The sequence below is a fragment of the Ctenopharyngodon idella genome, chromosome 12 (genome assembly GCF_019924925.1).
Source record: "Ctenopharyngodon idella isolate HZGC_01 chromosome 12, HZGC01, whole genome shotgun sequence".
Taxonomy (NCBI): domain Eukaryota; kingdom Metazoa; phylum Chordata; class Actinopteri; order Cypriniformes; family Xenocyprididae; genus Ctenopharyngodon; species Ctenopharyngodon idella.
The window spans coordinates 12,088,589-12,314,245 of record NC_067231.1 but is presented as its reverse complement, the minus strand read 5'-3'; the positions used below and the strand labels follow the sequence as shown (position 1 = coordinate 12,314,245).

At 39.5% G+C, this 225,657-nt stretch overlaps 2 protein-coding genes and 1 long non-coding RNA gene across 8 annotated transcripts; 2 read left to right on the top strand and 1 right to left on the bottom strand.

The window, feature by feature from the left end:
- Window positions 1-2,271: 2,271 nt before the first annotated feature.
- Window positions 2,272-130,944, bottom strand: svild (supervillin d). Of its 4 annotated transcripts, none has more exons than XM_051914472.1 (28): window positions 130,482-130,944; window positions 83,774-84,251; window positions 76,855-76,889; window positions 67,367-67,428; window positions 56,700-56,800; window positions 54,296-54,449; window positions 49,821-50,302; window positions 48,585-48,720; window positions 37,972-38,119; window positions 37,684-37,767; window positions 37,484-37,564; window positions 37,207-37,390; window positions 35,621-35,793; window positions 32,033-32,188; window positions 31,798-31,934; window positions 31,264-31,411; window positions 30,902-31,047; window positions 30,604-30,779; window positions 29,640-29,778; window positions 29,253-29,550; window positions 19,424-19,681; window positions 19,118-19,325; window positions 17,390-17,523; window positions 16,542-16,697; window positions 16,267-16,410; window positions 13,491-13,603; window positions 12,893-13,048; window positions 2,272-3,041 (listed from the first exon to the last, which is right to left on the bottom strand). In XM_051914472.1, the coding sequence occupies exons 2-28, from the start codon at window positions 84,142-84,144 to the stop codon at window positions 2,955-2,957; spliced, it is 4,467 nt and encodes a 1,488-aa protein (XP_051770432.1). In that variant the 5' UTR covers window positions 84,145-84,251; window positions 130,482-130,944; the 3' UTR covers window positions 2,272-2,954. The 4 variants fall into 4 exon arrangements, with proteins under 4 accessions (XP_051770432.1, XP_051770431.1, XP_051770433.1 ...); XM_051914471.1 differs by having other exon boundaries at window positions 130,478-130,943; XM_051914473.1 differs by lacking the exon at window positions 130,482-130,944 and adding an exon at window positions 124,102-124,210.
- Window positions 130,945-171,178: 40,234 nt separating this feature from the next.
- Window positions 171,179-175,119, top strand: LOC127523557 (uncharacterized). Of its 3 annotated transcripts, none has more exons than XR_007932896.1 (5): window positions 171,179-171,321; window positions 172,444-172,675; window positions 173,307-173,465; window positions 173,614-173,661; window positions 174,519-175,119. It is a non-coding gene; the product is annotated as an uncharacterized LOC127523557 (long non-coding RNA). The 3 variants fall into 3 exon arrangements; XR_007932897.1 differs by having other exon boundaries at window positions 171,307-171,321; window positions 172,431-172,675; XR_007932895.1 differs by lacking the exon at window positions 171,179-171,321 and having other exon boundaries at window positions 171,735-172,675.
- A 20,822-nt stretch (window positions 175,120-195,941) lies between these two features.
- On the top strand, window positions 195,942-199,805 carry nmt1b (N-myristoyltransferase 1b). Its single transcript, XM_051914347.1, has 12 exons — window positions 195,942-196,112; window positions 196,191-196,299; window positions 196,401-196,545; window positions 196,617-196,735; window positions 197,590-197,681; window positions 197,773-197,889; window positions 197,968-198,138; window positions 198,238-198,346; window positions 198,835-199,005; window positions 199,100-199,267; window positions 199,448-199,585; window positions 199,684-199,805. The coding sequence occupies exons 1-12, from the start codon at window positions 196,075-196,077 to the stop codon at window positions 199,702-199,704; spliced, it is 1,398 nt and encodes a 465-aa protein (XP_051770307.1). The 5' UTR covers window positions 195,942-196,074; the 3' UTR covers window positions 199,705-199,805.
- Window positions 199,806-225,657: the final 25,852 nt, after the last annotated feature.

Here is a 225,657-nt window from a genome sequence, read left to right as displayed (position 1 = left end):
TGAAAGCACCTCCTTCTCAAGATCTGCACTTCATGTGCTTAATGGTCACGGCAAGGACTGAGTTTCAGTCTGCAGGTGGCCCCTGTCCACAGCTGTGACCTTCAACCCCGTCTGAGGACTCTGAACTCAATATAACCCAAAACTTAAACTCTGATATAGGAAGAAACAACATGTCTAATTGAATGAGCACCCTTAACTGGGTTGCAGGTTAAATAATAAAATAATAATAATTTAAAGTTAAATTAAAGTATATACATCTAATATACTAATATATAATTTTTGGTTCCCCGAATGTTCTGGGAAGGTTAGTTTTTGGTTACAGAATAAATAGGCATTTATTCTTCAGAATGGAAAGTATTCAGAATGTATTTGAATATCACAGATTCATTCAAGAACTTCGAAGGTGAAGTTTTGGTCAATCGTGCATTAGAAAGACCATCCCAAGGACTTTGAGTCTGTACAATATCTGAGCTGCACATGATCCTTGAAGAGGTCCAGTTTTCGCAGCCCATAATCAATAGTGGCTAAAAGTCTAAGAGAATATTAGTTAGACGCTTCAATTGTTGTGCACCGTCTTAAGAAGAATGTGGTTCATGACTTGTTTTGGTGTGGAAGTTGGGGTGTTTTATTCCTGAGGTTGGTTTGCTTGTGTCATTATTGCAATAATTATTCTCAGTCAATTAGCTCTTCAAGGACACGACTGCATTTCCATTCAGGCTGTGCAGAATATTCTCTTTCTTTGGTATTCTGAGCATCCGGCATGGATTGGCAAAGCGAGTGCTTTTGCTTTTGTTAGGGTAGCTTTGACACAGATTGTGAAGCTGTAATGCCACATTAACATTATAGGAAATGCAACTACATCGGTTTGTCCCAAAGATCAACACCTGTGGCTCATGTCTCATAGATCCACTTGTAATTTTCCCTGCAACATGCTTCTATAACTCTGTGAATCAAATAAATTTAGAAGGTAATCTTGTAATCTGCCTCTTTGAAAGACAGACTGGGACTCAACCATCTGTGGTGGTGAATTCACCTGTGGCTCTATATATATATATATATATATATATATATATATATATATATATATATATATATATATATATACACACACACACACACACACACACACACAGGTGCATCTCAATAAATTAGAATATCATGAAAAAGTTTTTTTTTTCTTTTTTCTGTAATTTAATTCAAAAAGTTAAACTTAAATATATTCTAGATTTACTAGACAAAGTAAAATATTTCCAGACTTTTTTGTTTTCATTTTGATGATTACAGCTTGCTGCTCATCAAAATAAAAAAAAATCAGTATCTCAAATTATTAGAATATTTAATTTCAAGTTCTATTAAATTACCATTCTCAAGGTATAAATACTGGGTTTAGGTCAGTAATCCCAACAGCAGTCATGGGGAAGTCTGCTGACTTGACAGTTGTCCAGAAGACGATTATCAAGACCCTCTACAATGAGGGTAAGCCACAGAGGGTTGCTGAAAAGAGCTGGCTGTTCGCAGAGTGCTTTGCCAAAGCTTTTTCATGGAAAGTTGACTGGAAGGAAAAAGTGTGGTAGGAAAAGGTGTACAAGTGAAAGGAATGACCGCAGGCTTGAGAAGATTGTCAGGCGAAGCCAATTTGTGAACTTAGGAGAGCTTCAAAAGGAGTGGACTGAAGCTGGAGTCAGTGCATCAAGAGCCACCGCACACACACATCTTCAGGAAATGGGCTACAACTGTCACATTCCACGTACCAAGCTACTTCTGAACCAAAGACAACGTCAGAAGCGTCTTACCTGGGCTAAGGAGAAAAAGAACTGGACTGTTGCTCAGTGGTCCAAAGTCCTCTTTTCAGATGAAAGTAAATTTGCATTTAATTTGGAAATCAAGGTCCCAGAGTCTGGAGGAAGAGTGGAGAGGCACAGAAACCATGTTGCTTGAAGTCCAGTGTGAAATCCTTAAAGGATCTGCTGCTAACATCTTGGTGCCAGATACCACAGCACACCTTCAAGGGTCTAGTGGAGTCCATGCCTCGATGTGGTCAGGGCTGTTTTGGCAGCAAAAGTGGGACCAACACAATATTAGGAAGGTGGTCATAATGTTATGCTTGATCGGTGTGTGTGTGTATATATATATATATATATATACACAAATCTGAACACTAAACTTGTAAAATGCTTTACAATTTGCTTAATCTTTTGAGGATGAAATACTGAAGTCTTGCATATTATTATCAGACCATGAGAATGGATAAAAGAGAGTGACACCTAGTGGTATGATATTGAATAGCATTTATTGTCAACCAAGAGCTGCTACAGTATGTTTTAGCGGCATAATTCTGGTACTGGACGAACAACACATTCATACCTTTGAGAATCCATATACACATTGATTTATCTGTAATATTTTTGTAACTGTACTGCCACTAAAAAGATCGCAGTCACATAATACTGTATATTGTCATATTCATTCCTGTGACAGCAGTGCACTTCATATGTGCACACATTATGGCTTAAAAAGCTATTCACTTTCCTTTGTGAATCTCAGTGACTAAGTGAAAGGCCTCCATTTGTTTTCAACCGATTACATGAATTGTCACCATTAGTGTTTAATTCATTTTAAGGTCACAGTTTGATAATAACAGGGTTAAACAGGGTAAAACAATAAAATAGAGTACATTTTTAAAATTCAAGCTTGTGAGTAGCGAGACATAGATTTATGTTGATATGCTTCACGCTATTCCCAAAACGTATACTTTTTTGCAAACTTAAAATGTGTGTAAAAAAAAAAAAAAAGTCTTGTAACCAAAAGCTACAGATGTATGAAATATGAAAAAAAAAACAAAAAACACTTAACTGTACATATTGGTCAAAAAGCACAGAGAAAATACACATAGTTCCTTAGTAATTATTTTAAGTGAATATACAACAGATCGTAGACACAAACGTTTCTTTTGTTTAAAAGAGGCCTTTGCTCTTTTTCAGATTCAGCTGTTTCCAGTTTGGCAGGGTGTTAAATTCATCCCGTGTCATTTCCAAAACACTCTGCAAAACAAATACAATATCAACGTCAGACAAGATTAGAAAAATATGAAACCAAATTTGGCATCTGCTGACATTTTATGATGCTTTCCATGATGACTATTTTAGACTGAAATAGTGACCCTAAGGGTGGGTATTTGGACAGGTTTGTTTAGTAAAGGGCAGGGGCGTCAATTGCGAATAGAAGAGTATGGCAGCTGTTGAATTATTAGAAAAATAATGCACACCTGAGAGGCATTACTGGCAATACCACCTAATAATTCCTAACAATTCAACGGCCTGTCATCAAATGTTCCTTAGTTATACAACAGTTAGTTCCAGTCCTCGAATATGATTGGCTGAGAGGCCTTCCAGGAGTGCTGATATTTCACCAGTAGCAGCTGGGACTGTTCACCATTTGTATCACTCCACTTATCTCTGCGCGTTCTAGACAGGGATCATTTCTCCTAGCAAAATGCAAAAGCAGTGTGTATGTATATATCAGCGTATATTATATATATATATATATATATATATATATATCAGTGGCGTTTCCTCCGAGGAGGCAAGGTAGGCAGTGCCTCTTCAAAAAAAAAAAAAAAAAAAAAAAAAGGATGAGAAAATAATCCATATTACATATAAAATAAAACAAATATTACAAATTACGACATTAAAAAGAGCGCTAGTCACTCGTATTTGTAAAGGAACACTGCCCAACAGCGACACCCACAGGCAAAGTTACAGCAGGAGTCATGCCTCCCTTTCCACTCATAGAAAACCATTAGACCCCCGTGCGGTGGGTTTTGTGGGGGGTAATTGAGAATGAATGGGGGAAAGTCATGTGAGAGGAGGCAATGTCTCGCACTATGATTGGATGTAATTGGTTATGATTGGATATGATTGGTTTGTGCGATAAATCCCGCCTCTTGTTTATGTGCAAGCTGATTGCCTCCATGCCACGCCGCATTGATGCAGTAATTCATGCAAAAGGAGGCCCAACCAAGTATTGAGTGCATGGAAATGAACATACTTTTCTGTTTAAAATATCCTTTTTTTATTGATCTTATGAAGTATTCTAATTTATTGAGATAGTGAATTGGTGGGTTTTTGTTAAATGTGAGCCAAAATCATCACAATTAAAAGAACCAAAGACATAAAGTACTTCAGTCTGTGTGCATTGAATTTATTTAATACACAGGTTCCACAATTTGAGTTGAATTACTGAAATAAATTAACTTTTCCACGACATTCTGATTTATTGAGATGCTCCTGTATATATATATATATAGATCAAATATGACTGTAAAAATAAATCTGCATTGTTTATCCTTTTGATCTTTAATTCATAAAATTAGCAAAAATTTAACCTTTCATTGAAGGAAAAAAAAAAAAAAAAAAAAAAAAAAAAATCACATTATGAAAAAAATGTTTTCCTCCGAAACACGTTGGCCACAATTATTGGCACCCTTTTATTCAATATTTTTTGCAACCTCCTTTTGCCAAAATAATCACCTATAATGCCTGATTGAGTTTGGAGAACACCTGACAAGAGATCAGAGACCATTCCTTCATGCAGAATCTCTACAGATCCTTCAGATTCCCAGCTCCATGTTGGTGCTTCCTCTCTTCAGTTCACTCCACTCATTTTTTTAAGGGTTCAGGTCAGGGGACTGGGATGGCCATGGCAGAAGCATCATTTTGTGCTCAGTGACACATTTTTGTGTTGGTTTTGATGTTTGATTTGGATCATTGTCCTGATGGAAGATCCAACCACGGCCCATTATTGGATTTTTAGCAGAAGCGGTCAGGTTTTGATTTTTCATCTGTTGGTATTTGATAGAATCCATGATACCATGTATCTGAACAAGATGTCCAGGACCTCCAGCAGAAAAATAGGCCCACAACATTAAAGATCTAGCAGTATATTTAACCGTGGGCATGAGGTACATTTTATCCATGTGTGAACCAAACCCATCTGGTGGGTTTGCTGCCAAAAAGCTCTTGTTTTAGTTTCATCTGACCATAGAAGCCAGTCCCTTTTGTAGTTCCAGTCGTGTCTGACAACTGAATATGCTGGAGATTGTTTCTGGATGAGAGCAGAGGATTTTTCTTGAAACCCTCCCGAACAACTTGTGGGGATGTAGGTGCTGTCTGATATTTTTTTTTTTAGGCTTTCTGAGACTCAAGATTCAACTAATCTCTGCAATTCTCCAGCTGTGATCCTTGGAGAGTCTTTGGCCAGTCAAACTTTCCTCCTCACCGCTCATTAGGACGATTTAGACACACGTCATCTTCCAGGCAGATTTGTAACATCTTTAGTTGATTGGAACTTCTTAATTATTGACCTGATAGTGGAAATGGGGATTTTCAATGCTTTAGCTATTTTCTTACAGCCACTTTCTATTTTGTGAAGCTAAACAATCTTTTGTTGCACATCAGAACTATATTCTTTGGTTTTACTCATTGTGATGAATGATTAAGGGAATTTGGCCTTTGTGTTTCCTCATGTTTATACTCCTGTGGAACAGGAAGTCATGGCTGGACAATTTCATGGTTATGATCACCCTGGTGTGCTAAAAAAATGTAAATATGAATGGGAATATACTTCAGAGATATTTTACTCATAAAAAAAAATCTAGGGGTGCCAATAATTGTGGCCAACGTGTTTTGGAGAAAAACATTTATGTGTAATAATATAATTCATAATGTGATTTTTCTCCCACTTTCAATTCTTTTCCTTCAATGAAAGGTTAGATTTTTGATAATTTTATGAATTAAAGATCAAAAGGATAAACAATGCAGAATTATATATAGCCATTATAGTCATCTTTGATCATTTTTACCAAGGGTGCCAATAATTCTGACCACAACTGTGTATATATATATATATATATATATATATATATATATACACACACATACATACACACACACACACACACACACACACTATATTGCCAAAAGTATTGAGACACCCCAAATCATTCAATTCAAGTGTTCCAATCACTTCCATGGCCACAGGTGTACACAATCAAGCACTTAGGCATGCAGACTGCTTCTACAAAAATTTGTGAAAGAATGGGTCGCTCTCAGGAGCTCAGTGAATTCAAGCGTGGTACCGTGATAGGTTGCCACCTGTGCAATAAGTCCATTCATGAAATTTCCTCACTACTAAATATTCCACGGTCAACTGTTAGCGGTATCATAACAAAGTGGAAGCAACTGGGAACAACAGCAACTCCGCTACGAAGTGGTAGGTCACGTAAAATCACAGAGCGGGGTCAGCGCACGCTGAGGCGCACAGTGCACAAAATTTGCCAACTTTCTACAGAGTCAATAGCTACAGACCTCCAAACTTCATGTGGCCTTCAGATTAGCTCAAGAACAGTGCATAGAGAGCTTCATGGAATGGGTTTCCATGGCCGAGCAGCTGCATACAAGCCTTACATCACCAAGTACAATGCAATGCAGATGCAGTGGTGTAAAGCACGCTGCCACTGGACTCTAGAGCAGTGGAGACGTGTTCTCTGGAGTGACGAATCACGCTTCTCAGTCTGGCAATCTGATGGACGAGTCTGGATTTGGCGGTTGCCATGAGAACGGTGCTTGCCTGACTGCATTGTTCCAAGTGTAATGTTTGGTGGAATTGGGATTATGGCGTGGGGTTGTTTTTCAGGGGTTGGGCTTGGCCCCTTAGTTCCAGTGAAAGGAACTCTTAATGCTTCAGATACCAAGACATTTTGGACAATTTCCCTTCCTGTTCCAACATGACTGCGCACCAGTGCACAAAGCAAGGTCCATAAAGACATGGATGAGCGAATTTGGTGTGGAGGAACTTGACTGGCATGCACAGAGTCCTGACCTCAACCCGATAGAACACCTTTGGGATGAATTAGAGCGGAGACTGCAAGCCAGGCCTACTTGTCCAACATCACTGCCTGACCTCACAAATGCGCTTTTAGAAGAATGGCCAAAAATTCCTATAAACACACTCCTAAACCTTGTGGAAAGCCTTCCCAGAAGAGTTGAGGCTGTTATAGCTGCAAAGGGTGGGCCAACTCCATATTAAACCCTACGAATTAAGAATGGCAAGTTCATGTGCTTGTAAAGGCAGACATCCCAAAACTTTTGGCAATATAGTGTATGTGTATATATATATACAGTGGGTACGGAAAGTATTCAGACCCCCTTAAATTTTTCACTCTTTGTTATATTGCAGCCATTTGCTAAAATCATTTAAGTTCATTTTTTTTTCTCATTAATGTACACACAGCACCCCATATTGACAGAAAAACACAGAATTGTTGACATTTTTGCAGATTTATTAAAAAAGAAAAACTGAAATATCACATGGTCCTAAGTATTCAGACCCTTTGCTGTGACACTCATATATTTAACTCAGGTGCTGTCCATTTCTTCTGATCATCCTTGAGTCCAGCTGTGTTTGATTATACTGAATGGGCTTGATTAGGAAAGCCACACACCTGTCTATATAAGACCTTACAGCTCACAGTGCATGTCAGAGCAAATGAGAATCATGAGGTCAAAGGAACTGCCTGAAGAGCTCAGAGACAGAATTGTGGCAAGGCACAGATCTGGCCAAGGTTACAAAAAAATTTCTGCTGCACTTAATGTTCCTAAAAGCACAGTGGCCTCCATAATCCTTAAATGGAAGACGTTTGGGAAGACCAGAACCCTTCCTAGAGCTGGCCGTCCAGCCAAACTGAGCTATCGGGGGAGAAGAGCCTTGGTGAGAGAGGTAAAGAAGAACCCAAAAATCACTGTGGCTGAGCTCCAGAGGTGCAGTCGGGAGATGGGAGAAAGTTGTAGAAAGTCAACCATCACTGCAGCCCTCCACCAGTCGGGGCTTTATGGCAGAGTGGCCCGACGGAAGCCTCTCCTCAGTGCAAGACACATGAAAGCCCGCATGGAGTTTGCTAAAGATGGTGAGAAATAAGATTCTCTGGTCTGATGAGGCCAAGATAGAACTTTTTGGCCTTAATTCTAAGCGGTATGTGTGGAGAAAACCAGGCACTGCTCATCACCTGTCCAATACTGTCCCAACAGTGAAGCATGGTGGTGGCAGCATCATGCTGTGGGGGTGTTTTTCAGCTGCAGGGACAGGACAACTGGTTGCAATCGAGGGAAAGATAAATGCGGCCAAGTACAGGGATATCCTGGACGAAAACCTTCTCCAGAGTGCTCAGGACCTCAGACTGAGCCGAAGGTTTACCTTCCAACAAGACAATGACCCTAAGCACACAGCTAAAATAACGAAGGAGTGGCTTCACAACAACTCCGTGACTGTTCTTGAATGGCCCAGCCAGAGCCCTGACTTAAACCCAATTGAGCATCTCTGGAGAGACCTAAAAATGGCTGTCCACTAACGTTTACCATCCAACCTGACAGAACTGGAGAGGATCTGCAAGGAGGAATGGCAGAGGATCCCCAAATCCAGGTGTGAAAAACTTGTTGCATCTTTCCCAAAAAGACTCATGGCTGTATTAGATCAAAAGGGTGGTTCTACTAAATACTGAGCAAAGGGTCTGAATACTTAGGACCATGTGATATTTCAGTTTTTCTTTTTTAATAAATCTGCAAAAATGTCAACAATTCTGTGTTTTTCTGTCAATATGGGGTGCTGCGTGTACATTAATGAGGAAAAAAAAAGAACGTGTGATGTCATATTAATCATACTTGCGGAGACAACCATGGACGTGACACCAACAGAGCTCATCGTATTTTTGTCCTGTTGGCAGTGGCGTAGCGGACGGGCACGCAGGGTTGCGGGTTGCAACCTGGGTTGCGTCAACAGACGTTAATCATGTATCGATGACAGCCAGAGATATTGTCAAAAAGCATCAAATATTGGCAATATTAAAAGGATTTGGTGTTTCCAATTAATGTAGGCCTGTTACATTCTTCTAGTCTATTATTATTATTATTAGGTTAGGCTTCTTTTATTATTAAATTAATATCATAATAAATTTGCCCCACAATAATTTCATAGTGCATCACCGCATAACTGACGTGCTGTGAGGATAATAAAAGATTAGGCTATTAGATATCTTTGAAAATGTTTTAAACATTGTAAACCTCAAAAGTTTACAATGACTTTAGTAGTTACTAGAGAGTTATCATGTTTTTCACTTTAGAATACTGATCCAAATAATTAGTAATTCCTTCTGAAGGATTTGGTAATACTTCAGTCATTACTAGTGGGTTACCATGACCTTTACTTTAGAATTAATTATACATTATGCATTATTCATGTTAATTATGAGCCTGTATATTGCAGTTCTTAGTAGTTCTCTGGGAGGTATGAAAAAACAGTAGTTACTAATTAGCTAATAGTGAACTATCACCTTCAACTGAGCACTGTTACTTACTAATTCATTAATCAGAGTTTCTTGTTAGTTAATAGTAGTTACTAGAGTGTTAATAATGCATTACTCATTTGTTCCTGTGTAGTTATTCATTAATGAATGATCGGTATTCTTCAGTGTTACCAACCCTCCTTATGATGTGAGGAAAGGAGGCAAGGAAAGAAAATGAGGATGGAGGAATCGAACGGAAGCTTATTTGTACATTAGAATATTCATAGTTACTCTAGGGTCACTTAAGTTAAGTGTCATCAGCTGCGCTCAAGGGATCTGAAGTCACTGAATCTTTCATTCAAACGATTTGTTCAATAGGACTGATTCATTCAGGCGCAAAACAGTTTTGCTGAGGCTTTGTTTGTAACTATTTTCGTTGGTGAAATAATGCAAAAACAGGCAATATTGTGTCTAAAATGTAAGTTACTTAATATTAAATTCTTGTTTGTTCAATTGCAGTATAAAATCAATATCACATTTGCAATCATGCTGATATTTGGGAAAAAATAGCACTCTTCGTGTGATATTGCTAAACTATTTAATTTGATATAAATATAAAAAGACAAAAACTCGTAAAGGGGATTCTGGCATTCTAACAGCATTTTAACAGAGTAAATCACAGTAAAAATGTACACTCTAAATGTGCACGCAGTGGTCTAATCTACTAGGTAACATGGGTGAGGTGTTGTTGTTTGGTTTTTGCAGTGAGGGACATACTCGATAATGTAAGACTGCACATCGTTAAAACAACAATTATGATATTGAAGAGGATATATAGCGCTCACCCTTAACCACAATTACAAACTCCACCCTAGCAAATGCCTGACCCCACCCCACCACTAACCCTACCTTTAAAGAGGCTATAGTCCCCACTCTAACTTCCGGTCTGAGACAGCTGGCCTGGTGCGGCTGCCCAGAAACTGCTTATGGCTCTATGGCCACGCAGTGGGGAACCATCAATTTATAATTTGACAATAAACATCTAAATCTTTTTGAAGAAATAAACCCTTCAAATCTGCATATTCAGTTTGAGTTGTGTTGTGTTGATGTCCGTTTTCTTCATATTAGGATGTTTCCGCGTAATGCTTTCAGCTCTGTGATTGGTGGTCCAGCTGTGAGATTACAGAGGGCCAAGCCATAGCATGGCAATAAGCATGATTTCAATTGACAGGAAAATTGACCATCATATCGTCCCTTTTAATGGGTGGGGCTTGTTATCAGTAGGTTTATGACGCGTTAAGCCCGCTGTGGGGAACTCGATTGAAAAAAAAAAAAAAACAGCTGATAAAACAGCTAGCGCTATTCTCTATGGAAACCGCAAGCAACATTAATGATGAGGATATTGTTGCTAATTTATTATCCACGACTTTTAAAAAAAAGCTGGAGTTAATCGGCAAAGGAAGACCTTCACCAGAGCTTAATTTTGTGCAGAAAGCCAAAGCTTTTGAAAGCAATTATAAAAGATAGATACCCCTGGATGATGACAGCTTCTTCAATCAAGAAGCTAAAGATTGATGGCTGGAATTGTTTGCAGTTTGAGTAAGTTATTTAAAATCTAATAGGTTACGTGACTGTTATATGTTAAGCTTTAGTTGAGAAAACAGTTATTTTGCAGAATTACTGGTCAGTCTGTAAATTTACTAACTAATGCCTTGTTTCCACCGAGCGGTACGATAAAGTACAGTATGCAATTTTTGCCGTTTCCATTGTCAAAAGTTGTGAATGGTACCCTAAATTTTGAACCGTACTGTACCACTTTTTTGGGACCCTTCCGTTGGGGTACCTAGCACAGTAGTCCGGCACTAAAGGGTGGAGCTAGACTCACTGCAGAACGTTGATTGGTTGACAGAGAATCGTCATTTGCAGAGTGCACATGAAGTCGATCGCTACTTTATGGCATACAAAATTGCCTACTAAGAAGGGTACTGTTGGCGGTGGAAACGCAAGCTGGATCAGAGTTTCCCGAATCGTACTGAACGGTACTGTAATGTCCTGTACGGCTCAGTGGAAACAAGGCATTAGTGACCATGCACATTTGCTGTAATTCTGCATAATAGTTAAATTTTTTCCCTAAATCATAAGTTTAATACGGTCTGTTACATACATTTATTCGGCTGATGTGCCAGTCTAATTATATGATTTATTATAAACATATGCAGAAGTGTCTGTTCCTAATGTGTAATTGGTCTGAGTGCTGTCATGATGCGTTCGCTTGCATTAAATTTTGTTGGTTTTGTGGCCAGTTGTCACCATATTCTGCTGAAATGACACACCGATTGTGTGATGCAATTTTTTGTAATGTCGATTTGCATTTTATTACTTTTTGTTAAATTTTGGTGATAACTCTCACATTTACTCTGATGTTTGCTTGTGGCATTTCTTGTCAAAGGTAACATGCAGTATTATAGAAGAGGAGACAGTAAGCTTGGCTGATTTTAGGCTGAGTTTTCCTTTTCCCCAGACAAGGGAAGGGGGTGAGAGGGCCAATGTTCAAGAGTCACGGTTCACTACTGCGGCCACTAATACGGCCGAATCACAGCCATGCTGATAAAGGGCCGTGTCACACAACTATTCATGTAATATTGCTCATATATAAACTTGTCCACAATAGAACTGTCATTCTTTCTCACACACATTTTTTATTGCTTATAGGTCTTATGTTTTGTGTCATGATTTTATTAATCTTGATTTCTCAGAATTATGCAATGTGTGCTTTTCCTGGGTGCATCTGCTGTGAACTGGCATAAATATACAGAGGATCACGACGGCCAAAGTTAAGACTTTTGCTTAATAATAAATTATATTTTGGGTTTGTTTTTTGTCAAACCCATACCGTATGCCTTTAGAACACTTGGAATATATGGCACTAGTTGCATGGGATTATTTTATGACACGTTTGCATCTTTTTTTTTTTTAGCTTGAAGTCAAGCTCAAGCAGTACATTTTTTTTTTGTATTTCTCAGTTTGTGTTCCAAAAAAGAAGCCAATACAGCTTTAGAACAACATCAGGATAAATATTTACTGCATTTTAGATAGACAGTCTCAGAAAAATAAGTTAATAAAGGGTAAATAAACTCCAAGCAGATGAAAGGCATCATTTGCTAATAATTGTGATGCCTGGCAGTGTTTTAGAGGGGTGTTTGTTCATTTTATTGTTCTGAAACCAACTGCTCAGAGGTTGTCAGAGGATTTTTACAGTTTTAAACTATTCTATTGTATAGCCTGTCTGGCAAAAGTTATTCATTCTTATATCAGCAACTATAATCTGCCATGTTCCAAAACTATGTAATTTTTTAATTTAGATTTTTAAATTGGATGATGCTGTTGGTTAGTGTATAACTGCAGTTTTGTCTTTCTACTCTACACTAATTGTATTGATATTTTCACATGATATTGTTAGATTGCACGACGTCATCTGAACATGCCATACCTTGACTTTTAGTGATTTGACACCACTAGTAAAGAGCATGTGTGAGCATCATTAGGTAGGGTTTTTACCTGAAAATCTTCATCTGATAGGTAGCACTCGAGGTGCAGAGGGTCAACTCCCTCTGGCAGGGGTTTGGAAGTGAGCTCCTCCACAGTGTACTGCTGCCTGCTGAGTTTAGACAGGGCGTCTTTAACCAGAATCACTTTATTATGGGCTCCTTCAACCTGCACAGACATTCAAACATACAGTTTCATCCTCCATAGGCTTCAATATTAAAAATCTTTGGGCTGTATTAAAATCGACCACTATCTACTCATATATGATTCATATATGAGAATCCTTTTAAAGCAAAAACTCATCTGTAGCATTCTGCAGGGTTTAAAGTATTTGAGTAAATAAAATTGCTATACTTAATTATTATTTTGGGGAATTACTTGTATCTGTAATAAAATGAAAGTTTATATTGACCTACATATTTTGCAGGTTACTGTGGATTAAATCTTTCCTTTTATTAAAGTATTTGGTCACAGCTCAATAATGGGAGTATTTTACGTAAAGTAATTTCTTTAATAAATGCTTTTTAATAATAAATATGGGTGCAGGTAACAGAGAAAAAGTACTCTTTACACCTCTGGCATTCTGTAAGCTATGGGTGGAGTAATGTACCTGTACTTTAATATTTGGGTTTTTCTCCCAGTAAGGGAAGATGTTGGTAAAGGTGAGTGGTTCTGCACCAGCCAGGATAAGGTATGCCTGAGGGGGCCGTCTGGAGTTCTTCTCTATGAAAAACAAACACAAGAAGGTCATTATTATACAGCAAAGCAATAAAATATGCACAAAGAATGTGTTTATACTCTTTCCTCTGATTATGCCAAAAGGTTTACCCAAAAATAAACATTGTCTATATTTACACATGGTTGCTCAAACCCATGTGACTAACTTTGTTTTCATGGAGGACAAAAGGAGATGTCAGCCACAGTCCATTCACTTTCACTGCAGCTTTTTTCCCATATAATGAAAGTGAATAGTGACTGAGGCTAAAGGCTGAATGAGTCAAATAATGAGGGCGAGTAAACAGAAGACAGAATCTTCTTTTTCAGGTGAAGTATCCTATTAAGCTGACAGTTTGTAAGGTCATTTAAATGTGATCAGGGAAAGGTCAGACCCAATCGACGCACTGATCACACTCACGTTTTTTGGCACTCAGTTAGCTTGTACATGTGCACATATCTGACTAGTTCTGATATCAAGACTGAATAAAAATCCGATTTTTTTTTTCCATTTCAAAATCTCTTGTAATGCAGCCTTAGTGAGAATAAGAGCCTTCTTTCAAAAAGAGTTAAAAAATATCTTACCAACCCCAAACTTAACTAAAGTAAAACAAGTGTATCAATCTAAGTCAACTGGTGCTGGTGCAATGGTCTGTAACAGGGTTTCCAAAACAGGGGTATGTGATAGAACTGCAGGGAGTTTGTGAGTTGATTAAAAGCTAATAATTAAATCAAATGTAACATTTGGGGCTGCACAATTAATCAAAATAAAACTAAAATATATATTATATAAAACCGCAATTATCAAATCAAATTATTTAATTAAAGAAGTATTCAGTCTGTTGAGTTCATTTGCACACGTGCAGCTTTTAATAAAGTGTTTCAGTTCTCAGTTCAAGAGTGTCTCAGTTTACATTAAATGCTGTTTCTCACCAACTGCAAGCGCTGTGAGTTTAACTTGCATTTGGGTGTACGGTTCACTTTATTTGCATCACATTTGCATAATTTCCAACATTTTTGTGAACAGAAGTTTACAGCATTTTATCAATATTCCGGCAAAATAAAAGCTCAATGATTTGACGGGTTAAAAGCTTGAGGGTTTGAAATTGAAAGTGAATTTAAGACATAAATATTTGTATTGTAACTTAAAGTGTTAGTTGGTTTTTGTCAAGAGTAGGGGTGTTAACAATACATTCATGTCACGATTTGGTTTGATACACAATACTAATAAAAATAAAGTTAAAATGTAACTTTTTTTTTTTTTTTTTTTTTTTTAATTATTACATCTAAGACATGATAAAGTACTGTTCAAAAAATGCTAAATTTGTTATAACAGTAGGGGTGAACTTGAATGGGCTTGGACTTGGTCTATCTCCCCCATGACAGGGCAATGGTGACAAGTGTGAACACCCTTCAAAGTAACTTTCTATTAACAGTAGCAGTCATGCCATTCGTAATATATGACAACATAATCAAAATGTTTGGCCAAGTTGTGCAGCTCTCTCTCTCTCTTTATGTACATATATATAAAATAACTTTAGAATAAAAACAAATCAAAATAATACAATTATTAAAAGAAAAATATATTTTATCTGTATACTTGCATGCCATGTCCCCATTAACCAACATCAGAGAACCGTGAGCATGCAAATAATTTGTTAAATTATTGAAATATTAACTTAAATCCTCAGAGGGTACTTTGAGTAAATATTTTACAAAGGGTTCGGCAGACAAAAATGTGTGTGAACCCCTGGTCTGTAACATTAATAGGGATTATGTAGTCTCATTAAATTAAGCATTACATTATGTTACTAGTGCTGTCAATCTAAACATTTTTAATATATTTTTATATTGTAACAATTGAACATAAAATATTCAAATGAACATAGAAAAAACAAAGACGATTAATTTTAAATATGTGTTTAATGCCGTCTTTTTACCAAGTACTATGCATGAAGCCCAGTATCGCCGATAACAATACTACTACTGATGCCTCTATTAAACAGATTTTTCCCCCCTCAATTTTAGCCTATAATTATAGCCATGTAACATTACAGTATAATTGAAAGCCATCATTTTTAACATTAAATAGGCTTTAAAAACTAACTTTTAATTTAAGTGAACTTAAAACAATTTCACATAAACCCATTATAATAAATGTCACATTTAGCTGTGCCTTTAATATACTGTAGCAGGGCTTGCCCTGCCAAAATTTTCCCTGGTCCTGCCACATACACACACACACACATCACACAACCATTTTGCTTTCAGTTAAAACAGCTCAAACATGCATTTTAGTCTAGGAATAAAAACACAAAAATTAACACGTTAATTTTGACAGCCCTAGTTGTTACTGATCAAGAACAAAAGTTACTCCATGTTGTTGTTAAGGACCTGCCATCTGGTACATTCGGACTAGCACAGAGTCTTCAACCCTGCTTCTGGGGACCCACTGTCCTGCAGAGTTTAACTCTAACCCTAATCAAACACACTTGAACCAATTATAAAAGCTCTTCAGGATTGTTTGAAAATCACAAGTTGAAGCAGGTTGAATATAAACTTTGCAGTGTAGTTGGTCTCCAGGAGCAGGGTTGAAGACCTCTGGACTAGCATGAATTTCCTTCATTAAACCATCCTGACCTCTTCCCTGAGTGTAGATTCCATCTCCTAACCTTGGCAGTACTGTAGTGTTGTTTCCAAGGCACACTTCCTCTCACTGTCCCAGCGGATCTTGGCCGAGCCAGTACATTCTGTATCTTCTGGTTGCTGCCCTTGCCACAGGTACACTTCCATCCTGTTATCCACCAAGAACAGAGCTACAGAGAATAAAAAAAACAGACAAAGATTTAGAGAAAACGTAAACTATTGACACTGTACAATGTGCAACACATGATGCAATACAACATCAGTTGACATGGTTATAGTCACATGTAATGACATTATGTACCAGGCTGAGGGGCTGAATACAAGTTCTCCTGCAGGAACGGCATGGCCATGATGGTTCCTGTCACTTGGGCGGGCCCGAACTGCTCCTCTCCCTGAAAAGTCCCACCGCTGGCACTCAGACGGAAAAGACGTGGTGTGAAATTGTACTTCCCTGGATCTGCAAGCACACAGAGACATATACTTGTGAACATACCTGAATCAGATCAAAAAAAAAAAAAACAAGCACATGGGCCCTGCTCCAAAACCTAGTGAGCTGCCTACTTCGGCAGCATTTTAAAGCTTCACAGACACACCCTCAACAGACAAGCAGCGAGATTATGCTGAAGATCCCTGCTTTTGGCCCAATACTAAGGCAACATTGTATGTAACTTGCAGAAGTCTTCCAAAATGTATTGTGGTGAGCTCAGTGAAAAAAATCTATTAAAGATGAGAGAAATGTCTATTAGAAATATAATTCATGTGATACCACAAAGTTTTGATACAAAATAGTTTAATCTAATTAGAATTTAACCAATATTTTGCGTGCAACTTTATTTTAGACTTATTCAAATATTGTGCTGTTAAGATAACAACATGCTAATGGAAAACTGGAAATCATCATCAAAAAAAAAAAAAAAGACATACTAGAATATTGTGCATAGAGTGTTTCAAATCAGTCACTTATGAAGTTCCATTTCAGATGCTGCCTACCTTTGTCAGCAGCAGACAGCAAAAAAACTCACTAGATTTGGAACAGAGCCATGCCATCATAAGGAAATATACATGTGTATGTTATAATGACATACCAATTTAGCAACCTTATAACAAGGAAACATGGATTGTTTAGAAATAAACATTTTCTCTTTTTACCTTGCAGCATGCAGTCATAGGCTTTCCTGTCCTGCTTGCCAAGAGCATCCCAGAATTCCTTGGGCTCAGTTCCTTCCTCTATTTCAATTACTTTCAAACTGCTGTTACTGTTCAAACCCAGCTCACGAGGACAACTGTAACAGTATATATATATATATGCATAAATATACACTGTGTTCCAAATTATTATGCAAGTGACATATCAGTAGAATTTCAGTACAATAAACATTCAGATTTTAGTTTTTCTAAGAAAGTGTTTGTTTGATTATTTATCCATATCTTTTTAGATAACTGGTATCAATCTCAGACAAAATAATTTCCCTGGTACTTAGGTAAATGGAAACCCTACTTAAAGATGTTGTTCCACATTATTAAGCAAGTCACAGTTCTCATGCAATGTGGGGAGGAAGAAAGATCTTTCTGAAGATGAAAAGCATGAAATGGTGCAATGTTGTTCAAAAGGCATGAAAACAACTAATATTGTGTGAAAACTGAATGCAGATTATCGAACTATCATAAGATTTGTGAGTGATTTAGAGCACAGCAGAACTCGGTCGGTATTTGAAGTTGCTGGTGTCTCTGGAGTCTCAAGAAGCTCTCCATGCAGGCTGGCAGTTATGTGTAAAACTGCATTTTAGCCACCACTAACCAAACCTCACAAAGAGAAACATTTACAGTGGGTGTAGAAATACATTTTCAAACAGTTTTATTGCTGTGGTGTTTTTTTGCAGCATTGGATAGTGCATTGTATTTCAGAAGGCACTATCCTTCTTTTTATACCATAGCAGAAAATGGTCAGTTATGAACTCCACATATATTACAGAAGTCATTTTGAAACCCTCAGAGACCCTAAAGGGACCTTCCATCTCACTTCCCAATATTCCAGCCCAAATCATCACCCGCCAGCTCCCTGCTGACGTCGTAGTCTTGTTGGAACGTGGTGGCCATTCACCAACCATCCAGAAATCTATCCATTTAGACCATCCATTGTAGTACGGAATTCGTCATTGATTAAAACTATTTAAAAATTAGTCTTCATGTATTTCTAAACCCACTGTAAATGTTTCTCTTTGTGAGTTTTGGTTAGGAGTGGCTGAAATGCATCTTTATGCACAACTGCCAGCCAGCATGGAGAGGTTCTTGAGACTCCAGAGACACCAGGAGCTTCAAATACCTGTTTGCTGCTTAACACTGGCTTTTTTATAGCTGCCCTTTTAATACAATTAATTTTTTTTGACAGGAACTTACCTTAATAAGCCTTTATCTGACCGAGTTCTGCTGTGCTCTAAATCACTCACAAATCTTATAATAGTTCGATAATCTGCATTCAGTTTTCACACAAATTATTTTATCTGAGATTGATACCAGTTATCTAAAAAGACATGGATAAATAAACAAACACTTTCTTAGAAAAACTAAAATCTGAATGTTTATTGTACTGAAATCCTATTGATATGTCACTTGCATAATAATTTGGAACACAGTGTATATACAAATACAAATGCACACACACACAGACATACATATATATATATATATATATATATATATATATATTTTTTTTTTTTAGATAGATAGATAGACATAGATAGATAGATAGATAGATAGATACATAGATACATAGATAGATATAGAGAGATACACACACACACACACATACACAATTACCACATGGTCATTACATTCTTATACAGAAAAATGTAAATCTATATGAGTAAATCTGCTCACGTTTGAGTGAGGCGCTCCACGGTCCTCTTGCCCACTTTCCGGGCACCTGGATGAGACTTACAGCCATGCCATAGGTAGAGTTGTCCCTTCTGTACCCCCAGCAGCAGCAAACTAGCACGAGAGCGCAGGCTGGCACAACAGCACTCCACTTCAACCAGCGAGCCCTCCATTTCTGCCTCTCCACGCACACAGAACAAATGCCAGTCTCCTGACAGGAAAACAAAGAAATAACACATACACATGGAATTACTGCAAGTTATAAAACAGGTCTGGTGAGTTTTGTTCATTGTTATCTGTGTTTATTACCTGTGTTGTTAAAGCTATCCTCCCTGGAGCCTCGGTGGATGATTAGCCCTCCTTGGAAGAGTTGGAGGAAGCAGGGCGGCTCTTTGCCCTGTGTGACCAGCACTTGCGCCCCCCTGTGGTTGCCCAGCTCTACCGTCATGAGGGCAGATGTGCCACGCCCACTGACACTGGAGTGACGTCCCTGCCAGAAGAAGCATGCTGTGCGTTCCCTGCCTGGGCCAGCTGTACTCACTTCACCAGGCTTCTGTCTCTTACCCACTGCAAACACATATGATAAAATTTTCAGCACCTCTTCCGACTTCTTTTGAATTTCAGTTGATACATCTTTCCGACTTTCAGTTGATACATCTGCACGAGTCCAAACTGAATGTGATTATCACATTCCCCCTGCTGGCCTATTTTCAAATTGTATGTGTACAATAAACTTTCATTATAAACAAGAGTAATAAGGAGTCAAAATGATGATGCACATAAGAAAACATATTGCAAAAAACAAAGCTTATTTCATTCATATATATATATATATATATATATATATATATATATATATATATATATACACACACACACACACACACGGGCGGATTGGCCATCAGGCAATTCTGGCATATGCCAGAGGGGCCGGACCATTTTTTTTTAATGTGGGCCGGTCAGTTTTATTTTTAAAATATATAAATAAATCGTTTTTACAGGTTGACAGCGCATAGGATGGGTTTTTATTGCTTGCACGATTTCACTATGGTTATAATAATATTAATAATAATAAATGTCAAGCATTTGGCCCAGTCAGCAACGGCCGGCCCGGTCCCAAGATGGGCCGACTGACCAGGCCTCTTTACTGTTGCTATGTATGTCCGGCAAGCCATGCCGCTCTCACGCCACACATCATCTCTCAGAGTGAAAAAATACATTGGAGCAAAGAGGACACTGACAATACGTCGACAGACAAGAGAAATTTAAAAAATAAATACCGTTTTGTGGCTCTTTAATGTGTCTTGACAGATAGCGGCTCGTGACACTACACACCATTTTTCAAGTTCAAGTCCACGTTATTCTAACTGCTTTGTCGGACATAAATGTGGATAGGGCGTTATGATTAGTTAGATCGCCTGTCAATCAAACTAACTGCGAAGGGTCAGTCAAAATCAAGCACGTCATCAGAGAGAGTGCAACACGAGCAAATTGTCAGTAAAAGTTAGATGATGGACCGTACAAAAAAAAAAAAAAAAAAAAGGAAAGGCAATGCAGAAAAGGTTCGAGAAAGCAAAAAAAGGCTCTCAAGTCAGATGCTGACAAATACGTAGAATTAACCGAAATCTTCTCAAAGGGTTTAAATTCGGCTGCTGCAGCGAAGGACAGTAGTGCCGTAGAGGTAAGAAAAACGTCTCAGGTTACATATGTAACCATGGTTCCCTGAGAAAAGGGAACGAGACTCTGCGTTTGCAAACACTATGGGGGAACGTCACGTGACTCAGTGTCTGAAAGCCAACTATCCAATAACTCCAATGCCTATTGGCCGGCGGCAGCCTATGACATCATACGGCACGACCCAGAAGTATAAAAGGCGAGCCTGGGGAAGCAGTCATTATCCGTAGTCTTGAGGGACTGTTCAGCAGGCAGCCCGAAGCATGGCAAGGAAACGCAGAGTCTCGTTCCCTGTTCTCAGGGAACCATGGTTACATACGTAACCTGAGACGTTCCCTTTCGAAAGGGAACTTCTACTCTGCGTTTGCAAACGCTATGGGGAACGATATACCCACGCCGCCATGCTTGAGGAGAGTGCCTGCCAAGAAATATGGCTGAGACAAAGGCTCCAGAGCAGTTAGAGAACTGCTTGGCAACTCCCCCTCGGGTCACACCAGGCTGTCAGTGACAGCATTCCCTTTGGCCAACAGCCCAAGCTGAACTTCAAGAAGGCCTTCCTCAGAGGTCCTACAGAAGCTGCTAAGGCGTCTGGAACCAGCTTTTCCGAAGAGAAAGCGATCCCTTTAAGGGAATGTGGCCAAGGAACCGAAGGGAACCTTGGCCAGTCACTAGAGGGGAACGAAATCACCCCCAATGCCACCAGGGAGGCCGACCTGGTCTGACACGCATGACAATCCACCTAACACAATCCAAGGAGCAGTGTACTCAGTAAAAAGCACCTTTTACTCTTTAAAGCAAGAGGAGTGCAGCGTACGCCAACACGTATTAAGGAAGGCCTGGAGGGGCCTATAACCTCAACAGACACGTGGCATCAGCTCGTGGCAGTGTTTAGGCCCCATGGACGATAAACAACCAGACAAAAAGGAGGTTGGATTTATCACTTAGGCCTCTGGCCAACGAAAGTGTATACAGATAATTATCAAAGAGAAATACGCCCAAACATACTCCAGTGTGTTCAAAAAAGTCTCGTGGCCGTTTCCAGGAGCACAAAAGATCCACCCTAGGCACTAGGTGGCTCTTAGCTCAACTAGATTAGAATCAGACTCGGGGAGGCAGATGTAGGTTAAACCAACCTTCCATAAGGTTTCACTACCATAATCAACCTGAGGGGCTAGCCACTCGGAATACTCGGTTAAAGCACCTTGTTACTCTCACAGCGAGAGGAGTACATGACTCCACATATTACACCGAAGGCCGAAGTAGGCCTGCCTTAGTAAACACATGGCATCAGCAAGTGGCTACCATAACCATACCACCCAAAGGCCATGTATTAGAAGTTTCCAAGATGATTAATACATGAAAAATGCTGCCGAACATCGTGAACAGGCCTGTTAGGGCCTATCCGTCAGCGATGGGGCATGGCCGAAGGTGGCATGGTTTCCCAGGCATCCTGCCAACAAGTGGACTAGAAAAGGAGGCCTTAAGGGGCCTCCATTCCAGCATCAAGTGGCGATCAGCCTGCTCACAGATTAAAAAACACAAACTGTGCCATCATGTAAACTAAAAAAAGGAGGCCTGAAGGGGCCTGCCAATTCAATAACACGTGGCTTCAGTTCGTGAATAAGGGAACCAAGCTACAGGGAACCAGCTCTAACCCAATTAGCTATGGGAAGCTAACTGCAACCTGCGCTAGGCTACACATTCCAACAGGCAATGTACCCTAAATATTTGTGACTAAAGGGAACCAAACAAAACCAACATGGTCTAAGGGAGGCTAATACAAGCCTAATACCTCAAACAGACACGTAGCAGGGCCTGTGGCAGCGTAAATCTGTGAGAATATGTGAGCATATTATGATCAGTTAAACAGCATTGTAAAAACAACTGCTAACTAGAAGAAGGCCGAGTATCATAAGGCCTACAATCCGAGTTATATGCAATATAGCTGTTAACAAGATCACCAAAAAGGGAGATACTAGATACCAACTTTCCTCAAAAAAGTGCCTCTAACTACCCTGAGTATGCAATCCAACGGGTGATGCACCCAGTGACACAAAAAACCTCTTAACTGGGGAATATAAGTCACCATATACTCAAATAGAGGCCACTTTACAGCAAAAGGGCCTGCTATTATGAGAGCAGGTGCTAACCTGTGGCAGCATAAATAAGCTCACATTCAAATGTAGGGCAAAAGTCTAGAACTCAGAGTAACACAAACTTTGATATACATGCTGTCTTTGAAAGGAAAAACACTCTCTGTACAGATTCTCAAATCTGATCTAAGCCCTAGAGGACAGGAGCTAAAAACTAGCAATGTCAACTCAAACTTGATAAATACAAAACATCAAGTGGCTCAGAAGAAAATCATTTCCTTTAGCATGAAAGTTCCAGAAAGTGGGGCCTAGCACACACCTGCATAACTTATCTACGCGAAGATAAGGGCCTACCACCTGAGAAACAGCATGAGAGGGTCAAAAACAGTCTACAACCTAGCTGTTAAACTCACAATTGCACCTACACAAGCAAGGGGATAATTGGGCATACGGCCTAAACAACTCCCTCGGGAGGAAGCCAGAACTGGGAACTACACATCCTGAAAGGATAGTAAATACATATGGGGTTACTTCATATACCACACATCACCTAGCTCTAGCCTGGCCGCTAAGCTATAGGCCTATATACTACAACAGGCCCATAACAAAGCCTGATCTTCACTTCCAAGTCTCATAATGAGAGAAATAAAGCGAAGCTCAAAGCTAAAATGTCAGGCGGCTGGTTAGGGCTGCCATAGACATATAAACTGAAGTAATGAGTGCCAACTCAAACTATACTGAAAAATAGCCGAGAGGCTACTCATATATATAGAAAAAACTAAGCAGCAGCCATTTTGTGGCCTGCTCAGTCAGTCTCAACACTCCAGTTTTGCCAAAAAAAAACCCTAAATAGTTCACATTTACCTGTTACATGTTCAGGAAATGATACAGGAACAACACAAGGTCAAACATTTAAATAATTAAATCAGACCTTGTCTTACCTTCGTGTGGCTCGAAGACTAAAGACTCCTCCTTCACTTATTTGAAATGGGAAGGATGAAATCCATGGTTCTAGAAGCCCAAAGAACCCTTTCACTATCAAGCCAGAAGGCGGGCCTTCAGAAAAATTTCATCATGGGCCCGGCTGTCAGCCTGACTGTTCAAAGGTGTCGTCCTGAACATGCACAGTGATTAAAAACGCCCGGGAGGTCGAGGAAGAGGGGCGAAGGCAGATGTAGAATTACCTTCGCCAAGAGAGGGGATCGATAAGCGGTGTTGCTGGCGCCGGTGATCAATCACCTCCCTTAAGTCCATCTTCCTCTTCCTCATATCCCGCCGCTTCTGCGACTTGCTCCGAGGTGGAGGAGGCGCTCGAGCGGCGACACTAGACTTCTGGCCCTGCCTCTGAGCCTCGGCTCGAGACGGGCCAGGGCCTCCCGGCTGTCTGGGCCCAGGATCGGACCTGAGCGGTATGCAATTTTTGTATGCTGCTGAGCGTGCCTTCGCCTCCCTGAACTTTCCGACAACCGTTTCAACGGAGCCACCGAAAAGTTCAGTTGGCGAAACCGGGGCATCGAGGAGAGAGCCCTTCTCTTTCTCCCCGATGTCCGCCATGTTCAGCCACAGATGCCTCTCTGTGGCCACAATGGCCGCCATCGGTCTCCCAATCGAGGCGGCCGTCTGCTTGGTGGCCCGGAGAGCGAGATCTGTGGTGTGGCGCAGCTCAGCCACCGCATCAGGGGACAAACCCTGCCCCTGATCCAGGTCCTTCAGCAGGTCAGCCTGGTAGGCTTGCAACACCGCCATAGTGTGCAAAGCCGCGCCAGCCTGACCTGCAGCAGCATATGCTCTGCCGTTCAGACGAGACGTCAGTTTAAGGGGTCTGGACGGCAGAACCGAGCTTTCAGTGTCGGTGCCCTGCCTGTGACGAGATAGTTGGCAAACGTCTCGTCAATGGGCGGCAGCGACACATACCCATGCTGGCCTAATCCCTCCACATCAGCGAAATTCCCCCACTGATGTGGATGAATTCTGGCCGAGTATGGGTTCTTCCATGCCTTCTTGATCTCTACGTGAAGATCTGGAAGGAATGGAAGGCTCACTGGAGTTACGGGGTTGCGGTCAGAAAGAAACCGTTCGTCTAACCTGCCGCGAACGGGCTCTTTCCTCACGCGCTCCCACGGCAGCTGCAGCCTGCTGGCGGCGCGCTGCACAACCTCCAGTAACTCGGCATATGCTGGGCAAGGAGGCTTGGAGAAAGAAGTAGTCACAACTTCTTCCTCCTCCATTGCCATCTCCTGCTCATGGGGGCTAGCAGCCAGAAGAACACTCGCTCCTGGATCCGATGATGTCTGAGATAAGACATCATCGTCATCCAGGAGCTCATCCCCGCCAGCCGCCGCCAGAGGTTGAGAAACTGTGACACCTCTCTCAAACTTGGCAGCGAGCCAAAACTCCACCTGCAAGCCCCATGAGTGCAGCCGCCGCTCTGCCTCGGCACGAGCAGGGCCGGACCCACCAGGTGCAGATGTTGACGCCTCTTCCCTTGAGAAGAGGGCCAGGCGGGAACGGAGAGTTCTCATGGGAAAACACTCACAACTCTCACAGACAGCGCCCTCAAGCACTGTCCGTGTGTGTTCTTCTCCCAGACAGTGTACGCATAGGGTGTGCGGATCCTCCGGAGTCAAAAATCTCGGGCATGGATCCGCACACTTCCTAAAACGTTTCTGTTTGTCCTCAGACATAATCAGAGATGTACTCACAAGTATAGCAGAGTTATACACGACAGTGGCAAGACACAGACAGTCCCGAAAGACCATGAGATAATGACTGCTTCCCCAGGCGCGCCTTTTATACTTCCGGGTCACGCTGTATGACGTCATAGGCTGTCGCCGGCCAATAGGCATTGGAGTTATTGGATAGTTGGCTTTCAGACACCGAGTCACGTGACGTCCCCCCATAGCGTTTGCAAACGCAGAGTAGAAGTTCCCTTTCGAAAGGGAACAGAAAATATAGCTAGCTCAAGTCATTTTCACGCTATTTCTGCCAGTTAGCTCCAGTGTTTTTTTGTTTTGTTTTCTCAAAATAGCACAGTTGAGTATACTTAGATGCCCTTAAAATTATCTTAAGTACTAAAGAAGAATTTTTAGTATATTAAATACAAAATTAGTGTGTGAAAATAGAACGCTTTAAGTACATTATGAAAGTATACTTCTTTCACCTGAGAATGCGCGTGTCCGTGGGTGGGGCTGTGTGGGTGTGGTAATGTGGGCTGGTGTGGCTACAGTGCCAGGGCTGAATTTTTGTACCAGTCCGCTCCTGTGTACAGCCCTCACATTTTTGTAAATATTTTATTATTTCTTTTCATGTGACAATGTAAGTAGTGTACAGCTTGTATAACAGTGTAAATTTGCTGTCCCCTCAAGATAACTCAACACACAGCCATTAATGTCTAAACCGCTGGCCACAAAAGTGAGAACACCCCTAAGTGAAAATGTCCAAATGGATTACTTGCACTGAGCCTCATGACGCACATCCGGTTTGCAATATTACAGCTCAGTTGTTTCCGGTTGTATATATTTTCAATGTGCCGTTATCACATAGCTAACTAAACCACTCTTAAAATATGAGTCCTCGGGATGATTTTAAATTCCAGACATATTTAGAGACAGGAGAAGAGATATTCTGATGATTACCGTGTATATCCAAACTCAATGGAACTTTAAGTTTTAATCCAACATAAGCCACGATTCTTTCACCACAGGGTGTCAGCGCTCTACTAGTGATCGCGACGCTGCAGTGTGAGATGTGATGAATAAGATCAGAATAAACATAATATTTTAGTCACTATTCTGTGCCATTTTCTTTTTACTGACAATCACTTGTATGTAATTCACACATTTATGCCAAATATCCTAATATTCAAAGTAGTTGCGCTGTCATTGCGTTATTCTTTCAGATTAATTAAATATTTAACATCGTTAAGGCAGTTATCACATTCATTCAACTATTTTAAACACTGAAATAAAAGAGCACCAACGCAAGCAATACCGCTTGTGCGAAAATTAACCATAGTTACTACATTCTAGTAAAGCCATGGTTCGCCTTCATAAGTATTTGATTAATTATAACTATTACATGAAAGGTAAGTTATACTGCTGTTTAATCGTCAGCTTGGTTTGTTTGTGCAGTATACTATGCTCTTCTGCTCCTTTACAGTCAGAAAGCAGCTAGCGCGCGATGCTAACGGTGCTAACGGACAGTTAGTTTACAGTCATTGTCATTCTGTTAACAGATTGTCAGGAGGGAATCAGCGATGCTTGACAATTTTAACTTGTTTTTGTTTGCCGTGCAACTGTAACGTAAAATAGTCTAGCCATCGTGATAATGCGTTGTCACCCATTACTACGCTTACCATAGTAAAACCATGCGCTTTCTTGAGGGTGTTTATCAGTCAAATTCATTTAAATGTAAATTGAACAGGTATCAAATATGATGACTAAGAGAAAAACACTGCTAATGAAAAGACAAGCACTTGACGGTGGTAGGTTAGTGGGGAAATATATTTATTTATTATTCAGAATGCGCATTTTACCCTTCACCTTTACCCTCAGCTTCTTTAGCAAGGCAGTGGTCGTCTTGGAGGTGTGTTTGGGGTTGTTGCTCTTCATGCTCTGCTTCAGTATGTCACAGTACATGTTGGCATTCATGGTTCCCTCAATGAACTGTAGCTCCCCAGTGCCGGCAGCACTCATGCAGCCCCAGACCATGACACTCCCACCACCATGCTTGACTGTAGGCAAGACACACTTGTCTTTGTACTCCTCACCTGGTTGCCGCCACACACGCTTGACACCATCTAAACCAAATAAGTTTATCTTGGTCTCATCAGACCACAGGACATGGTTCCAGTAATCCATGTCCTTAGTCTCCTTGTCTTCAGCAAACTGTTTGCGGGCTTTCTTGTGCATCATCTTTAGAAGAGGCTTCCTTCTGGGACGACAGCCATGCAGACCAATTTGATGCAGTGTGCGGAGTATGGTCTGAGCACTGGCAGGCTGACCCCCCCACCCCTTCAACCTCTGCAGCAATGCAGCACTCATATGTCTATTTCCCAAACACAACCTCTGGAAATGACGCTGAGCACGTGCACTCAACTTCTTTGGTCGACCATCGCGAGGCCTGTTGTGTGGAACCTGCCCTGTTAAACCGCGGTATGGTCTTGGCCACTGTGCTGCAGCTCAGTTTCAGGGTCTTAGCAAAGCTGAATTTTCAGCAGTAATTGAAATCTTTCTAATATGCTGATTTTGTGCTCAAAAAAAACATTTCTTATTATTACCAGTGTTAAAAACAGTTGCTTTTGTGGCAGACATGATTACTTTTATTTATTTATTTATTTATTTTTTAAAACTGCAAAAAACTGCATTATTAATGTCTTTGTCACTTCTGATCCATTTAATGCATCCTTGCTGAATAAAAGTATGAATTTATTCCATAAAAAACAACCTTAGTGACCGTAAACATTTGAATGGCAGTGTATATGTATCGTCATCATGACTTCATAGAGTGCCACCACAAGCTGTTTATTAATATATTATATATATATATATATATATATATATATATATATATATATATATACATATATATATATATATATATATATATAAACCCTTTTATTAGTGTTTAAAAAAATTGTGATCATGAACTCAATAATGAGTTTGGAAGATGGCTTTCAATCATACTTCTCTTTTGCTCCTAAAAATACTTTCTGTAAATGTTTTAAGATGCTTGTTCTTCATTTTGTCTTTTAAATACTTGTATGTTTAAAATAAATAAATAAATAAACCCTTCATGGTTACATGTTATATAAGAAGGCAGTCCTTTGTTACTGTATGGGACTGACAATCTGTGAATACCGGATACTGTCATCTGATTAGGTCAATATTTCTAAACCTGTTTGACACCACGGCCCCCATTGTCAATACAATAATATAAGAAGGCCCCATGATTTTTCCATTTTTTCGTTATTTAATGAATAAGTATTAAGGATAAAATATTTTAGAACTTGGAATAACCAGAAAAAAAAAGTAAAATCACAATAAATATGCTAATGGTATAACATTTTATTAATTTATATGACTTTTCCAGATCTAGAAATCACACCTGCAAAATTAGGCTTCCTCATATATCCAGTGGGAATTCTGGTTCTTCAAAAAAGTAAATAATTAATTAATTATAAAAATGCCTGATTTAATGTTTGTTTTGTCTTATTTTAAATAAATTTGAGTAATCTTCTTGAGGCCCCTATGGATCCTTGCTGAGGCCCCCTGGTTGACAAGCACTGTATTAGGTAACTGTATCGCCTGAAATGATGCATACCAAGTACAAAATTAACATTATAAATAAATAAAGTTCCATGCCTCACTCACCAACATTAGTGACTGAGTATTTCCAGCGGATGACATAGGTGTCGCCCTCGTGCAGCTGACCCACACTCTCTGGCGGGATCTCAAAGTCATCGAACTCACGGATGTGCCATGTGTCCACAGCAACAGTGGCCAGCTCAGCCTGCCGCCCATCCTCAGAACGGACCAATCCATGACCTCTCTGCACGTCCACACCCTCCAGCACCATCTTCACGGGGCCTGCTGCTCCCGCCAGCATCTCTTTGACGTCACACGGCTTCAGCTCAGAGTCACAGGTGGGAAGGTGCTGATAGACTGGGCTCTAGAGGTGAAAGACAAAATGCAGATTGTTAGTATCTTTTTACAGGAGAGAAGGTTGGAATCCATTCTGAATGTCTTGCTATCTGTTACCTTCACCTCCTCTACCACCGGTTCATCTTTGGGGGGTTTCCTCTCTGCCCAATCTAGAAATTTCTCTCGGAACAGAGCAGTTTCATTGTGTTCTGACAGCCGGCCAAACAGGGCCCAGCTTGGTCTGCCCTCACCTTGTCTACTCACAAACACAGACACAAATGAGAAAAGGAGTAGGATCCTCATGAGATTTCGATTCCATTAACAGTTTTTTGAATGTCTACATTCTTTAGTATGAATTGAACACATTGAGAGAGATTGACTGAACACGATAAAACAATACAAAGATAAAACAGACAATACATCTTTCTGCTGCATTGTCCTCTCTGGTTACACACACAAAAAAAGCAAAAACAAAGCAACCAGTGTAGTCCAATTTGTGAAAAATGACTCTTTGACTGACTTTTTGACTAATTCATTCAAAGAGATTGACTCAATGTTACAAGACTAATTCACTGAATTGTTTGGAACAGATCTTAAATCACTAACTGAACCAAGTCATTTACTTTTGTCTTCTCCAACTTGAAATGAGAACTGTTAATTACTAACTTTGTTCATATTCAGTGTATTTGAAGATACACATTACATTTTGTTGTAACAAATGCCATTATAAAAATATTAATTGTTGTTATTATTTCACATTTTTGTTTAGAGTTTAGTTAGGACCAATATTGACAAAACAAAATACTTTTATTCACCTCTACTATGCTCTAATCAAATTATACCACATGGGGGCAGTATTGTGGTTGCATATATCAGTCTGTTTGTGAGGTGGTTTCATGTGTCCTGGTTTTAATGGATGTTCCTGAGAGTTCAATCTTTTTTTGAGAGCTTAATAAACAACTCTCTCCAGGCTCAAAGCAGGCTACAAAATCATAATGTGGTAAGACAGGTCCTACAAGATTATTTTTTTTAATCACACAGAGAACATGAGCTATGAATAGTCAGTGGAGGTGTCTCTCACTTAAGGGTGTCTTTATTGGCTGAGGAGGGGTCGAGGGGGTTGACCCTGCAAGTGCTGTAGTCGTATGCGCCACTCCAGATTTGTTTGCCCAGCTGCACTGCCACCTTCCTGTCACTCAAAGGAACATCCTTTCCTGTCCAGACGTACACCTCGCTACCGAAGTCAAACACCAGCGCCTGCCACATACGCACACTTTGAGTTAAGTTCAGTACAATGGGTTCAAGCACAGTTTACCAACACACACACAAAACATCCACAATGGGACAGAACTGTATAGAAGAGGCTATAAATGTGACACCTCCTTAGAGTTGAGCAGAGAGACACTAGGAATGGACGCCCAGGCCTCCTCATAAGGAACCAGCTTATCCTCCACCAGCCTGTAGACACAGTTTGACTCCACTACAGCACTCTCATACAGTTCATCTTCCTCCGGCTCCCCTGCACCTGTAAAACACACACACAGAGAAATACATGCAAGACTGGAGAATAAACTGAACTTGATTATGTAACATGAGTAAACTCTGGCCTAGAGTTAATGGTCTATATATACAAAATTACAAATGAATGTGTGTGTTTATGGTGAGTGAAATACTGTCATTTCAACATCTGTGCTTCATGTGCAGGGCCTGGCAGGTTATGTGTTTTTGTAAGTGCCTGTACCTCTGTACTCAGTCTTTCCTCCCAGCAGACTCCAGAACTCTTTGGCTGAACGGTTCTCTGTGTTGATTCCCTCCTCCAGCACGGTGACCTGAGGAGCTTTGCAGCCCAGATCTCTCTTTGTCTGGATGTACTGAGCCATCTCTGAGCTCTGATATACACACACAAAAACACAGAATGGGTCACAACTTTTAAGAAAATCTTGTCTGTTTTAAAATCTCTTTCGGTAATTGAAATAAATTCAAATACATAATAGATTAAAAACTTAAAAAGACAAAAATTTGAACAAGTAAGTTTGAGCTGAAGTACTAAAATTACTAAAACTAAAACCAATAAAAATAAAATAAAGCTAAATAGAACAATTGAAAATGAAAAAAAAAAAAAAAATTTAAAATGAAAACTGAAAATATAAAAATAATAGCTAATTCAAAAAATTAATAAATACTGTAATAGTATATAAACAATGCTAAAATAACACTGGTGTAAACTGTTATATATAGAATAAGCTTGGATTTTTATTTATTTTGTGGTAGGTACCTTAGCTTTTTCAATGACATTGGCAAATTCTCCACTCCAGAAAAAGCAGTGTTTGGGAGTGATGAGCAGATAGCAATCTCCACTGTTCAGAGAGCGGGCTGTGGGTTCAACCAGACGAACCTGAACATGCCTGCGGCCTGCGTGAATTAACGGAAAAAGCAGAACATGCACATTTAGGACATAAAAACTTAGTCAAACTTGCACTGATATTTTGCATGATCCTTGACTGCTTCACCTTTAATGTGGATAAGCATTAGCTTGTGGAAAGGCACAGCACTGTTGTTGGTCACCACCTCTGTAGACTTCACGCTCCGCAGACTGACTTTCTTGAAGTTCTCTTTGCTGGCCAGACCTGCCAGAGCCGCATCGGCCAAATTTGAATGCTTGGCCACTGAAGACAGAAGAGACATTTAAAACCAATTAACAGTGTTCATATTTGCTACATCACCATTTTAATTGCTACTTCAATGTAAAGGGAGAGGAGAGGGATGTTCAGTAAATTAAGTACTTAATTACAGCACATTACCTCATTACTTCACAAGAAATTACTTCTAATAATGATAAACAGCTGCACTCTTCCACCCAAGAGCAGTATAATTTTCTTTTTTTTTTATTAATATATTTTAAATGTTTAAATTTAAATGTTCACGTTCAGCTCTATTTCACCACATTTATTGCCTGATTAACCTGTTAGACCCCATTCTTGTCAGTTTGTTGTCATCAAGTCAGAATTAATTGTCTTAAAGAAACAACCTGTAAAGGGCTTAAATGTATTGTGAAGTTATTAGAAATCTATTTGTATGAAATGGGGGAAAAAATATGAAATTGGCCTTGTTGCAGTCTAGAAATGCAATGCAGCTAAAGCCACAGGTCTGATCATGTTTTATTTAAAAGATGAAGATAATTCTAAAACTCTGAGTTTTATGCAATATTTTTTAAGACCATGTCATGCAGTTTAAACTAAAATGCTAACTGATGTTTATTCACATCTTCTAAGCATCCATTCAGTCTATTGTCTTTATTGTTTTGTGGTGCAAATGGCCCCATTCAGTTTCAGGCTTCCCTGCACACATTCTCACCTCTCTGGTGTATGTTAATTAGTATGCTTCTAATTATTATTCTTTTGCCTTTTATATTTACGTTGTATTCACACTTTTTTAATCCCCAATTTCTTTGATCAAACTTCTCACTTTACCTTACAGGCTTTGTTTCAAATGGCCTTCTTAAAAAAAGAAACATTCCAATGATCTTTACTTTTTAAAATGAGTCATAATTGCTCCTGGTAATAGGTTATGCAAGGATTAGCTAAATGTTATCTTAACACAGCATCAAACCATGTTTTTTTCCAAACCCGCTTTATAACATTAGTTGGGTGTTTGAAATAACCTTCTGTGATCCCATGTGGCTTCTTATCACAAAATGAGACAAAACTGAATTCAGACTTAAAAAATGCATTACGACAAAGCGGTTCAATTAAGTGTGTATTGACCTTGTGAAAAAAAAATTTACTGTATAAATATTTTTAATTGACCGTTTTTATATGGGACAATACACAATGCCCATTGCACCATCAGCCCATTTTCCAGCGTGGTTTCTTGGCTGTCATAGAGGATGTGTTAAAGTGGACATAAGGACTTTATAGCAGAGGTACTGCTCTAACAAAATCCAAATTTTCAGCACTTTTTACGGTACCATTCATTTTTAATTGGCCTTTGAACTTGGCATCTAAGACAGTGCACTATGTATTGCGCTTTCAGCCCATTTTGCGGTGCTTTTTCTCGGCCGACACAGAGGATGCATTAAAGCGGACATAAAATCTTAATACTAGAGGTATGGCTATTGCGCCAACAGCCGAAATTGTGGCGCTGTTTCTCAGCCGCCTCAGAGGATGTGTTAAAGCGGACATAAAGACATTATAGTACTGTTCTAATGATAATTAAATTATCAGCACTTTTTACTGTACTTTTTTTATTATTATTATTTTTTTTTTTTAAATTGGCCTTTGAACTTGGTATCTATGACAATGCACACTGAGGTTTTAGCCCATTTCGAGGCGCTGTTTCTCGGCCATCACAGAGGATGCATTAAAGGGGACATAAGGACATCATAGTAGATGTACTGTTCTAATGAAATCCAAATTTTCAGCACTTTTTACTGTACTAATTTTTTATAGGCCTTTGAACTTTGCATGTGAGATAAATGCACAATGAGCAGTATTGTCCCATCAGAAAGAACAAGGGCCAATTAAAAAAAAAAAATTGTCAGTAAAAAGTGCTGTGAAATGGGCTTAAAGTGCAATATGGCTTAGTGTGCACTGTCCTACATGTCAAGTTCAATGCTTTATAAAAAAGAATGTTACAGTAAGAAGTGCTAAATATTTGGTTTTGTTAGAGGAATACCTCATGTCCACTTTAACATCCTCTGAGACGGCTGAGAAACAGCGCAGCGAAATGGGCTAATGGTGCAATATGGCTTATTGTGCATTGTTTTAGATGACAAGTTCAATGGTTCTTAGAAAATTAACGGTACAGTAAAAAAGTACTGAACATTTGGATTTCATTAGAGCTGTACCTCTGCTATAATGTCCTTATGCCTGATTTAACGCATCCTCTAGGACTAGCAAAAAAAAAAAATCAGTGCTGCAAATTGGCCTGATGGCACAATAGGTGGCTCGGTATGTATTGTCCCATTTAACGACCAATTAAAATGTGCTAAATGTCGTATTTGACAAGATCAATACATCATTTATTAAATCACTGGATTTAATAAATGGATTTAATGCATTCTTACAGGTGGCGGAGAAATGCTGATGCGGAAATAACGTTTTTATTACTTAACAAGTGAGTATATTATTTTATTGAACAGATATATTCTAAAATAAGTTCATTGTAAAGCATCATCTATTATGAAGGGTCATTTCATTATGGTTGTTGTAGTGCTGTGCTGGAATTTATTTTCAAGGAAATACCATGTCTATTAATGGTTATAGCTATAGTAATGTCATTTGCTAGTCAGCTTGAGATCCTATTAGATTTAGATAACCAATCTAAATTGGTTATATCTCTTAAGCCTAATAGTGAATGTTTATGGGCAGTAGGATAACCATATTCAAGCAGAGCCAAAGCACAACCAAAATAATACACTGAGTGATGAACTCCTGTCAAGCCAGTCATAACGAAAATAGTCTGCGCACTTATTATAATAACTACAGTAATCTGCAGGCAATGCAAAAAGACAGCTATGGGGTGTTTTTCATTCAGCAATTCTTTAGCAATACAATCAAATAACACCCAAGCATGTCATTTTCTTCTTAAGAAAAAAAAAAATTAAGATGCTGCATTTAGCAACATTCTTGCAAACTTCTTCTTGCAAATTTGTCTTAAGAACTTTAACTTCTTTCTTAAGAAAATTTTCCATGAATTCGGCCCTCAGGAATATTTTTCTGCATTGATGCGGCAGAGGCTTGTGTTCCATATTAAAGGTAACTATATAAAACCATATAAAAGGTCTGTTTACACCTTTGCATACTCAGCGCTTCTGATGTACACAGACTAACCACATCCTCTCAGGGAACTAGGGTTACATTGAGTAACCAGAGACATTTTTCATTTTCATAACTCCTGACACAAATTAAGAAATTTAATGTCACCATGAGATTTTTAGAGTAAACCAAAGGTCAAAAATTAAAGTTTGAGTCTTAATCTAAACAAAGAACATGGTTAACAGGTTAAGCTGGAACACAGATCTTTGTGACGAAACAGCACATGTAAAAGTTGTGCAAACATTCCATGAATTCAGCACAAAATGTAACTAACAAACGTACTCCGCTCCATTTGTATCCTTTTGGTCTCCACAGAGGCCACGTTCAGTCTCTGTTCAGTATAAGCCTGTCTGAGGTCGTCTCGTGCCGCCAGGGCACGGAGAGGGTTTCTCGAGCTCTTGGTTCTCCTGCAGGGCCGCACTGAACGCTTATGTTCCTCAACTGCTGATGTTAGTCTGCAATTAATTAAGAATACAATCATTAGAGCAAGAATGAAGACATGATAGCAGTACTAGTCAACCATTTTTGGATCGTGAACCACTGTTTAGGTTCCAAAAAGTTTGCGACCCCACACAGTCACCCATCTTTAAGATATAGACCCTGCCTACAGAAGTAAGATAAGACTTTAGGATCTTACAGACATAACTTAACTGGTAAACTACATTTTAAATGTGTGTATTTAACACAGCCATTATTAGTAGAATGGGGCACTAGCAGACATATTGTTTTTGAGCATGAGAAACAGTAGGTTATTGTTAGCACTGCTTGAGCACTGAAGAACTTCAGCCTCAATTGTTGTAAGACCTTCATTCATCTTCGGAACACAAATTAAGATATTTTTGATGAAATCTGAGGTGTTTTTTTTTAAAATCTCCCACAGAAAGCAACATAATTACCACATTCAAGGTCCAGAAAAGTAGTAAAGACATCGTTAAAATAGTCAATGTGACTACAGTGGTTCAACCTTAATTTTATGAAGCGACAAGAATACTTTTTGTGCTCAAAAACAAAACAAAAATAATGACTTTATTAAACAATTTTGTCTCTTCCCTGTCAGTCTCCTACTCTGTTTACATTGTTTAGACAGTGCAGGCTTCCGTGTTCTATGTCAGAATGCCAACTCAGTATTGGCCGACGCTGTTCATGTGAGCAGCACAACGCATGCGTGTGATGCTGACGCAGGAGCTGGCCAGTAATTGTCAGCGTTCTGACATAGAACACGGAAGCCTGCACTTAACGTCACTTTCTACAGTATAAGAGATAAAAAAACCCTCTCGGATTTCATCAAAAATATCTTAATTTGTGTTCCGAAGATGAATGAAGGTCTTATGGATGTGGAACGACATGAGGGTGAGTAATTAATGACAGAATTTGGGTGAACTAACCCTTGAACTTCCCCCTGTGATACACAAGAAACGGTCACTTTGGCATCCAGGCCATGTTACAGACTATATTTCACTTAATATTTTAAACACAAGAGAAGCTGCATATTTTATATACAGATCTATCTGATGGCTATTAAATTGATTATAAATGCGTATTTTTTATATACAGTACAATAAATAAGGTACAGTTGATAGAAATCCCCAAAAATTCAGAGAACCTCTGCCATACAGGACATCACCTCATAATTTATTATTGTGTAATATAATATAATGTGTAATGTAGTAGTTTATTATTGGCTTATTGAAAATATTACTACAAGAGACAAATATGGAATGCAGCATCTCAAAGAGTTTTTTTCTTCTGTGGAACAAAGCTATTTTGAAAAATGTCTGTGTTTTTTGTCCGTACAATGGAAGTCAATGGTAACCAAAAAGGTTGGTTACTGGCATTGTGTTCCGCAGAAGAAAACAAAAGTGTCTCACTTGGGCGTGTCTGACAGGATGATGTTGAAATCTTCTTCCTCGGCCAGCAGTACAATGGAGCTCAGAGTGGTGGGTGACAAGCAACTGTAGAAGCGCCCAAATGTCTCTTCATCGTCCAAGGTCATCACCTCCTTCTCTTTCTCCTCCATCACCTCAATGGTGGAGTTCTTCATGCCCCCAACGCCTGCATGTGAAATAAAGAGAGAAACAGATCACTGCATACAACTATATTATGCATTAACCCGCAAGTTATTAATAGAGTAGTTTAATGAATAACCTTTATTGTGAAGTCTATCTAAGAAGGACTCCAGTTTGTCCAGTCTTTTATCTCCCTCAGCATCAGGACGTGTGGAGATTTCTGTTCGAAAGACGTTTCCAGACATGAAAGAAGAACACTAGAGACAATGGCCCTGACAATACATTAATGTGGCAAGTGAGTATTCAAACGGGGTCACAGAAGATGTCAGACACTGATACCTTCTAATGGTTTGACTGGTGTACTTTTGCTGGCCTTCTTGCTGAGGATGATGGGAACATCCTCTCTGTTGGGTGATACTAAGCCTGATGGGAAACAGATGTGTCAACATGAAAACATTCTTATCACTACTTGAACAACAGAATGCACACTAAAACCTGCTTTCTTATGTGCAGGGATCATGATATGCAAACGTTTTCGCTTGGTTTGTGCATTAACCTTGAAAAAGTAAAGGTCTTGCACAAAGCTTAGTCTTTGGCTATAAACCAGGCAAATTATTTTATCCCCACCTCTCTTAGCCATTCGTCCAGCAACAGAGTACTGGGTGGAGTCATTAAAAGCTCCTTTTCCTTTAGCTTTCCATTGTTCCTCCCTCTCCTGCAAGATCTTCATCCGCTCAGCCAAAGACATCTTTGGTTCTACGTCTGCAGAAGATTTCTGAAGAGAGAAAGTGAAAAACAACATGAATCCGTTAAGCTGTTCCACTCTGAAATCCCACTTGTGCTACAGAAATTGAGAAGTCAAACATGCTCAGATTGTGATTTATAAGTTTGTCTTACAAGAGAAAACCTTCTCCTTACTGAGCTCATCTGACAAAAACACTGGAGACACATTGGAATATACAAATGTCCAGATACTATCTGGATACACACTGCATGTTAATGCCAAGTGTAATGGGAGTCGTTAACACCATACAGATGCTACACATCCTCAAGCTGAGGATGTGTTGTATCCAAAAACTAATATTTAGGGGTTCAAGCACGTAGCGCTGAAACCCTATTGTAATTGTTAAAATTTCCAAGGATCAGCATTCTCCCCTAAAAGTGATCGGGCAGACCAAACCGCAAGTTGTAGAGACTTGAAACTTTGAGAGTTACTCACACCATCTACAATGTCACCAAGGCTTGCCCCGATCGGCCTGACGGGGGCGCTACAGCGGTCAAAAGTACGAAATGGCTAATAACTCCTACACTCGTCGGCTCAAGTGTCTTATATTGTTGGAATCCTTGGCTCAAGATGGACAAAATGCATGCCTCGGATTCGCTCGTTGTTCAGAATTTTTGGGGTATTTTATTTTGTTTTGAAAAACCTACTTTTGCGAAGTAGGTTTTTGGCCCGATCGTAACCAAACCAGTGAAGCAAGGGACCCCTAAGGGACCATAAACTCAAAAGTTCTAGCATACATTTTTTTTTTTTACTTTTGAAGTAACTACTTACAACCCACAGTTTTCCAATTAATAGAGAGACGTATGACTAATTCACACACGCAAACGCTCTCATTAACACATTCAAATAAATGTACTCGTACTGTGCTAGCTTATCTTGTATCTGATTTACAACAAAAACAAAATAATCGTTCATTAATCGTAATTGAGGTAAAATGTTTAATTAATCAAGATTTTGATTTTAGGTCATATCGTCCAGCCCTAGTTACAGGCTTGCTAAATAAAACATATTATCTTTTTACGCATGTGCTTAAAGGCCTTAAAGCGATTGAACCTGATAATCGCTGCTTGCAGCTATATTTTACTATCATTATTATTTCACTAAAAACACTTTTAACATTTCAATAACAATAACATTATTTAAGACCGATGCCAACTCAAAAAAAGAAAAAAGCAACAAACTTGTATTTTGTGGAATTAATTGTGCAGTGCTTTCACTATGAGGGTAAGTTTCCACCTGAACAGCATAAAATCTCATCAGTGTTTTGTATGTGTGTGTGTGTGTATATATGTGTGTGTGTGTGTGTGTCAGACCAGTCACTGATTTTTTTTTTTATGCTCCTCTGAATTCTTTCTTTTCATCATCTCCACAAACTAGCTAGGCAGCTGCTTGTATCTGTGCGCCAGAGGTTACTATGGCTGTTCACACAGCTGTAGTATATGGTTGTGAGTGCTGTATTTGAGTAATTAATAAGGTTGAATTCACACACAGTTTAGTTATTTATGGGAGTGACAACCACATTCTATCACCGAACTCTAGACAACTAGTTGTCTGTCACGTCATACAGTGATAGAACCACTCTGCACTGCACACAAGCGTGTCTGGTATGTGCGGCGTGTTTTCATTTTCGTTTTGGTAATGTACAGAGACCCGTGACACACACAGCTCATTATCTTTGTCTCTGTAAATTTTAGACTCTGTCTTCCACAGGAACTGCGTATTTGTGTGGTCTGTGCCTGACTCAAATGCGTCGCTTCTCTCTCTATTCACGTATAAAAGCTGCTGTCTGTTAATTAAGATTTGACTGAGGGTGAATTAACGCATTGTCGACTGTGATAATAATTTCCAGTTTTATGGACGTCTTTGATATGTACATTAATTACTATCACTACGGTTACAGGTGATATTCATGGCAAGCACGATAACAAAATAAGGGCTTGTGATTTTAGTTGTTTGTTCATAAAGAAGGTATTCGAGCCGCTACTGTAAGCTGCTGTGTAAACAGAACATTTCAAGAAATAAATACTTCTGTAAGTAAATGCAATTGTCATTTCCAAACACTGTGAGCGTAGTCATAAAAACTTAAAATGTTTGCCATTAATTGGTGTTGCACGCACCTCTGCGCAAATTGGTCGGAACACCTTGAAATATTATTGTAAATTGTGTTTTCATTAACTGGCTGTACAACAAACTTTGTGTTTTCTGCTGGAATCAGATCTCTAGTGATGCTGGTGAAGAGTGAGAAACCTGGCGAGCCACCCGATTTTTGTCAAAGGGCCACGTGTGGCTCGCGAACCATAGGTTCTCAACCACTGCTATAGAGGCTGACACTGACACTAAAATGAATTACACTGAATATACAATTTTAAAATCTATTCGTGAATTCTGGCAGTAATAATAATTACTGTGTTGGTTAAATGGCCTGTGGTCCATTGGCAAAGAGAGAGACATTGCCTTGCTCCCAGTCAGTTCATTGTAAATTTCATGGTGTTGACATGCTATAACACATATCTTTCCAAGGAATTTGCAGAGCCTAAAATGGCTGGATCCATTAAACAGAAAAATAGCCCAAATGGATTATTCGAATTAGCTGACATGACCTGGAGGGAATTTTAATTAGAGGGACTAGAGTCTGCATGTGGATAAATTCCATGAGACCACAGGCCAATGAAAAACTTAAGCCCAGGACACACCAAGCTGATGTCAAAGAACTAGCGACGATGAAAACTGACTGTGTTGTCGCCTCTCGTCGGCTGCGTCTCGGCCAAAAAGCTGCATTTGAACACACCAAAAGGACTAAAGTTGTCTGTTAACTAGCGTGTGAGTTCTGCGTCTGTGTGTCTATATCAGCTGCTATCAATAGTCTATTTTCGTCATTCAAAAAGGGAAACCGAAACTAGGACTGCAGATATACAAACCGTAAACAAAGCAGTGCTTGTTTACCATTTTGAATATCACCCTGATCACTTTCTTCATTCCAGTCGGCTCATGTTATTATGAATATATTTGTGCATTCTCAAATGCTCAGGTAAGATGACGTAAAATTATAACAGCTTCCTGTCTGTACCGTCTTGACTTCTTTTCTCACTTTCATCATTTTCGCTTTTATTCTTGTGCACTGACTCACTCACTAAGCTGAAAAGCCTATCAGAGTTCTTTCTCTCACAGAAGGCCCAACGCCGATTGAACATGCTGAATCAGCTCAAAAAACCCCAGAAGGCATTCGACTAGAGCCAACAGTGTGGAACACACTGAAAAAACTAAGCCAACCGATGGTCAAAAACGTCCCGGCCTTTAAAATAAACTACATAGAATGAAAATTACAATTTAACCAAAATCATATTCTCCAGAAAAAAAAAAGAAAAAAAAAGTGTCGGAATGAAATCATCTGTCATCACCCATCAGCCTCTCTCACATTATGAATCAGACACTTCATAAATGGGCCCCATATGGGGAGTAGTAACCACAGGTAATCTGTTATTGGAGTCCATCACTCGGACTGTGACTGAGAATGGGCCCTCAGGACTGAACAGGATGGAGACTGAGTTATTAATCTGAAGGCTTGAATCCCACACTGCATACTGCCTCCCCACATCTTGAACATGTGGTCATCACAGGTGTTGCTTTCTATGCCCGAGTGGAATAAAGGCCCTTGTAAATTCCAGAATTTAATGTTCAGGACCCTGTGGATAAATAATATCTGACATGTTCCTGGTCCCTTTAATAGGAATTTGAACATACACACGTGTACACACTTGTGCGTATACAAATGTGCCAAAAGCAGTAAAGCTTTTAAGCAAATCCTTTCAGGGGAATGCTGTGGGACAGAAGGAGTTGGAATATTTGCCCCAAAGACTCAATGGAAACAACATTTTCCCAAGGAACTCCAAGGAAGCAAAGCTTTATTTATATCTAAAGAGAGATACTGACAATCTCAGAGAGCTGCCAATTAGATCTTGAATAGGGGTGTAACGATATGCTCAGGTCACGATATGGTACGTATCTCGATACTGGGTTCACGATACGATACATATCACGATATTTTGAACAAAATTGAAAAAATTAAACTGAAATTCAAATAGCAGATTTATTTAAAAAATTTCAATAACTTTCTTCGTTGTACATACAAGATCACATATCAAGGTTTAATAAAAACCTTCTGTTTTTAAATTAACAACTGAATAGGTCTGTCTGTCACTGAAATTTTTTTTTTAAATTTAACGTGAACTTAGAATTAGAAGCCTAAGACAGAACTTCTTTAAGCAAAACATTGCAAGCATCTTTTGCTTTTCCAGAAACAGGCTGAAAGTCGCTGCAGAAACAAGGCTGTGTTGTTACAAAGTGCCGGACCAGCATGAATTAGCAATAGGCTATAACTGAGACATGTTTTGAGACCGGCGGAGATGACAGCACGAAATAAAGCCACTCATACCAGCCTCCTATGTTTCTGCCGTTGCCTCATCATAACGCAGTAGTCCAGCGCCGGCGGCTACACATTGTCATGATGTAAATAAGACAACATCTGTATTGCAAACCCCTCCATGTTGCGGTTGTTGTTGTTTTTGGTGTATACCTACCAACGCAACGTCATTACCATAGAAACTAATGCAGATATTCCGGAAAACGAAAAAGCACCATGGACACACAAGTCAGATCTGAACAGTTGCAATACACAGTGTGGATATCAATCATTTTAGATCAGATTCCAATCGGATTCACAAATAATTGGATTTGGACTGTCAGTCTGAACGAGGCTTAAATGTGCGGTGACAACCCGGCTTCTCTCACTGCCGGCTTCTCTCACTGTTGCGTGCGTTATCAGTAACAACAGCAGTACTATGAGGAGCCCTTTCAAGCTCCCACTTTTGTATAGCCACTTTTAAAACTTTGGCTATGTTAGTTCCACTGTGTGATTCCGTGACTGTAATATAGCTTTGACAGGTGTTTTTTTTTACCGTCGTCCTGTCGCGTGACTGGAAAACCATAATGCTGCCAGACTTCGGACTTATAAGAAGACGGGGCATCTTCAATTTCAGTTTCAGCCGAACTCATGTTGCCCTACTAATGTTCAGTTCAAGCAATTTCTGCAACTGAGATGAAAGCACATGCGACGCTGTTGCAGAGGAGGTCACGTCGGCAGCTCAACCAATAGGATTAGACTGCCGTCATATCGTAAAAATATCGCCACCACTCTACGATACATATCGTAACATCGCGAAATATCGTACTGCAATATATATCGTTAAACCCCTAGTCTTTAACAATAGTTCTTTTAACAAAAGCTCAGCACGTACAAATAAATTATTCAGATTAAAACAAACAAACAAACACATGTTTGATGTTTCAAGCATAATAAAATTCACTGAGACATAAAGACACAACAAAGTACCCATAATGTATCAAAAAAGACCACAAAACACAAGCTTAAGAACTCACCTGGGAGTGGAGCACTACAAACTATGCTGAGGCAGATAGGGAAAGCTGAGGAGATAGAGCAGGTGCCTGAGGTGAAGAAGGAACGACACAGAGGGAATAAGACAGATCAAAAGGTAATTCTGAATACAGAAGCTGGGTGAATCTCACAAAAGAAACATCTGGGCCATAACTGAAATAGAAAATAATATTATGTACAATAATATATATATATATATATATTTTTTTTTTTTTTTTTTTTTTCATTCAAGTAATAAGATTTTTTCCCTCCATATTGCAGTAGCCTATAAAAGGGCTAATTTATTTTTTAATACACAATATCCTTAAACAAGTAAACAAGCATATTGATGGCTTCAAGGTGCAATAAGCGATTTCTTAGAGACGCTGTTGATATTTGAAATTGACACCCAAACAAACACATTCCAACTCAAAAGAAACACACCCCTCTCTTCATTGCTCCACCCCTAAAACAATGAACATGCTTTGCAACACAGGCTAAGGCTAACAGCTAGCACATTTTCAACAGCATTTTTCAGAAATCACTTACTGCACCTTTAAAACTAAGAGATAGAACAAAGAAAAAACCTGTAATTTAAATTTTGAATTCTTCTGAATCTGGAGTGAACTATGACCCATGCATTTCTTGTTTTTGTGAGATTCACCTGTTAGGAAGGTAAATCAGGACAGAGGAAAATCAGAAAAGACAACTGTAAAGGCTCCAGCTTTTCAGATCCAAACACATCTCAAACTCAACATGCAAATAAAAACTCCCTAAAGCCAAGATCTCACCAAGCAAACTGTTCCAGAGGTCCAGAGGACTGATTAGATGTTGTGACTGGATGTCAGACTCATGACTGAAGAGGTGCAAAGCTAGGAGCCCCTCTAGGGGGATTGAACAGAGAAAGAGAGATTTAAAGAGTGTGAAAGAGAGTGAGACTAGGCTGAGGTCATTGTTACAGTTCCCAAGCAGGTTTCCCATAAAATTGAATTGCCATAAAAAAGGTTTTCCTTCAGCTCTGTTTTAGCTGAGCTCACACTTTTCAAACAGCCTCCAGTGAGAACTCACAAAGTGTGAGTCAGAACAAATAAAAAATAAAAGATGAAAAGACAAAGAGAGAAACTGACTTATACTTGGGATGATGAGGAACTGTCTCAAATTTCTGGAGTTCAGGAAGAGTTTCTCAGTAATTAGATTTATCTGAAAATGAGCAACATGATAATCCTTAGGAGGTGATCCTCATCAAGGCATCATCTGCTGAAACATCCAACAAAGTGAGTAAATGATTCTGTCATATTGACTATGTCTAACAACGCTGTGGGAGACCGAAGCTTTCAACACTGAGCTCATTTCATGTAAAAGGAATTATTGGCAAAATCTGTTATGCAGCACAAGTGAAGCTGAACCAAATGACGATGTCTGTTCGGTACAGGCCTACTATGAGCCAGAGACATCATGGTCAGTGGCTTAGTGTGGCCTGGCTAACCGGAAGCAGCTGTAAGTGGATGCATTTGTCGGCAGTGTGCGCCCCTGACAACAGAATTGCATTCTTTTCATTTCTTTCTTTTTAGAGCCAAAAAGAGTGGCCACATCTGCTCATTTTTATTTTTTATTTTGCACAGATCTGTAGCAGATCTTATCTTCTCACAATCACACAGACGGTCCTTCTGCATTCAGGCCTGTTTCTGGTCACATTACATGATTCTGAGTCTGTTTTATAACTGTATGTCTCATAGCGACTTCTCAATCTGTTTGTTATTGGATCTCTGATCTATATTCTGTGGCCAAACCACATTAGGGAAATCGTTTTTACAGGCTTTTATTTTAGCTATGACTGTCACATAGCAGTGATACAGCCACAAAATGCCTAATATAAATAAGGGATAATGTACATTCATCATCTCTAAATAAAACCTGACAGAGTGATCAGGACTTGGTGGGGACTCAACGACTCTTGAAAGGGGTTTACTTTTACAGTATTCACAGACTGACTGCTTATTACCAAACTAACCTGCCAAATAAGTAAATAAATAGATATCAACTACTGATGAGTTGAAATAATTTGATTATAAGAGATGAAAGAGAGAACTGACTGCAACAACAACAAACTAGCACAAAGCAGGGTCAACAATCAAATACACAGATTAGAAACAAACATATTTGACAGACAAAAATAGCCTTTTTTATCTATTGTATAAAGCCGAGCAATAGAAATAAATCAGGTTAGTCTCAACCTTCCTGAAGAAGATCTGATCAGATCTTCAGCCAGACAGCAAGTTCCACAGAGACACTGTGAGACCCAGACCAAAGGATTATCCACTGTGGATAAAAAAAAGATTATCCACTGAAATTTGGCATAAAGTATGTCTTTCCATCACTTTAATTAATGGGAGCAGGGAGAGATTGGAAAGATTGAATTAAAGAAGTTCTTTTCAAGATGGGACTGGATTTGGTGTTAAGTCATTCTTATCTAGGACATGTTAAGTCTGGGTTCAAACTACACTGGTTTTTAAATCCTAACCGATTTTGAAATCTGGTTGCATCATGCACAGAAGGAGAATCTTTACAGATTTTCTTCCCTCAAATCTCAAACATGCACACACTACAAGAAATTATTAAGATTATAATGCCAGAAGGAGCTGAGGTGCTCCCTCTGGAATTATAATCTTAATAATATCTTGTATGGCTATTTATGTCTGCATGATTTCATGCAGAAGTGGATGTAAACAAAATTAATATTGTCTGCTCTTCAGTGAGAACTGAAGGTGAGATTTTGCCAATTTAATATCTGTCAACAGTAGTATGCTAGCTAATGTTAGCCTTAAGGTATATGTACTCTTTACTCTATTACATCTGTAATGAATAATGCAATTACACATTACATTTTGCATGGCACCTAACTTTTTCTGCAGCAGTTTTTCTGTTACAAAAGAAGTGATATCGCCATCAACAGGGCATTGAAGGTACTATTACTTGTGGGTTTTGCCCTTACCCAAACTTGTCAACAGGGCTACTTTACATGAATGTAAGTGCATTAGCAGGTAGTTGTGAAACGCAGGTGTTTCATATATGAGATGTGGACATGGCTGCAACCGGTGATGAGGCTGAAACCAGCAAGTCCAGAGCAAGAAGGACTTTTTTAGGCTTTAATTATAGTTAACATTATTTTATTTATCCATTATATTGAAGATAATTTTTTAAAGGATATGGGTTCACTTATGCCCCTTTTGAGCACTTGAACTTAACTAAGACTTTAGTGTCTAACTAAGAACTTAACTAAGACTTGAGTATTGAGGTGTTAAGTTTTATTTCAACTTTAGAAAAAATAAACATGTGATCGCTCTCCTCACAAATCAACAGTTTCTTGTATTACACTGGCATGTCTCTTAGGTGTTAAGGACTAGTTCATCTTTAAACCTACATTCAGAATGAATAAAATACTTAAGTACTGTAAAAAAAAAAAAAATACTCTAAGACTTTTACTAAAGTCGTACTGAAATTGGTGACTTGTAACTTGTAATGGAGTCATTTTTCGATGTAAAGTATCTGTATTTGTACTCAAGTTTTCTGGTACTCTTTACACCTCTGTAAATGTCATTTCTTATGTTATTTTGTATCAGTATTTATTTATTGCTGCTTATTCATTTCAAATACAGTTTCTGAAAGATATTTAGGCCTACATATAAAAACACCCATTATGTTATTTCATAATAACATCATGTTTCAATGGAAACTTATTTTTACTGTTAGTTACGTGAGGCAAAAACAAAGTTATAATGGACCATAACAGGATAAACTGAAATTCACAGCATTTCAACAACTTCTGCTCACAAATTTGAAGGCTACTATTGGATTATTGAATGTAAACGTCATATTATGCGACTATGCATTGCTTTACCGGGTGCTTGCGACCTACTAGTTACGTTCTGCCTTAAGAACAAATGTTGCAACAAAATTAAGTACAGAGTTAGTTACAAACTAGCTAGTAGTTACTAAGCAAGCCCCTAGTGTGGACTTTACATTCCAGTTTAAGTACGGATTTACAAATGGCTGGTGCAACCCTACCCTGTAGTCTGAGCCTGGCTTAAGTCTTACTTAGTAGTTGTGTCTTCTTGTGAGCAATAACGTAGACTGATGGGTATTAAATGTATTAAGATAATCTTACTAGGAGTCGCTTTCACTATTTACCCAGTCTCATGTTGTTCCAAACCTTTATGTAGTTTTGTTTTCAGTGGAACACAAAGGGAGAAAATTGTACAATAGAAGAATCTTTATGCAGCTCTTTCAAAATACAACAACAGTTTCAAGAAAAAAAATAAATAAATAAATAAAAAAATTCACACACCAAAAAAGCATAATAAAAGTAGTCTATGATGTGTGCCATTTGGGATAGGGCCTTAGAGTGTGTGTGCACAGGTGAACAATGGAAGCCGGCACCATTTTATCATAAAAATCACTTAAATATCAAATTGTTTTTAAAAGGAAATTGAAATTGCTATTGCCATTATATTCAGTTCATACAAGTAAATCATTTTTGCATGAAGAATATTTTTTAAAGCAAGAGGGGAAGCACACTTCTCCATAATTAATGTGTGGGTTTAAATGTTTGTACTGGGAATGCATGTAACTAAATAGACTGATGCATATCAGATTTCAGGAATTGGTAAAACTAAGTAGAAATCCGCCTCCTGTGCTCACACCCCCTTCTCAGCAGGACAGCCTAACTGAGGAACTTGCTGATTCAGCACTGGAAACAAACTCTTCCTGCCCCACCCCTCCCAGTGGATTCACCAGCCCACAAACAGCTCCTCACATCAGGAGAGCTTCTTCTGCAGTCTATTGTTTCATGCTGTCTCCACCCTATAGCTAACCAACACAGACACTGCATGAACCCCCAACTGCACACAACAACAAAAGTGTTGTGTACTGTGAAAAGTTTTATGAGTTTTAAGAAGTTAATTCAGCATATTTTTCTCTGCTACTGACCGGAAAAAGTAGCAACTGTTTCAAAGAGTGTGTGGGTACCTTCTTCTTCCAGGCATTCTCACTTTCCTGCAGCTGGGAGTAACGATCAGCCAGGGAAGTCTGGACCACATCGGTGTGCTTAATCTTCTTTAGCTTGCCCTGCCAGTCGTCTTCACCACTCTTAAACTCTGCCAGCCTGCCAAATGTACAAGGAAAGTATAATAGAAACAGACATAACAAATTAACTTTCCATTTAGACTGTGTCAGCAGTATAACAAATATCGGTAAAACATTACAATAAGGTTCATTAGTTAAACATTAGATAATGTATTAACTAACATGATCTAACCATGAGCAATACATTTGTTATTATATTTACTAATCTTCATTAACGTTAGTTAATGAAAATACAGTTGTTCATTGTTTGTTCATGTTAGTTCACGGTGCATTAACTAATGTTAACAAGATTTTAATAATGTATTAGTGAATGTTGAAATTAACATTAACAAAGATTAATAAATGCTGTATAAGTTCATTATTAGTTAATGTTAACTAATGTAGTTAACTAATGTTAACTAATGAACCTTACTGTAAAGTGTTACCCAAATATCCCATTAATGGACTTTGTGGGACTTTCGTTTGGACTTTTAATTAAAAGCTGGGTAAAAGGTACAAACTGAAATTAGAAGTGCATGTCATTCCTTGGTGCACATGAAGGAGATGCAGGTTCAAACCCAGTAGAGATAGACTGATAATCTAACTGATATTTTTAATCGATATTCATACTTTTCTACTTGACATATCTTTGTACCAATATTCACACTTTACTATGCATAGCACTTTAAACAATTCAAACAAAATGAAAATGAAGAAAAATAAAATTAATTCAATTATTTTTTTTAATAAATAAATTTGTAGTCACAAAACAGCAGTGAATAAATTGTCAATACATATCATTGTTATTATTTTTGTTCTTCTTCTTCTTCTTCTTCTTATTATTATTATATTCATAACATGTTTTTATTCTTGTAGTCAACTGATTAATTATTGTCAAAAGCAAAAATAAACCAATTACTAGACTTTTAAACAAATAATCAGCATCAATCATAACAGTTTCATTAATGCACCTGGCAGATGCTTTTATCCAAAGCAACTTACGTTGCATACATATTAACAGTTCATGCATTCCCTGAGAATCTAACCTATGACCTAGGCATTGCTAGAGCCATGCTCTACTGTTTGAGTTACATTCATGCTTTTAAGCATTAAAACCTCATTTCCCCTTTCCCATCATACCTCTCTTTGAGGGAGGAGTCCAGGCTGCTTCCATCCAAGCTGCTGTCTAGCTCCTCCCCTTCTTCAGATTGGGAGATGGACGGGTTTTTGTCCACAGAATCTGGGGAAGGAGTGCGAGAAGTCTCACTGGAGCTGCTTTCCTCTCTCTGCTGCCTCCTCTCTTCTTCATCCTCCTCTTCCTCCTGGTCATCCTCAACCTCTTCGTTCTTGGCCTTCTTTCCATCAAGAACAGTTAGCTCCTTGCAGATTTTAATGGCAGGAGTTGTGATCTGCTCCAGCTCGTCAGGTTCTGTGTCCTGACTGGTTGAGCGGCTCTTCTTCAGGATGCCTTTGATACTGTGCTGATCTGAGTCCTGTCTCTGCAGGACTGGCATGGCAGCTTTTGGCTCTTCGTCCACCTCCAGAGCTCCAGAAGAAACGATTAGCTCTTCTGTGCCCACAGAACACTGCCTCTCTCTTGCTTTCTGCTCATTCTGTTTAGCCTAGAAGAGCCAATGCCAAAAAAAAGAGAGGATCTTATTTGAATCCCAAATTTTGGTAGACGTTTTGTTGTAGATGTTGTTTAGTTTCTTAAAGACTGATATGATTTTTTTGTCTCATGACTAGTGAGTATAAGCGATATAGAAATGTTTCATATTAAACAGCACTAGAGTTTCTAAGTTTAAGTAATTTTCATGAAATAATGGTTTCAATTAAGTAATATGTAACTTTGATTCAATGATTTGTTTGCGCCGACTCAAATGTTCACTGAAGTCCTGGTGTTTTTTTTTTGTTTTTTTTTTGTATTAAAATGTATATTTGGTCATGAGAGACACAATCACTGCTTAAGTAAGGTCTTGCCAGCAAATTAAAGAAAATCAAAACAAAGCACTGTGTCTGTGGCTCTCATTTTGGGGTAAGACAACATGCAAAAACAAGTGCTGACACCCAGACCCTTCCCATTCTTCTTCAAAACAGGCACCCAAACTCTCTTTCTCTCCCAAAAGGCGAAAGAGAGAAATAAAGAGGACGAAAGAGAGACAGTGAGAGTGAAGGAATGAAAAACATGGTTGGTAGTCTGTTTAACAGCAACACAACCACACACCCCTGAGGGAGGAACACAGAAACACAGAGACCCATAGAGAGAGAGAGAGAGAGAGAGAATAACAGGAGGGTAGAGTCTCATGAGGATGTCTGGAGCCACTGCTGATTACATGAGGACAATACAGGAAGACGAGGAGCTGTCATAGAAACAATCGTAATCGTAATTATTACTCAAACAAATCAAGAGAACATCAACTCATATGGTTTATGCTGCCTCATCTAACTTTACAGATTTATTATATGTATCATGTACTGTACATGAACTCACTCTCTAGTTTATGAAAAGTGGTAAAGCCTTAAAAAGCTTCCCTCAACAGCTAAAACAGTGAAATTCCTATATTGATTCCAATAATTCCTAATTTATTACAATAATTCCAGGCTTTGTTTTGTGCCACAGAGGTTGCATAAGTTTATTCAGTGAAGGAACATAGATCGGCTGTAATACATTTTAATTTGAACAAAATATTGCATTGGAGATTGCTGTTCAGTGCTTTTTTGTAGTGCAGAGAAAGAACATGCACATGGTTTCTAGTTTGGGAAGATTAAGTAAAACACTGGGCAGAAAATTTATCCACTTAAGAGAAAAGCTCTGATTGGGTGATTTAAAATGTGATTAATTGTGCAGCCCTAATTTTAAGGAATTTGCTGATGTTTTACTATGAAAGCAAACAACATTAACGCACAACACTGATTAACAAAGCTCTTCTAGAGAAACCAAATTTGTCAACTTTTTCACTGATTATCTAGAATATATCCACTGTGCAGCAGGGCCGGCGCTACCTATAGGCAGAGCAGGCAGTTGCCTAGGGCCTCGGCCATGGAGGAGGGGCCTCCATTACTGTAACATCCCCCTAGCAAAATACTAGGCTCTTTTTCTATTGGATATAGATGAATTCACAGTGACTCTCACCTGTAATGAAACCAACTATTGTCACGTATCAAAGTGGGTCCCACCTTCTGAATACATAAAAAAATTTACGAAAATGCAACTTTTCTGCAGCTGACTGACTTTAAGTCATTGAATTATGATTGCGCTGAAACGAACATCCTTCGTGGGGTGCAAAGCGAAAGGCTGAACAGGCACACAAAGAAGTGCAGTTCGTAATGTAGGTGTGCGAGTTGTCATCATCTCTTTTGGATTGATTGTAATGTATTCTAAAAATAAACGTGTTCTGTCGATCAGTGTTATTTCTGGATAGATCATTTGCCGGTTTATGAGTTTAGAAGTGCGAGCGCCGTCGACGCGTCCAGACTGTTAGACATTTTGAATTTGTGTGTAATGAATGACATCGCTTCGGGAGCGGACTGCCTAGATACTAAAGTGAAAGCAAAGTTTGTATTCAAAGTCAAAGAACTAGAGTACGTTTTTTAATTTTTCAAAAACAGTACCTCAACTGTCTGTATCTCTTAAATTCTGCTGTTTACATTACTGTTCTACCGTAATACTTACTTTCAGTTTTAAAAACATAAATATTGTTGTTATATTTATTGAAAAATAAGTGTACAATTTTATAAAGTCATTAAGTATTTACGCTTAGAAGTTTGTCTCTTTCACTTTTACTACAGGTGCTGGTCATATAATTAGAATATCATCAAAAAGTTGATTTATTTCACTAATTCCATTCAAAAAGTGAAACTTGTATATTATATTCATTCATTACACACAGACTGATATATTTCAAATGTTTCTTTTTTTTAATTTTGATGATTATAACTGACAACTAAGGAAAATCCCAAATTCAATATCTCAGAAAATTAGAATATTACTTAAGACCAATACAAAGAAAGGATTTTTAGAAATCTTGGCCAACTGAAAAGTATGAACATGAAAAGTATGAGCATGTACAGCACTCAATACTTAGTTGGGGCTCCTTTTGCCTGAATTACTTCAGCAATGCGGCGTGGCATGGAGTCGATCAGTCTGTGGCACTGCTCAGGTGTTATAAGAGCCCAGGTTGCTCTGATAGTGGCCTTCAGCTCTTCTGCATTGTTGGGTCTGGCATATCGCATCTTCCTCTTCACAATACCCCCAAATTTTCTATGGGGTTAAGGTCAGGGGAGTTTGCTGGCCAATTAAGAACAGGGATACCATGGTCCTTAAACCAGGTACTGGTAGCTTTGGCACTGTGTGCAGGTGCCAAGTCCTGTTGGAAAATGAAATCTGCATCTCCATAAAGTTGGTCAGCAGCAGGAAGCATGAAGTGCTCTAAAACTTCCTGGTATACGGCTGCGTTGACCTTGGACCTCAGAAAACATAGTGGACCAACACCAGCAGATGACATGGCACCCCAAACCATCACTGACTGTGGAAACTTTACACTGGACCTCAAGCAACGTGGATTGTGTGCCTCTCCTCTCTTCCTCCAGACTCTGGGACCCTGATTTTCAAAGGAAATGCAAAATTTACTTTCAGCAGTCCAGTCCTTTTTGTCTTTAGCCCAGGCGAGACGCTTCTGACGCTGTCTATTGTTCAAGAGTGGCTTGACACAAGGAATGCGACAGCTGAAACCCATGTCTTGCATACGTTTGTGCGTAGTGGTTCTTGAAGCACTGACTCCAGCTGCAGTCCACTCTTTGTGAATCTCCCCCACATTTTTGAATGGGTTTTGTTTCACAATCCTCTCCAGGGTGCGGTTATCCCTATTGCTTGTACACTTTTTTCTACCACATCTTTTCCCTCCCTTCATCTCTCTATTAATGTGCTTGGACACAGAGCTCTGTGAACAGCCAGCCTCTTTTGCAATGACCTTTTGTGTCTTGCCCTCCTTGTGCAAGGTGTCAATGGTCGTCTTTTGGACAACTGTCAAGTCAGCAGTCTTCCCCATGATTGTGTAGCCTACAGAACTAGACTGAGAGACCATTTAAAGGCCTTTGCAGGTGTTTTGAGTTAATTAGCTGATTAGAGTGTGACACCAGGTGTCTTCAATATTGAACCTTTTCACAATATTCTAATGTTCTGAGATACTGAATTTGGGATTTTCCTTAGTTGTCAGTTATAATCATCAAAATTAAAAGAGATAAACATTTGAAATATATCAGTCTGTGTGTAATGAATGAATATAATATACAAGTTTCACTTTTTGAATGGAATTAGTGAAATAAATCAACTTTTTGATGATATTCTAATTATATGACCAGCACCTGTATGTGTATATATATATATATATATATATATATATATATATAAATACACAAATTTTAATAACAGATCTTAAATAAAAAGGTAAGGAATAATATTTGTTTTAAGTGCTTTTTATTAGGAGGGGTGTGGAGTAGGGGGCCTCCAACATAAAGTTTGCCTAGGGCCTCCAAATGTCTAGAACCGGCCATGCTGTGGAGCATATAAATTATGAAATTCTCTTCAGTTTGGGTTATGCAGCATGACTGCTTACCATTTCTCCTCTCACTTTCTCTTTTTCCTTGTTTCCCGCATCCTGCTCTTCTGCAGTGAAAGGCTGGAAGTGGGAGATCTTCTCATCCTGTCTGAGATTTATTCTTTCTCCAGAACTCTCTTTCTCTTTCTCACCCACATCTGATGAGGAATGGCTGCAGAGAGAAGATAAGTTTTTGGTAGGGATCTCATTTTATAATCAAATTTATTATTGTATGTATCATTTTATTATTTGTTCATTTAAAAAGCTGAGTATGTGTGATTAGTGGAGATTAGCAGATGCTTTTTGTCAAATAAACAAGTGAAAACAGATGCTCTGATATATAATGTTGTATGAGGAATCAGGCTGCTTTCCATAAAGTTAATCATTGTGACAGTTTACACATATTAAGGTGAGTCATAGCAATGTCTGCCGCCAAACACTGAAAGCAAAAGAGCATTCGGTCCAAATTCCACAGATTCAATAGTCAACTCAACTCAAACATATACACAAACAGAACATATAATTTATACTATTACCTCACACTAGCTGACAAGAAAACACACAAATAATATTGATAACACGCACACCTAAAACCACACACACCCCCTCATGTTTTACACCAGTGTTAATAACAAACACACTTTTTAGAGAAATTAATGGCCATCATAGGAATAAATTACATTTTAAATATATAAAAATATTTAAAACTGTAATAACATTTCACAACATTACGGTTTTATTTTTGATAAAATAAATGCAGTCTTGGTGAGTGTCTGTCGGGCTAGTTGAATCGGCGTCAGGGCCGTTGGTCAGAGAGATCGCTCTGAATATTATCTTACTTAGACTATTGATACCTGCTGATATAGTCAGTTATTTTAATGTTACTATTTTTAATGGAATAGTATGATGTTGGCTTTGCAAAATTGCCATGCTTTACTGTTTGATTACACATTGGGCAAATTATAATTTAATAGGCTTTTCCCATTAATTTTTAGCCCTTATATATTTAAATAACTGACCGACCGAGCATCAATAACTTCGACAAAGGTTTATAGCTAAAATTCATGGTTGTAAAAAGACTTTCTTTTTCTGACATGGTCTCCAATTGAGAATAATAATTTGAGTTTGAGACCGCCGTTTTATACTCTCACTTTAAAGTAATCTGTGTAAATCCAAAACCTTTGACCTAGGACTGTCAAACTACACCCAGAAGATAAAAGCAGACTGTTAAGATCTGAAAAGTGAAGCTCGCAGCAAACTATGTGCCAATGAACCAAAAACATCTACCAGACACACAAACAGACACATACACACTCAAACACTATGCAACCCAAAAAGTGCATAAGGCCTGGATATTGTAGATCTACACCACATCAGACTCCACACACACAAACTTCCAGACCCCTGCTGCGAGAACAGAGCCAGATGAGATGGGATCCAGAAGTCTTGAGTCTAAAGTTCCGACAAAAAGTCAAATTTATAGCAGACCTCTGTCTTTTGTACAGTATCACTCTATCAAATTCCTAAAACCAGCCTTTAAAACAGCAACTTTGGTGAAATATCCACCCCAGAACACTTGATTTGTAATTGCTTGAGACATTCATACAGTGCTTGGTCATGACACAGCCATCCAGTGAAGGGTAGCAGAGATCTGTTCTTTAGTGTAATACGAAGCAGACCTTCAATCTTTAATAAATCAGCCTCACTATGTCTAGAAACATGCAAGTGTGCCACCCACACAAACACAAATAATAAACACATGTCACGACTAAGCTACTGGTTTACCTTCTGGAAAGCTTATCATTAAAGCATGAAGACAGACATACACTGAAAATAAACACACACACGCACAGAGAGAGAGAGAGAGAGAGAGAGAGAGAGAGAGAGAGCATGCTTAACAGAGATGCTTATCTGACAGACAGGCATTTTGCATTCATCTGCTATGACTCACTGCCCTCCTGGCAGCAAACAGATCAAAACTAAACCAGCATTACAAACTTCTAAAACTAACCTTGTGTGAATCACCACAGATGGACTATATACAAATGAAAGGCATAGTTCAGCCAAAACTGATCATTTACATACCCTTATGTCATTCCAAACCTGTATGCATTTCTTTCTTCCATGGAACACAAAAGAAGAACCTTTTCCCCCTATAAAAAACATGTACAATGATGAAAGTCAATGGGGACCAAAAACAACAACATTGGTCCCCCTTGAATATTCATTGTATGGACAAAAAAAAAAAAAAACTAAAAAACTAAAAAAACTCTTTTTTATGTTACACAAAAGAAAACAGTCATACAGGTTTAGAAAGACATGACGGTGAGTAGTAAATGATAATATCATTTTCATTTTTGGCTGAACTAACCCTGTAACTTAAAGGCTTAAACTAGCTGACAAAATATTTCACCCTGATTACCTTGTGGAAACTGTCCTCCTCTCACTAATATGCTCTACATTGTAGGTAGTGTCATCAGCTTGGTTCTTTTGGGTGGTCGAGATGTCGGTCTTCTCCAGCCCCTGGTGGCCAAAGGGGGGGAAAAAAAAAAGCTTACAATACATAGAGGAACTACAGGAATACAGGAACTTCAAAGCTGAAAGAAAGGAATCATGGGTACTTTCCACATCAAACTAATCCTCCAGGGATGGTCCATTCAGAATCTCACAATTAGCCATTCAGAGCCAGGCGGTTTTGTGAAGTCTTTTTTTTTTTTTTAAGCCTGGGCAGAGCCAGAGGGGCTGCAGGGGCCTATAGGCGCACACACACAGCCTGGGAAAAGCTGTTGTCTTAAGATTGAATGAGGCCAGTGGGAGAAAGGGGCTTGTAGGAGGATTTAGAGGTCAGAGTGGCTTTGACTGCTCTCAATTCACTAGTTCTGAGGGTGGAGAAAAATGTGGAAACTGAGGTGATAATCATTTAATAAATATTAAAATAAATGTTTTAAGTTAAATACAAGTTAAGCTCAGTCAAAAGTATCTGTGGCATGCTGTCGATTAGCAAAGAAAACACTTTTGTCTTGTACCTTACCCTTTAAACAAACAAAAAATAGTGTTTACAGTAACACTTACAATAAAAGTTTATAGGCAGGATTTGCATTGGGATAAACGTCAATGTAACCCTAACCACTTAGAATGTGTAGCCAGAAAATGTAAACGTGTTTAAAAGAGACTAGTGTGAGAAAATTGCTTACTAACTGTATATGTGTGAAGTTAAGCCTGTATCCAATTTTTCAACACCTGTCATGACAATGTATAGCCAGTAAACCCAGAAACTTTCATAAGAGATGCACAAGAATTTCAGAAGGAATTACTGATTATTAATTACACTTTTTTTTTGTTTGTTTGTTTTGTTTTTTTACAATCATTATAATTCAGTGTTAATTAACATTTTTCACTGATGAAAACGTGACAATAACTAAACAAATCTATTGACCTTTTTGTCAAAACATTTGAACAATACAAAGATGTTAGAGAAGGATGATTTGGGAAGAGATTCAATCACAATTAATCTCGTTATGAACACACTTGCGTGGTAACATATCTACTGGGTGGGTTAATAGCATACAATTGCTGCAAGCCTTATAAAATGTTTAAAAATGTGTCAACATCTGTGAGAAAGAGGAAAACAGACATATTGATAAATTTCACATTTGATTTCAAGGAATGGACCAGGACAGTTAAAGGAACTGGAAATTTTATCATGCATTTACATGTGTTCTGCCAATTTAAACTATTAAAGTATTTAAGTACAAAAATAAAACACATTTTTGTGTGACAACAATTAATAGGCTACTCGATATCAATGAAATAAACTGAGTATTATCTAAAATAAAAGTTAAGTTGCGTATTAAATCAAAATAATCAATAGAGTGTGCAGGTATGACATCACTTTGTAGGCCAAAACACGGGTTAGCATTTTAGCACTTCCGGTTCCATCGTCCCAAAGTCAGTGTTTTTTTTTAATGGGAATTTTGTTTAAATGGCTGAAATAAGGTTTGTGGTGAACACAAGCTCAAAACACTTTTAAGTTTTATTCTATGACATAAAATACATCAGCATTACCCCACTCATGATTTTTTGAAGCTGTTACGTGTCTTGAAAAAGGCGGTTGCTAACAAGTGGCTAAATGGGACTACAGAGGCAGTCGGGGAGATTAAACATCATCACGCAGAACAGTTAGGCTCAGTCCTCTTTTACAGCCTCATTATGCTCATAATTGTGCTCTTATAAAGTAGTCTAACTCAAACTTTCTGGGAAAATGTTTTTAGATAAAAACTAAAAGAGTTGTCGGAAGCTTAGTGGTGGTGACGCTGAAGTCGAGTGACCGTGATGTAGTCTGTTTATAGCCTACCTTTTGCTTTTTACTTCTGGTGACTGCATTTAGGCTTCAAAATTCATAAAAGTTTTGTTCATCTGTGATAATTATCTTGACGGACAAAACGTGTAAGTATCATAAACTTTTGTTAATCACAGAACTTATTTTTTTGCAATAATCCAAAAGCCTATGGGAAATCTTATTGGGTTTTAACGAGGCAACCAGTGTGATGCTAACTGCCAGTTGGCCTACAAAGTGACTTCATACCTGCCCCACTCTTTAGGCTACTGGTCTAGCCCCATTCGCTCCAAGCTGTCCAGTGCGGCTTTGCCACACAGATTTTAATAGCTGGTCAACTAAATAAAACAGGCTGTGTGCCAAAGAAGGTGATGTATGGGAGAAGATGCAAGTTATTAAATTTTTTTTTTAATAAACACCTATATAGCCTAATACTCGTATAGCCTGTATTTCTCTGGCATGCGTAGTTAGCCATAGAGAACCTATGTCTATACAGAAGAAACCTTTGTACTACCGCTGGTAAGTGCGATTACATAATAGGTAGGTGTGCGCAGAGGCTCCACCTTCTTTCGCGTGAAAATCTTTTCCTGTTCACATGTTTCCCCCCCCCCCCAAACTGGCTGAAAACTCCAACTGCAGTGATGCCATGACCATGATGGCCAAGCAGCTTGAAAACATGCAGCACAACCCAACCAAATTGATCTCTGCATTTTACTGTTTTGGTAAAAGGATGTCAGTGTCAAAATGTGCAGCAGCATTAAGACGAGCTGCTAGACGACCAGGTCACATTATTGGCTGTCAGCCAACAGCAGTGGCCCGAAGATCATCTAAGACTGGTTCTAGGTGGCATCTGACAGCTGGACACCCCAGAAAAAGTAGTTCTTAGTCTGGGTGTTTGATAAGAAAGAAAATAAATGTAGGAATAAACGCTGTAATAATCCGTACAACTGCAGCAGCAAATGACTATTATTCTGTTGCGCTGAACTGAGAAAGAACTGATGAGGGTATGGTTTGATCTTCAGTTGACCAATCAGAGGAAAAGACGAATATTCAAGCGGTTTATCCATTTTGGTTTTTAATGTACTTCCATTTGGTGCATTAGAAGAAAGTCTGATAAAAATAAAGATGACATGAGATTATTTTATTACGTTCATGAGAAGGGTCGAATACGTGATAAATGAGTGGTTTCTTCATTTTGAGGACAAAAACTAGAAAACAAATTATCCAAAGGTACATGGACAGCAGCCCTAACATTGTTCATATTTGCCTGTTCAGGCACAAAGGTCATGTTTTAGTGATTCCCGTGGTGCTGAACATGAACAATGATGTACAGTCTCTGTTCATCTGTTCTCTTCATAAATAAATAAATGCATAATCTAGCCTATATGCTTGTCCTGTAAGTTTATGATTAAAATGAAAATGTGAATGAAAACAATAGCTTTTAAATGTCTTATTATCATTAAAATATGAAAATTAAAATGACGGGTAATAATAGATTATGACAGAATTTTTACGACCCTGGACAATGCAAAAGTCTAACACAAACTCTGTGTTATACCTACCTGATATGCACTGTTTGTATCTTTGTTCTGTTGTATCTTATTTTTGTTTCTTATTTAGTAACTTAGGTTTTGTTTGACTAAATTTCTTATATATTTAGTCGACTAAAACTAGACTAAAACTAAAACAATTCAGATGACTCAAATATGACTAAAACTAAAAGGCATTTTAGTCAAAAGACTATGAATAAAGCTAAATCAAAATTTGCTGCCAATAAAACACTTTTAATTCTAACTGATTTTCTTGTAAAGCAAGGTCTCTGTGAACTGGTTGGACCAATACATTCAATAAAATAAAATAAAATAAAATAAAGAAATGTTTTTTTTTTTTTTTCTTCTTTAAAAGATCCTGCATATATGTACATTTTCCATTCATGTGTGAGCCTGGTCTCTATGTTCATAAAAGTTATGTTTGTTTTTACAAACATAAAGACAAGTCAGTTTTTATTTTCTGTGGTTATCGACAGTGTAATGATGAGTCAACAGAATGTGGATCCATTTGCAGCTGTTTATTAAGAGAACTTACAGAGCAGACAGGGCAAAGGCAGAGGCATAAACTGGGACAGGCAATGGTCGAGGCAGGCGGCAGACAAACAGAGTCAGTGTACAGGCAAGGATCAGGGCAGGCAGCAAACAATCACAGTCCAGGAAACAGGCAAAGATCAGGGCAGGCAGCAAAGGGTCACAGAGAATAAACAGTCCAAACGATAACAGGTAACAGTCCACGGGAAAACGCTCAGAAATGATCACCAAGGCAAATCAAGACTTCGCGATGTGTGTGTGTGTGAGTGTGATGTGGTGCAGGTGTGTGTGCAATCAGTCCCAGGAATGAGGGCCCATGGGAGACGTAGTCCGAATGAGAACTGATCAGTATTCCGGTGATGGCTCCCTCCGGCGGTCTGGAGGAAGGGCCGAGGGAGCCACATTCATGACAGAGCCCCCCCCCGTGAGCGGCTCCAGACGCGAGGAAGCGGATGCCGGGGTCTACCACGTGGTCGAGGGGCCGGTCTCTCCGGATGCGTCCGATGAAATTCCTCTGTGAGTGAGGGGTCCAGGATATCATCTGCATTGACCCAGGATCGCTCCTCCGGGCCGTACCCCTCCCAGTCGACTAAGTACTGTAGTCTCCTACCCCGGCGCCTGGAATCAAGCAGCTCTCGTACTTGATAGGCTTCCTCGCCTTCGATCATCAAGGGTGGGGGGGAGCGGACCTCGGCTCCCTCTGGCTCCCCTCTCGGGCCCCCGGAGGGTTTCAACAGCGAAACATGAAAAGTGGGAGAGACACTGTAATTAGCAGGCAAATCTAAACGAAATGATACTGGAGTTATTTGTTTGGTAATTTGAAAGGGCCCTACAAACCTGGGACTGAGTTTTCTGCATGGAAGTCTTAGCCGGAGATCTCTAGTGGACAGCCAAACCCATTGACCCACGGCGTACTGGGGACTGGGGCGTCGGTGACGATTGGCCTGCATCTCCTGCCTTCTTACGGCGCGTTGTAGGTGATGGTGAGCTAGATCCCAGGTTTCCTTGCTTCGTTGCATCCACTCAGTGACAGACGGTAGGTTGGATGGTTCCCCAGACCAAGGAAATAGTGGAGGTTGGAAGCCCAGGACGCATTGAAAGGGCGTGACACCAGTGGCAGGTTTTGTAGGGAGTTTTGGGTGTACTCCGCCCAGAGCAGGTAACGACTCCAGTCAGTTTGATTGCGTTGGCAGTAGGTGCGTAGAAATCGTGTTAGTTCTTGGTTCATGCGCTCTGTTTGGCCATTGGATTCTGGATGGTACCCTGAAGTGAGGCTGACGTTGATGTTGAGGTTCTTGAAGAAGGATGACCAGACTCGAGATGTGAACTGTGGACCTCTGTCTGACACAATGTCCTCGGGTAGTCCATAGAAACGGAACACATAATTGCAAAGAAGTTCGGCTGTTTCGAATGCTGTGGGTAACTTGGCCAGTGGTATAAGTCTGCATGCTTTAGAGAAACGATCGATGACTGTGAGGATGGTGGTGTGGCCCTGAGATTCTGGGAGATCAGTGACGAAATCAATGGCAATATGGGACCAGGGACGTTGAGGAATGGGTAACGGTTGTAATAATCCGGCTGGCGCTTGATGAGATGCTTTGGTGGTTTGACAGAGTGAACAGTTGGTGATGAAGCGGGTGGTGTCGGATAGCATAAAATCCCACCAGAACCGGTTTTGTAGCAGGTGGAAGGTGGCTGTGACACCCGGGTGACCTGAGCTTGGGAAGTCATGGACGTGATGCAGTAGTCTGTCTCGCAGCTGTGCTGGGACGTAAGTGTGGTCCGGTGGGCATGTAGGAGGAGGAGTGGTCTGTTCGTTGGCGTGTGTGATCTCGGTGATAATGTCCCATTGAACCGGAGCGAGCAGTAAGGTGTCGGAGATTATGTTCTCTGTCCGTTCCACCTCCTCGTGCTGTCGTGAAAGTGCATCCGCCTTGGTGTTTTTGGAGCCTGGTCTGTAAGTTACGGAGAACTGGAAGCGTGTGAAGAATAGTGCCCATATGGCTTGCCGTGGGTTTAGACATTTGGCGGAACGCAGATATTCCAGGTTCTTATGGTCAGTGAGAATGGTGAACGGATGTTTGGCTCCCTCCAGCCAGTGCCGCCACTCCTCCAGAGCTGCCTTCATGGCCAGTAATTCCCGATTGCCCACATCGTAATTACGTTCTGCCGCCGACATTTTCCTTGAATAAAAGGCACAGGGGTACATTTTCTCTGGGTTACCTTGGCGCTGGGAAAGAACGGCCCCAATGCCCGTGCTGGAGGCGTCCACTTCTACAATGAAAGGGAGTTCGGGATCTGGATGACGGAGGATGGGTGCCGTGGTGAAGCGCTCCTTTAGCTCGTGGAAAGCCTGTACTGCCTCGGAGGACCAGATGAGGCGTGAGGACTGCCGCTTGGTCATAGACGTTAACGGGGCTGCAACGCCGCTGAAGTTCCGGATAAACCGCCTGTAGAAGTTGGCAAACCCCAACAACCGTTGTAATTCCTTCAATGTGCGGGGTTGTGGCCATTCCAGTACCGCCCTCACCTTACTGTCATCCATGGCCACGCCCTCACGGCTGATAACGTAACCCAGAAAGGAGGTAGAGGTTTGGTGAAACTCACATTTCTCAGCTTTTGCATATAGTTTATGTTGAATGAGTCTCTGCAGCACTGCCCGCACATGCTGAACATGTTCCTTGAAAGAGTTGGAGTAGATGAGGATGTCATCTATGTAGACTATGACCCAGCGATTGAGCATGTCATGGAAGACGTCGTTGATAAAGGACTGGAAGACAGAGGGACTGTTGGCTAGCCCGAACGGCATGACGAGGGTCTCGTAGTGACCAGTGGTTGTGGAAAAGGCTGTCTTCCATTCGTCCCCTTCTCGGATGTGAATTAGGTTGTACGCACAGCGAAGGTCCAACTTGGTAAAGTATGCGGCCTGCCTGAGTTGTTTGAGGGCTGGAGGAACTAGAGGCAAGGGATACTGGAACTTGATGGTGATGTAATTTAGTCCACGGTAATCGATTAAGGGTCTTAATCCGCCGTCCTTTTTTTCCTTGACAAAGAAGAATCCTGAGGCTGCCGGTGATGTGGACGGGCGGATAAATCCTTTCGCTAGTTCCTCCTCGATGTAGGCTTTCATTGCTGCTGACTCGGGTTGTGACAGGGGAAAGATCCTGCCCTTGGGAGGTGTGGTTCCAGGCAACAGGTCGATGGCACAGTCCCCGGGACGATGAGGAGGTAGTTCGGTGGACTTGTTCTTACTGAAGGCCACAGCCAGATCGGAATATTCTTCGGGTATGTTAAGTTTCTCAGTGTCAGAATCATGGAGTGCAGCGGCTTGAACTGGCAGGGGAGTGATTTGTTTCAAGCAGTTTGCATGGCAGTTAGCGTCCCATTGTACAATCTGACCTTCTTTCCAGGAAACGTGTGGGTTATGGGTTCTGAGCCAGGGCAGACCAAGGATCACAGGGTTATTGGGTGAGTGGATAACATAGAAGCGGATGAGTTCATGGTGAAGGGCCCCTACTTGCAAGGCGAGCTCGTCAGTGATATGGACCACTTTGCCTCCACCGATGGGCTTCCCATCTAGCGCCTCCACTGTCAACAGGGAATTACAGTCTGTTAGAGAGATGTTATGATCTTTGATGAATGTATCTGACATGAAGTTCCCAGCGGCTCCAGAATCCAGCAGGGCGTGAGTGGATAGACGTTGGCCATTTACGATAATCTGAATGGGAATTTTGAAGCAGTTGGAGGAAGAGTTAGAGTGATGTGGAGAACTCACCGCTTTGGGGTTGGAGGACTGAGGTCGTACGGGGCAGTTAATCTTGACATGGCCAGCCTGGCCGCAATAGAGACACAGGTGTAGTTGTCGTCTCCTTTCTCTCTCTTCGGGAAGTAGCGGAGTGTAGCTCAGTTGCATGGGTTCCAGAGCGGGTCCGGCTGAGGCGGATAGCCGAACGGGTCGTCGGGTACGTAGCAGATTATCAATGTGAATGGCCAGTTCGATGAAAGCGTTGAACGAGCTTCCCTCATCCCAGCACGCGAGTTCAGCTTGTAATTCCAGTGATAGTGCCCTTCGGAAAAGCAACTTTAATGTGTCCTCGACCCAGTTCGTTTGAGCGGCGAGAGTGCGAAAGTTCAGCGCATACTCAGCTGCTGTTTGTTTACCTTGGCTGAGAGACAGTAACTGGTCGCCGGCGCTCTTGCCTCCTTCGGGATGTTCGAAAACTTCTTTAAAGCTTCGCAAGATGTCCGGGAAGGTGGGGAACACGGGGCTGTCATCTCTCCACACCGCGGTGGCCCAATCCAGTGCTTTGCCAGTGAGCAGGGAACACACAAACGATATCCGACTGGATTCGGTGGGATACAGAGACGGTTGCTGGTTGATGAACAGGGAGCATTGGAGAAGGAACCCCTTACATCTGGCGGGAGTGCCGTCGAACTTTTCTGGGAGCGCTAGGCGAGGATTGACTGCAGGGGAGGCCATGAAGCCTGGATTGGCGGGAACAACGGGCGGCGGCATGGCGGCTTCGGCAGGGCTGAATCGGAGGCCCTGGAGTGTTTTCACCAGCTCTTCGGTAAGGGAAGTCAAGCGGTTAAGTTGATGTTGATGCACCGCTAGCTGGTTGGCCTGGGCAGTTAGTTCAGATGAAATCTGCATGAGGGCTGCTGGATCACTGTTTGGCGAAGTCTTCTGTAATGATGAGTCGACAGAATGTGGATCCATTTGCAGCTGTTTATTAAGAGAACTTACAGAGCAGACAGGGCAAAGGCAGAGGCATAAACTGGGACAGGCAATGGTCGAGGCAGGCGGCAGACAAACAGAGTCAGTGTACAGGCAAGGATCAGGGCAGGCAGCAAACAATCACAGTCCAGGAAACAGGCAAAGATCAGGGCAGGCAGCAAAGGGTCACAGAGAATAAACAGTCCAAACGATAACAGGTAACAGTCCACGGGAAAACGCTCAGAAATGATCACCAAGGCAAATCAAGACTTCGCGATGTGTGTGTGTGTGAGTGTGTCTTAAATAGTGTGAGTGTGATGTGGTGCAGGTGTGTGTGCAATCAGTCCCAGGAATGAGGGCCCATGGGAGACGTAGTCCGAATGAGAACTGATCAGTATTCCGGTGATGGCTCCCTCCGGCGGTCCGGAGGAAGGGCCGAGGGAGCCACATTCGTGACAGACAGCATGCCTACTGTCATCAGAGCTTGAACCCCGAACACTCCTTTAACTTCAGAATTCCCTTTCACACATGCAAGTAAGAAAAATCTAAATAACTCTCTTTTTCAAACAAGACTAACTTAATCAGATAATACTTATACAATTCTTGGAGCTAAATAAGCATCTGAAGAGCTGTAAATGCACTTCTATAGTCAGTCTCTGACAATGAAGATATATCGAGCCTTGCATGCAGACCTAAATTTCCTTAGTACAAAAAATATGGTGTTTTCATTCAACTGTCCTTGAGGACACTTGGACTGGTTCAAATGCAGCTTGCAGACTTTCTTATAACAAAACACAGCTGACAGCCATTACAGCGCTCCATTTGGGACAACTGCAGAGCTCGGCTGACAATAATCCATTTAATTCAGCGTAACCTCTCCAAGATAATTTCCTGCCGTTAAAATGCATGACCAGATGCTGACATAATACTCATAATCAGAAGCTTACAACATAATAACAGCAACATAAAAGGGAAGACATGAATGTCTTTGGGTTGTAAAGTTTAGTCTCAATAAACTGAATTAAAATTTGTATTAAATATAAATAAATATACAGTATGTTTTTTGGTTTATACTTTTCATAGCTGAACAGTAAGCTGACGCTTTCAACATAAACTGCTTTACTTGCCAGCAATTTAACTGAAGTGTGTCATTTTTTATGCTAAAGTAATTTCTCGTTTCTCTCTGACGTCAACCTCAAGCAGGACTACTTGTTTGTTCTTTACAGCTCACAATCAACTGCTATTTGTGACGCTGAAGTAAGCTATTTCCCATGAAAGTGCAAGACTTCTGATTCATTAGCCACTATAGTAAATAGCTAAAAGAATAAAAAAAAAAGTGCAATACACAGTAAAACTATTTGCACTACAAACTAGCTTGTTTATCATTGTAACAATAAATTTAAATAATATGATAATAACAGTTTGCAGTTTCAAGCAGCATAACGCACTGTCTTTATACAGCTAAAATAACTGGAAGAGGAAGACACTGGAAGCCTTGCACATTCAAGTTACAAATGGCCATATACGCTCTTACGTTAAATAAAAGGTGAATAGTCTTTGATGGAAAGAAAGCACACTTCAGCATGGAGAAACTTCAATGAACAAAAATGAGTCAGTCCATGCAAACTGAACAAGAATAATTCATTCAAATACTAAATTGCTCAAGAACAAAAAACCACAACTGTTCGGTCACAATGTCAATTTGCCAACCCAGGAGGCTAATTCACCAATGTGAATTTTGAAGCTTGTGAAGATGTGTTTTAGACAAAGAGGAAGGACTGGAATCCCATTTGGTGTCGCTAGTGCTGAAATTATCTATAAATTCTATAAAATATTTTTGTAACATTTTTACACCTATGACAGTGAAAACAACATTTGTTTGCGAAAGAGATAGAATGAGAGGTGACACATGGTCACAGGCACTATTACAGTGCTTACAGATAAAGGGCACTTACTTTCAAAAGAGACGTCTTGGCAGGCATACGGGTTTTGGCGTCATCATCTGCTTTCCCATCATCTGTCAACACACAAACAAAGAGTAATGTCAGAACGTGCACAAACGCACATGCATGCACATCAATCAACATGCCTGAAGTTAACTTTACTCATACTGTACACAATATCAGATGTACTGAGTGAAGTTATGATCCAAGAAGGATCATTTCACAGTTTGTTTTGGTTTTGATATTTAATAGAAAAATAACTCTTACAAAAGAGACCTTCACACACACACACGCTTATGCTCTTCTATAAACTCTTATTGTCAAGAACTTCTCTTGACATTGACCCACTGTGCGAACTCTAAAGAAATTACCATACAAAAACCACCTGTTCAGTGAGAGCATGATACGAAGTGTATAGGGTTTGGTATCATTTGAATTTTAGCAATTCCGATTCGGATTCTGCTTATTGGTTCCAAGACTTATCGATTCCAACTTTAGATTATAATAAAGTAAAAATAATGTCTAGGTCAAACATTTAGTTATCAAACGTATTTATTCTGTGTCTCTTTTTGCAAAACATTTCGTTGCAGCTAAAAACCATGAACAAAAATCAGCAGCCTACAGAAAAAAAAAAAAAAAAAAAAAAAAATCAGCAGCCTAAAGAACACTACACAATGAACTTTTGCCTGTGGCTAACCTAACTAATGTAAGTTTACATTATTAAGCACAAGTACACAGTATTGCACTTGTCCTTAATATGGAGAGTAGTGGCAGTAGTGCATATTTACATATATGACTTACCATTTGAAGCATATGTATGTGTTATACACAGCGAAACTAGCATGTATTTGACCGAAACTCTAGATCTATAAAGTGGTGAATGTATACAATAGCACTTAAACTGGTTTTAATAAGATTTCCACAAGAATTAAGCAAGAATAAACCTGGTGTCCTCCATGATTCCTATTCTTTCTAACAACAAAGCACTTGAATGCGACAAGCTCGTAATAATTCACAAGTGGGAAGTAGGAAATTTCCGATAGCATGTGAAGGCAGCATAATATAGCTACTAACAAATGTTTGTTTTCTCTCAACTGTTTACCTTCACTTAGAGACAAAACCAACTATGTTTACGAGGATGCTCACCAAGACGGGCATGTTGACATAATTTTGTGTGTATCTGTCCTTCGAGCGCAAGACATGAAAGAGAACTCAGTTCAGGATTCACACATCCAAAGCACACACAAAGACAGCTGACTCTCATGTAGTGTGCGAATGCTGAACTGAGAACTGTTGCGTCTTCTTGCGCTTGAATGGTTTAAAATTGCTTGAATGTTTACATTGGCAAGACAGGAAAAAAATATGAAAACGATACATTTCATGACAATGCTATGATGACTGTTATCATCAACTGCTGAACATGCCTTGTTCATGTGAACACACAACTGCTTTGTCTATATCTTTTGTCTGCAACTCTGCATCAAGCAAAAAAGACCTGGTCTATCTGAAATATGCTCACAGAAATCGATAAGGGGAATCGAAATTTTAATTTTATAACAAGTATCCGATTCCACTGCCTCATAAGACGCAATATGGACTACTGCGTTTTATGAGGTAGTGGTAGAAACGTGAGGATGGTATAGGTGGCTTTATTATAGCGCAGCAGATATACAATGTCATGTTCTAAATATGACAACATCTGTATTGCAAACCCCTCCATGCTGCTGTTGTTGTTTTTGCTGTTGTTGTTTTTGCTGTATAGCTACCAACGCAACATCATTGCCAGAAACCAATGCAGATATTCCGGAAAACGAAACAGCGGCATGGGACACACAAATCAGATCTGAACAGTTGCGATACACAATGTGGACAGTCAATAATTTTAGATCAGATTCCAATCGAATACACTAATAATCGAATTTGGACTGATAGTGTGAATGTAGCCATATACACAGGGGTGCACATAACTTTTTTCGGTCTGGTTCTCAAGGGAGCTCCTGGAGATGTTGCTTGGTACTCACACTTTACCTGACACACTTATCCTAAAAGCTGTCCTCATCACTTTCCTCCTGACTGCTCTCCTTACTATCTTCTTTTCTCTCGAACATGGTAGATGATGATAATGATGAAGGAAGAACAGCACGGACCGAATAACTGACACACATCCAGTTTCTTTCTCAACTGTTCACTTATGACATAACCGAGAGAATACTTGCCGAGACAGGTATTTTGTGTGTATGTGTCCGTTCAAGCGCAAGTAAAAGCGAAAGAGGAATTAATTCGGTGTTCGAGCGCTGTCTGACTGTCTCTCTCTCTCCCTCTGCGCGCACACTTCGGGGGTATGAGGCTGTGCGCACAGATAACAGCTCGCGAGTCCCGATTTTCGCCTCTTCTTCCACTTTTAAAATCGTTTGAATGTGTTAATTGGCGAGACAAAACGTGTCCAAATGATAAACTTTCACTCTATGATGGTTGAATTTAGCAGTTAATCCGCGAATCACATGCGTGCTGAACCGTCGGACCTTATCCGTACAGATCACGGATTAACTGCGATCCGTTGCATACCTAATAATTAAAGAACACACTTATCATCATGATTGCTATCTTAACAGAGATGGAGAAAAATCCTACTCCAGTAAGTAAACGTGTCCCTGTGAACCGGTCAATGTTGGTACTCAAAAGCGCTTCCCTCCATCATTTATTTTTACCGCGCATGTGGACCTGTGTACCACTTATGTGCACCCCTGCATATACAGACACACACTCGCACACATACAGAAACATACACATGCACTGAAACTTCTTGTCAAAGCTGCCCCGTGACTTAATAAAATAATGTTGCATTTAAAAAGCTACTGGACATTTCACAGTATCAAGGTAATTTTTACACAATTTCATGAAGTATTAATTTATTTTAAAAAATGAATGGTATAGTGTACATTGTTGTCAATATTTATTTTTATAAAGTGTTCTGAAAACAATGGTGGACATTTTGTGGTGCAGTATATTTTGATGGTTGAGTTAATTGTTTTGACAGTGTTTAACGGTCTTAAAAATGTAATCTACATATCAAGGGATAGATCACTAATGTATTTATTTGTTTCTTCATAAACCTGACTAATGAAATTACTATGTACCTGTGCAACTATGCCAAATTTCCTTGCTTTGTAATTCAGTAAATTCCTCCTCTTGTCATTCCAATTCAACATCCTGTGGGGTGTGGCCAGTTGTACATGAGTGAAGGCTACATAATTTCAAACATTTTTCAAAAGTACCATTCATTTCGTCAAAGTTTAACTTAAACTTCAACTTCAACTCAGAAGAATAGGCTACAGTGCACATTTAAGTTGTGAATTTTGCCCAACCCCGATGAGCACGTGTTGGCATACTGCCTGAACTACTGCGACACAACCAGAGGAAAATGTTGTTTCTGCTCCTAGCCTAAAACCTTTATGAAGTTTCTTATTTATATGTATGCCTGTTCAGTAAATTGTTTAACGGAACATAATATTGGGAGTAGGGATGCACCGATACCATTTTTTCATCCATCAGTATTTTTTTTAACCTGCCTTTCAAAAAGTGCTAAACAAATATTACAGGACAAATGTTTATAACATTGTGAACCAATATAAACACAAACTAGTGACCAGATTTCTCATGGTGGAATACGGGACGAGTGGGCAATATGACCATGATATGAGAACTTTTATTTCACGATATATATGTATATGTATATATACATTCATTTAACATCTTTTGTTGTTTTATTAACATTAATGACAGACAAATCTTTAATTAGGCTACTCTCCCTTTAAGACCGAATCCATGTAATATCCTGACCAGAGGTGTCAAGTAACGAAGTACAAATACTTCGTTACCTTATTTTGGGTATCTATACTGGAGTAATTATTTTTCAGCCGACTTTTTACTTCTACTCCTTACATTTTCACGCAATCTGTACTTTCTACTCCTTACATTTTAAAAATAGCCTCGTTACTAATATTTCATTTTGGCTTGTTTTCATTCCGGCTTGTCATCGTTCAAAAAAACAAAAAACAAAAAAAAACCCTGTCCAGATAAATCGCGCCATCCGGATAGAGTGAATTTGAATTTGTGAATTTGATGAGAAGTATAAACATATACCATTCCAACACCCTATTGGTTTGTACGCGATCCATCGCACCTGCACATGACACAAATCACGTCACACTCCAGCAAGGAGGACATAGCCAGTGTTGGGGTCGTTACTCAAAAAAGATTATTTCTTAAAAGTTATTATTTCTCCACTAATGGCTCATTTATCAAACGGGTGCTTTCTCTTCGTCCTCCGCAAATTTAGCTACAATAGAGAGACGTTTGAATAAATTAGCGTTTGCGATTTGAAAATGTTGTGATAAGTAGGCTATACTAACTTTGTAACTTGTTACCCCCAACACTAGACGTAGTAGACGTATGTACATTTTGACATCTGTGTTTGCGTGTATTTGACTATTCAGGCGCAAGGAGAACTGATCGCGCACACGAGAGGGCGCTTCTGTTGTGTGCCATTCAGCGCGATTCCGCCTATCCCGCCTTCACAACAAGTTAATCGATAAAGAATTGTAATTGAATTGTAATTTTGTGATAGGACGATCTTCAACGATCATTTGGCTGTAAGCTAAAATTAAATTCAACTCGCCAAAGTGGCTAGTGGGAGTGGCTGTCTTACCCGCCACAGCTGAAATCTACCCGCATTTGACGGGTTGGCGGGTGTTAATGTCAAGCCCTGATTGTTACTAAGCCTGCCCTGGGTACACCGATTTTCTTGTCCGTTGCCCTCACAGATTCCTGCAGCTGAGCTTGGATGTACATTTACATTCCAATAAAGGTTATTGATGACATGCCTCTGAAGTTTGAATTTTTGCACTATTACAATACTTACTAGTCATCATATCTTCCGCTCCATGAAACACGTTAATGCTCAGTAGTACACATATATGGTTCTTTAATGTATTTGCATTGTACTAAAATGCGTTCATTTCAATGGGCATATATGCGGCTGAAACAGGTAGCCTAGTGCATCCCAAATTTTTCAACATTAACATTTTAATATAACATTATAGTCATTATGGCCTTTAGAAAAAATGTTTTTTTGAGGAGGTGGGGTAGTGCACAATAGGCCCCTGTGGCGCGGCCTAAACTTTTGTCCTTAATGGCATTTTTTTTTTTTCCTTACATTACTTTTACTTTTATACTTTAAGTAGTTTTGAAACCAGTACTTTTACACTTTTACTTGAGTAAAAAGCTTGAGTTGATACTTCAACTTCTACAGAAGTCTTTTTAAACCCTATCTATACTTGTACCCGAGAAATGAATGTGAATACTTTTGACACCAGTGATCCTGATACATATCCTGTTTTCACCCAGCTGTTTGCGTCCACTTAAGCCATAACCGAATGTATTTATAGCCTACTCCACACGATGGACATTTTGACAACTATTTGTGCATTTGACCATTCAGGCGCAAGGAGAACTGATCGCGCGCTGTCTGAGAGAACTGGGATCACGCACTGTCTGAGAGAACGGGGATTGCGCGCAAGAGAGAGCGCTTCTGGTCTGTCATTCAACGCGATTTGCATGCAGTTCGCAATGTGTCGGTTGTCATCATTCATTTTAAAGTATTTCCACACCCCTGAGGCTGACATTGTTTCTGCTTCTGCCACCGGTGTCTCTGTGCACGGAAAATTCTGTCAGTTACATCACATGAGGTAACGGTCTTTGGTATCGGGGGTATTTTTTCGAGTACGAGTACATGAGCTTGGTATCGGGCCGATACTGGTATCGGTATCAGTGCATCCCTAATTGGGAGGCACATTTTACATCACAGTTATAAAGGCCAAAATACCAACAATATTTTACAGACTTGGACGAAGCAATAAAAACCTGAGAGGTGCATTTCTCATAAGTGCAGTTTTATGTGTGTACATTATGTCTGTGTGTGTGTGTGTGTGCATTCATTCAGTCACTTCGCTCATTTCCAGCCCTCTCCAACAGCGTCAATGGGCGTCAGTGTTATTAAGCACAGGGGAGCTTGAAATGGGCCATGTTGTTTAGCTATCCTTTCAAAATTGGGGCCATTTATCAACCACTATCTAAGAAACTATATCTATTCCTTTATCTCTTTCTTCCCCTCAGTCATTTTCTCTTGATGAAAATGTATACCACCAATATGTGCATCTCTGAGTGGATACTTTATTATTCATATTTCCTGTTGTGTCCACTTTCAACACTCTAAGAGGTCTGATTATTATAAAAACATCCATCCAGCCCATCCATCCATCCCGCTTGTCTTATGTACGGTCACAGGTTATTAAAAAACTTTTATTGCTAATGCTTGTCTTGGATATGCTCTCTGTGCAGTGTGTAAGTGTCTAAGTGTGCAGTGATGTATTTTATGTCTTATTTTATAGTCCAGTATAATGATAGATGCAGTCTTTGAGTCACACAATACTAAGGATTACTGCTGTTGAAACTTTTGTCAGTTTCACCTCCCTGTTTTGACATGGGTTGATTTTACATTAAAATGCCAGCTGACTCCACAAAAATGTCCAACTCCTCCAGAGGCGTCAATGATGTGGACAAATCCTAAAACCTGCTGAGTTCACACATTCAAATGAATGACCTCATTGCAAAATACTCTACAGCAGATCAGAGAGGAAAGCCATAGAATACAGCACACAGAAACTGATCAACCAAACCAACCAACCCATAAAGCAAGGATACTCAAATTACATGGCTTGGGGGCCACTTTCAGACCTGGCAAAAGTAATTATACTTTATGTGGCTTAAAAATGTGTGTGTTCTTACATGTAGCTGTGGTTGTTGGTTACTGCACATTTGAATCACCTTGTTCATTAATGCAGTCATAAGTCATACTGTGAGTGCAAAAAACCCTATTTACTTTAATACATATTCCTGGTCTTAAAGGATTAGTCCACTTTCAAATAAACTTTTCCTGATAATTTACTCACCCCCATGTTATCCAAGATGTTCATGTCTTTCTTTCTTCAGTCGAAAAGAAATGAAGGTTTTTGATGAAAACATTCCAGGATTATTCTCCTTATAGTGGACTTCAATGGTCTCCTAACGGTTGAAGGTCAAAATTACAGTTTCAGTGCAGCTTCAAAGGGCTTTAAACGATACCAGACGAAGAATAAGGGTCTTATCTAGCGAAACGATCGGTCATTTTTGAAAAAAAAATGTAAATGTAAATGTATATGCTTTATTTCCGTATTCTCCAAAAAGTTTACACTGTATGTCCTACGCCTACCCTATTCAACTTACGGAAAAAATGTAACTGGCGCTGCGTTCGTTCCGTAAGTACAGGCACTGAATTAAGTAGTACATTAAGCATTGAATGAAAAGGTTTTTTTACTGCACGTAAATGTCGGAAACATGCGTTTATTTCACAAATACATATAAACAGCTTCATCTGCAATAAAGACAGCAAAGTTTGCAAGTGACTACGGGCAGCAGAAAATGTACGGTTCAGTGCTCCGTATTCAACTCCTCCTCCGACTTCAAGCAGCAAATCTCACCGATCGGTAAGTTCGTTTGAGATCTGCCAAACACCTCGCCTTGAATTTACATGAAATTAGGTGACTACAGTCATCCTCTAACCACATTTGTGACATATGTACAACTATTGGGTGCACTTCATTCGAGCAGCGCTAGTATTCCACTATGCTGACGGAAGTGAGGATGCACTGCTTCGAGTCCAAACGGAAGCTGTGTGACGTCATGTGAAAAGGGTCTATAGGGAAGGCATAGGACATACAGCATAAACTTTTTGGAGAATACGGAAATACGGTTTTGGCGGAAGCACTTAGAAGGCGAACATTTGTTTATAAAAAGCATATACATTAACATTTTTTTTGAAAATGACTGATCGTTTCGCTAGATAAGACCATTATTCCTCGTCTGGTATCGTTTAAAGCCCTTTGAAGCTGCACTGAAACTGTAATTTTGACCTTCAACCGTTTGGAGGCCACTGAAGTCCAATATAAGGAGAATAATCCTGGAATGTTTTCATCAAAAACCTTCATTTCTTTTCGACTGAAGAAAGAAAGACATGAACATCTTGGATGACATGGGGGTGAGTAAATTATCAGGAAAAGTTTATTTAAAAGTGGACTAATCCTTTAATGTGAACGATTCATTCACACGCAATATACTTTGAATACACCACAAAAGCCAATAATTTATTGTGATACTATTTACAATAACCAATAAAAGGCCAAAATTAATAATCTATTCCATGTTGTGTTAAAATGTAAACACTAAAAATAAAATGTTTGAAAAGCTACTGGTGAATTTAGGCATCAAAATATAAGTGAAAGTATAAAAAAATAATTTTGAGACTGCAAAAGATGATATTTATCAGTGTTATTAAATTATTAGTGTTAATAAATATTAACTTTAAAAGTAATCTAAGTGTAAAAATAAGCAGAAAATTAAATATCCAATATCAGCCGATATACACTACCACTCAAGATTGGGGTCGGTAAGATTTTTTTTAAAAGAAAGAGGACACACCACGGTTTCCACAAAAAATCTTAATATAATATTATATAATATATAATATTATATTTTATGATAATAAAATCTCAGGTCTGAATATTAAAAATGAAAAAATGTTTCTTAAACATAAAATCAACATATTAGAGTGATTTCTGAGACATCACCAAAGACCTGAGAAAGGACTGCTGGACTACATTTGGACTACATTTGAAAATATACTAAAATTGAAATTCATTATTTTAAATTGTAATAATATTTCAGAATATTACTATTTTATTGTATTTTTGATCAAATAAATCCAGCCTAAGAGCATAATAGACTTCTTTCATAAATAAACAAAAAATGTATTGACCCTCAACCTTTGAAAAATAGCGTATATCTAATATTTTCAATTACAATTAAAACAATTAAAAAAGTATTACTGAAATAAAATAATATTAACAGGTAACAATGTGATGCAGATATATTGTGCATCCTTAATTTATTGTATTTGGCCAGCTAACACATCATCTATATTGTAAACAAGTGACAAGACGAAACTAGAATTCTTCCATAACGAACGAGACGTCTAAACTGCAAACAAATGACACATAACGAAATCAAATGTGACTCAACATACTAGAAATCATACAGTGTAAACAAATGTATTAAACAAGGAAACTCACTTTCCTAAAAAATAAATAAATAAAAAAATCCAGATTGTGGCGTACAGGCCACTCGGGGTCTGGGTCTACTCAGTGGAACAGGAGGGCTGTATATATGTGCACATCTGTGTATGAGCCTGTTTGTGTTTCACTAGATTTTCTCCAGCTGTATGTGAGTACATCACTGTATCTCTGCTATTTTAAAAAGGGAGAGTGTGGAACAATTGAGGCAAGAGAAAGGAACTTTGTGTTTCACAAAGGGGCTCTTTGAAGCCAATGAAAGGAAAAGAGACTTACCCTGTGGCTTCTGGGCTTCCTCTGCTTCCAGTGGACTGTGTGTGAGAGAGAGAGAAAGGCAGACTAATGAGCTTATGAATTAATTTATGGCAAGGAAACAAAAGATGACACAGCTTCACCTGAAACCCTAATCCCCACTTTGCCGCCCTTCACGGCATTTAACTTGGTGCTAGATAAAAGCATGAGAAAGAACACACTACACGTGATTAATGTTGCACATCGGTAAAGCATTACTCAAGCACTGCAAAGACTAACAACAGGCCAATCTAGAACTTATACCCCCGGTTTCAAAGACAAAATGAATCCCAGACTAAAAATGCATGTTTGAGCTGTTTTAACTGAAAGTAACTTGCACTGACATATCTTAAAATATGTCACTGCCATTGTTTTGTTTCAAGATTCACACCAGTAATATTTTTTCTAAGGCACATTTATAAAAGCTACTTAAAGGGGTCACGATCTGCATCCTTTTATTGTTTTAGAATGTTTCCTGGGGTGCACTTATAATGTTAGTATGCTTTTTACATCAAAAATCATCATTTATAAATAAAAGGCATTTTTGCTACCCTGATTTTAGCCTTTGATTTGAATGCTCAGTTTTAAGGGGCATGTCTGCTGTGAGACTTCAGTGTAAACACCCACTGCTGTGATTTCCATTTGAAAATAGCTAAGTATTACTCTCTCAAAAACTTTTAGCACATTTGTACTATTACAGCTCTCAAGGTTAACTAATCGTTAAAAGTGTTGCATTACATTTATATCTATGGCATTAGAACACTGTAGCCGATCACAGACAGATCATGTTGTTGAGCGCATGAAAGCAGTGATCTCATCATTGCAACTCAATTTCTGCACACTAACTAATGCTTTCATCGTAACTAATAGTGCAAACGCACTGTAACTAAGAGATTCGTTGAATAAAATGGGAGTTTTGGCATATTTCCAGAACTCAGTCACTGATAAACTGGTGCTGTTTGATTGACAGCTCCAGCGATTGTAAAGGGACCGTTCTTTGACCGCTTCTTTATATAATTTAATCACAGTTTAAATAACAGATTATTTTCATCCTACTAAGAGAACCAATGTGAAGTTGATCGTAGTCACTGGTTCGATTTACTCTGAAACATAGACAAAGAACATCTGACTGTACATGATTCATTAGCCTATATATCAGATCAGGCATTAGAATTAACACAGCTACTTACATGTTGTTGCATTACTTTTGAGTTGCATATCGTAAAAGTCTGTTTACAAAGCCTGCGCCGAAATGCGATCGATTTATCAAAGAATCAACAGTGAAATCAAGAATGCAAATAAATAAAGCTCAACTGAGATTCTCATTGTTGAACGTGAACATTACTTTGAAAGGTAATGTTATTCTTGTCCTGTATCGCTATTCTCTCCTTCTCATTTCACTAACATGCCAGTGGGCGGGGCTAACGTTGCAATCATGAAGTAGGCGTTGATTTCTTCTGCGTTGATTTCTATTTCTATGTTTCACATTTCTATGACAGGAACATTACAGGATCAGTCGTTCGATGGGCCTGGTGTCAATAAAAGCTTTTATTGGCGTAACAAGGAAGTTTTTAGTTCTGAATCTTACAGGATATTCTTATAGTACTATGACCTCTTATATATCAAAAGCTCAAGGAAAAAATGATTTCTCAATTCATGACGCCTTTAAATGTCCTAATTAAACTAAGGCCTAATCCTGGCTTAATCTAAACCCTGTCTGTGAAACCAGGCCGTAAGGTCATTCTAATTTTCTTTACAGTCATGCATGCATCATGGCTATCATGGACTTTTTATATGGCACTTCCATATTTAGATAACAATAAAATCTGTAAAAAACAAATAAATTGAGAACAGCACATATCTGAGATGGAATCATGAGCTTTGTGCCTTTTAATCCATCAATGTTTGAAGTAAATTAAGGTGGTGAAAAGGAGTTGAGGTGCAGGCATTATTACTAAGTTTAATTATTCCCAGGTATGGTTTGTACACGGCTGTTCACAAGTTTAGTGCACAATATGCAACAATTACAATGCAACTACTGTATAATATAATGGTTAAAAAATACATCTAATATGACACAAATGTAAGGTAATTTATATTTATTTACAGTATATTATGTCATACCTTATTATCATATCATACCTTAAACTTCCCTAATATTCGCAACTCAAGTGTTGTCTATGTTTGATAGACATTGCAGAGGGTTCCAAATGAACGTATTTTGTCAACCAGTATTCCATGCTCAGTGAATAGGAGGCAGTGAACACTTCGTAGGGACCCTGTGATTAATAGCTGTGAAGTAACTAAAGCCTATAGACTCTTTTTTTTTTAAAGTGTGTGTATGTATATAAATTTACATATAGGAAGCATGTTAACACAGGAATAGAAACTGCTAAGCAATTCCATTTAATGTTAGAAGTTCAAGAAATAACAGCACAATCATGTTCAAAATAGATCATTATAAAACCACAACTAACAGGAAAAAACATGTTTTTATCAGACAACACATATGGCTAGAGGCTTATCTACACCCAAGGCAAACACAAAGAGCCATGAAAGGAGCCAAGAAAACTACTAGAGTTTTCTTTCCCCTATGAGAGTTCACTAAAGGTTGTGTTACAATGAGTTAATTCTCATACAACTGACATTTCTGAGAAACAGACAAAATGCTTTCTGTGTATAGAGTGTAGGCTACAGGTTACTGCTAGAGGGGAAACATGGCAAAATGTTTAAGAGACACCCCACTGGGGGAAACACTTCTAAATAGCATGACAAATTTAAAGGGATATTTACACAACGTCCACATTGATGAACACCAAATATGAACTATTTTACAATTATTATTATTGTTTTTACTGGTACTATTATTATTATTATTATTATTATTATTATTATTATTAGGAGGAGGCTAGTTTAATGTAGGTATACAAAGTTTTTCTAGAGAAAAAAAAAAAAAAAATGTAAATACTTGGTGCAAACATATTGGGCCTGTTTACACCTAGTCACTTCATGCATTTTCTCTGATCGGATAGCTATCCGATTGTGAAAAGACCAGGTCTAAATGCCCTCCGAAACGCATTTGAGACGGATTTAAATCCGATCGCTCAAACCACTGCAGGAGGTGTTCTGGGACGCATTCCAGTCAAAACTTAACAGCTCTAAATGCATCTGGTCGTTGAAACCACACATGTAAATGTTTCTCCTCCCAAAAATACTAAAAAATAAACGTGTGAGAGAGCATGTTATAGGCAAAATAACATCTTATAGCCAAATATGACAGCGCTACTGCATGATGCATCGCCGCAGATGAGCAGTTTAGTAGCTATCTCTTCGGCAAGCCTACGTGCAAACTGCCGCATATGAAACTGAAAATAAGTCGCAGATTCTCAACACACAATTATCTTTAGTAAAAGTAATAAGACTAAATGATATTACCAATGCTGATGCCGCGCTCTCTCCTGTTGTGGCCTTTGATTTTGAAATTAGCTGATGGTCAATAAAATGCAGCTCGTATTTGTTGCTTTTGATGACGTAAACTCCATTAATGTGCATATAGTGCGGGAACAGAAGATCGGATTTATATCCGTTTTGCGTAGACACATTTACGGAGCCCCGCACATGACATGCAAAACAAAAATAAATAAATAAAACATGCGCACGATTTACTAATTCGTTCCTACGATTTACTAATTCGTTCCCTCGATTTACTAAATCGTGCGCACGATTTACTATTTCGTTCCCTCGATTTATAAATCATGCGCATGATTTATAAATCGAGGGAACGAAATAGTAAATCGAGGGAACGAATTAGTAAATCGTGCGCACGATTTAGCTTACTATTTTTTTTTTTTTTTTTTCCTGCATGTCATGTCCGGGGCTCCGTACACATATGTGGCCAACTGTGAGTAAAAACGCATGAAATGACCAGGTGTAATCAGGCCCATTGTTTGCAAATATCTTAGATTGTAATGACATGTTTAGTCATATTGGTCTTGGTATAAAGTTTTGAAGGAATAGTTCACCTAAAAAATAAAATGGTCATAATTTTCACACTCTCATGTCCTTTTCAAAGCCATATTGCCGTTATTATTACAGTGAAACAAAACAACTTTGAAAAATCGTCAAATACTGTAGATCTTTTCATAAATATTATTGCATAATATATTCAAAATATATTCTTTTTTGGACCTTGACAGCTCATGATCACCATTAACTGCTCCAGTCCTGTTGTGTTCCATAGGGACAAAATACAGCATGCAGTACAGTTTTGAAACAACATGAGTAAACAATGACAACATTTTGATTTTTCGGTGAACTATCCTTTCTGACTACATACCACCGACTTTCCTCAATGCTGACTGGCCGAAGACAATTTCTAGATGGGCAAGAACTATCCTTTAGCCCAGGAATGTTCTGAACATCCTTCCAAAGCACGTCCAACCATGACCCTGTACCTGAGAGAGGTCAAAGGACTTGGATGCACTAATTCTGGCCAAAGGAAACATAGGAAGAGATAAAGGAAAAAAGATGGAATAGGAGGTTTGGAAAGGTCAAACAATAAAAGTAGGAATAGGAGAAAAAAAATTGGAGAGAGCAGAGGAAATGTGAACATTTGATGAAAGAGTACATAAGGGTTTGAACCACAGCATGACCCAACTCATTCATTCATAAAGAATGACCTTGATATTACAGCAGCCTGCAGCTGAACCCTATTAGACATGCTGGATGTGTTTTCAGAGAACAGAATTACACAGGTACACCTAATCCAGTTATATATATAGCACATTTCTATTAGGATCCATTTTAAAGAGATTCTTCTCATTTAGTGTATCTCATATTTTTAATTGAACTTTACAACCGGTCGGGGTAGTCTGAGCTTTGCAACTCCAAAATTTTAAAACAATCCAACACTGTATTTTTAACTTTCCTTTACCTCAAGGTATTGTCTCAGATTATCAGTCCAACATGGCTGCATTTGTTATATAAACACAAAACAGATGAGCAATGATGTTTTCTGTTAACTTTATAATGGTCAAAAGTTTGGACACATCTACTCATTCTTCAGAATGATGTGCATCCTTGGATGCTTTTTAAACTGTACTGACTAAGTTTACATGGATGCTGGTGTTGGATAGTTGTTGGCTGTTTTTCCTTTATTATCTGCTCCTACCCACCCATTCAAATTCAGTTTTAAAAAAAAATAGCATAATTTTAGATTAAAAAGTTATTAAGATCAAGTAAAAAGATTCAAACTTTTGACCTGTAGTAGAGATTTCCACGGTACTGCAAATTATGGATGCAGATGCTGTAGAGGAGCTAAAAGGAAGAAAACACCTCTTTGATCGTGTCAAAGATTACCACTCACTCTTTAACGACTTTTGCCTTGTGTATTTCACTTTATTTTCTTTCTCTTTTTGCTAGACACAAACTGTAACATTTAGTTGATTACTAGCTGTCACTTTACAGAGCAATGTAGCAGTGAGGGGAAAAAAAACCTGGGGGGTTAAATTAGGCTCAGTGTCGGCAGACACAAGACAGAATATCATGTGGTCAGATCAAGTCCACCGCCAGCACGTTTGCTGCACACAATCTCACTGATCCTCAAACATACCTGAGAAAATAGCTAAAGGCTACCATGGCGTCACCTCATATATCACATCCACTTTGGCCGTTGTCAGTGATATTCAACATCCCATTCAGGTTTACTTTCACTTTAACACATAAGCCTACATGAACCAGATAAAACATTGACCTTTACAATGCAGACAACTAAAGACTAAACAGAGACATGCTGGGACAGGACAGGCAGGTTTGACGTGTAATGGCTAAGGCTGAGAATGAACAATGTCAACATGCCACTCTCATGTTTACGCTATCAATTTTAATTGTTGAGAAGGTAATTAGTAAATCTGACATGTTTGTTGGTCTAAAAAAATCAAGCGACTGCATCACAGAACTTTAAACAAATCAGATAAGGGAAACAGGGTGGTGGCCAGTATACAAAGAATTGCTTGTATCATGACTTACAGGTGAGAAATATCTCAAAATATTTCTTTTGAAATCTGCATTTTCATCTTAAAGATACAAAACATTTCTTATGTATGCCAGGCCTACAAATTGCAATAAAGCACATCATACACCAGTATAGACCAGAAGTTAAACAACCGTAAAACAAAAACTGTGGACCACCTAAAACCACAAATCTGGACATTAGTTTTTTATCCTACATCTTGAAATAGCTTTATATTACAGATCCACAATTTTGCCAGTTCTTATTTCAGTACAATTAGCTAAATAAATGTATTATTTACTAAATAATATTACATATATTCAGTCTTACTATATATAATATAATATATATAATATAATATAAACAAATAGTTATTTTAATGAATAAATTTATTAGTTGCTTTATTTAAAAAAAAAAAAAAAAAAAAAAAGAAGAAAAAAGTATTTTTTTCATCATGGATTTAATCAATCAACTCACAGATCACTTGGAACCACAGTTTGAGACCCATTGATATAAAGAATTAGCACCAAACAAGGAAGAGAAAGTTCTACCCTGTTCTCCATACAAGAACATTCCAAACTGGCGGAATAATGCCGCCTATCCAACCCCCGCACGTTTGCTTATATCTATGTTTGTAATTGCCCAGAAATGAAAACCACTCCATGCTGATGGAGTTTCTGTAAGTTTAAACCAAAACAAAAATCTCAGATGTCAAAACAGCAGGATGTGTCCTGGCGTAGACCGCTGCATGGCTCAATCTCCCTAACTATTCAGTTCTCAACATCTAAATGCTGCCCTCAGTCTGAATTTACTGAGCAGAAAAAGATTTGAATTATAGTCTCTAAATGGCCAATGTCTAGCATTGTAGGATATTACCTTGAGACTCAAGCTCACCTGTGACATTGGTGTGACCTTGTTACTTTGTTGCTGTGACTAACGAAGATGTTAGAGGATGGTATGGCATCTGTTTTGGCCTTTCCCTCAAAATTGCTCCTGTCTTCTTGCTCGCTCAGAGCAGTGTTATCTTTATTGTACTGACTCAGTCCAGAGGAAACCTCTTTCTTCTTCTGCTCAGAGCTGGGCACTGTATCTGAGCTGTCTGTGGTTTCCCGATGTCTTTCCTTCCGTGTGTATATGGATGAACTTTCCTCCAAGTTGGCATACCGTTCAGACAGCTCCCGCCTTCTCTCAGCCTTGTAGCGGGCGATACGTTCAGCTTTGGATTCCAGAGATGAGCCTTGCAAAGAATCTAGAGCATCCATCATCTCTCACTTCAGTTACACGTCCTTTGTCTGTGCTCCAATGACTGATGGTGACAGTGGGCGTTCTTGCTCACTTCCTAGTGGACAACGAGTCTGCCGATACCATTCCACTGTTGAGAGAGACAAACAAAATGAGTTGCCTGTTCTTAAATTTAAAAAAGGCCTTTGTTTAAGCACTGAATGAAACAAAAAAAACAAATGAAAATATGCGATTGAATAGACAGAAGTGATCTAGCTGACAGAAAACACACAGAACTCTAACACCTGCCCACATTGCTGTGATTCTCATATTACCCTTAACAGCCCCAGAGAAAGAGAGGAGAGGAGAGGAGAGGGAGAGAGAGAGAGAGAGAGAGAGAGAGAGAGAGAGAGAGAGAGAGAGAGAGAGAGAGAGAGAGAGAGAGAGAGAGAGAGAGAGAGAGAGAGAGAGAGCCTTGTTGTCTTCTGCAGGGGTTTTTAAACCTAAGCACTGCAAAGGCTGCAGTGTAATATCATACAGCTATAAATACCTTTTTAATTGATTATTAAATAGTTTAATTAGGGTTCATACATGCTAGTTTCCATGACAGAGTTCCAGATCAATCTTATCATTACTACTGCCAGTTTGCTAAGTTTCAAATGATTATTAAACAGCAAGCATAAACTATGCAAAAGCGGCAATCCTTTCGGCAAACTCAGTGTCCAAATTCACTCACTCATTTTCATTCACTCCTTCAAGTGGACTATATTAGTGGAGCAATGTTGGGAATACTGAACAAGGGTATAGAGGGGCGATTTTGAACACAGCCCAGGTCTTGATGATCTGTAAGATGTGTAAGAATGGGGGAGACCTACAAAATGTGCAGTGCTGGGGGTCCTCCAGGACAGGTTTTAAACCCCCTGGTCTACTGCATGCAAAGGCTGCCTACTAAGTAATCATTCACAGAGAACAAATGTTTGTGTTAAAAAACAGCTAGACCAGTTTTTCCCAACCACTGTGCCATAGCACCAGTGTTGCAAACTAATTTTCAGGGGAAGTTGCAAAGGCGGCTTTTTTTTTGTTGCTAAAAGTTGCTAAATGACGTTGCTCTGTCATTGCGTGATGACGTCATTGCGTAACCATGGCGCAAAACTGTGCTATTCATTAGAATCCACATAAAAATAGGATTTGAAATATGTTAATTTAGATTTTTTCATAAAAAATAATAAACATTTTATTTGTAAGAGTAATATAAACAACATCTTTATGAACAGATATTTTTTTAAATACAGCATTGAATTATTGAACAGTTTTTGAACTTTTTTTTAACAATTACGTTTTATTTATTTTCTTATTAACTAGTAAAACTACACAGTTTGAACAATTATTGTTTTAAGCAGTGTACTGGTAGTTAGTGTGATACACTCTAAGAAAAGTCTGTATAAATAGTTCACAATGTACTGTTTTATAATGAAGGAATTATCCGTATTGATTATTCACAGGTGTTTTACCTGTGTTTTAAATTACTCATTGCATTTTGTGTTTTAGGGTTACACAGGGTTAGAACTTAACATATAATAATTTACCAGTACATAATTATAGGTACAAGCTAATAACATGCTGTATCATAAATGAACAATTATTATCGAACAACTGCAACTTTCGACTTAATTCACATATGATGTGTGTACTGTTCTTCATCTTTCTTCAGCTCTCTCCAGGCTGATGTGCTGCTTGGCTGGCTAGCTGTTCAATGTTGTCCTCTTTTTGTGTAATTTAGATGAAAATATGTGCCTTATTTATTGTTTGAGTCACCTTTCAAAAGGTGCTAAAAGTTGCCAAATAAATTTTAAAAATAGCTAAATAGCTAAATATCCTCTGCTCTCTCCAACTATTTGATAATTTTCCACGGCACACCTGACAACCTGTGTGAGCGTGGAAAATTATCAAATGATAAGTTGATGAAAACGTAATGCGATACACTTACTGATACACAGATGCGGCTGTTCCAGTGACTGACAAAACATATCTCTTGTCATTCACTGGTCAAAAAATAACTCCACTTGAGCTTGATTTTCATAAAATGTTAACATTATAATGACACATGCACATATATAAAACCACAATACCAATTTTGATCACACACTGTTTAATTATTTAAAAAATATGAGGTTGTGTCCGACGTGTAAATATGTTAGCTACCTATATGACCTTATTGTGTTCATACCTGACTTAAGGTCAAGTTTCACATTAAATGGGAGTAATTCTTTTAATATAATATTCAGTTTTAATAGGCCTATGCCATTCAAAACAATGCATGTTTGTGTAATTTTGGTATTTTAGTGCTGGTGTGCCGTGGGATTTTTTGCTTATCAAAACTGTGCCGTGACAAGAAAAAGGTATATTCATCTGAAGGTAAAAGAAAGAGGGGGTCATGAGATGAAAGTTGTTTTTTTAACTTAACACAGTCCCTAAAAATGTGGTGCTCATGGCAAGACGCAGAAAAAAAACCCTATTTGGAATGTTCTGCATAGCCAGCAACTTATGGAGAATTTGGAGTGCCATGTTAATAAATAAACCTTTCATTTAAAGTGCTAATAAGTAAGCAGTAAATAAATAAATGGCTATATACAGTATGTATCAATGTCCAATGGAAATATCTATATATGAAATTTCAAATGTAATTTCATAAAAGATTTATATATTTACTGATAATTTATTGAAAGAGTTATTTATTATTATGGCACTAAATACTCCATAGCAACTCACATTTGATTTCAATACAGCTTGGAGTTAGCATCTTGCTCAAGCTAATGGTTTGATACTCTAATAAGTATAAAAAAATTACAGTTCTATCAATATTTCTGAGAATTTAATGCATTTTTCTTGGTCTCTACATTCTTTCTCTGCTCTGTCAAGCATGTTGCAGAAGGTATCTTAGAAGGCAATTTAGCATCAGTGTGTGCCTGTGTGTGCCTGTGTGTGTCTGTAAACACAACTGTGAATGATGGAGGCTCTGATGTTGCTATAAAAGTCTATGAATTATAAGCTGGTGAGGGTGTGTTTGTGCTAGTGGGGGTTTGGGGACACGAAGAGAAGTTAGCAAGGCGCTCCTGGATTCCTGATGCGGGGCACAGGGGTTAATGGGCCACATCTGGTACCTCACATTTAATAGCTTCCACACAGAGCAAGCACGAGAGGGAGAAAGGCAGAAAGAAACAAATGTAACAGGGAAACAATAATTGAAATGGAAAGAATTAGTTTGTGATAGAGTGCAAGAGAGAGCAAGGCTAATGCTGATGAAGATAAGAATATTGCAGGTGCAATAATGAAATGATCATGGGACAAAGGAAAACACACATGGGAGGAGGGTGTGGAATGACAGGGAAGAGGAACAAGGTAATAGTGGAGTCACAGATGAGATTACATCATTCTTAGAGGAGCTGTAATCTCCCATGACAAAAGATATTTGCAACACATTTTCTCTATTTCTATTGTGAGTGAGTTTTGAGATGTTTTAATATCTAAAGTATGCTTTTATGCTATCAAGGGTATGCTGATGCAATGGTAAGACATTATAACATATCAAATTTATAATAATAATTTTGTGCAAAATACATCATCACAGGGGCCTTGAGCTCCAGCCATTGTGTAGCTATTTACCTGGACATATATCAAGGTCTGGTTACAAAACATGAAGTAGTGATAAATAATCCCTACCCTTATAGTCCCTGTAAAGCAATATTAAAATATGTGTTCTGAGTTTGTCACACCACAGAAAAATGTGTTATTAACCATCCAGCCAAATTTGAATGATTAAAAACCCGCCAAGTAAATGAAATAAGTTATCAAAATCTTGCTCTCAAACACTGGGGGCGTGTCCGCTGTCGGCGCTGAAACCACGCCCACTCTCGAGAAAGTTGCCGTCTCTCTCAACTTACTCATCTAGTAGTGAGTCAAACATACTGATGCATATAAACATAAGAATCACATTAGAGGGTTGCAAAATTTAGTAGTGTTACAATGGACTACCTACTAATTATAACAAGTACACAAGGCAACTTACACTCATTGGTGGGCACGTACTGCCGACTGTGGCACCAGATGTTGGCGCCGTGAGACAGGAGGATGAAGGCCGGTGTGGTGCCGAATTCCTACCCCTGCCAAATTATTACCCCCCTGTATTGGTAGGTTTAGGATTAGGTGTGGGGGAGAGGTTAGGATTAGGCAATCAGATAGCGACTTTAACGAGGGGGGTAATAATTTGACAGGGAGTCGAAATTCGGCACAACACCGGGTTCAGTCGGTTCAGCCCCATTCACCAATAACAGCGGAGTGGATTATCAGTGAATCCCAGTTGTCTCTGATGAAAGTTTGTAAAATTATCCGGTGCTAAATTTATCATTAATTAGGCAGGTGTTGGTGGTGATTGTCAACTCTCCATCAAGATGGCTCTTCACAAAATGAATCCACCTCTTTTTCATATCATCGTTTTTATTTAAATAAGGGACAGAGCTGTTTTGTATATTATCGCAACCAGGTAATATGATTGACGAAGGCATAGCTAGCTAGCAAAATGTAGGCTGTAGTAACTAACGGTAATGACACTATTGAGCGGACGAGGCGAGCCACTGATGCTGTAGTGTTAGGGGCGGGGCCATGCTCGCGGCTCTAGTGCGTCATCGACAGTTATTATAGTGAGGGACGGGGCCATACTCGGTGGCTCCAGTGCGTCATCGAGCCAACGTTTTAGCCCCACCCAAAAAATCCTGAACACAGAATAGAGGGTATGCACGTGATGTCACCGTCGACCGTTATGACTGCGGTTACGCCCACTGAGTGGCAAAAGACTGAGTGGCAGCATTGGTTTTCATCGTGAATGCCGTGAAAAACACACAAAACACATCCAAAACGGGAAAGAGCTTTGCGACTGACTGTACAAATAGCTTTGACACAAAATCTGAGGTATATTTTTACAGACTGCTGAAAGCTACAGAAAAAAATAAGCAAAATAGGTCGCTGCAATTCACAGAAACAGCTGGACTCCAGGCAAAGAAACATGTTTTGCAGTTATCATTTTGTGTCAAAATGTTGGATTTTGGGGTAAAATCCTACCCTATATATATTGTATTGTTATATATTGTGTTGACAACTCATCAATTAAATATTTACCGTCTTATATTCTGCATAATTGGGTGTTTTTAAATAAACACTGACAAAACTATACAAGTTTTAGGGCTGGACGATATGATGAAATATATAACATTGATATAAGTGATGACTCCGATTTAAACCTACCTATATTGCAGTTATATAAAGTGTTCACAGGCCGATTTGCTTTATGTATTTCCCCGGCGTCGAAATCAGGCACATACGGGACATGCAGGAAAAAAAAAAAAAAAAAAATAGTAGGCTAAATCGTGCGCACGATTTACTAATTCGTTCCCTCAATTTACTAAATCGTGCACACGCTTTACTATTTCGTTCCCTCCTTATAAATCATGCGAAATAGTAAATCGAGGGAACAAAATAGTAAATTGTGTGCACGATTTAGTAAATCGAGGGAACGAATTAGTAAATCGTGCGCATGATTACATTTTTTTTCTTGCATGTCATGTGCGGGGCTCCGTAGGCACATATAAATGTCAGGAAACACGATTCCTGGCTGCATGTCAATATCTATGGATTAGGTTTTTTTGACATGTATAAGGAACACTTTCGAGCCCAACCTTTAGTGTAATCGTTTGTTTTACTCGCTATTAGTTTCCCCTATTAAATCCAGTCATGCAGCAGGTTCTTTGCCACTCAGTCCAGCTGAGGGAGCGCGTTCCGGCGGGAAAGTGACGTCTATGCATACCCTCTATAGACCTTTATCACACTTCCTATTTCCGGTAAGCGAAGCAGTGTATCGCTATTTCCGGTCCCATCGCAACGCATTCAAAACTAATGGCTGAATTCTCTCGCTGGTGTTACTGCAGCGATCCAGCGGCTCTAATTCTAAACAACGACACCCTTACCTCAGGTTTTCACGATTTCCAAATACAACAAGAATAGAGGAAAGCATGGGTGAGACTGATATGGCGGGATGAAGATCATTCTTTTAAAATAATACGCGGCGTACGTTCGTGTGTAGAAGACCTATGCATTTCCAAACCTTGGATGTTTACATCACATATCTTCAACCTGCTGAAATGTTCCTATAAATATATCTCCCTTAAATGTGCATTCTGAATAATAAATAAATGTTTTTTTTTCAACCAACCTGCCGCAGTCCAGTGCTCGTCTTTTTATGAACCGTGTTTTTCTCTTACTGATAGTATTTCATACCTGTTGAATTTACATTTTTAAAATGAATTTGACTGATGAGCTCTCTTACGAAAATTAACCATGGTTTTATTATTGAAAAAAAAAAAAAAAAAAAAAAAAAAAAAAAAAAAAAATTTAGTAACCATGTTTTTTTTTTTTTTTCCGCTGGTTGATTACCGCTTTTTATTATAGTTTTACTACAAATACCATGGTTAATTTGTGGTTACCATGGTTTAATTATAAGCATTGTTTTTTTTGGCGCAGATGAACGAATGCGCCTTAACTGCCTTAAAGAAATTTAATGATGTGTTAAAGTAATCTTAATCAGAAATGTGTTGACAGCGTGACTGTTTTGAATATTATCAATTTTGACAAATGTTGTGAACTGCAAACAGTGAAATGTTTTTTAATGAAAAATGACGCAGAAAAATGAATAAATTATTTAATTCAAATGAATATGTTCATTCTGATCTTATTCATCAGGTCTCACACACACTGCAGCGTTGCCGTTACTAAGACGAGCACTGACACCGTGTTTTGAAATAATCACGTATGTTTACGAGCCACGGCTTTCTCAGATAAATTCTGTACACAACAATCATCAAAATATCTCTTCTCCTGTCTCTGAAAAGGTCAGGATTTTGAAATTATCCTGCAGATGCTTATTTTAAGAGGCGTTTATTCAACTAGGTGTTAATATCACATTGAAAATATACATAACCGGAAGAATCGACACTGCTTCGATGAGCACTTCCGGTATTCAATTCCGCTGTGATAAAGGTCTATTGGTGAAAATCTGTTTAACTCAGTACTATATAGTTCACAGTCTTTGTAATGTGTTTCAGCAATACATTTGCAGAGGTGTAAAGTACTTGAGTAAATGTAATTAGTTACTGTACTTAAGTATCTTTTTGGCTACTTTGTAGTTGTACTGAGTATCAAAGATATTGGCAACTTTTACTCTCTACTTGACTACATTTTTGAGCAAGTAAATGTACTTTTTACTCCACTACATTTGTGATGAGTAATGCAATTCCAAATGACATTTTTCATGGCAGCTAACTTTTTCTGCAGTAGTTTATTTCTGCTATAAAGAAGCAATATCGCCATCTAAGGGCATTGAAGGTACTATATCTTGTGCATTTTGCTTTTACTCACCCAAACTTGTCAACAAGGATACTTTATGTGAATGTGAGTGCATTAGCAGGTAGTTGCTGATCGCAGATGTTTGATTTATTAGATGAGGAAATGACTGCAGCTAGTGATGAGGCTCAATTGTTTCTTATTTTCACTGGTATGTCTCTCAGGACTAGTGCATCTCTGAGCCTACATTCAGCATTAGTAAAATACTTAAGTACTGTTAAAATCAGATACTTTAAGACTTTTACTCAAGTCGTATTGGAATTGGTAACTTGCAACTTGTAGTGGAGTCATTTTTGATGTAAGGTATCAGTACTTTTACTCAAGTATGGTTTTCAGGTACTCTTTACACCTCTGTACATTTGTAACATTTGTAATGTGTTTAGAATTCTCAGAACTGACTTTGCAGGGACTTTAAAGTTTAACCTACTGCAAGGGAGTAACTCCCAGGAGAGGAAAAACGGCTCACGTTGGCTCTATGATTAGAAGCATGCGTAATTCTACAAGCCATCTAGGGGTCCACTGTGTGTTCCTTGCTATTACCTATAAAGGAGTGCTAAAACCAAGAACACACTAGTCTGGAAAAGTACTGTTATTTTATACTATTTTATACTTTAAAGATATGCAAAGACATCAGCAGCCGGAAGTTTTGTGCTTATGATGCGGAAAGTCCTGCAAACATTTCCCGCAAGTGATTGACAGAGTGATTGAGCGCCACAGTGTTCTCTCTTTCTTTCTCTCTCTCTCGCAATATGACAATCACACTTCAATAAAAACTTTCCAATACAACATTTATAATAAATGAAGTGTGCTGCTGGTGCAGTATTTTTGCATCTGATTCTATGAGAGGGTGAGCACTGATACATAAAAAAAAGCCTCCATTCTTGTTACATACAGGTATGTGATACTGGTTATACTCAGGTCAAGGGATAATCTACTGGTGCAAAATTTTACATCAGGCAAAAAAGAAACTATGAACAACAAATTTGGTACCAGCAGTTTCTATATTAGTTCCCATATGTCTAATGAATGGAACATCCTTAAATAATGTAATAATAATGTAATAATGTAATATAATGAAGAGTTGATAGCCAGAGTTCTTTATCGCCAGAAGGCACAGAATCAATGACTACTTGTGTGAGAAAGTTTAAGACAGAAGAAAGAAAATAGCCTTGAAAAATAAGTTCTGCCTGATTTTAGTACAAAAGACCTTGATTAACAAGGAAATTATCCTTGATTAAGGAAAAATATTAAATGGTATAAAAAAAAAATGCAGCTTTTTATTTTTATTTATTTTTTTTCTTCAAAAAACAGCTTCTGACTAAGTACAAACATAGCTTGCTCCTTTTCCTTATAAGTTACGCAACTGAGTAATCAGTGCTTGTTCACACAAGCAAAGTCAAAGGCATTAAAAACTCTTTCAAAAGACTGAAGAGCTGAGCAAATGCACTAAATATTTCAAAGGCTGAATGGTTTCTGAAAACAAACTCTGGGTTCTTCAAAGACTCAGTGGAGGAAACCTATTTATACAATGTCCAAAGCTTTATTGATATTTCACAAATAGTGACATCACATCTTTGATTTCAAATAATAAAGCCATGAAAAACTGTCCAGATATTCGTGACCTTTGTTCTCTGAAGCTACAACAGAAGAGAGAGGAAGTGTTGCCTGAAAAGCAGCTTTCCTTGTAATATCCTGAAATTACATAGTAACCCATATGTTTGCCAAGTACTGCCATCAGGCCTACATTTAACAAAATGTTTGGGAATTTATATCATTGCATAAGCAGCTATTTGACAAAACTAACAGCAGGTAATAGCCATAAGAGCAAAAAAGTAGTCTTCAATATAATATAATATAATATAACCTTCATTCTTTGTTTTTGTTTTTTTTATTCTGCATTCTGTGTCCACAGAAATAAAATTATCAAAAATAAAAACAAAAGAAAACAAAAATGATCTCTTTGTCTGTCATTAACTATGAAACTATAAGGACCAAGTTTGGCATTACATTAGATTTTTTGGGCATTATGTACAATTAAAGTAAAATCAGAGCGATTTTCAACCTTTTTTTTTAAGTTATGTTTTTGGGCATTTTTGCCTTTATTGGATAGGACAATCAAGGAGAGACAGGAAGTGATAGGGGAGGAGAGAGGGAAACAGGATCAGGAAAGGGTCAAGAGCTGGGACTCAAACTCGGGTCGCCCAAAGAGCCGTTCAGCTATATGTCATTATATGTTCTCCATAACAAATCAAAAAATCGATTGAGACTCAGGAACATCTCTGATTGATTGATAACATTTGTTGCATATATGTATGTCACCTTGCTTGGCCCAGTTATACCAGGATTATGGAGTATGGGCACCCATCGGCAGAAACAAAAATTGGTCGGAGCACGGCCAACAAGGTTATGGCTCTGACTGGTGCAAAAGTGATTTTAAAGTCCCCCTACAGTCAATACTTTTATCCCTTAAAACTCATCTTTGATAATCACAATGACATAATTAAACTTTTTTTTTCCCCCCTGTGAAAATAATTTCCTTATGCCTTAAAATAGCTTGAACGCTATTCTGCATCCTTTCTTAATTTAGTATACGTCGAACCCTGAATATGCAAATTAGTCCCCTCCTTCACTTAATCACACCAGCTTGGATTACCTAATCCACTCGGCCAACTATAGTAAACGCTACACAATAGCAAGTGGAAATATTGATTTAATTCAGCAATATATGTTTGACCAGAAACTGATTCAAAAGAAGAAAAGGAAGAGATCGCAAACTGAGATGAAAGACAGCTTTTTATTGATTGTAAAGGGAGCGGTCTTTGCACACTTTCTAGGCTATATTAGGGCTGGGTGGTATGACGATATATATCGTAACCACGGTATAAAATGTCTGTCGTTAGAGATTTTGCTATATAGTGTATATTTGTAATTATATATGTGTATTGTACATGCACTATTGACACTTAAATGCATGAATGAGAATATAAAGGGTGGGACGTGCTTGATGTTAAAAAGAGTAAAAAGCACAGTATATAATATATCCTAATATATCCTGAAAGGAAACATGGTGCGGTGCTTGTGCTGACTGGCACACTGCCAAAGTGCACGCACAGAAAGCTGAGATGCTCGATGTTAAAAAAATAACACTGAGCACAGGAAGCAGTGAATCAGAACTCAGTGCGGAGTGCTGACTGACACAGCATAAGCGCGTGCACAGATAGCTACGTCTCTTAGCATGCAATCGTGAATTCAGTTCTTATTCACAACTTATTGCGCTTGAATGGTCGAATACATATGCAATTATGTCAATTATTGTGCATTTTGTCTAAGTGACAGCAGCCTAATATACCTGCTGCTCTCTGTTATTAATGTAAATCCAAAAAAAGAGAAATTAACTACTCCTACTCACTACTCCTGACTGAGCTTTAATACGAATACATTTTTATTTAATTCATACAGTGACTGTAAGACTTTTTACATTTGATTATTACATTTCTGTACTAATTCTAACTACATGTTAAATAAACCTATTGTACCTGAAAACAATAATACATTATTCATTATTTAATTAATATTTTTGTTACATTGTATTTGTCCTATTGTTTGCAATTTGGTTCTTTTTTTCCTATTTTTAATAACAAAAATGAGATAAAATAACACAAAATAACTATATGGTGATATATATCGTTATCAGGAAATTTTATCATTATCGTAAAAAGAATATGGACATATCGCCCACCCCTAGGCTATATATAATCCATTTGAATAAAAGTCGACTCAATGGTAATTGATATGATTAGCCTTTGGCGTGACTATGACATTATTATCAAACAGCTAATAATGTGTTGCTAATGTTCCTGTTCACCATCTCAGAGTCAGACAGCTGCTTCTAAAAATCAGCATCCTTAGAAATAATGATAGGAAAAGCCCACAAACGTTGATGAGATTGATTACATATATTTGAATTAGTAATTAGGGGCTGTTTCAAACCGCAAACCGCGTCTTTGGGACACTGCAGTTTTAACGAGAAAATACAGTGTTGACTGATGAATTTGCACATGGTTTGTCTTAAAGCATATTAAAAACACCACAAAGGCATGTAAACAACATTTAAAACTTGATTTTCACCACAGGGGCTCTTTAAATGTAATCCTGTACCACTGAAGATTAGCTTAACTCCAAGGCTCAAACACATTCCTGTTATCTGTGATCCTGATATTAGTGTACGTCTGGGCTAATCTGACATGAGGATAAATCCACTGACTGACCTGCTTCACTGGGTGTTTATTTGCGTAAAAAAAGTGAGCACCATATTGAGCACTCGCTGGCATACAGAGTCATTGTTATGTGTATGAAGGCATCCAGATATTTGCCTAAACAGTTGAAGAACCACACAGGCTATGGTTGTATGTGAATGATAAATCATGATTAGCAGACACTGCAAAGGCAAAGGAGTGTCAGTTTTCATGCTGACAGAATATTATTATTTTCAAAGCTTAAAGGATTAGTTCACTTCTGAATTAAAATTTCCTGAAAATTTACTCACCCCCATGTCATCCAAGATGTTCATGTCTTTCTTCAGTCGAAAAGAAATTAAGGTTTTTGAGGAAAACATTCTAGGATTTTTCTCCATATAGTGGACTCTAGTGGGGTTCACTGGGTGGAAGATCCAAATTGCAGTTTCATTGCAGCTTCAAAGCACTCTACATGATCCCAGACGAGGAATAAGGGTCTTATCTAGCAAAACCTGGAATGTTTTCTTCAAAACCGTAATTTCTTTTCGACTGAAGAAAGAAAGACATGAACATCTTGGATTACATGGGGGTGATTAAATTGACAATACTTTTTTTTTTTTAAACAGAATGTTGCAGTGCTTATTATAAATGATTTATCCGTGTACATTATTATTTTTTTTTTTTTAACCTGTTAGCGTTCCACTGTACCACCTGTGGAACAAATACCATTCAAAAGAGACCTTAAGAATGGCTAAGGGGGTAAAAAATTCATATGCCCTCATAAACTTTAATCAAAAACATTAACCTCCCCTCCCCCTTGAAACGACATCTGTTCTCTTCATGACGTATGTCTTGGCGGAGGGTGGGGCTAAATATCCTCCACAACTGACTGCAAACAGGAATTTAGATCTGGCTCCATTTAATTAGCAACACCCAACTTCCTACGATCCAATCAATTCCAGAAGGACGAAATCAAATCCTGGCCTACATTTTTCTCATTCCAGAAGCCATTTCAATTGGATATACAAAACAAAGAAAAGAAAAAGAGATATAAGAAAAGACTATCACAACTTTCATGCCATTTCATGCAGAATTTAATACCGCTCTAACTGATTGTCACCGAGACAATACAAAATGTCTTATATTGTTGGCAAAACAGCAATGCATAAAGAAAGAATATGATAAGCTTTGATATGTCAATGGGGACTGGGCAGTACTGTTGACACTGAGCAGTGATATGTCTACCATCAACCTCCAGCAAATCTCAATTCAAATAAATGACAGGTTTCAGTATGCCATACAGTGATGCTTCTGCACATAGAAAAATGAAATGGGCTCAAAAACATTATATGGGCACGGGTCACAGTGCTCATGGCTAAGTTATTTAAATTTTTTTGTGCAATCATTTCTTTTTTTTTCTTTTTTTTTTTTTTTTTTTGCAGCAGTGCAAGTTATGTGGTTCTCAAATTTGTCTTTAAATTCAACCTTTTCAAAACATTGCTGCTACAGCCATTCACATTTAGATGAACATCGTTGCATTACTTTTGGTGTCCTGCTAATTTTAAACATTTAGAGAAGAAAATTAAAGTGATAATAATAATAAAAGTTAATGTAGATTGTTTAACACATAAAAAAAAATAGAATTTGAAAATTAATTAAATAAACAAATAAACAAACAAACAAACACTTCTTGAAGCTACACTAATGTTTGTTTCCTTTATGTTGATTTTACATTTGGGGATTCATTGTGTAAATATATTTATCACTACAGGAAATTGGGAAATTAATTCTACAGAGCTAATTCAGATTAACTAATAGTTCAGGTAACCCACCACCTAGTGGTCCAATTTAAAATGCTATTTTTTTTTTTAAATAAAAAGTTCAGGTTTGCTGTGCTTCTTTGTGGGGCTGCACAACTTGGCCAAAAAATCATATTGTATTTATATATCAGTATGACAGCAAAATAATAATAACTATTATTAGTGTTATTATGATGACTACATATTAAACAAAATAAGAAATATTGTAATTGTTTTTCTATTGTAAAACTATCTCAGTGTGTAAAATAATCGACCCAAACTCAAAGCAGATGGAGAGATGAGTGGAGCAGCATTTACTGCGAATCAAACCACACTGAGACACCAAAAACAGTTATCATGAGCTTCAAGCGTGCAAATGAACACTGTGCTGCATTTCACTTCAAAATACTCTGTGCATATATTTAATTAAATCGCAGCTTTTGCATTCTGATAATCACACAAAGCCATTTCATGATTTCTGCTTTATTTAGATTCATCGTACAGCCTTCTAATTAACTTCTACAAGGCCCACTGTGTAACATTTTATTAGGAAAGAAAGAGGATACAATGACTCAGCTGCAGATGGGCCTTGAAATACCATTCAGCGCACAAGCTCCTTTAAGTCACATACCCTATGGCACAGAAATCCCGCATGCTCCGTGAAAGTGGTTTTTAAATAATGAGAGTGTGGCTGTTTGGTGAGTGTGTAAATGTGTTTAATCACCATGGGTCAGGTGACAGGCCGCGTGGAGATGAGGCACAGTGTGCATCGTCCGTGTGTAATCCAATAACATTATCCGACAACTGCTAACTTCTTAGGCATGAAACACTCCACAGCAAAAACGGCACCAGCACCTTACACTGATCAGACTGAGAAAGCTGCAATACACACCAACAGCAGCCACTTGATGGGTTTGGAGGAAATATGACTCATTAAACATACACTTTCTGATAGAGCTTATGTAACCTGCACATGCAATCTGTCAATAATCACTTAAAGGGACAATATGTAAGAATTTTTATGTATTAATCACTTTTTTATTGTCTAAGTGCGAACAGCTTGTAACACAAAAAAAAAAAAAAAAAAACGAGCTCAACTACAATGACATGAAATGAATGCTTATACAATGTTCATGATAATGCCTAAAAAAAAACCTCTGTATACTGATTTGTCAATGTGTCATGCAAAGAAAACTGAATTAATTCAAACTATAGTCTCACATAGCCAGATTAATATACTTATATACTTTCTCAGAACATTTAAAAATATAGTTTGAAGAGTATTTTCCATGACATTTCTCAAAGGTAAAGTCCTAGTGTGATTAAGCATTGTCCATTATGCCTCATGTCAACATAGACAGAATGAAACTGCACTGCTTTTCTAAACAGAGCCTGGTGTTCAGTCTTTTGTCTTTACTTTCCACCATCATTTTCACACATACCGGTGCCAATCTAGTCTCTAAAAGTCATGCTTATTGAGAAACTGTTAGATTAAACTGAACAGTAAAACTACAGAAGTTTAACAAGAGGTTTAATCAAACTAGGTATAAGCCACATGTACATCCACTCTGAGATGCTGTGATAACATACTACAGAGGAAGACACTGGCTGACTTTCCTGTCCTTGTAGGGTACTGTCCTGTTCGCTACAATCTCTGACAAGTCAGGCATGAAAAAAAAACATAAGTCAATGTGGGTTTCACCTCATTAGGGCATATTGCCTCTGTGTTCCTGTTCATTTCACTGAGCGATCACAAACATATCCCTGTCAGATTATTTTTCATTGGATAAGCACACAGAGACGCCGTAATGAATTGTGACAAGCAACAAGAGTTGGGAGAAAGATAACAGGCCTTGTTTTAATGTGGCACTCAGCCGATATTACACAGAGCTGTATGTATTAGGTGGGGTTTCACCTCGGCCCGATGCCGGACTGATTCATCATGGCATTCCAGCTCATTTGTTTTACAGATGGGTTTCCCAGCTCACTCAGCAAAGAATTTTTTTTTTTCCAAGCCTGAAAATTGGAGACTCTTCAGAAAAAGTCTGAGAGACGCAGATAGAGAGAGAATAGGAAATTGTATATGGAAAAAGAAACAGGAGCAGTGGAGAATGAAATACTTTTTTATTTTCACAGTAATATGGTGTCCCAAGACCCTCTGGAAGACTGATAGACTACTGAGAGAAAGAGAGGGTGATGTAAAACTGATATATTCCTGAAATAAAAATTCCATAAGGAAGCTTAGCAACTGTGTTACTAGCCTATGTAATTTGGTAATTGTTGTAGTGAACAGCAGACAAACAGGTCATCTGACACTCACACGCACTAAGCAATATGTGAGTCCATAGCTATTTTGGTACCCTATGTGATCAAAATCACAACATTATGCACAAGTAAACAATCTCGGGCTTTTAGTCGGCTGCACGTCTTTCCACATAATACTTTGTCAACACAGCTGAAAACTTCAGTAAAAATGTCCTTTAGCTTAAATGTAGATGCCCAAACATGTAAGAATTACACAACAGCACAACATGAAAGCACAGATGCATTTGAAAAACACGGATCTAGATTTGTATACAGCTGTAAACTACATGGCATTATGACATCAGAAGATGGATGATGTTTTATTTAAAGTACAGGGGAACAAAACCATCTGGGCTGCATGTTACAGCTCTATCACCTACAAATCATTGAAACCTTGGTGACTTCTCATATATTAACGGTGAATTTAAAAAAAAAAAAAAAAAAAAAAAAAAAAAGCACTGAGATAGGGAAGTGAATTACAGTACAAACATTACAGCATATCCTGCATTTCATAACCGCAGTTTATCAGCGTGACCTTGATGTTCACTGGCTATGAATCTCTCAACACTCAACAAGACTCCTTTAACAGTAACCTTTGACATCAGAGTTGGGCAGGATGGTAAATTAGTCGCACAACAACTAGTTACTTTAGCAATAAATGATTTTTGAGAATTTTCATCTTGAAAGTCAGCCCTTCATGCTGCTTGTCAGACTTTACCGACTCAACTGTTGTCAGACTTTAAAATTTCTACAGCAAAAACTCTAAGACTAACTATATAATATAAAAGTTCAAGCATTATTAAAGGCAAGTAAATGGTCAGTAGTAAAATAAGTAAACAAATTACAAGCAACAGCACAAATAAATACAACAGAATAAAGACATAAATGAAGTTTGTTAAATTTTTAAGGGTTTTCTAACATAAGTTTTCAGGTAAGAAATACAACAGAAATTGACTAATCAAATGCAAAATAACACTGCATAGTCTTCACTGTATAAATTAAATATAGATTATTCCATATTAAAGCTACAAAAGTTATTCAATCAAGTCTATTTTTATTTTGTTGTTTTGATTAACATTAAGGACACAGAGAGCAGCAGGCAAGCTGTCACTTTATGACCTAATCCACGGACCTAATATACCAACGCACATTCATTTTCCCAATCATTTACGTTCACTTAAAATACAACCAACTTTGTTTATCAGGATACTCACTAAGACGAGCATTCAGTCCGTTTAAGCATGAGAATATGTGAAAGAGAACAATTTGGTACTCGCGCATTGTCTGTCAGACAGTGCACAAGACCCTTTTTGCAGACTGTCAATTCCATAGTTTTTCATATTTTCGTTTAAAAAAAGTTAACTTTATTGTAAGGTGACGTTGTTACACGTACTACATATACTTTCTATAGTAATAACAGTAAATTATGCATAATTACAAGTAACTAACCTAAACCAAACCCTAACTCTATACTATAGTAAGTACATGTAGTTAATTAATATTACTCCATATTTGAGTATGTACAATGTAACTATGTCACCTCATATATTGTGTTATATTCTAATTTGTCACTTTGCTTTTGATTGTCATTTCTGTTTATTGCTTCCAAGTGCAACTGTAACTGTAATGTAAATCGACCTTGAGCTATGGAAAGGCACTATAAATAAAACTTATAATAATAATAATAATAATAATAATAGTATTACCTTGTCAGTAAATGAAAAAAAAAAAAAATGAATTAATGCTGCTGCGAGGGTGTTTCTTATTACAACGGCTGAGGGAGTGACAGAAAATCTTTCTCTTCTGAGCAATGTAATCAATCTCTATATATTTTTTCCCTCTTTTGGAAAGTCGTGGAAAGTCTATCACCGATTTTTTTTCTTTTCTATTGGAGCAAATGGAAATACAAAAATTATATTTTCTGTCATCTCCCGTTCACCAATATAGAAGTTTACCCAACGATGATGACTTTCACTTCTGAGAATCCCGGAAATGTGAAAAGAATCCATTACAAAAGCTGTGTCCCAATTCAGAGGCTGCCTCCTTTGAAGGACATGGACTTCAAAGACAGGGCGATATCTTGAACAGCCCCGCCCCTTTTTTTAAATAGCCAATAGCGTTTCGTTTATGTAACAGTCTAACAGCTCTGGCAAGCTTTTAATCTCTGACCATTTCTCCTTATAATGTCCTTTATATCGCTTATACAGCATTCTGTGCAGAATTCAAATGGGTCCGATACCTTTTGTGGTCTGTGCCAACTCGCGCATATGATCCACTTTGTGCTCTCATGTCCCTGGACTGGAGCAGACTGCTTGCGTTGCGGCGGTTCATGTGACACAAACGCGTCAAAGGAAAGCATATTTGCACTGTGTGAATCGTTCCCTATCTAGTAAATGTGTGAGCAAATGACCAATTTCAGCCGAGGCTTCAGCGTCTGTAAGAGTGTAGGAGGAGGCGGGACTTCAGATTCTAGAGAGCATTTGATTGGACCGAAGATTTGATGAGAAACTGAAGTGCGTTGTGATGTCATGAAAATCTGTGATCCATTTTAGTGGAAGTGAGAGACTGTATGTTTTGAATGCTTATATCTCCTAAATGTGAATTTTGTCATTGTTTTGGAACACACCATTCATAACCTTAAGGCTAACATATTCATACTAAAAGCTAAAAAATTTTTAGCGGCATCTAGCGGTGAGGTTGCAAACTGCAATATAGAGAAGCTACGGTGGCCAACAGGACAAAGATGTCATCGTCTGAGACAGCAGAGAGTAAACCAGTCAAGCAAATGAGCTCTGTAGAGCAGTTTGTCCATTTAGGGCTACTGTAGAAACATGCCAGCGCAAAATAGCGATTTAACATGTAAGGGGACCCGCAGTGTATGTAGATAGAAATTGCTCATTCTAAGGTAATAAAAACATAACGGTTTATTATTTAAGGTCTTTATACACCACTGAAAACATAGCTATGTATATATTATATTTCATTTCTGTCAATAGATCCTCCTAAAATGTACACATTGCAGCTTTAAGCTCCACAAAAGGCAAAAAACATTATAAAGCATCCTAAAAGGTTGTGCACTATATTCCAAGTCTTCCCAACCATAGCTTAAATGTAAGGGACAGACAAATATTTACGTCGTTAATTAAAGCAGACGGAAACGCTTCCCTCTGCTGTGACTGTCAGTTATTCTCCATTCAGCAATCAAACATCGTGTCATGTTCGGTTACGACAGTCAGTCAGCAAGGTAAAACTCTATCCAAGATGATTCAATGTTCCCATTATTAGGCTATACTTGATCTGTAGATAAAGGTCTGTGGACTTGCATAATAGGACTTTATCTTGTCTGAGTTTATTGCAGTTTCTAAATGATGTGGTAGTCAATACTGGGTGCCTGTTAGATCACAACACTGGAATAGAGAAGACTATGAATTGACATCACATGCATAATAGGCGACGGTACCACATTTTGAAAAGAACTCTTGTAACGACTGAGACAAATCAGACACAATTATTTGTCATATTTAAAAATTAATCTTTAAAACTCACTCTGGGGTCCCCCAAAAGACCAACTTGGGCAAGGGCCTCAGTAACCATGGATACCAGCTGATAAGGTGGTTTATTGCTCTGAACCATGCAGCCACGTGGAAAAGCAGAGGCCATAGGAAAAACCCATAGCCCTTAAAGCAGACTTTCCTGAATTAAATTTATAGACAAACTGATCTATAAATGAACTTGCATCCCAGGACATTGTGTGTATGATTATGGCTGTCTTGTGTAGTGTTTTTTGTATGATATTTTGTTTAATGCATATTTTATGATCGAACCAATGGTTAATGTAACTTCACCTATACCAAGTTTGGGGTCTACGAGTTTCTATTTTGAAGATTTAAATGATTGTGTATATGATATGCCCATACCTGTGCAACATATTAGTATGAAACTTTAATAGTTTCTTCTTCAACAACCCAGCTAGTTACATATGCAAATGCCCTGCTAGAAGGACAAAGCTAAAACTCCCCCACAGAGGAATTTCCCGCTCAGAAATCTCATTGGTCAGGTCAACCCTAAGAGGTGTGACTTCTCCTAGACTTTAAAGAGCCACACACAGCTCCGCCTCGCTCTCTTCTTGCTTCTACTGCCGCTTCTTCTGGTTGATGTGCGTGTGGGACCCCATTGGGCGCTATGTCTTCACTCTCCTCCTCGGAAGAGAGGACTCTCCCAACAGAGTCAGAAGAAAATTGCAACTTTACCACCACTGAACAGGCAACCATCAGCTCTTCCTTTTCTGCATCTTCTGTTTGGCCTCTCCGGTCGGCGCGGCTGCGACAACAGACCTCGATCTACAACCAGCCATGTGCTTACTCCTTTCAACCAGAAAAGAGTTGAACTAACCATGCGAGTTCATCACAACTTCTTCATTCAACACAGAAGAACTCAATTGAAACTCATGGAACCATTACAAGCCTTTACGGAAGACAGCTTCCAGAATCTACACGAGTTCAATGCTGGATTTGCACAAAGGCTATTCCTGAAAGATGGAGCAGTTTCCACTTTAAAAGCAGAAGCTGCTGTTTATGGGCCCCAACCTGTAAGTATGTTTTTTTTTGTAAGTATGTTTGGCTTCGCTAGCCAGTTAGCTAAATTCTTTCATACTTCTCCAACAAACACCTTCAAACACCAACAAACTTCTATGTTATCACACCAGCGAACTTCTGTTGGTGTTTGTTGGTTTTTCTGTTATTACGGCTTTTATGTTGTGTTTACCAACATGCTCGTTCAAAATGCTACTACTCAGTCATGTATTCAGCTACAGTAAAGCTTTAATCAGAACACTATGGGGCAGCAGTAACATTTACAAGTGACAGCATATTTAAACACTTTGACACAAATACAAACAAAAATACTTAACATTCATAAACGTCCATTAAAAGCCGTGCTTGCAGAGGTTCTGCTTGACCCTCTTCATTATTACTGCTATCTGGATCTGATTCGGGCTCAAATTGATACGGCAATATTGACAGCATTATTTACATTTTCACCGAAGCAAAGACTGTACTTTGACCGAAGCACATGCAACGTTTGCCCATAATGGTAAGGGGCGTGGCGTTTCCGGACAACGTGAATCGTGACAACGTATTCCGGACAGCGAATCACAATACACAGGGCCAGCTAACCAATCCAGTCCATTGCGTATTTCTGAGGGAGGGGCTTCATAGAACCAGGAACTCAACAGAGCATTTTTAGGAGAAGGGAAACAGCGGTGTAGAATAAAGGTAAAATATATGAAAAATACAGTGTTTTTTTTTTTTTTTTTAAATGAAGCATTAAGACATGTTAAACTGCACCCCATAATTACAATCAAGCCTAGAAAAAAAACAGTGAACCACCCCTTTAACATTAGTTAGTTAATTACTACTTTTAACTAAATGAACCTTATTGTAAAGTTTTACCGAAAAATAATAAATAATCAGAACAATTTGGCTTCGTTCACACTGCAAGGCTTAATGAACAGATCTGATTTTTTACCATAGCCAATTTTTTTGTCCGGCCTCTTTAAATTCACTTTAGACATGACTGGTATCCGATATCCGTTAACATTAAAGGTGCAGTAAGTGGTATTTGAACTACGCTGTTGGACATTGTTGATATTTGAAATCAACCCAAACAAACCCACCCCTCTCTTCATTGCTCCGCCTCCAAAACTCACACTCCAGTTCAAACCACCCTGCTCTGAGTCGGTCTTGAACCCCGGCCCGATCGCTGCTGGCATGCGAGGTGAATGCACTACCGATGACGCAAACAGCACAGCAGCTCCAGACAATCAAAACCCAGTGTACTCACATGAGAAGTGGGATCAAAGCAGTTTTCAGGCCTTCCCTCTTAGCTCTCTCCAGCGCTGGAAAGCTTTTCTAATATAAACCGGGTCCTAAAGCGCTTGCCCAGCCATAAACCTTCATTCCAGTGATATTCTTTTGAGCTGTTTTGTATTGTGTTCCATTTCTCGTTCTGCAGTTTTTTTTTTTATTATTATTATTTTCAAATCTCCCTCTTGCTTGTTCTCTCTCCTCGACCGTCATACGCCCCCTGATGCTGATTGGTTAGACGTTTGTTGTTGGACTCGGCCCCCCTTTAATCCCCACCCAAAATGATTCTGTTGGTAATCGCTTTACTATGCAACATGGTTGACCCTCGGGTTTTGAATGGCCGTGCTATTAAAATTATTTATATAACTCATGCGGGGTGGTGATTACTTACCAGCATGGATAAGTTAAAAGCTGTCATAGATGTTTGCGCCGCAAAATTTGAAAAAAACAAAAAAACAAAATGAATATATACCAGAAAATAGTGGTCATTTTTATTTGTTATTTTATCTACAGTTAGTTTACATCTAGAATTCTGAAGTGAAAAAGTAGGATGGTAAGAGTATGCTACATTTATTTGAATGAATTAACGAGAGAGAAAGAGAGAGAGAGAGAGAGAGAGAGAGAGAGAGAGAGAGAGAGAGAGAGAGAGTTTGTGAGTGTTAATTACCTGCATCTGTGCAGCATGTAAAAGTGAAGCTGTGATAAAGTCTGTGGTGAACAACACTTGACTATACTTTGACATTTTATTCTAAAATGTAAATTACACCCATAGCGAAAGTGCGAATTTTGAAGCAATGTTTATTTTTGAAAAGTAAGTTTTTAATAAGTAACTAGATAAGATAGCTTGGGGTGTGAGTGTGTGCAGTGTACGCTGAGTACAAAACGTCAAAAGTATTGTCATGTTATGTTTACCACAGGCTTTATTTTACTCATAAATTGAAAAAAAAATAAATTAATAATAATAATTAAAAAAAAAATAAATAAATAAAAAAAAATATAAAACCCCATAGGAAAATCTCGAAGGAACCAACTGCAAATTAGATTTCTGGGTTCTGATGTCATACCTGCACCACTCTATAGAGTGGTGGAACTATGACGTCACTTTGAAGGCCAATCGGCAGTTAGCATCATGCTGGTTCCCTCGACAAAAACCCAATTGGATTTTCCCATAGGCTTTTGTATTATCAAAAAAAATTAGCTCTGAGATCAGCAAAAGTTTGTGATACTTACACGTTTTGCCCTTATTATTTTCACAAATGAACAACTTTTATGAATTTTGAAGCATAAATGCAGTCGCCAGAAACAAAAAGCCAAAATAAGGCTATAAGCGAAATAAACCACGGTCACACAATTTCAACGTCACCAAAAGTTTCTAACAACTCTTTCAGTCTTTATCTAAAAACATTTCCCTGAAAGTCTGAATTAGAATAGTTTGTAAGAGCGCAGTTATAAGCATAACTAGGCTATAAAATCAGACTGAGCTAACCTGTTCGGCGTGATGATGTTTAATGACGCCGACAGCCTCTGTAGTCCGATTTTTAGCCACTTGTTAGCAACCATCATTTTCAAGACATGTAACGGCTTTAAAAAAATAAAAAAATAAATTCACAGGTGGGTTATATTGATGTATTTTGTCGTAGAATAAAATGTGAAAGTATCTTGAGCTTGTGTTAAAGGGTTAGTTCACCCAAAAATGAAAATTCTGTCAAATTAAGATATTTTTCATGAAATCTGAGAGGTATATGACTTGTCCATAGACAACAAGCCGGCTTCTGTGTCAGCATCACACCCATGTGATCAGCTTTGGCCAATACTGAGCCAACATTCGGACGTAAACACAGAAGCCTTCACTGTGATTATCCTTACGCAACTACGTAAGGATAATGACAGGGAAGAGAAGAGATTGTTGAATAAATTAATTATTTTTGTTTTGTTTTTGCACACAAAAAGTATTCTCGTCGCTTCATAAAATTAAGGTTGAACCACTGCAGTCACGTCGACTGTTTTAACGATGTCTTTAGTACCTTTCTGGACCTTGAAAGTGTCGGTTAAATTGCTATCTATGGACGAGTCATATACCTCTCGAATTTCATCAAAAATATCTTAATTTGTGTTCTGAAGATGAATAAAGGTCTTATGGGTGTTCAACGACACGAGGGTGAGTAATTAATGACAAATTTTTCATTTTTGGGTAAACTAACCCTTTAACCACGGACCTTATTTCAGCCATTTAACCAAAAACCCATGCAAAAAACCCATTGACTTTGGGACGATGGAACTGAAAGTGCTAAAATGCATCATAGTTCCACCACTCTATTCCGTCTTCTTCATTCGTTCCGCCATGCTGCTCATGCGTGTTGGAGTTGTTTACATTAGAATGTGCATGCCTATTTGACGCAGCATACACACAGTGTTGTACAGTTTAAATGGTTTGTAATTTGTAAATTTGTAATAAGAATAATCATGGTATTTTGAAGTGCCCATGATAAAAATAACGTGCATGTTCATTGTTGTGATAGGCCCCTATATCATATTGGCATGTCTAGAGCACAGTATTGGTAACTGGAATTTAAACCTATTAAGAATGCTCAATAAAATGCTCAATAAACTGTTGAAAAATACACTAGGAGTTGTGCGCACAACATCAAAGCGCACAACCTTTCAAAGCAGAGCGCTGTGACTCTCTGTTGCTTTAAAACACATCATTATGCACCCAGGATGCAGATAAGCGATTTGTGCCACTCTGTATTTGGAACCTTACATATTATGATAGTTTTGCACACTGAAAGATTATTAATAGCTTATCTTCTTCGGTCATATTTATCACATCTTGTTGCCCCTTTTAAAAGCTGCGCAATACATTTAGAATAAATGTCTTTTAATTTTATATAGTTTATTTTTTACAAACTGTTTTTCATAAATGTATTTTAATAAGAATACAAATAGCAAATTGTAATGTTTTTTTATTAACATTTTACCAAATTTAGCATTACACATATACATTCACTTTTTCCCCCTATTAAAATGTTTTTTTTTTTTTTTTTTTTTTTTTAACTAAATGTTTTAAACTAAATGTTTAAATTTTATAAAGTTATAAACTTCACTGTGCTAGTCAGATTGTGTAACTCCTGTTGTGTGTGAGCTCTTCCCGTAACAACATGCTGGAACATGGGCAACTAAAGCACAAAGAATTCACAACATTCTATAGTGTTCTCAATATAATGTTATGTAGCCTTAGCTATATGGCAGATTGGCATTGCACATCTTGCAATTAACTGTATTAAATGTCATGGATGAATATTTACAGAGTAATCCACTATTTTGTAGATGGCGGTCAAAATGACCATTTTCACTCAGATTTGGAGCCAGACTATAGGAGCATAAAAATGACTTTAGAAAGATGGTAGACATTATTTTTAGTCATTATTTTGTTTACACAGAGATTGGTAGGTCTATTAGTAAAATCTGTTGACTTTAGCAATCTTTGTCGCAATATATGCTACCGGTGACGTTCAAAAATGAGAAAAAGCACTTTTTTTTTTTTTTTTTTGCCCAAAGTTTACATGCCTGTAACTCAAGAAGTATTAAAGATCTCTTAATATCCTTTTATATTTAGGTTTTTAACAAACTTTTCTTTTAGTATCCATATTTTTAAGGCCCAATATGGTTCAAATCCAGAGATAGGATCTTAATATGGCTCTAAGAGTAAATTGTTAAATTGTACACATTTTCAGTGGTCAAAAACAAACTGTGGGTTACTTTTCATACAGCCGATATTTTTTCTTTCAAAGAGGAACAGCTGAAGAACAAATAATGTTTAAACCATTAGTGCATTTCGTTTTTTTTTTTGTTTTTTTTCTCTATCAAAACAATTGTATAGAACGTTTGGTTACCTTTGTTCTCTGAAGAGACTATCTCTCCACTATGTTACGGGAAATTGATCCTCCTTATCTGGCGACGTGGATACTCTTTAAGACAATTCGGCTGTGCCGGTCATGCCCTAAACAGTGCCCTATAAAACACTTATAGTGGCGTGCATTCATTGCCATCCTTTGATCGGAATATGTCCCAGAGCGGCCTCAAGGTGGAGAGATAGTCTCTTCACTCAGAGAACAAAGGTTACATCATAACCACACATTCTCTATCGTATCGAGACTCTCTCCACTACATTACATATTTCATATGTACAGGAAACTCTAAGACAACCCGCGAAGGGATGGTGCAGGGACAAATGAACTATATACAATATTTACATAATTACAATCTTGAGCCAGGCAGCAGACACTACTAATGGCTCACCTCCCCTGAATTATGCAGGAATGGAGGGCAGAGGCCTTATTTATCTAACCTTGCAAATGCAAGAATGACAGCTCACCTGCACCTGAAGACCAATTAGACAACACGTTCATTTCTAGTTGCTCCCAGCACCAACTCCCCAAAGGAGGGGCTGGCAGCAACATTCAGTCTATAAAACTTAGTAAAATTGGACGGAGAAAACCATGTGGCTGCCTCACAGATCTCCTTCAAAGAGGCCACCTGCTACAAAGCCAATGAGGTGCCAATTCCTCGAGTCAAGTGTGCCCTCAGTTCTGGCAATGATGGTCCATCAGTTTCCTTGCAGGCCATCTGGATTGTTTCTACAACCCAATGCAAAAGCCTTGCCCTTGATAGTAGCCTACCTCGAAACTCTGGTTTAAAGCATACAAACTTCTGATTCGTTTGTCTAAATGCTAGAGATCGACCTATATATCGTTTTACCGATATTTTTCCCGATATTTAAGCATTTTACCATAATCGGATATCGGTTTTGTAATATCGGATTTACCGATAAACGTCTTGTGGGTGTTTTGAGAATTGCGCACAGGATCGCCATTACAGCTTATCTGAGGGGAGACGAGACAACGGCGTGCACAGGTAAAGTATACTTACCTGCTTTGCTATAATTAGTAAACTTTATTTAACATAACAGCCATTAATGCACAAATTAGATGTGTTACATAAATGCCTGAAATGTAGCTAGTTTATGCAGCTTGTCTCTAAGAAATAGAGACAAGCTCACGGAGTCACGTAAGATAATCCGTCAAGTCTTGTCCCAATAAAGATGTAACTTTGCATGAATTAAATAATACAGCCATGAATGAGCACATGTTGGAAATAAAAGCGCTGAATTTAATTCTCTCTCTGTTGTCTACGCTCATCATTAGTCTCGTGAAGTCGTCTGCATTTTGCTGTTCACTCAGCGGGTTGATGTTCAGGAAATGTTCCACGGCCACCGCATGTAACTTTTAACAAGATTCACTTGTTTAAAACACCGTAATTATATAAACATTTACTATATAACCATTAATTTGCCAATAAACATCCAAGTAAACGCAACTCTATGGAAATTTATTATCTTCGCGAGCAATCGCAGTTTGAGTATAGTTCTGTGTAAATGCATAGATAAACAGCGCATTGTCAGCAGATATTTCATAATCTAGAATGACAAAAACATTATTAATAAATCTGATATAACATACCAGTTGAGAAATGCAATAAAATACGATGTTTTGTTTATATTTCAATATTCCAGAGAATATTATTCAGTTATTTAACATTATCCAGCGAATTATTCTTCACTCTTTAGCCTATTAAACAGCTTATAAATCTACTAAAAAAGTAGTTTAAATGAAGTATTACATTTCTGCAAAGTTGATATGACTCCTGTCTTTAATTTATTTTCTCCATTTGAAAACATTAGACATTCTACATTTATTTTGCATATTGTTAACATTAGTGTTGCTGCTGATGCATTTTATAAACAAAATTATTTTTTTAATATGAAGATTAAAATTAACAAAATTTATTGGTGTATAAATAAGATTTGTTTTGTTTTCTATGCAAGGAGGGAGTGATTGCTATAAATAAAATGGTTTGTTCCGTTCAGTGGTGTTGTAATCGTGTCAAAAACAGAAGTATAACAGTACATAAATATCGGTTCTGCATATCGGTTATCGGGCACATAAACACAAATTATCGGTATCGGATCTAAAAAAAAAAAAAAAAAACCTCAATATTGGTCGATCACTACTAAATGCCTTTGTCTGCTGTAGATAAATTGACAGTGTTCTCAATGGGCAAATTAGTGACTGTCTTCTTTCCATTTCCTAATTTTCTTGTTAAAGAAAGAAAGGGGTAAAGTTCGACTGACTGATTAAGGTATAGATCAGAGAGCACTTTAGGCAGAAAAGCTGGGTTGGGGCGCAGTATAACTCCTTCAACCTCTGGCATAAACCTACAGCAGCTCTCATGCACTGATAGAGCATGAAGTTCCCCAATCCTTTTGGCAGAGGTTATTGCCAGGAGGAAGGCAGTCTTTAGGGACAGCCATTTTAGGTCTACCGATTCAAGGGGCTCAAATGGGGGTTGCTGAAGTGCCCTTAAGACTTGATCCAAGTCCCACTGAGGTATGATATGTCTAGTACTGCATGCTGTACATCTTGGTGCCACTTTGAGGAATTGAGATATCAGGCTAACACAGTGCTCTGATAATTTGTAATCCCCCACTCGAACAGCCTTAATTGCAGCCACCATACCTCTTAGAGTGGAAGTAGATTTGCCTGCATCCAATTGTTCCTGCAGAAACTGTAGGATATCACGCGCTGTAGATGTGAAAGGATTTACCTTGTGCCCTTCACATAAAGACTGAAACATACCCCACCTAAATGAATAGACTGCCCTTGTTGAGGGAGCACGAGCTCCTTCCAGAGTCTTAACCACTCTGTCTGATAGTAACATAGCAAGTAACCCAGCCCGTAACCCAGCCCTCTCAGGGTCCAGGCCCAGAGCTTGAGGCCCTGAGGGAAGAGGTGAAACAACCTGCCCTGTGCCTGGGATAATAGATCCCTTCTGATTGGAAGTTCCCTTGATGCCCCAGCCTGCATGGACTGTCCCCCAGCCTAGCTAGGATGTGTCTGTTGACACCAGTTGTCGATGGCATACTGGACCCAGCGTGCGGCCTCTTGCCGTGTTTATCCCACACCTCCACCAGCAGAGAGCTACACAGAGCCTCCACGTAACCATCAGCTTCCTTGACCGAGGCGTCTATGGATGAAACCCTAGTCGGAAAAGGCTTCGCTGTACAGGTCGCATATGTAAAAGAGCAAGTGGCACTACCTGTACTGTGGCTGCCATAAGACTCATCAGGCAAAGACACAGTCCCCAGGTGACTCTCACCCCTACTCGGAAGTGAGAGATGCACTCTCTTATTGCCTGCTGTCTTTCTAAGGCTAAAGCCACAATTGTTTTCCAAGAGTCTAAAATCAGCCCCAAAAACTTTTCTCTGTGTTGTAGGTCTACAACTGTCAGCCATGGAGGAACTCTTGTTAGAGGAGGTACGCTGGATTGCAACCGGTACCCCTGAGTCATAGTCGAAAGGACCCAGGGGCCCATCTCTCTTTTTATACTGTTGAGCCTTTCTCCTTCTAGATGCCTCCAGCTGAGACCTCAGTTCTCTGGGACTCCACTGGGAATCCCTAGGCTGAGTCTGTCTTTGTCTAAAGCTTCTACGCTGACCAAGTGTGCTTGAAAACTCCTTAGCATTCGGAGAGCATCTGGCCCAAACATGGCAGAAGGCTCATCAAGCAGTCTAGGGAGACAATCACGGTCATCCTTCTGGAGCCTTGATTGCAACAGCTACAAGTGACGCCTTGCTACCCAAAATGATGACATGGATTTTCCTGCAGCCTCTGTCTGCTTTCATAATTACAGACATTACAGAGGGAACTTGCTTAATCTCATCCAGCCCAGTGGACGATTCCAGCTCATCTTGAGCCTTACGCCCGTTTCACACTGCAAGCTTGAGCGGCGCATGAGCAGCGCGTGAGCGTAACTACATCGTCACTGCAGCGGCAGAGACGCACGAGTATTCACACTAGAAGCATTTGTACAGCGTCACAGCAGCGGCTCGAAGCTACATAAAAAGTGAGCATTTCTTTACAAAGAGAGCTATAAATTTGTTTTTATAAGTTGGTTATTTATAAACTTGATAGTCTTGAAAGTTTGTTAACATGGGGAGGTGTACAACATTCGCATATAAACGTAAATAAATCAATAAAAATAAATCAATAAAAGCCTTGTGTCATCCATTGCTGCACATGAATGAGGTAAGCTTCGTGTTTTACATCATCTGCCGCGTGCACGTTTACAAGACAGCAAACTCGGGTTTGATTTGGGTATGCTACACTGTTAAAAATTGCTGTTAATTTACGGCAAAATTTTAACAGTATAATCCTGTTATATTAAAAAGCAGCGCATTACTGTTTTTTTGCGGTTGGTGAAATGACGTAGACAAATTTTAACGGCATTTTACCGTATTTATTCCAGATAGGCTACACGTTAATAACTGTGCAAATAACTGTAATAATTGTGGATGCTGAGCTTGTAACTGTTTTATACGTCCATTTCAGTGCCAAACCCGTCAACGTGCAAACTGCGTCACAGAGTGGAGCAGGATTTCTGATTCAGATATTTCCCGATTACAAGGTGAGTTCAATATATAAGTATTTCAAATATGATATACTATAAACTCTTCTAGAAAAGAAAGCCTTTAACATCATAGCAACAAAGTAATATTGATGTATTTGTAGCCTAATGCGCTGAAATTGTCGTCATCTCGTTTGCTAATTTTAGCTTGAGATTTTTTCATTTATTGCCTAATATACATTTAGTTTATATTAGACAAAACGTTGATTTCAATAACGTTGTGCTTGCAAATTTGGGTAAGCTTGTTCTAATTTGTACATAACTGTATTATGAGGGGAGTTTTTCTTTACTAGTGTTGCTGTTTTGTTTCTTTAGTGTTGGCTGTATTTTGGATTGCTTCGATTTAAGTTAGCTTGATAGAATAAGTGGTGCGTTACAATACTCAGTAAGAATAATTCCTGTTCAATTTTTTTATGTTGATGGTTTGTATTGTAATGTTACTTTGCCCAGTACAGTATGCTAAAGGACATTTTATTTCAGTGGAGATTTTTTTGTTGTTGAGATTTTCGTGCCCAAAGACTGTCCATTTTGACTTGTCAGCATGTTTGCGTGTCAGTTATGTGGACACATGGAAAAAATTCAGTTGCCTTTTCTACTATAATTGATGGTGAGAGGTAAAGGTGGATATCACTGAAAATGATTTATCACACTGCTTAAAAGGGCATGTCACTCTTCGTCCCTCTTTAATGTGTGCTTTAAGATGGGAATAAAACTGAGTTAGTGTATCACATTTAGCACTACACAAGTCAACATGGCACGCAAAGTCTACTGCAGGGTACACATGTGATCTAGGCACCACCACAGAATCATTGTGGTGTCTGTAAAGATGTGATTTCAAAGCTGCTAATTTCACAAACTTCCTGTTACAGTCCTGGATGCAACAATGAAGAAACAAGTTAGGGATATTGCTGTGAATCCTCATGTGCTTCTCATAGGCCACTGACTATTAACTAATTGTTAATCTAATCTAAAAGTAATATGTAATTGTGGTTATGGGTTTTGAATTAATTTTGAATTAGTTAATAGTCATGTGCCTCAACAAGTAAAGTCATAACATGATACCTGTGTAAATCATTAGCTAATGATTAATGAAAGCAGACAACTGGAAGTTGAAATGCATGGCTTTGACCGATTGTGGTAATTAACACATTCATTTACATTATTAGTTAATATAATATGTTATTGGGGAATTAATACATTATGACACATTTAACAATTTAATGATTACTTAATATATTAGTCATGTAGAATCTTCATTAGTTGCTGATGCAGTAATCATTAATAAATGGTTTACTTCTTCATAAGTCATACATTAACTCATGATTATCTGTGCATTAGTTAAGCATGAATTAATGCATATTAGCGCACCCGTATTGTAAAGTGTTACCTTAATTTCTATTCACATTCTCGTTATGTAAACATTTACCCACACTAATTCTGAATGTACGCATTTGTTTTTCAGGCGCTTCATTGGAATAAATCCTGAAAAAGGCACCAAGGGTGGACAAGTCTTATCAAAGCGGACAGGGAAGGTCGCCCACAAAAAGAAATCAGTCAACACTCGGGTTGCCAGTCTACTTAAGAAGCTAATGGACTTTGAGTGGGACTTCATATAAGTGAACCCACTCATTCACTAACATACCACACACAAACACCTCACACATACTCTTCGAAAAACAACAAAAACATGCTTTTAAGTGTGTTAGTCACACAATTTTTTTCAGGTGTTCATTCTTGAATACCTAAATTTTGACTTCATTCTTCATTGAATTCTTTCTTCATTCAGTAATTCTTATTCACTAATAATTCAGTAATTCTTATTCACTCAGTAGTTCTCTGAGTCACTCATTTAGTTTTTTTCTAATGTTATATAAATGTTTTGTTTATTCAGTTAAACATTTTATTGTGAAGCTTAAGTTTTAGTCATTCCAATTGCATCAGCCACTAATTTTGAGAATATTTTGTGATTAAAGTGGCTTTTTTTTTTTTTTCAAGTTTTTCAAAGTTTTAATAAAGCACATTTTGAAGTTACACTGCATTGTGTTAAATGTTTAATGTTTCAAAGGATATATTTGTACATTGTATTAAAACATGGTTTTAAAGCAAGACTTCTAAGGGTTTATAATTCATAAAATCTAGAAAAATAATTCCACCTTTTTTTCTTAGCAGTCCATTTCTCAATATAACAACATATTTGTAGCTTACAGTTAAAAAGTGCAAATAAACATTAATTAACTGTTAATGCTTTTGACAGTAATTTACTGTTAATGTAGAAAATAACAGCTTTATGCTGTATTTACAAAAACAGTAACAAACTGTAAATTTCAACAACAGCAAGACACTGTTAATTTAACAGTAACTTGCTGGCAACCGTGCTGCCAGTTACTTACTGTTTTTTAACGGGACAATTTTTAACAGTGTAGAGCCTATATATCTCTCTGTGTAATAACTAAAAGAATGTTTATATATCATATTTTCTGGCTAGTTTACTTTAGTTTTTTATAATACACCATATTTTAACCCAAACTGAATAATTAAAAACAAGTTTAAATGGGTAAATCTTCTATAAATATTTTTGATTCTTAATTTTCTTTTCTGTCATACTCAAATTCTTGTTAAAACACATTAGACATGCTTATACTGTGCATTTTGAACACTTTTTGTGTGAAATTATATTTATTTTGTCCATCAAAAGTGTGCTTTCACTTTAATTGAGCGTCAGCAGCGCAGCAAAAATAGACTCGGCGGCGAAACCCTCGCTTCACTGCTGCTGCTGCTTGACGCTCACGTGCTGCTCCTGCTGCCGGTGTGAATGCATCCGTTGGTTAACATGCACACCGAAAAAAATAAGCGCTGCTTGACGCTTGCAGTGTGAAACCGGCGTTACGGATCAACTCTCGCAGATAATGAGAGAATGGCACCCGTGTATGCTAACTTAGTATGAACTGCCATGGCTTTGTGCATTTTTGATAAACCATCCATTATTTTGCAGTTTTTACAAAGACAGACAGCCTTGCCAAAAACTGACTTGTTGGAAGGTTATATAAAGGTTGTCATGTGTTGGTCTACTGAGGGCAAAGACCCACATACAATCTTTTCTGCACCAAACATATTTGCCAGCCTTCAGTTCCCGACCACCTGTGAGGGGCTGTGGGTATGGCCAATTGTTTTTGCACAACCTCCACAAAGTCTGGAAGAAGGGGGACTTTAACTGGACCAGGCTAAGCCTCTGTCTCCTCTTCGAATCTTGAAAGAGGGTCCGACAGATTTTTTGAAATAAGGATATCTAATGCTTTGGCTGCTCTACCAATGGTCTCCTCGAGCAGCCATAGATGTTTCCGCTACTGCTTAATCCTGTTCAGCATGTCTCTCCTCAACAAAATCATCCTCCTCATCTGAGGGGAACAGATTAAACACATCCACATCTTCTTCTGCTGCCTCAGAGGAGAAACGTTCTCCCATCTAAGAACCTGCAAGAGAAGAGCCCTCACTGGTAGGGTCTCTTCTCATACGTTTAGCTCTTGTTGAGAAAACTGAACGTTTAGCCCCAAAAAAATGAAAACGAGCCTCTCTTGTACACAAAGGCATAATAAACAGTCTGTGACGAGCAGGGCGGGCGAGAGCCGCGAGGGAACGGCGCGAGGCCGGTGACGCGAGTGATAACGAGCATCAGCTGTGCATTGCACCGGTCCTGAATCTCTCACGGAGGAGCTCCGGAAGCATAAAAGGGGAGCGACAACAGTGAAGGACGAGAGAGGACCAGGCCTGGACTTTAAGTTATGTTTTATTATGTTTGTGTGGCCGGCAGACATCCATAAGGGTCTGCCGGAATTACTTTCGTTTTGTATTTGTTTATTTTATATATTAAAGTTATGTTTGAACGTTCGCCGGTTCCCGCCTCCTTCTTCCCGTATCTACGAACTGTGTTACACAGTCCATGCATGTTGAGGGATCATCACGAGCCTTTAATGCATGATCATATTGCAGGCATGCAATACATGTATCATGCCCATCTTCAACAGGCAGAACAACAGCATAAGTTCTAAAAAATATGACTGGTGCTTGCCATTTGGTCTCTGTAACAGTGGGATTCGAACCTATTATTTCTTGACTGTACCTGGAAGTGATGAGCTGGGCTCGAACTCGGGCCACTCTGACACTATCTGGAAACAACCCGCAAATGTTTACACACCGTTGTACATCCACCGTATCTAACAGACAGACAGACGCCCAACCTTATGGTAAGTGGATTATATGTTGAGCGAAGTATAGAGCTGCCACGTCCTGCACCAAAGTGGAGATCAAAGCAGCAATGAATGCAAGCCACTATGAATGTTTTATAGGGCACTAATTAGGGCATGACTGGCACAGCCGTATTGTCTTAAAAGAGTATCCACGTCACCAGATATGGAGGATCAAATTCCCGTACATATAGAATATGTAATTTAGTGGAGAGATAGTCTCTATACGATAGAGAACATACCTGTCTGAGTGCCATAAATATTGTTTTTCCAAAGAAAGCATGCCTGTAACTCAAAGTATTAACTTGCTCTCAAAAGTGTATTTATAAGAATCTATATCTGAATCAGTTTCAGGAATATTTGGAAGAAGGGATTTTGCTCATTTTAACAGCTTCTGAAGCTGTAACATGCAGTACCATAACTACATGTTACCATATTGACATCCCAATATCTCTGGGATTGAACCATATAGGGCCTTAAAAATGAAGATTCCATTAAAAAAAATTAATAAGAACTGACATGCAAACATCAGAAAAAAAAATAAAAAATAAAATAAATTATATATATATATATGAGAGAGAGAGAGAGAGAGAGAGACTATATACACTTAAAGAGGTAGTTGTATGCAGTTGTTTTGATAGAGGGAAACAAGATACATTTCTCGTTTCAGTATTATTTGTTCTTTAGACATTCTTCTTTAAAACACAAGTAATAAGCTGTTTGAAACGTTACCCACATGTGGTTTTTGACCACTAAAAATGTGTAAAATTAACCAATTTACTCATGGATCCAAATCGTCATATCTCTGGAACTGAACCATATTGGGCCGTAAAAATTAAGATATCAAAAGAAAAGTTTTGTAAAAACCCAGAATCTAAAAAGATACTAAGGTCAACAGATTTTACTAATAGACCTACCAATCTCTGTTTTTCGCTATCATTGGTCATCAAGATGGCTGTTGCTAATGTGCCTTTCCAAAGTTTTTTCTTGCCTTGCCCCAGTGAGCCTGCTATGTCGTTCAGTACATTGCGGTAGATATTTGAAAATTATCTACAAATTATTGATGCAATAGGGGATGCCTGACGAAAGCCTGAGAGTTGTACTGCTTCACTGCCTCAGCACACAGGGACAACGCGTTTTCTAAAGCCTACTTTGTGTCAAAAGCTAACACAGTAGCTAAACACCACGCCTTTCGTAAATGCTGTCTGGCGCCTCACAAGACAGTTATACATACAGTAAGTTGTTGCTTTGCTAGAGCCTGTTGTTTCAGGTGAGATCAGTGCCAGTACTGACGAAATGATTCGCGATCAGTTAGTACAGAATGAGCTTAGTCCACGAATATGTGAGAGACTTTTACTAGAAACTGATCTCACACTGGACAGAGCTGTTACAATAGCAAGCCAGACTGAATCTGCTGCTGATCAGGCTAAATCCATTTCAAATACCTGAACAAGGGGAAAACCATCACATGCACCTCTTAATTCAGCTCAGGTGGAGAAGAGGAAGTAATGCTTTTGCTGTGGATTGGAGGCACACTTAGCTAACGCTGCAAACTGCCTGGCTGCAACATGCAGAAAGTGTAAAAGTGCTAAACTGTACCGTCATACACACGCTAGGTGCTCATACTCCCAGCATTAGCTACAAGCAGAGTGACTATATCTACTTCTAACTCACAGACTTGTGTGGTGGATTTGGTAGTTGACAGTGGGTCTTCCGTATCTGTCCTGCCCTACAGCACACATGCATGCCATTTCAGTATTGTTGTGCTGTCGCAACCCACAGCCAGGCTAGTAACATATACAAAAGCCCAAATTACGGTGGTTGGAAGTTTGTCAGCGAACGTTTCCCTACATGAACACTCAGTTCCTGCTACGTTCTTCATTGTGGCCAAAGGGACACCACTCATGGGGAGGGACCTAATGCCTGCACTGCATGTGAATTGAAAACAATTCCTGCCTCCTAACGCCCTTCCTCTGCCTGCTTCTCCTGTGCCTTTCAGTGTACTGTTGCGAGTCAACTGAGTTTGGATGTGCTAAAAAACTTAATACACTATGTAAAGCTGGATGAAACCGTTGCACCTTTGTGCCAAAAACTTCTCCATCTGCCATTCTCTGCTCATAGTGCTGTGTCAGAGGAATTAAATTGCTTGCAAGCAGCTGGGGTGATAGAACTCATTGATGGTACTTCACCCTGCCTCTGCATGGGTGTCACCAATTGTTGTTACACAGAAAAAGTTGGATAAAATTAGAATGAGCATTGACCTCAGTGAGCCAAATAAAGCAGTGATCGTGGACTCTCTTCCACTGCCACACATGAATGAGCTACTCTCTGCTCTAAAAGGTTCAACTGTTTTCTCTACCGTCAACCTGACTAATGCTTACTACCAAGTGCCGCTGCATGAGGACAGTTGTGGCTTCACGACAGACTGATCTGTTTTTGTCGTGTTCCTTACAGATTGGCTTCAGCATCCACATCATATCAGAAGATGTTGACCATACTCCTGACTGGCTTGTCAGGGGTTTTAAAATTACCTGGAAGATATTATCATCCACAAACGTGTAGGGGTGGGAATCTTTTGGAATCTCACGATTTGATTCAAAATCAATTCTTGCCATGCCCCGCCCCACCCCGATGTATAAGAAATCCTGAGCCCTCGATTGATATTAAATACAACTCTCAGGTGTAATTAAACTTTAAAGTTTTGTTGAATTATTATTTTTCAATCTCATCAGCTTATAATAGGCCTATGTAAACATCTTATATTGAACTGTTCTATTCATAATAAATTACATTTCCTGTAGGATGTAATACTTGTTATATTATTTAAATTTGTTCCGCTGGTAGTTTTGCTATATTACGTTTTAAGGGGCTTGTTTATGTTTTTTGTTATATCTGGCAAACCTTCACCTGGCGCTGTAATGAAGGGCACTTTCAGGAAGAGTACAGAAGAGCAATAGCTACTGTTAGTGCCAATCAGTCGGGACTTATTTAATAAAGTAGTTTAAATTATACACACCTTGTAGGCGCGTTTCATATTCACCTCTTCGGCGTGAGCGTGCGTGTATATTGCATCAATAAAATGTTATCAGTTTATGTGAGCGTAAAGTTGACAGATATTTAAAACCAAAGGAAGTGATTATCAGCTGGATCCGATCAGTGGACGATCCTTTGGGGTTAGAAATATATATACGCACTGTTGGATTCTCAATATTTAGTACTTTAGCTTTAAATACAGGATAGCCTATGTTCATTCACTTTTATAGGCGGGTATTTGAACGCGCTTTTTGTGTGTAAAAAGTACCTGTACACGGCAAGATCACAAGAAAAGCTTGTAACTAAACATTATTTGAGGCTATTTTTTATTCATTAAGTTACTGATAACTGTTGTTGTCAAATAAGCTTCATAATGCTTCCTCCGTTGCAAGCCTGTGCATTCCTATAATCTGTCCAGCTGCTGAACTGCTCTCCTGGGTGACTTTCGCCTCCTAGGGTGGGTGATTTTCCCCCACCCCTACAAACGTGACATGTCTACACATGACAAAGCGCTTAAAGTGGTCTTACAATGACTAGAAGCTGCTAGGTTATAGCTCAAAGACCAGTGTCACTTCCGGTAAACCAGCCTGCTGTTCTTAGGTTATACTGTTACAGCAGAGGGTCTTCATCCTGGTGAATCATGTACAGGTGATTCGAAAATGCTCCTGCTGATTATCCATCACATTTGCCCTTACCTGCTTCTCCTGCAGATAATGCTGTTACTCCAGCTCCTGTTGATGAGGAGTTTGTTGCTTTTCTATCTGCTGCCTGTAATTCTGCTGATGTTGATGCTGCATGTGCTTTTTGTCCTGCTCTAACCAAACTTTGCACACAGATTTCTAATGGTTGGCCTCCTTCACCCAAAGGACTGGACATTGAGTTGTTGCCGTACTATAAACTGCACCTGGTAATGTCTGTTAAGGACAACTTTGTCTATTGGTGGCCAGGGATGGATGCTCATGATGCTGTCTGTTTCTGCCACGTGTGTCAGCTCTATGACAAAACTGTTAAGTCACATCCTGCTCCTCTCCAGACGGTGCCAGATGGACTATGGCAGAAAGTGGCTGTGGATGTAGTCGGGTCATTTGATATCGCTACATCTGACTGCAGGTTTGCTATATCATTAACTGATTATTACAGTAAATGGCCTAAGATCTCCTTTACTTGCACTGTAACAGATTTTGTGGTTTTGTTTCTGTCTTCAGCCGCCATGGAAATTAAGTATTGTTACTGGTAATGATGTTCAGTTTACATCTGCTGCTTTTGCTGCTTTTCGGGAAGTAAGGAATATTTGTCACCATTGTTTCTCTCTCTAATACCCAGCTGCTTATGGTGCTATAGAGAGAGGTTCAACCATGTGCTCAAACACACTGTCCAAATGGCCATCCAGCAACATCAGCCATGGAAACCTGTGGTAACTTATTCTTGCAGGTGTACTGTGCCACTCCACATGCTGCAACTGGTACTTCATCCTTTCATCTCCACTATGGCAGGAAAATGCGCACAAGGCTGTCTATTTTATCACCTTCTCCTGTGCACCCACCAACTGACATGAGTGTTCGCCAAAGGGTTACGCTGCAGCAACACAAAATGAAAAAGTACACTGATGCTAAGCAGGGTGCTCGTACTCCATATTTTCAGGAGAGGGATAAAGTGAGGGTACAGAAACCCTTGCTAAGGGACACAGAAAGTTTACTGATCCTCTCACAGTTGCCAAAAGATTTGGGATCGGTACATACAGACATGGAATGCTTGCCATCTCAGTGAATTTCCATGCAAACCAACAACTCCGGCTGAAAACACTGCTCACTACACACCCGTTCTTATCACTAGACCTAAATGTGATGTTTGGAAGCCTAGCTGGTTGAAGGACTACATCACTTAGATCTGATGTGCTTATCTGGATCTCATGTGTGGATGTATTTGCATTGTTGGTGCAGATCTTATGTTCTATTCTTTTTTTTTTTTTTTTTTTTTTTTTAAGGGGGAAAATGTTGTGTTCATAAGTGAATTGTGTTGCTGACTACTATTTTGAAGCGATGGATGAACTTTGCTACTCCTGTCTCGTGTGCTTCATTGAAAAAAACAATTCAAATAATAATTCAAAATATTTTTAAATAGACTGCAGCAATTAACATTATGTCAGAACCTCTAGTAAATTACATTTTATTTTGTTTAGTTTTCTATTCAGAATCATGGGAGAATCGTGATTCTCAATTTATCATAATATTATATTTGTAATATTATAAGAATAAAAGCAATAAAGGGGACATTCTTCTAAAATATGTAACGTGACTTCTAAAACAACAAAGAAGGAGAACCACATTTCTCTCACATTTCCCTTGTCATAAACATTATCTGTCATACCACCACAATCCAAGGCAAAAACAACACTTTAATGTTTTCTCTGTCATAGAAAACATTTAACACATAACTAAGAAAGACAGTGGCATTGGTGCATTTTTAGGACGAATGTCAACCTACAAAATGGACCCTAAACACACAGGGCTTTCGTAAGATCTCCTTTATGGATGTGCAAAACGGCATACTTACAAGACTTGGTTGTTGAGTGGTCTGAACAATTTTGAAATATGTAGTCTTGCACATTTCTATTTACTCCACTGACATTCCATTATTAAAGTGTATTAGTAGAATGTCTCTGCTCAGTGTGGCCCAGGCTCTGTAGCTCCGGATCCTAAACAGTGTGTAAAAAAAAAAAAAAAAAAAAAAAAAACTCTTGAGCTTGTGTAAATATTTACTGTGGGGAACTTCCTAACACCCATTACTGTCACTAGCCAGGAAATGGAAAGGTGGGACGTGGAGGGGCAGCAGATCGACAGAGAGATTAAGAGAGATGCCAGGTCACCATTGAACACAATTCCCTACTTTATGTTTTGAAATGTTGACCTCCGACCTCTCAAAACAACATTGTAACGTGATTAATTAAGAGTGATGTCTTCAGGATTGCAACGAATAGCCTTGTATTGAATAATGCTGTATTTGCCATTGTCTTGTCAGTCATCTCTCCTTACTGTCGTCACATCATAACTGAAATCTGACTCCCTCTGCACTGTGCTGCGACTCTGCAGCCTGTGCTGTATGAAGCAGAGTAGATGCCTTCAGTTTACAATTGTAGCGTTCGTTGTCCAACTGAACAAAATAATTTTCATTTCTATAAAAAGAAAAAACCCAGAACACAACCCTGCAGACAAATGTCAACTATACATTGGTTTGGTTTCTTCTTCTTTAAAAAAAAAGTAAAAATAGGCATGGTATTATAATGTTATACTAAAACTAAAGTTAAAACAATGGAAAAAACCTTAAGATAACTTGTAGAAAGAAAAAAACATCTTAGGCACACAGAATAATGTAAGTGGACTTTTTAGGGCCCGAGCACCGATGGTGTGAGGACCCTATTGGAATTGCTCCGTATATTATTATTCTTCTTCTCCGAAATGAATCACATTTTTGAGGGCCTAAACATGCTCAAAAACTCATGAAACTTAGCACACGCATCAGAAGTGGTGAAAATTTTCATCTGATATGGGATTCGGAATTGGGTGTGGCAAAATGGCTCGACAGCGCCACCTATAAATTTTCAACAAAGTGCCCCTCGTGCTAACTCCTCCTAGAGCTTTAATCAGATCAACGTCATATTTGGACAGTCTAATTTAAAGGCCTTTGTGACGTTAAATTGTGAAGATCTAGAGTTTTCGCCAAAGGGCGTGTCCGTGGCTGCCTGACAAAGTTCGAGGTTTCGCCATGAAACAGGAAGTTGTTGTAACTCGGACATACAATGTCTGATCTGCCCCAAACTTCACGTTTTATTAGAATCCTGGCCTGAAGACATCTACATGGCAATATTCAGTTACAGTCAAAGCGCCACCTGCGGGCAACAGGAAATTACATGTTTTACACTGTGATAAACTCCTCATGGAGATTTAACCAGAACCACATGATATATGGCTAGTCTAATCTTAAGGCCTTAGCGACATTAAATTGCAAATATCTTGAGTTTTCGTTGAAGGGCGTGTCCGAGGCGACCTGGCAAATTCTGATGCTTCGCCATGAAAGAGGAAGCTGTTGCAACTCAGGCATACAATGTCCGATCTGCCCCAAACTTCACATGTGTGAAAAGAGTCCTGGCCTAAAGACATCTATATGCCAATATTCAGTCATAGCACCACCAGCTGGCAGCAGGAAGTCTGGCACTTTGAAATTACTTTGCCATAATTCTCCTGTATTTACTCGCTTACATGCTTGTCAGCCACTGTTCACTGTTTTCCTAAGGCCACCGGGTGGCGGTGAGCCCAGGTGCGAGGGCCCTTTCTTCGCTGCTTGCAGCTTTAAGTTTTTTTGTAATTGCACCTTTGAACGATTACGTAATTGTGGCATCTGTAATTGTAATCACGATTAGAAATTCGATTAATTGTGCAGCCCTACTAGGAACTATGAAAGGGTTCCTCCGGTGCAAAAGCCCCTTAAATACTAAAATATTATTAATGAACCCTCTGGTTTCTTCAGGCTTTAGTCATTGTCGGGATACTCTTCAATCTGGCAGCATTATCAAATTATATATCATGATAAATATCAATATTGATCAATATGGGAAAAAAAAGCCCTACATTATTATTCTAATTGAATTTATTGGTTAAATGTAAGTATTTCACTTAAAAATGATGCATACATTTAATTTAGAAAAAATTGCCCATACAAAGGTAAAAATACCCATAACAGGTAAAAATCAAAAAACTTATCAGAGAAGTTAATATCTGTCACTGCTGCAAACTAACCACAGCACAGAATATGGAGAATTTCAAAAGCTTTGCTGTCCACAGGAGTCCTAAACCTGCCAAGGTACCAGCACAATAACACATTCAAAAAAATCTTCTAATTATCATTATCAACAAAATCCCAGAAAATAGAGATATAATTTTTTTTGTCTGTATTGTACTACACCTGACCTCTCCATGAAAAACAGCATTTCAACCGGCCCACAACACTGATTTCACCACCTTCCAACAAAGACGCTTCTGTCCACCTCTGCTTTCACATGGATCAAAATAAACAAGTTAAGAGAAGAATCATGAGCTCTCAGATGCTCTGTTGGAACATGTTCAAGCTTTGCTATTCTCCTCAGGCATTTAAAACCTCCAAAGAGTTCCTAGCTAGGAGTTTTAGCTTAAACCTATTCACAAAACTCATCAGAGCAAGTTTTACTAAGGAACTCTTAATATAAGAGTAACATACACACACACACACACACACACACACTTGTATATGTGGTTTACTGGGACTCTCCATAGACGTAATGGTTTTATACTGTACAAACTGTATATTCTATCCCCCTACACTACCCCTACCCTTAAACCTACCCATCACAGAAAACTGTCTGCATTTTTTGAATTTCAAAAAAACACACCATTTAGTAGGTTTTTTTAAAGAATGCTATTTCATGCATTCTGACTTATTTACACTGTTAAAGAGCTGGATTCTCATGCTAAACATGGCCAAAGTTTCATAACACAAGTTGGACGTATGACAGAGTATTTCTGTGCCAAAAATACAACTTCTGGTGGTGGACAAGTCTCGCCTTTTTTTTTTCGAGTATGGCCTGTATCACGTCATAAAGGGTGGAATTCCTTGTATAGGCACTTTTCCCTGATAAGCGTGCACACACACACCACCCAGAGCAAGAGCACGCCCATCAACACGTTTCGTTTGGGATACAGAAGCAGAGAGATTTTTCAACAATGGCTGTGTCCCAATTCAGGGGCTGCACCCTTCGAAGGCTGCATACATCATCGAGGCAGTCTCATTTAAGAAAAATAACCGTTAGATCGCAAAGTAAGAAAGAAATTATAGTATTTTACACCTCACAATGAATATCAGTCAATTTTATTATGGTTACTTTTCTTAAATAAGACATCCTTGATAACGTATGCAGCCTTCAAATGCGACCTCCAGAGGATGCAGCCTCCGAAATGAGGCGCAGCTCCTGTCACCAAAAGAGTGTTTTTGGTTGTGAGGGAAAGTTTACCTTTTTCAGCTTCCCAAAGAACCCAGCATCAAGGGAACAGTGGATGAAGTTTGTTTTTCCGGGGCAGCAACGGAGTTGTGCGTGTATGTTTGTTTGTTCCCGGAATTTTCATTGACTGACCCAGGTCTGACTTAGGTTTACAACCACCATTGTGTTCAGATGTTTTTGGTTAATTCAAGCATTTATCTGGACTGTACTTGAAAATCATGTCTGAGCTCTCCTGTGCATTCCTGTTCCTCATTAATCGACTCATATCTCCCCTCAGGGTTCAATTAAGTATATCTAGGAAACTCAATACAATCCAGTTGAGTCTTGTCAGAATATTTTAAAACATTAACACCGTCAGTTCATCAAGGCAGATGTAAAGTTGTTAACCCAATGAATTTATGCAAAGGCAATAGGCAGGGCTCGCCTATTTGGTTTGTGTAAACAGAAAAACCAGAGCTAGTCTCTAAATTTTATAAAACCTACATTAAATAGCAATTACACTCTCACACACACACACACACACACACATAATTAGACCTATAATTGTCTTATAAATGTAAGCAAAAAATTATGGTGTAACAAATAAATGTGTTTCAGAACTGCAGGACACACACATCTCAGTAGCCCGTGTTTACAGGATTTGAACCTGTGTCATTGATGTTTCTGCCCAACACTTTACCGCTCGACTACGAATTGACTTTCCAAGAAATGGCCAGAACAGAAGTTCTCTTTTCCAGCAGTAACCAGCGCATCCGCGCACGCGACAGTGGAGCGCTCTTCATTCCTCTCACTTCGCAATAGTAAAAATAATCAGCTCATTGCACATAATTTTTTGAGGAAATTTCTGGCACTGATTGTGAGATATGATGGTCTTGTGGTGTATTTTTTTTATGTTTATTAAAGTGCAAGAGGGCCGTGTTCAATTCTTGATCAGGGATCACTCTGCATTTTGTGGAAAACAGCAGATATTTTGCTAATAACACACAGTTTATGTTTTATGGGGAAAACTTAACACAACATAATTTTTATTATAAATAATTATCTTTTCACTGTAATAACTACAATGTCTTTTTGAATTTATTCTGAATTATGGACCAAAGCGCATTCACGTTATTAACGCATTAATGTCATTAATGTCAAATACTGATCTCTCTATTCAAACCTGCAATAATTAATAAGTTTAACTGTCCCAGGACTTTATGTAGGCTTGTGTTAAAAATGTTTAAGCCAATTTACGGTGCAATTTACGCGCTGAGATGCAGGGGAAAAATAAACTTGCATGTTTTATTAATCATTCGAAACATGAGGACGTTTTATTGGGATATTTCGTCCCTGCGTTTTAATTCCACTGTAGCTGAATTGTGCCTTCCTTTTAGTCTTTTTTTTTTTTCGTTTCTTCGTTTTTCAAATCCTAAGAACGATGCCGTAACACGGTGGCGTTACATGCAGTATAGGCATTTTAGTTGACTACCGGTTGGTTGCTAACTGTAAGTAGTAGCAACTTTACGAGCCCGCTCACTCTAATGTTAGCCTAGATAAATGTTTTTCTATTATTAGGTGTATATCCAAGTGTTTGTGTGGAGAGCGTGCTTACTGAATGACATACAGGCGCCGGTGCGATCACTTGCATTTAACTTAAAATACTCCATCACAAATCTTTAGTCAAGGGCAGCCCTAGAACAGACTGAATTCAGGCTTAAATTCACATGTAAACATAAGCATAAGCATGTTTGCTTGATGTGCAAGAACCAATGAGTTTCAGTCTTGTGTGTTACGCAGCATGTTTGAGATTCCACAAGAGGTTTGTTCTTGCGCGCCATTCAGGTTTGGCTGAGCTTCTGTTTATGTTCGCTGATCAATGTTTATATGTGAGTAAAAGCCTAAATTAAATCTGTTCATCATAAAAAGCAATCAAATCTCTTCAGAAAATTTGGACTAAACCACTCAATTCATATGGATTAGTTTTACGATCTCTTTATGAACTTTTTGAAGCATCAAAGTTTCAATTGCGTAGCTGTCTATGGAGGGACAGAAAGCTCTCAGATTTCATCAAAAAGATCTTCATTTGCATTCCGAAGATGAACTAAAGTCTTACAGGTTTGCAACGACATGAGGGTGAAAAATATTTTTGTGGTGAACCCTTTAAGTCAAAGCTCAAGCCTATTATTAAGAGTATTTTTGAGTTTTTAAGTTTTATACATAAGGCCCCTGATGTCTAACACAATAACTCAATTTTACACCCCTTACAAAATTTTTCTTTGACACTGTTGAAGTGAAATCATTCCTCAAGTTTAGTTTGCCTCACTTGCAATGCCTTTGTTTTTGCAGGTGTTAAACTGTGTACTTTCCCAAACAGCTCACTGGGGGATCATTGTTTGTTAAGACTCAGATCTCTGAACTCAATGAGAACTGTTTGTTTCTATTATAAATCAGACAAGGATGTTCCTGAATTGAGTTACAACCAGCTTGCAGAATTCAGAAGGAAATGGCACAACAAATCAATGATAATGAAAGTAAGGTCCATTGATGATTTAAATAGAGGGAGGACATGTCTGATCTCTACAAAAGAGAAACTGATAAACATAAGATTAGAAGAAAAGGTTACAGTAAAAGACTCACACGTTTCAGCCAGAACACAGAATCTAAAGGCAATATTTTAAAAGAGACCTTTGATTTTTCAGTCGAATTAAGCAACGCACTCCGCCCATTAACTGACTGATAACACACAAAACAACTCGGACATTTATCCATGGTTTTTAAAACAAATAATATTGTTCAACTAGCCTGTTCTGAATAACAGTTACGAGAACACAACATTAACGGATATGCAACTTTCAGCAAACAATATAGAAGGATACAACAATGAGAAATGTAATACAACATTTTAGACGAGATACTCACCTACTTTTCCAGAATTCCGCTGAATCAAAACAAGTGCAATAGGACCATCCGATTAACAAAGCCAGACGTTAAACAAGAGGATAGACAGGTCCTAAGTATTTTACAAATAAAAAATGACGCGTGAAATAACAGACAAATCCAACCACCTGAAATCGCAAAGCAATCTTTAGGTCAGAGTCAGCGATAGAGCGAGTGAGCTCTGTCGGGATTAAAGCACCGCATATCCGTGTGGAAACACTAAATATAGCTTGACACCGCTCCTGGAGTACTACCATAAACACTAGGCACAAACACACATTATAAAGACTCCGAAAGACTGCAGAAGGCGAGTGCGTTTGCCAGCCGTGTTTGAAAGTTGAAATCCCGCCCCCTGTCCTACGCCAGTAGTGGTGAGATATATCCAGCTGCAGAACCGCAGCAACATAAGTTTCAGACCAGCAACGCAAGACCAACAGCCACGGGCCCCAAGTACAGGTCTCTGCAGGACAGTAATAGGAGTTACCAGATCAGTGGGCGAGGCCATAAACAGAGGTTTTTGAGAGCGTTACCTGATTTGCCCACGTCAGAATGTGGGTAAGGTTTAGGGGTGGGGTCGGGTGAAGGGGATCATTTTCATTGCATAATTTATAAACACCCACCAGTTTGAAAACACCCACAAATTCAGAAACGCCCACTTTTGCTCCGCAGAGACCTCATACTTGCCACAGGACTGAAGCGAGGGGCGGAGCTTATAGAGTTAAAGGGATAGTTCACACAAAAATGAAAATTATTCCATGATTTACTCACCCTCAAGCCGTCCTAGGTGTATGAGTATCTTTTTTTCAAACTGAAAAGATGTCATTGCTCTTGCAAGCTTTATAATAGTAGTGGATAGCTTCCAGCAGACAGCATGTAATGTTCATTTATTAAATATGAGCTGTTTTCACATGGATTTTGGATATAGACCAATATCTAAAATATTTAACAACAATACTTTTAAATAAAGTCACCATTCGTTTGCTTAAGATATGATGTAAAATGAGCATTTTTTTTTTTTTTTTAATTATGTTAATGGATAATACAAACACTGTTTTGTTGTTAGTTTATACTGCATGAACTAGCCTAATTAAACTCGGGAGAACAAATACTTAACTTTTTATTTTGAAAATATATTAATAAATGTGTAACTAAATTGTAAAATGTTTCCCATTTGACTGTATTGTAGCTAATATTATTTCCTTAATGTTCATGTTGTTACAAATAGTGGCTACTGACACAGTCTGGGCATTTAATATCAAATATACTGTATTGAATATATGCAATGCCTTGAACAAGTGAAACATGCATTTAAGCTAATAAGACATTTGACAACAGAACAAGCACGACGGAGAAAATGGTGAGTTGTCTTATCTGTAATATTTCTGTCATAATGTGGTGAACTAATTTATATATGAAGTGTTTACCTTCTAAAAAATATTTTTTATCTGTGCACGTCTTTCTCAATTTATCACTGAAGCTTGAATTTGTTGACTTTATTTTAATTTTTTTTTTTTTCCTGTGGTCAGTTCGATTACTTTTCAAATTTGTAAAAGGGTTTTGCAATGTATGCTTTGTTTTTATTAGTAAAGAATATAAATTATGAGCGCTCATAATATTTAGCTATATATTTTAAATGTACTATTGGTTTTCATACAGAGAAAATCACATTTTACTTTGTTCAAGGCTTTGTGTTAATTGTTTATTTTGAATTACATATGGTTAAGTACAGCATATGTGACATCATTAAATAGGTTATGTCACATAAATAATGTCTTAGAATTATTTGTAACAACATGAACATGAAAGAAAAAATCACATATACATTCAAATGGGAAACATGTTACACATTTATTAATATATTTTTAAAATAATCAAAATCTATATTTGTAGTCTATATCATTGAACTAACAACCCAGATAGCAAACTGTCATACTGAAGAATCAACGTATAAATGATGTTTCTCTCCGAAGTCGATCCAGCATCGTTTTGCTCATCGAAGTAATCTGGAACCAATAGATATAGGTTACATAGATGTCTCATTAGCTGCTGTTTCATGGGCGGCTACACTCTATGGTTTCACAGACAGGGCTTAGACTAGGCCAGGATTAGGCCTTAGTTTAATTAAGACATTTAAGTAGCTTTTATAAACAGACCCTAGAAAAAAAAAACATTACTGGTGTGCATCTTAAGACAAAACAATGCCACTGACATATTTTAGGATGTGTCAGTACAAGTTTCTTTCAAGTAAAACAGCTCAAACATGCATTTTAGTCTGGGACTAGCTTAAGCCTTGTCTGTGAAACCGGGGGATTTTCTATTGTCTTTGACTTGGCTGTAGTAAGCCATCTCAAACACTCAAACACACCACTAGATGACCAGTACTTGACAGCAGAGTATCACTCATTAGCTCATTTGCCATTTTCACTCCCTAACAGTTCTCTACATTTTAGTTGAGTTTAGTTATTTTAGTTGTATAATCACTATCCACCTTATTCCAACACCCCATGACGCTTTGCGCGAATTATGGGTGTAACCTCCGCTAAGCGCTCTATTAACGCAATACTACGTTTTTTTAAAAACTGAGTACAATGAGATGACATTTATTCTAATCACCCTTCATCCATCGAACATTAAAAGGACATTTAAAAGTGTAAAAGCATCAACAAGGTACTTTCAACAGACCATGAATAACCCCAAAAGCACGATTCTTTCCACAGCATGTAATACGTTACCTTAATCAAAAATTTTAATTTACTTCAGCATTGCGTGATACTATTTCAAAGTGATTTCTGTCATTTTGACAGATAATAAATTGTATTTACCTGTGAAAACAAAAAAAAAGGGGGGAAAAGAGAAAATAATCCTGAGGAAAAAATGACAGCGACTGAAAAGAGCTCTTGCCATAGATATTCTTGTTATAATATGTCACGTTAAAATACCAAGCATTACGTTATTCTTGTGATATTTGAAAATAAAACATGAAGGAATAATGACAGCTCATTCAGTCAAACTGACAGATAAGCTTTATTTGTAGGGCAACCTAATGATTTGAAATGATTCTTTATAGTCTTTTTGAATGGAAGTTCCCCAAACCAGAAGTGCCACCCATAATTCAAAACATAGTAGGCTCGTCAGGAGTAAGGTAGATACATTATAAAATCACTATTATAACATTTAAAACTACAGTCCATAAGTTTTGCCTCTTTGTCGACATCTCTGTTTGAAACCTGCAATTGCAGTTATTTGAGGAATTATCGTCTTTACGGGGGTTACTTTACAGGGGCAGCAGGCTGGGTGACACCTAATACCTTTCCGAGATTTTACAACCTTAGGGTTGAGCTAGTTTCGTCCCTTGTGTTTTTCAGGTACAAAAAGGTAAAACTGTGGGCAACTGGCTAGGTGTACAGCTTGCACACAGTGCCTTTCCCCTTCCTGAGGTGATAATGTGAGCTTTTTTTGTCTGAGTTCCCTAGAATGGTGAAGTTAAAATAATGAAAGTTATTTCTCAGCACCCTGTGGCAGTTGAAATTTGTGAAGGAATTTGACGCCAGGCCAAGTACTCGTGATGCATGCCCCATCAGGTCAGCCCATATACTGGGTTAGGTGCTCCATATGTAGTGATTCCCTGATAGTAATCCCAAATCATGTGTTGTCCACGATACGGGGTCTCTAGGGGTCTAGTGTCAGCATTTCGACACCACGTCGAAGTGACTGACAGATAGGAAACGTTTCGGTTACTATTGTAACCTCCATTCCCTGATGGAGGGAACGAGACATGGTGTCCCTCCTGCAACAATGCTGAACTGCCCGCAAATGAAATAGCCTGGACATACTCTTGGCTTGAATGAGTGTGGTGCTCGCTGTCTCCTTTATACCCATATGACCGGGGGAGTTGTGCATACAACTTCCACTTGCCAATTCTCATTGGCCTTTTCTGAAGTATCAGAGGTATTTAGGGCTTCCAAGTGCAACCCCTGGTGTCAGCATTTCAAAACCATGTTTCGTTCCCTTCATTAGGGAATGGAGGTTACAATAGTTACGGAGACGTTCTACAGTGCAAGGTAATTTCGGGGGGGTTCTGTGTTGATTGATTATTGATTGATTAATAATGACACGATCATGTCACAGAGAATTCTATGTCGAATAAAATGGGTCAAGTGCCTCACACTGTTTATCACTAGATAGGAGAATGATCTCACATACTGATATCTCATAAATGTGAGATCTCACATATCAGTTTACATACTGATATGCAGATGTTCAAAATTTGACCATGGCTTTTTCTTTGTGACTTCAAATTTACTGATATGCATATGTGTGAGCCATCCATGCAAAAGCAGAGTGTGGTGTACTGTAGATACATCTGTCCAGGCCTGATGTCTTGATGTCTTTAACTGCGGATTCCAGAAAACCTGAAATAAAAATAATACAAAATCAGTTCAAAAACAATCATACATACACATTGTAAAGAAACCAGATGTGTGTCAGTATATTTAGTCCGTGCGTGCATTCCGTCTTAAAGTGACAGCAGCCTAATATTCTTGCTGTTGCCTGTGTCATTAATGTTAATATATATATATATATATATATTTTTTTTTTTTTTTTTTTAAACATCATCATCATCTACCATGTTCGAGAGAAAAGAAGATAGTGAGGAGAGCAAAGTGTGAGTACCAATTAACATTTCCAGGTGCTCCCTTGAGAACCAGACCTAAAAAGTTATGTGCACCCCTGCACTTTGTGGCCTCCACCGTGGACCTCTCACTTCTTTACTGAAGATTCACACACAGGTTTCGTTTTACATGTAACAGTGCCCTCTACCGACAGATACCGGTAACAACCACAGTAATCCCAATACATGACAATTAGCTGTTTTCAAAGCTAACACCAGCATTTTATGCTTTGTTTTGTTTTTTAAATAATTGATTTGAAATTGAAATTTAAGGAAAAACAAAAAACAAAAAAAAAACAAACAAGAAATGCTCTTGCTTTGTCATGGCGATATCATGTGGTCAACACGTGAACATCATGATGGGTGACATCTAATAGACTGGAATTCACTGAAGTCAGAAGTGGGAGATTTCAACTCATATATTCCCACTTCTGCAGTGATGTAAAGTATTTGAAGTAATGTGATTAGTTACTCTACTTAAGTATCTTTTTGGCTACTTGATAGTTTTACTGAGTAACTTTTACTCTTTACTTGAATACATTTTTGTAAAAGAATATGTACTCTTTACTCCAATACATTTGTGATGAGTAATGCAATTTTATTTTTCTGTTATACTGAAGAGACCTTTGTAAAGGATATTGGTTTATTTTTCCCCTTTTTAAAGCACTTCAGCTTAAAGGTGCAATATGTAAAAATTTTGTCCGCTAGAGGTCGCTAGAGGCCTATTCAAAACAAAGGCGTAGCTTGATGACGCCAAGTTTGAGTGCGAAATCTTGGGACATGTGGTCTTCTCCTCAACGGACGGTGCAAAAGAATAGGGGATAGGACTCAGGATGAAATCATGTTCATGGATGTGATTATTAACGTTATTGTAGTATGAAGCAGAGCAGGACCGAGTGCTGTGGGAGCTGAACGAGGCCGCTGGAGTGATTGCGCAACACACGCCTCGCGAGCAGCGGAACTTTTATTATGCCACAGTCGCCGGCGCCGCTTCCGCTTTTCCGGTCATGAGTATTAGGTAACACAGATCTGTTTAACATACAGGTGCTGGTCATATAATTAGAATATCATCAAAAAGTTGATTTATTTCACTAATTCCATTCAAAAAGTGAAACTTGTATATTATATTCATTCATTACACACTGTCACGATTCCTGTCAGTTCCTGGACTACACTTCCCATAATCCTCCCGGCCAGTCACATGCACACTCCACACCAATCATCATTTGCCACATACAGCTGTAGCTTATTATCTGGCCTATTTAAGACTTACTCACACACCACCTGATTGCGAAGTCTTGTTCACCCTGTGTTACAATTCCGAGCATTACTATCCTGTCTGCCTGTCTGTTACTGATCCTGCCTGTTACCTCTCAACGATTCTTTGCCGCCTGCCTTTGGACTGTTTGTTGTTATCTGGATTGTGAACGATATCTGCCTGCCCTGATCTACTGCCTGTATCCTGACCACGTCTCTGCCTGTCCCTTGCTGTACCTGTTTGTTCCCGTTAGACCATGCCTGTACGACTACGCTCACCTTTCAATAAAGCTTTGCATATGGATCCCTGTTTGAGTCCAGCTTCGTTACACACACAGACTGATATATTTCAAATGTTTATTTCTTTTAATTTTGATGATTATAACTGACAACTAAGGAAAATCCCAAATTCAGTATCTCAGAACATTAGAATATTGTGAAAAGGTTCAATATTGAAGACACCTGGTGCCACATTCTAATCAGCTAATTAACTCAAAACACCTGCAAAGGCCTTTAAATGGTCTCTCAGTCTAGTTCTGTAGGCTACACAATCATGGGGAAGACTGCTGACTTGACAGTTGTTCAAAAGACGACCATTGACACCTTGCACAAGGAGGGCAAAACACAAAAGGTCATTGCAAAAGAGGCTGGCTGTCCACAGAGCTCTGTGTCCAAGCACATTAATAGAGAGGAAAAGGGAAGGAAAAGATGTGGTAGAAAAAAGTGTACAAGCAATAGGGATAACCGCACCCTGGAGAGGATTGTGAAACAAACCCATTCAAAAATATGGGGGAGATTCACAAAGAGTGGACTGCAGCTGAGATCAGTGCTTCAAGAACCACTACGCACAGAGGTATGCAAGACATGGGTTTCAGCTGTCGCATTCCTTGTGTCAAGCCACTCTTGAACAACAGACAGCGTCAGAAGCGTCTCGCCTGGGCTAAAGACAAAAAGGACTGGACTGCTGCTGAGTGGTCCAAAGTTATGTTCTCTGATGAAAGTAAATTTTGCATTTCCTTTGGAAATCAGGGTCCCAGAGTCTAGAGGAAGAGAGGAGAGGCACACAATCCACGTTGCTTGAGGTCCAGTGTAAAGTTTCCACAGTCAGTGATGGTTTGGGGTGCCATGTCATCTGCTGGTGTTGGTCCACTGTGTTTTCTGAGGTCCAAGGTCAACGCAGCCATATACCAGGAAGTTTTAGAGCACTTCATGCTTCCTGCTGCTGACCAACTTTATGGAGATGCAGATTTCATTTTCCAACAGGACTTGGCACCTGCACACAGTGCAGGTTTAAGGACCATGGTATCCCTGTTCTTAATTGGCCAGCAAACTCGCCTGACCATAACCCCATAGAAAATCTATGGGGTATCGTGAAGAGGAAGATGCGATATGCCAGACCCAACAATGCAGAAGAGCTGAAGGCCACTATCAGAGCAACCTGGGCTCTTATAACACCTGAGCAGTGCCACAGACTGATCGACTCCATGCCACGCCGCATTGCTGCAGTAATTCAGGCAAAAGGAGCCCCAACTAAGTATTGAGTGCTGTACATGCTCATACTTTTCATGTTCATACTTTTCAGTTGGCCAAGATTTCTAAAAATCCTTTCTTTGTATTGGTCTTAAGTAATATTCTAATTTACTGAGATACTGAATTTGGGATTTACCTTAGTTGTCAGTTATAATCACCAAAATTAAAAGAAATAAACATTTGAAATATATCAATCTGTGTGTAATGAATGAATATAATATACAAGTTTCACTTTTTGAATGGAATTAGTGAAATAAATCAACTTTTTGGTGATATTCTAATTATATGACCAGCACCTGTATTAGATACATTTGACAGTGTTGAAAATGATGTTATAACGTTACTCTGTGCGTTCGCTCGGTGGCTGCTGTGAGACACTTGTTTGAGACACACTGCAGTAAGCTAGATCAATTTTGAATATCATATTAAATGCTGGATGGCTTGTGTTGATAAATCAACTCATTTTAAAACATATCTGATGGAGAAAATTCTGTATTACAGTTACTAAAAATAAAGCTGCATCTGATTATGCTATGTTAGCTACTTGACAAAATAGTGTTTTTCTCTGAGGCATGGTAAAGCATGGTACTCGCAATAAATCAAGAAAATTAGATTTAAACAATAAGACTAAACGTGTTGAGCTATATAACAACAATTAGTTTTCTGTCTATAAATATATCAAAACAGTTGCTTTGTCTATTAAAAAGTGTAATATATTAAAGCGTCTTTAGTGTATCCATGGTTTCTACAAAATAAAACCAGAAACCGAGGCAGACCGAGGGTTAACGCGGGTATGACGCAATTGACAGGCGACTCCTCACACGTCCCGGAGCCTTGGTTAAAATTGCAATTTTCTCACGATTTACAAATAGTTGGAAACATTTGGGGTATTGTAAGTACTCAAGTGAACAAAATATATAACACTGGCCTAGTGGTTTTTGGATATTTTACTGCAAAAATATTATATATTGCACCTTTAAGGCACCCACACACTACAAGATAATCGGGCCGCTTTTGAGTCCAATTCTCCCCTTCCGACAATCCTAGGTAAAGTTCCGATTATCTTGATGGTTCCACAGACTTATGAGATTTTCCTGTGGTGTGATGTGTGTTAAGAGTAGACCTGTGTCATATTCAGTTAATGCGATATATCACGATAATGAATATGCACGATATTGTTATTGTGGGCACTTCAAAATACCGTAAATAATAATTTATTACCAATTATTAAAATTTTATAATGCATTTAAGAATACTTTCCTCATCAACCGTATAAAATGCACAACACTACTGTATTCTGCGTCCAAGGGGGTCACCGTGATTTTGCCAAGTAAGACATGTTCCTGGATCAACATATTTTATTCCTATCTGAAAATTTAGTCCTAACCTTTTTCCAACCCCTAAACCTAACCCTACCCATAATTTATCCCTAAAATCAGAGGAAAATGATAGTTAAATAACACTGTTGTGGAAGCCCTAACCCAGGTTGTAAGCCTAAATTTGACATAAATGGTAAACTTATCCCTCAAATCTGATTGGTTGATTGGAATATTGTTCCAGGATCAACAAAGATGTTGATCCAGGAACATGTTGTACTTGGTGAAATCACGTTCACGTTCACGGTCAAGTCAAAGGGACATGCGCTCAGATGCCCAACGTGCATGAGAAGCACATGGCGGAACGAGTGAAGGAGACTGAATGAAAGTGCACGTTCACTCTCTGACAGCAGAGGGCGGTGATGGAACAGCAGAATGCAGCGGTTACCCCGGAAACCCTGCAAACAAAGCAACTGCGCTAGTTTTTAAAAATGCTTAAAAATTTTAAGTTTTTAAAATGCTTCAAACAGCCATTCATTTTTTTGTAATCTCAATGTTGGTCATCACAGCACCAAATACTTATTACTTAAAGACTTAATAGGCTATTTATTTTCAAAGTTAAACATTTTTTATATTTTAATCTGGACTACAGCATGCCCTAATGATTAGAAATGTTCTGATTATTTGTTATTGTTCAGTAAAACTTTGAGACATAAGGCTTCATTAGTTAACATGTTAATTAATTATTACCAAACTGACAATGAAAAATACTTATAAAGCATTAAGGTCTTAGTTACTGTTTAATAACATTACTAAAATCAAAAGAACTTATTTAATGGACCTGAGATAAAACTAACAATGATTAGTTGTATTTCTTAACTAACGTTAACAAAAAATAATACTTTCTGTAACAAATGTAGCTTAGTTAATGCATTAAATACTGAGACCTTATGGTAAAGTGTTACCTGTTGTTCTTTATAGCCTAATTCTTTTGCACTTTAATCTGTTTGAAAATTTTACTTTATATATTTTTTGTGTATTCTTTTATTGTATTTTAGAGTTCTTTTTGTTATTACAAAAAGAGTTCTTAAACCTGTTATACTATGACAACACTTTTTTTGCAACTTATTTCAATATCATGATAATACCGTATACCGTGATAAAAGCTTCAGCAATTAATCGCAACATGAAAATTTGATACCGTCACATGCCTAGTTAAGAGTGATTGAATGTGCTTGGAAGAACATCGGGCTGCACAGATCTCAAGTTGAAATATCCAACATGTTGAATTTTTTTACGATCAGAAATACTGTTGTGTGGGGGGAACCTCGAGGACAAATGCGCACGCATTCTGTAGATTGTCATGTGGAATGAAATGATAACCAATCAGAAAGCGAGTTAACGGATGGATAACAATCTCCACGACACTTTTTCCCCCCACAAATTTTCTGTTTGTGAATGTAATCTGTTAGTGTGTGGTTCAGGGGCATGCACAAACATTTTGAGGGGCAGTGGCCCAAACCAAGGAAAGGGCAACTGGCCTCTGCTAGTCCGCTTGGTCATTCTGTGACACAGAAAACAAGTTCAACAAACATCAGAAAAGGAGCAAAACACTGCCAACAAAACAGACTCCACCGAGGAATTTCTGCAGATTCACCATAGACTGGAATGAAACCTAACTTTGTTTTAAAATTGAATTTATTGACATAGTACTCATGCTTAGCCTAATGTGATAGTTTCATCCTTACATCTACTATAACACAATATGTTGTCAGTCCTGAGACTGTTCACATTAGTGAATAAATACATAGCTCCGCTATTAGTGTTTATGAGTTTTAAGGGTCTGGTGGTAGAACTTTTGTTAAGCATGTCAGAGGTTCTGGGTTCTAATCCGCCCTTATTTTTTTTCTCTTTAAAACCAAAGATGTTCATCAGTGATTGTATATCAAGAGCATGGACACATTTTTGTGCATTTATGTTGATGTGATTTCAATGGAACAAATAGAGAGTCTCCGCAACGGCTATCAATAGATTGAAGCGCTTAACTATGCACTAGCCACCGCCACTGATAACAGCGGCAAACGAGCACATTCCATTGCCAGATCGCCTCTTATTTAACACAAACAAACAAAATTAATACTCTGTTTAATTTGTATTAGATACATCCGTACCATGAGATGTTTCAAAAAGTGGTGGGGATATGTCTCACCCATCCCACCCGCAAATTACGCCAATGATTTATGTCGACACGATAGAGGAGTGAAGGGAACTAGGAGCGCTGCTGGGGTGTGAGCGAGAAATGGAAATCCCGGAGTGGGTCTGGAGCAGCAGAGTCATTACAGAATGCATTTAATATGATTGAAATCCACTCCGCTCATATACTGTAATCTCCCTGCAGCCACCCCCCGTGCATGTCTCTGGTGTGGTGTGCTGTCTTGGTCACATCAAGGCACTCCACATACTATAGGAAAAAATCTGTTGATGATGATTTTTTTATCATCATGTTTGTGGTCTCTCACATTTTGAAAATCTGATAAGATTTGGGATCTTTTAGTGTGGGCCAGCCTTTAACTGAGAGTTGAGTGTAGACATTTAAGAGGCTGTTGTGTCGACCTTGATTTATTGCAATATTGGGGTGTTCAGTTTTATTTTGATTTTAGAAAATAAACTTGTGATTGATCTCCTCACAAATCAACTGTTTCTTGTTTTTCAATGGCATATATCTTAGGTTTTGAGGATTAGTGCATCTTTGAGCCTACATTCAGTACAAGTAAAATACTTAAGTACTGTTAAAATCAGATACTCTAAGGCCTGGTTTCACAGACAGGGCTTAGATTAAGCAAAGATTAAGCCTTAGTTCAATTAGGGCATTTAAATAGCTTTTTATTAAAAGTGCCTTAGAAAAAAAAAACATTACTGGTGTGCAAACCTAATAAGAAAAACCTAGAGAGATGATGAAGGAGTTGATGTCATGAGCCAGGTTTGATTGTTTCTTTGTTTTCTGTCTTTTTTCCTTCTCTGTTCATCTTGGCTGATTCGTTTCAGCTGTTCGTCATTTCTGCCTGCGTTCGCGCTTTTGCGTCTGCACCTGTTCTGTGTTGATTGTTCTGGTTATTTCTCCCTGCTGTCCGTTCGTGTCTGTGTCAGGTAATTATCTCTCTGTTAGTGTGGCGTGCTATCGCAGTATCTCTCTGCTACCATTATAACTCTACTTGTGTGTGTGTTATCAGTCTGAGTCCCAGTACCAGTTCCAGTAACTGAACTCGTGGTCCGTCTGTCTGAGACTTCTGTCTGCAGGCCTGGTTTCTTCCATCTTCCAGCCTTGGTGTTCTCCATCTACCTCCTGAGACTAACCAGATCGACCACCGAGCCTAAGAGTTCTGGGGCTTCCTTCAGGGAACAAACTGTTGCTTTCTCTTCTGTTCTCCAGCTGGGTCTTCTGCAGTCGCATAACAGAATTACCCGACCAAACATGGACCCGGCGAAGGAGGGACCTATCCGTTCTGCGGTGGAAATGCAGGGTGCTATGCCCGGCAGGCATGAGGAGGAGCTTTGTGGAAAGCCTCGCGGGCCAGGTGGCAGACTTAAATCACCGCTTCCAATTCCTCCGCCACGAGCTGTCTGATTCTCCGCCTCCCAGCCCTATCACCGAACCAAAAGTCAACAATCCGCCTCGATATTCGGGTGAGCCAACTGAATGTAAAGCCTTCTTGACCCAGTGTGAGGTTATCTTCTCTCTCCAGCCCTCTACGTATGCGGCCGACCGCGCCAGGATTGCTTTTGTGATTTCATTGTTGACGGGAAGAGCGCGGGGACTGGGCTACGGCGGTCTGGGAGGCGGGGGCAGAATGCTGCCAGTCTTTCACCTCCTTTAAAAAGGAGATGACTAAAGTGATCGATCCGTGAGTGGGCATGAGGCTTCTCGTCAGCTTGCGGTGCTGTGCCGGGGACGCGTTCTGTCTCGGATTACTCCATCGAGTTTCGTACTCTCTCTGCGACATGTGAGTGGAACGAACCGGCTCTGACGGCACGTTACCTGGAGGGTTTGTGTCCCGAGATAAAGGATGAAATTTATGCGCGTGAAGTCCCCGCTGCTTTCGACCAGCTGGTGGAATTATCTATCTGACTGGAGAAGCGGGCTGACCTTCGGCGCCGTGCCCGTGGCGCGCAACTGGTACCATCCTCTCCTAAACTTGCGCCCACTGCTGTGTCTTTCGAGGCTGCCCAACTCCCTGAACCCATGCAGACTTCGGGCATTCACATTTCCTCCGCCGAACGCCAGCACCGTATCCTGCATCATCTCTGTATGTACTGTGGGCGTTCGGGTCATCTGGTCGCAGTCTGTCCGTTAAAAGGCAGCGCTCGCCAGTAGACCGGGGATTACTGTCGAGTGCTGCTTCACACTCCCCTTCTGCTAAGACTATCACCACACTCCCTGTCATCCTCCGGTGAGCAGGGGCCGTTGCTTTGTATCAAGCCTTCGTTGATTCAGGGTCGGAGGGAAATTTTGTGGACGAGGAATGGGCTCGGGAGAGGAACATTCCTGTCCGCAGGTTAGAAAGTCCTATCCCTGTGTTCGCACTAGATAGCAGCGAGCTGCCTGGCATTCGCCATGTCACCATATCGGTGAGTCTCACCATCTCTGGCAACCATCAAGAGACTATTTCTTTTTCTGTTTTTCATTCAACTGTTGCCCCTATTGTTTTGGGTCATCCCTGGCTTGTCCAACATAATCCTCAGATTAATTGGGTCGAGGGGACTATTCAGTCCTGGAATTTGTCGTCATGTTCAATGTCTTGTGTCTGCTGTCCCTGCTGTTTCTTCTGTCTCTGTTTTACAGGAGGAAACTGGTGATTTGTCTGGAGTGCTGGAGGAGTATCACGAGCTGCGGGCGGTCTTCAGTCGTTCCCGGGCTGCATCCCTTCCTCCTCACCACCTGTATGACTGTTGCATTGAATTACTTCCCGGTACCACCCCCCCCTCATGGTTGCTTGTACTCGTTGTCTGCTCCGGAGCGCGAAGCTCTTGAGAAATATCTTTCTGAAAGTCTCGCTGCAGAGACCATTGTAACATCCACCTCGCCCGCTGGCGTGGGATTTTTCTTCGTGAAAAAGAAAGACGGGTCCTTGCGTCCTTGTATAGATTATCGAGGGCTCAATGACATAACAGTCAAAAACCGTTACCCCTTGCCTCTTATACCATCGGCCTTTGAGATCCTGCAGGGAGCTCAGATTTTCACAAAGCTTGATCTCCGCAACGCTCACCATTTGGTGCGTATAAGGGAGGGCGACGAATGGAAGACGGCGTTCAATACACCGCTTGGGCACTTTGAATATCGGGTTCTTCCGTTCGGCCTGGTCAACGCACCGGCTGTTTTTCAGGCACTGGTAAATGATGTCTTGAGAGACATGCTTAATATTTTTGTTTTTGTCTACCTTGATGACATCCTAATTTTTGGCTCGGTGATGTCTGCTGATGGCATTAGTATGGACCCAGCCAAGGTGCGTGCGGTAATAGAATGGCCCGTTCCTGATTCCCGAACAACACTCCAACATTTCTTGGGGTTTGCTAATGTTTATTGGCGTTTTATTTCTAATTTCAGTCTCATTGCCGCGCCCCTAACCGCTCTCACCACCTCAAGGAGGCGCTTCGTCTGGACCGAGGCCGCTCAGCTCGCATTTGATAAGCTTAAGGAGCTGTTCACCAGAGCACCCATTCTCGTAACGCCGGATCCTGGGAGACAATTCATAGTCGAAGTCGATGCCTCTGATGTAGCTGTTGGCGCGGTACTTTCTCAGCGTTCCCCCGTTGATGAAAAGGTCCATCCTTGTGCTTACTTTTCTCATCGTCTTTCTCCGGCCGAACGTAATTACGATAACGGCAATCGCGAGCTTCTTGCCATTCGCCTGGCGTTGGGTGAGTGGCGCCACTGGCTAGAGGGTTCCGCTGTTCCGTTCATTGTATGGACGGATCATAGGAACCTTGAGTATATTCGAACAGCAAAATGACTAAATGCCCGCCAGGCTCGTTGGGCGCTTTTTTTTGGCCGCTTTGATTTCACCATTTCGTACCAGCCTGGCTCAAAGAACACGAAGCCTGACGCTCTCTCTCGTCAGTTCAGTACCTCGGGGAGCGCATCCTCCACAGAACCTATCTTACCAGAGGGTTGTGTGGTGGGGGGCGTGACTTGGGGTATCGAGGGACAGGTCAAGGCGGCTTTAACTAATATTTCTGTTCCTCGTCAGTGTCCTCCGGGTCAGTTGTTCGTTCCACAGTCCATGCGTCCCACTGTCCTCCGCTGGGGACATTCTTCTAAGTTGGTCGTTCATCCTGGGGTAAGAGGAACTCTCGCAGCTGTCAGTTAACGCTTTTGGCCCTCACGGGCTCGTGACGTGCGCCGGTTTGTCGCTTCATGTGCTATTTGCGCACAAACTAAGTCGAATAATTCTCCTCCTGTGGGACTTCTTAGACCTCTCCCGATTCTGTCCCGTCCATGGTCTCATATCGCCATGGGTTTCGTTACCGGCCTTCCGGCTTCAGCCAATAACACGGTCATCCTTACAATTGTAGACCGTTTTTCGAAAGCCGCCCACTTTGTTCCGCTCTGTAAACTCCCCTCTGCTAAAGAAACCGCCCAAATTGTCATCGAGCATGTCTTTCGTCTACATGGTCTTCCCTCGGACGTCGTCTCGAACAGAGGCCCTCAATTTGCATCTCAATTCTGAAGGGAATTCTGCCGGCAGGTTGGTGCTTCTGCCAGCTTGTCGTCAGGATTCCATCCTCAGACAAATGGGCAAGCTGAACGCACTAACCAGATTTTGGGTCGGATGCTCCGTACTTTGGCCTTTCGTAATCCTTCGTCCTGGAGCGAGCAGTTACCATGGGTCGAGTATGCCCATAATTCTCTCCCCTCTTCAGCCACCGGGTTATCATCGTTTCAGTCGTCTCTCGGCTATCAGCCTCCTCTGTTTCCCTCTCTGCTACCGTTATAACTCTACTTGTGTGCGTGTTATCAGTCTGAGTCCCAGTACCAGTTCCAGTACCTGAACTCGTGGTCCGTCTGTCTGAGACTTCTGTCTGCAGACCTGGTTTCTTCCATCTTCCAGCCTTGGTGTTCTCCATCTACCTCCTGAGACTAACCAGATCGACCACCGAGCCTAAGAGTTCTGGGGCTTCCTTCAGAGAACAAACTGTTGCTTTCTCTTCTGTTCTCCAGCTGCAGCATGCTGTGTGACGACGCCTGGCAGTCTGTTTATGTTGTATTTTGTTTGGGACTCTGAATAAATTCTGTTAATTTCCTCCATTTGCCTCTGGGTCTTCTGCAGTCGCATAACAGTTGAGTTGTTGAATTGCTGTGGTACTGTTGACTGATGCTTCCTACATTAAAGAAAACATTTTACAACATCACAAACTGGCGACAAGAATTACCCCGCACTGCAGTTTTGTTTTGCTGTTGCTCTCAGAATGTCTGTTAATGTTCCTGCGCCAGCGATGTTTTTGCCCTGTCTGGGGGAACCAGCGATGCCTTTTGACATGCGGCTGCGTATGTTTAACAACTACTTGCTAGTGATTAATGCGATGGGGGATGCTTGGCCAGATGTCCGCAAAAGAGCCACGTTGCTCCATTATTTGGGAACAGAGGGACAGCGGATATTTTACGCTCTACCAGAAACAGGTGACACTTATGCTTTTGCTGTCAGTACACTAGAGAAACATTTTACTCCAAAAGTCAACGTTGTTGTTGAACACTATGCACTCAGAAAGCGAGCTCAATTTCCACGTGAGACTATTGCACAATATGTAGCTGCCTTGCATGCTCTTGCAGCTACCTGTGGTTTTGAGGACAAATCTGATGACATGATACATGACCAACTACTGGAATGCTTGTTGAGTGACAGTATTAGAGAAAGGCTGTTACTGGAGTCAGACCTAACACTGGACACAGCCGTAACTCTTGCAACACAGATGGAAGCTGCTGCTGGTCAAGCAAAAAAATGATTTCAGACAGAGGTGTTTTGGACAAGGGAATTCCAGTACAGACTGTGCACTCTAAATCACACAAAACTACAAACAAACAGCACCACTGCTCATCTAAGCCACGTGCTGCAGCCACTTCTTCTCCACGTAGATCTTGCTTTAGGTGTGTGGTTCTGACAAGCATTTAGCCAACTCCACTCAATGCCCTGCTGCAAATGCCCAATGCAAGTCCTGTAATAAAAGGGCTCATTTTTCTCGCGTATGTCATTCTGTTCCGACCAGTAAAGTACACGAGGTGCAGTTATGATATGACTATATTGTATATGGGTAACACTGATGAACATGCTCCAAAGAGACTGTTTTGTAATGCCACCATTCATACACCTGCCTCTGCTGCCCAGGAGATACGACTTAATGTAGATACAGGCTCTGCTGTCTCTATATTACCACACCATGTCTATAAACAGTATTTCAGCTCCACCCCCTTGTCTCCACCTTCTGCTAGACTGGTGACTTACACACAGACACACATTCCAGTACTTTGATGTCTCCATGCCCAGGTGTGTGTAGCAGATTTGAGCACTCCAGGCACATTCTTCGTGGTGGAGGAAGGTACTGCATTGCTAGGTATGGACTTAATTAGCAGCTTGCATCTCTGTATAAATGCTGATACGATTATCACCTCAGATGTCAGCTACTTCTGTTCTGTCCACAACCACTACTGAACCTCTCATTACTCCTCCACCTGAGATTGGGTGTGTGAAACAGTTCGTACACAAGGTCAAAGTTGATCCTACAGTCCAACCTGTGCGCCAGAAACTGCGGTGTTTACCATTCGCAGTTAGGGATGCTGTCTCGACTGAACTCAATCGTCTACTGCAGGCTGGCATTATAGAAGAAATTGATGCCTCTGCTTGGGTTTCTCCCATTGTAGTTACAAGAAAAAAGAATGGAGGCATACGAATGTGCACAGACCTTCGTGAACCAAACAAGGCTGTGGTCACCGACTGCTATCCTCTGCCACATGTCGATGAGCTTCTCTCCAGCCTGCGAGGTGCTTCTCTACTATCGACCTGGCCAACGACTTTACGGCCTTCATTACACACAAGGGCATATTTAGATTTTGCCGGATTCCATATGGCCTGGCATCAGCTCCATCAGCTTTTCAAAAGATGATGGCAACCATTCTGGAAGGAGTACCTGGTGTCCAGAACTATCTGGCTGGACTGGTTCTGAATGATGAAAAGTGCCATTTCAGAAAGACCACACTGCGTATTTTGCCCGACCAAGAGCATGTTGATGCAATCCTTCAAGCTCCATCTGATGCTGCTGCTTTATGATCCTTCTTGGGCCTTGCTTCATGGTACTCAAAGTTTATTCCGAATTTTGCAACGGTGGTGGCTCCCATGCGTGAATGTATCAAAGATAAAGAGACTTTCATATTTGCCTTTTGCTCAAGGGAAGAGAGTGAGGGTCAGAATTCCTCGCTTAGTCCCTAAAGCACACTCCAGATTCTCTGCTCCGTTAACAGTGAAAAAGCATGTGAGTCCAAACATCTTTCTGCTAAGTGATGGGAAGAGATGGAATGTCACACACTTGACTCGTTCTCATTCTGCGCCCGGAAGTGGAGGTCAAGATGATACACCAGCTTGCACGCAACCCATTCAGGGTACTTCTCCGAAACAGCCACGTGTTAGATTTAAACCTAAGTGGCACAAAGACTATGTAATGTAACTGATTGAGATTTGAAGGGTTAAGAACCGTTTTTTAGTTGAACTAAGCTGTAAAAGAAATGTACTTTAAAAAGTGTTCTGAGTTTCATGAATGTGAAGTCATTTAATTTCAGTAGTAAGAAAATTGTCAAAGACTTTTGACTGCCATATCTTAGTTATGTTAATACAGATGTCACCTTCTTTTGTAACTACAGTTGCAGCCTTTATTGAAATAATTTCATAAAACAAAAAGTGTTCTGTTACCGAAGTAGTGTTCTTAACAGAGAGAGAAGATGTGTTCTGTGAATCATTGTGATACTGAGTATGGTCGCTAGAGGGCAGTAAAACCTAATAAGAAAAACCTAGAAAGGTGATGAAGGGGTTGAGTTGTTGAATTGCTGTGGTACTGGTCCCGTTCTTCGTACGTCGCTAACTTGGTTAGCTGGATTTGATTGATGAAGATTTGACATAATCTTGGATTGTTCAGTTCTTCGACACTTATCGTGGACTTGCTGTCATAGCAACAGGTCCATAAGCTCAAACCTGATCTGGAGCAGACTTATTTCATGTAAACAGGATTAGATCGCATCTTTTTAAGTAAAATTGATACTTAGTCTGTCCCAGCCACTGCTGCTTTCTTACAAACGTACCCTAATGTGAACCAGGGACAATAATAATGATTTAAAAATAAATGTACAAATAATATTATAATGTTGTGTAGTCTATCATAATATAGACACCGCTAGTTTTACTCGTTGAGAGATTCATTCGTGAGGAAATAATTACCTAATAATTTTATTGGAGTCTTACACACATGATGTACAGATAGTCTATGCCGTGCATGCATTAATTTGAATGGTGACGCTATTATGGGAGTGGCTTGATGCAGCACAGGAGATGCAGATAACTTGATCTTGACCCTTAAGAAACTTTAATTAAGCTGTCACGTAACAATCTGCTTTAAAGTTAAAATTAAATGAATTGCTAATTACAACATTGAAATAAAAATGTAAAGCCTTCACAAATAGGAAATCGTGAACATAGCCTAAATAATGGGAGTCATGTAGAAAATTTATCAATTATAACTTTTATGTTCTTTTTTTTTTTTTTTTTTTTTTTTTTTTGCTTGGCTGTTTTCTTATAAAAGGTGCAGAAATTTGTCTAGTTTTTTGGCAGGTGTCTTTTTTAATTATATGATGTCACTACGTTTCCATCTTGACTCCAGCTGTAATGATGGGTCAACAGAATGGGGATCCATTTGCAGCTTTTATTAAGAATAGTATACACACAGGTAAGGGCAGAGGCAGAGACGTAAACGGGGACAGGCAATGGTCGAGGCAGGCGGCAGACAAACGGTATCAGGAAGCAGGCAGAGATCAGGGCAGGCGGCAAACAAACACAGTCCAGTAAGCAGGCAAGGATCAAGGCAGGCAGCAGAGAATCACAAGAGGTAAACAGTCCAAACGGCAACAGTATAACAATCCACAGAAAACGCTTAGAAATGATCACCGGGACAAATCAAGACTTTGCGGTGTGTGTGTGTGTGTGCGTGCTGCTTAAATAGTGTGAGTGTGATGTGGTGCAGGTGTGTGTGCAATCAGTCCCAGGAATGAGGGCCTATGGGAAATGTAGTCTGAATGAAGGTTATCAATATTCCGGTGAAGGCTCCCTCCGGTGGTGCGGGGGAGGAAGTGCGGGAGCCTCACTTGTGACAGAGCCCCCCCCTTGCGAGCGGCTCCAGACGCGAGGAGGCGGACGACGCCGGGGTCTACCACGTGGTCGAGGGGCCGGTCTCTCCGGATGCGTCCTGTGAAACTCTTCTGTGAGTGAGGGGTCCAGGATATCATCCACATCGACCCAGGATCGCTCCTCCGGGCCGTACCCCTCCCAGTCGACTAGGTACTGAAGTCTCCCACCCCGGCGCCTGGAATCGAGTAGTTCTCGAACTTGGTAAGCCTCCTCGCCTTCGATCAGCATGGGTGGGGGGTTGCGGGCCTCGACTACCTCCGACTCCCCCCTCGGACCACCAGAGGGTTTCAGCAACGACACATGGAAAGTGGGAGAAACACGGTAGTTAGCGGGTAGGCCTAATCGGAATGACACGGGTGTAATTTGTTTAATAATTTGAAAAGGCCCTACAAACCTGGGACTGAGCTTTCTGCATGGAAGTCGGAGGCGAAGATCTCGTGTGGACAGCCAGACCCATTGGCCCACGGTGTACTCTGGACTGGGACGCCGGTGACGATTGGCCTGTACCTCCTGCCTTCTCACAGCGCGCTGCAGATGGTGATGGGCGAGGTCCCAGGTCTCCTCACTGCGTTGCAGCCACTCTGTCATGGATGGTAGGTTGGTCGGTTCACCGGACCAAGGGAACAGTGGTGGCTGGTAGCCAAGTACACATTTGAAGGGAGTCACGCCGGTGGCGGTTTTCTGGAGAGAGTTTTGTGCGTATTCCGCCCACATCAGGTAACGACTCCAGTCATTTTGATTTTGTTGGCAGTAAGTGCGTAGGAATCTGGTGAGCTCTTGGTTCATGCGCTCTGTTTGGCCATTGGATTCGGGGTGGTATCCTGATGTGAGACTGACATTGACATTCAGGTGTTTAAAGAAAGCTGCCCATACCCGGGATGTGAACTGTGGCCCTCGGTCCGATACAATGTCCTCAGGCAGGCCGTAGAAACGGAATACATAGTTGCAGAGGGTCTCTGCTGTTTCAAAAGCAGATGGTAGTTTGGGTAGTGGAATGAGTCGACAGGCTTTGGAGAATCGGTCCACAACCGTAAGAATGGTGGTGTGGCCACGGGACACAGGGAGGTCGGTGACGAAGTCAATTGCTATGTGGGACCAGGGGCGTTGAGGAATGGGGAGTGGCTGTAACAAACTGGAGGGTACCTGACGGGATGGTTTTGAGGTTTGACAGGCTGTGCAGTTTTTTACGAACTGAGTGGTCTCTGCTAGCATAGTGTCCCACCAGAACCGGTTCTATAACAGCTGGAGTGTGGCAGTAATACCTGGGTGACCAGAACTGGGAAGAGCATGCACTTGATACAGTAATTTGCTGCGGAGGGCTTCTGGTACAAACGTGCGACCTGGTGGGCATTCCGGGGGTGGTACAGTCTGTGCGTTGAGTTCGGTGATTTCTGTCATGATGTCCCATTGTACGGGAGCGACCAGAAGTTTGTCGGGGATGATGTTTTCCTCGATCTTTGTTCTCTCTACCTCCTCCACTTGGCGGGACAGCGCGTCGGCTTTGAGGTTCCTTGAGCCTGGTCGATATGTCACGGTGAACTGAAATCTGGTGAAGAACATGGCCCACCTGGCTTGTCTGGGGTTTAAGCGTTTGGCTGAACGGAGATATTCAAGGTTCTTGTGGTCAGTGAGTATGGTGAATGGGTGTTGTGCTCCCTCCAGCCAGTGCCGCCACTCCTCCAGTGCTGCCTTCATAGCTAGTAGCTCCCGGTTGCCTACATCGTAGTTTCGTTCTGCTGCTGATAACTTCCTCGAGTAGAATGCACATGGAAACATTTTGGCTGGGTTTCCTTGACGTTGTGAGAGTACGGCCCCGATGCCTGTGCTGGATGCGTCAACCTCTACGATGAAGGGGAGCTCTGGATCTGGGTGACGGAGAATGGGAGCAGTGGTGAAACGTTCCTTTAATTCCTGGAAAGCCTGTATAGCCTCATTGGACCAGGTGAGACGTGTGGATTGTCGTTTGATCATGGAGGTTAGAGGTGCTGCAATGCCACTGAAGTTCCTTATAAACCGCCTGTAGAAATTAGCGAACCCCAGGAATCGTTGCAGTTCTTTCAGCGTTCGCGGTCGTGGCCATTCTAGAACTGCTCTCACCTTGCCGTCGTCCATAGCCACTCCCTCGTGACTGATGACATACCCCAAGAAAGACGTGGATGTGCGGTGAAACTCACATTTCTCGGCCTTGGCATAGAGTTGGTGTTGAATGAGGCGTTGTAGAACAGCCCGGACGTGTTGGATGTGTTCCTCAAACGTGCTGGAATAGATGAGGATGTCATCTATGTAAACTACGACCCAGCGGTTGAGCATGTCCCGAAAGACATCGTTGATGAAGGACTGGAACACGGAGGGACTGTTGGCCAGCCCGAACGGCATCACAAGGGTCTCGTAGTGGCCAGTGGCGGTGGAAAAGGCAGTTTTCCATTCGTCCCCCTCTCTGATGCGTATTAGATTATAGGCACAGCGAAGATCCAGCTTGGTAAAGTATTTAGCCTGCCGTAACTGCTCTAGAGCTGCTGGAACCAGGGGCAAAGGGTAACGAAATTTGACGGTGATATCATTAAGTCCGCGGTAGTCAATGCAGAGTCTGAGACTACCGTCCTTCTTCTTGACAAAGAAGAAGCCTGATGCCGCTGGTGACGTTGAGGGCCGAATGAATCCTTTGGCTAGCTCCTCTTCAATGAATTTTTCATAGCAGCAGATTCAGGTTGGGATAAAGGGAATATTCTGCCCTTGTGGGGCGTGGTACCTGGTAGTAAGTCAATGGCGCAGTCACTGGGTCGATGTGGGGGTAACTCTGTGGCTTTGCTCTTGCTGAAAGCGATTGCCAGGTCAGCATACTCGACGGGGATGTGGGACTCGTCGGAATTAGCTTTGTGGACAGATACAGCTTGAACTGGTAATGGGGTGACTTGTTTCAAACAAAGTTCATGACAGGATGGATCCCATTGAATAATCTGTCCTTCCTTCCAGGAAATGTGTGGGTTGTGGGTCCTGAGCCACGGGAGACCGAGGATGACTGGGTTGTTGGGTGAGTGGATGACGTAAAATCTGATGGGTTCATGGTGTAATACTCCTACTTGCAGAACAACTTCAGCAGTGATATGGGCGACTTTCCCCTCTCCGATGGGCCGACCATCTAGCGCCTCCACTGTCAATTGAGAATCACAAGCAGTTAGAGTGATGTTGTGTTCCTGAATGAAAGTGTTTGACATGAAATTGCCTGCCGCCCCAGAGTCTATGAGCGCCTGAGTGGATATGCGCTGGTGGTTAACAGTCACATGTACTGGTATCTTGAAACTATTAGCTGAATAGCTGGTGGATTGCAGGGGACTCACCGCTTTCGGGTTAGAGGGACTTGGCCGGATGGGACAATTGATTTTGATGTGACCAGCTTGGCCGCAGTACAGACACAGGTGGAGTTGTCTTCTTCTTTCTCTTTCTTCTGGGTGTAGCGGAGCATAGCCGAGCTGCATGGGTTCTGGAGTGGGGTTGGTTAAGGTTTGGGAAGTGGGCCGTCGAGAGCGAAGTAAGTTGTCAATTTGGATGGCCAGTTCTATGAATTCGCTAAGCGTTCTTCCCTCGTCGCGGCAGGCTAGTTCGGCTTGAAGTTCTAGAGACAGACCTTTGCGAAACAGCAACTTCAACGTATCATCGACCCAGTTTGTTTGAGCTGCTAGAGTTCGGAACGTGAGAGCATACTCAGCAGCGGTGGTTTTGCCCTGGCACAGCGACAGCAGTTGATCTCCAGCGCTTTTACCTCCCGCGGGATGTTCGAAAACCTCTTTGAACTGTCGAAGAAATGCAGAGAATGTGGGAAACACAGAGCCGTCCTCTCTCCACACTGCCGTGGCCCAATCCAGAGCTTTACCAGACAGCAGCGAGCAAACGAAGGATATCCGACTGGAATCGGTGGGATACAGAGCAGGCTGTTGGTTAACAAAGAGTGAGCATTGAAGCAGAAATCCCTTACATTTAGCTGGATTGCCATCAAACTTCTCCGGGAAGGCGAGTCGCGGGTTCACCGCAGGAGCGGGAGTGAAGGCCTGGTTGTCGGGAGCCGCGGGCGGCGAGGCGGCGGCCTCGGGGGGCATGAACCGAAGGCTCTGTAGAGTCTTTACCAGCTCCTCGGTAAGGGAAGTTAGCCGGTTCAACTGATGTTGATGAACTGCGAGCTGGTTGGCCTGGGCGGATAGCTCAGTGGTGAGCTGCATGATAGCTGCTGGATCGCTAGTTGGCGAAGTCTTCTGTAATGATGGGTCAACAGAATGGGGATCCATTTGCAGCTTTTATTAAGAATAGTATACACACAGGTAAGGGCAGAGGCAGAGACGTAAACGGGGACAGGCAATGGTCGAGGCAGGCGGCAGACAAACGGTATCAGGAAGCAGGCAGAGATCAGGGCAGGCGGCAAACAAACACAGTCCAGTAAGCAGGCAAGGATCAAGGCAGGCAGCAGAGAATCACAAGAGGTAAACAGTCCAAACGGCAACAGTATAACAATCCACAGAAAACGCTTAGAAATGATCACCGGGGCAAATCAAGACTTTGCGGTGTGTGTGTGTGTGCGTGCTGCTTAAATAGTGTGAGTGTGATGTAGTGCAGGTGTGTGTGCAATCAGTCCCAGGAATGAGGGCCTATGGGAAATGTAGTCTGAATGAAGGTTATCAATATTCCGGTGAAGGCTCCCTCCGGTGGTGCGGGGGAGGAAGTGCGGGAGCCTCACTTGTGACACCAGCCAATCGCTGCATTGCTGATCGTGGTTTCGTATCAATACATCTGCCCTTTTCGAGGAACACATGAACGCGCAGTAATCGCAGATAATTTATTCTAGATATTTTAATCCAGTCCGCGAATTCGTTTGAAGAACCAAATTAGCCAGAGTTCAGTTATCACGATTAAAAGATCTGCCATCTGTCAAATCATCTCAGATGTATTAAGCGAGGTACGAAGAACGGACCCTTGTTGACTGATGCTTCCTACATTAAAGACAACCGTTTGGAGTTAGCTTTTGTTCTCATTCTTTTTTACATCTTCAAGTCGTTCAAGTTCGTAGTCAAGTCGTATTGGTGTCTTGTAACTTGTAATGGAGTCATTTTCATTATAAGGTATCTATACTTTTATTCAAATATGGTTTTCAGGTAATCTTTACACCTCTGCACTTCTGACCTTGTCTCGAACTCAGCATTATGCTGCTTTCCATTTACCTTGAAGGAGGGATGTCATAGCTGGTAATGACATCACACCCGAGTTGACCGCTTTCCAGTACACAGGTCAGAAAACTAAGATGGATGTGTCTAGACCAACCATTATTATGCTTGCTCTTTCAGAATACAAATACATAATTATCTCCTATATATATTCGAATGATTACTGATATTTTACAAACAGGTACAATTCCGAATCATATTAATACAGCATTAATTACTCTAATATTAAAACCTAACAAAGAGTGTTCCAGCTATCGACCATTATCTCTCATAAATACATATTTAAAAATTATTAGTAAAGCTTTAGCTATGCGATTAGATACTGTTATTCCTACATTAATACACTCGGACCAAACTGGATTTATCAGGGGAAGACATGCAAAAGATAATATGGGCAGACTACTTAATATAATACAACTGTCAAATGATACAATGTTGATATATTGCCCAACATAACCATGTATTATTACTTTATTAGATGCCAAAAAGGCGTTTAATAAAGTGGGCTGGCCTTTTCTTTTTGCTAGTCTTAAACAATTTGGTTTCGGTGAGTATTACAACAACTGGATCAAGTTATTATATAAGTCTCCAACTGCATCCATTGTAACTAATGGACTCATCTCTAAACCATTTAACTTACTACAAGGCATGAGACAGGGCTGCCCACTTTCTCCACTTTTATTCGCTCTCTACATAGAACCATTAGCAACCATAATAACGGGACTACAAACCAAATCATATCACCATAAAATAAGTCTTTATGCAGACGATATATTACTTTTCATTTCAAATGCATCCAGTTCACTGTCACAGACACGCCAGGCTCTACACTCACTCAGACACAGCGCACGTCATCACCAGAGTTTTAATCACCCTCACCTGCAGCCCATCAGCACCCTCATTAACAGCAGCACAAAAGGCTCACGCTCTCACTCAGTCACTGTCCGGTCTCGTTTGCACATGGTCTTACCTGTTTGCTTACCTCAAGGACTCCACCGAAGATACTTACCTGTCTCCTGTGTGTTCCCTCGACTCCTCGTTGTCTCCTCGTCTCTCGTGAGTTCATCTGTGTCTGCTCCAGCTCCAAGTCTGTCATCTATCTACCAATCCTGCAAAAACCAAGACAAGTATCAGTTCTTCTACAATATCTGCCAACGTGTTAACCTGCCTTCACTCACCTGCACTCTGTCATCATTCTGGTTGTTCAATAAAACATCTGCACCTTTATTCCTGTGTCGCTGTCCCCTTCTGTGTTGTAACGTTCACTCCCGGCTATTCATAATATAATTAATGCATATAGTAAGATATCAGGTTACTCCATAAATTGGTCAAAATCAGAAATACTTCCCTTATCAGTATATAAATGGGAATCTAGAACTTGTCAGTCCCCCTTTAAAAAATTGCGCACTCCATTAAATATCTTGGAATTCATATAAATTTGAATGTTAATGATCTGTTTAAACCAGATAGAAACCAAGAATTAAACTCACTACTTTACAGAAGCCCAAACCTTTGGGAGGATTAAATGCACCACATTTCTATTATTTTTTTAGCAACACAACTACAATATATTAAATATTGGTCTAGTGATCTAGTCTTAGCATGGAAAGATGTAGAACAGTCATTAATTCAAGAAATACCAATAAAAAATATTCCTTTTATTGACAATAACATTAAGAAACATAATTGTTATAAATATCTCACCATAAGTATGACTTTATCAGCATGGTGGAAAGCTAATAGTCTTTTTCATCTCACCCCCTCTCCATCCAGCTTGACACCATTATGGAATAACATCATGTTTATTATCAACAAAAAGCCTTTTACCTTTCTGAAAATGAAAGAGAAAAGAATATCAAATCTAGGTGACATTTTTGAAAATCATTAATTTATGCTTTTTAATCAGTTACAAAAGAAATATAATATCCCAGAAAAAAATACGCTACCAATACATACAATTAAAGGAAGCCGTAAAAAGTACACTTAATATCAATACCTTTGAGAACTGTAATTATGAACTCTTTGAAAAATTAATATCCTTACCTTTTAAAAAATCACTATCACAAATATATAATTTTCTTGTCTCAAATGATACTATAAATTCTCTATCAATTAAATGGAATAATGATCTCCATTCTGAATATACAGACTTAGACCTTTTAGAACTCAGATATTTTTTGTTATATCTAGCAATTCTAGAATACAGTTGATACAATATAAAATATTATATTGTGTGTATTTCACCAAAAGTAAAGTCACGAGTTCACATATCCATATAATTAAATAGAGTAAAGTAATGCGTATTTGGCGTGCTGTCCGGGGAGAGGGCTCCGAGCTCGGAATTTTGGCCCGAACCCAGAGTACTCCCCCCGGTGTGGTAAAAGTAGATAGAACTATAAGTGAGGAGATGGGGTGGAGGAGGGATGCTGATAAACTCTCAGATGAACAGAAGTAAGTCTGCTGAATTTATACCTTTTGACATTGGTTGAGTTGATTAACTGAATGCTCTCCACCTGTGCTAATTAGGTTAATAATCTGAACTTGCTCCTCCCAAATTTTGTTAATAAAACATAATTTCACGAGTTCACATATCCATATAATTAAATTAAATTTTGGCCCGAACCCAGAGTACTCCCCCCAAAAAGCAAAAGAGCAAAAAGGACAGCCACCAGACTAAAGACCCCCAAAAGACGCAGAGAATTGGCGGACTGGCATTTCAAGAAGCCTGGTTGCTTGACCAGGAGAGCCCATGTTGCCACTGACAGGAGCGTATCACTGTACCAGGCGGACAGGCCCTACTAGCCGAACGACAAACGATGGGTAGCTGAAATTTGAAACGACCGATCAGGAGGGCTCTCGTGACATCTGATGGGAGACCAAGGCTCCAGGAGACCAATGCTCGTTGTATCGGATGCGTAAAGCCCTACCGGCCGATAAATGAGGAGCAGTATGAGTTAACCCTCTGGGGTCTGAGGATTTTCGGGGCCCTGGAGAAGTTTTGACATGCCCTGACATTTGTGCTTTTTTCAGTTGTTCATAAACATATTAATGGAAAAAGTGTCATTACACTGTATTCAGCACAAACTAGGCTACAATAATGTGTGAGGAACATGTATGTACATGTTTGTGTTTTTGAAGGAATAATGTTTATGCGTGGTTATTGAAAAAACAAAAAACTTAAGTCACTGAAATAAGGCCAAAAAAAATATATTAAATCTGTGTTCACAAGACTTCTGGGTATTGGAGGTTGTAGACTAGAGTTTTTGCTTCAAAGTGATGTAAAAATTATCCTGCCTACTCGTTCATATAAAACAATATATTGATTTAGTTTTTGTAAGACACTTTTTGTCAAGAAACACAGTATGCGTGGAGGCGTGAATCATCATGAATAATGAGGTAATTCACACCTGAGAAGACAAAAGAATCGCATAAAGACCTCTAATGACCTGCATAATAATGTGGCCTTTCAGTCAGGTAGGCTGTGAAAAAACCCTCTGTGATCATGTCTCAAGCTCATCATGGTGTATATCAAACATACAGAAAAAACAGCAATACTGTGAAATATTATTACAATTTAATATAATGGTATTCTATTATATACTTTAAAATATAATGTATTTCTGTGATGCAAAGCGTCTGAACATTCATGTTACCTCTATGGCATTTCATATAGCCTTTTAGCTTAAAAGCATGCACATTTGGAGAAGTATTGGTGGATTCTCATATGTTTATGCAGTTTTCTACACAGAGGAGTAATATTTATTCAATATTTATTGTCATCACTATGAACGCTGGATACTGTGTTATCAATTCATACTTGCAGCCGGAGGGCGCTCTGTGCACATTTAGTCCACAAATTAATCTAAAGAAGAACAGGACATTACAGGAACTAATGGCATGTCTTCCAGAGGTCTCTAACCATGGCTTTAACATACAGATAAACACTTTTCAAGACAATAAATATACGATTGAGACAATGTATACATGTATTGCCTCAGAATTTGCGTCTGAATAGCGCTCGCTCCGTGGGCATGGCCGCATTAGCGGATAATGAGCTGAATCACGGACTTCTGACATGTGTCTCTTTTCATACAGATTACATAAACACAGAATTTTTGTTTTCGATTTGACTTACACGATTTAAAACCTGACATTTCAACGTTTCTTTAGACATAAGTCTAATTTTTTTGTGGTTAGTATTCACTAAGTTACAGTTCATTTTCTGAGAACTATCAGATTGGACTTCGTTCAGAGGGAGACGACAGATCACGCATCATGTTAGTTTTCTTTATTTTGCAAAAAGCACAACATTTTGTTTTTACTCTGAGTGTACACAAATAAAAGAAGATATTCCACAGATTAAAACGGTGTATAACTCTTAATTGTATGCGCAACATTGACGGAGTATTTTGAGTCTCTTTCACACTAGTAAGAAAAAAACCGAGTTGGTATCGCCGGCGTGACCACCGACCCGAGGGAGTTAAACCGTCTGACCGGGGGGGTCCGTGTTGCCTTTGACGGGATCATGCATCGCCAGGTAGATGGTCCCTACCGGCCGATTGACGGGGAGCGCGTGATTTGGAGCGGCCGATCGGGAGGGCTCTGGTTACGTCTGACAGGAGACCAGTGCTCACAGTGTCAAACGGGTGAGTCCTACCGAATGACGAGGGGCAATGTGGTTTAGGAATGACCAGCCAAAAGGGGCCCACTCAGCTTCCGTCGGGAGCGGCCCCCGGCAACGGGTGAGTGGGTTCCATTGGCTGATGGCGGAATGAAAGAAATTGGAATGCCTGGCCAGGAGAGCTCTCGCAGCATCCGAAGGGAGACCAAGGCTCATAGCATCGGATGGGTAAACCTCGCTAGCACACAGGCGGAAAGTAAAGAGCAGAGGCTCGACCGGGAGGCTCTCGCGGCGTCCGACGGGAGACCAAGGCTCCAGGAGACCAATGCTCAAGGCCTCGGATGGGTAAGCCTCGCTGGACAAGGAAAGAAGCACGGACCAGGAGGCTCTTGCAGCGTCCAATGGGAGACCAAGGCTCATGACATCAGACGAGTAAGCCTCGCTGGTGGACGGGCAGAAAGTAAAGCACAGAAGAACGACCAGGAGGCTCTCGCGGCGTCAGATGGGAGACCAAGGCTCCAGGAAAGTAATGCTTGTGGCATCAGACGGTAAGCCTCGCCAGACAGAGAAGGATAACAAGATGGAAGCTGACCGGGAGGGCTCTCGCTGCGTCCGACGGGAGATCAAGACTCACTGTGTTGGACGGGTAAGCCTCACTGGACGGAAAAAGTTAAAAAGATGGAAACTGACCGGGAGGGCTCTCGCTGCATCCGAGGGGAGATCAATACTCATGGCATCGGACGGGTAAGCCTCGCCGGATAAGGAAGGAGAAAAGATGGAAACTGACCAGGAGGGCTCTCGCAGCATCCGATGGGAAATCAAGACTCGCAGCATCGAACGGGTAAGCCTCGTCAGCGGTGGAGTTGTTTTTTTTTTGTTTTTTTTCTCTCTTCTTCTCTCTTCCCTCCTCAGAAAACTGAGCTCCAGCAGAAGCAGAGGGGACATTACTGCTGCAGCAGAGGACAAATTTAGCTACAGAACTGGGCTCCTATGGGAGTGGAGGGGACATTGCTGCTGCAGTGGAAGGGTCAGCCAGACAAACTGAGCTCCTGCGAGAGCATGGAGATAACGTTGCTGCACCGTGAAGGTGAGGTTTGCCAGAGAAGGAGCTCCTGCGGGAGTGGAGGAGACAACACTGCTACTGCAGTGTAAGAACAGAGTGGGCTCCTGCGGAATCAGGTGAGAAGAAGCTGCTGCAGCAGTGAGACTATTTTAATGGATTGATGGTGTTAATTGCAGTGGATATGGTGAGCTTGTAGGATTGAGCGAGAGAACAAGCTGAAGCTGAAGAATTTGGCTGGTAAGGGTTTGTTGAGCTACTTTAACATGGAAGCGATTGGATTAGATAGGATATAGATCTTTAAAGCCTCTGATGGCCAGCGACTAGAGTGTTTGAATCTGATGCTTGGAGAGGCCTTTTGGGACAGCTGTGGTTCCTTGCCGCTGTTGCTTCCGGCTTGCTTAGTTGGGGACACTTGATATTCAACAATGTTTTGATCTGCCTTCATTGTCTTCACTGCACACCACTGTATGCAAACTGAACTGTCCTGGATGATGACATCACTTTTCCTCCAGAGCAGTTGTATAGATAAATTAACTATATGAATAACTAGTTTAATGATGGAATGAATCAATACTGAACTTACGTAAGCTGGACAGTGGCACCATTTTCTTCTAGAGCTGCTGTGCAGCCAAAATTATTTTGCTATCACTGTAAAGCTGCCCCAACACAGCTTGCATGTAAAAAGCTCTATAAAGGTGACTTGATTTGGTTGCTGCTCCTGCGCGTAACAAATATTTGGAAAAGTGAATGGGTTGGGTCAGGGTCCACCTTTGGAGCCAGCGGCCTGAATTTCAGATCAAATCGGTGCTCTGATCTTGCTGGCGACCTTCATAAAGCAAACAAAACGAGATAATTGTAACAACAATTTAATAAAATAACACATAATACCGACATTTCATATAAGAGTTGCACGGTGTACCGGTACTACAGTAGTATTGCAATACTAAAGCTTCAAAATACTGGCAATGCCATTGTATTGGTAGTATTGTCGGTACGGTAGTACCTTAAGGATTGTTGAATGAGCGGCAGGTAAACTTCGTTTGAACGTGCATGCCTGAAAAAACATTAAAAGAGACTGCCGTTGCCTGTCTGCTGTGCCCCGTGTAGTAAATGTTGTGTAGCGTCTTATTGTTCCCCAATGTTTCACATAATCTTACAATGAGATAAGGTTGCACTTGTTTTTTCGTGCTGCATTTTTTCAGGAGTTTTGTATAAAACAGCAGCTCAAGCATCACTTAATCAACATCATTATCTCTTTATATAAGGATGAATTCTCAGTTTTCCTGCTGCTCATTTGACCACTTCTGGAACAGGTGTAATTATTTATAAAAACATCTTTTCTAAGAAGATTCAGACAAATGCAGTTCCATTCATCAATATAGCAGCTTTGCACTCGTTATTTTTATTTATTTATTTTTTAAATATAAACATTGTATTATGTTTTAGTACTGCTCTCCAGTCAAGGTTGGAAATTTCATGCCAGAAAAAATGCTCCTGATAGTTCGTGACGCGAGCAAGAGTGTTGTTTTTGTTTCTAAATGAATCTGTTTTGAACAAATCGGACGAGTCGCTGACTCACTAAGCAATTCAATATTTTTATTTTATTTTATTTTATTTTTTAAATTGTAATTGAAGTGCAAATGCATAAATGCTATGTAGCTTCATGCAGCTTCTGCTACTGTACATTGCTGAATTTGTTTACAATGATTCATTTGATTGGTAACAAGAGCCTGTTCTCATTCTCATTAATGAAGTATTCAGAGAAAAATCTGGTCTGTTTTATATATTTATGAAAATTCGGTCCATTTTGTATATTGCATGGCACCGCGATACTTCAGCTATAGTATTATCTAATGGTATTAGATAATTTGTTAATAGCAGTTAACACTTAAAACAGTTGCAACTGGTTGGTAAAATGTTTTTCCATGCATGCTTGAACTGACTACGGTGCATACTCTTCTGACCAGTGGACATCACCGGCGTGTGACGTTCCGAGGGAAACTGAATCATTTTCTCGAAGCAATTGGTTCAATTGATTCAAAAAGCTTCATTTCTCCCATCACTAGGAGGAACCCTCAACAGTTATTTTCATCAGTTATCTGAGTCTTAACATCAATTATCTTATACAGATGTTGTGGAATTTATTTGAATCCATTAGTGAGAATGAATGCGTGTATGAATTTGTCTTACCAGTCTGTGCAGCGTCTCTTTAACATATAGTGAAGCTGGGTTTGAGTTACTTCAAAACAGAAACAAATCGATTAGAAGCTGAAAATGATATAGCGTTATGTTTTATGTTTATCTCAGGACAGTGCTGGCGTCAAGTTCTTATTAATTCTGCAACTGTGTGTGCGATCTGACTGCACATGATGTCCGAGCTGTTTATACGCGTGCGTTTAAGATAAAGGGAAGCAGCACCTTAGATTAGAAACAGCAAATCTATGAAAACGGTTCAAAACATCCATTTCTTCCGATCAAAAATTGAGTATCCAGATAGCATAACTTTGCTCGTGATTTAGCGACCAAGCGAAGCAATTTCAACCATGGAAAACGAAAAGGATTTGAGCTGTGATTTTACGGTTTTGAGCCATCGGGGTGGAGAGAGAAAGCTGGCCGAAAATGAATCAGCGGCGCGGCTTGTTGAGGGCCTGCTGCAGCGGCCTGACTCTGGAGGAAGGCCCATTCCTTTGCGGGAAGAGGGCAGCATTGCCCGAGACGCGAGCTTGGCGTTTAAGGGGCTTTATTGTCCATTTCTTTATGGCCGGAAAGATTGAATGAGCTGGAGATGAGAAGGACGGGGAAAGAGATCACGGATATGTTGCCTGTGGTAGGCCTCGGCATGCTGGGCCGATTTGTTTGGGCTGACACCCGTGAGATAACGCCGAGGGATCGGCGGTGGTGCCGTGTGGAGGATAATCACTTTTTAGGCCAGAGGATTGAAGTAAGATTCCTCGAGGACGAAGGATTTTTCATCGGACGGACGGCGAGATTGGTTGAGTTGATTAACTGAATGCTCTCCACCTGTGCTAATTAGGTTAATAATCTGAACTTGCTCCTCCCAAATTTTGTTAATAAAACATCATTTCACGAGTTCACATATCCATATAATTAAATAGAGTAAAGTTATGCATATTTGGGTGGAGGAGGGATGCTGATAAACTCTCAGATGAACAGAAGTAAGTCTGCTGAATTTATACCTTTTGACATTGGTTGAGTTGATTAACTGAATGCTCTCCACCTGTGCTAATTAGGTTAATTATCTGAACTTGCTCCTCCCGAATTTTGTTAATAAAACATCATTTGTTCCAGATTGGCCATGTCAATACTAATACATGTACATACTGTAAAAATAGTTTAGATGATTATATTCACTCCTTCTGTAACTGTACATACATAAATAAATTTTCGTCAGAAGTCATATGTAAACTTGAAACGATTCTAGATTTTAATATTTCCTTCAGTATTTCTGTTAGGAGATCTTTCTTCCATTGATATCTCAAAAGAAACAAAAACATTTATCTTTACCTCATCTATAATAGCGAAAAAAGTAATACTATTAAACTGGAAGGATAAATTGGGTCTGTTTGGTTGCTGGCATTCTTCCGGATGTCTCTTCCTTTGTGTTCTGCGGAGCGGAGGGGTTCATGCGGGTTTGGGGCTGTTTGGGGGTGGATGGGTGATAGCGGGATTTTCATTTTTGGCTGAATTATCCCTTTAATGGGATAATCATTGCATTGATATAAATTAGATGTTTGGTGACCAGCGTTTAAGTTTTTTTCTTTTCTTTTCTTGTTTTTTTATCTGTTTGTTTGTCCTGTCGTTGTATTCTGTAGTATTGTAACAAATCGTCACACAGGCTGGGATCCATTTGCATGCTTTTATTGAATAAGAGCGTGGTCGTACAGGCAGGGTCAAACAGGAGCAGACAGGAACCAAAGGGACAGGCAGAATCGAGGTCGGGAAACAGGCAGAGGTATGGGACAGGCAGATATCACTCACAGAACAGAACACAAGGCAGAGGTCAAAGGCAGGTAGCAGAGAGTCGTGGATGGGTAACAAACAGGATCAGCAACAGGTAATCAGACAGGGTAACAACGCTCAGAGATGTTCACCAAAGCAAAACAAGACTTCGCAATGAACTATGGTACACGGGAGAGCTTTATAGTCCGGGTAATGAGCAACAGCTGAGGTGGTAATCAGTCCAAGGCACGGGCTTGTGGGAAATGTAGTGTATGCGGGTGTGTGTGTCAGTACTCAGGAGACGGCTCCCTCCGGTGGCCAGAGGAGGGAACCACGGAGCTCGTCTCCGTGACAGAGCCGGAGTATATCAGAATATCATCAATGTAGACAATCACAAATCTATTGAGCATGTCTCCGAACACATCGTTAATAAAAGCCTGGAAGACAGACGGACTATTGACCAGCCCGAAGGGCATAACGAGATATTCGTAGTGTCCGGTGGCAGTTGAGAAGGCAGTTTTCCACTCATCCCCTTCCCTGATGCGGATCAGGTTGTATGCATTGCGGAGGTCAAGCTTGGTGAAGTATCTTGCAGTGCGAAGCTGTTCCAGTGCAGCAGGAACCAGAGGTAGGGGATAGCGAAACTTGATAGTGATTTCATTAAGACCACGGTAGTCAATACAGGGACGGAGACCCCCATCCTTCTTGCCCACGAAGAAGAAGCCTGCAGACGCTGGTGAGGTGGATGGGCGAATGAAGCCTTTGGCCAATTCCTCCTCAATGTATTTCTTCATAGCCTCTGATTCAGGTTGTGAGAGTGGGAAGATACGGCCCTTGGGAGGTGCGGCTCCTGGAATCAGATCGATAGCACAGTCGTAAGGTCGATAAGGAGGTAATTGTGACACACGTACCTTGCTGAAAGCTATGGACAGGTCTCTGTATTCGTTGGGTAGCTGGAAGCTTGGCGTGGATTCGTCGGGTTCAGTGGGTTCGGCAGCTTGGATAGTTCTGATGGACAGAGGAGGTAGGTGAGACAGACATTTCGATAAGCAGTGTTTGTTCCAGTGGATGATCTGTCCCTCTCTCCAGCAGATGAGGGGGTTATGAGTACGTAGCCATGGCAAACCTAAGATGATGGAGGAGGTTGAAGTAAGTAAGATATGAAATTGGATGTGTTCTGTATGAAATATACCAGTCTGCATGGTGAGTTGTTGAGTAATGGTGTTTACGCGTCCTGAGCCCAGGGGCCGGCCGTCTATAGCTTCCACTGTGATAGAAGAAGAGCTTTCAATTAATGGAATCTTGTGTTGCTGGGCATAACTTTGGGACATGAAGTTCCCCGCTGCCCCGGAATCCAGTAAAGCGGTTGTCTCTAGACAGATGTTGTTAACCAGCAGTGTAATGGGGACCGAAACACACATGTCTGAACAGTAGAATGGATTGGTATCACTCACTGACCGTGGATTATCTGGACGGGTTCGAACTGGGCAGTTGTTTCTCACATGACCGGGATTACCACAGTACAAACACAGGCGGTGGGTCAATCGACGGCTTCTCTCCTCTTCAGACAGACGGTAAGCATTTATCTGCATGGGTTCTGAATTATCTGAATCAGCAGGTGGTGATGCGCGTACACTGCGTTTCTGACCAGCTTTGCGGGAACGGATGAGGTTGTCGACTTGAATATCTAGTTCAATGAATTGGTCCAGGCTCTTGCCTTCATCACGGCAGGCTAGCTCCGTCTGTAACTCATGAGATAATCCTCTTCTGAAGCAAACTTTTAACGTGTCACTCACCCAGTTAGTTTGTGCAACAAGCGTACGGAAAGCGAGAGCATATTCAGCCGCTGTTTTACGTCCCTGTGTCAGCTCCATCAGGCTATCACCGGCTCCTTTCCCGTCACAGGGGTGATCGAAAACCTCTTTAAATCTCTCCATGAAATAATTGTAGGTAGGAAAAGCGGCCCCATCATCTCTCCACACAGCCGTAATCCATTCCAGCGCTCTCCCCGTAAACAATGAACAAACTAATGCAATCTTACCGGCGTCGGTGGCATACATGGCAGGCTGCTGACTAATGAAGAGGGAACATTGGAGAATAAAGCCCTTGCATTTCGTTGGGTCGCCGTCGAATTTTTCTGGCAGAGAGAGGCGGGGATTCACCAGCAGTGGCGTTCCTGCAGCGTGGGTAATGGCGGCAGCTGTGGGTGGCGGAGGCGCCGTTGAGGCAGAGATCTGAATACCTTGCAGCGCTTTTACCAGTTCCTCCGTGAGAGTGGTGAGACGGTTGAGCTGGTGTTGATGAGCAGCGAGCTGACTGGCTTGGGCTGACATCGATGTACACAGGTGAGAGAAAGCAGCTGGATCTTGTATCGGCGAAGTCTTCTGTAACGAATCGTTACACAGGCTGGGATCCATTTGCATGCTTTTATTGAATAAGAGCGTGGTCGTACAGGCAGGGTCAAACAGGAGCAGACAGGTACCAAAGGGACAGGCAGAATCGAGGTCGGAAAACAGGCAGAGGTACGGGACAGGCAGATATCACTCACAGAACAGAACACAAGGCAGAGGTCAAAGGCAGGCAGCAGAGAGTCGTGGACGGTTAACAAACAGGATCAGCAACAGATAATCAGACAGGGTAACAACGCTCAGAGATGTTCACCAAAGCAAAACAAGACTTCGCAATGAACTATGGTACACGGGAGAGCTTTATAGTCCGGGTAATGAGCAACAGCTGAGGTGGTAATCAGTCCAAGGCACGGGCTTGTTCCATTAGTTGAGTATATGTATCTTATGGTTGTATATTTATGTTTCTTTATGTGCATGGTTTGACTTGTATGTATTTTATGTAGCTCTAAGTCTATTTGCAATAATAATTTAAAAAAAGAATACAAATACATAAAAAAGGTATTTTGCACAGATAATGCTGAAGTGTCATGTCCACAAATAGAGATTAAATAGTACTATGTGCATCACTGAGTTTATTCAGACACAGACAGTTAACAGAAGTGCAAATAAACAATATATTTAATAAACAATATATTACTACTGTTTTACTACAATTGATGTGCTGAGCAGCCATATTGGAATCTGAAGTCAGGGATGCTGCCCTTCCCAGTCACAACTCTGACTTGAGGGGGCGTTCCAGTTAAAAGTTCCTACTGGGAACGAGGAATTTCCCACTTCCAAGGAAAAATGAAACACACCATTAATATAACATGGTTTGGCAGACAATATGTTCGAATATCGTCTTCCTCTTGCAAGAGTGGAGAAAATTCTCTCCCTTCTTCCACGGAGCCTCCAATGGCAGCTATTGCAGCCATGTCAAGCATGCGGGTCCCCCCTCTATGTCAAGTCGTCATTTTGCGCCGGCATGTTTCTATAGTAGCCATAAATGGACAAACACTCTACAGAGCACGTTTCATCACTATGTTGTTCTTCTTCTAAGTCGTTCGTGATTTTAGAGGCAGCTTGCATTGTCACTATGTTGAATACGCATGAAGAAGTAGTAGTAGTAGTCGTCTGGTTTATTAGAAGCAGAGACCGTTCTTTGTTAGAAGTAAGAAGAAACTTCATTGCTTGACTGGCTAACATACTCTCTGCTGTCTCAGACGATGACATCTTTGTCTTGTGTCAGCCAGACGGCCACCGTATCTTCTCTATTTTGCTCAAAAGGGAGGGGTGAGCTGCCGTTGGTTGCAGTTCGCAACCTCACTGCTAGATGCCACTAAAATTTACACACTGCACCTTTAAGACATGCTTTTTTCAGCGTTAAATAAAAGACCAAATAAGTAAATTGACTACCCCAAACCTTAGTAAATCACAATGCATTATTCATTTAAATACTCTCCTCCCATATATTGTGCACTGTCTACAAATGCATATGCAATAAGGTCAGTATGGAAGTTTATTAATGCCAAATGTTTTTGAAATAAAAAGCTTGTTGAATTGCACCAATTGAAAAAAAATAATGCATTGCATTAGCCATGCTTGCATTTTAATGCATTGTATTTTTAGGGCTTGCATTTTTATAGTCTGAAATTCAATGTGGCCGTATATTTATGCTGTGAATATTTCAGTTCAAAACATTTTACACACATTTTCATTATTAAAAATTATTAAAAAAAAGATTCATATTCACCTTTCAGATTTCACTTCCAACTAAGTCTGTTTAAAAATACAACCTAAAATATTCAACAAGCAATTTTCTGTCCATTTCATTTCACTTTACAAATTTGCTTCCACAACTTCAATGGTTCAAATTCAACAGAAAATTCAACATTGGACATCCGGGAACTGCAGGATTAGCAGTAGATTGCCGATGCATGATCTCCATTTGCTGTTAGTCGTCCTCAAAAGCAGGAGCCGCAAGCGGCTGTTAACAAAGACCCAAACACCAGCTAGAGAATCATTCATTTATTTACAAAAACCAAGCAGCAACCTCCCCCAGTTTCTCTTGAAGCCAATACGGAAGTGACTTAAACTGCGATTCATTGACTGGCCGCTAGGGACAGTCTCCAAAAGAGAGCAGAATCTCATTAAGTCCCATGTTAAAACGACCAACTTTACAGCAGAAAAAAACATGTTTACAGCCTGGATCAAATTGTGGTTTTGGTCTATACAGCTAATTTTGCCCTTCATGACAACTCTGAGGGGGGTGAATTTTTTTTATAATTCATCCGTTTAAATTATATTAAGCCTTAAAGTTCTGCATAATTAAGGGTGTGGTCACTTGAGTGACAGGTTTGCCGCTGCTGTCTACTGTCACTTTACCTCAGCTAATTCCAGCCACTGAATTTGGCATTATGCAATTATAAAATAATAATATATACAATTATAAAATAATATGACTTGCTGCGTTAATGGCTGAGACTCGAGACAGATCTGTGTATATGTGCACGCATGTGGAAGATAAACAGAACACACGTTGTTGGATCTGACATTGGCTAAAAGTTTTGTTACTGAGATTTACTACAATGACAATGGCGGGAGGATATAAAACTGCTGCATTTTGAAAAAATATACTTTGGACGCGGGCTCATTTGTTTGTGAGATATATACGATCATATAGAGTTTTACAACATAAACGCTGCTCATGTTGCATAATTTCTTGAAGAACGCTGATGGAGAGCAGATCATTCAGAAGAAATGTGATGCAAACAATGGATAATATATCAGTATTTCATGGATTTAACGCTTTTGTCGACAAAAAGTACTGTTTTTTGTTTTTCAATGGACGCTCATGTACATTTTACCCAAGTGCCAAGGATTGGATTCATCTCGCGATCGCTATTTCATTATAAAGGTATGAAGTTCCATTTGATTTTTCATGTTGTTATTTGCACACCCAACGCAAATTACAATATTACTGTTGCTGGAGCATCTGTATCATAAAAAAGACACCGTAGATTGACAGTAAACCTTTAGAACTTTATAATGATATAACTATATAAATGATATAACTTTATTAATATTTTAGATAGTATCTAAGATAGATAGATAGCTCCTTTGCCTGCTAACATGATCACGTCGAGCTAGGCGGGCATGGTTTCAGTAACCAGGCACCTCACTTCCAACTGTCCTGCCTCTTTGCCCATTTTCAGTTATCCGGGAGTGACGTGCGGTGACGCGCTGCTAAGATGGCAGCGGCCTCATTTTCGCTTGCTCTTCAGAAATCTACGGGTGATGTCACGGACACTACATCCATATATTTTTTTTACAGTCTATGACAAAAACGGATTTACAGAAATAGAGCAAGTGGTAAGTGTGATTATCAGGGCCAGAATATATGTGGAAAAGCTGATAAAGACAAAAAGCTGTGTTTACGTTTAATTAAATGTCTTCAAGATTACTTTCCCTGTATACCCTGCATGTAAGCAGCTTTCTCTACCCTGAACGAGATTATAATGCTGTTTCATCCGTTAATTTAGGGATTGTCTTTAAAGTTACACGTTTCTAACTTCAATAGCATTTGAAGAGAATGACCAAGTCATAAAAGCAGCTATGTTCATCAGTGTTAGGCATGATGCACACTTTTTAGATTTTTGATATTTATTAAAATAAATAAGGGCCCATATGGTAGTCAAAATGTACAATATTTTAGCAATATTTACACATGATTTGACAGGTTATTTCTATTAAATATCAAAAATCTAAAAGATGTGCATCATACCTGTCACCTACATAAACACTTTAAGGTTGGTTTTATGACTGTAAGTCATTGTCTTCAAATGATATTGAGCTTTATTATGTAATTATATATTGTGTGTATGAACATACAGTAAGTGAAATACATTAATATTTACATATGATTTGACAGTTCATTTTATTAAATCTTAAAGGTGTGCATCGTGCCTGACACCTACATGAACTTAGTTGGTTTATCACTATAAGTCATTCTCTTCAAATGCTATTGAAGTTGGAATCTTGTATCGTATGACTTTGGAGACCGTCCCTAAATTTCCGAATTTCGAACGTCCAGCGTCGAGCCAAGTGTATGCCAGTATTTCACTGGGAAACGATTAGCGTCAAACTTTGCGCGTTATGTTCATATTGTGAGTGCATCTGCTTGCCTGTAGCCTAATATAGTAGAGTTAGCATCAACAATAAGGTGTGAGTTTGGACTTTTATTTCACTGTAGCCTACTCGTCCATTAATCGTTTACGGGGGGAATCCTGGAGTATGACATATGAGGGAAACCACTGTACTGCATCACAGCGCTGCAATATAAAGCTAAGAAAACTAACAACCAAGAGAAATATATGTCTTCCTCAGATGTAATATTGATATGTACATCAGCATCGGGTGGGAAAAGTGTTATAATCTTGTTCGAGGTAGAGAAAGCTGCTTACATGTAGTCTATACACAAGTCTTCGTTAACAGCGACTTCTGGCACCTGCTGGTGAGGACGACTAACAGCAGATGGAGATCATGCATCGGCAATCTACCAACAATAACCAACTGCAGAACCGCAGAACCATACGTCATGACAGTCTGAGGACGACAGCGCCAGACTAACAGCCTGAGCCCGGAAGTGGGCGGAGTAACAGTCTCACGCCGGATGTGGGCGCAGTTAGCGACAAACAAACAAACAATGGCGGAAGAAGAGAACACGGTAAAAAAAGTTTCTTTGTGTTGTGTTTTTAATCGATCACGTTTATTTGTTGTGTATTTAATCGATTGTTAACACTTGACTCAAATATTTTGTAAATGGGCTTCAAAGTCACTTTATCGCGTCTTTTGATATTTTACAAATCGTCTCACGTTGCTTGCGCCCAGGTGAAAAAATACTATAGTGTTTTTAAACAATACTATAGTACTGTAAGTACTTGAATTAATTTATTGTGGTAATTCTATAGTTGCTGTGATAATATAACAACTATAGTAATATAAACAAATTACTTTACCCAATACTGTACTAAGTTTTCTACAACTTTCTACAACTACAACAAGGGTATATTATACAACATTATATACACTACAGTTTACTGTAGTAAAAACTAAAGTATGCTACAGTATTTATAACAATTTATCAGTTCACTATAGTTAATACTGCAGTATTCTGTAGCATTCATTAACAAAGTGTTGTAAATACTATAATATATACAGTATACTACAATTCACTATAGTATTTTTTTCACCTGGTTGGTTATATATTCATGGTTTGTTCACGGTGTTGTTGGTGCTGTATTTTATTTCATTGGTCAGTATTGTAAAATGTAACCAATGTTTTTGTGGATTTTTAGAGGCATATTAGTATTGGGAGATGCTCCGCTTTACTTCATTTACAGCGATGCAAGATGTGCTGCAACAATTTCCACTGCCCAGTGTTCTTAAACCGACCAGACGGCACAATTTGAATGCACACCTTCAAATTCACTTCAAAAAGGCTGTTGTCCATGGAGGTATGAATGTTTCTTTTGTATTCTGAATTCAAAAACAAGGTTAGTTTCATAAGACTTTTATAAACATATAAACTACTTATACAGATGGTGTGTTGTTATATCCGTCAAATCTTTTCAGGAATAACTTAATAGTATTGTATTGTTTTAGAATGTTCCGTTGACCGGCTCTATTGAGTGTGGGATCTTCATGTTAATGGTAAGAAAAAGAAGGGAAAGTTAAAAGTTTTTAAAAATGTATGAACTTCTCTTTTCATTAGAATGAAAAACAAATATCAGGGCTTTTCTTACTTGAAATAGTTAAACCTGGGAGATTGTAAACCCCAGGTAAACAGAATCCTGGGTCATCTTGATTCACGTTTCACACTGATCATCATCTACCCGAGGTTAACAATTAATTCTGAGTATTCATACGCAGCGTTTCACACTGTACATTACTAAACCCTGGGTTAATGTCCTTATTTGCATATTTGCAGTGTCATTGTCACTGATTGGATAAACAAAGCACACAATATGTTTACATAAATGCTCAGGCATTGCACATCTTCATTACATATAGTCAACTTCACTATCAAGTTTATCCTGAATGGACATTTCAGACTATAAAAGAATTAAACAGTATTTTCTGCACTGCAATTGTTGCATTTTCTGTCAGCATTTGTTGTTTTTTTCTTTCCAATGCTGAATTTTCTATTTATATACAATGCACAGTGTTTCTGTGACTGTCAAAAGCATGTAAATATACAAGCAATATGTGGAGCGTTACTTTACCCATGGTTAAAAGTGGTGTTTAGGACGGCGATAACGCAGGGTTAAGTGCAGCGTGAAGGGCCATGTGAATTGCTTGCCTTTTTAAAAAAAATAAAAAAAATTTAAACTGAACATAATTGATTAATTTCATTAGTAACAGGGTATGATTTATGTCTTCAATATATAAACATGAGAAAAACAGAATGTCAAAACTTTATTATACATGCTGTGCTGCATCCTGACTACAACACAAAGTATTGGTAAAAACACTTTCATCCCATTTGTTTGTACCCTTCTCTCATGAAGGAGCCACGGATCACAGAAGACTTCTGCGCTGCACTTAAACGGCTGCACAACAACCAAAAGTCTTCAAGCCTTTAGTAGAAGAGCTGTGCTTTCTGATATTGAAAGAGGAAGACCAGGAAAAACCCCTTTTTAACTTTCACAGGCTGAAACGGATGATGACAGACAACTGGCCAAAGAGCCTTTAGTGTTTTGCTTACAAATTAAGGATCATATGGACATTTTTCTTAATGAGTGTCTGGACAAAAAGAGTCTTGTAATTAATTGCATGTTTATGGAGATTTGATGTTTTTTTTTTGTTTTTTTTTAAGATTTAATTTGTCATCATGTACCTGCTGTTCAATTTACACTCTTTGGTTTGATTTTGTAATTTTTTTAGAGCAAAGCGCAGCTAGCGGGAAAAGTACATTTTATTAAAATTAAATACCTTTTGTGTTTTGTTTTTGGGTTTGATGGATCTGAATTTGCTTAATTTATGCAATCTAGTGTACAACTGTGTAATGTGTATTATATATTATGAAAAACAATGGTTCATTCTGAAATGCTTGAGTAAAATACACATTTTATGACAAATTAATAAATGTTTATAATTTTTTGTGTTTAAGCTTTGTGTTCAATTTATATTCAGTTAATCATTTAAGACAAAACAAATTGATGAACTTTTAACTTTTAAAATATTTAAAAGGTTACAAGGGGGTTTTAATACACACACATACGCTATATATATATATATATATATTATATTATATCGTAACTTTTATGTGTTTGTGTGTATATGATTAAGCTATTAACACAATGCAAGTATCTATCTAATCATTTCAATTAGATCGTTTTAATAAAATATTTGACATTAACATGGTTTTAAACTTAAAAAAGCTCCAAATGGAGAAATGCCTACGAAGATAAATTTGCTCCGCCCACTTCCGGCCTCAAGCTGTTAGTCTGGCTCTGTCTTCCTCAGACTGTCATGACGTATGGTTCTGCGGTTCTGCAGTTAGTCCTATCTCCAATCTTCTGCTATTCCTGCAGTTCCCGGATGTCCAATGTTGAACTTTCTGTCGAATTTGAACCACTGAATTTGTGCAAGCTATTTTGTAAAGTGAAATAAAAATAAAATGGACCGAAAAGTGCTTGTTGAATAGTTTAGGTTGTATTTTTAAACAGACTGAATATGTTAGAAGTGAAATCTGAAGGGTGAATATGAATCTTCAAATTTTTAATAATGAAAATGTGTGTGAAATGTTTTGAACTGAAATATTCACAGCATAAACACCACGACCAAGTTGAATTTCAGACTATAAAAATGCAAGCCCTAAACATACAATGTATTAAAATGCAAGCATGGCTAATGCAAAGCTTTTTTTTTTTTCAGTTACTGCAATTTAACAAGCTTTTTATTTCAAAAACATTTGGCATTAATAAACTTCCATAGGTCAGCCACAAAAATAACTTTGTCCATGTCTTTTCATCGCTAATTTTTCACTGTGTCTTTAGTAAATCCTGACAGTAGTTCTTTTTACACCAAATTGGGTCTGTTAGTATATCTGGCCCAAAGTGTCATCAGAAGTTTAATGAACATTGAAGTTATGACACTGTGGTGTAGTTCGTTTATAACTTTTTTTTTTTTTTTTTTTTTTTTTTTTTTTTTAGCTTTTTACTTCTGCCGATTGTATTAAGGCATCAAAATTCATAAAAGCTGTGTTAATATTGTGAATATTATCATGATCAACAAGGTATGAAGAATCAAGGTAACCAGGGTGATGCTAACTTCTGGACTGGCCTACAAAAAAAGTTAATCACTGCAGCACTCCATTAATTTAACTTTAAAATGAAGGAACACTGGTCTTACTTTCCTCCTAACATGAAACTGAAAACACTCTGCCCCTGTGTGGTGAAAGATATATTTTTTATTCAGGAAAGGGTGTAGTAGCAACAGTATAATCTTGGATTACTGCAGGATGGATAATGCAGTTTCAAGATTACAGTTCAAAGACTGGATTTTTTTTTTTTTTTTAGAATTGAATATTGTTTATTATGTGTTATTGTAGAAAGGCCCATCCAGGGATGGGAGTTGAAAATTAGCACTTGCTATAAACTATGTGCATCTCATCAGCTGCAAACTTTGTTCTGTAGCTATGTCTGATTGCATTGTCCCTGTCAAATAAACTAATAAATAAATAAATAAATTTCTAGGACAGTAGAAATAGCCAATACTACTCCTTCAGATGAAACCTGATTTAAAAAAAAAACAGATGTGAAGACTAGCCCCACAAACAATTTTTATTATCTTTCCACCACATTTTTTAGTGTCCTCACGGCGTAACATTCCAACTGAGGAGGGAGGATAGGGCTCTGGAGAAGGACGTGGAGCAGGCGAAGGACAGGAAATAGTTGCAATAGTTTTTGTTTTACATCCCTTGAAACACGGAAGCCTAAACTTAATCAGTGCACTTTTGCTATCAAAAATAAAAAATAAAAAATTACTGTATAAATGCACTGATATGTACCCCGTAATTATATTAAAAAAAAAAAGCATTTATGTATTGGTACACTATTATTACAAAAAGCTTGCTAAATTGCTCCCAAATGTAAGATGGTTGCTTATCATAATAGCAGAATAAGTACCCCTTAGTTCTAGAATTCTTACTGTATAAATAATTTGTTAATTTTCCTGGTTAATTTTCCTAATTTTCCCCTTTATTCCCCAAATTTTTTTTTTTTTTTTTTTTATTGTTCCCTTATACCTACACGTACTTACTTTATAGGTACACTATAATTACCTAAAGTTTTGCAGTACTTTCCAGGCTGTAATCTAAAGCGTTACCACTTAAACTAATGACAGGAAACCAGTGAAGGTGATGGTGGGAAAAACCAAGGCAACAATGATGGTGGGAGGAGCCAGGGAGGGATCCAGGAGCAGAAGTAGCAAGGCAGGAACCCACAGGACAGCAAGGACCATATCCCATAGCGGAGTCAAGGGAAGGAGGAGCCATGGTGGAGACTTGGCTGACGACACCAGGGGAACGACTGACAGAGATGAGGCAGACGGAAGTGGAGCCCTGGGCCAGACGGGGAGCAAATGGGACTGGGCGACATGGTCCTGGAGGCCAATCGAGGTGGAATAAGGGGATCAGGAGGCGGGAGAGGGAGGCTGGACGGGAAATTTGAAGACACAAAAGACATCGGGCTGGACGGAACCAGCGGGGAAGCAGGAGACTTTGAACTGGATGGATCCAGCAGAAACACAGGAGACTTTGTGCTGGACGGGACCACAGGGGACGGAAGATTAAAGTAAGCATCCTCTTCTAAGTCATTAAATATTGCAGAAGTCAGATTCAGCTCACCCTCAGTGGTGGGAGTGTGGGCGGTGTCTTCCTCCATTCCCTCGTATTCTACAAGCTGTTCCACGATGACGGACAATGTTGCCGGACCACACAGCTGGTCTGGGTTTGGAGTGGGTCTGGAAGTTTCGCGGCAGTGGCATTCAACTAAGACGGCGCATTTTTCAATGCACTGCGAAGCGTTGTGGTGAGTGAACTTTGATGAGACATTTGGTCCATTTAAAAGAGACTATTTCATCGCACGTGCCATTCGCTTTAGCCATTGCTTGTAAATGGGAATGGGCACAGGAAGTTCTCAGGCTTGCACCCTTTTCCCATATCAGTCAAAAAACCACTCTGACACCGAACTCATCTACAACTTCACCCAGCGGAGAATCGCTTTCTGCTATGGTGTCCACAAAGACAGCATCAACTGGGGACATTTCTTCTGAAATCATGACCGCAGTAAAGCAACTAACTGCTGATGTTAAGACTCTCAGGATGGAAGTCAGTCAATTAAAGAAACAGCATGAGCACAGTTTTCAACATGCTTCCTCAAGACAAAGAGGGTACTCACCAGAGCGTGGTAGAGACAAGCATCGTTACTCTCCACTCTCATCTCCGAGGAGATACCCATCATCACCTGCACCATCTCCACATCGAGATCGTCACGTCAGCCCATCTTCACATTATCAAGATCGTCACGTCAGTCCACCTCATCGAGATCGTCATGCCAGCCTGCCCCCACACTATGCTGCTCAACATGCCAGCCCTTCTTCTTATCATCATAACCAACATGTCGGCCCCACTCTACATCATCGCGATTGTTATGTCAGCCCGACTTCCGATCGTCGAGATCATGGCTTACATCACGCCTCTCATCATCAGGGTCGTCGTACGACAGAATGGCCCTCCAACAGGTTCTCTGGTGAGAGATATGGCCTACGATCTTCTACTGACCATCTACCCTCATCTGGTGATCATCATGTCAGTTTCGTCGACGAGGATGTTGATCTTCAGGGAAATGGCTGGTAGCAGGTACTACGGGCCAGGTATCTGCTGAATCTATGAGCCGGCCCAAACAAACTGAACTGGTAACTCCTGTCATTCCCACACCTTATGTTTTTGCTATCATTGAGAACATTGCTGTACAAGCATTTGTAGACACTGGTTCAGAAATATCTTTGATCAGCGAAACACTGAGAATGTCAATTCCCTTTCTCATAAAAAGGCCAATGCAGAAATCCTTTCTCTTAGCAAAATCAGTGACTGGTGACTATCTTGATACTCATGGTATGTTACCTATTACTATTAGGCTTGGTAAGGAAGTGTTCTCACATGATGTTCAGGTGGTTAGGAATGCAACACAGCCAGTTATCCTTGGGTGGGATTTTCTTAGCAAACATCATGCTGTAATTGATCTTAGAGAGAATAATTTAAAATTGTGGAACTGGTCTGTTCCTCTCTTGTGTTCACAAGACATAGTCCCTCTTAGGAGTAGTGCCATACTGATTCCTGCCAGGTCACAGATGAATGTTTTGGCAAAAATTCAGCACAATATTGGGGAAAAAGATTTCACATGCAATTATGTTGGACTTTTAGACCCTGAAAGACCTGTAGTGAACAACAGACGTGATGGCACCAGAGCTTCACAACAGACATTCTTTTGTCCCACTTTGATTAATACAAAAGAGTTTGATAGGACTCTCAACAACTAAATGACTATTGTAATCAGGACTGCCAAAAGTGGAGGACAGGAAAGATGACATCAATGGCCCATTGATGATAGGCTAATCTCATCACAACTTGCCTTTGTTCACCTTAGCCCTCCATGTCTGATTTCAAGGTGTAAATGGCCATGGACTCCTAGGGCTGCCAAACCGGTTCTGGCTAGAGCACAGCAAGCACAAAGAAATGCTCAGAAAGAAAGACATTTTCTAAACATATTGGCTTGAAATCACCAAAAATGGACAGTACTGTAAGGAACATGTCCTATACATCCTTTTACTCATCCAGGAAACTGTGCACACACAGTGGAAACCACACCTGGAATAAAAGTCAATGCAACTGCACCCACTGAGACAGAAGTGTGATACCTCAACCAATTCACATCAAGTTTGGACTCTACGAGCTCAGAACACTGCCACAAGGACTTTGAGAAAGGTTTGAAAAAGAAATAAAGCATTTCCAAGGTCCTAAAGACATTGTTTTATTTAACTGTGTATTTTGGGACAATACAACAGTTTCACAGGATGAAAGGTGGGCATGTTAAGGGATGGACACCTGGAATGCTGTGACCCAATCACATCACCACATCAGGAAAGGTGGGGATTTGTAATCCCCTCCCCAACAGGAAGGAATAAAAGCTTCCCCAATTGAACAAACCCTCGTTCTGAGTTTCTGACCTGACGAAGAAAAGAACAACAGCACAACCAAGGTGAGACTCTTGCGAGTAAACCTTTCACCGCACGGATCTTCAAGCAGCCCAAGTGCTTCTGCAGAGGACTTTGACTCCTGACCTGCATAACTCAAGTACCTCCAACCTACAGAAGATCCTAAGGACTGACCACCATCTGACCTATAGTTCTCTGGATTACACAAAGACCTCCAGCACTCAGTGCAGCTCTGCAGCTGTTGGAAAGCAATCCAGTCTCCCACTGCACACGGAAGGATACCAGTGGATAACGTTTCCCATTCCCGGACTGATCACCCGACCAAGTGAAACGTAAATATAAGCTAACCAAACCTTTTCCCAAAGGCCTTGGCATTAGGTTGTTGCTAAATGAGATTGCTATTTGTGTAGAGACTGTTTATCTAGGGTCAGCGTACACAGATAGATACATTAGACACGTTATCTGTATTCATAGTAAATGCTTATTTACTATTTTTAATACCAGCATCCAGAAAGACCACAACTGACTCCCTCATAGACTGCTAATTACCCATTCATTGCTTCGTGCAATCCGTTGCTCATCTACTTGGCATGCAGTTTTGTTAACATCCATTTGTGTTGTAGTTTGTAATTTCTGTTTGATTATTGATTAAATTTTCTTAGTAGTTTAGTCATTTTTCCTTCGTAGTATTTAGTGAGTGTGATATTTTACTCTTGTATATATTTTTGTTAATAAATTCATTTTATTGCAAACTGTGTCATTCTTGTGTTGATAATCAGAGGCTCTACAAGCTCACCCGAATCTCACTAAATCCTTCAGATTGGTCAGATGATAAACTTTGTAACACTCCGAATGGAGATTACACTAAAAGGAGGGAACCGCTTGTTCCACCAGAAAAATATGAAAAAATGACAGACAAAACTTTGTTTCAATCACCCAAGTGTATTATACAATTTAGAAAAATTCTTGCCCCACAATACAACCAGAAAAAATGTTAAAAAAAGTGTATGCAATTGCGAAAGTCCGACTGTAGTATGTATGAAATTGAATCAGTCTCACCCCTTATGTGGCATTGCTACAACTTCCTCCAATTTATAAAATTCTAATTCAATCAACAATCTTTCATGATTGTTCTTTATTGTCAAGGTGAGATTCCTGACTGGTGCCCCCCGAAATATTGGAAGGAATCATCTGACTCAATATTAATATTAATACAAAATATTAATATTAATATTTAAGACCATAAATAACTACATTTGTGGTGCCCTCATGTGAGGCTAATCCAAAATCACTACAGAGCCATGAATCCTTAGTCATTCAACCAGGTGAAGAATACACAATGTTGGAACCCACAGTAGCTCAGATACAGACACAAATTGAGCCCTGTCCAAAACCCAAAGTAGACCTCAGTCAGTCTGCATTGGACAGAGAACAACAGACTCAGCTAGAGACTCTGATTTTCAAATATTCAGATGTCTTCAGTGCAAATGATTATGACTATGGTCATACAGATTTGGTCAAGCATACCATCCGTACTGGGGATGTACAGCCAATCAGACAGAGGGCTTACAGAACATTGCCACATATTCGAGCTGAGATAGATAGACAAGTTCAGCAGCTCCTTTCGCATAATGTCATTGAGGAAAGTTGTAGCCCCTGGGCTTCCCCTGTCGTCTTAGTGAAAAAGAGAGATGGCAGTTACAGATTCTGCATTGATTTTAGAAAGCTTAATGCAGTCACTGTAAAAGACTCATACCTGACCATCAGATGCTTTAGACAGCTTGGCAGGTGCATGTTGGTTTAGCACAGTGGATTTGTCCAGTGGATACTGGCAAGTTGAGCTAGACTCTAATGATAGGGAGAAAACCGCATTCAATACAGGCTGTGCATTATACCGATTCAAGGTTATGCCGATGGGTCTTACGAATGCCCCTCCAACTTTCCAACGACTGATGGAGCTGGTGCTTCGTGGACTTCATTGGAAGGTTTGTCTTGTTTACCTTGATGATGTGCTGGTGTTCAGTCGGACTTTCAGTGAACATCTTAACAGTCTCGAGGAGGTTTTCAGTCGCTTCCGTTCAGCAGGTCTAAAATTGAAGGTTAACAAATGTCATTTTGCTAGCAGTGAATTGTCCTACCTGGGTCATGTTGTATCCAGCCAGGATCTGTTACCGGATGCAAAGAACCTGGACAAGGTCTGGTCATGGCCTACCCCTATGACTGTCACAGAGGTGAGAGCATTTGTTGGTCTATGCTCCTATTATAGGAGGTTTGTCAGAAATTTTGCTGTAGTTGCTGCACCCCTTTATGCTCTGACCCAAAAAGGTACTGTCTTCAAATGGTTGAGTGAATGCGAGGAGGCTTTTAGATCACTGAAGAATGCCCTCACTAGACCTCCCATTGTAGCTCACCCTATATTCACACAGCCTTTTCTACTATACACTGATGCTTCTCATGACTGTGTAGGTTCAGTGCTTGCGCAGATGCAGGATGGGAAGGAACGCGTAATTGCATATGCCAGTCACACTCTGGCTCCTTCTGAAAAGAAACGGTCCACCTATGGGCTGTGGTGTGGTCTGTCCGACATTTCAGACATTTCTTGTCAGGGGCCCCATTCAAAATTATTACCGACCACAAACCCCTGTTGAATCTCAAAAAGGCCTCAGTTGATAATAATCCGACTGGTAGAAGAGCACGTTGGACACTTGAAATGGATGTGTATGACTTTACCATTCTTCACAGAGTAGGAAAGCAGCATAGTAATGCTGATTCCTTGTCGCTGCGCCCTAGCTTACCTGTGACAGAAACAAAAGCAGTGCAGTGTGTAATGTCCAGCCATACTACTGCTGAAAAAGTCTTCCTCTCCTGTTGAAACGCCAAATGTTTGTGGAGTTCTTCCTGACAAGAGTCCGACACTGTCAGTTGATTTGGCTGAATTACAAGTTCAGCAAAAGGCTGACTTTTGTTTTAGTACTGTCATGGGCTGGAAAGAGAATGGTAATCAAAGACCACCATTAGGCAGACTGAAACGTTCCCCAGCCACACTGAGTAAACTCATGAATTCCCCAAATTATCAGTCCAAGAGGGTATATTGTGCCACAGAGTAAAGTCATCTCCTCATAGCCCTCCTGTTTACCAAGTACAGGGTTCCCACTCTTTTTCAGAGATCATTTTCCAGGACTTTTCCAGGACATTTCAAATTTCATGATGATGGGAATAAAATATAAGGATCACATATTCACAGCCTAAAGTAATATATTCCTCTCTCCTCTCTTAAAAAACATACATTTTATGGCTATAACCTAACTATAAAATCAGAAATACACCAAATACACACACACACGTCTGGTTCACTATCCTGCTAGAGAATCTCCTTAGACATAATGGTTTTTATACTGTACAAACTGTATATTCTATCCCCTTCACTATCACAGAAAACTTTTGACATTTTTACATTTTCAAAAAAACATTTAGTATGTTTATTAATCCATTTCCCCCATGAGGACTGCTGGCTGGTAGATGATCTCAGGTTTTACTATCCTTGTGGGGACCATTTGGTCACACACACACACACACAGAGCTTCTGAAGGTAAACTCTTCACTTTATTTTAATGAACACATTATAATGACTGCCTAGGCCCTTGTTAACCCAACTGCAGTCTCCAAAAAAATAAAAGGCATTATAAAAAAAAATAGTTTGCAAAAAGCATCTGTCCCAAACAGACTAAACAACAAATAAATGTCCAAAATATTTACTGCATTAAGCTCCACAGTATCCTTGTGATTTTTTTTACTGTTTGAGTTGGCTCAAACTCTCTTGCAACTTTTCCAAGCTTTGTTTTAGAGCTGCTAACTCCTCACTTTTGTCTGCGACACTTTTTCGATAGGCATTTGATTTTGACAGTAAGGTGAAGTCATGCTTTCTCTCTGCCCTGTCGGCCATTTCATCTGCCTCTTTCTGCATAGTTTCAATGCTATGCATTATTTTTTGTCTTTTTGCATTGACATTTGCAATTTCTTGGTGCAGGTCTTTTCTTTTCCTCTCATTGGCAGTTTGGTCTTTCTTTTTCTTTTCATCCTCCAAGTACTGCACATATCTCATCCTTGCTCCTTTGCAGTGTGCGACAAGATTTCTTGGCAGGACTTCATGTAGTGGCTGTCCAGCCACTGCATCCTGAACCATGCGCAGTGCTACGAGAGACCTCTCTTGAAGGTTTTCAACAAGCATGTCTTTGTTGATAGAGTATCCTCGTTCCACTGCCCCTTGTCCATGAGAGAGTGTGAGCAGATGTTTAATCAGGTCCCACAAGGCTGTATATTCTGTTCTGCCACTGACAAGATTTCCAAGAAACTTGTCCAGCCTGGAAGTGTAAGCAAAATTTTGGAATTCTGCTTTATGGTGTGTGTAGACGTGTATTGAAAACATTTTGTACTGTGCAAGAACCTCATCACACTGAGGTGCAGTGTACCAACCAGCATTGAGCAAAACTTGCAAGAGTTTTTGAAACACTTCCCTTGAATTATCTCTGTTTGCGACCATGATCACAGGGTCAAGGGAGCTCAAGTGCCGCACAGCTGGGTACATTAGGGGACTTCTCTCCATCATTTTCTTGCAAGTCATGGAAAGGAAGGAGACACATTCTTTTTTGAACAGCTGAATTTTTACAGGATGTTCCTTGAGGTTTTCAGATGCTTTTTCTAAAGCTTGCTTTGTACCAAATCCAATGTCAAGCTGTTTGAGTGGTACATGGTTTGCTTTGTCTTGAGGATCTAGTTTCAGCAGCTGGAGAGGTGTCTTTAACTTTTCCAGTTCTTCCCTTTTGATATAGCATGACAGCAAGTCTCTCATGGTTGACTGGAGCTCCTTTGCTAAAAAAGGGACCATTGGGGCATCGGTCTGAAATTTTTCCAAAAATGGCTTCAGCTGTCTAGCAACAAATGCAAAAAAATGGAGCTTGGCCACAAAAAGAGGGTCTGCAGTAGCCTTCTTTACTGTGCAGTATGATGCTGATGATGGAACTTTGCTTTTCGGAAGTTTCCTGTGGCTGTTGATGTACGTCTGCACTGCGGGCCAAATTTCGATTGCTCTCTCTGCAACTGCCAAGTCTTCTACCCATCGATGAGCACAGAACTTCAAAGGAAATGTTGATGTTTTGGTCATCTCAATGAAATCCTCACGTCTGGCTGGTGAGTCATGGAACAACTGCCAAAGAGCCCTCAGTACATCTCCCACCTTCCAACCCGTTTCTTTCTCTCCACTTTGAAAGCTTCCATGCACAACATGCAAAGAACAGCTTCCCAAATTTAGCAACTTTGATGCATCAGGGTCTGATTGGCTCTTGTCTTCTTGGAACAGCTTCAAGAATTTCCAATTGACCATAGGGCCATCCATTGAGATCTGCAGGAGCTTCTTGGGATCAAGTGGTGAGAGGGTTTTCTTAATTTTCTCCAAAAGCTTCTCTGCCTGAGTATGTCCCATAAACTCTGAATCAAAATAGCGCACAGCTACTTTCTCTTCACGATCACACCAGTAACGGACAATAATATCTATCTGTTCCTTCTGTGTCACTTTATTCAAGCATTCATCAAATGACACAACATAGCATTGTGCCTTCCTGACATCTTTGATCAACTCCTCTTTGAAATATGGGCACAATCCAAAGGATAAAAGGTAAGCAGATTTTGTTGCACCACATGCAAACCGTTTGGCAATTTCACTGTCTGGGAACATTTGACTAAAAATGACTGACACATCAGAGCTGGAGTTGAATGAGTAGTGTGACCTGACCATTTTGATTACCCAACGAATCTCAGCTTCAAGCACAGCTTGGCTTGAAAAGAACTTTGACAGTGTTGAGCTGCCTTGTTGGCCTGAGCATGTTGCCTCTTCATTTGTATTGGACACTTGAAAAGCTATGCTTCCCTGACAGCCACTTTCTACATCTACAGTGGTTGCCTGTAGGTCTTTGCTTTGTCTGCAAATGTCCTGTCCTCTGCCTTCAGAAGTAATTTCCCTGAGAAAATGTGTAATTTTTGTCTCCTTTTTCATTTGTGTAGCAACTTTTACATGGCCTTGTCCTCGTTCATGACTCTTGAGTGCCGAGAGACCCATGTTACCAACATCAAAGGATTTCTTGCAAAACTTGCAATACGCCCTTTGCACATCTCCTGATACTTCCCCTAGCCAGTCCCTGAACTGGGGATCTTCTTTCCATTCCTTCTTAAACTTGCACTGCCTCCCTGACATTTGTCTTGCTTATTTCTGTAATTTAAGATCAGAAGTGTTACAGATGCAATGAAGGGTATGAAGCACCATTACATGTTCTATAGCTTTATTTTTATTACCATCTCTTTTTGCATCCTATCCTGTTCTAATTTTGTATCCGGTCATTGTACTTCATTGTCTTTTCTTTTTTGGAAAGCACACATTCTATATTTATTTTAAGTTGTGTTATATATTCATATTATATTAACCAACTATTTAATAAAATTACACCAAAAATCACTAGTAATAATCTAGTGTTTTAATAAAATATCAACAAACAGTATATCACAATTGTATAAATAATGCAACAAGTTTAATGTTTTAAAATAAATACAATTTAGAATAAAAAGAGGAAAGGTAAGATGCTTTAAAAATTAAACTCTTACCACCAGCAGGTGGCAGCAAATAACAGTCTTAATGAGTAAATCATTGGAGTCACTCTATCAAACGATTCATTCAAAACGCTTATTCATTTAGGAATGAAGAAAAGACGGTCGATTCGTTCAAAAACGAAGATATGAATCAAAAACGCAGATTCATTCGGCAAAGAAACGCCACTGTACTGTATGTTGCTAAGAGAAACGTTCTGCTCCGGCATTGTTTGGAACTACTATGGTTGGTGAAACAGCAAACAGACAATAGTTTGTCTAAAAAGGAAGTCACTTATATTGACGTCTTGTTTAGTGAACTGTTGCAGAAAATTAGTATCACGTTTGCAAACGTGCCTTTATTACGTTTATATAAGTACTATTATATATTACCGGCCTCCGCCTCATGTTCACAAGTCTGTGCTGCACTATAAACATGCAATTATCGCTGTGCATCGCGTCAGCATCTCATTTTCACTTCCTATATCGTTCATAAAACAGGTTTGGGAAGTTTGGGTCTGATTTGTCATGGGGGTGCAAGACGTTCCAACGATTCTAAATAAAATAGACTTAAATCGATAACCTTTTCTCAGACAAATGACGTCATTCGCCGTGCAGACCCCTTGCACATGCGTATCAAAATAATTACTTTACAATAATATTAACAAGGTAATTAAATATTACCTGCATACCAGTGAACATTTGCTGCAAACATTCGAGCATTTAATTCCTAGCACCTGAAACCCGCCAACACGAGACAGCGTCATACGTCACAGGGAGATTAAACAGCGTGAGCTCACGTGTCAAAACTCAGCGTCCCTGAAACAAGCGCTTTCTGTTATTAACGTTAATTGTTTCAACCAGTTATCGGCCAATTCTTTAATGAAGAACATTTAAAAATAATAATTTTCCAGGACAACAAGATTTTTTCCAGGACAATCTATGTTTTCTCTCATTTTCCATGTGTTTTCCAGGACTGGAAAATTGGTCATTAATATTCCAGGATTTCCAGGACGCGTGGGAACCCTGAAGTAGTTTTGCCTGAGGTACTCATTCTAACCGCTCTTAAGTGTTTTCATGAGGAGAAGTTTAGTGGTCATTTGAGCACTGAGCATAATTCGTTGAGGGCCAGGAAAATATGCTATTGGCCTTACATGTCCCATGATATCCAGAAATTCTGTGTTGAATGTGTATCCTGTCAGTCCTGTGCTTCTACCACTTCTCATGAAAGGGCCCCATTACAGTCCATTAATGCAGACAGACCATTTCAAAGAATTGCTGCTGACATCAATGAGCTACCTGTTACTTCACTTGGGAATAGGTATGTTTTAGTTGTAATGGACTACTTTACCCGTTTTGTCAATCTGTACCCCCTGAAAGATCAGCGTGCGACAACTGTAGCACAGTGCATTTTTGAGGATTACATTAAGCACCATGGGGTCCCTGAGGTAGTCCATACGGACCAAGGTAGACAGTTTGAGTCATATTTGATTAAACATCTGTGCAGTCAACTTGGCATTGAGAAAACCCGTACCTCACCCTACCATGCCCAGTGTGATGGTATGGTCGAAAGACTCAATCGCCTAAAGCCTTACAAGGGTTCTTCTGGGAATTTACCTGCAGTTTCCTCTCCAGTATCTGTGCCTCCTGTTGTGAATAGTGCTGAGGCCCATCACTCAGTTCCCCTCGCTGCATTGTCTGGAGCTTTGCCTTTCCGACCCCCTATACCACCTTATGTGCCTAACTAACCTGCAAAGCAGATTGCTTGCGGGGCAAGAACTGACTGTCCAGCTCGCACTCTTTCTTTGTCTGAGCCAGAATCTGTGCCACGACCTAATGTTTCCCCTACGGACTCTCAGGGTCAGGGGCGAGACAATTTACCATCAGTGGACCCACCTCAAATGACTCGTAGTGGCCGCATGGTTAAAAACCTTGGAAAGTGTAAAGATTTTGTATGTTGATGCACTTGTTGTTTGTGCACTGTACTTTTGCTGTACTGTATAATGCACATAACAAGTTTCATGCAGTATTGTGTCATGGGAATGTGATATAGCATATGAGGAATGTATTCTAAGGTTGTTGTGGAGTAATTTGGTATATCACACGAACAAATTTTGATGCAATACTGCACTTATGCACTGTTGTCATGTTAGTATGTTGTTGCTACGTGAATAAGTTATACAGAATAATTTTGAGAAACGGGGACGTTTCTTGTTAAGCAGGGGACGACTTTAACCTTAAATTCATTATTTTATTTGTTTAATTCATTATTTTATTTTAGTTTCAGTTTAATTCATTATTTTATTTCAGTTTGTTAATTCATGGTTTTATTTAAAAAGAGGGGGAAAAAAGAAAAAATAAATTTTGATGTGGATGTTAAGGCACATAATCTGTTTAAGAAATGTTTTCATGTATTTTCATGTGTATTATGCGGAGTTATATATTTATTAGTTGGAAAGTTATTTTGTGCCCCGGCCCCTTTAAGGGAGTGCTCTTGGAAAAAGAGAAGAGATAAGCGAGTTGTACGAGTGTGAGTTAGGCAGTTGTTCATGCTGTTATGCCGATACTTCTGATTAAAGAAAGAAATGTGAATTATCACCATTGTAACCCGTGTTTTATTTATGTTATCCACGCTGAAGAGACTGGAGTGTTCACAGCAGAAAATAAGGGTTACAGAATCATGTAAACTAACTCGCAAATCAGGCAGGCAAAACAGGAACAGAACACAGCGAAAACGAAACCAAAACAGGCTACACGTGACAAATTGAAACAAATTAGGTGAAAAATGTCAAGATGGTTTACAATGGTTATGTTTAGGGTTAGGGGTTGGTTAAATTAATTTAAATTATTTATCTTAAACAATAAGTCATTCCTGAAAATCAGTAATACACATACAGAGTTGAATAGTTAGTGCTATAAAACAGTACATACAACAAAACTAGAGTGCATTTAGAAATGCAGTCCTAGGACTGCGGTCCTAGAACTGCAGCTGCTTGTATTGCAGGATCATGCTACTCGTCTTGGCAAATTATAGCAAACTAAACCTTTTAGTTTATAATAAACTTTGGTAACGCTTTAGGTTACAGCCTAAGTAATACTAATTTACAGCATAACTTTAGCTAATTATAGTGTACCTATAAAGTAAGTACATGTAGGTATAAGGGAACAATAAAAAAAAAACCAAAAAGTTTGGGGAATAAAGGGGTAACAACCAGGAAAATTAACAATTTTTTTTTCAAACTACTGTGTACATATTAGTGCATTTATACAGTAATTTTTTATTTTTTATTTATTTATTTTTGATAGCAAAAGTGCACTGATTAAGTTTAGGCTTGTGTTTCAAGGCATGTAAAACTAAAACTATTGCAACTTTTATTTAAATACTGGGGAAATACTGTATATTGTATATTGTAACCATGGTTCCCTGAGAACAGGGAACGAGACATTACATCTAGCGCTACGAGGAACGCCTCCGCGGGAACCGGTGTCTGAAACGCTATCAAATCACGGCAATTGTATTGGCCGGCAACAGCCTATGACGTCACTACTAGTGTGACCTGAACGCACATAAGGGGCGCCTAGAGAACAAGTCGACCACTTATCGTCTGAAGGGACTGTTCAGCAGGTGGCTGTAAGACGCAGGCAGGGAGACGCAATGTCTCGTTCCCTGTTCTCAGGGAACCATGGTTACATGTGTAACCTGAGACGTTCCCTTTCGAAAGGGAACTCGCATTGCGTCTAGTGCAATTGGGAACGAAATACCCACGCCGCCATGCTGAGGGGAGTGCATGCCAAAGAATGGCTGACAAAAAAAAAAGATGGACAATTCCAACAGAAATGTCAAAATCACTCCTCCTACGGGTCTAATAGGCTGTCAGTGACAGCATTCTCTACGGCCAACACCCAAGCTATAAGCCTCAAAGAGGCTTATAGCTTGGGTGTTGGCCGACTCAAAGAGGTCCCCAGAATATCCAGAGGCCTACCAAAGCCGCTTAAGGGAACCAACAACTTCAAACAGAAGGGGTCCTTTTAAGGGAATGTGGCCAGGGAGCCGAAAGGAGCCCCGGCCAGTCACTTCTCAGGGGAGAATAGTCTACCTCTAACGCCACCAGGGAGGCCAACCTGGTCCTATCTTATTGACCTAGTCTGGCCAGCAACCTGCCTGTTACCTAAACAGAGTCTCTAAAGCACTTGCCTCTAGAGGAGGCGTCCAGAAAGAGGGACTGCAAACTGGCAGTAACCAACTCAGACCGGATTGTAGAGACGTGCATCTTGGGGAGCAGGACTCAGCAAAGCACTTAAAACCCTTGCAATCGAAGGGAGTTACTCTGCTCCACCTAGGATCTACAGAGCGCTTCTAAAACAAGCCACTCTGGAGGCTGAGTGCTCTACATAGGTTCCCTAATGAGAGGCATACCTCCAGCCCCAACAGGAGCTGATCTACCAAGGGAGTTCTTACTAAAAGAATCTCTTAAACCTTAAACCAACTTAGAGAGCGAGGTCCTCTATATGACGACCCACACAAGAGAGCGGAGTACCTACAGCCTAAAATACTGATCTACCAGGGAGGTCTCACAAAAGACCTTCGACCTTCTGACCAGAACTCGGGAGCGCTGTATTCTAAGGAACGACCCTCAATGCGAGGGGAGTACAAACTAGACTCAACCGAGACGAGTATTTACCAAGCTCACGCAAGTACCAGGGAGGCTCCTGTAGAGCCTACACTCTGATATAACTCTAGGGAGTTAGGATACAAACTTAGCTGGACGTGCTAAGGACCTACTCGACCCAGAGGATCGCCTTCAAGGTGGCCCGCTCGAGGGCCAACTACTTGCTAGCAGATCTAGAATTCCTAGCTACAGCATAACCGCCTCTGTCTAAAAGACACTCCTAAAGTACTAACCTAGGCCAGATATAGGGGCGGCCCAAAACGAAGGGCCGACCCACATGCACTCATGACCTCCCTGGAGCTCAATGGAGTGGAGACAACTAACGACTCTAAAGAAAGGAGGCCGGCTCATAACACACAGGTGAACTCACCACCTGGAGCTCAATGGAGCGGTGGCTTCGAATAGAGACTCTCAAACGAGAGTCTCACTCACCACAGGGTAATGTCAAGGTGGCCCAGAGGGGGCCGACACCCACAGTCATGATCTGTCTGGAGCTCAGGGGAGCGGAGGCTTCAGCATATCGCCCTTTACTCTCTAGCGAGAGGAAACCACTTCACTCGACCTAGGGAAGGTATTAAGGGGGGCTAACAAAGGCCATACACCTCAATCGTGATATTACCTGGAGCTCAGCAGAGTGGTGGCTTCAGCAAAATGACTCTCTTCAATGAGAGGAAGACAACTCACTCAACCAGAAGGATTATCAGGGTGGCCCGAAGGCCTGAGTACCTGACATATCGACTATCTGGAGCTCAGATGAGCAACAGCCTAGAAAACCGACTCTCAGAACGAGAGGAAGCCATGCCATTCACTACAGGTGATATTTCGTTCTAAACGTTACCCACTATACAAAAACCTCAAGAAGAGAGGTGGCACATAGTAAGGTTATCATGATAACCTTCCCTAATCATGGGAGCTCCAGGGCCCCAGTTAGATGCCCCAATACATAAGTATATATATATATACACACACACACACACACACACACACACACACGTATATGTGCCAGACACAGAAGTGTTCCAAATGATGCAAAAAACACATCATCGGTCCAGCCTCAGGCCTGATGTAAAGCACCTGAGATGAATAAATGCCCCTTCTTTTAATCCTTTCTATAGGGAGCTGAGGTCACTAAAATTATAACTGTTCTCACAAAAGTGAAGCGACCTACAAAACTCAACCTGTGACTACAAAGAGCGGAGAACTTAATGTAAATGAGGCCTGCCATACTCATGCAGACTGAAAGGATGCACTCACTATCAAGCCCGATGCGGAACAACAGAAAGGTTTGTAATAATGGAACAAACTCAACATCGACCCAGCTTCAGGCACGATATAAAGAGTCAAACAGCACAACACTCGTCAGCCGCTGAAGCATATGAAATAAACAAGTACAAACACTTCAGTCGAACTTCTTCTGTGCGCATAGAGCACAAAAGATTGTCCCTCTTCCCACATGAAGAGAGACAAATGAGAGTGGAGCTTCCTCAACGGGAAAGCTCTACAAAAACATGTAAAGAACTCTCAAGTACTGAACATGCATGCTCTAACAAAGGACGCACAAGTTATGAGTGTCATCAAACGTCAAAAATTTAAGACACGGATGTACACACCGCTTGAAACATCTGCTTAAAAAAGCCATTCTTACCCAGAACAGCGTTTGAAAAGCATTTAGACAAAACAGTCCCTGAAGACGAAAAGAGGTCAACTTGTTCTCTAGGCGCCCTTTATGTGCGTTCGGGTCGCACTAGTAGTGACGTCATAGGCTGTCGCCGGCCAATACGATTGCCGTGATTTGATAGCGTTTCAGACACCGGTTCCTGTGGAGGCATTCCCCATAGCTCTAGACGCAATGCAAGTTCCCTTTAAAAAGGGAACTGGTCTCATTGCATCCGCTTGTCAGAGAAAGTGTTAACAGCAGTATGGATTGACGGCAAATCTATGGACTTTTAAGGTAATCAGCGAATCTACCTAGTTCACATTGTAATAGGTGTTTTATTCTATTAAATATCTAAATGTAAGTGTGAATTAGAAAAATTAAAAAAGCTTTTAAATATCAATCTGCATGCGGGGGACATCAGTTATGCTCATCTTTGCTCACTCCTTTTAAGTTATCTTGGATAAATCAGCTAATTTTTCATGATGCACATACAAAAGACCTAAACCGAAAGCAATCTAATCCGTTTTACAGAAAACTGAAGTTAGATTGTGCATAACCCCTATACCCTCATTCACTATTCCCTACATTACTGCACTAATATAGTCCACTGAATGAGTGAATGAAAACGAGTGAGTGAATTCGGACATTGAGTGCGCCAGAAGGGCTGCCGCTTTTGCATAATTTCTGCTTGCTGTTTAATAATTATTTGAAACGTAGCAAACTGGCAGCTCCAGTAGTAATGAAAAGATTTATCTTTAACTCTGATATGGGAACTAGCACGTATAAACCGTAATTAAACAATTTAGTAATTAATTAAAAATGAATTTATACCATGATATTGCATGGTTTGGAAAATGAATTGATGATTGATTCAGCTCAGCTGCGGGCACCATCTTCTGGCGATTCATTCAGCATGCGACTTTCACAGTGCATTATGGGTATTATCTAACCATTGCACATACATCTGGGCTGCGTTCAGCCCTGACAAAACTTTGCAAAACGTTTTTTTAAATGGAAACGGTGGTGCGTTGAACACCCTGTTCTGATGACACAAGAGTTGCAACTATGGCAGCTGAGAAGGCCATTCTTTTTGAAGAATTTATATGCTATATTTTTACTATAAAACTCTTACGACAAACATGTCTTCTAATATCTTCAATTTTTGAATATACCGAGCTGCAGCGGACACATTTGTAAACGACTTTACTTGGACCCATTGTGCAAGCTGTCTCTTTAATACAGCATGGTTTATATACATGTTGCTGCTGATTGGGCTGACATTTTTGACACACCCACCAAACAAGAGAAAATGTATCTCAAACCCCGTTGCACACCGTTTCCAGGAAACATGTCGTTAAACCCGGAAACCATAGCAAAATGTTGCACACCGGTTTGAGCTTGAACGTGCCCCAGTTGTACATTTGCTATTGCGGTGCATTGTGGGATTGAATGAGTGCACTCAGTAACGTCCACTATGGTTTCGGACACCACTACAAATGGCTGTCCCTTAAAATAGTGCCCTATTTAAGGGTATAGGGGGTGATTTTGGACACAGCCCAGGTTTACGTCAAACGTGAACTCGACTCTCATGCGCGCACTGGTGACAGTTGGTCGGAAGCGAAAAAATGAGTAGCCTAAATTGAGAACATTTCTGGGTGTACTGTATTTTCTTTTAATACATAATGCAGAATAGCAAAAGACATGGGAATCCTTCTTATGATTCATCAGTGGAAAGAATGAAAAAGAACAAGAGGAACAAGAGGAGGAAGAAGTCGAGCAACAAACAAAGGGACAAAATGTGTTACTTTCTGTCAGGACTTTAGAATTTGATAAGAAAAGTTGATTTAATAAATAAATAAGAAGTGTTATAAGTCTGTTTTGAATTAAGCTGTTTTTCAAATAAAGGTTTCTGAGTCAGTGATATCAGATTGTGTATGTGTTTTTATTGTGCTTACCCTGTAACTACATGAAACAAGAGGGTAACAAGCACCACTTTAATTTACAGACCGCAGATGTCACACTTACCCTGTAACTACATGAAACAATAGTATATTCCCCAGTACTTAAATAAAAGTTGCAATAGTTTTACTTGCCTTGAAACATGGAAGCCCAAACTTAATCAGTGCACTTTTGCTATTAAAATAAATAAATAAATAAATTACTGTATAAATGCACTGATATCTACCCCATAAAAAAAAAAAAAAAAAAATGTATTATGTATTGGTACACTATTATTACAAAAAGCTACACAGTGTATGTTCTTGCTAAATTGCTACCAAATGTAAGATTATGCCTATCATAATAGTAATATAAGTACCCCTTAGTTCTAAAATACTTAATGTATAAATAATTTGTTAATTTTCCTGGTTGTAACCCCTTTATTCCCCGAACTTTATATATTGTTCCCTTATACCTACACGTACACACTTTATAGGTATGCTATAATTACCGAAAGTTACTCTGTAAATTCGTTTTACTTACGCAGTACTTTCTGGGCTGTAAGCTAAATCGTTACCCAAACTTTAAAATTAAAGCACTTTGTTATGATGAAAAATGCAAAAAAAAAAAAATTAATCAAAGTAATAAGGGAAACATATATTGTCCCAGTGACGATTTTAAATCTAGTTTGAAAAACAATTTTATAGGTGTTTTAGCACTTTACCCTTAATTTAGGCAGTCTAATAGTTTAAACTGTTCTGTTAGTGGCTCTGAAAGCAAGCCTGAAGTGCTACGCTAAGATAAGTGATTATTGTGTGTGGGTGTGGAGGGCAGCTGATTGATAGATACTCACAATGGAGGCTGGGTGTCTCCCTCCTGCCCTCACAGCACATTAAGATAAGCTCCTATAGCACAAACACCCACAACCACACATCGCTGGCTGCACCAATGCCCGAGAACACTTTCATGGCCAAGCAGAAAAGCCCGTAAGTGCGCTATTCATTGTAATTTTTTTCTTTCTTTTTTCTTTCTATTTTATTTTAAATTGTACTGCTTTTATACAGTGAAAAGAGCTTAGAGGAAGATAGGGGAGCTGAAAGCAAGAAGAAGAAGACAAAGAAACACAGGGACCAAACATGGGCTAAAGAGGGGCCACGGGATCCTTTTGAAATGGTAACTAATAATCTACTGTAATTCTGTCTGTCAGTGTGTACCTATTTTATGAGGTGTGTGAGTATATTTACCTGTTTCTTATCAGTTGAATTTGTTCCTAGCTGGACTCTCTTCCTGAGGAGAAGCAACAGGAGATTCAGAAAGCCCTGCACCTGTTTTCTTTTGTTCAGGGGCCTCCAAAAAATCTACAGGAGGCTCGTAAGCACACATACCGCTTTTGGGATACCCAGCCAGTTCCTAAGATAGGTATGATGCACAGTGTGCAGCTAGAAACAACATAAACTGTGTGCATCTCTATAAATGGCATTCTCTTTTAGATGAGGAAGTGACATCACACGGACCGATTAAGTCAGAGATGCCCAGTGTTCGAGAAGAGTCGTATTCACTGCCACAAGAATTCATTTGGGACACGCTCGACCTGGGCAACCAGGAGCAGGTGGGAGAGAGGACTTTTTGAACCAACGCAGTCCCAAAATTATTTATTGAACAGAAGTGAACAAAAATGTCCTTGAAATCCAGGGATGGACAAAATACACACATTTAAATTTTCTAATGTAGTAAAAAAAACTTAAAGTATCAAAAGTAAATAAATGATAAAGACTACCCTTGTCTAAAAGGAGTTTACTTGCTAATTATTACTATTAATTGATTAATTAATTATCATTGTAATTATTACAGAAGTAATATAATTTAAAAGAATATGCATATGGAGTTTGCAGTTTGAATGTACTGACAAGTATTTATGGTACTGTAAAGTAAAACTTTTAATTTGACTTTTTTTAATTTGACTTTTTAAAAGTGTAATTAAGTGTTTTAAGAAACATGAAAGTGTAGGTCTATAAGCAGACTTAAGTGTCGATTTATTCTGCAAGTAGTTTTTATTTTATTTTATTTTAATTTTTTTTTATAGGGTATAGTTAATGTTTTTGCTCTTTTACTCCACCCTCTTGCTCAAAATACCTGTTTTAAGAGAAAACTATCTGATGACCCTGTCACACAAATAGGATAGAGCTTAAATAGATTACTGCTGAATCTTACATTATTATGAATTACTACAAGTCAACACACACAAGTGATGATGATCATTTTACTTCTGCTTCAGACTTCACCAATTAAGTGATTTGTTAACTTAAGAGACTCACTCCAACCAGATAATTTTATGCTCTATGACCCATTTTTGCATTTCTGCTCACCAGTTGGGAACTACATACTGCAGTAAAAGAAAAAATAATTATTTTTATCTTCAACCTTGAACTAGGTTCCTGCTTAACTTTCTCTATGTAATTGTAGCTGAGAGAACTTTGTGACTTGCTGAATGAAAACTACATGGAGGAAGATGACAACACACTTCGCCTGCACTACTCTCCACAGTTCTTGCTCTGGTGTGTTTGATCTCTTAATATATAGTTACATCAGTATAATCACAAAGAACTGATCTTGTCATTTATCTTTATGTTTTTGCCATTAATGCAGGGCTCTATGCCCCCCTGGAGGGCAATCACAGTGGCACTGTGGAGTCAGAGTAAACTCCAGTCAAAAACTAGTGGGATTCATATGTGCCATTCCTGCTACTATTAAAGTATTTGACAAGTAAGTGCAGAATTTCCTCAGCTGGTTAAAATTATTTAAATAATTTCGGTTGATGTAAATGACAAAGATGTTCCACAGAGAGCTAAAGATGGTGGAAGTGAACTTCCTGTGTGTGCACAAAAAACTTCGCTCAAAAAGAATGGCACCAGTCCTAATCAAGGAGATCACCAGACGTGTCCATCAGCAGGGTATATTTCAAGCAGTCTACGGCACCAGTGCGGTCCTACCAAAGCCTATTACAACCTGTAGGTATGATGGATATTTCTCTTACTCTCCCAGACCACCACTGCTGTTTATTTGTGGTACTGTTTCAAACTAAATTCCATTATTCTTTATGGTTGTTAAAAGGTACTGGCACAGATGGCTGAACCCACGCAAGCTGATTGAGTTGAATTTCTCCTCTCTCACTCGTAACATGACCCTGCAGCGTGCCCTCAAGCTAAATCGGCTTCCTGAGGTCAGACTGCCCTCCTGAGTCCCTAATTTTTCCTGCAAAAAAGTTTCAATTCTGAGTGTCATTGAGTATTGATTTATTATGTCAATAAGTATTGATGTGCTTTGTAAAGTAGTTAATTGTTTTACAATGTTATAGCATGATTTTAAATTAATTTCTCTTTATAAGGCAAACAATGATTAACAAGAACATAAGTATCAATATCTTTCAAAGAATCATAGTAATCCCATACTGACTGGAAAAAAAGTTTTGTAGCTAATTTAGAGCAGTGGGTTGCAACCCTTTTGACTTCAAATCCACCCCATCGTCCACAACAATATTTTTACAGGTTTGTTTTATTTCAAGTTCATAATGATTCTTTAAAAAAAAAAAAAAAAAATTAAATATAGTGACATTGCCTCTGTTTGGAGTCCATTTGGAGACTTGAGAGAAAGTTTGAACATCCTTTAACTACACTAATAATCTCTCTCATACTTTATCTATAACAACAGACAACAAAAACTACTGGCTTTCGACCCATGACTGTGCAGGATGTGCTAGTGGTTCAGGCTCTTCTGAGAGAACATCTAAAGGCTTTTCATCTCTCTCCTGTTCTGACCCTGGAGGATGTTAAGCACTGGCTTCTGCCTCAAGATGGTGTGATTGACACATATGTTGTGGAGGTCAGTATGATGAAAAGGACCTTTCAACTCTTATTCAGACATCTAGCTGTCATGTGCTGCATTAATGTCTGTATGGTCATATGTCTGTATGCAGAGCATGGTCGGTACAGTAACTGACATGGTGAGTTTCTACACACTTCCCTCTACGGCTCTGAACCACCCTGTGCATAAAGGCCTGAAGGCAGCCTGTGGTCTCTACTGCATCAGCAAGGCCACTCCGCTGCTGCAGCTAATGGAGGACACCCTTATCATCTGTAAAGCAGTAAGTCAAAGGACACATCAACACAATACAACTGACTACATCGATTGTGCCTCCATATGAAGATATAATGCCCATCTGTCACATCCAAACTACCCTGACCTGTAGATTCATTATGCTTATTTTAAATATATTGTTTGTTCTGATCTCATGACTCCTTGTGCTCTCTGTTTGTCTGTTCAGAAGGGGTTTGATGTGTTTTCTGCAATGGATGTAATGGATAATAAAGCTTTTTTGGAGCCACTTAAGTTCAGAATGGGAGATGTACACAAGCAGTATTACCTCTACAACTGGAGATGCCCTGAAATATCCCCAGACAAGGTGATCAAACACTGTGTGATCGTTTAAACAACTTTTTTTAAGGTTTGAAGGAAAAGTGATAGATTTAATAAACTAATACAGTGTATTCTATGTTTCAGGTGGGTGTTGTGCTGAAGTAATGGCATTTTGCACCACAAATGTGCAGTGAAAAGATAAGCACAAAAGTCATATAGCACCCTTTTCTTAAATATTAAATAAATCCTCATTTCTCAAATTGAAATTTGCATCCATGTGTTTTTTTTTTTTTCTTTCTAATATTGAAACAGTTCTACATTATGTTTTTATATGTTACACAGACATTTTTAGGTCTTAGTAACCCAATTCTGGCAGCTTGAGCAAAACACAAAACAGATGTCAGTACTATAGTTTTATGATTTTCTCCTCATTCAAAGCAATATAAACTCAGAAAAAAAAGAAACATTTCTCTTTTTTTAGGATACTGTATTTTAAAGATAATTACTTAGGACACTAAAGAGACCTTTTTTTGAATGCTGATTTAGGTCCCGTCCACACGGAGACGCGTTTAGGTGTATACGCGAAAATTTTGTATCGGATAGGCGTTTCGTCCAGATGAATCCGACGTTTTCAGAAGGTGAATCCGATATTTTTTGAAACCTGGTCCCAGAGTGGATAAATCTGAAAACGCCACCCTTTTTTTCGAGTGTACAGCCAATCCGTATATTTTGTGAAACGATGTTGTCATCACCCCACGTGTCGACCCTAGTCAGACACCGCGGTAACACTTTAGTATAGGGAACACATATAAACCATTAACTATGACTTTTCCCTCAATAAACTCCTAATTTACTGCTTATTAATAGTTAGTAAGGTAGTTGTTAAGGGTAGGATTAAGAATGAATGCAGAATAAGGCATTAATATGTGCTTAATAAGTACTAATAAACAGCCAATATTTTAGTAATATGCATGCTAATAAGCAATTAGTTAAAAGACCCTAAAATAAAGTGTTACCGACACCACTAACAGCACAAAACAGCAACAATAGCAGACTCTAGATGCTTGTGTTCGTGCTGCAGAAGCTACTGAGCCAAAATAAAGCGTTATTTCTAAGCTTTACTAAAGTTTGTATACAGCGCGCAAGGTTTCTGCGCATGCTCCAAGTCTTATTCTCTGTTTTAAGTGCATCTCTATGGCAGAATTACAGCACCACATACTGGTCTGGCATGTATACTACATCGTTTTGAGCCGGTTTCAGCGGTTTCGTGTGTACGCAGATATTTCTTGAGACGAGGAAAAAAAAGAATCAGATAGGGAAAGATCTGGCTTCGTGTGGACGGGGCCTTTGTAACTTTTTTTTCCTTATTACACAAAGACAGTCTAGCACAAAGTATTTTACTACAATACAATGTGTAAAGACTAGGGCTGCCCCCTATTAGTCGACTAAATGTTAGTCAACGAGACGAGAGAAGAGGCTTATGCTGTGTTCAAGACTTCCTGGGAAGTTGGTATTTACGAGTTGGGAAGTCGTGTTTACTACGCACTCATGTGTGTTCAAGTCTTTCGATCTAATGAACAAAATAAGCTCATGCAATTTATATATGAACGCACGCACCGAAGACGATGGAAAAAACACACAGAGAGCAGCAGCTTTCGTTTCTGCTCTGACAGTCGCAAGACCACGCCAAACGCAGTGAGTGTATGTTAGAAATCAGGAATGGTAGGAGAACATTGTGCTTGGTACGTTTTTCATCTTCAAACCAAACTTCTTTAGTCGACCAAAATTTTATTAGTCAGTTAGTCAAAGGAAGAAAAAAATCCACAGGAAATGAAGTAACGCAGTCTGTGAAGGACAGATCGTTAACAGTGGGTCCTTGTAGTAATTACAGTATGTCGGGCAGGAAATCCAAATGTTCGCCTATCATCATCAACCTCAAATATGGCTTATCATTTGAAACATTTAAGAAGAGATGTGCATAAATACATGAAATGTATTTAAAATAAAAATACAAAATACCTCAGCTGAAATGGATTAAAATAAAATAAATACTGTGTGGGGAAAAAAGTATTTAAATACAAATACAGTAATTTGTACCTTGAAAATAAACAAAATACATGTGAAATTGGCCATTAATTGAAATATCACTATTACCCTGAAATCTGTTGTGGCAGAATGGAATCTGATTGGCAATTGATTTTTTTTTTTTTTTTTTTTGCTGTTGACCAATTAGAAGAGATGGATACTTTGTGACAAGCTATTTAAAGGAGGGGTATTTTCACGTCGAGAAAAATGGAAGGGAACGGAAGTAAACGGAAGTAAACTGGTGACGTGTGCGAAGTCTCATAGGGACTGAACTCTGGGTCTGGACTGAACACGGACTGGAATAACAGACACTGGGCTGTGGTCTGGTTCTGGAGTAGGCTCGGGACTGAAGTTTGGGTCTGGAATGGGCTTGTGACTGAACTCTGGGGCAGAAGTGGACTCTGGAGATGATGAGAGAGGATGTGACATTTTGGAGACAGATCAACTGAGCAAGTGTGCATATAGAATATATTGCTCCAAAGTGCACCTTTTCATATCCTATGGCATCTTTCAATATAAATGTTCATCCAAACCTCTATGAAAAATGGTAATAAGCACTGTATCTTCTGCGTATACCTTGGATGCCAGCTCTAGGAAGTCCCCAGCGTATTCCTCAATGGGACGGCCATCTTGATTGAGGGTGAACAATCAATAGGGTGGAGAAGCAGGCTCATAGTTATGGTTGTAGTGTTAGTTGTTGTTGGTCTGATCTTCTGTCACAGAACAGAAGGATGCAGATAAAGGTGAATCCAAGCAGAGTTTATTGAGACACACGGAATGTAAAAAGGTAAGTAACAATGTTGATAGCTGAGATGATACTAGCAGGGTCATGATTGTTCTTATCTGTTTGCAAGAGGAGATAACCAGTGACTGGAAGGCTGGCTGCCTTGAAAAGAAGATGATCACTGAAGACTGAGGAAGACAGGACTGGACAGTTAGAGACAGAATCACACAGTTATGTATCCACCGGTAGGTATGACAAGTAGGAAAGTCAGGCTAGCATCGGGTAGTAACGACAAGACCAGACAACTGAGGTGTGGATAGTGACTGCTTATAAAGGGAGTGCTGATGAGTGAGTGCAGGTGCAGAAAATCAGTAATCTGGTGATTAAGGAGTGTGAGTAGGTGTGAGCCAGAGAGGAACATGGGAAGTGTAGTGCTGAGGAGACAGGCATAGTGAATGGAACTGGTGACAGGTATATATGGGACGCAGGCATGTCATGGGATAAATGTGTTGGGATATACACGAATGGGGCCCATTCAGTGACTGGGAGGGTTAGCAGTCTGGTCACTCGTGTCCAGCATTTAGACCCTTTAGCCAAGTGGTCCCACTGTATGATTCATTCTGAATCTCTCGCATCAAAGAAAATGCCTGAGTCTCTGGAGTAAATTTTAAAGCAGGCAGTGCAAATGGCCAATTTCATTAAAGCATGGCCATTAAATGCATGCTTGTTTTCCTTGCTTTTTCAGGAAATGGGAGCCAAACAAAAGCAGCTCCTATTACACACTGAGGTTCACTGGCTCTCCAGAGGTTGGGTTTTACATCGTCTCTATGAATTGCGTTTAGAGGTGAAGATGTTTCTTGTTGATGCGAAGTCCGACCTTGCGCGGTACCTGGACAACCCCCAGTGGTTGGTGCGGTTGTCATACCTTGTAGACATTTTCGACAGGTTGAATTTGTTGAACACATCGATGCATAGGAGAGATGCCAACATCTTGCTTCTTTCAGACAAAGTCTGATTAATAATTAATAAAAATGTTTTCCAGCTTCGCTGACTGTGTGCAAGAGACAGGGTTAAATATCTCTCCTTTGATTAACATTGTCACTCAACATGTTGATTCATAAAATTAAGGTTAAACCACTGCAGTCATGTCGACTGTTTTAACGATGTCTTTAGTAACTTTCTGGACCTTGAAAGTGGTGATTATATTGCTGTCTATGGACGAGTCATATACCTCTCGGATTTCATCAAAAATATCTTAATTTGTGTTCTGAAGATAAACGAAGGTCTTACAGGTGTGGAACGACATGAGGGTGAGTAAAGACAGAAATTTCATTTTTCGGCCCTTTAAGGCCCGTTCACACCAAGGACGATAACTATAAAGATAACAATAAAGATATAGTTCTGAAAATCGTTCTAAATGTAAAAGAATAGCAGAGTCCACACCACAGCTATAACGATAATTGTATAGAAGAATAATATAGTTGGGATCACTTTCAGATTTTTTTCCAGCTGTTGAACAATAAAATATTGACAGCCAATAAGAATCCATGCGAATTTAAAGGGCTCACGCATTTTAAATGACAGATGACATTGCGGAGAAGTTAATCGCCGAGGTACAGAAAAAAACACCACTGTTTGACATGTCAAACCCCCTTTTCAAGGATACTTTAAAGAAAATGGAAATATGGAAAACAATCGGTCATCTCCTTGGAATAAATGAGAAGTGATGAGATCATTATGCCAGGCTGGCAAACAGTGTAACATAAAATTACCTCAAGTATCCATTGCTAGTTTCAACAACACTGCCTTGCTTCCTTTGAAATTGCAGCGAAAAAGACAGTTGTTTTCATTCCACTATAGCCTACTGACTTTGTCAGCTAAATTCACTGTTAGATTAGATCGTTTATACTAGCTAGATGCTGCATCAGGACCTCGGAGTTTATCTTCCAGAATCTGGTAGTAAGTTTTGGGAGTTCATTTTTAGTCCATCTCCTACCCTGAAGACCGTTTTGCAGAGATGGAATAAAAATGAACTTCCAAAACGTATTGCCAGATTATGGAATATAAATTCTTTAAACAGTGGTACAAGAGGATGTGGTACTGGTCCTTCAAGTGTCACTCTCAATCTGTCTGTCTATAAAGCCTATAAAAAAAAACAAAAAAAAAACAGCATTCATGTATTTTACAACACTTCAGCTTGTGATTCTTATTAAGTGGGGGTCATTTTTTTATGATTCTTTACCTAACTTAAGTCTCTGAGATCCTGATACCTTGCACTTCTGGAGATTCCAGGTAGGTTGCAGTTCTGGAAAGTGGTGGTGCTGGAGACTAAAGGGTTCCTGATGGGTTCACACTTAATTCTTCACCTTAATTCTTAATTCTTTTGCAGTTAACATGTGTCTTTTCTTCTCCACCTGTTTTTGTCTGACCCTGCTGACCCAATGAGCATTTCACTGTCCAATGGTCATGACTTAACTGCAATTTCTAGTATTTCATTAGTATTGCATCCTTCTCGTGGGCATTTAATTTTTTTTTTTTTACTTTTCAGTCAAATGTCTTTTTTGGCTCATTTTATCTGTTGTTACGCCTGCCTGTTTCCCCCTGCTGGCTCTGCTAAACAGTGCAGACGTTAGTTGGGCAACAGGTGCATTTCATTAGTAATCAACCCTTTGATATGGCGTTAGTATAAAAGATCTGTGCGCCTTAGAGTAAGCTCTCTCTCAATTTTTCTTTCCTTTATTGATTGTTAGTGTCAGAGTATATGCATATTTAGTTACCACACACACGTTTTTATTCTTTTCGACGTTGGTTTTCTTTTGATTGTTAAATAATTGTTTTCTTGTTCTGTAAATAAATTGGTTTATTGTTTGAAAAATTTGTTGTTTGCCTCTTTTATGTTGCGGTATATGAGCCAGCCGTAACACTGTAAAAGAAAATGTACCTAATAATTCTGCACACCTGAATATAAGGCATTTTTCATTTCCAGCCTTCATGAACAATTATATATCACTTATAAATGATTAAATACAAAATTAATAGTAGTTATTAAGATTAATGTGGTTTGGAATTGGTAAGATGTGCCTGGAAAAAAATATGATCAGAAAATCAACGTGCCTAATAATTCTGCACACACTGTAATCAGAGTGACAGATTCTTACTACTGTTCTCGTTTTTTTTCTTTGATGTTTTTTTTTTTTTTTTGTAACGTAAAGCAGCAGCAGGTCATCTACATCCATTCCATTTTCACTTACTTTGAAACAACAGCACACAAGCTTAGAATAAAAAGACTGTTATCGTTTGTTGTTGTGGATGCTAATATAGTTATCGTTTATCATTCTTGGTGTGAAAGGGCCTTTACTCCCTGTATAGTGGCAAAATCCGCATGATGATGGACGCGGAGGTGGGTGAACAGGTTGTTGGTGTTGCCCTCTTTTGTGTTCACTGTTGATCAGCAAGTCCTGCAGACTGGGTAACGTGTCTTTTTGTCTAAATTGTCTATAAAAAAAAATTAAATAAAATAAAAAATACTGTGAAAGATACCATACTGTGAGCTTACTGTTTTGGAGTGTAGGTAGAGTGTAGGTAGAGAAGACTCTCTGTCTTATCAGACGACATGATTTTGCACAGCAGTAGTAGCTGTGCGCACAGCGTCTTCTGCTTAAGGTTAAGGCGGTGTCAAATTTCATGTTTTGAAAATCACATTTATCGTCAATATCGGTAGTATCACGACAACCTAATTGTGTTCAATGAGAAAAGCATATAGACATTACAAATAGTAGCTTTACAAAGAAATACTGGGAACGCTTTAGATTACAGCCCGGAAAGTACTGCGTAATTACAACGAATTTACAGCGTAACTTTCGATAATTATAGTGTGTACCTATAAAGTAAGTACATGTAAGTATAGGGGAATGTTAGGGTTGTGTTTGTTTGGGTGTTTTGGTTTTTTTCTTTGTTGCAGGTCATGTGATTGGGGCGTGACTTCACCTGTTCCTCATCATGGGCCTTATTTAAACATGGTGTGGGAGTTCATCAGGGCGGCTGCTCAGCTCTTGTTTCGGGGGAGTAGTTTGCCAGGACCGCGCTCTAATGTCGTTATTTTGCATTTTGTTTTACATCCATTCATTTGCACTGAGAACATTTCAATTGATGCATCCACTCACGCGCAGTTCATAATGATTGACTCTACTGATACTGACTTTTTGATTATGTTATTTGGGTTAATAAATATTATGTTTGAAGTTATTCCGCCGTGTCGTCTCCTTTAATGTTTAATCCTTTAATCTTTGAGCCAGGTGTAACATATGGGGGCTCGTCCAATTTAATTTTTGTTAATTTGTTTGACGTTATTCGTTTAATTATGTAGAGATACAGAGCGGAAAATTTGTTTGGAGCGTCGGTTTGTATTTTTGGTCAGCTCTAGAAAAGGTAAGTTCTTGGGTTTTAAAACTGTGTGTAACCCGCAGCTACCCGTTTATGGCGTAATAGCTATGGTACATGTGATCAATTTAAATTCAGGACCAGATATCAGAAAATTAGTTCGACTCGCTGGAGTGCTTAGAAATCATAACAGAAACTAAACAAATAAGAAAAACTCAGACTCGTACGTAACTTAATAATTATAAAGTAACTGTATTGTTATTTAGTAAATTAAGTGAATTGAATCTTCTGACAAATAAATAATATGAACAAACCCAAATAAACAGCAACAATAAACAATAATTCAGTTCACAATCAACACTTCAGTTCAATTTAGAAATTTAGATTTCAAAATCAGTATGCAAAATTTGAGAATAGACTTCAGTTCAAAATCAGTGTCCAGAGTCAAGAAGAAAAATGTTCGGAAATTAGATTCAATGTCCAGATGTCACTCAATATCAGTTTCAGTTCAATGGAAAAAAAAAAAAAAACCGAACGAGTGATCCAAGGGAATTCCAGAAGGAAAAGAAAAAACTAAATAGCACAGTTCAAGGTGAGTATGCTTTGTCCTACCAGTTCAGCAAAACAATCGTTCTTTTTACTTCCAGGTACGATCAATTAGATGATTGGCTCGCCATGTCCAAACCACAGACGGAGCATCCACGGCAGGGACAGATCAGGATTCAGTAGAGCAATGGTTCAGTTGAAATAAGGGGGAAAAAAAAAAGAAAAACAGAAAAACCCGGCCAAGGAAAAGGTAAGAGAAAGAAGAAAATAAAATAAAGTTTTCTTTTGATTTGGCCTTAATCCAGATCGGTTTCGTCTTCTTTCATGTGCGCGTCTAATTTTTCCTGCTCGTCTCGATCTCTTCTTCCGTCGGTTTCTATTACCCTTAAAGCGTGACTTCTAAGGTTATTTTTCTCAAAAATAATCTATTTTTTTTATTATTGAAGTTCTCTTTTGAGAGCTATGAACATGAATACACTCTCGCGTCAATCTGCGTCTTTTTTTTCTTTTCTCCTGCGTCACATTCTCTGCTGCTCTCGTTCATTTCTTCGCGCTCTACTCCCAACTCACTTTTTTTTTTTTTTTTTGGAGGCGGGACTAACCTCCGACCTCATCCAATCAAAACTTTCTTTAGCTAATTTCTTTTTATAGATATAAATTTATAATGTAAATTAACTTGAATCAGCATTCTTTTGATACTAATACTAAATAGATATTAATAAAAATAAATTATTTATAATTACTAGTGACCTAGTCAGTGACCTGGGTTACATGTGTAATTTGTATACTCCCCAGTTAGGTTGTAGTGTGTAGTGTGTGTGTGTGTGTGTGTGTGTGTGTGTTTTGTTTGTTTTTTTAGTTTGTTATTTTTGTGTGTCTCCTGGGTCGAGTGCACTGCCGTGGTAGTAGTTCCGGACTGTTTGTTCGGTTCCACGACCAGCGGTATTTGGGTGCTTCAAAGGGCTTGACTCTTGGGAGCGCACGAAGACTAGGGGGTAGTTAGAGGGGTTTTTGGTTAGGGTTAGGTGGGGAGGTGGAGAATGTGTGCACAGTTTTGACCGTAAGAATTACCTGAGCTGAATTGTGGGTAAGCCAAATTTGTTAAATTAATTTGCGTGATTTTTTTGATTTCGGATTGTTGCATAATGACATCAGTTGAGCAGTTTTGTAAAGTACCTTCAGATGAGCTATTAAATCTGTGTTCTAAGAAACAGTTATGGGAAATTTGTAGATCGATATGAATTGACTGGCGTTGATAAGCGATTGAGAAAAGACGAGCTGCTAGAAATAAGACACAAGTTAGGCGACCTTCAGATTTTACCAATTACGCTAGAACAAGTAACAGCTGGGGCTAGTCCTGCAGTTCAAAACTCATTAGTCTCATTAGTTGGTTTGTCGTTTGAGCAACAGAAAGAACTTATTAGAATGCAACAGTTGCATGAAAAGGAGATGCGTGAGCGTGAAATCGAAATAGAAAAACGTAAATTGGATGATTTGAGACAACGTGAAATGGAATTTGAGAAAATTAAGCATGAGCAAAAATTGGTTGCAGAGCGACAAAATCAAGAGTTTCAATTAAAGTTTGAGAGTTTAAAACTTCGAGGTGAGAGTAGATCTATCGCTCGCACAGATTGTTCGTTTGATATAATTTATAATTTGAAATTGTTGCCTGCGTTTAATGAGAGAGATCCTGATGTTTTTTTTTTTTTTTTTTTTTTCCTCATTATTTGAAAGTATAGCTGACGAACGGGGGTGGCCTGAGTCTGACCGCACAGTTATGCTTCAATCTGTTTTAGTAGGGAAGGCTCAGGAAGCGTATACTGCTCTTTCAGTCGTGGAAAGAAAGAATTCTTATAGCGTAAAGTCTGCTGTGTTAAAAGCCTTTGAGTTGGTCCCAGAAGCTTATCGCCAGCGTTTTCGTACTTGGAGAAAATGTGAGACAAACACACGTGGAGGTTACCAGAGAGTTAAGTAACCACTTTGATCGCTGGTGTACAACATCTAATGTACAGTCATTTGGTGAGTTGCGCGAAATGATGATTACTGAACAGTTAAAAAAAACATCGTTCCCGATCAAATTGCAGTTTATATTAACGAAAATAAACCTCGCACTGCTATTGAAGCTGCATCGTTAGCAGACGATTTCGTTTTGACCCATGAGAACCGATTTGTTTATGAGAATCGGGGTAACGGAAATCTTAATTCCAAACTATTGCAACGAAGTGATCGAGGACCACCTTCTCAGAGGGTGATAACTGATTCAATGTGTCGTTATTGTCTGGAAGTCGGACATTGGAAGAATGAATGTCCCGCACTTAAAAGTAAACAGGGACGCGGCAAGAATAAAAACTCTGCACCTGTTCTTTTAACGAGTTGTTTGTCGCGCGCGTCATCTGCGGAAAATGTCTGTGATAAAAAGGAACTGTTCCGAAATTGAACACAGGGTATGTACCTTTTATTTCTGAGGGGTTTGTGTATCTTTTTGAGGGGTAGGAAGGTGTGCCGGTGAGAGTCCTGCGAGATACGGGATCGTCAGAGTCCTTTATTTTGGATTCTGTTCTTCCATTTTCATCCATTTCATATGCTGGTAAGAATGTTTTGATCCAAGGAATTACACTCCAAACGTTGTCTGTTCCTCTGCACAAGTTCATTTTGCAGTCCCAGTTAGTCAATGGGGAAGTGACTATGGGGGTGCGCCCTTCTTCTCTAAACAATCTGATGTGAAGTCATCTGCTGTGGTTAGTTCTGTGACTGATGGGCTGGGTCGATCTTCGGTAGGAGAGACGGAGGGGATTAAAGTTTTAGATGACGCTGTATTGCAACCTCGTTTAAAAAATTCAGAGACTCTAAATGATTTGGAGAATTTGTTGACCCATTTATCTGTTGTACAACGAGCAGAGCTGTCACAATTGATAGGCGAGTTTCCGTCACTATTTGGGGATGTCCCAACACAAACTCACTTAATAGAGCACGACGTAGATGTGGGTGATGCTCCACCTATACGCCAGCGTTTTTATCGTGTTCCTGTTGAAAAACGTCTAAAATTGGAGTCAGATTCAGTATATGCTGAAAAATAACATCGCAAAACCGTCTTGTTCGAGTTGGGCTTCGCCGTGTTTATTAGTTAGATGCTTTTCCCCTCCCGAGGATGGAGGACTGCGTTAATCAAGAGGGTTCTGCAAGGTATGTCAGCAAATTCGATTTACTTAAAGGGTACTGGCAGGTGCCTCTGACACCGCGGGCACAAGAAATAACTGCATTCATAACTTCTTCTGGGTTATATTCCTATTCTGTCATGAGTTTCGGGTTACGAAACGCGCCGGCGACCTTTCAGAGGTTAATGAGCCGTGTTTCAGGTTTAGATGGCTGCGCAGTTTATTTGGACGACGTTATAGTTTACAGCGATGATTGGGATCAACATGTGAGACGGGTGCGAGCTTTATTTCAGCGTCTAGCGGAGGCCAATTTGACCGTGAATTTATCTAAATGTGATTTTGCACGGGCCCTATCTAAATCTAAATGTGATTTTTGCCAAGGAAAGGTGCGCCCTTTGCGCGCTAAAGTGAGTGCGATAGAGAATTTCCCTACTCCTTGTACAAAAAAGGAGTTAATGAGGTTTATAGGGATGGCTAATTACTATCGTAATTTTTGCCCTAATTTTTCATCGGTTATTTGTCCATTAACTAACCTCTTAAAGAACTCCGCCAAGTTTGAATGGACTCACCATTGCCAAAAGGCTTTCGAAAATGTGAAGTTGTTGCTATCGGCTGCCCCTGTGTTAGCAGCGCCCCAAAGTGGTCTTTTGTTTAAGATTCAGGTTGACGCGAGTCAAGTGGGAGCAGGAGCGGTTCTCCTCCAGACTCATTCTGATGGGTTTGATCACCCAGTCAGTTATTTCTCACGCAAGTTTAATTCCTCTTAATTGAATTACTCCGTTATTGAGAAGGAAACGCTGGCACTGATTTGGGCTCTCCAACATTTTGACGTTTATGTCGGGGGAGGCTCTCCGGTCGTTATTTATTCCGATCACAATCCCTTGACGTTCCTTCACTCATTAGAGTCCGAGTCAACGCTTAATGCGATGGGCACTTTTCTTACAGCCTTATAACTTAACGATTAAACATATTGAGGGAGTTGAGAATGTTTTAGCGGACACCCCTTTTTTTTTTTTTTTTTTTTTTTTTTTTTTTTTTTTGTTGCAGGTCATGTGATTGGGGCGTGACTTCAGTACTTCAGTACACCTGTTCCTCATCATGGGCCTTATTTAAACATGGTATGGGAGTTCATCGGGGCGGCTGCTCAGCTCTTGTTTGGGGGAGCAGTTTGCCAGGACCGCGCTTTAATGTTATTCATGAAAAGATGAATAGCCTAAACCATGAGAATTTCTGGGTGTACTGTATTTTCTTTTAATACAGAATAGCAATGGGATTCATAAGATTAATCAGTTGAGAAACAAGAGGAGGAGGAAGCCAAGCAAGAGAAACAACAACAACAGCAACAAAAGGTGTTACGTGTTACTTTCTGTCAGGACTTTAGAATTTGAAATGAAAAGTTGATTTTTAAAAATGAATAAATAATAAGTGTTGTAGACCTGTTTTAATTAAGTTGTTTTTCAAATAAAGGTTTCGGAGTCAGTGATATCAGATTGTTTGCGGTTTTGTTTTATTACTTTCCCTGTAACTACATGAAACAAGAGTGTAACAAGCACCACTTTAATTTACAGCCCGCAATGTCGTACTTACCCTGTAACTACATGAAACAGAAGTATATTTCCCCATGTATTAAAAAAGATTGCAATAGTTCTTTCTACTTGCCTTGAAACAACTTAATCAGTGCACTTTCTCGCTAAATTGCTCCCAAATGTAAGATTGTTGTCTATCATAATAGTATAAGTACCCCTTAGTTCTAAAATATTTACAGTATAAATAATTTGTTATTTTCCTGGTTGTTACCTCTTTATTTCCAAGACGACTTTAGATATTGTTCTCCTATACTTACACGTACTTACTTTATAGGTACACTATAATTATCGAAAGTTACGCTGTAAATTCGTTGTAATTACGCAGTACTTTCCGGGCTGTAATCTAAAGCGTTACCGAAATATTTTATTTGATTCAACATAGGCTACGAGGGCCATGCCTTTTTTTTTTTTTTTTTTTTCTTTTTTTTTCAGAAGCTGCATCTGAATTCGTATTCAGATATATTTAGGCTACAGACCAAAACAGTTTTGTTACCAAAATTCTTCAGAATATTTTCTTTTAACAACATTCTTCAAAATATATGGAAGCCCGTTTCCGCCACTAAATAAAAAGAGTAATTGCGACTTTTTATCTCAGAATTCTGACTTTTTATCTCGCAATTGCGAGTTTACATCTCACAATTGCGTGATATAAAGTCAGAATTCTGAGATATGAACTCGCAATTGTATGGAAGCCCATTTCCACCACATAAGAAAAAAAAAAAAATTAAAAGTCGAAATTATGACTTTAAAAGTCATAATTATGAGATAAAAAGTCGAAATTATGAAATTATAACACATTAAGGAATAGCCTATTTTAAACGTGTTTTTACTAATGATGACATTTTTGCCTTATTAGCGGAACGGCATTGAATAGTTCTGAGCAAACGCGCTCTTGAACGGATTTTAAGCAAGAACAGGCTTTGGCGCAGAAAGAACAAAACGGATGTGGCTGCATGAGGTGGCAGCTTTCATTGAACAAATTACTGATGTATTATTATGGAAATATAATCCCCATGAACACCACCACCCTCAGAATATGTTGTAATGCACGATTTCGTTAGAGAACGAATTTATAGCGCAATGCGTTCTCGGTTTTTTTTTTTTTTTTCTGAGAACCTATAAATTAATAATAACACGTCCAGTAACCTATGCTCTGTTGGTACATACAGTTTCCTGAGGGTGGCGCTGTTCTGGGGATCATATTTCCATAATAACACATCACAATATGGTGTAATGCAAGATTTCGTTTGAGAAATGATTTTCTTGCCCCCCACGTGCTCGGTTTTGATAACATTTGAAAAATTAAATTAATTGATGTATATCTTTAATCTGTTACAAATTCTAATTAAGTAATAGGCTAGCCATTGCATATTATTAAATCTCAGCTGCAAACATTATTTGTCATCTTTCTCCGTGCTTTTAAATATAAAGTAAGGCATGAACAGTTAAATGCCCCCACTGGGCAATGATAAATATGTGCAATACCACTTAGCCTATTTATTTGACAATAACCTTATACCTACTTCCTTGTTATTCTATTCTATTCTATTCTATTCTATTCTATTCTATTCTATTCTATTCTGTACATAGTACAACTGTACGTACAAATTTGTATTTTGTTTATTTATGTGTATCTCGTTTATTTATCTTTATTCTTTATTTTTTTATTTTACTATCTGTTGTTGTCTTTGTGTAAAAGTTCCTTCTGTCACCAAAACAAATTCCTTGCGTGTGCAAACATGCCAATAAAGCTCCTTTTGATTCTATTGGATTCTCATTAAATAAAAGAGGTACTCTGGTTGAATTTATCACGTGCGCCATTTATTAGAATATACAAGATAATTTTACAGGAATGTATCACTGATTAATGAAAACTGCAGCCCAATCACAACCTCTTGTTGCAACTATTCCGCAGCAGAACTCGCATTACAGCTGCCATTCAACCAATATTTTTGGTGCCTCCATGACATTGGTCCGAGATTTGAAGTTGTTCAATGAAAGCTGCCACATCATGCAGCCATATCCGTTTTGTTCTTTCTGCGCCAAAGCTTGTTGCTTAAAATCCGTTCAAGAGCGCGTTTGCTCAGAGCTTCAATGCCGTTCCGCTAAGGCAAGAACGTCATCAAGCACGTTTAAATATTACTTCACGAGTTTACACGTACATGAAATCAAAATAAAGTAATTCGTATAGTAATTTATGCGTATTTGGCGTGCTGTCCGGGGGAGGGCTCCGAGCTCGGAATTTGGCCCGAACCCAGAAGTACTCCTTCTCCTTAACTGGGATAGAAACCAGCCAAGAGTGAGGTGATGGGGTGGTGGAGGGATGCTGTGAAACTTGTCGCGGGATAGAGGTGAGAGACGGCTTTATATACCGGCTTCCTCTTGCACTGATTGGTTGATTACCTGAACGTGCGCCTCCCGAATTTTGTTAAATAAAACTTCATTTAATGTGTTTACAATTCATCCTGTCGTGTCGGGTCGCGTCAGCATCAGATCAACAATGAGCAGCAAGTCATAATTTCGGCTTAGTTATGTCATAATTTCGATTTTTTAATATCATAATTTCGACATAGTATGTCATAATTTCGACTTTTTATCTCATAATTATGACTTTTGAAGTCATAATTTCGACTTTTAATTTTTTTCTTATGTGGCGGAAATGGACTTCCATACAATTGCGTGATATAAAGTCAGAATTGCGAGATATAAAGTCGCAATTGCGTGACAATTCTGAGATATAAACTCGCAATTGCGTGATATAAAGTCAGAATTCTGACTTTTTTTCTCGCAATTCTGACTTTCTTTCTCGCAATTGCGAGTTATAAAGTCACAATTCTATAAACTCGCAATTGCGAGAAAAAAAGTCAGAATTGCGAGTTTTTATCTCAGAGTTCTGACTTTTTTTCTCACAATTAACTGACGGACAGTGTCTCTGTCTGTAACAATTCCGGACATCCAACATTTCTGGTGCATCCAACGACAGCCGTGCTGCCGTCCTGATATCTGAAGCTGTTGGTGTATAAAATGTGCCACTTCGTCTGTTTTATTGCGCCTCCGCCACAGCTGATTCTTCTTATTATTATATAATATATATATATATATATATATATATATATATATATATATTTATATTGTTATTATTGTGTCAAATTCATTAGTGTATCCATTCTGTTAAAAACAACTTTTATTCACCAAATACTTCCACTGTAATTTGCAGAATTGCATGATTCTAATGCCCCCTTTTATGGAACCACCAGACTTGAGTTGCAAAGTTACAAAGTTGATGAAACATGATAGGTATTGGTGTTTTAGTATTAAGCCCACTAGATGGCAGTAAAAGCTGTTTTTTCTCCTTGAAACGCTGTACTCATGTACAAGCCAAGGTTACCGTGGAAAGATGCTATATGTATTTTCCTGCATAATGCATATGTCCGGAGACTAATCTTCATGTGTCTCCTCCAGTAAAATCAAAATTTCTTTATTGGTAAATCCGCGCTGAAAATAATCCTTTATAATGTCTTCCATTTTATGTAGAATAATAACGAAGCAGCAATCCTGATGGTCAGTCGCAATGAAAGGAAACGCAAGCAAAGTAAGAACTGTGAGAAATAAAGTTTCACACAATTGTGAGAAAAAAAAAGTCAGAATTCTGACTTTATATCACGCAGTTGCGAGTTTATATCTCAGAATTGTGACTTTATATCACGCAATTGCGTGTTTATATCTCAGAATTGTGACTTTATATCACGCAATTGCGAGTTTATATCTCAGAATTGTGACTTTATATCACGCAATTGCCAGTTTATATCTCAGAATTCTGACTTTATATCACGCAATTGCGAGTTTATATCTCAGAATTCTGACTTTATATCACGCAATTGCGAGTTCATATCTCGCAATTCTGACTTTATATCACGTAATTGCGAGTTTATATCTCAGAATTGTGACTTTATATCACGCAATTGCGAGTTTATATCTCAGAATTGTGACTTTGTAACTCGCAATTGCGAGATAAAAAGTCAGAATTCTGAGATAAAAAGTCGCAATTACTCTTTTTATTTTTTTATTTAGTGGCGGAAACGGGCTTCCATAAAAATACCATCTTTTATGTTATGCAAAAGAAAAGTCATACTGGTTTAAAATGACATGAGGGGGAGTAAATGTAAATAAACAATTTAAATTTTTAGGCAAACTAATAGGCCTATATGATTTTTATTTTATTTTATTATTTTTTTATGAAGTGATTCGCTAAATAAGAAACTAAAACTGCCAGTAGGTAGCAGTAAATGTCTAAATGAGTAAATCATTGAGTCATTCATTGATTCATTGATTCGTTCAAATGGCTGATTCATTCAGGAATTAAGTAAATGGCTCTCTTTATGAATGGGCCATTGAATCATTTGTTCACACAATTGATTAGCTCAATACGCAAATTCATTAAGAAATGAAACACCAGGGCTGTGTCTACCCCTATACCTTTAAATAGGGCACTATTTGAGGGGACAGCCATTTGTAGTGGTGTCCGAAACCATAGTGGACGTTATCGAGTGCACTCATTCAATCCCACAATGCACCACAATAACGAGTGGCTACAGTATAATATCATACATGTATAAATTCATTTTAATTGATTATTAAATTTTTTAACTAAGTTAAAATATTTTCCATTAAAGAGTTCAAAATAAATATTTTCATCTTGCTACTGGAGCTGTCAGTTTATTAAACAGCAAGAACAAACTATGCAAAAGCAGCAGTGCTGAATTCCCTCGTTTTCATTCACTCCCTCAAGTGAACTACAGTATATTAGTGGACCAATGTAGGAAACAGTGAATGATGGTATATTGATGGTATAAGGATTTTGGACACAGCCCTAGAATGATTACACCGGTGTAATCGTACGCATCAAAGGGTTAAGTAAGGACACCTTTTCTATTCTAAGATGTAGAACAAATACATCTTTGCTGAACCTTCAAACTTACATTTAGTTATAGGTCACACTATCTGTAACATTCTTAGAACAAACACAGTAGTCAGGTCAAGTCAAGTCACCTTTATATACAGGTGCTGGTCATATAATTAGAATATCATCAAAAAGTTGATTTATTTCACTAATTCCATTCAAAAAGTGAAACTTGTATATTATATTCATTCATTACACACAGACTGATATATTTCAAATGTTTTTTTCTTTTAATTTTGATGATTATAACTGACAGCTAAGGAAAATTCCAAATTCAGTATCTCAGAAAATTAGAATATTACTTAAGACCAATACAAAGAAAGGATTTTTAGAAATCTTGGCCAACTGAAAAGTGTGAACATGAAAAGTATGAGCATGTACAGCACTCAATACTTAGTTGGGGCTCCTTTTGCCTGAATTACTTCAGCAATGCGGCGTGGCATGGAGTCGATCAGTCTGTGGCACTGCTCAGGTGTTATAGGAGCCCAGTTTGCTCTGATAGTGGCCTTCAGCTCTTCTGCATTGTTGGGTCTGGCATATTGCATCTTCCTCTTCACAATACCCCATAGATTTTCTATGGGGTTAAGGTCAGGCGAGTTTGCTGGCCAATTAAGAACAGGGATACCATGGTCCTTAAACCAGGTACTGGTAGCTTTGGCACTGTGTGCAGGTGCCAAGTCCTGTTGGAAAATGAAATCTGCATCTCTATAAAGTTGGTCAGCAGCAGGAAGCATGAAGTGCTCTAAAACTTCCTGGTATACGGCTGCGTTGACCTTGGACCTCAGAAAACACAGTGGACCAACACCAGCAGATGACATGGCACCCCAAACCATCACTGACTGTGGAAACTTTACACTGGACCTCAAGCAACGTGGATTGTGTGCCTCTCCTCTCTTCCTCCAGACTCTGGGACCCTGATTTCCAAAGGAATTGCAAAATTTACTTTCATCAGAGAACATAGCTTTGGACCACTCAGCAGCAGTCCAGTCCTTTTTGTCTTTAGCCCAGGCGAGACGCTTCTGACGCTGTCTATTGTTCAAGAGTGGCTTGACACAAGGAATGCGACAGCTGAAACCCATGTCTTGCATACATCTGTGCGTAGTGGTTCTTGAAGCACTGACTTCAGCTGCAGTCAACTCTTTGTGAATCTCCCTCACATTTTTGAATGGGTTTTGTTTCACAATCCTCTCCAGGGTGCGGTTATCCCTATTGCTTGTACACTTTTTTCTACCACATCTTTTCCTTCCCTTCGCCTCTCTATTAATGTGCTTGGACACAGAGCTCTGTGAACAGCCAGCCTCTTTTGCAATGACCTTTTGTGTCTTGCCCTCCTTGTGCAAGGTGTCAATGGTCGTCTTTTGGACAACTGTCAAGTCAGCAGTCTTCCCCATGATTGTGTAGCCTACAGAACTAGACTGAGAGACCATTTAAAGGCCTTTGCAGGTGTTTTGAGTTAATTAGCTGATTAGAGTGTGGCACCAGGTGTCTTCAATATTGAACCTTTTCACAATATTCTAATTTTCTGAGATACTGAATTTGGGATTTTCCTTAGTTGTCAGTTATAATCATCAAAATTAAAAGAAATAAACATTTGAAATATATCAGTCTGTGTGTAATGAATGAATATAATATACAAGTTTTACTTTTTGAATGGAATTAGTGAAATAAATCAACTTTTTGATGATATTCTAATTATATGACCAGCACCTGTATATAGTGTTTTTTACAATGCAGACTGTGTCAAAGCAGCTTTACAGTGATAACTGGCAAATAATTTTAGCGGCACAGCAGCTCTTTTTGGCTGTAAACACAACTTTCTTTCTTTTTTCCCCCTACAAATTCAGACGTTCAGGAGGCTGTGACATTCAGTCAGAATTGTTCATATAAAGTGCTCTACTCATGTCATATCGTGTCTCTGGACATGTTCATATCCCTAGTAGTGTGAGTATGAGTGTTAAGCCCAAAGTATACTTTGGCCATCTGGGTTCCACGACGGTCTGCACACTGTCCGCGTGACGCATTTTTTATCATCAGGAGGGTCCGCTTACAAGGAGATGGTACGCTTAAAACAGTGCATATGTGAGTGACTTAAGCAATTGAAAACCACTAGACATACACATGCATCTTTCTGTGCTCACAGCCAAAGGAGTATACATTGAAAGGCTTGCGCTCTCGACTGTGCATGAGACAGAGAGGAAAATAAAGTATACTCCGGCCTTTAGTTTCACCCTGTTCCAGGGTTGTGTCTGTTGTTTCCCTGGGTTTTTGAGGTAGTGGCAAACAAACTGCCCGCATGTGCGTGCGGTTTCTTCTGATCAGTCCTTAATCAGTGTGTATGATGTAAGACCTAGGTGCTTCTGCCTGACGAATGACAGACCCCACACTTTGTCCAGGCTGCAATGTTGGTAAGGGATGTGCCTTGTAATGCATGGCGATTTACCACATCCTCAGTATCAGTTTAAATCTAGACTAAAAATACATCTCTTTAACCTGGCATACACATAACACATTATCAGTTTCTATTTTCAAATCAGTTAAATGATTGTTAGGCTGCATAATGTAGATCAGCCGGAACTGGGAACACTTCCTATAACACCCGATGTACTTGTTACATCATAAGAAGAATCTACGCTAATATTAGTCTCTGTTTATCCAGAGGTTTACCGTAGTCATCCGGATCTGGGCTGTATCCAGATCAGATGGAGGACCTGCACCTAAACACGAGCACAACACATCCCTGAAGTGTCAGCAGAGATTGTGTCAACTAGACTATCTCCTGTGAAGGCCACATCGACACGACAGCCAGTGGCACCGATCCTCAACAAACCCGTCTCCATACCGGCATGATGAATCCAATCTTCAACCAGATGGAACCGGATTAAATATTTTGAATGTTCTGATCCAATGCACTGTTCGTTTGTTGGCCCCCCCGACTGAGCCTGTTTTCCCCCAGGTTATTATTTTTTTTTCTTTTTTTTCCTCCATTCTATCACCTGATGGAGTTTGGGTTCCTTGCAACTGTCGCCTCTGGCTTTCTTAGTTGGGGACACTTAATACTCAACAATATTACTGATCTGCCTGCATTGACACCATTGTATGCAAACTGAACTGAGCTGGGTGATGACATCACTGTTTTCTCCAAAGCTGCTGTATCGATAAATGAACTCAATTAATAACTAATGATTTATTACAATGGAGATCAATACTGAACTTACTTAAGCTGGACAATGACACTATTTTCTTCTAGTGCTGCTGTGCAGCCAAAATATATAAATAAAGGTGACTTGACTTGATATGGGTTCTACCTTCTGATTCTAGATTATAGTACTCAGCCTCATTTCTGTAGCTAGAAGGTTTTAAATTACAGCATCCACAAACACTTTAACATTTTCTTTCTCCACCTCAGTGAATGTGTGTTTCACTGGAGCTCTTGATAATGTGTCGGGGGTTATCATTTGCTTACCAGGCACATGCACTGTTGAAAATGAACTTCATCAGCCTCAGACAGAAATTCAGTGGAGGGAGCTCTTCTAGCACTTTGGTGCCTGGCAGTGAGAATAGTGTTTTGTGAACCATCTCCAGTCAGAACTTCAGGCAGAGGAGGTAAGATGACAGCCGTTCACACGCCCACATGGCTGCTAAGGCCTCCTTTTCAAACTGAGCATAATGTTTCTCAGCCTCTGACATGCCTAGAGAAATGAACACAACCATTTTCCATATTCCATCCGTTTTTGACTCAGGAAGGAAGAGGCATATATGGAAACACATCTCGGTGTGAACTCAGTTCTGATTTTAATTTCTGAAAAGTCTCATTTTGTGGTGTTTCCAAGCACCATTAATTTTTGTCACAAAGCAGATTTTTAAGTGGGCAGGTGTAGGATGTAAGGTGGGGTAAAATCTTACTTGGATAATTAGCCATCTCCTTCACTCTCTTCACTCCATCCACTCCGGTTGGTTCAGGCAACTCCAGGATCGCTCTGACTTTGTCTGGATTTGATGTAACACCATACACTACCATGTTGCAAACACACATGTAAGACTTGATTTACCTGCTAAGACAAAAACTGAGATCAAGCACCCTGCAATAAAGCAATAAAACTCATCTGGAGAGAAGATCTCAAAGAAATAGCATAGGACAACGCCTTGCCCTCACACATCTACAGGATGCAATAGCCCTCCCCCCAAAACACACACACACCCTCCTTCCTTTCTCCCTGACTCAAGTCACTGAAAGTTCTCCAAGAAGTATAATGTATCTGGTGTATCTATTGTTTATTCCTTTCATGTTTGGTATCATTTTAAATGTCTTAGTGCGATTGGTAAAATGGTCTCAATTTCACAGCAGTCACTGGTATTATGAAAAAGATTGAAAACTAAGGATAATTCTGTCCTCCTTTTGGGTGGTGTCACTTCTGAAAACCCACTCCTCTCAATAATAGTAATAAAAATGTACAATCCTTTTGTTCTGGTCTGTATATAAGGTAAAGTGCAAAGCAGTCAGGGGGGATTTTCTGTAGCCAGAGACCCCCACACAGTGATGGACAAGTGTCTTCAAACACTAATCCACCACTGTGTGCATGTGCATTTCAGTTGATGTTATGCATTTATTATTTCTGAATTGGCTTCTAATTGTCCAACTATGAAATTGACATGATACATTTTTACTTGACAAATAAAATGTTATATTTGATTTACTCTGGATTCTTCTGAAATCATTATGATTAGTAGATTATTGGAGTCCATATTTCCGCAAATCTGCGTCAGGATAGATTTAAACTAAAGGCCCATGAAAGGAGCATGTTGGCACATCATGGGACTTTTTGATTTTTATCTATCAACTGGCTTAGCAAGTTGCAGTATCGTGACTAAGAAAACTGTGTTTTTGTATGAACAAGCATGTGGCGGTTCGACTCAAATGCATTAGTAAACTCTGCACCCTCTGACTAAGATCAGAACTGGCGAATTTGTGATCGTGAAAGGCACTCACCGGCCGAAGTGACTTTTCTAAGTGATATGGGTCCGTAATGAACGAATAATTGAAAATATGAGATACCCAGAATAATCAAAAATCAAAATTAATACATAACAAATGATTAATTTCCAATTGGGAACAAAACCTAAGAGTAATAATCATTTAAAATTTGAGTCAGATTAAACGAGTGAAATTAAGTGAACTTCACAGATGCGCTGAAAAGACATACACGCGTTAACCTTCGCCCAGGCCGTCGGATTCCGTTTTTTCGGCCGATGCGGGGTTCCTTACACACATTTCTCATTTAAAGTCAGACCTTCATCTCTCAGCCTCTTAAGGACCCGATGTAATCTCTCGTTGTGTTGCTGCATGTCAACACCACAAACTAATATGTCGTCAGCATGACACACATCTCCTTCACAATCTTCTAACATCTGCGACATGCTATAGTGAGTGAGCTTTTCTCAGACAATGGAATTTGCCAGAAGCCAGAGATACCAGCAAGCATCACCAGTGTCTGCTCTACAGCAGGGAGGATGTGCCTTTCTCTTCGCACCCACTTATATAGGTGAGTCAAATCCACACACAACTACTGCTGTGTTCGAAATCGCCCCCTATACCCTCATTCACTATTCCCTACATTACTCCACTAATATAGTCCACTTGAAGGAGTGAATGAAACGAGTGAGTGAATTCGGACATTGAGTGTGCCGGAAGGGCTGCCGATTTCGCATAGTTTGTGCTTGCTGTTTAATAATTATTTGAAATGTAGCAAACTGGCAGCTCCAGAATATTTATGTTAAACTCTGCCATGAATACTAGCATGTACAAACCTTAATTAAACAATTTAATGATCATTTAAAAAGGAAATTATACCTGTATGACCAGCGCGGTTTGGAAAATGAATGGATGATTGATTCAGCTGCGGGCGCCATCTCCTGGCGAGATGCGGGAATTCATTCAGCACTTGACTCTCACAGTGCATTATGGGTATTCTCTAGCTGTTGAGCGTGCATCGGTTGTACACTCGTTATTGCAGTGCATTGTGGGATTGAATGAGTACACTCAACATCGTCCACTATGGTTTCGAACACCACTACAAATGGCTGTCCCCTCAAATAGTGCCCTATTTAAGGGTATAGGGGGCGATTTCGGACACAGTCCATATCCTTCTCCACTACCACCATGCTGGCAAACCATGGGGTGGGCTGAGTCACCTTAGAAATCACTCCCATATCCTCTCTATGTGTTTTAACTCTGCTCGTACCTTCTCTCTCATTGGCAGGGGCATCTAGCATGGAGAAAATAAAGCATAATTATGGGACAGTGGCTGGCTCCAACTCAATTTTATATGGCTCTTTTAATTTCCTTAAGCCAGATAATTAAGCCAGGGTATTTGCCTATAATGTCCTCCTGTCGCTCTTGTACAGTGTGGGAACGCTGTATTAGTGTGAGTGCTTCAATTGCAGGGAGCCCTAATAAGGGCTTAGATAGTCCAGAAACTACATAAATGTCCTGTTCTGCAGTTTTATTTTTGTCGTTTAGACACCCTTTAAACTGTCCCTTCACATCCATATCATGCTCTTTCAAAGATAACATTCCTCTCGCTATAACACAGTGCTTGTTAAAAGCCTCCATAATGGCAGCATATGATTTCTTCTGAGCATCAGTCAACGATAACACATACAATTTACTGTATCTTCGGCATCATCTCCTGCAGCATACATGAAGGTGTTCATCTGATATTCCTCTGGCTGTTTATCCAAACCAGATACGATTTTGTAGTGCTCAAAACGCTTCATCCATCTTGGCCATTCACTTGTATTTGTAAAGTCAAACCTGCCTGGTGGAGCTATCTGTGAGGGGGATGGTGCTTCTCTCTCCATTTTCCCCTTGATTCACCTGTATACTCCTTTTATGGGTTCTTTTAGTTTTCAGTTCACTGTTACTTCTCTACTATATCCCACTTCTGACACAATCTTGTGTTAGCTATTTTACAATAACGAGCCAGACATACACGTGATGCTCAGGACAAACTCTTTACTCGGGAATTGACCTCATAACCCCCTTGTCTCCTCTTATATGTCTGTTCTACAACAGTAACATTACACTGAAAGTTCCCTTTACAGAACACAAGTGAACTATATTAGACAATATTGTGCCTAAAATATACCACACTATTAACTCATTATTTATTGAACTGTTGTAAATCAATATCACATTTGCACTTGTCCCAATCGAAACCTAATCGTTGTCCTAATCATTACCCTATTTTATAGTTTGTTTTATTGTGTGAAGGAGCCCAATGAAGGACATTTTACATTTTTGATGCAAGAAAGTGGAAATGTGAAAAATATTTTTGGCTGTGGATTGAGTATTGTATATGAGGCGTTTATTTCTCACTCGTGGTCAGTTCCGTGTATAAGGAAGTGTGGAGAAAAACGGCTACTAGAGATGTGCCGCGTCAGGAGCGGATTGATGGTTTTGTCAGATCTGAGGCCTGCTCCAGGTTGGCAGATTTAAAGCCAAGCCAGGATCATGCAGAGCCCTCGTGGCGTGAGCAGGCGATGTCATTTAAGCAGCTGGATGAACCAGTAAGCTCAATTCGGAAGAATCCTGTTTGCGGTATAGACTTCAGGAAGACCTCAAATGTCAAATCTGACTTCACATACAATGTTAGAAATGATTTGGAAAGTGCTTCTATTGAGGCCGTGTGGACATTTTATTACCAAAGAGCAAGCCCATTTTAACTGGGTCGCTGTATCGTCCACCTGACCAGAGTGATTTTTATGAGTTGCTGGAAGGAATTTTAAATTAATGTCTGAAACACCATGGATCAGAGGTTATAATTTTATAATTTGTAGGTGGTTAAACACAGATATGTTGAAAAGTGATTCTGTAATGTACAAGTCTTTTTAAAAAAAAAATTGTTTGCTTTGAAACAAATTATAACGGTGCCAACTAGAATTACGCCAAAGTCTCAGTCCATTATTGATGTAATATTGGTATCTGACTCAGCGAAGATAGGTTGCAGTGGTGTTATTAAATGTTGTACGAGTGATCACAACGAAAGTGACGTTTTTAAATGTATAAATTAAATAAAAATAAATAAGGCACCTGGGATTGATAATATTCCTGCTAAATTGCTAGAGTGATTGCTCCTTTTGTATCTTATGTTTAATTTATCAATTGAACAAGGAAAATACCAAGGAAGTTTAAAAGTTCTATAGTTATACCATTATACAAAAAAGGTTGTAAGTTAAATATGGTTAATTATAGTTGTCTAAGATTATGGAAAGAATTATCTATGACCAGACTAAAATATATATATATATATATATATATATATATATATATATTAGTAAAAACAATATTTTGTATGATTTACAGTCGGGTTTTAGGCCTTTACATTCCACTGAGAGTTGCATATTATATATGACTGACAAAATAAGGAAAGCAGTTGACAATGGCAAATTTTGTGGGATGGTTATGTTGGACCTTCAAAAGGCATTTGATATCATAGACCACACAATTTATTTATTATTTATATTTATTTTTTTATTGTACAAGTTAAAGGCAGTTGGGTTTGATGAGAAGTCTCTTAGTGTCAGGGCTGGTTGTAATCGAGGAGAGGATGCAGGATCAATTGAAGCAGCAAGGTTTTATTTACAATTACTAGAATACAAAAACACTCAGGAGCGGGAACAGAA

What these genes read in the sequence shown, in the direction of transcription:
- nmt1b (XM_051914347.1), top strand. Translation starts at nt 196,075, where the DNA reads ATGCCCGAGAACACTTTCATGGCCAAGCAGAAAAGCCC. An exon ending in AGCTAAATCGGCTTCCTGAG is followed by an intron (nt 198,347 to 198,834) that starts GTCAGACTGCCC and finishes CTATAACAACAG; the next exon opens with ACAACAAAAACTACTGGCTT. An exon ending in CCCTTATCATCTGTAAAGCA is followed by an intron (nt 199,268 to 199,447) that starts GTAAGTCAAAGG and finishes TTGTCTGTTCAG; the next exon opens with AAGGGGTTTGATGTGTTTTC.
- svild (XM_051914472.1), bottom strand. Translation starts at nt 84,144, where the DNA reads ATGATGGATGCTCTAGATTCTTTGCAAGGCTCATCTCTGGAATCCAAA. An exon ending in ACCAGTCAAACCATTAGAAG is followed by an intron (nt 37,565 to 37,683) that starts GTATCAGTGTCT and finishes TCTTTCGAACAG; the next exon opens with AAATCTCCACACGTCCTGAT. An exon ending in AAGGATACAAATGGAGCGGA is followed by an intron (nt 32,189 to 35,620) that starts GTACGTTTGTTA and finishes TTCTGTCTTCAG; the next exon opens with TGGCCAAGCATTCAAATTTG.